The sequence below is a fragment of the Puma concolor genome, chromosome A1 (genome assembly GCF_028749965.1).
Source record: "Puma concolor isolate L17-30 chromosome A1, mPumCon1.1.hap2, whole genome shotgun sequence".
In the NCBI taxonomy this organism is placed as follows: Eukaryota; Metazoa; Chordata; class Mammalia; order Carnivora; family Felidae; genus Puma; species Puma concolor.
This window is the reverse complement of record NC_141667.1, coordinates 202,298,967-202,587,324: the sequence shown is the minus strand read 5'-3', so window position 1 is coordinate 202,587,324 and position 288,358 is coordinate 202,298,967. Positions and strand designations below refer to the sequence as shown.

The window sequence follows — 288,358 nt, the reverse complement described above, 5'->3', positions numbered from 1 at the left end:
TTATTACATACACAGCATTTTGTTGTTAGGAGTGAAATAAGGATTCTGAATGTTGAATATCTATACACTTAAATTGAACAAACACATTCCCAATTTCTTTACATATCTCACCAGTTTAGTGACAAACTGGACTACCACTGGTCTGCAGAGCATGCTTGGAGTAGCACCAGCCCAAAAGACAGTTATTGGTTGATATCCAGTATCTATACTCTCTTCCCATTTTCCCGTTCAGACTTTCCTTGGAGAACAAGTGTTTTCCTCTTATTAAAGTCAACTTACAGTTTGGGTAGAATTGACTCATTTCCTAGACTTATTTGGCCTAAATTAAACCGTGTAATTCCATCCCTTATACAAGTGTTGGTTCAAGTTTGGGCGCTTGACTTAAGTTAGCCCAATCAAAATGAAACTCAGAAGCTTTTCTTTATTTTGTAATAGTTAAGTGATACTCTATTAGTGTGAATACAAAACCGTGACTTTAGAAGCTATGGCACCAGAAAGAGAAGGGGCCTTAGAATGACGTTGTGATTGCAAAAGGCAGAGAAGTGATCTAGAAAGGCATCGGGTCAGTGATATATTTTACCTTAATTAAAAATGCATAATATGGAACAGCAGTCTTTTGCAAAAGTACATAAAACAAAAGGTGCACAATGCATACCTTTACACAGCTGCCTAGAACATGGAATAGGAAGGAGAATGGGAGTGAAAAATTGGGTTGAAATAGAAACAGGTATTAGATGGGACTTACACAGAGAAACAAATATGCTTAATTGAAAACTCTGCACCCACTGTCATGCATAACTCTACCTATACCGACGTCTAAGTCCATATCTGCATCCATAAATACCACTGTTTAGAAAGTTGTGTTCATGTTGACATTGGTGAGTGGCTGGATAAAACCAACTTTGAAACCTTCCTTGTTAACAGTCAATAAAAGGAAACTGTGAACAGCATAACCTGTTGGCTACTGTTGTGTACTTTAGTTCATTTTATAACCCCAAAGTAAAAATTTAATTTTGTTTCTACAGTCAGCATTCACTTATATTCATCACACATTTATTAACTTGTTCTTCATTCCTTTCATTTTACAAAATTTCCCGTTTTCGATTATTGTCCTTCCATATGAAATACAACTTTTTTTTTTTTAATTTTTTTTTTCAACGTTTATTTATTTTTTTTGGGACAGAGAGAGACAGAGCATGAACGGGGGAGGGGCAGAGAGAGAGGGAGACACAGAATCGGAAGCAGGCTCCAGGCTCTGAGCCATCAGCCCAGAGCCTGACGCGGGGCTCGAACTCACGGACCGCGAGATCGTGACCTGGCTGAAGTCGGAGGCTTAACCGACTGCGCCACCCAGGCGCCCCTGAAATACAACTTTTAAAATATTCTTTAAAGAGGTCTTTTGATGGCAAAATTTCTCCATTGTTCTAAAAATAAATTTTTTGTTGCTCTATTATGAAATGTAATTAAGTTTTAAGTGGAAAGTCATGTTTTCTAAGAAAATTTATATATGTATGTTATCCCACTGATAAGAAAACAGCAGTAAATGTAACATTTTATTGGAAGACATTTTATCATCTTTCTTCCCTACCCCTTTACCCCCACCCTCTGCCACTTCTTTTTGTTCTCTAGATTTTCTCTTTCTCTTGAATTTGTGTTTTATTGGGATGTTCTAGGTGTAGATTCATTTTTATTCATCCTTCATGGTTTTATTGGGATCTATGTATCAGAATGTCTTATAAGTTGTGAAAAATTTTCAAATCTTATTCTTCAAATGTCCTTCTGATTACTTTTTTTTTCTTTCTTTTTTTGTGTAGAACTCTGATTAGATACACTAAGAATATAGCTATGTCTTCCCACTTCTGTAAATGGATCAGAGGGAGGTGCTCTCCTCAATTGAATGCCTACTTTGGGTAAATGCTGGCTTTTGTCTTCTATGTTTCACAAACTACCACAAAATGTATACTGTGCAGAGACCAGAACAAAGTGAAATATTGAACACAAAGATAATTTACTGAACTGGATAAACTAAAGTTTCAGTTTTCACAGCTTCAAAATTTGTGAAGGTGACATTTGCAGGTTTGGTCGGGGTATAGGTAAGCAGAGTGCTAGAAATGAGAGTTCCTCTTATTCATATTTAAAATATTTAAAATGATATGTAATTATTGAAATGTATATATGCACATTTAATGTTTTTGCAAGAGAATGTGCTTTGTACTGTTCAAAGTAAACTCATTTTGGTTTACATTCTCCATGAATATGAGTAAGTCTTTTAGAGACTGTTTATAGCCACCTGACAGCTTACCACTTCAATTTAAATCTAGCTCTAAGTTGCTTCTGTTTATATGTGAATACATACACACATACAGACATGCAAAGACACACTGTCTCTTAAAGTGGTTTAAAATTTCACTTTCTGGTAAAATGTATAATGATACCAATAAGAATGAACATGTCAAAAGGAACAATGGTTCTTAGCATAAAATGAAATTGGGTGTAATATTAAAAGCTGCTGTAGCTTAGATCCATGATGTTAAAATGTTTTTGAGGTGATGGAATAAGTACAAAATTTGGGGGGAAGGGACAATGGTGGTAAGCAAAATGAGTGCTGTGAAAGGGCTCTAATTAAAAACATCTTAGGGAGATTTGTCATAACTCATATGCTTGCTCCCTGCTTTACTTTTTATTTTTATTTTTTTTTCCAACGTTTATTTATTTTTGGGACAGAGAGAGACAGAGCATGAACGGGGGAGGGGCAGAGAGAGAGGGAGACACAGAATCGGAAACAGGCTCCAGGTTCTGAGCCATCAGCCCAGAGCCCGACGCGGGGCTCGAACTCAACGGACCGCGAGATGGTGACCTGGCTGAAGTCGGAGGCTTAACCGACTGCGCCACCCAGGCGCCCCATGCTTTACTTTTTAGAATATAAAACTGACTTGGAAAAGTAGAATGGAGGTGGAAAAGAGAAAGAGACATGCATGACATTTTCTGTTTTGTAGAAGTATTTACTCTATTTAAAAATATGAAGTGAATTTATGCTATAAGAATAGTTTATTTCCACAAATCACTGTTATTTATCTTTGTGAATAGTAGGCATATGACCTCTCGCTAAAAATTGGATGAATAACCTCTTACATTACTTAGTAGATATGCATGTGTGCATGTGTGGTTTTGCACCTTTATGCTTTTGTTTGTTTTCCTCGGTTAAAGCACATAAACATATAAATGGGCTTTATATAACTACTCATCCTGATATTGGTTATAATAGTTATAAGTAGATGAGGTTTTAAACTAAATCTAAAACTCACCCACCCTTCATACTTAATACCAAATTTGTTGAAGCAGTAATGCAGTTTTCCTTGCCCATCATATTTTATGAGGGTATAAGGATTGAAGTTACCTTCTCTGAGTCCATTTTTAAAAAAAATATATGGCTTTAGCAAATTAAATCCATGAACCTCCACCGTCAGTTTAACACATAGTTGACATTGTCTCACAATGTGAAATTTGCTCACCCAAAGTAGAATGTGATGTAGAGAATAATGAGTTTTTAGATTGTTTGTTGGCAGAAAAGTGACATGCTGGAAATGATCTGTTCTATGTATCCAATAGTATTCAACTGATGTTCAATGAAATTTAGGCCAGAAAAGATATGGAAGTCATTAGTAAATGAATTGAACTTGACAGTTCCATATATAAACTGCTCTAAATGTATCTAGATAGAGGTGGCACTAACAAATAAAACCTATTTTTTAAAAACTTGAACATACCCTTCTTTCTCAAGTGTATAAAGCTAGAATGTAAATTGTTGTGCTATAACTAATGTATGCAATAGAGCTACATAAAAGCTCTAAAATTAATAATAATATTAATAATATGATTATTCAAAAGGATAATGTATTCTCTGGTTATTTGAAACCTTCAGTCATTAAGTGCATCATCTAATATTTATCTTATTGAAACGCGTACGAATAAAATCTGGAAATCACGGCACCTTGTTTATTTCTTCATCCACTGATTTAAAAGAACCATCAAGATTGCTTTGGCTATTTGGGGTCTTTTCTGGTTCCATACAAATTTTGGGATTATTTGTTCCAGCTCTGTGCAGAATGCTGGAGTTATTTTGATAGGGATTGCATTGAATATGTACATTGCTTTGGGTAGTATCGACATTTTAACAATATTTGTTCTTCCTATCCAAGAGCATGGAATCTTTTTCCATTCTTTTGTGTCTTCTTCAATTTCTTTCATAAGCTTTCTATAGTTTTCAGTGTACAGATTTTTCACCTTTTTGGTTTAATTTATTCTTAGGTATTTTATGGGTTTTGGTGCAACTGTAACTGGGATTGATTGCTTGATTTCTCTTTCTGTCGTTTCATTGTTGGTGTACAGGAATGCAACTGATTTCTGTGCATTGATTTCATATCCTGCAACTTTGCTGAATTCATGAATCAATTATAACAGTTTTCGGTGGAATCTTCTGGGTTTTCCATGTAGAGTATCATGTCATCTGCAAAGAGTGAAAGTTTGACCTCCTCCTGGCCGATTTGGATGCCTTTTATTTCTTTGTGCTGTCTAATTGCAGAGGCTAAGACTTCCAATACTATGTTGAATAAGAGTGGTGAGATTGGACATCCCTGTCTTGTTCCTGACCTTAGGGAGAAAGCTCTCAGTTTTTCCCCATTGAGGATGATATTAGCATTAGGTTGTTCATATATGACTTCAAGCTATACTACAAAGTTGTAATCATCAAGACAGTATGGTAGTGGAACAAGAACAGACCCTCGGATCAGTGGAACAGAACATAGAACCCAGAAATGGACCCACAAATGTATGGCCAACTAATCTTTGACAAAGCAGGAAAGAATATCCAATGGAATAAAGACAGTCTCTTCAGCACGTGGTGCTGGGAAAACTGGACAGAGACATGCAAAAGAATGAACCTGGACCACTTGCTTACACCATACACAAAAATAAACTCAAAATGGATGAAATACCTACATGTAAGACAGGAAACCATCAAAATCCTCCAGGAGGAAGCAGGCAAAAACCTCTTTGACCTTGGCCTCAGCAGCTTCTTACTCAACATGTCTCCAGAGACAAGAGAAACAAAAGCAAAAATGAACTACTGGGACCTCATCAAAATAAAAAGCTTCTGCACAGTGAAGGAAACAATCAGCAAAACTAAAAGGCAACTGAAAGAATGGGAGAAGATATTTGCAAATGACATATCAGATAAAGGGTTAGTATCCAAAATTGATAAAGAACTTATCAAACTTAACACCCAAAAAACAAACAATCCAGTGAAGAAATGGGCAAAAGACATGAATAGACACTTCTTCAAAGAAGACATCCAGATGGCCAACCGACACATGAAAAAATGCTCCACATCACTCATCATCTGGGAAATACAAATCAAAACCACAATAGATACCACCTTACACCTGTTAGAATGGCTAACATTAACAACTCAAGCAACAACAGATTTGGTGAGGATGCAGAGAAAGAGGATCTCCTTTACATTGTTGGTGGGAATGCAAGCTGGTGCAGCCACTCTGGAAAACAGTATGGAGGTTCCTCAAAAAACTAAAAATGGAACTACCCTACGACCCAGCAATTGCACTACTAGGCATTTACCCAAGGGATACAGGTGTGCTGTTTTGAAGGGACACATGCACCCCAATGTTTATAGCAGCACTATCAACAATAGCCAAAGTATGGAAAGAGTCCAAATGTCCATCAATGGACAAATGGATAAAGAAGATGTGGTATATATATATATATATATATATATATGTGTGTGTGTGTGTGTGGGGGTGTATATATATATATATATATATATATGTATACACACACAATGGAGTATTACTTGGCAATCAAAAAGAATGAAATCTTGTCATTTACTACTACATGGATGGAGCTGGAGGGTATTATGCTAAGTGAAATTAGTCAGTCAGAAGACAAAAATCATATGACTTCACTCATATGAGGACTTTAAGAGACAAAACAGATGGACATAAGGGAGGAGAAACAAAAACAATATAAAAACAGGGAGGGAGACAAGAGACTCATAAATATGGAGAACAAACTGAGGGTTACTGGAGGTGTTGTGGGAGGGGGGATGGGCTAAATGGGTAAGGGGCACTAAGGAATCTACTCCTGAAATCACTGTTGCACTATATACTGACTAATTTGGACATAAATTTAAAAAAATAAATAATAAAATAAAAATAATAAAAATAAAAAAAGAAACACTTCAAAATAATTAGCATCAGTTGCTTTTTATACATGGAAATAAAACTTACTTCATCATCTGTGTTAATGATTCAATCTTAAAATTTATGATTCCTTAATTTAATTTTTCAGGAAATTTTTTTTTATCATTCTCTACAACTTCTTTGTATGTTAGAAGATATAATTTAGATAATTGTCTTTGGTTACTTTATATTGTTACCACTAAAACCTTCTCTATTTTGTTATCTTTGTTGAAGAAACTAATATACTGGAAGTAAGAATGTTTTGACCAATGTAAAGTGGCAAAAAGTTCTTAGAAAATACTGGTTAGTTCACCCTATTAAATTTTTCAATTTAGATATTGCACTGAGTATCTAAGTTGAATATAAATTGATATAAAATAATATGGCTGTAAAGTTTTTCTGTTTTTTTTTTCCTTGGGTGTTTAGTATAACATTAACAGACAGTTAAATATACACAATTATACAATGCTACTTAATTTTACATTTAATAGTTAGTAATTATAATTACAAAGGATGGCCTGGCTAGGGCTGATCAAATGTCCTCTTCCCTGGGGAAAGGTGAAATGCAACATTATGCAAATTTATTTCACAGTGGCTTCTTGGTGATTTTTTTTTTCAATTCTTGGGCCTTTTTACCTCTATCTTCTCTGACATGTGTTCCTTCATGCAGAAATACCCTTCTTTTCTAAATTTTTGGAATCTCTTGGACATTGGCATTGTTTTGATTAATGATCTCATTTTTATTCATTCTAGTTAGATCTTGCTGAACAAAAATGTCCTTTTCTTAACTTTAGCAATGACTTTTTATTTTTAAGGTTACCACTGAGGCACTCAAACATTACTCTATGCAAGTTCTTAGACACCTTTATAAAACAGAACTTTAGAACTCAAGGCTCCTAATCAGCAAGTCCTTTTCTTTTTGTTCAATAAGAACATTTGCTATTAAGTACCCGAAATTTAGAAAGAATTTTACTATCTTTATTTAATCTACACAATAAAATTGGTCTGCTAAATTCAACATTATGATCATCATACAATGAACACATTATCACTCATAATATCTCAAATCCATAACCATGCATGTATTTGTTCTGTTCATTTTTACTGTAATGCCTTTCTATTTTCAATCATTATATTTAAAAAGAGGAACTTAATTCCTTACTGTGTCACATAGTGTTTTGGATGTATTAAATATTTTATATGCATTATAGTGAGACATATTTGATATTCTTGTTTGGTGAAACCAAGGTAAATTGGAAAAATTTGTTTAACCTCTCCTTCAGAGGAATTTACCGAGCATATTCAAAAAGAAGAGAACATGACTGTATTTTCATTGAGATATGCACATCTACTTCCCTGTAACCTGATGGAAACATTCAGAGTTGAATTATATTTTATGTTTGTAGGTCGAACAAAAGGTGTTTTTTATATTATTTAGTTCTCAGGCACTGTATGTATTCACACCATTAATTATTAATTATTCACAGATTTGCTTAATAATTGTCAAGGCTTTATTCTGAGTTGCACTGGACAGGGGGATGTCAATTCATATCTTTTGTCTGTCTACATCCTCTATGTATATTGCTGCAGTCAAATTGCTCAAGAAACCATGGCATCAATTGTTAAGGTGGCCAAAGGAACTGCAGTATTCTCTAGCTAATGCATTTTTCACAGAAATGTTACAATATAGTGACTTTGATCTAAAGGCAATTTAAATATAAACAAATTCAATGTTAGTTCAGCTACAATCTGTCAATTATCTTCATATTTCCTATGTGAATACATTTTCTAATATAATACAGCTTCTATGAAACAAATAGTGCTATTTATTTTCATGCTTTATCTTAAATATAAAATATTAACTTTCATGTAAGCAATCACTGGTACAGAGAGAACATTGGGAAACATATTGGAAATTAACATAATTATATCAAGAGTTCCCTAGCGGTCAAGAGCATTAGTACTCAAATTGCATTATGAATATGCAAATCCAATATTTTTGATTTAGGTCATTTGTCACTGGTATCAGAAATTGCAAGTCACTGCTGGGCTGTCTAAACTTCTGAAAGAGCTTCAGATGACTGGTGACTTAATTCAAAAGAACCTTCTGGTACATCAACAATCTATCTGAATTGTATAAGATCCACTGATAGGCAAATTTCCTTTATGTTTTCACTTTGTTTAAGCACTAGCACACAATCCCCCTTTCCATTCGTCTTATGCTTTGGAGTGATGGAAAGGCACTGAATGAAGAGCAATTCCTCTGAAACTGGTCTTTATCAGAAGCAATTATATTTGGATAAAATATGAATTCAGAATCAAACTTACATTCAGTTTGCTCACCTAGCTAGTGCTTATTCCTCTGTTGTGCAAGGATCATTACTTTTAAACTGTGAGTTTAGATCATTAATTTATTAATTTTTAACTGTGATTACAGATATTCACCTTGCAGCTGGATTTATATAGCATGCAAACACTTGTATAGGGCATAAAATTTGAACAGGTCATAAGTGCAGAAGTGGTGTTGCTAGATACTTATCGCATGCCATGACAAATGGGTGCAGCTCAATGAATCGGATATTAGAATGTTATTTTGCAGCATACTTCAGCCACTTCCGTAGAGACAAGGCTGCTGTTAGTTGCATACTAAATATTGTTCTGACTTAGATCATTCCATCCAATATAGACAGGTAAAAGAAAGGAATTAAACTAATAAGTGATAAATAATTTTCAAGATAAATAAAAAGAAAAAAACAATATTGGCTACAAATTTGCCTCTCTTCAGGAACTTACCTGTTTCATAACTTTGCTGAATTATATGACCTCTCTAAGATTTATTTACAGGATGATTATGAGAATTAAATAGTATTCATAGTAAGCAATTAACAGCATGCTTGGTATATAAAAGATACCAGAGAACACTTACAAAATAAGTTTATTGTTATAAAACTGTGTATTTTTTGGAATAAGTAGTGCCTAGTGTTTTGAAATTATCCCTCCAATCTCATTTTTTCTTGACATCCAGCTCACTCACTCCCACTGCAGCCATATTGGATCTCTGTGCTTCTTGGACACTCCAAGTATTCACTCTTCACAGGGCCTTTGCCTTCAGCACTCTGTCCCCATGCAGCAATGTGGCTCACTTCCTCTCTTCTGTCAAATTTTTGCTCATATCACACTCTAGCAATGAGGTCTCCTCCTGGCTACTCTTTATTCCCTAGTTACAGTGCTTTTGAAGTCTTTATAAAATAGCAATATGCTCACATCTGGCAGTTTATAATCTCCCTTACCTAACCTGTTTTTTTTTTTCTTTTTAGTAAATTTCACTGTTTAGCTTATAATAAATTTAATCATTCATTCATTTATTATCCTCTTCTCCCACTTCTCATTCCAAATAAAACATAAATTCCATAAGGCTAAGAAAATTATGTTTCCTTCAAAGCATTTTCTCTAGCATCAACAGTGCTGGACAAAATCTATATTATTTTTAAATGAATGAATAAAGAATAAATGCATTTTTAATTTTTACATATTAGACATAATTTAATACTATATTTAACAATATTACCTAGTCTCTATCTTTTAATCCAGAACAATGCAAATCTAGATTCTTTTATCCCAGGGATAGATTTTCACGTGTTCATCCATTAATTATTTTTAAGTTAGGCTTAAATTATAATTTTCTTTTTGTTTAATGAATACAAAATATGTCTGTGGGCTTTATACTTACAATAAACAGCTACTCTCTTGCCCCATTTCTAGGAAATAATAGGTATTGATCTGCAGTCTCCATCTGGAATCAAAAACTAAAGGTAACTTCTCAGGAAAAAAAAAGATCGTTCAAGAATGACACACTCAATTCACACAGTATTTATCAAGTACCTACTATGTTTGTTATAGCTCTAAGAGCTATAGAGAAAATGAAGATGAAAAGAAATACTATATCTTTGAACATGTTTAATATTTTTGAGAATACGAGAGGTACATGATAACCATATAAAAGATCTTAACAGGGGTGCCTGGGTGGCGCAGTCGGTTAAGCGTCCGACTTCAGCCAGGTCACGATCTCGCGGTCCGTGAGTTCGAGCCCCGCGTCAGGCTCTGGGCTGATGGCTCTGGGCTGATGGCTCTGGGCTGATGGCTCGGAGCCTGGAGCCTGTTTCCGATTCTGTGTCTCCCTCTCTCTCTGCCCCTCCCCCGTTCATGCTCTGTCTCTCTCTGTCCCAAAAATAAAAAAAAAAAAAAAAAAAAAAAAAAAAAAAGTTGAAAAAAAAAAGTTTAAACAAAAAATAAAAGATCTTAACAAGTCAACCATTTCTCCTTTCTTTTCCTAATGTCTTGCTTATGTACTAAATATATTCACAGAGTAAACACATTGAGAATCTCAGTAAGTTCAATAAAAACCTCAGCTCCTCAACAGAATCACTACCCTGGGGCTGTTTGTAGTTTCCAACATACAAAAGTCAGTACTACATTAAAATTAGATGATCTATATTAAAAATCTGTATGAATGAAAACAAATAGCATCAAAGGAAAATGTTTATCAATTGGGTACCCAGTCTTCACAGGAACTTATATTCCTTAAAAGTAAATTTAATATTGTTAAAAGATTTTTCAATGATTAAACAAATTCAAAAATGTTTATTGTGGTCTCAGTAAATATTACTAATATAAGAAAGCTTTGATTTTTTAATTAATTAATTTTAATAAGCTATATTCTTTAGCTTGCACAGAAGACCATGATGTTTTAACTGAAAAATGGTCAGAGTATTTCCAAAAATCTTGTTGGTCCTAAAAATGTTCTAGATATGTTTATTCTTTTTGGTAAAGCGTCATGTAAACTACTACTCATAAATATGTCATAAATGAAGGACATGGCACAAGGTGAGAAGTTCTTAGAAAAGGAAGTGTGTAAAACCAACCTCAATAATGAAAGACCTTTCTAAGCACTCTTAAGTTATTTGCTTTTTTTTCCTCCAGCATATACACTTCTTAGATCTAGTACATCAGCATTAACTAATAATTGCCTTTACTTTATGTTTCTCAATATAAGAGAAACATACAAACATACTCACCCTTAACCACCATTAAAAAAAATGTTGCTTAAAATTTATCAATCAAATCTCAAATTGACAGACTCTTACTAAAATTAAAGATTCAGTCATAATGGAAAGCTCAAATCTGTTTCCTTATTCAAAAATAATAAAGTTTTCTTGACTATTAAAAAAATGATACCAATTTCTCTTATCATGTAATTACTTCAGTTGCCTCTACCACACACTTTTAGCAAAATTATACATCGTCCTATCTTGCTGTTAGTTATTTTATTATGTTAATGTCATTTCACAAGATGATACATTTTTTAAAAACCTGTTAGCTTTATAAACCTATATCTCAATTGCTTATTCTTTATGAACCAAAAAAGTTTGTAGTATTCCTTTTAAAGTGTTTGCTAGAAGACAGGAATCAGAAGATATATAAGATGTAGTATCCTGTCTCTCAAAGATCCTCAGGATCATCCTACAGGTGTCTCTGTGTTCTTTGAACAGGCCAAGGTCTTTTCCTACCTCAGTATTTTTGCACTTGCTGCTCTTACTTCCCAGAATGCTCTTTGATTGGACACCATCAATTCATCCATATTCCTATCCTTTGGTCTTAGGACATATCCTTAGCAGGGTCTTTTCTGATCGTTTTACAGAAGATTGGTGCTTTGAATATGCTTCACTCAGTCACATATTTTGTCACATATTACCCAATTTGTTAATTTCATGACATTTCTCACAATCTGCAGTCATCTTGTTTATTTACTCTAACTTCTCCTTACCCCATGCATGTGAACCCTGTTAGAAAGAGAACATATCTCTCTTAACTTACTATATTTTCTTGCTCAAAACCTGTGCTGACACTCAATAAGTGTATTAAATTAATAAACAAATGTTGTTAAATAGTTTGAGGAAACAGTTACTCTAAAGGAGAAAGCTTGATAAAGCTTTAGAGACTTCATGACATTTCAGTTGATTGTTACAGAGTGAAGGGAACACTTCCAGGTTGAATAAAAATCATTCACTACTTCATAGAAGTAAAGAAAAACCTATGATTTAGTGGAAGTATGTTTCTATTATTAATACATGAGACTTTAAAGGATTTTCTATCTTAAGAAAATATAAAGCATTTGGACCAGAAAACTCAAACTATTTAGGGGGGGGAATGTCCACAAACTGCAAGGAAGTTGAAATGTTTGTCATTTGTCACTTAAATTATTTTAAGATTTTGTGGTGTGCTATACCATTCACTGTCAGTCATGGAATTATTATTATTGTTGTTGTTGTTACTGCTATTTTCAAAGTGACATAAGTCTACTGTAAGCAACTTCCATGCCAAAGATTTCTGTTGTGACATTACTCTTCACGGGGAAGGAAAAACGCCCTGCATAGCATTGTCTTCTACTCTGCCGCCATCAGATATATTGGGTAGGAAATGTCATTAGGTTTTCTTTCCAAATCTCATTACCAGCAAGGAGTATATGTCAGGCTGAATAGCAAACATACCAGTTACCATTACAGGCTGATATCAACCCAAGGTAAAGACAGGCAGCTTTGGACAGCAGTCCTAGGTAACAGATTTTGCCTGGTGAGATCTGATGTCTTATTCTATCCCACTACCATTGACATTATATCTATGGATGGAAACAACAGTAGGATTTTTCACCTGCTGCTTCATCTTGCCAGTAATGAAACAGTTACATGACTTGTAGTTTTTCATTAAGGAAAAGAAAAACGGTATTATTAAAGAACAAATACTTCAGCTTTTGGAATTATAAATTAAGAGTGTAATGTATATCTCTACCTATATTAATCTATGTTTAGTAAGTCAATATAACTTAAAACCAAATTTTATTGCACCTGCGAAAACAGCATTTACTATAATAAATTCTACTGTTTATAGTGATTTTTTCTGTACCTTGCAGAGTAGTTCCTTTATAAATATGTTTTCATTCAGAGTTAAGTTCACAATAGAGTAAATTTTAACATTAGGAAATGTTATTGGGAGTCAAAATGCCAAAGATGTACATGAGGTGAAAGCTCAAAGGAGTGTAATTACTAGAGAGAAAATGATCCCATCTACATAAAATGCAGGGCCAGCCAGTGTTTCCGTGGATAGCAGTATTTCCATTGAACCATAGAGCTACCTATTGCTGTTGGCTTCTTTCAGAAGCACTCTCAGCTTGGTACTTAGAGCTACAAATTCATGGGCAACTTCTAATGGTCACAGACATACCTCTGGATGCAGCGATTGCATTTTGCTCAGCGCGTGTTTCTCTGAGGGATAGAAGAATTGGGAACTCATTCTAGCTGGCTATGTGCTTTAGAGAAATTGTATTTTGGTAGAGAAGATTTGCATTTGTGTCTGATTATCAGAGATAATCTAATAATGCAAACTGTTAAAGAGAAATAGATCCAGACACTTGTTGAAGGCAGTAAAGACAAATTTTATCTGGTACTTTTTCAATAGGAAGGAGAGATTTTGGTGTATCACTGAGCTCAACTCTAAGTTCAACAAGCACAATTTGGAATTCGTGGCCAAAGAGAAAAATGACAGGGTCAGTAGATGGAAATTTTCTAAGAGGAGAGAATCATGAATAGGGAGATTTTCAGTAAGTTGGCTTAACAAGATTCATGCTAAAGGAAGACCAAAGTGATCAGATATCAAGGGTTGTAATGAGGACTTTAAACAGATATCAAGGGGCATCAGATATCAACAATGCAGGCATTTGGGGGAGATTCTCCTTACACTTCCTTGGCAAGATTCTTGCCAAACTGGGCTAAGCAGGCTGAGGACAGGTCCAAGATGAAGCCTAATTGAAAAGAGGACTAAAATTGGTCAGTGAGACAGTCTTCATCAAAACTCACATATCAAAGTCAGCATGTCCAAATTGGAGCTCTTTTTTCCCCCTCCTAAATCTGTTTCTCCCCAGCCTTTCATTTTATTTAAGGATACCACCAACCATCTTGTTGCTTATATAAAAGTCTCTGAAGTCTGATCCATTAGGAAATCTTGTGAGTGCTACTCAACAAGTATATTTTGAACTCTCTACCTTCAATGACATAACCCTAATTCACAATACTATCAGTTCTCACATTGTTTTCTACACTTGCCTCCTTCCTGGTCTTTCTTATTCCATTCCCACCACCCCAACCTCCCAGTGAGAAAGTGTTTTAAGTGTAAACCAAACTCTGCTCAGACTTTTTAATGGCGTATGCAAGGAGAATAATAGCCAACATATTATTGAGTCTGAAAAGACCCTGCACAATTTGACTCCAACCCAGCCTCCAATATCAATTTCTTTCTACAGTCTCTTCTTCACTTTTGATGCTCTGAATATGCAGCCTCCTTAGTATTTTCATTAATATTCAACAAGCTTTGCATTTGCTGTTCCTTCCTCCTGAAAGTCTTACCTTGGCTTTTTGCAAAGTTCCCTGACTTCCTATCATTTGTGTCATAATTTAAATTAAAATGCCAGGCAACTTTTTGTATCTGCTTTATTCTGCAGATTAAGATTTCTAGATTCTTCCTCCTCTCAATACCTATCACACCCATCTTAGTCACTTTGGGCTACCAGAAAAAAAGTACCATGGACTGGGTGGCTTAACAACAGATATTCATCTTCTCACAAGTTTGAATGCTGGGAGTCCAAGATCAAGATGCCAGTATGATTGGGTTCTTGTCAGAGCCTTTTACCTGGTTTGCAGACTGTTGCCTTCTCACTGTATCTTCACATAGAAGAGAGAAAGCAAGCCCTGGTGTCTCCTCCTCTTCTTATAAAGGCATATTCCATCAGGATGACTCCACCTTCATGACCTTATCTAAGCTTAATTACCTTCCAAAGGCCCCACTAAATACCATCACACTGAGTATTAGAGCTTCATTATATGATTTTGGGGGGAACATAAATGTTTGGTCCATAACAGCCAAAGTTAATAAAATTGAAAGGATATGAAATCCCATCTCATTTAGACCAAACTAAAAATAAATGATTGCATATTAAATATTAATAATTAAACCCTCAAGTTTTCAAATTGCATTCAATCACATTTGAATGTGAATGAATCACATTTGAATCACATAGCAAAATTGTACAGCTACCCTTAGCATTCAGTACACATACACATATACATGTATGAACACCCATTTCCTCTGATCTTACTCTACATTCTCTGTAAAATCATTCCAAGGAATAAGCAATGTCTTTCCTGCTACTCCAGGATTAGTAAACTGGTATTCTCTCTCTCTCTCTCTCTCTCTAGATGTAGATAGGTATAGATATAGATATAAATATCTATGTGTGTGTGGGGGGGGGGGGGAGATTCTGTCTTTTTTTTTCAAGTTTCATTGAGAAATAAATGACATACATCACTGTATCAGTTTAAGGCATACAACATAATAGTTTGATTTACAATTATTACAAATATGATTACTACAGTAGGTTCAGCTAATATCCATCTTCTTATATGGATACAATAAAAGGAAAAGAAATAAGGGGAAAAATGTTTCTCCTTGTTGTGAGAACTCTGAGGATTTACTTTCTTGTGTATATCACACAGCACTGTTAGGCATAGTCATCATGCACATTACATCCCTAGTATTTATTTACCTTATATTTGTAAATTTGTACCTTTTGACCACCTTCTGTTAATTTCCCCCAATTGGTTGTTTTAATAAACCAATTTAATACAAAATTTAACTTGGAACATTGATGTATTTTTATTAGATAACACATGTGCATAATCACCTTACCCAAATAAGAACTATTAGGTATATTTATAGGGAGAAGGTAAACAATGACTTAATAATTTTAACCATCATTAATGACTCTGTTTACTCTTTTTTTTTTTTTTTTTTTTTTTTTTTTTTACTAGGCAAAGAACTTTATTAATCTTGTTTCAAACCTTATTCCCAGGCTTCTTCAGCTTAATTAGCTGCAAAGAATGAATTGTGTATAAGCAAAAACTGAAAAGAGCTGCAGTGTCCAAGGGGCTTGGGCTTAAAAATATTAGAGATCTAGAATTTATCAGATCCATGAACAAAATTTTTAAAAAGCAGTCATAATATAAAATAGCAGCTCCCAGTAACTTCTTCAAGTTTTATCTTCTTCAGAAGTTGACTCATCTCCGTTTGCTTCATTCTTGGAAGCGTCATCAAAATTCTCCCTAAGATCTGGAACTTCATCATCATTGTCCCCTCTGGTAGCAAGTGGTGCCTTTCCATCCACAGATTGTTTGCGCAGAGCTTCAGCCAGCCTTCTTAACCTAGTCAGACTGTCTGCACCAAGTTGGTTTAAGATAATGGGCAGCATTTCTGTCAGCTGCTTTGTCTCAGCGCGGCCTGTAATGGTGAAAGTGTTCACTGCTGGGGATGCCTGAACTTTAGGGTTGTTCAAGTGGGTCACTGTTCCGTGGTTTGTGAACATACTCACTTCTTCAAAACCAGAGATATTGTTTACCCCTAACTTCTTTAAGGAGAACTGAAGTTTTTTTATCATCTGCTGTAGCTGCTCTATGAACCACCTTCTTCTTTCGGGGAGCACTTCCTTTCCCACCAACGCGCACTTGTGCTTGCAGTTTGGTGAGTTTCTCTTGGTTCTTGACAGTTTCTTTCATCTTGTTGGAGCGGAAACGGGACCGCGCCTGGGACTAGGGTTGGCGCTCAGGGGGTCTCGGGTGGGCCAGCTGAAATTAGGCGCCTAATTCTGTTTATTCTTCTGCAAGTATCATCCTAAACACTTTTACATCGCATTTTTTGTTTGCTTTAAATTGTTCAGTACACACACAGGTACACAGAAACACACAATGAAGCAGGGGCTACTAGGAAATATTACTTTTAATCAATGAATAATTTAGAACGTACAACAGGTTTCTGTTGCCTTTCTGTTATTGATTTCTAGTTTTATTCCATTATCATCAGAGAATACACTCTGTGGGATGCCAGTTCTTTTAAGTTTATTGAGGCTTGTTTTAGGATACAAAATATGACCTATCTTGGTGAATGTCTTATTGGTGCCTAAAATAAAATTGTGTATTCTCCTGTTGTTGAGTGGATTGTTCAATACATATATCAATTAGATACTGTTTATTGATTGTGTTCTTCAGATCATTTATGTCCTTTTTAATTTTCTTTCTAGTAGTTTTATCAGTTTCCAAGAGGGGTGTTGAAAACTGTAATTGTGGATTTGTTTATTTCTCTTTTCAACTCAGTTTTTATGTATTTTTGAAGTTTTATTTTTTAGTGTGTACACTTTTATGTCTTCCTGCTGAATTGAACTTTTATCATTATTTAATGTCCTTCTATGTCTCTTATAGTTTTATTTGTTCTATGGTCTAATTTACATATAGGTATATATATATATATATAGCCATTTACGTTTGTTTTAAATTAATGTTTTAAATTAATGTTACATGGCATTTATTTTTTCCATTCTTTTACTTTCAATTTGTCAATATCATTGAATTTGTAGTGAGCTTCTTATAATTTGAATATATATGGGACAGTTTTTAAAATCCAATGTCTGGTTTTTGATTTGTGTATTTATATCTTATACATCTAAGGTGATTACTGATACGTTAGTGCTTTACTCTGCCATTTTTATTATTTTCTTTATTTCTTGTTTCCTCTATTCAAGACTTCCTGTGTGTTACTTGAGTAGTTTTTTTAAAGATTTTGTCTTGTTTTATCCACAGATATTCCTCAATTTATGATAAGGTTATAGCCCAATAAACCTAGTGTAATTTGAAAATATTGTAAGTTGAAAGCACAGGTAATACACCTAACCTACAGAACATAATAATTATCCTAGGCTACCTTAAATGTGCTCAGAACACTTGCTTTAGCCTAGAGTTGGACAAAATCATAAACACAAAGACTATTTTATAAGAAAGTACTGACTACCTCATGCAATTGATTGAATACTATACTGAAAGTGAAGCACAGAATAGTTGCACAGGTACAGAATGGGTCTAAGTGTATCATTGTTACCCTTGTTACTGTGTAGCTGACTGGGAGCTGTGGCTTGCTGCCACTGCCCAGAATCACAAGAGACTCTACCAAACATTGCTAGCCTGGGAAAAGATCCAAATACAAAATTGAAAGTAGTTTCTGCTAAATGCATATCAGTTTTGCACCATCATAAAGTTGACATATCCGAAATTGAGCCCTCATAAGTTGGAGACCATCCGTACAGTGTTTTTGAGTATTGTATTTGCGTTGTATCTGTTGTGCTTGCTATGGGTATTACAATATACATGTGTGACAGTGCAGTCTACATGTTCTGTGTTTTACCACTTCAGGTCAAGTATGAAAATTTCATTTCCACTTATATCCCTTGACATTCTCTAGTAAAATATTATCATGATTATCAGATGTTATAAGTTTAGTTTCAACCATCCAACATGACATAAAATCCACGAGGAAAGGGCACTGTAGTGTGTGTGCATATACTTCTGCCCTACATACCACACTGATCCTCTGGGACTCTCTTTCATCATGTCTTTTCTGTTCAAAGAACTTCTTTCAGCCAATCTTAAAGTGGGTCTTGTAGCAAAACATTCTTTAGTTTTCCTTCATCTGAGAATTTCCTCATGTCCCCTTGATTCCTGAGGGTATAGTTTTCACCAGATACAGAATTCATAATAGGTAGTTGTTTCCTTCCAGCATTTGGAAAACTGTGTATCACTTTGTTCTGCCCTCCATGATTTCAGATGCATTCTTTGGCATTCAGTTCTCTGACATTCTTTACCTACTGGTAATACATCATTTCTCTCCAGCTGCTTTCAAGGTTTGTGGGTTTTTTGGTTTTTGTTTTTGTTTTTGCTTTTTGTTTGTCTTTTGTTTTGTTTTGTGTTTTATCCTCTCTAGCTTTTAGAAGTGTAAATATGATGTGCCTTTGGCATAGATTTCTTTGGGATTATCCTGTTTGGGATTTGGTCAACTGACAGAATGTGTAAATTTGTGTTTTTGCCAAATTTGTAAAGTTTGCATCTATATTACTGCTTAAAATAGTATTTTAATGTCATTTTTTTTCTTTTCCCTCTGGGATTGTGATGTTAGGAATATTGGGAATTTTGTTGTTATCCCACAGATCCTTGAAACTCCATTTCTTGTCTAGTTTCTCTTCACTGTTCAGGTTGGGTAAATTTTATGAATCTGTCCTCAAGTTCACTGATTCAGTCAGCTGTCATCTCTACCACTGGGCCCTTCCATTTTGTTATTTCTGTTCTTATATGTTTTCATTTCTATAATCCGTTTTATATATATATATATATATATACACACACACATATATATGAAAATTAAAATTTTTTAATTAATAAACTTTATTTTTAAAGTAATTTGAAATTTTCAGAAAAATTGAGCAGAAAGTATAGAGTTCCCATATACCACTTCATCTGACCCCCAAACATATATACAGTTTCCCCCATTATTAACATTAGTGTGGTACACATTGGTTACAATCAATGAGTCAATATTGACATATTATTATCAACTAAAGTCCATACTTTACATTAGGGTTCATTCTTTTTGTTGTAAATTCTATGGGTTTTAACAAATGTATGGTGACTTGTATCCACCCTAACAGTATCATATTGAAAATTTTTACTACCCTAACAATTCCCTGTGTTTCATTTATTCATCCCCCTCTCCCTTCCCTAGAACCCTTGGCAACTATTGATCTTTTTTTTAAATTTTTTTAACATTTATTTTTGAAGGAGAGAGAGACAGAGCATGAGCGGGGGAGGGGCAGAGAGAGAGGGAGACACAGAATCCGAAGCAGGCTGCAGGCTCTGAGCCATCAACACAGAGCCCAGTGTGGGACTTGAACCCATGAACTGTGAGATCATGACCTGGGCCAAAGTCAGACACTTAACCGACTGAGCCACCCAGGTGCCCCAAGCAACTATTGATCTTTTTACTGTATCTTTAGTTTTCTTTGGTCGAGAATGTCACATAATTGGAATTATATAGTACATCACCTTTTCAGATAGATGTATTTCTTTAGCAATACAAAATTAAAATTCCCATTCTTTTCATGGCCTGATAGCTTTTTCCTGGAGGGGCACTGAATATATTTCTTGTATCACTGTACAGCAGTTTGTTCACCTTGAAGGGCATCTTTGTGTCTTCTAAGTTTTGGCAATTATGGATTAAATTGCTATTAAACATTTATGCGCAGGTTTTATGTGGACATACTTTTTAATGTATTCTAGTAAACACTAAGGATCATATGATAATTATGTTTAGGTTTGCAGAAGACTGCCAAACTGTTTTCAGCGCGGCTGTATTGTTTTATATTTCCGCCAGTAATGAATAAGGGTTTCGTTTGCAGCATATTTTCTCCAGCATTTGGTGTTACCAATGTTCCGGAGTTTGGCCATCCTAATAGATGTACAGAGATACATCATTGCTTTAATTTTCCATTCTCTCTTGATAGCTGATGTTGAATAATACCTCATATGCTTATTTTCCATTTGTGTAACTTCTTTGGTGAAGTATCTCTTAGATCTTTTGATCATTTTAAAATTGGGTTGTTTAGGGGCACCTGAATGGCTCAGTTGGATAAGCATCTGACTTTGGCTCAAGTCATGGTCTCCCAATTCGTGAGTTCGAGCCCCACGTTGGGCTCTGTGTTGACAGCTCAGAGCCTAGAGCCCATTTTGGACTCTGTGTCTCCCTCTCTTCCTACCCCTTCCCCAACTTGCACTTTCTTTCTGAAAAATAAATAAACATTTTAAAAATGGTTTGTTTGTTGGCTTATTGTTGAGTTTTAAGAGTCCTTTGTGTATTTTAGATACCAGTCTTTTACCAGATGTGAGTTATGCAGAGATTTCCTCCAGTGTGTGGCTTGTTCATTCTCCTAAGGGGTCTCAAAACAATAACAACATACAGCCTTATTGTGATATAATTCACATACCATACAGTTTATGCCACTAAAGTATATAGTTTTCTCCATACTTTGGTCATGCTAATATAACTATATCCACACAATACAAAAGTACGTGAAATTTATCTTGGTGTATGATTTTTATTTTGCTTTCAGTATTTATACTCATTATAAGAAATTAAACTCATAACTAAATAGATTAAATATATTTATATATATATAAATTAATAATCTGAAATGTCCGGATACATCTGTGTGTATTTGTGTAAGAGAGGCAGGGTAGAAAAGCTTATCTATCACAATACACCTTTCACTTTTTTTCATGTTTTGAAAGCACCATCTATTATAACACCTCTTGGACGTTTATATGCTAAAGTAGCCAGCCTAATTCACAGCAGGATTGATCTGCTTGATTCTGACATTCAAACAAAATGAAATTCTGAGATTCCGACATAAAAAGTACACACATTTAACTTTTATTTTGGTAGAGAGCTGAGCAAGCAAGGATTTCTACCAGTAATGCTGTTTCTTGTGTTGCTTGTTGAATGCATAGAATACTGCTGTGGTTTTCATGGGAAGTGCCTTAGCACAAGAATCTTTATTCTAAAGGTGCAAGAGTAAATTCATCTTGGTACAGTCTAAAACTTTAAACTCTAACTCATCCAGAGTTCAGGTAAGCCAAGCACATGGACACCATGTCCCTATTAACTAATCTGCCTTAAGTATATAAACTATCCTCAGATCTCTAGCGTAGATTTTAGGTCAGTCCTCTAACTGGGTCCCTGCCTCTAAGAACATATATTGTGTTACTTTTCTTTTTGTTTCTAAAGAATATTAAAATATCTTCTTATATAAAGTGATATTTTGTTTAAAGAAGTTAGGTAAACAAGTTAGGGCCACTTTAAAATGCATAACTTTTTTTTTTTAAAGAAGGCATCACTCTTTCAGTTTCAGTGAAATAACGGTAGTGGGAGTAAAGCCTCTACTTGGGTCAGTGCTAAGATGCCAGCATTGACTGAAGGACCCCCATGTCCTTGGAGAGCTCAGTATCTCAGCTCTTAGTCCAGAAGGGGAAGTCAATGAGGAAACTGCTAATTACAACAAAGTGTGATACATATCAGGATAGAAAAGAAAGAACAGAGTTCTGCATGTTCACAGACATGGGAAAAATGTAACAGGCATATTTATTATCCAGTATCACTGATACATATACCTCAAATAACAATCATACACAAAAAGACGGAGAGATAATCTTCTTAGTGTTAAATTTAGGGAGATGTCTCTGTCTAGATATTTTTCATTGTGAACTTCTATGATGTGGGTTTGTGATGAAATAAATCTTGAACTCTAGGTATTAAGTTTGGAAACTTTTGATAAAGAGCAGTTTGGGTTGGCTGAAGCTTTTTCTACTTGAATATGAAATTTTATCCCTGGAAAGCTAGATCTGACCTTGGTTTAGACTTGAAGAGCTAGTGAATATATTTTGTGATGGGTTTATTCTAAGATCTATGTTTAAGGAGTTCTTCAAAGTGTTAGAAAGAGGTTCTCTGAAGAGCCATCTAGAATATCTTCTCTAGTACACCAATGCAGAAAAAGATGTAGAAACTCAGAATCCCTTTGCAAAAATATGTTTGTGTACTGGGAATGGTAGGCGGAATTCTAATATGGAACCCATGTTCTCCAATTGCTGGGTGTTATTCCTTGTAAATACTCTCCACTTGAGTGGATGTGAGACATGACTCACCTGTATAAGTTACATATGGCAAAGGTGATGGGCATGGGATGTCATCCCCATGATTTGGTTATAGATGATTATCTGTCTATATATGAATTAGGTAGACTCTCCTGCTGGTTTTGAAGAAAAAGCTGCCCAGGGGCTGAACTGCCCGGGGAAAGAGAGCAACATGGCAAGCTATTTTTTTTTTTTTTTTTTTTTTTTTTGTCCTACAATGTCAGGGAACTGAAATGTGCCAATAACCATGCGAGCTTGAAAGAGGAGTGCTCACTTGAGCTGTGTTGAGACTTCTGATGCACAGAAACTGGGAAAGTTAATAGATATAATAAATTAGTAGAGTTAGAGAAATAACAAATGGTAAATGGTGTGGTTTTAAGCCTCTAATTTTGTGATGATTTTCATGTAACATAGAAAAACAATATACAGTAAAACCTTGGTTTGCGAGCATAATCCTTTCCAGAAACATGCTTGTATTCCAAAGCATTTGTATATCAAAGCGAATTTTAAGAACCATTGACTCAATTGTGATCATGTGACATTCGGTGTCTGGTTCTACTCGTATTGCAAGACATCGCTTGTTCATGAAGTTAAAATTTTTTTTTTTTTTCCAACGTTTATTTATTTTTGGGACAGAGAGAGACAGAGCATGAACGGGGGAGGGGCAGAGAGAGAGGGAGACACAGAATCGGAAACAGGCTCCAGGCTCCGAGCCATCAGCCCAGAGCCCGACGCGGGGCTCGAACTCACGGACCGCGAGATCGTGACCTGGCTGAAGTCGGACGCTTAACCGACTGCGCCACCCAGGCGCCCCATCATGAAGTTAAAATTTATTAGAAATATTTGTTTGTCTTGTGGAACACTGGCAGAAAAAAGGTTACTCTCAATCCAAGCTTTTATGTACTTACTAAGAATGTTTCTATGTATCTCAATCTCTCCCCAAACTACACTTGGTTAAAGGTGGTATAGAATTCCTTTGTATTAAGAATTGATTTCAGTAGTATGTTGAAGGAAACAAAATGAAAACATTTTAAGTCTTGTATTTATTTTACTTTCATATAATGGAAAAGTCTTCAAGGAAATACCGAAAGCCGCTTTGATAACTTGACTGAGGCATTGGGGACCCAGGCTCCTTCCAGCCCTCTTCAGCCTTTATCCTGATGTTTACAGGATGACTGCTGAAGCCTAAGACGTATTCATGGTCCAGGAAGCAAGAACAATGAGACATGGGCAAAAGTTTGCATAAGGGGACAGTCCCCTTTTTAAGGAACACTTCTAGAAGGACAACTCAGCAACTTTTACTTCTATTCCTTTAGCTACAATTTAGCCAACTAGCCGTCCCTGTTTGCAATAAACACTAGAAAATATAACTTCTTACTCAGGCAAGTCGTTCTTCCAACAAACCTGGATTTCCGTTAGTAAAGGAGAAGAGAAACATGAGATTCTGGCACATTAGATATATATTTTATATCAATATGTATTTCTTATCTGAAAAAGTTTTGAATAATGAGTATTATTTTATGTAATAGAAACATGAGGAAAGTTTTAAATATTTTTCTTATGTGAAAAAATTTAGGTTCTGATCATATGAGCAAGTAATTTACTAAATACTCGTTTCTGCAAATTAACTGATTTTCAATTATGAATAATGACTTAGTAGGCTATAATCATTCCTTCTTTGCAAATAGAAATGCATTTTTCTTCATACCTATTGAACTCATTTATTCTGATTTATTGGGAAATGTATTTTGTGATAATTACAAATCATCTGTGATGATTCAATGAGTATCACATTGGTTTTAATAATTTTCTCATTTATCCTCAGTATCCTATGTTTCATTTTCAATAAGTAGGAATGCTGGAGACTAGAATATATTTCTTGTAATGCTCTTCAACAGTAATTACTTCCTAACATCATTAAAAATTAAAACATATATTTTATTTTTTAAATTTTTTTTCCAACGTTTATTTATTTTTAGGACAGAGAGAGACAGAGCATGAACGGGGGAGGGGCAGAGAGAGAGGGAGACACAGAATCGGAAACAGGCTCCAGGCTCTGAGCCATCAGCCCAGGGCCTGACGCGGGGCTCGAACTCCCAGACCGCGAGACCGTGACCTGGCTGAAGTCGGACGCTTAACCGACTGCGCCACCCAGGCGCCCCTAAAACATATATTTTAAAAAAAATATTGATAGATTGACTAAAATAAAACATTGCCAAGCAAAACATCTACTTCATCCTCATTCTATTTCTACTGTATCCAGTGTCCTCTCACTGTTAAGATTATTCAAAATTTTAAATTGGGTAGAAGTTTTATATTTTTTCAACAATAATTTGGTGAAAGTAGTGAAAAGTGTTTCTTGGAGAATGGTTATAGAAATAGATGCTGGGAAATTATTTACTGGAGCTCTTTTGAGGGTGACAAATAATTACACCTCTGCTTTGCCCATTCCAAGGCTAAAACCAGTTGAGAACTAAGAAACGCAACTTGAAAAATGAAGATTAAATATGCTATATTTCCTGATAAACCTGATTAATAACATACCTTAGGTTTAAGAGAAGGTGTGCTTCATCAGACCTCCATCACTGAATTGAATTTACTCATATAGTTGCAGGTAAAGAAGGACAACTGTAGATGCTATCCAAAGGATGGTAGAACACTTACCTCCTGGCAGAGGTGAATACGTGCATCCAGGATCAGCTTCTCCAAAGATCTCCGAAGAGAACTCAGGAGTTCCTCAGCTACTTATTCACATGTGTTTCCTTCTGTTCAGTTCTCACTGAACTAGAGAGATTTGGCATTGGGTGGAAACTAGAGCTGCTCTCAGATTTTTTTGTTCTAGAGAATTGAAGTCAACTCTCCTCTATAGAACACAGAGAGCAGAGGATATGTGTTTCTCCCTAGAAATTTTATGATATTAACAGTGCTGCTTTTAGTTAAGTTCTTTAAGTGTTTGAGGACAAAGTTCTCTTAATATGGTACATATTGAACCTTAGTAATAATAACTTCCTCTAAGTGAAGGTTTATTTATTTACACACTTTGTTAAATATTATGCATTCATTAGGTCACTCCCTGGTTGTTGTTGTTGTTGTTGTTTTTCCCCTCAGATGATGAAACTGAGGCTCATTCAGATCTGACAAGAAAATTGCTCAAGATTTCATGTAACTAAATTGTTAATCTAAGCTCCTGTTAGTCTAATTCCAAATTCCATTTCTTTAAACACTATACAATCTACTCCACCCCACAGAGGACTAACATCACCAATAAAACTTGGAATTGCCATATTGGAAACTGTTTCAAATAAATACAGGAACAAAAAGATGTGTTTGTTAATATTATTCAGAGTCTTCAAGAATTTCCAATTTTTAAATGGTCTTTAAAGCCCCCTGCATTTATTTTAAAAAGTAACATTAAAAACATAACTGATGGATGAAAAAATACATATATGTATCTATATCGTTTCCATTTTTCATGTAACTGCAAAATGAATGTAAACTTTGTATGTTACAATATGAATTTTAGGGACACCTGGATGTCTCAGTCAGTTAAGATCCGAATCTTGATTTCAGCTAGGTTATGATCTCACTGTTGGTGGGATGGAGTCCCAGCTGACAGAGAGGAGCCTGTTTGGGACTCTGTCTTCCGCTTTCTCTGCCCCTCCCTTGCTGGTATACACACACACACACACACACACACACACACTCTCTCTCTCTCTCTCTCTCTCTCTCTCAAAATAAATAAATAAACTTAAAAAGAAAAACAACTTGACTTTTACTTTTAAAACATCTTAGGAATTTTGAGACATGATATTTCTCTATAGAGCAGACTCAGAGTTAAACCTTGTATTTCCAGTCTACAGGCTGGTATTATAGAAGAAAAATGTCTGGAGAGAAGAGACTCTGCTAATGGAGATGACTAGGAGATGACTAAGTCATTTTAGGAGATGACTAAGTCTTCATTTCTAACACTATCACTATAATTTTGTTCAGAATTCAGAGAATAGAGAAACAATACACAGTATTCCTATTGCCCAAGAAATGTATCAGCATCCTGTGGAGAGTTGTGCAAGATTTATTTTAGAGAGTAGTACCACAAATGCCTAGTTATAAGATCAAGGTGCAGTAGACAAAATCAGAGTTGAATTTCATGTTCTTCACTTATTTGTGACCATGCTACAGGTGAAATGTGCAGATGTGATGAATAAAATTTAGGTGATTCGGGGCGCCTGGGTGGCGCAGTCGGGTAGGCGTCCGACTTCAGCCAGGTCACGATCTCGCGGTCCGTGAGTTCGAGCCCCGCGTCGGGCTCTGGGCTGATGGCTCAGAGCCTGGAGCCTGTTTCCGATTCTGTGTCTCCCTCTCTCTCTGCCCCTCGCCCGTTCATGCTCTGTCTCTCTCTGTCCCAAAAATAAATAAACGTTGAAAAAAAAAAATTAAAAAAAAAAAAAAAAAATTTAGGTGATTCACAGCACTTGAGTGAAGCTTAAAATGTATGATTCAGAAGTAGATGTTTAAAAATTGCACACAATTTTTGAGGAAAAATCCGAGATTATATAAATAGTATTTTGACCAATCTAGAACCACTAGATTCATACTTTCATTGATTTTGTTTCTAGTGCCAATAATAAAAACATGATATTTAGAAGACTGCAGATTAGGATGCATTTTTAATTATCCAACAGGCCTACTAAAATGTGAACAGATGGTAAACGCAAATCTTACTTAATTGGAAAACTGGCGTTACGAGAAATAACTAAGTAGGAAAATATTTGCGTTAAATATAGTTAGCAATTGAATTACATCATATTTGTACATATCTGTTTATGAAGGCATCTTTAATATTAAACAGATTCTGATTTTACACTAACCTGTTTTAAAGAGTTAATATTTATTTATGGAGAGAGGGATTGGTAACTAGCAAATTGGAATGGGCACAGTGATATTTAAGAGGATCACTTGATAATCCCCCACAGATTGGAGCTACCATTCCCAATTCTTTTATTTCCTGTTGCCTAGAAGCAATAGCAAAGTATTTCTTCTCAGTATCATTTGTGGGGCAGAAGATGATCAAGTTTTATGGATACACATTCTACAGTCTCATTTCCATCAGCTCTGGAATTGTTTCACTGATAAGCACTAACAGGAGGGAGATAGAAGTAAAATTTATAACCCTCTTCTAAATCTTCGTGATTCCTGTGAACGGCAGCAGATCACTCTTGCCTTGGCTGACACAAACTACCACCATGATCAAAAGGCTATAATAATGCTGTTTTATTAAGAAAGATAGCAGTCAAAAAGGTGAGATTCCCAGAGGCAAAGAAATAAATAAAAACAGCAGTAACAGAATGAAAGAAGATAGTATAAAGTACTATTTAGGGCAATAACCGAGTAGAATGACAGACAATATGCAAATCTTGTGCTGGGAATCTGAATTGGATTTTTGTAAACATCAGTTTCTGACTGTAATATCCCAGTAACTAGTAAATGGTGACCTTGGTATTAACTAAACTGAGTACTGGGGAACACAGAACAGAAAGCTTGCGTCACAACTCCACCTTAACAAAGATAGGGATGTAGGAAGAGTGGCTACGCTGAAAAGTGCCATTGAGTATGGCTTCACTGGGGTGTCCTGTGTGGGTTCAGCTATCATGTGTTAATACTATATTGTTCCCAAACAAATTATACATTGTCAAAAGCCTATTAGGAGAGTAGCAGTCCACGCATATATTTTTGGATCGTGGGGGAGTAATAGCATCACGTAATCATATGGAGCTTTCATTAGTTAGTTCATTGTTCAAAGTATGCGATAGTATCAACTAGTAGATCCCCAGAATTCAACTCGGCTTTTTTGAGCTGAAAATGCACAATATGATGATGTTTCCTTTAAAGGTCATTCACCATTATAAGGCAAAAATTCAAAAGGCCATATTGATTATGAGGGGGAGTTCCATCATACCTTTAGTCACCTATATTACATTCTGAGGCATTTAGCACAATCAAAATCCATCATTAAGTACTGCTTCAGCCCCGGGCAGTACCTAATTTCGTTTCACATTGACTTAAATATTTTTACTAATTTTTAGTATCCTTGGAAATTGTAGCAGATTTATTTTACAGATAAGAAGACTGAGAACCATTTCATTGGAATAATTGTTCAGCATCACATTAGTTGATTATGGGATGATAACTAGAAAATAGTTCACCTTGTCAGCCACTCATATCTTAATTACTTGTGTGTTATTGAGCTCCAACTCTTGTTAAAATGTAAGCTCCACAAGGCCGGGGGCAGGTATGTGTTTCTGTGCTGTACTCTGTATACTTAGCACCTGAAGTACAGATGCTTAATATTGTTTCAAAGATTGCATGGAGGTTGATATTCATAAGAATTTTTTATCAAAATTGAGATTTGTTATTTAAAAAAAGATCATTGAGGGGGCGCCTGGGTGGCGCAGTCGGTTGAGCGTCCGACTTCAGCCAGGTCACGATCTCGCGGTCCGTGAGTTCGAGCCCCGCGTCGGGCTCTGGGCTGATGGCTCAGAGCCTGGAGCCTGTTTCCGATTCTGTGTCTCCCTCTCTCTCTGCCCCTCCCCCGTTCATGCTCTGTCTCTCTCTGTCCCAAAAAATAAATAAATGTTGAAAAAAAAAAAAAAAAGATCATTGAGATTAATTTTGCTTTGTTTTTATATGGTGTCAGTTCCTACATACCTGTTTTAAGAGAACTTTAAAAGTGTAAGTATTATTGAATTAAGCTGTAGTCTTGCAGATATTCTTAAGAATAAAGCATTTGAATATTGACATTCCGCAGAGCTGAAAGGTGGAGATTCTTGTGGAGCAAATGCGAACAAGGACTAGAAATGTTAACATGAGCAGGGGACACAACTAAGAGAGACCGCATGTTGCAATTATAGACCTCCATCATGCATTTGTAGCCATGAGAACATTTATCATCAATACGTTATCAGTGTGTCTTTTTAAAAAACAATTTAATTGCTAATACAGTGGGCAAATTCAGTTATTCTACTTCATAGACTGTCAATGGGCAATTATAAGGCAGTCCTAGGAATAAAGCATTATCTTCCACCAAACCAATTACTTAAGTTTAATCTTAGGCTTTTTTCCTCATTTACTTAACTGCCTTGCTATTTATTCTCTCCCTTAAACATAACACCTGATCATTTGTCTCAGTTATGTTAAAAAAATGAATTATGTGGGAAGAAATTCAACTAGTTGTTTGGCAAGACAGAGACAAAATAAAACCATCAATTAAATGACAAATATGTAACTTTTCTCATGTTGGTAGTGGGAGATGGATAGGTTATTTTGAGCTAATGTCTAACATTTTTTTGGTTATCTAAACAATTCTGATGGGTCTGCTTTTACATATGTAATTTGAAAACCTCAAATAATAGAAATTTAATGAAATACACCATCTAAACTTGGAAATTTTCAAATTTCAATTAATATTTTAAACATACCTCATGGAGGAAATGCAAGGTCATTAAGAATATTCTCTTAGGAAAAAATAATATTCTATTAGATATATAAAAGCAAAGCGCAATATATGTTACAAAATCATCTCTGATAACTTTATTTCAAAGTCCTTTGAATTTTTTTTGAAATTGTAGAATACATTCCTTACTCTAGCAGTATATATGCAAGCCTTTATATTTTTTCTTGGAGGCAAATATTAAGGAATTCAAATCATCAGCCTGTTTACCATGTTTTTCTGTGATTTATCAGGGAAGTCAACAAACCACTTCAGTTTTCTTCTGGCAGTAAAATAGGAAACGAGTGTCCAGGGAACATAAATCTACTGTGACTTTTCTATCCAATTTCAGTTGTTCTACCACCATTGATTCCAATGTGTCACACTGTGTGAGAACAATGGAAATTAACAGTATGTTGGGACTGCCAAATTCATTTCACACAACAGTAATCACAATAATAACCAAAATAATATATAATCACCCATGAGAATAAGCACAATTCCATGAATCAGAGTCCTAAAGAAATCAGTCTCAGTCAAAAGAAAATCAGACAAATGTTTTTAAAGAGATTAATGATTCTACCCCATTCCTTGTTTTGCTGGTTTTCATGAGCATCTGTTACGTGGGAATACATTTTGTTTTACAGGGTTTTTTTTTTGTTGTTGCTGTTGTTGTTGTTTTATAGGCAGATGTTTGTATTTTCTCATCCTAGTAATTGGAAGAGCAATTAGAGACAATGAGAAGGCAACAAAGAGGAACTTTGCCAAAATCTCTTGGTTAAGCTGAATTTCCAACAAACTACCTATGAAATATATTTTACTCTATTTGGCTAAGCAGAATATTCAAGAACACTTCATTTTTACCCTTTGGCAAACAACCACTCTGGCTGTGAAGTAGGTGAAAGGTATTGTCAGTTTTTGAACAAAAAAAAAGTTTAATCGGGATAAATCCAATTTATGGCAGCCTGTGAAATTTCTCTTCAGTTTAACCTTTGTATTTTTATTTTCTCTTCTTTCATTTATATTCATCTATAAATCTTTTCTTTTTATTCTGATGCAAAGCCTTCACGAGCCTCAGATTCAATGTATATTAAATGCCATATTGTAGTTCCATATCCAGGCCATCTCATATCCCAAAATTGTATCACTGCTCCTCAAAGAGAACGTTGAGCACATGGAAATATATATTCCAAGAGTCCTTTCTGAAGGATATTATGAAATACTGTGCTAAACCTGAAACAGCTCAGCACAATATACAAATATTGGGTTAGGCAAATTTATAAACAATATTAAGATATATTCTTATATTGACTAGAGAGAGCAGCTGACGAATTTATGAGAGAAGTAAATACAAAATGCTTGATATTGGGAAGTGTACACATTCAGTCTAAGGAATATTTTCTTGAATACCTCAAAAAACATTAGCCTTGCAGAAAAGATTTAAAAAATAACTGTATTAAAATGTAACTCCTTTTTATAGTATATAAGATACATAAAAACTTCAAAATTAACTGGTAGACTGAGAAGAGATATTTGCATTTTACATGACATGTAAAATAGATAAAATTTGTATTAGTAAGCATACAACTAATGCAAATATTAGTAAGTTAATATCTAGAATATATGTAAGTTCTCAGAAATTTAAAAGTAAAATGTGTATAATCTGGAAGAAAAATAGATAAAGAAACAGCGCATTTGCAGAATATGTAAGTGAATGGTCAATAAATATAAAGAGGTGCTCAATCTCACTATTGATCAGAGGAACTAACAATAAATTACCTGTATTTACCCAAATAAACTTGAAAAAATAAGTCGAATTAGAATCTAGAGACAGTAAGGTTGTGAAAAAAAAAACCATACTGCAGGTGTTCATGTAAATCATTCATTTATAACAGAGAACTGTGGCAATTTCAGTTAAGGGGGAAATGCATACCCCAACAATCCACGGATGCTAATCCAGAAATTTTTACACTGATATGCAGAATATATACAAGAATACACATTGTGCCATTGGTTATAGACTTAAAATATGGAAATAATGACAATGTTGTTAGTAATGGATGGATAAATGTGGTGTAGACATAGTATGCACCATATAGGAATTAAAGGAAAATACTTCTATAATTAACCACATGGATACTATGCAAAATAAAATGTTTAGCAAAAATCAGTTGCAAAATACATTGAAATTTTGATAACATTCATATAATTTTAGAAAAGTATACTTAAAATATCACAATGTGTGTGTGTGTGTGTGTGTGTGTGTGTGTGTGTGTGTGCATGTGTGTGAAGGTAAGGAGGAGTGTCCCATAAATTTGTAATAGGGACCCCAAGTTGGGGCAGTGAGTGAGGTTGGGAATAGGAAGAAAGATTAGAAAGAAAATAGTGATAATATGCCACTTCAAAATGAACTGTTTCAGTAATCAAATCCGATGTGTATCTGTATCCATTAATATAGTATTAGTATTAGTATTAATATTAGTATTAGTATTATTTAGGGAGACGCCACTGTAGGTAGAAACTAGATAGGAGCAGTGGATGGAATGCACAAGTCAGAGTCCCAAGTCCTTGAGGAGGGAATGATAGAGACATGACCTGGAGGTAAGGATGGTGATAAATAGGTTACACATTAGAAGCCTGGGGACACAACATCCTGACCTTGTGGCTTCCTAGACCATGACGCTAATAGACCAAAAGAGCAAGGGATCTCCTCTTCCATCTCTGCCCAGAGTAATCCCTAAGACTCAATGGAGAAAGGCTGTCCTGACAGTTTGGCAAACACCTTGTGGGACCAAAAACTCCCTCTTCCAAACTGTGGGAGGAGTCCCCCAATGACTAGAAGCAGCCTCCATTAGAGACCACCTCACTGTATGTCACAGTTCCTGCCAGCCCAGAAAGACCCAATAAATATGCAATCCCCAAACAACCTAGGTGCCAGCTCCATCTGGGAGACGGCCTGCTCTCTCCTAGAGAGTGTACTGTTTCTTTAATAAACCTGTCTTCTGCTTTCACTTTGGACGCCGGTCTCTTAAATCTTTATTGCAACGGGGCCAAGAGTGGAGACACAACGCTTTTCGCACCGACACCACCTTTATTAAGTGGGACTGGAGGTTTACTCAAAGTTCTCTGGACAAAGAACATCAGGGAACCATTCTTGAGGAGTACACACACGAACTGATAGCCACCCCAAGAGATCTGCTGTCTTTCTGGAGGGTAAGAGAAGTACATTCTGAGAAGTTCATGACGCACAGCAAAGGAGACAAAAAGTGGACTTTCACGGTTCAAATTAGGACACAACCACTTGAAGGGAAGGTCTTGGAAGGAGTTCACTTATAAATCAGTTAATCATAGCAGATATGATAGGGTACATAATATTTTAAAAGGAGTGAATGCTCTCCACATTAAGAAAAAGTATTTAAAAGGAAGATGCAGCATTAGAATACAGGAAAAGGATGCTATAAATTAAAGCTTTTAGCCAGGCAAGAACAACCTAACCGATTTTTAACCTTTTTGCCAACTTATGGAAAATTTTAGTTTTCATCAACTAATTGATTTGATTTGCTTTAAGACTGAGAAAGGGGCAGTTTTACAGATAAGAATTTTACACAAGCTATCTCTCCTCTTTTGATATTCACATTTGCACATTCTAGAAGTAAACCAGAAGAGAAGCCCAAATATATTCTCTGTTTTAGCTTTTCCAGATGTAGATTTCAGTAATAGCTGCAAAAGAACCACGTCATAAATAAGTTCAGAGAAGGATGTGAAATGTACCTTTCAAATGCACTCACTCTAAGTTATGGAACTGGTTTAAAAAAAAAAAAACTTAGTTTTTTAGAGGATTACTAGACAAGTATAATGACTGATTTGCTTACTTTATATAGTAACAGTGGAAATGTCATTCGTATTCAAGAAACACTAACTGAATCCTGCTTGCAAACTCTGAGTTTATAAATTTATGTCAAGTATGTACATTGGCAGAGAAAACAATATTGAGGAATATAACAAGCATCTTCTATTATAACAGACATAGACCTTTCAGTCAGTATTTTCTGCCCACCTCCACTTAGTTTCTCTTCCCCATTAGTCTCTATTCTCCTATCTTGCTTTAATATTCTTCTGTGGTTATTACCACTTGATTTTTATCTGTCTTTCCAGCCCCTCATCTCCCCCATAGAATATAATCTTCATGAAAGCAGAGAGTTCATTTTGTTCATTGCCATCTCCCCCACCAGAGGCTCCACAAATAGCCATACTTTGTACCTTGAATGTATTAGACACTATCCTCTGCAGTAAAGGTATGGTGCTGAATAAAATAGATGCAATCCCGAGGCACCTGACTCTCTCCATCAGTAGAACATGTGACTCTAAATCTCAGGGTTGTGACTTCAAGCCCGGCACTGGATGTGAAACCTACTTAAAAAAATTCAAAGAAAGGGGCGCCTGGGTGGCTCAGGCAGTTGGGCGGCTGACTTCAGCTCAGGTCATGATCTCACAGTTTGTGAGTTCAAGCTCTGCATCAGTCTTTGTGCTGACAGCTTGGAGCCTGGAGCCTGCTTCGGATTCTGTGTCTCCTTCTCTCTGCCCCTCCTCAACTTGTGCTCTATGTCTCTCAAAAAATAAATAAATGTAAAAAAAATTTTTTTTAATTCAAAGAAGAAAAACATATAATCTTTGCTTTCATGGAATTCACTCTTATTTTTTAGGGTGAAAATAAGTTATCAAGCAAATATGAACATTTCAGAAAGTGATAAATGGTAAAAAAAAGCATGAAACAAACAGCGAATACTGTATATTAAGAAGTGATATTGTGACATTTGTGAATGCAGCAAATAAATGGAGTCAAAGTGGCATTAATAGCTTAGTCAAGGACACATATAGAAATAGTAAAATACTCAGCTTGTTCTGACACTGAATATTCCTCACCATTACTTTCCTGTTATGAACACATTAAATAGAAAGACTGGTTGGTTGTATGAAGAGGAAAAAAATTAGGTAAAACAGAAAGCAAAAAAGTCTTGAATTTTTTTTTTTTTTGGCAGTATAGTTCTATAAGTGATGTTTGAGTGACATTTGTTTAACACTAAAACATTTGTTTCTGGAAGATGAATGCTGTTTCCCTATGCTCTATTCCTAAATGGGTAAAGCACCTGATAAAGGGAGGGACGTTTTTCCTCTATGACTGGATCATCCAAAAAGGTTCCCAGTGTCCTAGTGAAGACATTTTGTCATAGTATGGAACAGTACCAAGGTATCATGTCTTTATGCTTATTTGAACCATGTTTATAAAATTAAATTTCCCTCCAAATCATTAGTATTAACACAATATATGTATCTGCATATGCACATATATATATATACATATATGCATACATATATACACCTATATATCAATTGTGCTTAAAATTAATGGCAAATTATGTTCCTTTTTAACCTTCTCCATTTTTGCTTCATATTTACTCTTACAAGTGTCATTAATGCAAATGAGGCATTTCAGTTGACCCCATAATGCCACAAAATGTTTTAAGTAACTGCAACCATTGGGTAATAAGGTACCCATATTTTTAGGAACAAGAATGAGGTGGTAGAAAGGTCTCTAGAACACTTAATTCCCAGATATTTTGTACTATTTTAGTCATGAATACAGAAATCATAGATATTATAAGTTTCAGTGGAAGCCCATCTCTGATTCAGAGCGATATATACATTAAATTATGCTTGTTATTGCCAACGGTGTTGTATCTGAAGTTGAATTTTCCCAATTTCTCAGCAGTGACAGTTAAGTTATAATCTCAGCATGTTCCGCATGCTTAATGAACTCCTTGGGGAGACCAGAATATCTGTAACACAATTAACTTCCCATTCTTATGTAAATGAGGAGTTTCAGAGTCCCTGATGGAAGGCTGCTTTTTGGCTACAGTTAGCAAATGTATGCTATTAAATGACACACGGAGCCTTAAGCTGAAATTTAGACTTCACTAATTTGTGCTGTGACATGTGCAAAGTGCTTTGGAGGAAATATGAAACCCAGTTGTTTAAATGTAGCTGATGAAATAGGGATTATCACCCTTGGCTAAACTGTCAGCAGCAGCCTGACTGCTTTTACCAGTTTCTGCACTTTCAGAAGGAATATTCAACGTGTCTTTCACTGGCAATATTTGCTCTAATGTTACCATTCTCTCATTACATAACTGAAGTTATTTTTCTCAGATAAAACAAACATAACAGCAGACAGTATGTCTTTTCCTCAGTTGACCTCGAAGTGAATATACACTCAACCAATATTTACTGAGGATCTAAAATACGACATTTACTACAAAAGTCTTAAAACTATACTTAAGAATTTTAAAGCTAAATATCTTAATATAAAGAATATCAATTGGAAAATGTAATACATGAAATTAAATATATTCTTTTTGTGCATTCTTGAGCATGCATAATATCTGGACAGGTTTTATGAAATCTAAATGTTAAATCAAAACACAAATCTGAGATTTAAAATGTATTTCTTGTGTAGGCCATGTAAGGATAATATTTAAAATAAAATCATCTAGCGAGAGTATACCTACAAAATAAACAAAAGAACATACATACCAAAGGAAAAGCCCTTGAATACCTTTAGACATTAGGAAGTAGAATGACTGCTTAAAGGACAGGTTTTTTTTGGAGTAATGAAAATGTTTTGGAATTAGAGGTAGTGGTCGTACTACATGATGAATGTATGAAATGCCCCTTTATAATATTAATGATAATTAATTTATATAAACTATTTTTTCTTGCCCTATTCAGAGGCAAGAATTTTATGTCATATAAATTTCACCTCAAAAAAAAAAAAAAAAGACAGGTAAACTAGTCCCAAATACAATCCTAAATATATTATATTTACCTTAAAATAAATAAGGAGTTTAAAATTTAGAAACACTGTGATTATTTAATGTTCTTGAAATAAAAATAATCCTTAGAAATTAATTTCAGAAAAAATGCCTTGCTTCAGTTAAAAAAAAAAAAAAAAAGGCAACATAGTCTTTGACATCTGCCCATCTTTTCCCAGATCTTGAACCAATTTTTTCTTCAGGCACAGATTCTGGTGTTCAGGAATTCTTAAAGATTCGTGGAACTCCTCAGGGGCTCAGTAGGTTAAACATCTGACTCTTGATTTTGGCTCAAGTCATAATGGCTCAGTTCATGGGATGGAGTTTCCCTGTCAGTGCAGAACCTGCTTGGTATTCTCTCCCTCTCTTTCTCTGTCCCTTCCCTGCTTTCTCTCTCTCAAATTGCATAAATAAACATTAAAAAAAAAAGAATTCTTAAAGATTTATAAGATTTGTATTAATTCATGGTGGCAGGGCTAAAAATAAAGTATTTCCCATGAATGTGGAAATAACACTGTCTGCAATTGTTAAAATATAATTTTATCTATGATGGATCAGAACTGAATAAATAGAACTACTTTTTTATTATTTTATTTTATTTTATTTTATTTTTATTTATTTTGAGAGAGAGAGAGAGAGCGGGGTAGGGGCAGAGAGAGAGAATCTCTGGCAGGCTCTGCACTGAGATAAGGCTCCTCCCTGGGATCATGACCAGAGCCAAAATCAAGAGTCAGGCACTCAACCAACTGGGTCACCCAGGAGCCCAAGAACATTATTTTAAAAAGGAAGAATGATTCCAAGTGAGATCCTGACTCTGATCCCACTTTTGATCACTAAGTATAGTTGTTGATTCCATTATATAGGTTCCACCTCACACATTAGGTAATTCTCTAACACCAGCTTGCTGTCCTACATTTCAAGTCAATTGTGACACCAGGGGATCTACCCAGAGATAGCTTCAGCTCCCACAGTTTAAACTCAGTCCCACAAGAATGACCCTCACTTTAGACTTCAATAGAAAGTCTAAGTTGTTACCTGTGCTTCTGACCTACTGACTAAAGCAGAGGTTCCCACATTTCTTACTTGGGTTTGATTAATTTGCTAGAGCTGCTCACAGAACTCAAAGAAGCTTTTTACTTCCTAGATTTCCAGTTTATTATAAAAAGATATAACTCAGAGACAGCTAGATGACATAGGGTGAGGTATAGGAAAAGGGCATAGAGCTTAGAAAGGGCACCACTCCACATGTTTACTAAAGCAGAAACTCTCCAAACACCATCTTTTGCCTTTCTATGGAGTTGTTATTACATAGTCATGATTGATTACCAAATTGGCCATTGACAATCGATTTAACCTCCAGAACCTCTCTTCTCCCCAAAGTCATGAGGGTTACTGAAAGTTCCAACTCTCCAATTACAAGGTTGGGTCCCCTGGCAACCAGCCCCCATCTATAGATTATCCAGTTGGTTTCCAAAGTCACCTCATGAACATAACAAAAGGCACATTTATCACTCTCCTCATTTAGGAAATTCCAATGGTTCTAGGAGTTCAGGGCCAGAAAAGGGGAGGAATATATATATATATATATATATATATATATATATATTTCTTATTATAAATTGCATCACACCCAATTTGCTAATAACTTCTGTGGCTTGATGAATAAAATACTTATGTCCTACATCATCAGAGTCTATCAACACTCAAAGTACATACACACACACACACAAAAAAGGAACATTAGGGAGGCAACTATTAGCACTGTTTATTCTTAACCCTATTCAGGGGAGAGGAATCCTTGTCCTCAGGGCTCTATAGGTCCACGTCAAGCAGTAGATCTGTATTAAAGAGGTGAGTAACATCTTTCTTGGATCTGATTTCCATCCTCTCCACCATGCGTACTCTTCCGCTTGTAATTGGTTTCTCACTCATGTTATTTTGTGATTTTTGCTCTTGTGACCCTGTCCAGTGAAAGAAATTCATTATTTTTGTCTTGCTAATTTAGGTTTTGAGAATGAAAGTCTGAACGCCTCAACCCTGTGACAAATCATTTGCCAAGATGATGCCAGCCAGGTAAGAAATCTATTGTTAGAGCTAATTGGGTATGACCAGTCATATCTATGTTTTGCTGATAATTTCCATTTGGAATATACAATCCCTTAAAAGGCACGATGTATTTTAAAAATGTAAAGATTAGAAGTGGCATATTTGGAAAAAAACTATATCAGTAGAGTTTATGCAGAAAGTAAGAACCTCCTAACCTATGTCACAGGTTACTAGAGGAGGGTAAGAGAGTGTGCAGTGGAACGGGGCCAGAGTATCTGAGCCCAGCCTAGATAAGCTAACCTCCAGCCCATTTAAGAAGAGTGCTTAGGGGAGCCTGGATGGGTCAGTTGGTTAAGTGTACCACTCTTGGTTTCGGTTCAGGTTATGATCTCAGGGTTTGTGAGTTCGAGCCCCATATCAGGCTCTCTGCTGTCAGCACAGAACCTGCTTCCAGTCTTCTGTCTCCCTTTCTCTCTGCCCCTCCCCTGCTCTCTCTCTCTTTCTCTGTCTCTCAAAAATAATTTTAAAAAAAACAAACAAAAACATAAGAGTGCTTCAAGCTAAAATCAATAAAAAAATGCAGTCACTGAGTTTTGCAGTGGATTGTTAAACAACAGTAATAACTGATACAGTGAGATATATTAAACAAAAACAAGTGATCCTTGTTTGAAGAGAAAAAGAGGGAGGGGAGGGAGAAGACAATAACTGAAAATCACAAGGCAATTACAGAAATTTGAAGACTGATTGCTTATTTAGTGAAGTTAATAATAATTATTACTTTCCCAGATGTAAGAAAATATCTGTGGTTGTTCTTATTAAATATTTCTTCTCTTCTATTTATACAGCCTCTAATAATAGTGGATAAAATGGTGGGGGAAAGGAGAAACCAGTTGAAAAAGGTATATACGTGAGTTGATAACTATTTATGTGGATGGTGAGTACACGGAGATCCAATGTATTACTGTTTCTGCTTTTGAAGGCCATCAGAAATGTCTATACTAAACATGTAAAATAAAATCCACAGTAAAAGCACAGGAAAGGTGAAGAGATACTTTTGCCATGATCATAGAGCACTACATGGATAAGCTGCAGAAATAGTGACACAAATGGAGCACAAGGGTAAAAGAACCCAAACTCTACAGGCATTCTGACAAAGCTAACATTATGAGGGGAATACAAGGACTTTAAAATCAGCAAAATACGCACTTTTTTACTACATAAGTTACTTACTGGTTTTGTGACCAAGTATTTAACTTTCTGAGTCATGGTGAACTACTGGTAAAATAAGGTATACTTTGCAAATGAATATGTGGATTACGTTAAAAAACAGAAATAATGCAAGCACTAAGTTATATGGCAGGTGACATTTATGCAAAAGTTAGAGCTATTACCACTGTTTTTGGGTCTGACCTATAGTATCTGCGATATACACAAGGAAGTTCAGCTTCTTGTAGTAAATGCACTGAAACCATTATAAATTATGTCTCACATAAATAAATAAATAAAGTCTGTATTATTGTATATAGTATCCAATAATGAAGCTCGCTATGATTAAAATTTAACTTGGGACAAAGGATGGACAAGCATGTCTCTAATTTTTTATATTATATAGAGAGCTAAACTCCTAATTTAAATGTACTCAGTGTAAGCTCATGAACATTCCTGTGGAGTGGCAATGCAAGTTTAAAAATTTTTTTAGTTTTATTTTTTATATTTGAGAGAGAGAGAGAGAGAGAGAGAGAGAGACAGAGCATAAGCAGGGGAGGGGCAGAGAGATGGAGACAGAATCTGATGCAGGCTCCAGACTCCTAGCTGTCAGCACAGAGCCCAAGGCAGAGCTCAAACCCATGAACCATGAGATCATGACCTGAGCTGAAGTCAGATGCTTAACCAACTGAGCCACCCATGCGCCCCATGCAATGTATTTTTTTAAATGCCTTTACTAGTTACACCCCTAATTTGTAAACATTTGTTTTGGGCATGATAGTTTTGTTTTTTTGTTTTGTTTTGTTTTTACTGAGACAAAAATGTCAGTTATCATTTCCATCTTTTGATAGTCAGAGAAGCAAACATCCACAAATAACTGCTGGTAGTAAAGCCATCCCATTTTGTGTGTGTGTGTCACTGAAGTGTTTTTAAAAGCACTTCAAGATGCTTTATAGATATTTTCAATCTATAAGTGGTTGCTTTAGACTAAACTAGCAAAGTTCAAATAATAAAATACTTAACTTTAAATATTTTATATTATGAAGGTAGGTCATTTTAGGGCGGAGATTCTCTATGAGGGCTGTAAAGGTGTTTTCCCCAGCTTCCATTACTAAAGCAAGGGGTTGAGACACAGAGGAAAACAATATCTTTAAAGCACTGCTCTGTATCTCTTTGTCAATTGCTGTGTCATACAGTAATGTGTACTTGCTGAAAGATTTAATAATATCCAATTCTACTATAGGGAACAAGAGAAGTGAACATGAGGAACAAATAAAGAGAAAAAAATGAAAGTATAGACAGCAAATAGCTTGTAAGTCACAGGTGAATCTTATAAGCTGTGTTAAGTACTGATATAGAAAATTATCTCCAAATTATAATAGAGAGTGAATAAAAAGAACATATGTAAGAAGAACTGAGGTGTAGACAAAGTAATTAATTAATATCAATTATACGTAGGAAGGGATGGCAGTACCAAATAAATATTAAATATTCATAGGGGACATTTCATATCACTTCCATCTTGAGAGCTGTGACATCCCTAAATTAACCACCCAATGGGGACACTCATTCTGGCCCATATGTCTTCTGCCCAAAGCACAGCAACAGCTTCAATGCTGTCATTAGGCAGATTACTATTGTAGCCAGATTTGCTTGCCTCTGCATCTTTTCTATTGAACAAGTGTGACTTGAGTTTATATATCTTCAGCCACTAAGGCCACTCACCCATGGTGAACTCTGATCCTCAAAAATCACACTATTAGTGGAGAAAGCTGATGCAGCAGATAAAGGACAAGACACGTGGACGCTGTACAATATGGAATTCAGGCAATGTGGTTCTTCCATCCTGCTTGAACCCTACCTTAGAATTTTAACCTATCCATCTCCTTCTTTCTCTTTGATTATTGCTCTGCTTTAGAGAGATTCAACAAACCATGCAATTTAAACTGGAATTATTTATCTGTGATTCTTTCTGTTCCACGACCTCTAGAATAGCCTGCTTGGTAGTATATGGATCAGTATATGTATATATATGCATACATACACACATAAAACACACATATATATACATATCTGTGCATATATACAGACTTGCAAATACATACTATATATATGTTTACATATTATATATGAAAGCATTACTGTATATATAGATATATAAAATAATATTTGATATAGTATTTTTAGAAAAATGCATTTTGTGAGGGGCACATGGGTGGCTCAGTCAGTTGAGCTTCCGACTTCAGTTCAGTTCATGATCTCGGGTCCATGAGTTTGGCCCTGCATCCAGACTCTGTGCTGACAGCTCAGATCCTGGAGCCTGCTTTGGATTCTGTGTCTCCCTCTCTCTCGGCCTTCCCCCCAGCTTGCACTCTGTCTCCTGCTCTCCAGAAAATAAATAAACATTAAAAAAAGTTGTTTTTTTTTTAAAAAGCATATTTTGTGATTAAACCAGGAATGTGCGATTCTTATCACATTGTTTCTGTAAAAATTAGAGTGGAAATTTTTATTTTTATTTTTAAACCAAAAAAAGTCTGAAGCATAGATCAACATTGCATTCTTGTGTACTTTTTATCCTCATTACTTTTCTTTTTTTTTTTTTAATTTTTTTTAATGTTTATTTATTTTTGAGAGAGAGAGACAGAGTGTGAGCAGGGAAGGGGCAGGGAGAGAAAGACACAGAATCAGAAGCAGGCTCCAGGCTCTGAGCTGTCAGCACAGAACCCGACGCGGGGCTCGAACCCACAAACTGTGAGATCATGACCTGAGCTGAAGTTGGAGGCTCAACTGACTGAGCCACCCAGGCGCCCCAATCCTCATTACTTTTCATAAGTACACAGGACAGATCAGTGTTAATATAATTTTACATGTAAAATTCTGGAATGTGTTATGTACATGTAATATAGTACTTCAGTGCATTACTTAGGACATTATCATTAATCCATCCTCTTCACTTCATTCAGAAGTCCGGGGTAAGCATGGCTACTTAATTGATGATGTCACTGAGAAATGTTGACTTTTGACCCCATCTGTAGGCCATGACATGTTTGAAGCAACCATATTATATGTTGCACTGTATTCCTCTCAGATTATCTTGGAGCTTTGTGAACAGTTGTGATTGTATTTCCATAAACATGTGCTTACTGGATAATCAACTTCATTTTAGCAATGAAAATCTTCTTTGACTTGTTAAAAAAGGAGGGGGGTCAACATTAAAGATCAAAGTAGCAGAGTACAAACTGCAGAGGAGTTTCAATAATAATTTTGACCAATTCCTAGGCATAGAACAACCTGTAAAATAAATCAAATTAACAAATATATTTAAGCAAATATAATAAAATATTTTCAATATTTAAGAATCCAGATTCAAAATGATATAATATTAAAATCACAGTTTGATCACTATGTAATTCAGCAAACAATATGATGCACTCATGTTATAAAATGGCTTTTATTATAAAACACTTCTGAGCTCTTTTGCAAGATATTCTATTATTTTCTTACATACTCTGCATTAAGCCCAATAGGTCTATAAAATGCCTTTATCCAGTGATGATAGAGACCATAAAACCAGCTGAATAACTGAACATTTCATTTCACTTCACCACTAACTAGTCTTATAAAGATCACTGAGGGAATGCCATTTTTATATTTTTTCCCAATACTAAACTTCTTTTCTGAAATTTTAATGCCTCTTTTGTGAAAGATTACTTTAAATCCCATTTAAAGCTATTAGATTTCTCTGATGAATATTTTAGAGATATGTCTCATGACACTCTTAAAATTAAAAAAAAAATACTAAGGGAAAATATCTTTCATGTCAAGAAACTGAATCATTCAAAGTCATTTTAATCAAGGCATATCTCATGTATAATTTTAGATATCAATCCACAAACTTTATAAAGCATTTTTATATACGAATGACCAATTTGTGAAAAGTGGAATGAACATTGTAGATAAATCTCAAAGATACATAAAAATTATTTTACATAAAACATCAAATCATTATTCCATGCTGTTTACATTTATTTTTTTGAAAATAAACATGTTAGTTAATATTTGACAAAGATAAGCATGAAGCTTTATGCCATCAAGGATACAGATATGAGTCAAAAAAATCATACATGATGACTACATTTCAGTGTTGACTAAGTCACTATATTGGTTTGCTAAGGCTGCCATAACAAAGGACCACAGAGTAGGTGGCTTAAATAATATAATTTATTTAATATAATATAATATATTTATATACATATTTATATATATATTTATATATAATATAATATATTTATATATAATATAATATATTTAATATAATTATATTTAAATAATATAATTTATTTTGTCACAGTTCTGGAGGCTATAAATCTGAGATCAAGGTGTTGGCAGGATTGGCTTCCTCTGAGACCTCTCTCCTTGTCTTATAGGTGGCCATCTTCTCCCTATGTCTTCACATGGTCATCCCTCTGTCACGATATGTGTGCAAATGCCTCATACTGGGTTAGAGACCATCCCAAACAACCTCAATCTAGTGTAAGTACCGTTTAAGGTCCTACCTTCAATACAGTCACATTCTGAGATACTGGGAGATAGGACTTCAGCATACAAATTTTAGGGGGACACAAAGCTTCACATCAAGACAAATTTGCATGAAAAAAACCTATTACTGTAAATTTAGTCTACTCTTTGAGCTAGAGAAGTGTGCGTCTCTAAGTGTCTGCCTGATGCACATAACTTTATGAACAAAATTAATAAGGCAGCTTTTTATTCAAACCACTAAGAAGCATAGATTTACCTTTTGCATTCGTCTGAGTCCTTCAGAAAAACAAAATAAATAGGACACACACACACACACACACACACACACATACATACATGTACACATATAGTGAGGATGAGTCATCTCAAGATCTGCAGTCAATGACCAAGGCAAACTGATGGTATATTTCCAGTCTAAATCTGAGTCTGAGGGCAAGACCAGGGTCCCAGGTCAAAGACAGCAGAGAGAGCAAATTATCCCTTACTCAGCCTTTTGTCCTATCCAGGCCTTCACAGATTGGATGAGATCCAGTGACATTGGAGAAGGCAAACTGGTTTACTCAGTTTACGAATTCAGATGTTATTCTCACTCAGAAATACCCTCACAGACACAGTCATGAAAATTTTTAACCAAATATCTGGGTCCACTCAAGTTGACACATAAAATTAACCGTTATACCTTTTAACTCCTATATTCCTATCTCCTAACACAATGAAAAATAGATTTTGTGAGTTCTAAGGCTTTGACAATTTTGAGGGACACTTTGCAGGAAAATAAAAAAGATGGGATTAAAAGTAAAAATAGGCACAAAGTGAATAGTAATTTAGAATGAGAAACCAAATCACATCAAATAGAATCTTTAAAAATTCCAAATGGTAGTGATTACCATAAAGAGACCAATTCTACTCCTTCCTAGCTAGGGCCTTCAAGAAAAAAAAAACAAAAACAAAAAACCTGCCCTTTCAGTGCTGCCACTGATCTCTCTCTTTTTTTTTAATGTTTATTTATTTATTTTGAGAGAGAAAGGGAAGGGAATACAGAAAGGGAGAGAGAATTCCAAGCTGGCTCCATTCTGACAGGTAGGTGTGTGTGTGTGTGTGTGTGTATCCTATTTGTTTTTCTGGAGGACTCAAACTAATACAAAAGGTAAATCTATGCTTCTTGGTGGTCTGAATAAAAAACTGCCTTGTTAATTTTGTTCATAAAGTTATGTGCATCAGGCAGACACTTAGAGATGCTGACAGCGTGGAGCCCGAGGCAGGGGTAGATCTCACCAACTGTTGAGATCATCACCTGAGCCAAAATCAAGAGTCGGACACTTAACAGGCTGAGTCACCCAGGCACCCCATCACTGATCTTAACAGTAATCCAAATAAACACCATAACTTGAGGAGGTATTGTGTAAAGATTGGGCTTTATTAGACAAATGGAAACCTCACAAGACCAGTCATCAGGACAAAATGTCCAAGAGTATGTGTGGCAGTACCAGGAGATCTGTAGCAGTTAGCATGAATTTCATTTCACAGAGAAACCCACTTCCCCATATGAGTATTCTGTAGGAGAGCTGTATTTTGCATTTAGAATTTCGAGGTCTCTTTTGCTTCCACAAGATCAATTGGCCAGAGTAGCAATTGCTTTTGTAGTCTGTGAATGTGTTCTTTATCCCCTATAGCCCAGAGCACTTCTACTCCAAGGTGCTTTTGTACTTTAGTTCACTGCTAGCCCACACTAACTGGCCCTCTTTGTTTTTCCAAATGATTTCCCTTAACATGACAAATCTTGGATTCCCGAGTAATCTTTCAGTCCTAAAAAGATTCTGGATTCCAAAGAGACAATGCAGCCACCAGATTATTATTCCTCTTTGGGCAGAATAACATGTCCCTTTGAGGACTATAATAACCACTTAGTACAACAGCTATTCTGTAATTAACTTTCCAGTATCTTGTCCTCACTCCAAACGGATTGACTCCCAGACCCAGGGATGTTAGGTTGATTCCTGATTGTTAAACTCCTGTTGATTCTCACCCCCCAGCCCTAAAAATAGCCCAGTGATTCTTTTTGTTTTTGTTTTTGTTTTTGTTTTCAAAAGGTCTTAGCCTAAAGAGGGTGGAATTCATCTGTTCTTGGTCATCACTGGCAGGCCAGTAGCATCTTTTAAAGACTATCATCAATAATACAATGAATCAGGATGAATTCCTCCATGTTTGAAAAATGAAATAGTTGAAATGAGAAATAAAATTGAGTAAATTGGAATCAATTCACCCAATGAAACTAAAACAAAATTGAGAACAGTCCTTAATGAAATATTTAGTCAGCAGGTTTATATCATTCCTTTACAGTCTGAGTTCTATTCCTTATACTATTTCTTATAGCCTGAGTTTAATGTTAATTTCAATAATTTTTCAAGTTTCTGAATTTCCTATAGCATATCATTAATATGGCAGCAATACTCATGGTATATGGAGTTTCACAAAATTCCTTAGATAATCTGCTATTAAGTATGATTTTCCTGACATGTGTTAGAAAAAAAAATTATCTTCGCTACTGTAGATGACTCATGAATATTTAACATACTTGCTAGCTAGTATTTAAAATACTCACTAACACAAATAATAGCAAAGTACAAACAATTTTTATTTTAGCCGAGAGCTCATACTTATTCTTGCACAGGAATGGTTGTGATTTGTTTTGACTGCCTGCCATACAATGGAAAGATTGTTAATAAGCATTTCAAAAGATCCAATATCAGGAAACTAGAGACAGAAGAAAAAAATGCGATTCACATACATCTGAAAGTGAATAAACAGTCTTTATAAAAGCAATAGTTAACCATGTTAAACCAGCAATGTAATTTCATAGATGAAATCATAGGTTTTCATAGCAAAACACTATTTCTGTGATAAAAATGAAGGTTGATGTATTATTTTTATTATTTATCATAGTAGTCTAGAAAATAGAAACATATGCATTTTTTGTCATCTGAAGTATCTGTTGAATGTGTTTTAAATTGCCACAAAATATTTTTTTGGGCAAAATTACTTCACATACTTTTTGATAATTCTAAACAGAATGGCTTCTTTTTTTGTTTTTAAGCAATTGTACAGAATAATAAAGTTTGTAAAGTCAGCTTTCAGGGTTTATATTTCACCCAGTTCATTTCTAAGTATCTCATGAAGGGGTTCATCTTCATTAATTAAAATCCAAGTCTTCCATACATTAATTGAATTGTATTTTTATATCTTTTTTATACAAAGATTCCCAACTCTGTGTACGAATGTTATTTATGACATCAGAAATGAAGACATACTTTTAATTAGATATGTTTATGTTAAATCAGAGTATTGATACCTGGAACAGATCAAATACAGAGACTTGGAAATATACTCATATGCTCCATGCAAGAATCTTTACTAGTGAAGGTGAGATTGAAAGAATCTGGAGACTTTATCATTTTCAGATTAAAGAAATCTTGTACTATTGGACGAGTACTAAAAAACAGATTCAAATTTACACTTACTGAGCACCAGTATGTTGCATACATTATATGGAGGTAATTTGCAATCGCTTATTCCATTTAATACCACAACCACACTGTGAAATTGTTTTAATTACATTAAGTGAACTAGTAGTGTGGTATGAATGTGGCTTTTTATTGTTGTTGTTGTTGTTTTAAGAGAGATAGAGCACAAGTAGGGGAGAGGGACAGAGAGAGAGAGAGAGCGAGAGAGGGGGAGAGAATCTCAAGCAGGCTCTGTGCTGAGCACAGAGCCTGATTCAGGGCTCAATCCTACAACCCCGGGGATCATGACCAGTGCTGAAATCAGAAGTTGGATGCTCAACAAACTGAGCCACCTAGGCACCCCGAATTTGACTTAGTTTTTGGAGGGGTAAGGATTTATGGCCTCACTCTATTCATACTTTTGAACCTGTTTCTTTATCCCTTCTGGTACATTCTATGAATTACTCATTTTCACTTTAATAATTCCCTCTGCTTAAATGTCAAAATTAGAATCATTTGCTTACAGAGTTCTTGCTGATAAACTACTCAGTCACCAAGTGAGGCTGATTTTAGTTATGTAATCATTTTTTTACAGTGTCTCTTAATTTCATGTCAATATCAACCTATTTATGCATCAATTGGTCACCATTTGTAAATTGGCCTCCAAGTTTGTTTCCATACTGATCAGTGTCTTATTTATATCCATTAATCACACTTAAGACAGAACAAACTAATGTTGTATCCCTTTTTCCCATGTTCAGAAGACTACAGTATTTCTCCATTGCTTAAAAAAACAAGGAGAAAATATAAGATGTATGTTAACATTTTATATCCATTACTATTTCTAAATTTTTAGAAAATTTATTCTACACAAAATATATTTTATCACTACCAACTTTGAAACTTTTCCCATGTGATTTCTTTATATCAATGCCCTTCATCACATGATATAAAAATCCACACTATCTCTCAGTGCCTAGCATAAGTAATATGTATTCAATGATTCTTTCCTATTTCATCAGTACACACACACACACACACACACACACACACATGAATTAATTTGTCTTATGTTATTTTTATCTAAACTTTAAGTCCTGGATCAGAATCAGTCCTTAATCTGCTGTTTACCAATTGGTTGTATCAACATTGCTAATATTTAGAAACTTATAAAAAAGTGATGTTATTACATTCAAGCATGGAATCAGTGGATTTTCTCACTGACAAGATGATATCACATGTGATGTGAGCTAAGTTCCAATCATATGTATAGGGACCACCTTATAGCATGTGATGTTTTAATATTAGATTGTCTACATTTACTTAAAATTATGAGAAGATGTAAGTGATTTGTTCTTCTTTTTAGTAATGTTCTCTTTTAACTTTAATTTTTCTAATCATTTTCATCGTTATTCTTTTTAAATCTATATTTTAACATTATTAGCTAACATAGAGAAGCAAAACATGTTTAACCATATTTACTAACAGTAAAAAAGCATCTCTGAACTTGTTGTCAAGAAAAGACACAGTTCTTAGGGATGTGAAAGAAGTAAATCAACTAATGATAATGGAAATGATTCCAAGAAATGAAGACCACACTAGATCAAACTAGTTTTGATTGGGAGTTCTATTCTTCACGTAGCTGAGTTTTGTTTTTGTAGCCATAACTGAAGTGAAATGTTAAAACTAACTATGCTATTTCAAGATATAAAAATATTATACAAAATCATACAATCTGAAGAGGTATTTATATACAAAGTATACAAATATACTTAAAGACCAAATGAATTATCTGAAATAGTAAATGCTGCTTTAAAATCTGTCAGAAGCAGATATTCACTATTTAACATGTAAATATTAATGCTTTACAATTTCCCTATAAAGTAACACTCTTTTTTTGCTAACACTGAATATATATGATTGCTGAGACATTAGTAAAAGACTATATCAAGGAGATATTCCTGGAAACATTGGGTTATGACTCTGAGGCAAAGAGAGTGACTCAAGTCCTACTTTCCAATTGAGCACTACAGCCCAATCTATTCAGAAACTGCCTGATAGATAATATAAAGACTAATACAGGACAAATAAAATTAGCAAAGTACTTTTTATTTACTGTTTAATGCTGACATAGCTATTGCTAAGTTTTGTAATTTATAGATGATGTGTAATTTATGGATGATGTGCTTATGAAGAAAAAATTATTTTCTTCCCCAAATGTAATGACAGTAAACAAGACTATTTCTGACCTGTGTAATGAAAACTTACATTATCAGCAAGTGTTTGGAGTGTCAGTTAAAAATGAAAATGTTCTGGGGCGCCTGGGTGTCTCAGTCGGTTGAGCGGCCGACTTCGGCTCAGGTCATGATCTCTCGTTCCGTGAGTTCGAGCCCCGGGTCGGACTCTGTGCTGACAGCTCAGAGCCCGGAGCCAGTTTCAGATTCTGTGTCTCCCTCTCTCTCTGCCCCTCCCCCATTCATGCTCTCTCTCTCTCTCTCTCTCTCTCTCTCTCTCTGTCTCAAAAATAAACATTAAAAAAAATTAAAAAAAAATGAAAATGTTCTGACAATGCAGCTGCAATAAGAAAATAGGATAGTTACCATTTCAGGAAATTTGCAGAAAATGCATATCAGTCAATTCATGTCTTCTTTCATCAAGAAAGTCATAATAAGATCAAACCAAAACAAAACATCAGTTGAATTCAATAGGGTATTTAGTGAACTGCAAAACAAATACCTTATTAAATTTGGCATTATTTTCTTTATGACATGATTACGTAGTATCTGATCATTAGTAACTATTTTTACATGCTTGGGTACAATGGCTATCATGGAAAAAATTCTGGAATGAATTTTTCACATAAAAAGAAACCAGTTTGGCCCCAAATTTTAGAGATATTAGTTGGACAATTGGCATTGCTTATTAGCCTGATATATTCAATGATTTTAATGAGCTTATAACTTCCATTAAAAGAGGAATGCAATATGATTTTCAAAGGTAGATAAGATCAAAAGGCAGAAATGAAAATTAGTGTAAGGACAAGTTTTCGTCATATTTTATAGACATTATTAAGAGATACTCTGTAATTTGACCATAATAATCCAAGAAGTAAATGCTGATCCCTTAACACTTTATGTTTAATGTAATGTTTTGAGTTTATTTGCGAATTAAAATAAGAACACCCACACATTGGAAATTTAGAATCTGGAATCAATTTATTTCATTGAAAGAAGATTTAAATTCAACTATAATTTTTCTGCATAAATTGCAGAACTATCTACTAATTAAAGAATAAAAATATACATTTCATTTTAGATAAAAGTTAAAACTGAATATATTAAACTTGCTTAAAATGCTTTAAAATCTTTTTTCACCAATGATATATTAATGTGATTAAAACAAAACAAGGAAGTTCTGATATGATAGAAGTTTTTTTGTTTATTTTCCTTTTCCTATATTAGGCTTGTTCAAATTATATTTATTGAAATGTAACTTTATGTTTGTTGAATCCAAGAATAAAAGGAATAGTGCTTCTATTTTGTATGTCTAATGTTTAATCACATTTCAATGTTTTTATAGCTTTATTTTCATTTTTTATAAAAGTATTAATCGAGAAATGTGGTCTTTCACCACAAAGGTGCTGTCATTACCCTTCCTTGTTGTGTGGTGATACCTATATTTGTCTTATTTCATTGCTACATTATAGCCATTTGCACATACTCTGAACTTGTAGCATTATACCCTGAGTGTTCCCTGCTTTTGGAAAAGATTAAATGAGTGAATAAACATCCAAGGCACTTACATTAAGCAATCGATACACAAAATTGGTTACAAGTGGTGGTCTTGAGCTCTAGGCACTGCAGGTAACAGGAAAGAATCATAAATTTGTGATGTAGCCAGGATGAAGGATAATTCAAGGTCAATTGTATAAATGGAATGTGTGCATGATATTTAAAGTTAGTCAAATTTCAGCTTTTAAAAAACTATCCTAGCCAAACAAAATATGGCTTCAAGCTCAATTTATGTTTCTGTTCACCTTTTCAGGATCTCTGATTAGAACAAGGGGTTTATAAGTAAATAATTGGAGACAAAATAATGTAGTGAGGGACACCTGGGTGGCTCAGTCAGTCAAGTGTCTGACTTTGGGTCAGGTCATGATCTCATGGTGGGTGAGTTGGAGCCCTGCATCAGGCTGTGTGCTGACAGTTCAGAACCTGGAGCCTGCTTCAGATTCTGTGTCTCCCTCTCTCTCTGCTCCTCCCCCCTCTCAAAAGTAAATAAACATTAAAAATAATAATAATAATAATGTGGTGAAATACCTTCATTTTTTTTTCCAAAACTCTTCTTTAACTGAATTGTATATAATCTGTTTTCAGTATTTTAGTATGTATGTATGTTTGTATGTATGCTTGTATGTATGTATGTATGTATGTATGTATCTATCTATCTATATTATCTGTACCTACATATATCTATATATCCTAAATCTGTATGTAACTACAGCCAGTCTCTTCAACTGTAGTTCTCCATTTCCAATTCCCTGCAAGACTCTGTCCACCTGGTATCCAGTCTGCATCTCAAACACCACAGACTAAACCTGAACTCATCATCTTTTCCAGAGTCAGTTCCTGAATGCGAATTTTACATTTTATTAGTACCGTAATATTTTACTCATTCAGATCTCCAAATTCGTAGTCATCCCTGACTTTTACTACTATCTTTTCATATACCCTATTGGTAGGCAATCCCACAACATGCCCAGGGAGTGCTTTCTTATTTTATGATCTGCTTGCATAATTTCTGTCTCCGATGTCCTTCAGCCGTATTCATATGTGCAGATCATAAGAAGCCTTTAAAGCCCAGATAAAATATCATAACCTGCCAGTTTCCCCTAATTCTCCCAGTATGAAGTAGTCTCTCCCTACACTTTACTATTTTAACATTCCCTTCTAAGCATCTTTTGACAGTGCTTTGGGGCAGTTATACTGTATACTGTCATTTGCTTTGTGGAGGCAGAGGTTGTCATTTATGATTTTGTGGACACCATGCCATCATGAAAACAATCTCTCTCTGGTAAGTGGTAAATGAAAGTTTGTTGAAGGACATTTAAGCAAAGATATTTTAAATTATATTTCTCCATCATTTTAAACTCATACAGAGGAGGAGAATATATATGTTTGAACCTTTGGCTTAGACCACTAAAGCAGGCAAATACAAAGCATCATATTGATATTGAAAATGCTGATGATTAAACTGTGAACAATAAATGTTGTTATTTACTATCAGAACAATAAAGTAGTCTTAAACCATGGGGGGAGGTGCATCAAGTAGGAGCTGTGATGAAAAAGAAGCAATTATTGCAGAACAATAAATAAATGTTTGAAACTTATGCACAAATCAATGAAAAATGTAGGAACTATCAGAAAGGAAGACTTTCCTTCACTGACTTGAATCTACACAGTCTTGAGGGAAGTTTTCTACTCTATCTCATGTAAAACTCTTATGTCACTAGGGTCAGCTGGGTGGCTCAGTCAGTTAAGCGGCTGACTTCGGCTCAGGTCATGATCTTGCGGTCCGTGAGTTCGAGCCCCGCGTCGGGCTCTGTGCTGACAGCTCGAAGCTTGGAGCCTGCTTCCGATTCTGTGTCTCCCTCTCTCTGACCCTCCCCCGTTCATGCTGTGTCTCTCTCTGTCTCAAAAATAAATAAACGTTAAAAAAAATAAAAAAAAACCTCTTATGTCACTAGCAGTTGCAGATACATAGGGAGAAGAATAAAATATAAACCCTCCTGTAAACATAGGCTTTGTTTTTTGTTATTACTGTGTTTTTAAACAAAGCAACTAGATAAGAAGAAAGGCAATAATAATGATGTTATCCATTTCATTTCAAGAAACATTGTGCCAATTAGGAATGGTTTCAATTCCCTGAAAAAGTTCTAAATTTTAATATAAACTTTATAGCATAAATGGTAAACATACCATATATTTTCAAAAGTTTATAAACTCTTGGTAATGGAAAGAAAGATTGAAATCACATTCTCATGCTGTACACAAAGAAATGTACAACCCTTTTAAAGAAGTGAAGATAAATCCAAATATGTATATTAATTCTGAGTTAAATGTTTATTGATTGATCAATTGGTTGGTTGACTAATTCAGTGGGGTTTGGTGGATAAAGTATTTTATACCTTGTCCTCTCCACAGCATAAAAACATTCATATGACATAACCCATTCCTCAAGGATACAGTCTTATAGAAGAGACAGATACATAAACTATAATTTGAAGTCAGGATAACATTTAAAAATTTTCTTTATAATGCTCTGGAAGCATAAAGAAAGTAAACTAACTGAGGATGAGAGAAAACAAGTCTTAAAAAATAACATTTTACAGAAGAAGTATAATTTCAATGGACTCTTGAAAGATGTGTTAGTATCAATGTGTTCTGGTTGTCTATGGCTTGCAAGTTCTTAGTAGGTTAAAATAATAATTGTCGTTCTATTACATCTCACACTTTTGGAGGTTGCCAGTTTTATCCAGGTAGGATTCTTTGGGGGTCTATAATGAGTTCATATTCAGATGGTGGCTAGGGATGGAGACATTGAATTATTCCTTCCTCATGTGAATGTTGGTTGATGCTGTATGTGGACTGAGACCAGAGCTAAGGCTTTCAGTTAAAAAAGAACAAAAAACAAAAAACCCTACATGAGGTCTTTTCATACGGGTTTCCTCATGTTGTGGTGACTCGGTTCCTGGAGTCGGCATCCCCGGAGAACAAGTCAGTTATCTGGCATTTTTAAGAGCTAGCCTCACATGTCACTTAATCTCACTTTCACCATATTCCTTTGGTTAGGTCACAAAGGACTGCCCAGGTTCAAAGCGAGGGCTTTGTAAGAAGAACACTTGGAATGGAACATACCATGTCAAACACGTTTGGAAAATATAATGGACGATACCATGTTACATGTTGAATGTGTAAATGAACAAAGGGAAGAGAAACAGGACATTCTTGTCGTGTTAGCAGCATGTGGAAAGCATTGTGGTGATTTCTCCAGCATTCGCTGAATCTTTCCTTTATTCGTTAGCTGCCCTTCTCGTTCCAGGGGCCAGGGACAGTTTAACTGACCTGAGCCAATCAAAAAAATTCTCACCCCCCACCCCCCACGCCGAAGTGATTGCTTCAGGATTAAGTACTTTCCCCAATATGCCAAATCTGGAGGAAGTTCAGGACACTTTTCATGATTAAAAATCACATTTCCTTTTTCTCAAATATGGATGAAGATTTGTATAATCTAACATCTATTTGAAGCCATCTTAAGTTCATAAATAGAACATGCATTAAATAAATTTGAAACTAACACAGGCAGATAGGACAAATGAGAAGAAATTATGCCTTTGCTACATTATTGATTCACTGGAATGAGCAAAACCTGAAGACTGTTCTACCTTCCAAGTATGTGAGTTAATAATTTCTATACAATTTAAGCCAATAGGAATGGAGTTTTTCAGAAAGCTAAAAATACCACAGTGAGGGATTTAGACTTTGTGCTGTAGGCAAGATGATACAACTAATTAATTTGTAATAGAGAGAGAACTGATATTGGCTTTAGAAGGATCAGTTTAGAAGCAGTGTGGAACATACATCGAAAAGCTGCAAAAAGCTGTAGGGTAGTTGTTGGATGACTGCAGTGACTCATGCACATGAGAATAGAGTAAGTTACATTTTAGGAGGATTGGGATGGAGAAGACATGTTGAGGAGGTATATTTCATTTTTGTGTTTTAACATATTTTATAAAAATAATAGTGGAATTTAGGGTAGATGTTTTCTGTTCTTTCTTCTCATACCTTTTATCTTCGTATTTCATCACTTAGTCGTTCTTTGCATGTCACAGGAGAACTGAGGTGGGCAACATAATTAACAGAATATCTCCCACGCTCCTTCTTAGAGATAGGATTAGTTAGTGTTCTCTACATAAAAATATTTATAAATATAAATAAATTTTCTAAAGCCTTCCAATTGCTGAGGAGAGGCCAAAGAGGTCTCAGGCAATTCTTTCCTGGGGCATGCACTGGGGAAGATTATGTTGCCCTCCCAGGCGTTTAAACAATTTCCTGACTGGTAAACTGTAATCCTGGATAAAGTGTGCTTAGAGATTAGCAGCATGGGTTTGCTGTTATTGCTGTTGTTATTTTCCCTGCTGAGTAGAAACTAAATATCATCTTCCCAGGTGACAAATAGGTCCCAGCCTGGCAATGTGCACGAAGTCTCTTAGGTGTAGTTTCCAAATTGTATGGACAAATTTGGCACAAGTTAAAATATTGTGAAAAATTGAATAACCTTATCTACCTGAATACAATGGATTAAGAGGCTCTGCTGTGATTATATTGTGGCTGCGTCTCTTCTTACTCAAGCTCTTTCTAAAAAAATTCTCTTAAAGTGTCATCTGAGATTTAATCAAGTCCTGGAATACAGATATTGTTATTTTTTTTCTCCTAACTAATATGGGGACACCAGAGGGGAAAAAAAATTATAACTACCAACACGGTTTAGATTTTGATGAATCCAAAAATTATAATACAGTGATGTAATTTAGATCCAAAGTGGTAGGTCTGGAAAGAACAACTTCGGATTCACTTGTTTTTCCCTTGAAACATCAAGAGGTAACAATAACTAAGAAGTAAGAAACTGAGGGGTGCCTGGGTGGCTCAGTCAGTTAAGCATGCGATTTTGGCTCAGGTCATGGTCTCACAGTTCATGGGTTCGAGCCCCGCATCGGGCTCTGTGCTGACAGCTCGGAGCCTGGAATCTGCTTGGGATTCTGTGTCTCCCCCTCTCTCTGCCCCTCCCCTGCTCTCTCTCTCTCAAAAATCAATAAACATTAAAAAATGAATTTAAAAAAATAAAAAAAAGAAGAAACTGAAATCTTGTCCCTCAAAGTTTCTAAATGTTATTGTATTGATTAAACTTGATATTAGGTATCTCGAAGAACAATAATGCATTGTTCATTTTTTTTAATAGATATATAACAAACCACCATATGTAGTCTATGTGCACTATTTTCCTCCCCAATTATGGCAAATCTATAAAACCAATTGTCTTCCTTTTCAATTATTCTCTTAAAGAGGTTTTTATTTCCCTGTGGATACTCACTGATCTCTGCTGAATATACATGAAGATGATTTGGTCCCTCATATGACTTCTTAAGCAAGCCAACCCTAACTACTACCACTGTTACCAAGTCTGCTCGGCAAGCCAAAGTGTGTGTCTCCCCAGATACAGTTTTAAACAAACATAACCCTGCAGGTGTCTTTGAACAAGCTTGAAGGAAAACTACATATAATTAGGCATTCTACTTTGCCCCCAGAGTTTGAGGAAGCACCTTTGTTAAACTAGTTAAGGTGATATTGGTGGTGGCAGGGGACAAGAAACCAACCAAAAAGAGAATCTGGGCATCTAATCTGGTTCTTTGTACCCAGGGAGAGATTCCATCAAAGTTTGGAGGATTGCGGTTCAAAGTCCCCATCTCAGTCAAAGCATATTTTGAAAATGCTTTCTTTAGAAATTTTGTATTAGAGAATTTCTTCACAGATAAGGAATAACTGAAACTAAAATTAGTTAAGTAATTTATTGAAGACACTGTAATGCAGTATTGCTTTTCTCTGTTGAATCTGGTTGAATTCATGAGTTAACTTAAGATTCCATCAAGGCCTTTGACAGAAAAGGTTTAGTTAATTACATTTTCAATTCAATCACAAGAGACACGGATGTTTATATTTTCTGTATCATTTATTTATGTCCCCATTTCCTATTAATTTTTCACTGCTCTAATAGGCATCCTCCCCTTTGGGTTGTTTTGTTCAGATTTATTTTAAATCATAATCAATGATATCGATCTATATATCTCATTCAGTATATATATTTTTCTTTTTCATTAAGCATTGTGGGGGTATTTTTTGTTTGTTTGTTTGTTTGTTTATTGAAGAATAACTGACATACAGTTTTGCATTACTTTCAAGTTTACAACATCGTGATTCAACATTTATATAAATAACAAAATGGTCACCACACTAAGTGTGGTTACCATCTGTGTGTTCCCACTGTATTTTAAATTATATCCATGGTGTTGGGTGTGCATTGAGTTTCATGATTCAAACAACTACCTGGTACTACATGGCAGAAACCCACATTGCCACCTACACTCTACCACCACAAACAAGCGCTACAAATATCTTTGCATATATACTTTATAAATCTATGTGCATATTTCTCCAGAACATTATTCAAAAGTAGGGTTACTAGAGTATACATGCACACACACACGCACACACACACACACACACAAACACACAAATATTCCCAGATTGCTATCATCAGTGACTAAACCTGCCTGTATCCATTCTCCATTAAATATATATATATATATATATATATATATATATATATATACATATATACATATATATATATGTCAAACTAAAAATAAAGGTATTTAGTGATCATGAAATTGATAAAGGTTTAAATTAAGTAATTAATTATATATTATGTTAAGTATCTTCAATTATAAACTACTTTCTGGCTGAAAGATGTCATCACATGGCAGTATACTAATGTTGAAATCCAAGGGACACATAGTCAGATACATTCAATATATATGTTTGATAGAATACACACACATATTCGTATCAAATGCATGGAAAATCAGAAAAAATATAAATCATATGTATGAAATTTAATGGAAAAAACTACCTGAGAGAATATATGTGTGTTCTCCATCAAATTTCAAGTGTATGTGTGTGTGTTTGTATGTGTATGTATTTATTTTGTTTTAAATTTATATATGTCTGTGTGTGTGTATATATGTTATATATATATATACATATATATATATATTAATAGCACTTTGAAAAATTAAGATATATGGTTAACAAAAATATCTTCTTTCTGTCCATCATTCTTTGAATTACTCAGGTAAAGTAAGCAAAATTTATTTCTGTGGCAATTCTATTTTAAACTGGCAAGGGTAATACGAAAAACAGAAAATAACTCCTACATTTATTAATTTTTCTTTGGTAGTTTAACTTGCTGGGTTTGCAAATTGTTGAGCCTGAGAGCTATATATCAACTTAAGAATGCTCCCTGGGTTCCTTTCTAGTGCATTTATAGTGCCAAGGATAGATTGATCAAATGCATAAACCAATAAAGTTATTTTAAAAGAAAATCATTAATCCAGAGTTGTGATGTGATAAAGTTCCAGACAGAAAAGGGAAGAATTATTCCATTATATGTTTTTAAAAGATGATTTATGGAATAATTCAAATGATAGAACACTAGGAATAAATATTTAAATAAAAAAGAAATACTTCCTAATCTTAATTTTCTTAGGGCTTTTTAAATGTCAAAAAATAATAATTTTTTTCAGCATAAAAATATCATTATATAATATAAAATATGGAAGTAATCAAACATACAAACAAAACCACTCATAAAAGCACTATACTAACAGAATTACTGTAGCAGGATGAATGATTATTCTTCCCAATTTTTCCCTTCTCATGGAGTTGTTACAGGATATAAAATTTTATGTACTTTTTTTGCTCATAGTAATTTGTATATACATTTTCCATGTTTCCATGTAGTCTATTAATTTCAATTTTAATGTATGCAATCTCAAGCTAAAGTAGGTATACTCTGATCCTCTGAGTTAGTTCTCTATTGTTGGATATTTGGAAATCTTCCTACATATTTATAATTACAGATAATATAGTTTGAAATATCTTCTTTATTTAAATTACATTATTTTCCCTATGACATTGTATAAATTGTTATTAGATTTGAGGGGCGCCTGGGTGGCGCAGTCTGTTAAGCCTCCAACTTCAGCCAGGTCACCATCTCGCGGTCCGTGAGTTCGAGCCCCGCGTCAGGCTCTGGGCTGATGGCTCAGAGCCTGGAGCCTGTTTCCGATTCTCTGTCTCCCTCTCTCTCTGCCCCTCCCCCTCTCTCTGCCCCTCCCCCGTTCATGCTCTGTCTCTCTCTGTCCCAAAAATAAATAAACGTTGAAAAAAAAAATTAAAAAAAAATTGTTATTAGATTTGAATTATTGGCCAAAATGGTTCTCTTAGTCCATTTCAGACTGCTATAGCAAAATACCATATAGTGGGTGGCTTATAAGCAACAGATATTTATTTCTCACAGTTCTGGAGTCTGGGAAGTCCAAGATCAAGGCATTGACACATTCAAAGTCCAGTGAAGGCTCCATGCCTGGTTTAAAAAAAAAAAAATTTTTTTTTTCAACGTTTATTTATTTTTGGGACAGAGAGAGACAGAGCATGAACGGGGGAGGGGCAGAGAGAGAGGGAGACAGAGAATCGGAAACAGGCTCCAGGCTCTGAGCCATCAGCCCAGAGCCTGACGCGGGGCTCGAACTCATGGACCGAGAGATCGTGACCTGGCTGAAGTCGGATGCTCAACCGACTGCGCCACCCAGGCGCCCCTCCATGCCTGGTTTATAGACAGATGTCTTCCAGTCTTGTAGTGCTGATCTCACATAGCAGAAGGATTAGAGAGCTGTATGCAGTCTCTTTTGTAAGGCACTAATCACAATTATGAGGGCTCCACCCTTATCTAATCACCTCCTAATACCATCACTTTGGGGATTAGGCTTCAATGCCTGAATTTTGAGAGGACACAAACATTCAGTCTAAATGGTATAAATGATTTAAAGTTTTAAGGCTATGTTACCAACATATTTTCCAAAAAGTTATTTGTATCTATAGCGTCAATAGAAATGTGTCAGTAAGGTATGTTTCTTTACTGTGAAATTGGATGTTTAATTTAAAAGCTACAATAAGCTTGAACATTTCTTCTTTACATCCTTAACATTTCTTACCAATTATTTTAAATTTGCTTTATCAATGGTTTAATAATGTTTTTATTACCCTGTTCATTTTTAAATTATTTTTTATTTTGAAAGTAAATTACTCTCACATATTATAATGAATTGCTATCTAATTATGTTTAAATAATTCAAAATATATCAACCTGTATTTCATTGCTCAGATGTGATCTTTTTTATTCTGAAAACACATTAATGCCAGTGTTTTGGATATTTAAAATGTAATTATGATTTTTTTACTAGAAATATTCTTACAATAATATTCACCCTACATAAATAGGAAATATATTATTATCTATAATAATAATAATAATGTCTTTATTGCCAAAGTGACATCTAGATCAGGCTCACAGAAGCGTATCTGGCTTGGAGTAAACATTGTTATATTGTCTTTGCAGTTGGAAATAAAAGGTTTAAAAATTGTGTGGTTTCTGGTCATATAAAATTTCATTAATATGATTGAAAAATCCAGGTGAAAGCGTCCCTTTTGCCAGTAAGTGTATATGCAACTATGTCTTATTTTTTCTCCTTGATCACATCAAGTTGTTTTTAAGATTACTGGCCAGCATAATGAGGGGAGAGAAATGAGTCCTGTGAGCCACAAACAGCTTTTAAGGTGCATAAAATGCCTTAAAAATCTGAACAAAGTTGTTGATCATCCAGACTCATGAGATATTTTTTCTTCAAAATATTGGGTTTTTTAAAGCATAGTTGACATATGTGATATTAGTTTCAGGTGTACAACATGGTGATTACACAATTCTGTATCTTACACTATGCTCACCATAATAAATGTAGTTACCATTGGTCACCATAAAACATTATTATAATATTACTGACTATATTCCTTATGTTGTGTTTTTTATCCCCGTGAGTATTTTACAAGCTAGAAGTTTGTACTTCTTAACCTCTTCACCTATTTCGCTCATTCCCTCACCTTCCCTTCCCCCTTTGGCAACGACCAGTTTAATCTCAGTATTTATGAGTCTGTTTCTAATTTTTGTTTATTAATTTGTTTTGCTTTTTAGTTTCCACATATAAATGAGATCATAGAATCTTTGTCTCTCACTGTCTGACTTATTTCATTTATTGCAATACTCTAGAGATCCATCCATGCTGTGGCAAATGGCAAGATCTTCTTTTTTGTGACTAATATTCCATAGTATAACTATATACCACATCTTCTTTATCCACGCATCTATCCATGGACACTCAAGGTGGTTTGCATATCTTGGCTATTGTAAATAATGCTGCAGTAAGCATAGGGGTGCATATATCTTTCCGAATTAGTGCTTTTGTTTTCTTTATGTAAATACCCAGCAGTGGAATTATTAGATCATACAAGATTTCTATTTTTAACTTTTTGAGGAAACTCCATACTGTTTTTCACAATGGCTCCACCAGTTTGCATTCCCACCAACAGTGCATGAGTCTTCCTCTTTCTCCACATCCTCACCAACACTTGTTGTTTCTTGTTGTTGTTTCCTGTTGTTTCTTGTTGTTTCTTGTCTTTTTGATTTTTGTCATTCTGACAAGTGTAAGGTGGTATCTCATTATGGTTTTGATTTACATTTTCCTTATAATGTTGAACATCTTTTCATATGTCTGTTGGCCATCTGTATGTCTTGTTTGGAAAACTCTTCATGTCCTCTGCCCATTTTTAATTGGATAATCCAGAGGATTTTTTGGTTAACTCAGTGGTCATCCACCCAACAAGTATTTATTGCATATCTACTATATGCCAGGTACATCAAAGACAAAAGCAAATAGTAACCCTCATGGAGCTTACATCTTAATAAAGTAGATATAAAATAAACTAGTAATATCAGATAATAACAGAGAGTAAGAGAGTGAGGGTGGTGTGTGTGTGTGGAAAGGAGATGCAGAGAACAATTTTCTATAGTGTGTTTATTGAAGGCCTGCCTATCTAAGGAGATGACATTTGAGCAATTTTTTTAAAGTTTTTATTTTAAGATATTATGTAAGTAATTATGGCTTTTTAAAAAAATAACCTAGGGGCGCCTGGGTGGTGCAGTCGGTTAAGCGTCCGACTTCAGCCAGGTCACGATCTCGTGGTCTGTGAGTTCGAGCCCCGCGTCAGGCTCTGGGCTGATGGCTCGGAGCCTGGAGCCTGTTTCCGATTCTGTGTCTCCCTCTCTCTCTGCCCCTCCCCCGTTCGTGCTCTGTCTCTCTCTGTCCCAAAAATAAATAAAAAACGTTGAAAAAAAATTAAAAAAATAAATAAATAAATAAATAAATAACCTAAACTCAAGCGCAGTTAATGAGATGAAAAAAGAAGGAACAGGCTAGTATTGCTGACTACAACACAAGGAACTTTAAAATTAAAAACACTAAGTGAAAGAGGAGAGAGTATGTAATACACATGACTGGAAGCTTCACTAAAAACTTTTTGGACCAGCTGTCTGTCACATACAGTTGTGCAGATGATGTTTACATCCTGTATAATGCTAACAGGTGCCATCCATAATGCAGGGGCTAGAATCTTGGCCATAGATAACCTGTGCTAGAGCCTTTTCAGAGAATCTGTAAGGGTGCAAGTTACAGGGTATGAACTTCTCCTTGGATTGTTCCTGAAGAGAGGGAGAAGAGAATGAAGACATGCAAACTAAGGTTATTTACTTCCCCTTACTATGGAAGACTATACTAGAAGGCATCAAGTCCCTCCATTTACCACTCCAGAGTCATGACTCCATCTGCATTATCCATTCTGGCACTTTCACGTCCCATCATGTCAACACTGCAGAAAGAACGGTCTCTTTGGGCTATCTCCAAGCATTTATGCCCTGTTTCCATCCAGATGCTGCCTCACTCAAACACCATTTTCTCTACGTTTGTAAGTCTCTTCCTTTCTATCACGTGTTACAAGAAAAAAAAAAAAAAAAAACACCTTATAAGTCTGTTCAAGCCTTGTTCATTTTAAATAAGCCATAAAAATCCTGCCTGAATAACTCACTTCACTTTTTTTTTATTAGCCTTTTTAAAACATTTTCCTGGAAAGAATAGGATAAACTCCCAATTTTCGTTTCCTCACTTGCTAGTATTTTTCTAATACCATGTTTCAACTTTGATTGCTTTCCAGACTTTCCTTCCACCAATATTAAATTTTAGTCACACAGGGTTACATGCCCGTTTCCTTGTACTATTGACCTTAAGGAATAAATCTTACTCGATTTATCTAGACTTACTCGATTTAGTAAGTCTAGAATAGGCATATAGTGGGAGTTCCATAAATATTTGATGAATAACAGATTGTTCGAATGAATGAATGAATGAATGAATGAAAAAATGCTAACTGGCTAGATGTCAGCTATATAGCCTAACCACTATTTAATTCAGCGCAACAAATGAGAACCTACCATCTGTGAGACACTCTGATATGACCTTGCAGTGTAAAGGCAAACAAATCAAAAGTCTTATAATGGCTTTGGCATTAATTTAGCAGAAGAATTAAAAATGGTGACATAAATCACAAATGCAGTGTAAGTTGCTACAAAGAGACATACAAGGAATTTCTCGACACTCCAGAGGAAAGATTAATATATCTATCAGAAATGGACAAATAAGACCATGTGGAGTAAGTGATATTTGAAAAAAAAACTTAGAGAAATAGATGTTCTCCAGGTAGATTAACATACAAACCATTCAGGTAGAGAGAAAGGCATGTAAAAAGAATGCTGAATAAAAAACTGCTACATAGGGAGCAATGGCAAGTGAAGTATGGAGGTGCTAGCACGAAGTTATTGGTTATTTATTATATTTATTACTGGTTATTTATTATCTTAGTAGGAGTTTATTAAGAGTGACTTGGTCACACCTGTATATATATTTTAAAAAGAGATTATTCTGAAAGCAAAATGGGGGATCAGGAAAGTAAAGAATATTAAAATTTACTATTTTTCAGGCATTCTGGTAAAATTTTCCAATTTATTATTCTACTTTTCATCCTAGCACTTATAATTACACAATATTACAGATGAATAATCTAGGGGATTAAAAAAATACTTACCAAATATACATAGGAGCTTGGATTTGAATTGTTATTGCTGAATCTAAACTATGTATTTTAAATAATCAACTATACTACCTGTCACAAGAAAAGTCATAGCCATTTAGAGAATATCTGTCATGAAATTCATTCTATGCTAGATTTTTAAATCTATTCTCACATTTTGTCTCATGACATGATCATATGAAAACAGTGAGTATTCCCATTTTATGGATGAGCAAACTGAGATTTGATGGTTGGATAACACACTCAGGTTTATACAAATAGTTATAACCACAAAAACCTGTTTTCTAATTCCAATGCTTACTCTACTCTAAGACATCATAATAAATCACAAGCCATAACTAAATTGGAAGTAGATGTCTAGAAAAAAGATAAGAATTACAGAAATGTGCATTTATGCAGCAAAATGAGATTGTTATTTGAATGAATATTAGGAAACAGGTGGGAAATAAGAGGAAGAATGAAGTCAGTGATATGCTAGGGGTGTCTATGAAAAATGAACTCCAATCAAAGTAACGATATATCATCATATTTGATTTGTGTTGTTGAAATTGTTGATTTACAATATTGATGCAAAACATCATACTAATTTGATACAATTTTTTTCAAAGAGAAAAAAAGCCTCCTGGAAATTGTAGAGCATTTCTCACTGAGTTGCTATTTTGCAGCAAGATAGATACAAAAGTATATTTGTGATCGATCTTTTTGACTATTGAAACATAAATCATTCTGCACAACCGATTATATTTTCTGAAAATAAGTTAGGTAAAATGTATTAAAACTATTTTTAAAACTCTTCTGACTTCTGGATGAGTGGCATTCTCAAAACAACAGTCAAATTTAAATGTTTATATCCCTGTTTAGCAAGAATAAGAGCTCAGCATATTATTGACATAATTCTTATTTGCAGTATTACCTAGTTGATAATTAAAATTTTCCTATGTGAATCATATCAAAGACGATGTTGTTTTTTAAATGTATCATATGAATTTACCATTTTATATATTTGAAAACTTGATTAATCACAGTTGAGGTAAACTTCGTAATTAGAGTGTCTTACTTGTAAATATCAAATACAAAATACAAAAATTAACAAATTCTAATGACTAAAATCGAATTTTCACATGAACTCTCAATACATTGAATTTTTAAAATTATTTTTTGAAACATTTATAAGAATTTATCCATCTATCCATCTATCTATCTATCATCTACTTATCTATCGTCTATCATCTATTTATCTATCATCTACATAAAGTGCCTCAGGAACAAAGTAAATCAGAAGGCAGTAGATGGACATGGCACTACAGAATGATAATTTTGAATTAAATTCAATGTCAGAGGCTACTGTATTCTATCTGTTCCTTTATGAATATAGACACAAAGTTCCTCAACAAAACACTAACAAACAGAATGCAGCAACATATAAAAATTTATATGCCATGACCAATTGTAAAGGTAGATTAACATCTGAGTATCACTGAATGTAATACATCATAATAATATAATAAAGGACAAAAACCACATGCTTATCTCAGAAGACACAGAATATAATCATTTCACAAAGCCGACGAACCCCCTATGATGATAAAACGACTCCACATAACTAGGTAAATGAAACATCCTCAATCTGGTAAAGAACCTCTAAAAAACCCACAGGTAGCATAACCCTTAATGATGAAAGACTGAATGCTCTCACTAAGGTCATGATGAAGACAAGCTGTCTAATACCATAATCTTTTGAAAATTATACTAGCAGTAATAACCTGGGAAATTAGGCAAGAAATAATAAAAAGAATTTTCCAGGTTTATGAAAATATTTTAATAATTAGAGCTGCTTCATCATAAAACTATTTACCTTGACATTTACACTTCTCCACTGGCCCCAAGTTATATTTTGGTTTTATATTACATGATTTTCCCATATAAAATACATCTTGGCAATAAATAACCCCACTTTTTTGGGGGGCTTTTCCCCACTATATTTCCTTTGACTCTGCAGTTTTCAAGATTGTATATTACTCTACAAGCTAAAAATTAATTTCATCATTTTGATACCCTTCCTAGTGTGCTATATCCCAACCCTCATTAAAATTATTCAGCCATATCTTCTGTGACATATTTATCAGATGTGATGTTATGTGATATTATGTGAGTTACAAGTGTTTTATTTATATTTCAAAATAACGTTATTAAAATTTTTGTTGTTTCTCTCCCACATGCCATTGTAGAATAGACTGCAAATCAATCACATTTGTATTCTTGGTAAATAACACCATTCCTGGTACAAAAGAGTGGTAGGGGGAACATAATAGTGAAGATGGAATAGACCCTCGTCAGGAATTATAGAAAAAGGACAACTGATAATGGATCAGATTGTGGTTTAATATATTCTAAGGAATTTTCTTTTTCTATTGATTGATTGATTGAGGGTGTGTGTGTGGGTGTATGTGTGTGTGAGAGAGAGCAGAGGAGGGAAAGAGAGAAGCCCAAGCAGGCTCCAAGCTGGCAGTGAATAGCACAACGTGGAGCTCGATCCCACAAACCGTGAGATCGTGACCTGAACAGAAATCAAGAGTTGGAGCTTAACGTACCGAGCCACCCAGATGCCCCAATTCTAAGGAATTTTCTAAATCCATGAATCAAAGTGGTAATTGTGAGGTTAGTATACATTATTTTCCAAATAATTATAACATTGTAATTATATTCACGTGGCCTGCAGAGTTATAACATTAAAAGCACAAATAGTGCTATGAGCATGTGATTCTGTAGTAAAACACACCCGGAATTTATTTTGATAAAATTTCATATGCAAGAATAACACGTATATAGAAAAATTCATGAAATGTGCATCGTGATGAGTATAAGAGTGAATGCTACAAAGTAATCGCTACTCAAGCCAGGAAAGGGAGAACTCATAGAACTACAGGTTTTTTCCTCTGCTTGCTTTCAAATGTTTCTCTTTGCCTTCATTTTTCTGCAGTTTGAATATGATATGTCTACATGTTGATTTTTTTGTATTTATCCTTCTTGGTGTTTTTATGGCTTTTGTGTATCTATGGTTCTGTGTTTCTCATTAATTGCAGAAAATTCTCAGCCCTTATAACCTCAAATATTCCCTCTTCTTTTCTTCTGTATTCTTCTTCCAGTATTTCCATTATGGTACAGCTTTTGTAATTGTCCCAGAGTTCCCATATATTGTTTCATGTTTTTTTCAGTTTTTTCTTTGCTTTTCAGTTTGGGAAGTTTTTATTGACTTATCTTACACTATTACCGAGTTTTTGATTCCTAGGTTTTCTTTTGATTCTTTTGAGAGTCATTTCTCTCCTTACATTACCCATTTATTCTTGCACATTGTCATCTTTTTCTCTTAGAGTCCTCAGCACATTACTAATCACGTTATTTTAAATTCCCTGTCTAATCGTCCCAAAGTCTATGCCATATCTGTGTCTGGTTCTGATGCTTCCTTTGTCTCTTCAGACTGTTTCACGCCTTTTAACTTCCTTGTAATTTTTTGTAGAAAGCTGAACATAATGTACTGGGTAAAAGGAAAGAGGCCTTTAACGTGAGGTTTTTTATTTATTTGGCTGGGAGTTAGACCGTTTACAGTCTGTGCTACTGTGGATGTCAGCGGCTAAGATTTCCTCTGCTGCCTTTGTTTTCTGTTTGCCCTGTTGCCTTTGAGTTTCCCTGAAGACTTCTTAAAAAGTACCCGAGCCTTGAAGTTCTTTCCACTGCAATCTCCTGTTATTTTATGGGAGCCTGATTGATGTAGACATAAGGTGTCGGGCTTTCTGTTGGAGTAGAGGAAAATCGTTTGCTAAACCACTAGCACTAAATGTCAGAAGTTGCCTCGATTTCTCCAGTAAAGAAGCTGCAGCTGGACCAGAAGTTGCACCTGTAGTTACCTATTAATTAAATTCCTGTACACTGTGGTCATTCTTTAAGAACCATCTCCCTTCTGTAGTGGCAGAACTGTTATGGTTCGACAGGGCCCTGAGATTAGAAGGAACAGTATTGTTTGAGGGTCAGAATGTATTATTCCTCCACCACCAGACTGGAGGCAGGATGTCATGAACAGATACATCTTTCCAGGACAGGGGCACTTAATTCTCATCCATGCTGTGCTAAAAAGTGGTGTATTTTCCTCAGAGTAAATATATTTAAATGTTCAAAACTACTCAGTTTGCTTCCTATTTTTCTTCTTTTTTCTACTCATAAATCTAACTGCTTTGTAATAGTCTTGCCATTTACCCATTCCTCTAAGAGGTGCCAGCTTCCTTTAAAATATAATTCAGGATTTGAAATCTTAAGGCAGGACATTCAGTGTGACACTTGAATTCAGGAATAGGTTTACAAGTCCATCTTTATGTGAATTAGAAATGAATATTTATTGAACTAAGCAATAAATTGGGGTTTTTTTTTTTACATCTTACTTGCATTACTTTAGCACATACCCTCCCTTCTCTACTTTTCATTCTTCCCAGAATAAGCCATTGGTTGAGTACAAAAACACTTAAGAGGACACACTCACGTTACTATCTATCCTGCTCACAAATTTACTCTTCTCTTTTTTCTCACCCATCTGCTGTCACCAACCTTACTGTCTCCAGCACCTTTCTTCTCTTTTCACTGCTGGCAATAATAATGTCATGCCAGCTTTTACATTTATGTTAGAGTTCTCTGTGTTCCTTCATTATATAATGTTTCCCTCGTGCAATCTGCATTTCCACTCTAACCAATGTTTCCCATGGCACGTACGAGGTAGATAACCACCTTGTATGCAGAGGGCACCAGTTTGCTCCAGTGTGGTAAGGGTGCACTTTCCTAAATGAAGTCCATGCTAAACCAACTGTTACAGAAATTCAACCTCATCCAGAATCATGTGCTTAAAAGATAAAATTTGTACTGGAGCAGTGCTTTTTTTCTAGATTACATTGTTCTGATATTTTTATTTCAGTTTATTTCTTACTGAAATATTCATGTTTTACTTTGAGTTAAGCTAGCATGCACAAACAAAAGCATTCCCCACCCCTCTTAATAACTAACTCTTAGTTAAGTGGATCTGAAAACAAATATTTTCCTGGAAGCTCCAAAAATACTGTCAACTATAAATACTGTGTCTACTTAGTAAAAATTCAAGGCTATTTCTTAACTCAGCACTTTAAACTTCACTTGAGCAATTTCCCTCAGTTCCATAAAATGAAAAACTGAACCATCCAAGAGTTTGTCCACAGTAGAAAATCCTTGAGTTGTGAGAAGACAATTTCTTTACAGCTCCAGAAATTTAATGACACTTTGAATCAATAAAGATACATGAGAAGGGGAGTTCTAAAAATAGCAAGCCAATAACTCTAAACCAAGATTCTTAAATCACTCCTCAAGGATAGGATTACTTCAAAACTTGGTACCTTTGTCAAGGGCTTTTTAATAAGAGTGCCAGAGCTTGAATCAACCTTAGAGGTTCATCATTCTGTTGAAAAATAGGGAGGTCGTCAGTCCCACTGACATATCTTGCTCTTGAACTGAAATAATGATTTTTTTTAATTAAAAGCTTTGACTGACTAGTCATAGAAACAGACTTCAGCATATATAGGAGCAAAACATGGAGGGCGAGATTTGTGTGAATTGGTTACTTTTACTACCTGCATAATTACATAGGAAGGAGGTCTAATTCTTATTGACTATGTTTTACCCAAAGGCTATGTCTTCTGTTTTTCTGCACTAATATTTAAAAGTGTATGATTATAAACAACAAGACAACAATATTCTATGTGTTTTCCCCTTACTTTGTTTCTATGTTACACTCTTCACAGAATAAAACTAGGTACAGACGACCTTTGATTTCAAACCAAAAAATAAAATAAATAAAATAATAACAAAAAACCCCAGTAACAATATTGCCTTTTGCTCTAATTAAAACAAGGCATAGCATTTCTGTACTTCAAACACACTGGATGATTTCCAGTGTCTCTTTCAGTGCATTTGCCAGATTTTGTACACTGGATTAAGACAGAAACCCCATTAATTCCTCCCTGAATAAAGTCACTGAACTAGTACATGAATTTGAGTAACACTCTCGCCCACCCCCCCACCTCCCCCACTGCTCCAAGAAGCACAGTAAAATAATACAACTTTTGGAACTGGATTCCTGTCATAGCTTCATCACTAACCAGGTGTGTGATCTGTGGTGTCCCCCTTAAACTCTCTGTGCCTTGTGTGCTGATCTGTAAAATTAGAGATAATAATGCCAGCCTCACCAGGTTACCAAGAGAGGATTAAATAGAATAACACATGTCAAGTCCTGCTGTAGAACTTGGTGATCAAAAAGATTAATTCCTATCTAACTCAGTGAGAGACAGACAAGCAGACACACACACACACACACACACACACACACACACATCACAGAACAAATAAATTCAGAACCACTCCCCTAAACTTTCTTATTCAATTTAGTCCAGGATGTTTAAGAAATAGAAGGATACTCTGTCAAAAAGAAAAACTATAACTAGTTGTAGTGCTCAAGGTCAGTTGAGGGGATGTTGGAATACAATGGAAGTGTCTTACAGGCTACTAAATAATTATTCCATGTGGAAACATGATATTGTAACAGAAAATTCTAGGAATAGCTGCTGGGCTCATATACTTCCTCCTTCTGTGAATAGCCAATGTAGCCTGGGGTGGGTTCCCAAAGTCATAGCCATAATAACTGACTTTAGGCCAGTTACATTATCTCTTATAGAAATTAAAATTTGGAACTAATTGTAAGATGGGGAATCCTTGATATATATATTATATATCCACATCTTAATGCAGACTTTTTCAAACTGCAAGGGGAAGATCCATTAGTATATGATTACATCAATTTACTGGTTAAAACCAGAATTATAAAACTGAATAAAATAGAAGAGAAAATAAAGCTCATATATTTAAATAAGGGTGTTTTCCCTGATTATTTGATTTGTTATAAGTATTTAGCTAATAATATATACACAGATTATATATATATATATATAATATATATTACATATATAATATTATATATATAATCATACATACATACATACATACATACTGGGCTGCAATGTAAAATATATTCTTTATTCCTTTCCATCAAAAATGTAAAAAGTACTTCCCTTATAAAGGAGAATTTTAAGAAACATTTGCTGAGGCCTCTGGCAAAGTTTTGCTCATTGTACCCATTCTAAGGCTTAGTTGTTAACCTTCCTGGTGAAATAGAAAATGTAGTTGCCTTCCCTCTACTTTGATCATCCTCATTTGGTCTATAAATCTCCACCTATGCATCCTGTGTACTTTGGAAGAAACTAACCCAAATCCATGCATTCTCATTCTGCAGTCACAGTAATTGCTCTAGGGGGTGGGGATGTGACCCAGTTCACAGCCTAGATGTGTCTGGATAAGGTTTTTTGCTGTTGCTGTTTTTTGGTTTGTTGGTTTGTTGTTGTTTTTTTTCACTTTTCTAGGAGAGCACCTTACATTATCTTTCTCTCTCTTTTGGAGATAGACAAGGACATATGCAGCAACTGGATTTTGTAAGTCATCTCCTGAGACTATAAAGAGAAGCTAGTCTGAAACTGGTGTTAATATGGATTGAGGACAACAGTTTCAGTCTGGCAAATGACTGTTTTTCTATCCATAGAATGGTCCATGCTTCAATCCTTCTTGTCACTTCTCCAGGAAAACGTCATAAATTCTATTAGCTCTAATTTCCTAGAAAAGGCAATGCTTTGTGACTGTGGGTATTATAAGAAATTTTAGCCCCAGAGCTTTTCAGCTAAAAGGCGCCTATTTCCTAGACCCCTCGTCCTCATACACGAGGCATTTAAATTCCTCGTCACAGGCCTTTAAAACCTATGACCATGTCCTATGATCATTGAGAAATGTTAGCTTCCACTACCTACACTTCTGACTTGGATTCCATTTTTACGTCTACCTTGATTTACCTGCCTCAGTTTTTGCATGAAGTATGCATTGCTTACTCTAAAATGACCCACGATATTGAAAAATATTCACACTCATTGAATAACTTTCCTATTCAAGCAAAGGATTTAGGACATGAGCAGTAAGAGAAGGGTTGGCACTGGAAAAGTTGTCCTGAGATCTCAGGGGCAGGCTTGGACATCTTTAGCACTGCTGCATCAAACAGGTTTGCACATCACGAACCACCTTCAGCACGTGTGTTTGCCCTTCAGTACCAGGAAGTCCAAAGTCTGCACGGGGCCGGGATCTCTTTTGTAAGCTGGTTATGTAAGCACATTCCAGTTACATGACCAGCCTAATCTGTCAAAACCCCTCAGGCTTCACCAAAACCAGGCTCAAATCAAAAGTCCAGTCACTGTTACTAATTAATGCTGACAGGGTGGTACTATAGAAGTACCCCAAGCAACTCACAGACCTATAGTTACAGAACATTATTTATTTTTATTGAATATATTCCACAGTATTGGCCCAAAGGCCTTGTAATGCTCCAAGGGACCTCGGAGATGAGCACGTGGTCAATCCAGAGTGGCAAAGAATATAACTCATGTTAGGTCGTCTTGGATGTGAATGTGTATCTAAAACTTATTTTTAAATTCTTTTTTTCTGGGGTGTCTGAGTGGCTCAGTCAGTTGAGCGTCTGACTCTTGATTTCGGCTGAGGCCATGGTCTCATGGTTAGTGAGTTCAAGCCCTGTGTCGGGCTCTGTGCTGACAGTGAGGAGCCTACTTGGAATTTTCTCTCCCTCTCTCTCTGCTCCTCCCCTGCTCTTGTGTGCTCTCTCACTCTCTCTCTCTCTTTCTCAAAAATGAATAAATAAACATTTAAAATAATTATTTTTTTCTAACGTTTTCATCTGAAATTAGAAAAATGACTTAAGGAATACAACCCTTTAATATCATTCATATATCACCTGTTCTATTGCCTGGATGTCTTTTAATTTCTCTTTTTTATATCTGAATAAACGAAAGCTGAGAAGCGGTCAGTTACTTGTTCGAGATCACAAGGTGGTGGTGTGACCTGATTATTTAATTATTTAACATTGTTATGGAACATTACTGTGTCAGAGAACAGGGCTGGATCTGTATGTAACAGGGTGAAGTCTTCTCATATAAAATCTTATATTCAGTCTGTGGGTTTGTAACACGGAGAATTTGGATGAGAATACCATGAGTGTTATTTTCTGACCTTGGATCAAAGAGAAATATGACCTTGTGATCCCCTAATCTGTGCTACTCGTACCATGGACACCTTTGATTAAATAGCAACCTTAACGAAAGGTTACATGATACCTAAAACTGTGCCTTGTGTATATAAGCAATTCAAAAATATGTATTGAACTTAATTTCAAAACAATAAATAAATTGGACAAAACAATAAATAAATTGGAGTAGAAAAGTTCACCCCAAGTATGTTTCTTGGAAAGAATACTTTAAGAAAAGCTGCAAAAGACAACCTAGAGGAATTAGCTTTTATATTTTTCCAAGGTAGCCAATCTTTGGTTCTTTGTTAGAAAAAAATACATCTATGCCTTGAGTTTCCATGTACACAAAAGTGTAATATTTACTACTAATTGTTAAATTCACCCAAAAGGGCTAATTCCTTCAATGCTAGAGGAGATACTTATGCATAGTTAAATCAATAGTAGCTGTAGTGAAATCATAAATATAACAAATAAAATAAAAATTTAAAGTACAGAATCTAATAGTAACCCAAGTATTCTTATAAAAAAACACGTCCTACAAAAATGTAATACACTTGAAGGGAACCACAATAAATGCCGTGTGTAGAAAATGATTCAGATGCAATGGTCAGAGGCACCTGGGTAGCTCAGTCGTTTAAGCGTCCGACGACTCTTGGTCTCAGCTCAGGTCATGATCTAAGGGTTTGTGAGTTCGAGCCTCACATTGTGATTTTCTCTCTCTCTCCCTCTGTCTCTGCCCCTCTCCCACTCACCCTCTTTTTCAAAATAAATAAACAAACTTAAAAAAAAAACCCACCAAACAAAAACAAATGTGATGGTCAGCTATATTCAGTTTTGAAGAATTCAAGAGATTTTTAAAAAGAGGTGTAATAGGAATAAATGTATTGACATTAGGTGTAAGTACAACTGACTCTATCACTAAATATTGCTAAATTACACTGTTTTATATTTTCCATTTTATCACATGGAAATACTAACAAAATAATCTTAGCTGTTTAGAATTCTTATAGTAACAAGATAAGTTTTTGATCTGATGTGTCCACCCATAAAACCACTTTTCTGACTATTCTATACCATTTAAATGTCTAACAATGTCCTATGAAAGAATAACCTGGCATGCAAAGTATGGCATCCACTTTGGAAACGAAGTATAAGCTTCCTTTTGTTGTTCATTTTACTTTCAGTCTTTAATTAGCAAAGGTTGAGAGCGTGATAGTTAAAGTAAATTACTTATATAGGCAAAATGCATCTTATACAGTTCATCCACTGTTCTAATTGCCTTCAATGCCTTCATCCTAGCTTCAGGATTTGCTACCTTTTAATACTGCATAAAGCTTTCCTGATATCAATTCTATACCCTTTATTGTATCCTCTGTGCATTTTTCTATAGTTTAAATCCTCAGAATCTGGATGGATAACAGCTCACTAATTTGACAGTTTATTCCCTTTGTTAAATGGGTGCTGTTTTCCTGTTATTACATTAATCCCTTACACAAGAAACATCTCTATTTTAAGATAAGACCTTTGGAGAAAATCCCTCACTCTCAAGTATAGCTAAAGTTGCAGAGAACGTTGCAGGCTTGTGAAGGAAAATAATTTTGAGCACCAGTTTCCTTGGTGTTGTTTCCATTATCACAGATGAGGTATTTTAAGAATAACACAGCATTATCTCCTATAAAGGGAAACCTCTTTGTTCCAGTTTTTCAGGCCAAAAAACCTTTGAATCATCCTTTATTGGTGTGGCCGTTTATTGAATGTGTCCCCACATTCAGCTGGTTATCATATCCAGTCACAGCTAATGCTGGATTCTATCAACAAGCGTGTACTATCAATGCCTCAACTGCTACTCTGGGCCAAGTGTCCAGCATCTTTGGCTTGAGTGACTGTGATCACCTCCTAAACTATCCTTTTCGTTTTTCACCATTGCATCCCTTCGCTCTATTTTTTACATAAGAGTCAGAGTGATCCTGTTCAAAAGTAGGTGAGATCATGTCCCTCCTCTGCTTAACATCTTCTCACAGTAAAAGCCAGACTCCTGGCAGAATCCCGGAACATCAGTGCCTTTGTTTCTCCCCCTCTCTCTATGCCTCCTACCACCCCTCTTGCTCATTCTGCTCAGTGACACTAGTCTCCATGTTTCTCAAACCTGTCAGGCACACTCCTGCTTCAAGTCTTTGGTCTCGTTCTTCCCTTTGTCTCAATGGTTTCTTTCCCAGACATGCATGGTTGACTACTTCATCCTTATCAGGTCTTGTTTCATATGCCCCCTCCTCAGTGAAGCCATCCCTGAGGCACACTGTGCGGTTCCCGTTGTCTTTCCCTGTTTTATCATTGTGCTTGGCTACTTCTCAGTGAAAATATGACAGTAGTTTCCAGAAGCTGTTTCTCTGATTGTGAAACGAATGCAGTCAACTGTGAGAATCAAAAGAATGGCCACCTTCCATGCTTGGTGGTGTGAACAAAAAGTATTTTAGCTGCATATATTAGATAATGGTATGTTCCACCCTTTGCAAGTGTTACAAAATTCAAAAATATATTGGATGAAGATTATTTGTGAACTTCCTAACAAGAGCCAAAGCACCATAAATAAGCTGAATATAACTATGTAAGGCAAGAATAACATTTATTTTTTGTAGGAAAATAACAAGGAAAAGCAGTCTCCGTTTGGAATTTGTGTGTGTGCATGTGTGTGTATGTGTGCATGTGCGTGTGTTTGCCTGTGATTATATCACTTTGACTGGAACTATGATTCAATAGAAAAGTCCTTCAAATGCAATCGCAAAGTCAGAGACCTACAGGGAAATGGGATCAAAAGCTCTCATCACTCCAGATGCTACAAAGCCTTCCCTTCCAGATGCTACCGATTTTACTCCCCAGGTATTTTTAAATTAGGAATCTGTCTTAGCTGGTACAGGAAGACAAGAGGTCAAGCTCAATCAGATGATTCACCCAAACCTATTGAAAAAGGAAAGTGTCCTAGGAGTCTTGTCCCTATTGTAAAGGATTATTTAGTGAATCCGATTGCTGAGTTTCTAAATATCTCAGCAGTTTGACAAAACTTGATATCTTGACTCGATCAGAACAGAGTCTGAAAATACTGAAACCTTTATCAGAGAGTCTGAAATCACAGCAGCTGCTCAGAAATACTGATTACTGCTCACTGTGGAAAAAGCCCAAGTGTAGCGGCCCTGACTAGAATGCCACCATTACGTTCTAAGGACTAACTTCTCAGCAGAAACCAGGACAACATAGTTAGGCTCTTGTTCCTAACTTATATTCATAATTACTTATGAAGACGATTTTAGAAGATAGATATGTTTTTGTATGGGTAGTCTAAAGACAATAAATAGCATGATATTTTAAAATATCTATGTCACGGATAAGGATAGATTCATAAATCATTCTTTAATTTCTTTGCTCATGGTATTCAGTTTATAAAGCCAAACTGATATCTATGAAAAAATACCTTAAGTTATATTGTCTCTCCCTCACTCAGAAGGGGATAATAATGACAAACAGCAAAGGTTGTTCTTAAACATTTGTATCTGAAGACTATGAGCAGAGCTCAGAAGATTTGTATTAATTAACCCTTTGTTCTTTTTTTTTTATATATATATGAAGTTTATTGTCAAATTGGTTTCCATACAACACCCAGTGCTCATCCCAAAAGGTGCCCTCCTCAATACCCATCACCCACCCTCCCCTCCCTCCCACCCCCCATCAACCCTCAGTTTGTTCTCAGTTTTTAAGAGTCTCTTATGCTTTGGCTCTCTTCCACTCTAACCTCTTTTTTTTTTTTTTTTTCCTGCCCCTCCCCCATGGGTTTCTGTTAAGTTTCTTAGGATCCACATAAGAGTGAAACCATATGGTATCTGTCTTTCTCTGTATGGCTTATTTCACTTAGCGTAACACTCTTCAGTTCCATCCACGTTGCTACAAAGGGCCATATTTCGTTCTTTCTCATTGCCCTGTAGTACTCCATTGTGTATATAAACCACAGTTTTTTTATCCATTCATCAGTTGATGGACATTTAGGCTCTTTCCATAATTTTAACCCTTTGTTCTAAATATGTGCAAGTATTCGATGTCATTAAGGAAACCCGGTAGTGCTAAAATCAAACTCAACTGCTACCTGCAGGAGAAACAAATTCTCATAGCAGAATGGAGAGAAGGGAAAGACAGAGGGATACAAGAGAGAAAAAGATTGAGGTAAATGCTTTTGAAAACTGTAGGGGTGGGGTGCCTGGGTGGCTCAGTTGGTTGAGCATCTGACTTTGGTTCAGGTCATGATCTCCTTAGTTCCTTGAGTGTGAGCCCCACATGGGGCTCTGTGCTGACAGCTTGGAGCCTGGAGCTTGCTTTGGATTCTGTGTCTCCTGCTCTCTCTGCCCCTCCTCTGCTCTCTCTCTCTCTCTCTCTCAAAAATAAACATTAAAAAAAACCAAAACAAAACTGTAGGGGCTATTTAAGGGTTGAAGAGAAGAATATTATTTGCAAAAGAATATCATTTCCAGCACAGCCCCAAGTGTATATGGCCATTAATTAGCTGACATTAGGTGAGTTAAATAACCTCTTTGTGCCTCTCTGCTCTCATCTTTGATATTATGCGAACTGAAATCAATCAATCAAATGATGGGGTAATGGATATCAATCCTCACACCAGGATGTTGTGAGGACTAAATGAGATAATAGCAAATACAATGACAATATTAAATGGCTTGTATAGTTGTTGCTAGGTGCGTTAAGAGGGGATTATAATAACACAAGGACTTATTGAAAGGGCTAAATAAGATAATATTTAAGATATTGAAGAGGCTTAAGATAATCAGTTAATAAAACTTCTAAATTCTTGTTTTATTGTTTTGCAAATTAGATTGCTTTTTAGTAAATTATGTGAAAACCCAAATTTTACTAATATATCTACCATACTGAAAAATTGACAATAGCAATGTTTCTAATGCTGTTTATAATTTGGAATTTTTCTACAAATATGTGAACTATTTAAGATTATCCTATTGAAATGCATTCATTCTAGGGTTGTAAAAGCACAGATTTAGGAATTTTAAGAAGGTATGGGCTTTTTATAATTTTTAAACCTGAAAATACAAAATGCTTTGAAATAAGAATAGATATTTTTAAATGAAGGAAAACATAAAGTATATATATTTAAAATATTAAATATAAATGATAAATTATGTGAAAATATAGATTATGTTTTGTGTATTTTACTCCTCTAAGTAAAGATATATTCTAGAAACTTCATGCGAACAAAGAATTTTTTATCCCTTAACACACATTTTCCCATTTTTATGTTTCCAGAATGAATAAGATTTTGACATCTGAGGGATGTCTATACTGCACATTGATCTTTATAACCTTAGGGCCTTTACCACCTGTCAGAAATTTTCATAATATTAATAATTCATTTCTTTAGCTGATTCTTCATTTATTCTAACATCTACTAACTTCACCACATTCAATACAGTGGTTTAGGAGTTGATACTTTGAAACATCCCAAATTGCTCACTTGTAGAATATACATAAAAAAAGAGGAAAATGTGTTACATGGTCTACAGAAAAAATTAGTAATCATTCCCTACCAAGAAATTACATGCAAAGTTTTAATCCTAATGCATGTTTTGAAATGCTTAATAGTGAAGTACATATTAAAATTTAAATTCCAAAGGACTTTAGAATTAATATAATAAACAATATAATTAATTTCTAAGGTCTAATTAATACAGATCATTTTTCTGGCCCATAGAACACAGAAAAAAGAGTTGACATCATTGCTAACTCATAAATTCCATTTCCACAGTAACTTTTTTCCTTCATCTTGCCACCATTATTTTCTTCCTTTCTTATTTTTCTTCTTTTATTGTAACATTAAAAAAAGTACCATTTGGTATAGCCAATGAAAAACACGTAGAATACAATTTTGTTGATTAGTCTTAAGGCATTTGAGTACTACAGAGTCTATCAAATGTTGAGTTTATATTGATAAAGGAAATTTTCAACCTTTAATGTTGTGGGCCCTGCTCCTGGGCTCCCAAGGAAGCTATGCTTCTATCAGCTTCCAAAGGATTTCACCAAACTTCAGGGCTTGGGCTCTATTTCTGCCCTGAGCACCTGCTTCGTTAGCAAATAACTTAAAGAAACAGTTCAGACTAAAGATAGGAGTAAATAATCTCCCGAAGTTCCATTTCCACACCTCTAAAGCCTGCAACTTTGCACATACTAACAGCACAAGATAAAGTCTGTAATTTTCTGAACCGTCCTTCATCATGATGATTTGTAACTCTTCATGAAACGAAAAACATACATAAGCCTGTATTAAACGTTCCTTCTCCAGAGCATTCTTTTCTTTGTGTAGAGTGTGTACCCTGGGCAGCTGTCCTCAAACTCTCTTCTTTTTCTTTTCTTTCTTCTTCTTCTTTTTTTTTTTTTTTTTAGAAATTCTAAAAGGTTCGTTCATTTTGCATCCACAGTATTTATCAAAAAACAGCTCTGAACAGCTAAATCACCACTACTTGTTCTTAAACAGACACTGTAGTCACACAAAACTAGAAACTATTTCATGCATAAAAGTTCAAAATGTAATAGAAAAAGATAATTGTCAATGTCAATAAGAGCTTTCAGGGAACTTAGAATAAGTAGGAGCAGGCTTTCCTCCCACAACTGGTGATGTTTTGCTCTATTACAAAGAAGCAAAGGTTAATTTGACAGCTGGCTTTAATATATTCTTCATGAATATCAGTTGGCTTTTATACCATAGACAACCTTCTGTAATATGAATATGAAACAATCATGCCTCACACTGCAAATTAATACCGGTTCACCTGATTATATATTTTTTTACATTTGACTCAAGTACATAGTTTTATAATGTCACAAATAAAAATGATTTTCAATTAATATGTAGTAATGATAAAGTATTTATCTCAAAATTGTAGATTTTTTCAGGAGCAATGCTAAATCCTCCCCTTATCACTTAATTAAATCAGGCTATTTTGCAATAGTTTCAGGGCTGTAATAATAGTAAGTCATTTGGATTACACTTTTGATTGACTTTTCTTAAAGTACTGAGTTAACGTTACTGCAAGTACATTTTCCTAAGAAAATCCTGGAAAACGCTTTTCCTAACTATAACATATATCTGAGTTTTGAAAATGCCATAGGTTGATTTTAATTGTAAAAAAGAAAAAGACATTTATCTTTTGAATGTCAAGGATTATTAATAGTCCATTTTAAGAACTAAATGACAAATTAATGCCTTCATAAATCAACATGGAATCTGCAGGAAAAAAATTTCTTATACATTTTTTAACGCAGCTTTAGGCTCTGTGTTTTGAAGTTGCGAAGCTTTCAAGAGATGTTTACTTTGAATAACTTACATGATATTGTGCATGATTTTAATCACCCACCAGAGCTAAAAATTTAACTTAAAAATTGTAATCCTTATGTAAGTATGCTATCTCCAACAAAATTAAGTATGTAACCATAATTGCTAAAACATAGCACAGTGAATGTTTTTCAGCTAATCCATTATTCTAATTCCCTTCCTCTTCTTGGCCAGGGAAGAATGGAACTTGCCTTCTCCATTAAAATAAGGCTATAGCTTGTTCCTGACAATGAATACGAACCAAAATAATAGCTCTTACTTCTGCGTAGAAGCATCTGATTCCTCATCATTGATTTTCTAGATTCAGCCCATGAAAGCATGTAAGGAAATATTTATAAGGAAGTGTTCCCAAGACCAAGGCAGCATAAAATGCTAAAATAACCCCTGGAAGACTGAGAATGTTTGGGACTGAGAAATACATTCTATTCATTTGTTATTGTTTGTTATAACATAGCTAGCCTATCCTGACCAGCGTACATGACATCAGAGTAAATTCATGATTAATACATTTATCTCAGTTAATGTGTTGCAATTAAATCAATAGTCAAATTCCACTTAACAGTTAATCACAGATTTGCACATATCCTTGTCTTCCATTTTGTTTTCAGGGTTAATTTTTTTCCCCTAGGCTAATCTTTTTCACATGTGCATGATATTATATTTAGAGTAATAAACAAAATAGTATCTTTTTAAAAAATTATCTGTCCTTTGCAAAGAAATAAAATCACTCTCTATAATCTTTCCTACTTTATAATCCATGATGAAGCATAAAAAACATGAAATTCTCTAAAATATAACTGTCAGAGGAAAGAATTGACATATGTCTCATTAAATAACTAAGATACAATGGTTTCAAATGTATGTAGTTATTACATATTAGTAGCTACAATTATACCTCATATACATTATACCTCATATATATCTACTGTATTTATAATATATATATATAGCTCTCAAATAATTTTGTTAAAATGATGCTTCTCATATAGTAAATTAGGCCTTCTTATGTTTTTAACAAATTTTTATTAGAATTACATAGTTTGGCACGTATGTATTAAGAAAGTCAATAGAGTTTTATTTTTATAGACCTGTTTTTTATTTTTTAGGTAAACATAAATATTATACCAAGATAGAGATATACCTGCTTTATTTCAGATATAAATGATTTCTTTTTTTAATATTTTCAATCTTTTCTGTAAGTTACAGAATTTATAACATTCAAAACGGAAATCATATGATTATAGATAAAAGAAATATATTTTTTAGAAGTTGTTAGGGTAATTTTAAACAAAATTATGCTTTATCTTTTATGTAAGTATGATTTTTCTTGCTTGAATTTTTTATTTTATTTTTATTTATTTATTTTTAGAGTTTATTTATTTTGAGAGAGAGAGAGAGGGTGTGAGAGAGAATCCCAAGTAGGCTCGCACTGTCAGTACAGAAACTGATATGGGGCTTGAACTCACAAACCATGAGTTCACGACCTGAATCAAAGTCTGACACTTAACTGACTGAGCCACCCAGGTTTCCCTCTTGCTTGAACTTTTTAAAGAAATTGAATACATGAAGCAAATAATAAAAGTTTTCCTATTAAATTCTGTTTACTTGTTTCTGATCAGTTCAATAACTGCTGTAAAGATAGGTTTCAAATGACCATTTTAAGATCTCCAAAAATTGAACCAGTCAGAAATATTTTGTGATTTATTTTACTATTCTTAAATTATAATACCTGCATGTTTAAAATTAAAATATTCACAATGTAATTCATAATAACTGGTATACTTTCCCCAAACTGATACACACATGCATACACGCATATCAACAAACACAGAGGGATGAGTTATTCTAGATCGCTGAATATTTTGATTAATGCAAAGTTATGTGTGACATATATAGCAACTAATTTCAAATGATAAACACATAGAAGATGATCATGGTAAAATAATAATTTTCATGTGTTAATACTTTATGACTACATTGTCACTAGCTCCCTAAAGTAATAAAAATATACTAGAAAATTGAAATTGCAAGAGATCTCAGAAAAATTCTGAGTTAAACATTGAGTTTCAAGTAATAAGTTAAACATTGAGTATCAAGTAATTTGAATGGTTCTATGGAATAAAAAGTGATTGGGCCACGTTATCAGACAGATCTGGGCTTGAATAACAGTATCACTGCCTGTGGTTTAAACAAGTGTTCTCTTCTTTGTCATCTCTAGAAAGGGGGAAAATGGACCTACTTTAACAAGACATTTTATATAAGTGAGTTGCCATTAGTAAATTACCCAGGACTCACAAACTCTTCAATATCTTACAATCACTTATTAAAATAAACAAGCATTTACAGTGTTCCTGCTGCAGTCCAAGTACTGTGCTATTCAAGGCATATAAAAATAGTAGTGCAGAAAAGAAAAATGGACAAATAAGGAAATTGCTGCTTTTTTATTAATAACTAAGGTTAGTAATGAAGACCACCACTTTTGTTCATTGCTTCATTTATATTATGAAGCAGTTTTAAATTGCTATTTATTTAGTTTACCAAGTGCCTGTAACTGTTCATTTATTTAAAAATATTTTATGCATATACATATACCAATCACTATGTTAGCTAATGGGAACACCAGTGTATGCAAATAAGTAAGTAAGTAAGTAAGTAAATAAATAAATAATAAATTTGGCTTTAGATAATGGCACTTACTGTCTGTCTGGTAATGTTATCAATCACTGCTGCATAACATACTGTACCAAACACATTGTGACTTCAAATAACTTGCATTTATTTTGCTCCCAAATCTTTAAGTCAGCTGGGACATGGCTGCACTGAGACAGTTTTGTTCCCTTTGTTGAAGTCAGCCAGAGGGTCAGCTGCAGATTGGTTTTGCTAATCTTGGCTGGGCTTTTTTATGTAACTGGGAACACGACAGAGATGAAACAGTAGACTCAAGTCGGCTCCACATGGTTTTTTATGCTCCAGCAGTCCTAACTAGGGCTTATTTATAAGCAGTCTTCAGGGAGTCCAAAACAAAGAGCAGAAATCCGCAAGGTACCTTAAGGAATAGGCTCAGAACGAACACACTCACTTTTGCACACTTGGCTGACCAAAGCATATTACAAGGCCAGTGCTGTGAGGGTGGAGTAGACTCAATTTGTTGGGAGGATTTCCAAAGTCACTTTGCAAGGCAAAGCAAATAATTGCAGCCATTAGTTTTCAAAATATTAAATGTTACAGTTGACACTGACATTAATGAATCATGGAAACAAATGTATACTTTGAATACACATAATAATGGTTTTCCATTTTATCGTTTGAAATCTAAGGCCTTACCGTGAGCATGGAAATTAAATGGGTTAAAATTTACAAATGCTGTGCATTTTGTGTAATTAATTTCTCAGTATAGTAAATACAACAAATGTCTGGGGGAACTATAAAAAATTGATAGGTACATCTCCAGGCCTGCTTTTTATTTTCCACAACATTATGCACCAAACCTAAGTACTCATTCTTCCTCTAATGGGCCTGGTGATTTCTCTCATTATTGCCTGACTTATGTTCTTCCTCATCTCCATAATGCATGGTGCTGTATCAGCATAGCCAAGTCTTCCCCAGCCATCACATATTATTTCAAATTCTGTTTTTTCCATGACAAAATCTCATGTCCACACTCTCAATTGGACCTCTCTTTAATTTTCATCGACTATTAATTTATATAGCATATGATATGAAATCACTTTAATTTCAAATGTAATTCTTTATGTATGTATCTTCTCTTTGCTACTAAACAGGGAGGTCCTTAGTTGAAAGGAATATACTCACCAACCATGTATCACTAAAATAACAGAAAAGTAATTTATAAAAATCCTTAAAGACCTAAAAAGATAAGAGCATTAGTCAAAGAGGCAGAAGTTCAATATTTCAATATAATTTTCAAAGCTGAACAGTGTATGCAGCGAAATAAATGATTTAGGAGAATGGGATAAGCAGGCTAGGAAATGTCTACAGAGGTGCAGAGGGAGACTTTAATAGAAATAAACCAGAATCTCACCCCCTTCACCCAACACAGATAGAACTCCAGACAAATTAGGAAGTGGAGACATGAGGTACTTGGGGCTTCAAGGCTGACACAAACCTCATTATTATCTCAATTTAACAGATGACAGTGACTTTGAAGAGGTTAAGTAATTGCCTAAGGCTTCACACAACTATTAATTCATGAGACTTGTATTAGATCCCCAAACTCAACATCTTGACTTACATTTAAGAAAACCTTTCTTTTATTTAAAACTTGCATTCCATTCATAGCCAAATCCTGTTAATTTTATTTAAACAACCTGCTTAAAATACATTCTTTACAATCCTCTATTTCTGTTCCGAACTTTTTTATATATTCGATTATAATACACTTATGACAACAACAACAACAAGATGGAAGGGATTTAGAATGAGGATAAAATCTGTATGATCTAAACAAGTTAATTAATCATTATGATAATCAGTTTATTCATCTGTAAAATGGTGAAAATGAATCTGTTATGGACTGAAAGTTTGGGCCTTCCCCCTATTTCATATGTTGAACCCTGACCCCCTTAGGACAGTAGTTGGAGATGGGGCCATTGAGGGGTAATTAGAGTTAGATGAGGTCGTGGGGGTGGAGCCCTCATGATGGGATTAGTGCCCTGGTAAGAAGTGACTCCAAAAAGCTTCTATCCCTCCACTCCCAAACAGAAGAAGTCACACAGAGTGAAGGCAGTGCCCTCTGCAATCCAGGGAGATAGTTCTCACCAGAACCAGATCGTGCTGACATCCTAATCTTGGATTCCTAGCCTTTAGAACTCTAAGAAAATAAATTTATCTTCTTTAAACCACCTAGTCTGTGATATTTATGTAAGGCAGCCTAATTTGACTCATACAGAAATATAATACATATATTTGTCCCTGCAAAACAAACAACACACACCCCCACTTTTTTTTTAATTATAAAGAGAACGGAAAAGAGTTTTATTCGAGCCCAAGTTAGGACAGCTGCCCAGGATACACATTCTTCACCAAGAAGAGAGTGCTCTGGGGAAGTAACATATGGTACAGGGTTAAATATGCTTGTTTTTTTTGTCTTTTTTTTTTTTTTTTTTTTTACATAAAGAGTTACAAATCTTCATGATGAAGGACATTCCAGAAAATTACAGACTTTATCCTATATTTTTAATATGTACAAGCCTGTGTGACTTTAATCTTTTGGGAGCCAAGGAAGTTGCTTTGTTTTTCTTTATGTTTGGCAAACTTAAAAAAAAATTTTTTTAATGTTTATTCATTTACTTTGAGAGAGAAAGAGCGAGAGCTGTGCACATGTACACCCACATGAGTAGGGGAGGGGCAGAGAGAGAGAGAGAGAGAAAGAGAGAATCCCAAGCAGGCGCAACACTGTCAGCTCAGAGCCCCACACTTGCTCTATCCCACCAACTGCAAGATCATGACCTGAGCCAAAATCAGGAGTCAGATGCCTAATCAACTGAGCCACCCAGGTGCCCCTAAAATTTATTTTATTTTATTCTTTGTATTTTTATTTATTTTTAATGAAGCAGACATACAACGTATTTTCAGGACAGAAATATAGCCCATGCTTTGGGGTTTTGCCAAATCATTTTGACCTTGGTAAATGTTAAAGTACAGCTTCTCTGGGAGTCAAAGATCAGGGCCCATAAATGTTAAGAGTTGAAAATTTCATCCCAGATTGGTTATAAAAATTAATTGAGATAATATCATTCCAAAAGCATTGTAACAAATGTATAGTAATTGATTTTATTTATTCTCTCACAGATAACTTTATACTCAGTATTCTGAGATAGCTCCCCCTTATGATATCTGTTATCTGCCCAAAAGTTTCCAATGGCAACCTACCGCCCAAGGAAGAGTCCAACTTTTTTTTTTTTTTAATTTTTTTTTCAACGTTTATTTATTTTTGGGACAGAGAGAGACAGAGCATGAACGGGGGAGGGGCAGAGAGAGAGGGAGACACAGAATCAGAAACAGGCTCCAGGCTCTGAGCCATCAGCCCAGAGCCCGACGCGGGGCTCGAACTCACGGACCGTGAGATCGTGACCTGGCTGAAGTCGGACGCTCAACCGACTGCGCCACCCAGGCGCCCCAAGAGTCCAACTTTTAATGGCTGGTAGGGCACACCAGGTGAGTTAACAGGTTTGAATACTGCAGTCTATAGGGCTATTTTTAGTACAAACTAGGCAATTATAGAGTTAGTGGTTTCCATACAGGAGGAGAGTTATAATTTAATAAAAAAATTACCTATTTTTCTCTCTCTAAGCATATGAAGCCAAGCTATAACCTCAAATCTATTGCCAGGGTAGGTGCAGAGAGAAGACCTTCCTGGATTAATAAAAAAGTATTTGCAGTAACATAACCAATTCCAAACTGTTTTGTTTTTACGTTTAACCCAAGTTTTATGTAAAAGAAGTTTTTGAAGTGCATGTAAAATAAGTTCCATCCATCTTAAAAGCAAATATCTCAGTTCTTAGAAAATAATATTGGAATACTAAAATATATTATGAAATATTTAAAATATGTATATATATTTATTGTAATTGAAATGATATTTTAATATATAAAGGAAAAAACTGAAATAATATGGAGGGAAAGTAAATAATAGGCTCTTATTTTTTATTACATGTTTCCAATTCTTTATTTATATATTCTTGGAAACAAAACTCTATTTATTTGATTCAAGTTTCATATAATTTTTTTTTCCCTTTTTTCATCTGGGAAGAACTTACAAAATTGTCCTGTGAGAGCTTTATTTTTGAAGATGGGAGAAAGTACTCTGATGAGGAAATTTTAGCCTTTGGAGCATAATCATCAAGGCTGCAGATTCCAGTATAAACTACACAAATACTAGCTCTGTGACTGGGAAATCATTAAAGGTGTTATCTCCATTTTATCCTGTATAAAATAGAGGTTAAATTAATATTTATTACTTACAATTCAGTGAGAGTTTATATGTAAAGCCCTTTGGACTGTACCTACATGTGGTAACATGGCAATAAATGTTTACCTAGTGAAAAGTAATGGAATGACTCCATAGACATGTCCATTCTCACTTTAGTTAAATGTAAAAGCACATTTATTCATCAAAAAGTAGGAAATCCTAAGAATTTTCAAAATATCTAAAATAAAGTCAAAGTCAAAGTAGAGATGTAGAAACAGTCCTTTGTGTTCAAAGGCATTGTTTTAGTTATCTGTTGCGGTGAAATAAATCACACTAAAACTTAGCGGCTTACAAAATTTTCTCCTGATTTTCAGTATGGACTGGGATTTTCAGCTGAACTGATCAGCTTTAATCCTAGTATTGTGATGGTCACTTGTTCAGCGGGTGGGTGGACTGTGCTCAGCTAAGACTTAGGGATGTATGAACCTTTCTTCTCTTCCGTGTTTTCTTTTCCACATTGTGTCTCCCCATGGCCTCACCCACAGGGTAGCCAGACCAATTATGTAGGGGCTCATGCATTCCTAGAGCACAAGAGCAGAAGCTCCTACGTCTTAGGTCTGACACTTGAACAATATCACTCTTGTAATGTTCTGACTCAGCAAACCACAGCCCAACCAGAGCTTGTATGACAACAATCTATAAAGGGGCTTAACTATCAGGATATGCAGCTCATTGGCAGCCACTAAAATAATAATGTGCCGCAGACATACTGGAAAGGGCGGTAAATTTATAAAGGCAATCAATGAATCATAGGTATCACCTCAGGCACTACTTGGGGGAATTCTTGTTATTGTCAGATTTTTTTACATCATTACATAAACCTGATATGTCATCTTAGTTGCCTTAAAAATTTCTCTGAAATATAATTTTTTATTAAAAGAGTAAAAAAACTTGTACGAAGTAAATTTGAATACTAATTAAGTTGAAAAAGTTAATATATAAACTTTAAAGTATATGTTATAGATACTTTGTAAAGTGTATAAAAAATGAACTATATTCTATCTTATAAATGTATAAAATGAATTATATTATACCTTATAAAGGTAAAATGAAACTTCAATGAGCAAAGCCATGCAGATTTTTCCATTGCTAGAAAACAAATATTATCAGTTATTAATGTTTATAAATTGAGAAATGTCTTCTTATCCATTGGCTGATGAAATCGCCCTCAAAATTCTGTATTGCATTATATTACTTGCATTTAACAAATTAAAAAAGTGAACTCAGTTCTAAAGATTACATGGGATAGCAGACCTGATATTATTAAAGACTGTCCTACAGCATACAGATAATGGATAATAACATCAAAATATATGTTTTAATGCATTACTGAAATTGCCAAAAAGCAAGAGAAAGAAGAGGAAGGAGAAGGAGGGGGAAGGGGAGCAGGAAAAGGTAAGAGATGGCAGATGAGGAAAAAGATAAAGAATGAGCTGAAACCTGAAAGGTTACCAGTAATTATTAATTGATTAATTAATTAATTGAATAAATACTTATCAATCATCTATTATTTTCCTACATACTATTCCAGACACTGAGGATCTATTGGTAGGAAAAAAAGATAAGGATCCCTGCTCCCATATACTTTATATTTTAGTGAGGACAAACAAGCATTAAATACACAAATAAGTAAAACATATAATATGCCAACAGAGGTTCATCTTGACTAACACATTAGTGTAGCAATCTACAATCTTCACATACCAATGCAAAGCTTGTTGGCCTGACCTTTTGAAAGCCACAGAGTGCACTTTAAACCTATTTGACAAAATGCAAGGACAAGATCTATAAATACTGACAGGAAAGGAAAAAAGGTTAACTTTTTTCAATTCTTGTTAGACAAACTACACAAAGAAATGATTCATATTAATAATAAAACAAATAGTTTCTAAAAATAACAGTGTAATAAACAGCCCTGCAACATGACACATAATTTATAATATACTACATTTCGAAGGAAGTATTTATTCCCATTTTTCAAATGAAGATTATGCAGAAAAAACATAGCAGGTCTGAGATTATCCTCAGAAGGAACTGCTTGTGAGGCTGTTTGTTAGCTGGAATCTGGGGAACTTGGATTTCGAGGGAGTTCACCATTCTCAGAACTCATGAGGGGCTCATTGTACTTAAACTGTGTATGCAAACAATACGGTTTGCATTGAATACTAATTTATCATCTGAGAGTCTGGGATTTTGGTATGTGACATGGAAAAGGACTCTTGGAAGCTTATACCTGGTTTCCTCAGGAATTTGTCTCGCGTGCCTTCTCCCTTTGTGTTTGCTTTGTACCCTCTTGCTGCAATTAGTCGTAACCATGCATGTGAGTGCATGCTGAGTCTGGTGAGTTCTTTTAGAAAATTCCCAAACCTGAGGTTGATCCTGGGGACCACTGACACAAAGACTCTGAGAGCTGAACTTATTTGTCCTTCCCCATGGTATCTGATTTCAAAGATTTCAATAATATGAAAACTCCTAGTCAACTGAGAAAATAGGAAATAATACTGAACAGAGTGATGGTAATATTACTCTGAAGGAGAAAAACTAAGATTCTTACCAGAAGCAAGGTCATATCTATCATATACCTATTTCTCTGTAACAAATTTTTATTAAAAGAGTTTCTATCAATGAGGTAGACAACCATATCAATAAGTTATTATTTAAAAATCACAAGTCACAATCCCTCTTTCCTCACTTTCTCCAGAGTATTTAAAGAATTTTTAAGAGGAACTTAGCAGGTCCTGTTCCTGATTAATATAAAATTAACTTCAGAAAAAGCAAAGACCTTTTGCTTCTTGGTCTTCTCTTTTTAGTTTTCTAAAGAAATTCTCTGTAAACAGGAATAGGGAAGAGGATATGATGTAATCTTAGCCTCACGCTCAATGAAACACTTTCTTTCATTCCATTTTCTTCTTGAATCTGTTTCTCTAGACAACATTTACCTCTATTTTATCCAAAGTCATTCATCTTCCCAGTATGCTAAGCTTGCATAGCCCTTTGTGTTGTGACCTACTGATATCGGCTAATCCCTGTAGATACAGAGATCAGAGGAATGGAGCTGTGTTGGCAAGACCCAATGTCAGCCAACTACCCATGGCACCTACTTAAGAATATCAGGTCTCATGGGGGTTGGGAGGGCACTTGTAATGACCACCTGGTGTTGTATGGAGGTGTTGAATACCTATATTGTGTACCTGAAATGGATATTACACTGTATGGTAATTAACTGGAATTCAAATAAAAATTTAAAAAAAGAAAAAGAATGTCAGGTCTCAGTAAATGCACTAATTGTATTGTATACTTGTGCTCTGGATGTCTGTGTGTCGAGGAGGATATAAGGGTGAAAGGAAACATGAAAATAATCTGTGGAAGAGGGAGATTAGTGAGAGTATGAGGAAAGTGAAATAAAAGAGAAAAAGAAACTTCTGCTTTGGAATTTGTCCTTGGACTAATTTCACCTCCTGTATGCTCATTTTGTCAATGATTAAAGAAGGTCTTTGATAATTAAATAACTATGGCCTAACAACTTAAATTAAAACTTGTTGACAGTTTAATATTTACTTTCAATTATGATTTATATAATTCTTCGTTAAACAAATATTTGTAATGTAACTACATTTTGCTAGGTATTAGAGAATACACTATTCAGCAGATAATATAATTCTCTTAACCATGTATTAACTTTAAAGAATTAAATATATCATTTCGACATAAATTATTTGACTGTTACTAAAGCAGTCTCAGAAAAGTGTTTTGTTTTTTCTGGTGAATATCGGTGAAGAAAAAAGTGACCTTTTCCTCATGAGAAAATTAACAATATATATTTTTATTTCATGTTATGTTTTTAGTATGCTAAAACAGCATTTTTAAGAAGAGAAGCAGTTTCTTTCTTTATGAAATGTGGAAATAAAGATGAATGATGTGAGAGTTTATAATTAAGATGACCTTGACTTAAAGTTATTAAGTAAGTGTTGAATTGTGTTCAGAAATTAAGACATAATACCAGGTCCTTGGATTAGGAGTGTTTGCAATCATTCATTATTCCATAATTGAGGTCACTGGACTTATAAAATGTACTATGTCAAAATTAATTCAGTAATTCATATCCAAAGTCCTTTATGCACTTAGAAGCTTGAATTAAAGTCTGTGAATTAACAACAAAAAATTTTGTTTTCTTTCTTGGTTTTTCCTATAGCATTAATGCTATCTAAAACTTTATATCATTAAAACATATATTCTTATTTCTTGAAAGTTTTTGAGTATTATATTTGTATGTGTTAATGCAAATATATGAATTGTAAGGTTGAATATTAAACTCAGCTAGCATTTGAAGGACAAGATTAAATTATTCTGATAACTATTTATGATAATTTTACTCTTTGGCTATTGCAATTATAGAAAATAATTAGTTTAATTAAATCATTTTTATTTATAAACAAAGTATGGGATGATATTTTTTTTCCTATGCTGTGATTTTTATTCCCATGACTTATTCATTCCATAACTGGAAGCCTGTATGCCCCACTCAGTAAAGGAAATTTTTATGTCTTCTACTTTGTACTCAATTAAATTATGGATAATGGTTTTAAAAATTATGAACTAGTGTTAAAATAATGTGCTAATAAACCTTTTGATAAAGCCTTTATTGTTATTTATTATTTTATATAGTTATTAAAATATTCTTGCTCATTCTTATTTGATTAAAAAAACCCTTTAGACTTGATTATAAATTTTACTAACACTGTGTTATATAGTAAACTTTGGTAACATTAGCAGCTTTAGTAAACTCAGAATATGTCAAATATAAGCTAACATACTGGGTTGACTGGGAAAATTATCACTTTCTCTAATCATCCATATGCATGCAGTTTGCAGTGTGACTGCAAACCCTCCCATCAAAAAACGGGATCAATTTCCTCAGGCAGGCTTTGTGCTTTTCTTTGGCCAACAGAATTTTTCGAAGTGATGGTATATTAGTTCCAAGTTTAGGCCTCAAGAATCTTAGTACAATTCTACTTCCTATTGAAACTACCATAAGAACAAGCCTGAGCTAGCCTATTGGTAGATAAGAGTACAGGTGGGGGTAGAGAGGAATTGTCCAACTGAGAATGTCCTAGAACAGTCAACATACAACCAAGACATTACCTCATGACAAGGGTGAAGTCAGAAGAGATCAACAGTCAGCCCTAAGAATATTCACAAGCCTAGATGATCTGCAAACTAGTGCGAAATAATAAATGTTCTTATTTTAAGTAACTGAGATTTGTGGTAGTTTATTACAGAACAATAGTTAATTGAGGTGCCTAGGAATGTTTTTGTTTTTGTTATTCTTTTAAAGTTCATTTATTTTGAGAGAGACAGAGAGAGTGTGAGTGGGGGAAAGGCAGAGAAAGAGGGAGAATCTCAATCAAACTCTGTGCTGTCAGCACAGCGTCCAAGTGGGGCTTGAACTCATGAAACCATGAGATCATGACCTGAGCTGAAATCAAGAGCTGGACATTTAGTCAACTGAGCCACCCAGATGCCCCTAGAAAAATGTTTTTTGTATAAACATTATGTTTAGTATACAGTTTGGAATTTTTTTAATTTTATTTTAGACAGAGAGCACAAGCCAAGGAGAGGGGCAAAGGCGGGGGGGGGGGGGGAGAGACAGAGAGAGAGAGAGAGAGAGAGAGAGAGAGAGAGAGAATCTTAAGCAGGCTCCATGCTCAGCATGGAGCCCAGTGTGGGGCTCAATCCCATGACCCTGGGACCATGACCTGAGCCAAAACCAAGAGCCAGAAGCTCAACCAACTGAGCCACCCAAGGTCCCTGAGAATTATTTTGGAAATAGATTTTTTAAGTGCTAGTGTGAGACCCTGCTGACACATTTGTTATACGACTAAAGAGGTGCAGATATTAATTCTTTTGATTTGGACTGCACTTAATTGGATTAGATTTCAAAGAAGGGAAAGAAAAGTGAAATACATTAAACAACTGAAATAAATAGATTTGGAAATTCCAAACTCAATAAATAAAACCAAGAATTCACTAGATGTGTTTAAAGGCTCACTGAACAAAATTGAAGAGATGATTGGTGAACTGAAAAATTGGAAGAAAGAAATATCCAAAATGAAAAGAAAAGTATTAGGAGTCATAGGAGGTAGAATCAAAAAGATGAACAGAGTAATGATTGGAGATCCAAAACGAGAGGAAGAAGAAAATATATCAGAACCAATATTTGAAGAGTCATTGCCTAGAATTTTCATGAAATTCATGAAAAATATCAAGATACAAATTAAAAATTACTATAAATCCTATCAGAAAATAGCACTCCCCCCCCAAAATTCAGAGACACATAATTATAAAACTGTTACAAATAAAATATAAAAACTAATTATTTTAACAGTAATTGACTTTAATTTTTTTAACTTTAGTTAAAATTTTTTTTTTAGAGACAGAGAGAGACAGAGCATGAGCCGGGAGGGGCAGAGTAAAAGGGAAACACAGAATCTGAAGCAAGCTCCAGGCTCAACCCAACATAATGCTCAACCCACGAACCATGAGATCATGACCTGAGCTGAAGTGGATGCTTAACCAACTGAACCACCCAGGTGCCCCAACAGTAATTGACTTTAAAATGAAGAGGGGCGCCTGGGTGGCTCAGGCCATGATCATGATCTCGCGGTTCGTGGGTTCGAGCTCCACTTTGGGCTTTGTGCTGTCAGCTCAGAGCCTGGAGCCTGCTTCAGATTCTGTGTCTCCCGCTCTCTCTCTGTCCCTTCCCAGCACATGCTCTCTCTCTCTCTCAAAGATAAATAAACATTAAAAAATTTTCTTTAAATAAATAAAATGAAGAAACCGATTTTTCAATTGCATATGTGATTTATCAAAGAAAATATTGTACATAGGGGAACCTGAATTGAAATACATTTGTACTTGACTCAAAAGTTTTTATGTTTTCCTCTGCATTGTATTTCTCCACTTCATATATTCCTAGCCTTTCCAGATGCATTGCCCCTAATTGGTTTCTTTAACTTCACCTAAGCTGAATAAATGACAATTTTACTTTCCTTGTTTTCATATTTTTTGGTTTTGTTGTTTGAAATTGTATCTTCTTATCTTAGTGATCATCACTTAACATAAATTGTATGCAGAAAGTCATCTAATAAGTGCTGTGGATGATTTTTTTGGCCAGTTATAGAAGTTGTGTTTCTTTTTTTTTTAAGTTTATTTATTTATTTTGAAAAAGAGAGAGAGTGTGCATGAGTGGGGGAGGGGCAGAGAGAGAGAGGGTGAGAGAGAATCTCGAGCAGGGCTCCACACTCAGCATAGAGCCCAATGTGGGGCTTGATCTCATGACCGTGAGATCATGACCTGTGCCAATATCAAGAGTTGGATGCTTAACTGACTGAACCACCTAGACACCCCTAGAGGTTTTATATAACATGCAGTAAAAGTCCAAAAATGCTGATGTTTTCCCTAAGAATTAAAGGAAGTAGGGAGATGAAGTAACAAACTATCATCTTTATGGTTGGCAAAGCAGAACTGGAGGGCACAGCTTGCATAAGCCTTCCTGCATTTTTCCCCTTGGGATATGCAAGTGGGGCAAATCATGTCTGCCAAGCTGAAGTTTAAAACTAAAATGGTTTATATCACATAACATTATCATTATGACCATAAATACCATCTTAATCCACAAAAATGCCTGTATCAACATGATGTATATTATTAGGATGATGGTGTGCAAAATTACAATAACTTGATTTATATTCTAGTTTTTCCTCTTACTGGATACAGCTCTGAGCAAGTCACATAACCCCTCTCTCACTGTCCTCCTCTATGAAATGGGAATAAGAAAGGCTTCCTTGTTGTATAATTTTGTTTAATAAAGTATTCTGTATGAACCACTTTGTGAGACAAATTATCACAGTATCTTACATAGGAAAGCCACTCAATAATTGTTAATAAAAATTATTATTACTATTTAAATATAAAAATCTACCCATGAGAGATTATAAATGTATGGATACATAAAGTCGTAATAACATATAAAGGGTTTTCGAAGAATTGAAAATAAAGTTTGAATAAATATAAAAATTAATGACAATTACATTGTATAGGCTATGCATTTTGGGGAATGAATCCATACTTAGAAAACTTGGGAAAGAAAGTCTTACAAAGTCATTTTTACCTTTGAGAATCTTTAGTATTGGCTCTCCAAAAGTGGTTCATCAGTTTCTGGTTTAATTGAGGAAATTTTTATCATAAACATTCTTGTGATAAATATAGGATGGATGATAGTTTGTTAATCATTTTGACACACTAAGATATATATATATATATATATATATATATATATATATATATATTAAATGTAGCAAACACTTTTGAATGTTAATGTATATATCATGTAGCAAAAGTATATATGACTATCACATCTAACCCTTCATACCTAATAAACAATCATAAGATACTAACATATTTTGGAATGTTTAAAGATACAATCATTAAAGATAAACTTAAGAAAGCATATAAATAAATTAGATACACTGAAGATAAATCAAATTATACCTACATAAAACACATGGTATATAAACTTTGCTGAACTAAGCACTTAAAATTAACATACACAAAAAATGAAAAAAATAGATGTAGGAAAGCATTATCCATGTTTATCTGACATTGCTTTACTAAGGCAGTAACTTTAATATTTAAAGAAAAATAACCCTGATTTTGGATTGTAATACACTACCTTCTCAAAGCTACATTATTTAATTGAAAGAATAGATTTTATTTCAATTATTTTTGTCCCTGTGACGTAGTTACTCTATAAATCCTTAGTTTAGCAGTCACTATTTCAAAATCAGAAAAATCATGATCGCTTTTGTGCATCATTCTTGACAAGGTTTTAAGTCAAGTAGCATTAGTAAAGACTATATTATAGAAAATAGAAGTCCAAAAAAATTCTCAGACAGATTTCAGCATAATTTCTCACCACTTGATATAAATAAAACACAGCAGAGGCATCCCTTTTTATTGCCTCAGGGAACAGAGAAGCCACACTCAAAAGGAACTCTTCTCTTGGGACTATATCCAAGAGTGGCAGACAAATCTTTTACACTAGTACGGAAAAAAAACAGTTCAGAGAACTCCTGCTTATGCATTCACACTTAATAAATCCAATTTTAGCAACATCCCTATTTAAATGAGAACAAATTCCCTGAAGCTTTTATTCCTCACCACCTTCCCTCTTCCATATCTTTATTTGAGACTTCCATTTAGATTTCTGGATAAAGTTCAACTTCAGCTAATTTAGTGTGCAGTGTTTGCCAAAACAAAACAAAACAAAACAAACAAACAAAAAACCCTTCCAATACATTAACACAGAAAGTATATTTGCAAGCATCCAATATACCCATCTTGTTTTCTGCCCCCGGGCATAAGCACTACCTGAAAATTTTCTTTCCCAAGAGATATTGCTGGGTACATTTACTTGTCATTACAATGGATACTTCTTTAATAAAGAAATAGTTCAGAATATCTATTCAATCACATCAGTATGAGTTTCAGATATTTCTTACCTTCTAACTTGAGAGATTAAACCTCAATGACACAATAAAGTTCTTTAAAGAACAAATAAATATATTATTTTATTGTTCTATTTGAAAAACAGCAATTACTTGGCATACATTTATAAGCTGGAACAAATTTCCATTCACTAAAAATGACAGTTTCTTAAAATAATAAGTTTAGCCCTCTATTTTCTATAATACAGTCTCTAATAATTCTTCCAGACTTAAGCTTTTATATATTCTAGCCCTTCCATTCCTAGGCATTTACACTCACACAAAAATTTATCCACAAATTTTCATAATTTTATTTTTAATAGCCTCAAATTGGGAACAACCTAATCATCCGTCAACAATTGAGTAGATTAAAAAATTATGGTATATCCATAAAATGGAATGTGACTCAACAATGAGAAGAAATTAACTATTGATAAACACAAAAATGTGAAAAAATCTGAAAACAAACACAAGCTGAGTGGAAAAAAAAAGACAAAAATGAGTACATGATGTACCATTTCACTTATATAAAATTCTAAACAATGTGAACTAAACTATAATGATGGGAAGATTAGTAGTTGTAAGAGAATTGGGAATGGTCTCAATATATTCATTCGGGGTTGGTGAATATATTCATTAATTCAATTGCAATGTTATTTTAGGGGTTTATAAATATATCAAACAATCAAATTGAAAAAAATAATCAAATAGTATACTAAATTTGCACAGTTAATGGCACATCAATTATACTTCAGTAAAAATATTAAAATGGTGGGGCACCTCGATGTCTCAGTCAAGTAAGCATCCAACTTCAGCTCAGATCATGATCTTATAGTTCAAATCCCTCATCGGGCTCTGTGCTGACAGCTCAGAGCCTGGAGCCTGCTTCAGATTCTGGGTCTCCCTCTCTCTCTGCCCCTGCCCTGCTTGTACGCTGTCTCTCTCTCTCTCTCTCTCTCTCTCAAAAATTAAAAAAAAAAGAAATTAAAAAAAACATTAAAATTATTTTAAATATTAAAATGAGTCATTAATTAACATGCTAAATATTAGTCAATGGATGTACTTACAAATGAATAGGAGAAACTATTAACATGGATAATTTTAATTATAAGTTAATGTATAAAGGGAAGCTACAGTAAATCATAATATTAAATATTAATATTAATCATATGTATATATATCCTATTTGCTAAAAATTATTTTGTTCTATTTTAATTTATATTTTTTTACTTTTTTTCTCTGCTTAATAAACCAGGTATGGGGGAGTTGTTATACATTTTTAAAACAGCTTCATAATTCCAGAATCAGTAATAAATGTGATACAAATGGAAACTCTTTGGGTTGTAAAAAATAGGCTGCCTTAGGAATTAAGGAATGTGCTTGCTGTGCATGATAAGCACCTGGTGTTGTATGAGGTGTACTATATTGTACATCTGAAACTCATATAACACTGTATGTTAACTAACTGGAATTAAAATGAAAACTTAAAAAAATAAAATAATAAAATAAAATATCATTGGCCATAAAAAATAAAAATAAATTAAAAATGCATTGCCTGTACATCTGTCATCATTTAAATATGGAATACATCATATAAACACAGTACATAAATGCCCATACTTTAGTTTTACTATCAGCAAACTACTTCATAAAAATCAACTTGACTATCATTGATACAATCATATCATCTGCTCATAAGATACTTAACAAATTTATCTAAATATAAACTCTTCAGTTTACTTGCTATCAATGGAGCATCTATACTGAAAAGTTAAAAATGGCATCAGAAAAGGCATATTGAAAGAACAGTGAAATATATGGTTACCAGGAAGAGAGAGTAACCTTTGTGTTTTAATAATAAGTATCTGATTAATTCCAGACCTCTATTTCAATTCATAGCTATAATCTTGTATATTTTGGCTTGATTAAAAAAAAGACTTAATGAAACATCAAATGGGGAGTAGAGAGACAATTTGCAATCAGAACTGAATTATCCACTAACGCAATTCATTCCACAGATTCTTAGGATAACGTACTCTTCAAAGCATATTTACTGATGTGTTGCTGATAAAAAAAATCCACCTTCTGGAATAGCAAATTGGTTATCACCACAGGTAACAACAACAACAACAACAAACAACTTTTGCTGGAATTAAATAAAAATTTCTGAGCCAGTTTTGACAATATAAAAAATGTGAAAACTAGTGGACAATATGAAGATATGGATAAAATATTTCAGAAATAAATGCAGATTTGTAATCACTGTTTATTCCACTAGGAGAAATGCACTTAGAATAATGTAATATTAACCATAACTTATTTTAGAGAATAGTCAAAAAGCAAAGATACCAGGAAGAACTTATATTAAGTTGTAAAAAGTAGAGTCTGAGTTAACTAGGAGAGGAATTCTCTTATTGAGAGTTGTAGAAATAGTAGAATATTTAGACTTCCTTTTCTTCTCATGAGAGAATGAATGATCAATGGATTTAGTAGGAGTATTGTCTCTTACGTCCATCTTAGATGTATTTTTTTTTCATTTCCTAAAACTGACTTTTTTAAATGAAGTGCTTCTTTTTTTTTCTTTTTTTTTTTTCAGTTTCTTTATTTCAAAGAGAGAGAGAGAGAGAGAGAGAGAGAGAGAGTGAAAGCGCATGAGCGGGGGAGGAGCAGAGAGAGGGAGATACAGAATCCAAAGCAGGCTCCAGGCTCTGAGCTGTCAGTACACAGCTGATGAGGGGCTCGAACTCACAAACTGCAGATCATGACCTGGGCTGAAGTTGGCCGCTTAACCGACTGAGCAACCCAGACACCCCATGAAGTGTTTCTTGTAGTCAGCAATCATTTGCCAAAAACGATAATTTTGTCACTAGTAATTCTATTTACTTTAACACGTACACACACACACACACACACACACACACACACACCTTATTGTTTAACTTGTATATTTTATTATCAGGTTAATTGCTGAGGCACTATAGGGACAATTAAAAATTAGAGACTCCTTTTGATGTAGAAACATTCATGAGTTGTTGAAATTTTTGGTTTAATATTTATTATTATGAAATTGTGAGTAGAATATTTTTCTATGACAAATAAATAAATATTTGTAGATAACCTGTGCCTTTTCAAGTTCCCCCCCTTTGTATTTTTAAATTAGTTTCCCAAGGATTTATCTGCAATATACTGTTATTCATCACTTGAGTAAGGAACTTTCTTAAAATTAAAATTTGCCTGGGGCGCCTGGGTGGCGCAGTCGGTTAAGCGTCCGACTTCAGCCAGGTCACGATCTCGCGGTCCGTGAGTTCGAGCCCCGCATCAGGCTCTGGGCTGATGGCTCAGAGCCTGGAGCCTGTTTCACACTCTGTGTCTCCCTCTCTCTCTGCCCCTCCCCCGTTCATGCTCTGTCTCTCTCTGTCCCAAAAATAAATAAACGTTGAAAAAAAAAATTTAAAAAAAAAAAAATTTAAATTTGCCTACAATTAATACTGAAATCCTAAACCTTGTGAGGAAAAATGCTTCTTACATAGTTGATACTATATGATAATTGCAGAATGCTTATAATAAAATACACATTATGGAATTGCAAAAGAAAAACCAAACTTTAATTTAGAGGAGAACAAGGTATATGTGCAGCTGCTTATGTGGACAAATAGCTTGATATGTTATTTAAAGTTTGTTCACACATTCAAATGTCTAGATCATATAGGGACAATAATAATTTATATCGCTTATTACATCTATTTTTGCTATATACAGAAAATAAATTTCACAACCCTATATTGACTGTGATGGACAATGCTTGTGCCATATTGAGAATGACAGCTGAGATGAATCAAGGACAACCGTGCAAGCCAAGTTCAAAAGGAACTGACTTGATGAAGAGCAATTTTACCACAGGCCACAGAGTGCACCAGATCATTGACTGTAAGCTCTTTAGAACTGCTCGTGTTCATCCACAATTATATAGGAGGGACAGAAGTTTGGGAGGTGGGAGGGAAGTCATCACATTTAGAACTCCAAAGCATATTAACACTCTTTCTGCAAAGCTCACCATATTTCATACATGCTTACCTCAATGCTTTTTGATAAATTGCTTAGTCAAAATAATACTTGAGAATGTGCTAAACAACTATAGTTGTACTTTAGTTGTCAGTAAATAGAAAACTTTGATCATTCCTTACTGCACAACTGTGCTCTGGGTGATGATGGAGTTAAAGAGGAAACAAATGCCTGATTACATGGTGATGGTGTAGAATGTGACACATTTTAACTGTGAGTGTTTTGGGGGGATAACTTTTCCACTCACCTTTTGAGTTTCCAGTTCAAAAGTGGGTTCTCAGTGTGGCTTTCTCTAAATTCAAAGATTAAAACAGGTCATGGAGTGCTAGGGTGGCTCAGCGGGTTCACTGTGTCCTAGAAAATTTGTTTGCCACATATTAGACACTCAGTACATATTTGCCAAATAGCTTTATGAATGGATTTTATAAGTGAAAAACTAGAAGGACCACTAGTTTAATATACAAACTATACATGTGCAATGCATTATAATTATGGAGCAACATATAGCCATTCATATTTCATAAATGTAAGTGTTAGAGTAAGTTGTCCAAAACTACAGAACCAGGAATCACGTTTAGGTTTATGCAAGAGCTATCACTAAAATACGCGTGTCTCAGAAAATTTCTCATGGAATTATGGGGGGAATTCATTAAGATAATTGATGTAAAACATTGTGTACCATTCTTGGCAAGTATTTCATATAAGATTTAGTAACAGACATTAGTAGCAGAAAAAAAAATGTGGCAGTATAGTTTAACCTGCCCTTCCATAGATGTGACTGTGTTGGATTTGGAAACATTCCATTTTCCCTGCTTGCATCACGTTTCAGTATGGAAAGACTGCAATTTCTCACTGTTCAACTCAGGAATAGCATGTGACCACAGTGGCAATGCAATGTAAAAAGATGTGAGTTACTTTGAGGCAGAAACTTCAAGAATCAAGGGCAGATGTCCCTTCTCCTCTGCTATATTGTATAGAAGTATTCAAGATGGAAGCTGCTGTCATTTATCCTATAACTTAGATGACACTGAGAGGACCAACCAGTGACCCCAAATGGAAATCAACTAAAAATGGGAACTACTGTTTTTATAAACTTCTGTGATTGTTAGACTGTTTTCTAGAGCAGCATAATGTAATTTAATCTGACAGATTTAGCAACCCTCTTCTTATTTAATTAGAGGCATTCAATTTTTGGTGGCAAGATTACATAATGAAAAAAAATAATGCTAGTTATAGCGTCTCAAAATATGATCTAGAAATCTTAGAAGAGCAGTCTTGAATGTCCAGAATTTAAATTTTCAAAGCAGGCATTTTTTTTTAAACAGTGAAGTTTTGAAAAACCTCGCCTTAAAGGAACCATATTATAAAAGTTTATACTGTAAACAATGGTTGAGAAAGAAAGTAAATGAAGAGCCAGGCTAGCACAGGGAAGGACTCACCTAGAAGTGAAGACAGTGTATATATAGAAGCTAGTGAGGACTAGTGTTTAGTGTAGTGATTCTGCCAGGGTACATAGGAACACCCTTCCACTCAAGATAAATGCATAGATCTGAGATTAGAGATGTGCTCAGGGCATTTGAGGTGGTCTGAGCAGCATTGCGCCTTGTCTGCAATTAACCAGTACCAGAGTGATGCAACACTGAGGGCTGGTACATGGTGAAGCTCTTCTAGGTTGACTCTCTGAGAAAACCTCTACTTCCAGCCTAGATGTCAGATGATTAGGGCCACAAAATTGACTACAGGTAGTACAAACAGAAGAACCATAAGGTTTTCAAAAGAACCGTGAGAAACAATAAATTGTTATTTTATAGTTAGTACTATTTTGCTATGCTGTGTAATTGTCAGCTAGGCCTGCCATAACAAAATACCAAAAATTGGGTGGCTTAAACAGCAGAAATGTATTTTTTCATGGTTCTGAAGACTGGGAGTCCAAGATCAAGGTGCCATCGGGATTGGTTTTTCATAAAGTATTTCTTCTTGGCTTGTAGATGGCTACCTTCTAGTTGTGTCCTCAGTTTTGTTTTGTGGTTTTTCTGTTTCATTTTGTTTTTGTAGTATTCTACTTGTCAGTTCATTTATGTCTTTGCCAAAATCACAGACTTAATTATTATAGCTTAATTGTTATAGCTTTATAAAAAAATGGTATCCATGCAATTTCCTCCTTTTGTTAGATTTTCTTTATTTTTTAATGTTGGCTTATTCAGAAGTAATGTTTTTAATTTCCAAAGCCATTTTTCCTCTGGGTTTCTTTAATTATTTTTGCTTAATTGCATTGTGGTCCTAGAATGTTATTTGTAAGATACAAGCCTTTCTGTATTTGATATGTGATCACTGACAGCTTTCAGGCCTCACAGCCCCCTTCCTGTGTTTGCACTGTATCTGGACAAGCAGATAAAACTTGCAGACTACTTGCAAACACTCATGGTTGGGTTCTTTCACAGGAATCCCTACCCTGATCCCCCATCCTAACCACTAAACCAGGAAGTCCCATTGTGTGAGTAGTAGATCTGTTCATGCCTTCTTGATGCATTGTGGCATCATTGGTCTTGACATCCAAATCATTTTGAATCCCTGATAATTATGTATCTTTTACAAATCATATTGCTTTTTACTTATAGTGTCCAGACCCCCTTTTTAAAAAATATTTTTTTTTTATTTTTGGAAAGAGAGAGAGAGAGAGAGAGACAGGAGGAGGGGAAGAGAGAATCCCAAGCAGGTTCTGTGTTATTAGCGTAGAGCCCGACATAGGGCTTAGACTCACAAACCGTGAGATCATGACCTGAACCAAAACCAAGAGTTGGATGTTTAAGTGACTGAGCCACCCAGGTGCCCCTGTTTAGCCCTGTTTCAAAGCATTTCTTGAGACACACACACACAAAAAAAAACCCAACAAACTATTAGAAATTATTGCATATCTGGTAATATTTATTTTATCCATTTCTTTGATTTGCTGGTTCTCATAGTAAATACTTTTCTTAAAGTTAGGTTCCTCAATAAATAATTTGTGTTTGTACAATGTGATGAGTATATATATATATATATATATATATATATATATAATCTAAAGGCATATTATATGCATATGTATTATATACATAGTGAAATAATTACCCCAATAAAGTTAGTTTGTCCATAACATATAACACATCCTTAACCTCACAGTGTTACCAATTTGTGTGTATAGTGAGAACTTTTAAGATCTATTCTCTTAGCAACTTTCAAGTATACAGTATACAATACAGCATTGTTAACTGTGGTCATCATGCTGTAAATCATATCCTCGGAACTTATTCATTTTACAGCTGGGAGCTTGTACTCTTTGACCACTTTCACCCATTTCCCCCCTCACATCCTCTTGACCCTGTCAACAACCGAACTACACCCTGTTTCTGAGTTAAGTTTTTTTTTTTTTTTTTTTTTATTTCACAAATAAGTGAGATCATACAGTATTGGTCTTTCTCTGACTGATTTTACTTATCATAATGCCCTCAGAGTCCATCCGTGTTTTCCCAAACAGTAGGATTTTCCTTCTTTTTATGTCTGAATAAATATTCCATTGTGTATATACCCAGAAATAGGATTAGTGGATCATAAGGAAGTTATACTTTTAATTCTTTATGCAACCTCCATACAGTTTTCCATATGCCACTTTGAATTCCCACTACGGTATACAAGTCTCTTTTCCTTGACATCTTAACATGCACTTTTGTCTCTTTCCTTTTTGATTATAGCCATTTTAATAGGTGTGAGGTGATGTCTCATTGTGGTTTTGATCTGCATTTCCCTGATAATTAGTGAAGGCCGCTCTTAAGCAGCCACCTAGTGGGGGGGAAACACTGCACGTGATGGTCTTTCCCTAAAACACAACTTAACCTTCTATTTGTAAGCTACCTTTTTACTTTCATTACCACATTGCAAAATGTTGGAAAGCTCTCTATGCAGCACCCTGGACTCTTTCAGGAGAGTCATAATCATAATGTATCTCCTGCTGCAGCAACTAACAAAAGGCATATATCCTTTGGAGCAAGGTTATAAGGAAACATCGTTTCTTGTTTGTTCCACTACACCCACAGTGTCCTTAGGGGCTCCTAACAACATTTGTGATATGACTGCACTACCATTATACTCTAGATAACAGATTATAAGTCTAAGTATTTAAGAGGTATTCTTGTTGTGTTCAAATAACCTAGCAAATACGAAAGTCGCCAATATAATTGAGTATTTTTTCACTTGTGCTTTAAAAGGTGCTGCTTTGTTTTATATTTTCAATACAGTTTGTTTGTTTGTTTGTTTGTTATTTCGTTTGTTTGAAGTAGTCTCCACACCCAACACTGAGCCCATCACGGGTCTTGAACTCACGACCCTGAGATCCAGACCTGTGCTGAGATCCAGTTGGAAGCTTATCCAATTGAGCCACCCAGGCACCTCCCATTTGATTATTTTTATATAATGTTGAAAAAAAGAGATAACCAAACACTGAAAGGAATTTGGTTTAAAATAAGGCATGATTTAATTCTGACCACATTTTTTTTGCTATAATCTAAGTGATCATTTATATTCGATTTATAGCTATAATAATTATTTCAAAGAGCACCAGGTGTCAAATGCATTTTAGAATGAGAAACATTTCATTGTTGATAAAATAAACAGGTTATAGCTGTAATTACTAGATGAAATATACAATTATTTAGTTATTTTATAATTTTATTTAATCCTATAGCACTAAAATATCTGACTAGACAGCTGCAGAGACTGAGAATATGAAGGTTAGTAATATTCCTTTCCATCACTATGCAAAGCATTGTTATCTATTTTTATATACAAATTGATGTATGATAAAGTACGTGTTTAATTTAAAATATAGAATAACAATGAGAACCTTGCAATCATGTGACTTATAATTAAAATTACAATAATATTGGTTTTATTGGCCTTTTGAACAAAATACACAGAAGTAATTCTTTTGGTCAGAGGAAAACGTTGGATTAAAAAATTATCACATGGATGCCTGGGTGGCTCAGTTGGTTAATCATCTGACTTCAGCTCAGGTCGTGATCTCACACTTCATGAGTTCCAGCCCCGCATCGGCCCTGTGCTGACAGCTCACAGCCAGGAGCCTGCTTCGGATTCTGTGTCTCCCTCTCTCTCTGCCCTCCCCCGCTCACGCTCTCTCTCTCTCTCTCTCTCTCTCCCAAAAATAAATAAACATTAAAACTTAAAAAATTATCACAGTAAATATTACCATGAGGTCATTTCTAAAATGTATAGAATACGCCTATATACTAATAAAAATATATATTTTAATGGCTAAAAATGTGTACATATAGAAAATTTGCTCTATCATTTTTATAAGCATATCTGATACATTTAGTGCCTAAGAAAGATTGTGAAATCTTCACACACACACACACACACACACACACACACAATGTCTTCTGAATTAGAAGTTAAAATAAAATATAATGCACTTAATAGGGATTTTTATAAGATTTATATTCTGGTGGGGGTATATTTAAGTAAACATATTTTTTCTTAAATCTTATGCTTTCAAAGATTTTCCTGAAAACAAATGAACATTGTTAAATAACTGAAGTTATTTATCTTAAGGGATTTCAGTCAACGTAATCTAGCCAACAAATGAGCCTAGGTATTGAAACTAGAAAAAGCTTAAGTGAACTACCGACTCAAGCATAAAATCTTCGACAAGATAATATTTAGGCTTACTTACTCAAATGAAAATGGGAAAAAATGCTTGTTTTAAAGGATATAAAGTAAAATTATATTCTGAGACAATATACATATGGAAAATATCATTTTCTTCTCTCTCTGTATATCTATATTTTCTCAAAAAATTACTATACCACTATAGCTATTTGGACACACTTCTAAACTGATACTTTTTTTCTTAAATAAAGTTTAATTATTTATTTTGAGAGAGAGAGAAAGAGGGAGTGTGTGTGCAAGCACGAGCAGGGGAGTGGCAAAGAGAGAGAATCCCAAGCAGGCTTCACACTGTCAGCACAGAGCCTGAATCGGGGCTTGATCCCACGAAACGTGAGATCATGACCTCAGCCAATATCAAGAGTCAGACCTTTAATCAATGGAGCCACTCAGGCCCCCTAAACTGATACTTCTTACAATAAAATGAAACTATAGTGTTTTCCCTCACTTGAAAAATAATAATGATATATACATATTTATACAATCTCTGATAGCAAGATATCTATATCTGTATCTATTTATATCTATATCTATCTATATCTATATCTATATCTATATCTATATCTATATCATCTATATCTAAAATCTCCAGTGCACCTTGCATGTTGAGGACAAATAAAGCAAGCCTAATTTTATTTTAGTAAAACATCTCTTTATCTGAATTAAGGGTTAAATAAAACAAATTTGGATGACACTAAATTTTTTCTAATGGAAAAAGCACACAAAAAAGTGAGAAAGTATTGGTTGCAATTCTTCAAAATCGGTAACTTGGAATAATAATTCAAATCATGGCACATTTCCTTAAATAAAAACATTTTTGTTTGTATTTCAGTACTAAAATTCATGTTTTCAATTAATTCACATCTTCATCTGTTTGGCTGAGAAATTTTCCAAGTTTGAGTGAAGCCTTGTCACATATTCAGATCATTCTCAGTGGTTTTCATCCTTGTCTAAATACTACAGTCATCTGGAAAGCTTTATAAATTACTGATGCCTGGGTCCTACCCCTCGAGATACTGATTTAATTGGACTGCGATGCGTCCAGGGCATCTTGGTTTTTAAAAGCTCCCAAGTGATACAAAAGGGCAGCCAAGGGAGAGAGATACTGATCTAAGAGATTATTTTGTGCAAATAATAGGCATGTTCACGATATTTAAAACCTTCAAACTTACTGTATTTTTATCATCATTATTTCTACACAGCTGCATCAATATTTTAAAATCAATTAGCCAATAACCTTTAAGTCTACCAGGTAAGATAGATATATTTAACACACCTTCTCCCTGATCAAAGAGTATAATTTAAAACAAAACAGTTGATGATGATTTCCCTTCCCACCTCAAAACATAAGTATGGTGTATTTGTTTGTTCTTTATTAAAACACAAATCACTAAACAAGTTGGAAACGTTAGGACTATACTATATGCTTTAAAACTACTTTGTGTGGAATTCTGTAGTGCTTAGTGAGCCATTTCCCAATGGGAGGCTCTCCAGTGGTTCATTATTATTAGGTGTTCTGTTAAAGTAAGTGTAACATCTACTCATTATGTAATGCTTCCTATGAAAGAACGCTAAGAGCCCCCAAATTAGTGTTCTACTAAGGTATTGTTTTAACGATGGCAAATATCACTGATGGCAATGTGACTTCTTTTCTGAGTGAGAGTAAATAGTCTTACTTTGAAGAATGTTAAGACAGAGCATAATGATTCATATTAATGAAATAGCCTGATAATCTTGTCAGATGAACTGTAACACCTTGTGGGCCTATTAGAAACTGTGTTAACTTGTTTCTCTTCCTATTTCCTTAACGAGTTTTAATTTATGTCAAGTAAATTTCCCACACTCCGTTAGACTGAGGTCAGCTCTGGATATTCTCACTGTTGTAACAGAAGCATCAGGATTCAGAGCTCTGAAATTTGTCTCTAGCATACTCCCTAGACACATGCGCAAACACACAGACACACATGAACACCACATGAGGGAAGCAATGGCAGCAGAAAAATTCAAAACCGAAGAAAGATCCCCACAAAACAACAAAATAAACCTCACTGCAAACAATAAAATCCGACACACATAGAAAAATGGGATACAAGTAAAGGTTAAAGAAGCACTACTGTTTATAACAGATAGCTAAAAATAAACTCAATCATGCATCAAAATGATTACTAAGGATAATGTTTCTCACCCGGCCCCCTCAGCTCGAGTATATGGGTACAGGAATGAAATAAAGGGGAGAACTTCTTCCTATATTCCAACCTTTTCATTGGTTTTTGATTCGGGAGTGGACAGGTATGTCTCCCTAGGGGTTTTTAGAATTGATTGCCATTTACTTGGGCTGGTCTACTGTAGCACTATGAAGATAAACCCTATATAGCCCATGATTCTACAATCAGATGATCATACTTTCAAATGAGTACAGCCACTTTCACCAATCTATATTTCCAAATGTAAATTCTTTAGAATGATGCATCTACATCCTTAGATAGTGGATTATAATTTACTCTTTTCAAGCACATCTTTTTTTCAAGGGTGAATGCACAGCATTTTATATTTCTAAAAACAAACAAAACCAAGTGAGCATGGATTTCAAAAATTTTACTCAAATTAGCATCAAATATTAAAATATTTTTATTTTATTATTATTATTTTAAACATTATCCTTTCATTCATTCAGCCTTAAGACGTTTACTCAAAGCTTCCTAGCAAGGTAACGTTGGGTGGTATTAATAGAAAGAGATCTTCTTTCACAGATATAAAAGATATATTTATTAATACACTCAAACTATTTACTAAGTGGCTACATTTCCCAGGAACTCTTCTAGCTTCTAAGAATACAGCAGTGAACAACACAGACATATTTCCTTGTCCTCGTGAATCTTACAATCTTTTGACCTCCCAGTAGATAATTTTCAAAAACTTCTGAGGATAGAATTATTCTTAATGATGTCATTATTATTTAATCCTTACATTCCCCTAAAAATTTTCACTTAAAACAGTTATTGATATTAACCCTGAAAAATAAAAAATGCTTTATTTAACATAATTTCTCTAACGTTATATATAAAATAGAACTATTAAAAATAAATTGCAATATAACAGTTCTATTTTATAATTTACAACCATAATAGAGCTAATTGGAAAAGAATCTTACCATGTTCCTTATTTGTAACAAACGTAGTAAGTTTATTATCATTCCTAACATGATTTGTTGCATATAACAACCTGCAAAAAATCAAGGACTAACATTGCCATTTTGAATTAAAAAAACAACAACAACAAAACAAAACTTTCCATTTTATGGTGTCAAATAAATTGCAACTGAAAAAATCATTACATGGTTGCTTTACTTTTTTAATTTGAATTTTTTCATTTTCTTATTTTAAATGTAGTTGCAAGAACTAGTCGTGTTTATATAATGTGCCCACCATATAATTTTGTAAAAATAAGTAAGGTCTTATTATATTTCTGGCAGTTGATTTTTCTTACCTCTAGCTAGTTATTTGAATTGCCATTGCCCCTTTTTTTGTAGCATCAAAACAGAAATGGTATCCGAGAGAGCAAGGAAACCTTACTAAGAGCATGGGACAAAGCACTGATCTGCCACTGTAATAGCATGATAATTTCCTTTTTTAAAAAAAAATTATTTAATGTCTTATTTATTTTTTGAGAGGGCATAAGTTGGGGAGGGCAGAGAGAGAGAGGGAAAGAAGATCCGAAGTGGGCTCTGCACTGATAGGCTGATAGCAGTGAGCCCAATTTGGGGTTCGAACTCATGAACCACAAGATCATGACCTGAGCTGAAGTTGGACTCTCAACTGCTGAGCCACCCAGGAGCCCCTAGCAGATAATTTCTTAAGTACACAAGGACTAGGAAGACAACTATGGGATTCCAATGTAACAGATGAACCATATTTATAATCAGGGTGCTATTACCAAAGAATCTACCTAAGGGGTAGTATAAAGAGTGCCACCAGAGACTCTGGGGAAGTATTTAGGGCAGGACAGTTCACTAGCTCACCAAGCCCAGCTAATCTGGGATCAAGAAATACGTTTTGTAATATATCTGCCTTCTAACATCCATCCAAAAATTTAAAATTCATCCCATAATGATCTGTGGTCTAATTCATTTTTTTTTGACACATTCTTATGACACATTAAACTTTTCATTGTATTTTAAATAATTTCTTGTCAGGTAAATTGTAATCATTGAGATCAGATGCCATATGTTCCTAAGCTGTACTCACAATACCTAGCACGGTAGTATGTATATAATATTAATTCTACATATACCCCATGCTTCCCACATGGTCTTTAAAATCATCTATCATCTCTCTTGCACCCATACTGTATGGTCTGGCGGTGGGCTAAATACACTCTTTTTCTCTCATCATAGCAAACAGACCAGTATACTCTACTTTACCCAAACCCTCAGCTACTTTGAAGCTCATGACAGTAATCTATGCCAAGTATTGTCACTTTTTTTGGTCCAGTTATTGATATATTCCCCAGTCCAACTCCCCTCAGTCTCTGATAATTTGGTCACCCATTTCATTGTGTATCTCCAACACTATTCTGTCACAATTTTCAAATCCACATCCACTGTGTTTCCCTTTCTTCTCTTTTTTTCTTTCTTTGAAGCTCATGACAGTACTTTGAAGCTACTTTGAAGCTCAGCTACTTTGAAGCTCATGACAGTAATCTATGCCAAGTATTGTCACTTTTTTTGGTCCAGTTATTGATATATTCCCCAGTCCAACTCCCCTCAGTCTCTGATAATTTGGTCACCCATTTCATTGTGTATCTCCAACACTATTCTGTCACAATTTTCAAATCCACATCCACTGTGTTTCCCTTTCTTCTCTTTTTTTCTTTCTTTTCTGCTTTTGTTTTTATTTGAAAGTGAGTGAGCATGTACAAGTAAACATGGTGCAGGGGCAGAAGGAGAGGGAGAGAGAGAATCTTAAGTAGGTTCCACGCCCAACGTAGAGCCCAAAGCACGACTTGATCTCACCACTGTGAGATCATGACCTGAGCCAAAATCAAGAGTTAGACACTCAACCCACCAAGCCACCCAGGCACCTCATACACTGTGTTTTCAATATCCAATTAGACACAACGTGTTTTTAAGAATTCTCCTTCAGCGACCACTCAGGGACATTAAATCAGTCAGTCCAGTAGCAGCTTATTCTTCCTCACTGTTTACTATATTGATTCCATCTTCCAGTCAATCTATTGATACTACCATTGTTTTCTCTATTCTCCATGGCCTCATACCTGTCTTCCTTACGTACCTGACTTAAATTCAATGATAACTCATTTCAATCTCTCATTAGTGCATAAAGTCTCAACACAATTACCCACTGCCTCTTCTGTTTTATTTGCTGAAAAAAAGGGTGCTATTAAATTCAGTTATCTGCTCTAAGTCATCATTAAATAAGTGAACTTAAAAGATAAGAACTTATAACTATGTCGAGTGATCTTATTTTAACCTCCTGACCACAGAATTCAAGGGTGTCTGACGATCCCACCCTTTTTTCTACTCCATTCAGTCTTCCGTTACTCTAGAAAACTATTTAAATTATTCTCTGTCCTATGTAACTACAGCATCTTCTTGCAGATACACATCCACGGTTATTTCTTATTTCATTGTCAAAGTAGAAGAGCTATGAAGAAAACTACTGCATTTTCCTTGTCTTCCTTTTCCATCATCAATATTCTTACTACTTGGTCATTCTCACTTGCATAGAAACATATTATTGTTTCTCCTAGCATAAAAGCAAAATTAAAAAAACCACATAAATATATAAAATACTCTTTACCCTGCCTCTTCCTCTATCTAGTGCCTGATTTATCTGTCATGCTTTTCAGCAAAACCCATTGAAAGGATAACTGTACCTATTGTCTGAATTCCTCTCCATTCACTTTCTAACCAACTCCAATCAGCTTTGCTTTTCTCACTCCAAAGAAATATCACATGCCATCATCCCCTCCACTCATCCAAATCCAGTGGTCAATCATCAGTTCATATCTAAGTTGACTTAGTCAAATTATTTCACACACTGCTATCACTTCTACTCCTTCTAGAAACACTTAATTCCCTGGACTATGACACCATTATTCATCCACTTTGTTTCTATGACACTGGCAGCTGCTTCTCAGTCTCCTTTGCTTATCCTTCCTCATTTTATGGATCTCATACCTCTGGTATTATTATGTTATTTCTTCATTCACTTTCTAAATTATCCCAAACTGTCCACTGCCTATAAATGTCATCTGTAGATTTGATGGCCTTGATATATTCACTCTATTCCCAGTTCTGTCTCTGTGTCTGGCACATCATAAGTCCTTATTAAATACTTTTTGAATGAAAGTATAGATGAATGAAAAGTGCCTGGGTGGCTCAGTTGGTTAAATGTCCGACTTCAGCTCAGGTCATAATCTCACTGCTCTTGAGTTCAAGCCCTGTGTCGGGCTCTGTGCTGACAGCTCAGAGCCTGGAGCCTGCTTCGGAATCTGTGACTCCTCCTCTCTCTGCCCCTCCCCTGCTCACGCCCTGTCTCTCTCTCTTTCAAAAATGAATAAACATTAAAAAAAAAAAAGGAAGTATAGATGAATGAGACCTAAAATATCAGATATTTTGATAATAGGCATTTTTGAGACTCTTAGTGGCAGAGCCAGGGCCAGTGTTTTGACTTCTAATATCGTGATGAGTCGACACAAGGAAGTCATTCTTTTCATTCCAAATTTATTTTTTAAATGCATTTTTTTCTTTACAAAATGGCACTTGTCAGATGATTGATGTGCTGAAGCTTGAATGTCAGCCATAAAACATTCCATTTGTAGGCAATATAACACTTAGAAATATTAAATTTCTTTTTAATTTGGAGAATGGATTAAATGACTTACAGGGTCAGGATATTTTCCAATTTTGATATTGTAAGATATGAAGTTGATAGAAAGACATATAGATGATAAACAATATTACCTGTGCACAGGTTTAAACAATTAAAGTAGAGCTTTAATTTTTATTTTGGACTAAAACATAACTGTAGTCAAGTTGGGAAAATTATTTAAATCTAAGTCTCACTTTCCTCATTGATAAAAAAAATATTATAGTAACTTTCTCAGTAGGTTGTGAGAATTAAACATATTAATGTACACAAAACAGAATAGTATCTGACATATTAAAAGTTCTTTAAAGATATCATCATGATTCTATTATGTTATCAGCTAATCCAAGTTGACATTAAGTTAAAATTACATTTATTGAGTACATTGATGGCATCAAGATACCTTAATGTTGGAATATATTTAGATTTAAACTACATTATAGAGAGTAGCTGGACCAGATCTAAAGTATGCCTTTTCTGATATCTTTTCAATGTTCATTCTTTTAGTAGCAAGTATATGGTATTTATTTATTCTACTTATTTTTTTATGTTTTACTTGAATCATAAAATCACCATTTGACTTCAGAATACAGTATTCCTGGATTAATTCCTGTTTATAGAACTGTCTGTATAAGGAAAGAATAACAATACACATTAAACATAATTATGTCGTAGTCTATCCAGATCAGTCTGTCAGTTTCCAAACTGCCTCCCTTGACCATTACTGTAACATGTTTCTGCAAATGTCAAGACATACCTACAGTTTCTTTAGTCACAAATCCATTTTTAGTTTTGACAGTAAAAATATTTGCTTATATTCAGGAGAATATTTGTCTTTTGATCCTCTATTCATTTACCTTCAATTCTTCAAGTTTATCTTGATTGATTTAATTAATTCTCTGTGAAATGAATCTTTTTTAAAGCCTGCAGCATTTTCCTGTGTTTGTTACAACTGTTTTAAGTGAATTTAAAATGTATGCTAAGTACATCAATTAGCAAGAATTCTGGTACAATATGTGGTGACTTCTGGAGAATTACTTATTTTAGAAATATACTTTGTTTATTAATGCATACTGACTTAGAAAAGCATTGCGTCATCTCAAGTGTTGCTTGAATAAAATTTATACAGTAATGAGTCACCTTGAAAAACTATGCCAGATGGTGAAGGAACTGAGAGATAGGAGCACCAGTTAGGTTAATGAGAAATGCATTGATGATTCGAGGACACTTGTCTGAATTCTTAGAGCAAGTTTAAACAGTACAAGTAAGAAGGAAAGCTTCACATTGGCAGGATAATTTTTTCTTTACCATCTACCAAGCAAATAATTATGCCGTTTCCAGTATCTTCCACTAAGAAAGTAGATCCATGTGGTAACCATTTATTGTTTTCAGTGAATACAATAAGATAAAATATAGAGAGAATTAGTGAGCATAGCTATAAAGGGATGAAGTTAGCTATTAAAATATCAATTTATTTTAATATATCAGGGTTTCTTCTCAGTTGCTGGAAATTTCACCTCCTCTTTATCACAGCAAACTTAATAACTTGCTTGGTTCAAATGTGTTTTCCATATACTTAATTCAGTTCCCATGATATGTCTCCACATGTAAGGAGCCAGTTATCGGTAGATAGTTTAATTCAAATGAGAGTTCAGAAATTAGAAATTTAGCAAAATTTCCAAACAGCTTGCATCAGGGAGTCCTTCAAAGCCAGCATTAAATAAATCAACTCATCAAGCTATGTCAACAACTTTTGTTCTCCTCATTTATTCCATGAGGAGATTGAAAATCCATGAGATTTGTAAGGTTTTGACCATGTTTGCATCTTCTGTATTTTAATGAAATCTTTTCCCCTTTCACACGAGTACTTCCAAAACAAATTCATCATATTTTAAGTCTCCAATACATCTGGTTTTAGTAAGTGAAAATTATTTTGTCTTTTTCTTAAAGTTCTTAAAATATTTGTTCAATAATTCTAGGTACAATGATATATGCAAGTATATTTATACACTGAAAACTCCCAGTACCTTTCCTTGCCTTATTTTGTGGGAAAATGTACTGTTTTGAAATTTTGCTTGAGATCTTCATGAAAAATAAATCACTACTCAGCCATAGGAAAGAATGAAATCTTGCCATTTGCGACGACGTAGATGGAACTAGAGAATATTATGGTAAGTAAAATAAGTCAGTCAGAGAAAAACAAATACCATATGACTTCACTCATATGTGGAATTTAGGAAATAAAAGAAATGAACAAAGGGGGGAAAAGAGAGAGAGAGGCAAACCAGGAAACAAACTCTCAGCTATAGAACAAACTGATGGTTACCAGAGGGGAGGTGGGTCCACGGGGAAGGGATGGGTAAAATAGTTGATGAGGATTAAAGAGGGCACTTGTCGTGATGACCACCAGGTGATGTATGGCAGTGTAGAACCACTATATTGTACACCTGAACAACAATATCATACTGTATGTTAACTAACCAGAATTTAAACAAAAACCTAAAAAAAATAACTAGTAGGTTATGTAGCGAAATTCCTTTTCCTGTCATCTGTATATAACAGGAATTGAATGATAAAAGTAATTTTTCCTATGGATTCAACAACTTTTTTTATATCTTTCTCCACTATTATCAATATAGTCACTAAGCAAATTATTCAACTTACTTCTTTCCTCTAGGAGTGATGGTTCCAAATTTTAGGAACCATGGCCTTTCTAGGAAAATGTGGAAATTTAGTCAGGATACTAAAATAAACAATTCCTATTATACCAACGGGGGGGGGGCAAGCCATGTTTCCACAACTCAATTTTTAAGTTAAAGAAAAAGCTATGGATTTGGGGTATCATGGGAAGTGTGGAGAAAGATTAGAAAGTTGAGGAAATACCCTGAAGAAGTAAAAAGCAGGACAGAGATGGGTCAAGGTAGGCTTATTTTTTTGTTTGATTTCTCTCCTAAGCTGTTAAAAGCCTCTAAACTTATATATTTAATATAGACCTACATTTCTCCTAAAGCCTTGGAGCATGATTTTATTCTGCCATAGTTTGTTTGGAGAAAAAGTGATTTGAAATAATGAGCTCTTTTACATGTGACAGTATTCTATGGATAATTAAAGTTTGTACTATTCGATTTTTAAGTAAGCAAAGAAAACTGCTGTGAGCTGCTGTAATTTACAATTTCATATAATGGTGCTTTCACAGATATAGTTTGGATTCTACTTTTAGAATATCCAGGAAGGTGGATATGTTATGTTTATATAGAAAATGGCAGACCGTTACTTGAAGAAATGGAAGAATATGACAAATGAAGAATTAAAGAACCTCATTTTCGAACTCCTAATGTTTCCTTGAAGATTATGCCTAAAGTAAAAAAGCAATATTAGTTTTTCACCTCATTTCACTGATGCAGTGGTAATTCACAAAAGTGCTTCTATGAATTGTGAAAGTATGTCCAGGTGTATGAATTTGAAGGCATCCAAGCATTCAGATTTTGCTTCAAACTGCATTTTTTGTTTATGTCAGAAAACCTTTGAGACACAAGTGGTTAAATGAAGAATAATTAGAAGCAAGGTGAGATTGAATAAGCATAATAGAAGTACAGAATGATGCCTCAACACTTTCTGGTAATGAATATTTATTATGTTCTTTTACTGCTTGTACAAACATGTATTTCCGTGTACATTTGGTTAGCTCTAGTATTTGAAATAAGTTTTTAAAAGCTTTAATGTTAATACCTAACTTCCATTTAAAATATATCTTTATTCAGGGGCGCCTGGGTGGCGCAGTCGGTTAAGCGTCCGACTTCAGCCAGGTCACGATCTCGTGGTCCGTGAGTTCGAGCCCCGCGTCCGGCTCTGGGCTGATGGCTCAGAGCCTGGAGCCTGTTTCCGATTCTGAGTCTCCCTCTCTCTCTGCCCCTCTCCCGTTCATGCTCCGTCTCTCTCTGTCCCAAAAATAAATAAACGTTGAAAAAAAAAAAAACTTTAAAATATATCTTTATTTAAATGATTCGTTCCATTGTAGACATTATAACCTTTTACTATAGACCCCGGGCTCTTCTACAACGTTTAGTTAAATTTTTTTGTTTTTCTAGAATGCTGAATAGTTCACCAATTTAAATGTTTAAATGAGAAATATCAAATTTTAATCTTGGTTTCCCTAAACTTGCAATATCACAGTTATTCTTTTTTAAGTTTATTTATTTATTTATTTTCAGAGAGAGAGGAGAGTGAGAGAGTGTGTGGGGCAAAGCATAGAGAGAAGGAGAGAGAGAATCCCAAGCAGGCTCCTCACCATCATCAGGGAGCCTGGCCACTGTGGGGGGAGGGGGGGGGACCAAATCCATAAACAGTGAGATCATGACCAGAGCCAAAATCAGGAGTCAGAGGTTAACTGAGCCACCCAGATGCCCCCACAGTTAATCTTAAGATAGCAACACAATGAAAAAGAATAAAAAAAAATATTAAAATGGCACTATTTGAATTTAAATTCCATCTTTATAGCATAAAAGGAAAGTAATGGTTCTCATATCTTGATAATATATTTGATGATCCTCAAAGTTTTCTAAAATACAAAATAACCCTTCCTACCTTGTTTACTTCTTTAACCTATTACCATTATTCTTGCTTTGTGACTTTATTTATTCTGAAACCTTAGTCATCACACAAAGGGAAATATTTTTTTCAAACCTGTATTGCATTAATATACTTTGAATTCCATTATATGTTGTGGGTAGCCTCTGTACATATATATGCCCTTATATTTACTTTATGTTTATTTATTTTTGAGAGAGAGAGACAAAGATACAAGGTGTGAGCAGGGAAGGGGGGCAGAGAGAGAGAGGGAGACACAGAATCTGAAGCAGGTTCCAGGCTCTGAGCTGTCAGCACAGAGCCCAACGTGGGGCTTGAACTCACAAACCAGGAGATCATGCCCTAAGCTGAAGTCAGACGCTCAACTGACTAAGCCACCATATAGTTGCCCCTATATATGCCTTTATCTTAAAGGAAGTTTGTTTTAATAGCTTTATGATTAGATTTTCTAAATATTTACCTATTTATTTTTTTCTCAAAGTTTTTGCATTAGTATCTATGGGTTACTGTCTTTTCCAATTAATTTGCTTTTTTGCCTTTGCTGTTCCTCCTTGTATAATATTGTCATTATCCTTTCCTTTGAGTTATACTAAGTCTTTAATTTATTCATTGTATTTCTAAATGAAATAATTCAAATATTGACTTCATAAATGTGCACAGTTCTGTGTACATTCTCTATATTCTCCACATGTTATATGACACAGAGAGTTTTCTTTTTAAAAAAAACTTGTCAGGTTGTACTTTAATTTTTTGTGGAATTTTCAAACAGATTGTAAAGAATTAGAAGAGCCAAGTTAATTTAATATTTGAGACCATACATTACCATATATCAAGGCTTTCTATAATGCTACAGAAATTAAGTGTAATATTAGACAAAATAATAGACAATTAAGGAGGAGGAATTCCAGAAACAGACTCACCCCTATATGCTTATATGAAATATGAAAAGAAAAGAGAAAGCATCACTTATTTTTTCATAAGTGGTACTGAAGAAATTTAATATTCATATTAGACAAAAGGTAAACTTTGAACACTAGCTCATACCATAAAAAATGTTCAGGTATATCATAAACTTAAATATGGAAGCTAACATATAAAGCTTCTAGAGGAAAACATAGGAAAATATCTTCACATCTTTGGGGTAAAGAGATTTATTAAATAGTACACAGAAAAGATTAAACCTTAAAGAAAATATTGGAATATTTGGATACAATTAAAATTAAAAGTTGTTTCATCAAAAGAACCTTGAAGAGAATTAAAAGATGGGGTGCCTGGGTGGCTCAGTCAGTTAAGTGTCCAACTCTTGATTTTGGCTCAGTCCTTGATCTCGCAGTTCATGGGATAGAGCCCCATGCTGGGTTCTGTGCTGACAGCACACAGCCTGCCTGAGATTCTCTTTCTCCTTCTCTCTCTGCCCCTCCCCTGCTCACATACTCTCTCTCTCAAAAGAAACATACTTTAAAAAGAGGGTGAGAGAATTAAAAGACAAGCCACAACTGAGAGGTGATATTTGCAATGCACATATCTGACAAAATGTGGGTAGGCATAACCTCAAAATAAGACAAAGTCATATAACCTTCTGAATATATATGTTAGAAGGATATCTCCCCAAATTTAAGTAATTTAAAGTGCAGTGAGATACTTTAAAAATATGCTGCAACTTAATATTAGTAAATAAATATCAGGGGAAAATACGGAATACTTGTTTTCTTTATTATTTAGGCTCTCTATAAGTTTTAGTTAACATTACCTTAAGGTAAACAGAGAGTATTTATAAAAGTGCATTATGTTTAATCTGGAAGCCTCAATGAACATTAATAAATAGCGGCTAACATAATTACAATGTAAATAGATGACTCAAAGATAGAAAACATGTATATATATATCCAAATTCACAAATACCTATAAAACATAAACACATTTGCATATATTCTAAGAAGGATGCAATAATAAGAAGAAAAGTAAAACTATTACAGGAGTATTGCAGCTACTGGCTCATTGTGTTAATGAATAAAATAATTATAATTTAAGATTGGAAAATACTTGTGTTGTTAAACCTAACGTGAAGGAAAAATCAGTAATAAAATGCAATGAATAGAAGAGATAACAAAGAAAGATGACAGGTCCATTTCAAAGATAAGTCACCTTTGCTTAAATGACAAATGAAAATGAGCTAACATTATTAGCTTTTCACTGATTTCACTGAAGTTGTAATTTCCTTTTTCATGAAAATGTTATATTCCTTTTTCTTACTTTGTTTTATTGGCTCTTTATGGAGGTGTATATATGTATTTGCTGTATATTATACCCATACTGATATTTTATGTATAAATTTAAAACATTTAATTTTGTTATAATCTTAGAAATTAAATTGTTTACTCTTATAACTGCAAACAGTTGTAGATGAAGGAGGAAGCTTCCTTATTATTATGTGTTTATTAGCTATTAGATATTGTGTAACGGGGGGAATTTTTTTTAATATTTATTTATTTTTGAGAGAGAGACCGACAAAGTGAGCAGGAGAAGGGAAGAGAGAGAGGGAGACACAGAATCTAAAGCAGGCTCCAGGCTCTGAGGTGTCAGCACAGAGCCTGACACAGGACTCACACCCACCAACCCAGAGATCCTGACCTGAGCCCAAATCGTACGCTTAACCAATGGAGCCACCCATGTTTCCCAGCATGAAGGGGTTAATAAGATTGAGAGACTGAGAAGCTTTGCAGACCTTTTCGATGGTTAATAAATATAAAGGGAGAAAGAAAGGAGATAAGCAAGTGCTAAGGAGAAGAGGCCAATGTAAAATTCCCCAGCTTTTGGTTGGAACCCAGAAGGTCTTTAATGTACAACTAAACACGAATCAGAAATAGCCTTCACAGGAACAAAGATTTAACTTTGAATCATCTCAATCTCTGTTTGATTGCTGTGATCTGTGAAGGCCATGTGATTGAGAAAAGCTAAAGTAGTCTTTAACTTTAAAGGTACAATGTTTACCATTCCATCATGTATATTTAGACATGCAAGGAAGAAAAATGCAACCAAAATCATCAAAAACAAAACAAAATGTAAAGATAGATGAACAGTTGTACAAAGCATTTATATTTTTTTCATATGTGAAAATTAAAACAGATATGAATAAAATTCAAAGGAGGGGCACCTGGGTGACTCAGTAGGTTAAGCATCCAACTCTTGCTTTTGGCTCAGGTCAGGATCTCACCATTTGTGAGCTCCGTACTGACAGCATGGAGCCTTCTTGGGATTCTCTCTCCCTCTCTTTGCCTCTACCCTGCTCATGCCCTCTCTCTCTTTCTCAAAATAAATAAACATTAAAAAAAAGTTAGCATTGGTAAAGTCTTACTAATTCTACCTGAGATTCACTCTTTTACCAATCACGTTTTCTTCTTTTCACATATGCTTCCTAACCTCCCCCATGGTCCTCCGCCAAGTTTGCAGGATCCACATAAGAATGAAAACATATGGCATCTGTTTTTCTCTGTATGACTTATTTCGCTTAGCATAACACTCTCCAGTTCCACCATGAGGGAGGGGAAGGAAAAAAAAAAGTTAGAGAAGGAGGGAGGCAAACATAAGAGACTCTCAAAAACTGAGAATAAACTGAGGGCTGACGGGGGGTGGGAGGGAGGGGAAAGTGTGTGATGGGCATTGAGGAGGGCACCTGTTGGGATGAGCACTGGGTGTTGTATGGAAACCAATTTGACCATAAATTCCATATTAAAAAAAAAAAAACAAACAAAAGAAATTAAAAAAAAAACATATGCTTCTTAGAATCCACACAACTATTTCCCATTTTAATCCACTTTACCTTTTAGTTTAATCTAGACTTTCCTTTTTATTTGAAAAGGGCTTCCTTGGGGAAAATAATTTTTAAATACTGTAAAATTTACAAAATTCACTAGAAGCGTTTTAAAATGACGGGATATTTTATTTGCATGCTATACAGAGTGATGAAGATCTCTTAAAAATAAAATACAATAATTTGCATAAGTTCTCAATATTTGTAAAATAAGCAGCTTTTGTATGTTTTTTCCTAGTTTCCATACACTTAATTATTTTTAAATTATTAACATATATTTTGAAATGGATAACACTCAGCATTTGGTATCTATGGACTCAATCATTTTAGCACAGGCAATGCAAGAGAAGGTTCTTTTTTATGCCTACACTGCAGACCTTTTATGTCTGTGACACACTCTGAGTCAGCCCCCACTGCTGTACTCACCACACCACATTTTAAATGACTGTTTCCATGTATAGCTTTCTTCAGTTCATTTAGTGTGGTGACACGAGTGCTCTCTCTCTCTCTCAAAGTAAATAAACATTTAAAAAAAGATATGTAACATTATACAATTATTAAGCAAAAATAAATAAAAATTCATTTTCCCTTTAAGTGAAGGGATTTACCAAGAACATTGATAGGAAAATTGCTTTTTAATTTCTTCCCAAGTCAATCTTCATAATTTATACATTTAAAAAGTAATTTCCGATAGAAATTGAATTGATAATCTTAAAAGGTATGTGGAGGGTTGCCCGGGTTGCTGGGCTCAGTCAGATGAGCATCCGACTTTGGCTCGGGTCACGATCTCAGAGTTTGTGCATTCAAGTACTGATGGCTCAGAGCCCGGACCCCACTTCAGATTAAGTGTCCCTTTCTCTCTCTTCCCCTCTCCCACTCATGCTCTGTGTCTCTCTCAAAACTAAACAAAACCATTAAAAAAAAGTTTCAAAAAAAGGTATGTGGAGAGTCACCTGGTACATGTGAGTGTTCTCTCTCTCTCAAAGTAAATAAACATTTTTTTAAAAAGATATGTAGCATTATACAATTATTGAGCAAAAATAAATTTAAAAAGTTTCTTGGCCCAATCTGGAACAGGGGCCCAAAAAACATACCAGGGACATAAACCCAGTCCAGCCTGAACTGCTAGTGACCAGGAGCTGGGTGTGTTCATCTGGGCATCCCCAGCTCCCAGCATGCACTGTGCACCCTTCAGGGACTAAAGGGAACTTGCAGTGAACTGTACATCTAAAGTCAGAGGACGCTGGGTGTGAATCTTGGTTTCGCCTCTTTCTCAATGGTGGTCTCTGACAAGCCCTCAAACCCCTGGAGCCTCAGTCGACTCATCTTTTATTTTAATATTTTACATTTGTAATATTTACATTTAACCTTATTTTTTGGCATGTGAGAAGCTGTACTTACTTATGGAAAAACTTGCGACTCTTGGTGCTGGTGATAGTTTCACGGGTGTATACTGACTCCCAAACTCATTCAGTTGTGTAGGTTAAATAGAGACAGCTTTTTACCTATCACATTAAACATTTTTGTTACATTTTTATGTTCTCAGGAAAAGACTGGTTATTTTGTAGCCATGATTACAAATAACCACCAGATTCCATTTTAAACCTGTTTATTTAATTGGTGACCAGCCTCAGTGTGATCATTGGGTGCTTTGACCAGATAACACACTTCTAATGTTTATTTTTGAGAGAGAGAGACAGAGACAGAGAGTGAGTGGGGGAGGGGCCGAGAGACAGAGAGAGAGAGAGAGAGAAAGAGAGAGAATCCAGAAGCAGGCTCCAGGCTCTGAGCTGTCAGCATAGAGCCCGACTCAGGGCTAGAACTCACGAACCATGAGATAATGACCTGAGCCGAAGTCAGAAGTTCAACAGAGGGCACTCCCCACCCCCAACCCCACCCCCTGATAACACACTTCTAAAAGTGACAGCACCATACTTTTGAAAGTGAGTCATTTTGTTACAACTTCACTGTGGTGAATACACTGCCAACCAATCAACAGTCTCATCTGAATAACCACACCCCCATAGCTGGCATTAACCAACACTCCCCTTTGAAAGGCCACCAATCCCTAAACTTGCTTCTCTAAACCCTATGTTATATTACATCCCCACTTTGCAAAGAGAGACTTCATTGACAAAGAAGTAGAACTCTCCTCTACTTGAGTAGGTAGTGCATTTTGGCTTTGTTTTCCTATGTTGCTACTGCCTCCTACTCTTTCACCTTTCAATGATATGACTGATGATTTTTTAAGTACAGTTAAGATTTCTCCACTTTTTGGTATACACATTTCAATAAAAGTTTGTAGGACAAATGATACCCCCTGAAGTTTCTGGGAATTTTCCAGGAATACTTAAGGACTCAAGGTAAGGAACACCTTAATGCAGTCCAAAATTACCAGGAAGCTTTTGATAACAAAAAATGAAGTTAAATATGACATTGGTTTGATATATTATGTCACTGTATTTTCTGTTAAATAAAGATAATTTCTCACAGAGCAGGTTTGTTAAGAGCTGGAAATAGTAACAAAAGTTATACAACAACAGCATTGATGAAACACAATAATGTTCGCCTTCCTTATAAAGGGTCAATTTCATTGCTCTCAGGGTTTGAGTGGATGTGTCCACCATCATAAGTAGACCCTAAATATCCTAAGTAAGTCTATGATAAATGATTACATACCCAAGGTTTGCTGTGTGTCATTTCTTACTGGATGTTGTCAAAATCATTCCAGTTGTCCAAACTGGAAAACCATAAGCAGATTTGACAATCCCTCACCTCTTTCCCTCACAAATCAAATCCTAGTAACCTATCTTTTGTAAGTGTAATTTATAAATGTCTCCCAAGTCTATTCATTTATTTTGAATCACATTGCCACCATGCACAACTGAATTCACCATCATTTTATGCCTTGGTATAGCCACAATTTTCCTGTTTTCCATCTTTTCTTTAGTATACAAATATTCCTAAAAAAATAATTACTTATATTGTAGTCAGTGTTTTATTGAAACAGACACGTCATTCTCCTGTCCAAAACCCACAGGTTGGGGGCGCCTAGGTGACTCAGTCAGTTAAGCGTCTGACTCTTGATTTTGGCTCAGGTTGTGATTTCATGGTTCTGTGAGATCGAGCCCCACATCAGGCTCTGTGCTAACAGTGTGAAGCCTGCTTAGGATTCTCTCTCTCCCCCCCAGTTCATGTGCTCTTTCTCTCAAAATAAATAAATAAACATTAAAAAAATCTTTATTTTATCCATCAGATAAAGTAAAATGTATTTAATAGCATATGAAAGCATAATGTGGGGTTGCCAGAGGCTGGGGGAGGGGATGGACAAAATGAGTGAAGGGGCTAAAAGTACAGTCTTCTAGTTATATATGTCATGGGGGTGCAATGTGCAGCATGTATAGTTAGTAATACTATAGCCACTATATAAATAGTATGATATAATCTTACTATAGTTAATAATACTATATTGCATATTTGAGAGTAACTAAGAGAATAGTTTCTAAAAGTTCTCCTTTATGAGAAAAAATAAATGTATACGTACAGTGTCAGATGTTAACTGGACTTATTGTGGTGATCATTTTGCAACATATACAGATCTGGACTCATTACATAGCATACCTGAAACGAATATAATACCACAGGTCAATTATATCTCAATAAAACAATATTAAAGCATGATGCTATGTAACTCCCCCTTTTTATATGAATCAAGATCCTTTGAACATAGTTACTTTGTTTAATTCCTTCCGACTATATGCCATCTTCATCATGTGCTTTAATACTGCACCTGCTTTAAACACACAATAAGTTCTCATTACTGGTTTATTCATTCAATAGCCATTTAGATTGTGAAAGCATTTATGTTATTCTTTTTTTTCTTGTTATATCACAGAACTTTATTTTATACCTTATATCTGAAAAATACTGTGGGTTTGTGTATTAGTCTGCTAGGGCTACCATTACAAAGTACCACAAACTAAGTGACTTCAACAATAGAAATTTATTTCTCACAGTTCTGAAGACCAGAAGTTCATGATCAAAATGTTAGCAGATCTGGTTTATCCTAGGACCTCTTTCTTTGGCTTTCAGATGATTACCTTTCCCTCTGTGTCCTTATTTGACCTTTCTTCTACGCATGTAAACCCTTGGTGCCCCTCCTTATTCTTATGGGGATACCATGTATATTGGAATAGGGTCCAACTCTTGTGCCTCATCTAATTTTAGTTATCTCTTTAAAGGCCCTATCTCCAAATTCAGTCCCATTCTAGGGTACTAGTCATATGTTTCCAACATATAAAGTTGAGGGAGATAAAATTCAGTCCATAAGAGGGAAAAATTCTATCAATTTTTATTTACTTGAAAATATCTTTGTTTCTGGGCACTTGGGTGGCTCAGTCCGTTAAGCGTCCAACTTCAGCTCAGGTCATGATCTTGTGGTTCACAGATTCGAGCCCTGCTTCAGGCTCTGTGCTGACAGCCCAGAGCCTGGAGCCTGCTTCAGATTCTCTCTCTCTCTCTCTCTCTCTCTCTCTCTCTCTCTCTCTCTCCACAGTATATAAAAACATTAAAAATAAAGAAAATATCTTTGTTTCAGTTTTATTATTGAAGGAAATTTTCCTCCACTGATGAATTCTAGGTTGCCATTCATTTTTATTCTGCTATTCCAGGGTATATGACTCTGTTTTCTGTCTTCCTTTCTATTTCTGTTTGTTTAGTTTTTATTTTTCTTTTGAGAAGTTGGTGGTAGGTGTCGCTGTTGCTTACTTCAAGATAATGCCTTTTGCTTTATTATCCTCTGTTTCCATACGGTGAGGAAACCTGTAGTTTCCCTTGCATTTATCTTGAATGGGGTTCACAAAACTTCTCGAACACAAGTCTTAACACCTTTTCATCAACTTGGCAGAATTTTACTATATATCTCTTCACACATGTCATCCGTTCCATTCTGTTTCTCTTTTTACTCTTAGATTTCAGTTTCACATGTATCATACCTTTAATCTATCCTTCTCCTTCTCATATTTTTCAATATTTTTGTACCTCAGTGCATCGTTCTCTGTATATGTAAGTCTGGGAATCTTCCAATTCACTAATCCTTTCTTTGACTATGTATACCATGCTGTTAAACATGTTCATTATATTTCTTTAAATGTCATTTATGGCTTTTTGATTTCTGGAAATTTTATTTGGCTTTATTTTGATTTGGTAACTTTATTTTTTTTTTAATTTTTTTTTCAATGTTTATTTTATTTTTGGGACAGAGAGAGACAGAGCATGAACGGGGGAGGGGCAGAGAGAGAGGGAGACACAGAATTGGAAACAGGCTCCAGGCTCTGAGCCATCAGCCCAGAGCCTGACGCGGGGCTCGAACTCACAGACCGCGAGATCGTGACCTGGCTGAAGTCGGACGCTTAACCGACTGCGCCACCCAGGCGCCCCTGATTTGGTAATTTTAATTTTTTTTTTTTTAACGTTTATTTATTTTTGAGACAGAGCATGAATGGGGGAGGGTCAGAGAGAGGGAGACACAGAATCTGAAACAGGCTCCAGGCTCTGAGCTGTCAGCACAGAGCCCGACGCGGGGCTCGAACTCACGGAATGTGAGATCATGACCTGAGCCGAAGTCGGCCGCTTAACCGACTGAGCCACCCAGGCACCCCTGATTTGGTAACTTTAAAAGCCACCATTTTACCATTTAATTTTTATTTGTTCTGTTTATATTTTCCCCCAAATTGTTCTCTTTTTATGTCTTCTTTTGAGTTAATGGAGTGGGGTTTTTTTTTTGTTTTTTTGGTTTTTTGCTTGTTTGATTGTATATTATTTTGAGATGCCATTTCATCTCTGTATTGTCTTTTAAAGTTATCCTTTCCAGGGGAGGGAAGGTTGAAAGGAATGAGCTTTAGACTATACATAGAATACCTTCAAGTGGTATTTCACCCCACATGCAGTATTAGAACTCTACAATGGTATACTTCTGTTCCCCATCTCCCAGCCTTTATGCTGCTTTTGCCATAAATTTACTTATACAAATGTTGTAAACCTCATAATACATTATTATTGCTGCTGCCTAAAACAGTCAATTACTTTGTAGACATACTTTTAAAGTACTTTATAGTCCTAGATATGGCAATTTTAATTTGGAATCAAAAAAATTTTTTAATAAAGGTAAAATAACACTTTTCACGAATAGCATAAGATCTAAGTATTATAATCACTATAATTTTACCTGTTTATTGTATGTTTATTTACTCTGTTTATTGTATGTGATATATTTACATTAAATAACATAGTAATTAATCTTAAAGTGTTACTAAAATTCTACTGGCCATCTAGGGGAGTCTGGGTGGTTCAGTCAGTTAAGCGTCCAACTTCAGCTCAGGTCATGATCTTGCAGTTCACATATTTGAGCCCCACGTTAGGCTCTGTGCTGACAGCTCAGAGCCTGAAGCCTGCTTCAGATTCTGTGTCTCCCTCTCTCTGCCCCTCCCATGTTCCCTTTCTCTCTCTCTCTCTCTCTGTCTCTCAAAAATAAATAAACACAAAAAAATAAAAAATAAAAAAAAATTCTACTGGCCATCTAAAAGATTGTCAGTACACTTAAACATTAGGTTTTAATAATTCTGCTATAGGAATAAATACAATTAAATTTAGCAACAATAGCCTTATTGACTTTATTTTCATAAGTTTCAAACTGTCAAGGGGTACAATCTTTTACTTACAAGATAAATAAGGTAGGGATCTACTACCCAGCATAGTGGCTACAGTTAATAATACTATACTGTATATCTGAAATTTGCTAAGAGAGATCTTAAGTGTTATCACTGATAAGCGATTGAAGCAGGAAAATGATCACCTTTAACCCAGAAGGCTGACCTACTGCTTGCATAGTTTCAGTAAGGATCAAATACACGCTGGTTACTATATTCTTACAGGGTCTCATGACTATCTTTAAATCTCATCAACAGTTAACATCAAACTGAATGGTAAACACCAGAGAAATCTTGCGAAAGTAGTTTTAGGGGTAGAAATTTGAAGAAGACATTTGTGATCTAACACTCTCTGCATGTCCTCTCCTTCTTGAGCATGAAGCACATAACTACCATCTTCATAAAGCAACAGTGCAGCTCTTTCTGCCCATGGGTCCTGTCCCAGTGTTATTCTGATAAACTTACTTAGTTGCACCATAAAACATCTCAAGAATTCTTTCTGGACTATTGAGCTCAACATCCTGCAACATTACCACACACACAACATAACAATGATAACTATATGAAGTGGTGGATGTGTTAATTAACTCGATGGTGGTAATCATTTTATAATGTATATCAATCATCCACATTTTATACTTTAAAAGACAAATTTAGAATTTCAAAAATATTTTTCTGTATAGAGCAAATTATCAAATGCTCACTTGCATCTGTGTCAAAGATAATTTTGATTCAATTGTTATTTATTTATAACATAGTATATGTGCAATACGCATCTCACCATTTGCATCGTTTTAAAGAACAGGGTATAATATTATGTCTATTCAATAGTCTAGGTACAATTTTATTAGTTACTTTTCTAGTACAAAATTGAACCACTAACCTTAAAATTTATGGATACACAGAATATGAAATGAAGAGCATGAATGAAAAGAATACTCGGGGCGCCTGGGTGGCTCAGTCAGTTGACTGTCTGACTTCGGCTCAGGTCATGATCTCACAGTTTGTGAGTTCGAGCCCCGTGTCCGGCCCTGTGCTGACAGCCCAGAGCCTGGAGCCTGCTTCGGATTCTGTGTCTCCCTCTCTGTCTGCCCCTCCCCGGCTCATGCTCTGTCTCTCTCTCTCTCTCTCTCTCTGTCAAAAATAAATAAACACTAAAAAAAATTTTAAAAGAAGAAAATAAAAGAATACCCAAGAAACAATTACAGAAACATGACTCTAGTACCTAACTTTTACTTAGTTAACCATAATAATAGTCTTAAATCAGCAAAAAGTTTGGCTTCAGAAAAGGGGGAAAGGAATACCATTAGCTCCTCTCTGTATCCCTTCTCCAACACATATTTAGCCTGACATTTTATTCACAATCATTATTTCTTGTTCTACCATTGGGTAAGTAATCATGTAAAGAACGGCAAAATGTTCTTGCCAATGAAGATCATACAACACCAAGATGGGCACAAAACTAATCTATTGCTGAGATGCTTTTGGTAGTGTATTATGGAAATGTATCTAGGTTACTTGAAAATCTCCTTTTTGAATGTTGATTTTCATATTTTAATACATATAGAATATATTAATAACTATCTTGCCTAGAAGAGGAATAACAGAAGACCTATAGACATGAAATCATTAAACATTAAAACATCAAGGCCCAATATAGATCATGTTTATCAGTGTCTCTAAGTATCCCCGAAACCCAGAGAATGACTACGAATGGGATGATTAAGAATGTTTAAAGTTATTTAAGAATGATTAATAATGTTTCATGATTAAGACTATTTAAACATGATTAACAATGATTGAGGATTAAGGAGAAAAAAGATTAATTGTAATCTAACTTAAAAAGTCACTTGTATTAAGTAGGGGCTCAAAAATAAATTTAGACTAATACAGTAATTACATTTTAGCATCCCTATAATGAATTCACTGGGGATAAGAGGGCACATTTACAATGAAACATTCTAGGGGTAAAAGAAAACAAAGATATGGAGACAAAAAAAATGTTGACTCAATTTTTATAGACACACATTTTAGCATAGTTTGGACAATGAATGCTTACATGTAATTAATCAGTTCCTCTATAGAGTATTATAATATTAAGACAAGTTTAACCATCTGAAAACACTTTCGGAGATTTGCGTCTTATATTGACAAGTGTAAGATAAAATTTAACAATGTGAAACAGTATAAGCTCTCTACCTGAGATTTACTCTTTTGTCAAGGGCACAGAAATGTGACTGTAGATATATTGGATAGTCTCACAACTGTTATAGAAGTGAACCTTGAGCACATCATACTAGATTGTTTTGCTACTAGTTTACATTAAATTAAGTATTGGTGGTATGCCCAGTACTATGTTGAAGCCTTAATACTGCAAGGCATTGTTCTTGCCCTAGAGAGATTTACAGTTTGGAAGATAGTCTGTCCATACTGTGAAAAAGAGGGAATAAGAGAGAATAAAGTGCTGAATTCCAAGTTAATTTCTAAGATGGCTTTTTTAAATACTTTATTTTTCTGTAATAACTTCATGTGTTTATACTATTTGGAACTCTTGTTAATCTACTAGGGCAAGTTATATGATAAAATTATATGAAATATATGATATGTTATAAAGCCTGAGATTCCTATAGATAATTTAAGGAGGAAAGTAGGGTAACGAATTCACCATTGTGAACTTTATAAATTAAGAACAGAGATGCTTTAGAAAAACAGTACAATGCTTTACCTCTGTAGATTTTTAAAGGAAGTGTAGATTTGTTTGTTGCAGCTATATTTTGATTCCTGCCTCTTCCATGAATCGGATTATAATAGCAATTTACTCATATTGGTAAAACAGTAGTGTTCCCTTGATTAGAGTTTAGATGTAATTATTTTCTATTGTGGTAATCAAATTTTATTTTAAATGTCTCTTATTTTAAAATGAAATTCAAACAAAATTTATGATTTAATATGGGCATTCATCAAACTATATTTTAGGCTTTTATGTTTAAAACTCTTAAAATTGGTAGCACTGACTTGAATAAAAAATATTTTATGTACATGCAGAAAAATATTCTCATTTCATTTGTCATGTAGAATGTATTTTAGGAAATAAAATCATTTATTTAAAAATATACATTTTCTTTACAGAATATCACAGGAATTTCATCTCATGTAAAGTTGTCCATTTCTTATCCCTATTGCATCTAATTACTCTTCAAGCATTGAATTAATTACTGAAATTTCTGTGAAAAATTAGAAGTGCATGGGGCGCCTGGGTGGCGCAGTCGGTTAAGCGTCCAACTTCAGCCAGGTCACGATCTCGCAGTCCGTGAGTTCGAGCCCCGCGTCAGGCTCTGGGCTGATGGCTCAGAGCCTGGAGCCTGTTTCTGCTTCTGTGTCTCCCTCTCTCTCTGCTCCTCCCCCGTTCATGCTCTGTCTCTCTCTGTCCCAAAAATAAATAAATAAATAAAAAAAACGTTGAAAAAAGAAGTGCAAATTATTCCTTTAATCATTTATTATTAATTTTGTATTGTATTCTAACTTTTTTGTTTGTGTTGATACACATTTAAAGTATACCAAGTATGGTTGAATTTCGAAGGCGTCTTCTTTATATTTGGGCCACTGTCCAGACCTAAAGCTGCTCAGCGTTTCCACCTCTGCCCAGAACTCCACACAAATTCCATCTGGATTGTCTTATTTGGCCCATGGACCTAAATGTTTTGGAGCATCATGAGCGATAATGTGTTACATTCTGAATATAGATTTTAGTTTTCTGCAGAATTTCCACTTAGTGGACATACCATTATGATTCTGGATATACCAGCTTCTGGTTCAGAAGAGAATTCACAGACAAAAATAGGGAAATGAGGCTTATTTATCAAAATTTAGGCAATAGTTCAATTCACTGTCATAGTTTAGAACTCTCAGGGAAGAATGCAAAAAAAAAAAAAGAAGAAGAAATCTAGGTTCAGAAAGAATAAATTCCACAGGAATACTTAAAATCAATAATGTAAATTAAAGAAAATATTTATTTTGGTAGCAGAAAAAGACAGGAGTTACAAGAAATATGTGTAAATATGTTTGCTGCTATCGGACTTTTATTATCTCATTCACTAGAATTTTGCTAGTTCAATCAGTAACTTTAAGAATAACAAGTAAAGTACAACTCTATTAACCCAGACTATTTTTATTTGAAAAGCTAATGTACTGAATGATATAGTTGAATAAGCTTGCTTGAAAACAAACAAACTAATACAAACATAAAATTAATATAAAATGACTCCTGGCTTGATTCTCAGTCCCACCTCTTAAGTTCTATGTACATTGGTTAGCAAAATCTCTTTAACAATTCTGACCCACTTCTTTAACTGCAAAATAAGGGGAAATAGGGCCTATCTCATAATGTATTCTGAAGGCTAAATGAAACACATAAATGTTCGCTTCAGCAGTTCCAGATTCACTATAAAATTATTTTATTTACGTACCAATGAGGCAATATACATTTAAAAAGATATAGACATTTATATTCTACTCTAATTTCTTCAAATTGAGGTTGAAAACCTTCTTCTATAAACGGCCAGGCAGCAAATAATCTGAGTCACAGCTACTTATTTCTGTCATTGTTACATAAAAGTTGCCACAGGCTGTAGTTGAATAAATGAGTGAGTGTGTTGCAATAAAGCTTTATTTACCAAAAAAAAAAAAAAAAAAAAAAAAAGCTGTGAGCCTGATTTAGCCCACAATCATTGTTTGCTTATCCCTGGAGTAGGGAATTATATTTAGTATTAGAAATAAAGCACAGAATAAAAAGAAGAAAAGAAATTTAATAAATAGAACAAAGATTTTTCCTCTCCTGTTACCACTCTGTATTTGTTGTCCTGAGTGATACTGTTTTACCATGGCTTAATTCATATGATTCTCAACTTCCAATGTTTAATTCTATGCTTTCCAGTTTCGTATGTTCAAGTGTCTTTTTTTTAATGTCTCTATATCAAACTGATTATATAAAAAAATTCAAAACAAATTCTCTCATAAAGCAAATAAGATTCCTCTCCCCTATTCCTACGAATGGCATTGCCATTCTTGAAATTGTATGGATATGAAATCTTAACATCGTTATGATATACAATATTCGTTGACTGATATAATCCTAATTCCCAATCCTTGTCTTCCTAAGCATTTTTTTCAGCCTACCATAGCTGTGTCACAGAGTTCTATCCATTGAGGTATATAATGCACATAGTGAGTATTTTAGAAAAGAATTCTGTCCTTTTTCTTTCTTCCTGAAAGATAGATAGGATAACTTGGGGGCAGAAGCTATCCAGTGACCATGAAGAAAAGGCCATAAGAATAACAAATACATCAGCTGTAATATAATTATGCCTCTAAAGACTAAGCCAATGCTGGCAGCCTTAACCTCTAAACTTAAGTGAGGAACAATCCCGAATCTGTTTAAGCTACTGTATTCAGGTTTTCTATCCTGTACAGCGAAAGCATCCTGATTAAGTTATCTTTGATTTTTTTTCAACTCTTTAACTCCCAGCCCTGTTATATTGTTGGTTTCCAAATTCTGTTGATTCTTTACTGAGAAAAATGTTTCTATTATTATTCCCAAACATTGCATTCTGATTCACCTATTTAGATGAAACTTTAAATTATCCAGAGTAAAAAGATATGGAAGAAAAAACTCTAATGTTCTATTATTAGGGCGCCCACATGTCCTAATTTTCTTAGACAGTTAACACCTGGTGTACTGGTGTAATTATTAATAGCATTCTTTTCAACAGTGTCTAGATTTAACAATAAACTATAAGTTGTCTATAATCAATCTATTATTGATTCATGTAGATCAGTTTAGTTAATAATCTAAATAGCAGAATCTTAAAAACTGGACAGACTGACATTTAGTGGATCTGGAAGAACATGGTGACATTGATTGCTCATTTATCTCAGTGTCAAGTTTTGATTTCTGCATTGGATATTTCAGCATCCTCTGTGATACATATTAGGCTAGACTTAAATGGTTTGGGTATAATTGAAAGCTGTTGTTTTGTTTTGTGGGAAAGTCAAGCATGAAACTGTATCGTTTGAAAAAGCAGGATTCATATCGCAATGACTCATTTTCTAAACAGACCTCAGACCTTTTATAGAATCTCCCACTCCTGTTGCTGTCACCAAAAGCAGGTACTGTTCTTCACTTTTGCATCAACATCAGATGTGGATGACTCAACAGAGGCTTATTTTACTCCTAGCACACTCTCATTAAAAACTGAAGTTTACTTAAGGTTGGCTCAACTGCTTTAAGTTACATAGATAAAGTTTGCATCACTGGGATTTAGAAAATCTTGCCGGTCGAATCAGCAAAGTCCAGAGGTTACTGTTGTGCTTGTCACAGTAAAAGTAGTTAATGAATAAACGACTTTTTCTTTCTTCCCCCTTCACAGTGAGCCATGTGAGTTATCATACACAGAAGTTTAAGAAACTCTCAATACAACCTAATTGACCTGGTCCTATTTTTTTCCCTTTAAAATACCATTCCAGGGTGCCTGGGTGACTCAGTCTGTTGAGTGTCTGACTCTTGGTTTCAGATCAGGTCATGACCCCAGAGTCATGGGAGTGAGCCCAACATCCGGCTCTGTGCTGAGTGTGGAGCCATTCTCTCTCTCTCTCTCCCCTTGCCCTTTTCCCCCACTAGAGTTCCCTCTCTCTCTCCCCAAAATTAAAAAAATACCATTCCATTTTCACTTTAGTTTCTATTCTGAATAACTCAGTAAACTCTCTTCTAAGTTTAAGCTAAATTTTGGAGACTATCTTTCTGAATACTGTCCTACCAGCAGTTGCCTCTATATATTTGCTGTCATCCTAATCACCAGATGTTGAACTTTTCTTTTATGTATTGTCACATGAACACTGCATTTTTTCATTTAATATCTAGAAAAATCAGATTATTTAAAATAAATTAATTTGCATTTTTGTACAGCTTTCAAAGTCTTTAGATTCCCCTCTGAAGTAAGCTCAAACACCTTAGCTTGACATTTGCGGTCATGAACAATAAATTCCATTTGTTGTATCATCTTTGTCTCTTCAAGCCCCTAACACAAACCCTTGTTCAAAGAGAAGCTCATAGTCCATTTTCATTTCTTAGTTTAAAGTTTTACTCAAACCTTCTCCCTAACCGTAATATGTTCCTCTCTTATTCCTAAAAGAAATCTAAATAACTATTTGTGTCATAATGGAAAAACTTCTTGTTCAAATGAGATCATCTGAATTTCTTTCTTCTCTGACTCTACATAGGACCGGCAATTGTGAAATATGTTTTGGCACTTCAGTATGTCCTACTTGAATTAGTAAGTACTTTTTGATGTTTCCTGTATGTGTTTCCCAAATAGTTCCTTGAGAGAAAATATGTATTTGATTTATATCCCATTTTTGCCAATTATTACAGAACCATAAATATGTGTAAAATTTTAAATGAGCAACTTTTGGTAAAAATTGAGTGAATGGGTATAATGTTGACCAAATTTAATAATATGTGGACATATAAAGACTCTTTGTCTTACTCTTGTGCTAGCTTATATTTAAATATGCTCTTCAGGTTATTTCCCCAGTTTTTAACCTCTTCCTGCAAATTACAATATGTGTAAAATGGAGGAACTATGTTCTCTACACTATTTGTATCATAGGCAATAGTAAAGCGTACTATAGACATGAGCTCTTCCTAAATATTCTATGACCTTCCCTCAGTAACTTTCTTCTGTATTATGTTCCCTGAAGAGTCAGAATCAGGTTACCAATCCAGCAGTTCCTACTTGAGAAAGAAGAGCGCATGATGATTTTGATAACTGCTAGATTAGAAAGTGAATATGCCTTTCTCACTGCCAGAGACGTTGTCTGTGGCCAAAGGTGTCCCCATTTCCTATCGATGTACACATAGAACTCTCATTAAAACTGTGGAAGTTTTGAATGCACTTCTCCAAGGGTATGTACCCCTTTGTGCTAAAAGATGAACATTCCTAAAATAAACTCCTTTTACATCTAAATTGCAACTTGCAGGAGGTCTCACTCCTGAGCTGTGCACAAATAAAGAGGAGGAAGACTCTCCTGTGGATAATGAGTATATGCAGAATCCTTTAGTGAATAATCACAGATACTGGTTAAGGCAAAATGCAGCTGTGCATGCATAATAAGAGTCACAAAAAGCTGTGCTGTTAGGAGCATGATTCGCTGCTGTGGGTAAAAGAAATTAATCTGGAGATGAAAATGTTATTATGGCACTGGCTTAAGAAACTATACAATAAACTTAATGTAGTTACATTTAATATAAATTTAAGAATGTAGCATAGTCACTGGATTTGAAAAAGATGATTCTAAGAGAATATGAAAGACCTATGATGGTAATTATTTAATAATGCCTCAGGAAACATCTATTTAGAAAGTTGAATATGCTTTTCAAAAACAAAGAAAAGAAAGTTGAATATGCTCAAAAAGTTAAATACGAACAATAAATTATTTACATTTAGGATGGGTAGGTTTTGAAAACTATCATTTTGCTGACTAAGATCACACTCTAATCTGGATTTGCCAAAATTGGGGCTTGGGACCAAAATCAGGCTTGCATAGAAGAAAAGGAGAAAAGGGGAAAAGGGATTGGCCCTTAGACCCTCATCTTGCCCCTTACTCTCTTGTTTACTTTGTCACTGTTCTTTCTTTTTTGTCTCTGCACTTCTGCTTTTCTACATTCTTACTCCCCCCCCCCCCCGCTTCATTTATATTTGACCTTTTCCTGTTCACCTGCATCCTTTTCACCCTTAATAGCATCCCTCCTCTTTTCCTATATCCTTACCCATGATATTCAGGGAGTTAAAGTTTTTATGTTATTTCATGTAGATGAAAAACAGGAGAATGCAAAACCTGTATGCCAACCCTCCTCCATCTTCTACCGTCTTCAAGGATTATTGGTAGGTAAGCAATAGGTAAATAAACACCAAAATTTAGCAAAAATTGGCTAAATTGACTGTTGTATGTTATATAATCAATTAGTCAAGAGAGAAAAACTGGGAAAAACTATCATGATGGTGTTTTTTTTTTAATGTTTATTTATATTTGAGAGAGAGAGAGAGAGAGAGAGAGAGAGAGCATGAGCAGGGGAGGGGCAGAGAGGGAGGGAGGCACAGAATCTGAAGCAGGCTCCAGGCTCTGAGCCATCAGCACAGAGCCCAACACAGGGCTCAAACCCATGAACCGTGAGATCACTACCTGAGCTGAAGTTGGTCGCTTAACCAACTGAGCCACCCAGGCACCGCATGAAGGTTTTTATAAGTATCTTTTTCTCTGAATGTGAGTCTTGAACTCAGGACCCCAAGATCAAGAGTCACCTGATCTACCACCTGAATCAGCCAGTCACCCCAAACTATCATGATGTTGATGAAACAGCAGGGACTCAACAGAGCTGAGGGAGAACCTTAACTCTGCGATATACAGTACTAATTTGTAATTTATGCTAAAAATAGCTGTTGGACTTAGCCTTAACATATTCTACAGTCTATTTCTCTCTTACTCGATTATCTTTTATTTTTATTTTTTAATTTAAAAAAATTTAATGTCTATTTATTTTTGAGAGACAGAGAGAGCGAGACAGAGAGAGAGAGAGAGGATAAGCATGGGACAGGCAGACAGAGGGGGAGACACAGAATCTGAAGTAGGCTCCAGGCTCTGAGCTGTCAGCACAGAGCCCGACCTGGGGCTTGAACTCACTATCCATGAGATCATGACCTGAGCCAGAATCGAAGCTTAACCGACTGAGGCACCCAGGTGCCCCTATTATCTTTTATTTTTAAAAAATAAAAGATATGTTTTTAAAAGGGTATGTAGTTTTTAAAAGGGTATGTAGTTCCCTAACTAAGAAGTACAACTATAAGCCCACAGAACTTCCATAAGAAGTATTCTGCCCACGGAAATATACTAATTCTGGGAACTGGAAGCCCCATTATGTAACTTTAGTTGATAAATTCATCCCATCAACATAGAGTTCTACTATAAATGTTTGAGTATGCATGTCTCATTACCACCAGCCAGTGAACTTGGTTTCAGAAGACTGGGATGTGTAACTCAACACAAGAACAGAGAAAGCGTCTTTTAGGTAAATGTTTCTCAAGCCTGGCCACATATTTGAATTACCTGGGGATCTTTTAAAAAGTACATGTTTTGTCCCCACCTCAAAGTTGTCAAGGATGGGGTCTGGGCATCAGTATATTTTAAAAACTTCCCATGTCTTTCTAAAAAGTGCTCCTTGATATATGACCATCTGCTATAAGTAATTGGGTTACATTTATGGTTGGAAACTCCAGGGAGGTCATAACCCCACAATTCGTTTTTCAATAGGCAAGTTGAGAGATGTAATCATTCAATTTCTATATTAAAAATTTTTGGGCTCTAAGTTGTTGGTGTGAGATGTCAACTACACGAGCAACATACTGTCGGTCCCAGTACCTGTCATAATTGTTTGGATGCCAGTCTACCTTCACAATTCTCCCTAAAAGCATTTGAGCCCATATAATGCCTTTATTGTGTTTTAAAAGGCTTTCCTCAACCACCATTTTAGCTTTAATAGTTCCATCTTCTTTCTATCAGTTCTGTCGTTGGCAAGGCCTGTCTGTTGGTGAAGCATCATCCCTGCTATCTGAAAAAGATGGTCGTTAAGGAAACTGACTATTACTATAATGCTTTTGAGTTGTGTTCCCTCCAAGGTTACCAGGTTGTCTTCTGGAACTGATAAAGTTACCATTAATCATGAGAGAAGAAAGTTACTATTTCCCCAATCTATGCTGCTGCCACCACTCAAAGCATTATTAGCACAATTGAATAAACCACTATCACTTTCTCAAGCTTTGCTATGCAGCTGGGTCAATTTAGTGTTTCATTTACTGTACAAATATTTAATTAAACTTTAATAGGTGTCAGGTTCTCTGCTAGAAGCGAGAAGTAACTGTTTCTGTAGTCGACAATACTTTTAGTGCAGTTTCTGCCTTCTGTTGACATCCACAGAAATAACATGGCAACCAAAATCATTGCCCTGCCCTAACTTCAGCTCACCCAAGGAGAGAAAATTCCTATTTCCACTTTTGTGACACCTTCTTTTATTTTGGTACAAAAGCGCTATTGGCTTGTTATTGGACTCTTCTCACAGCTTTTTCATTTGAAAATGTTTTTGACTGGTTCTTTTTGTTTGTTTGGTTGAACGGTCTACTTTATTCCCTAGGGAACTTGAAGAGCTGTGTGCTTATGTGTGAAATGGGAAAGGGACTTTTATTCTGAATGACATGCACCATGTTCTGTTAAATAATGTTTGTTTGTTTGTTTTCCTTTTCCCCACAAGCTGAAGACATTGGTCTTGGAAAAATTCCTCACCATCTCTTCCTCAATCCTTTATGCTGACAAACTCTGAGAGACATTTTGTGGACATAGGGGAATTATATGTAGGCTCATGATATGACACTTAGATATAATTATTTCATTGATCATTTATTACACATTTGTAACTTTAAATTTTATTACTGTTTACCGTGCTTTAATAATATACATTTTTTTTTATAAGAAACTATTTAAGAGGCACCTGGGTGGCTCAGTTGGTAAAGTGTCCAACTGCAGCTCAGGTCATGATCTCACGGTTTGTGAGTTCAAGCCCCACATCGGTCTCTGTGCTGACAGCTCAGAGCCTGGATCCTGCTTCAGATTCTGTGTTCCTCTCTCGCTCTGCCCCCTGCCCCCACTCGTGCTCTCTCTCTCTCTCAAGAACAAATAAAAAGTTAAAAATTTTTTTTAAAAAAGAAACTATTTAAAATGGTTATATAGTACATTCCATATAACACACCTCTTAGTAACCAGTGAGAATTTTGTAGGGAAGGGTGTTTGATTTCTTGTCTGAAGTATACGATGTCTGCAGACCAGTTGTTGGAATGCATCGGAAAGAGCTTTTGTGTCTCACTTGAGAAAAGTAACAAAAATGAATATGCAAAATAAACAATAGCTTATCAGCACATCTTATTCAATATTCTAGAAAAGTAGTTTGTAGTCATTATCTAGTCTGTATCAGTATTATCAAACTTGGCAATACATTATGTATACAATCTCTACATTTTTACTATTAGGATCTATATAAACAGAAAACACTATGGAGAGAGTAAAGTCTTTTATTTTGAAACCCAAGAAATGCAATGTATGAACAGCAAAAGGCAGTGGGAGACTGCCAGCCTCTCCATTGATATAGCTCTTTTCATTTTCTCCTGGGGTCTTGCTGGTCATGGGATTGTATCAAATATTCTTAACAGCATGAAATAATCAACAAACCGGAACTAGAGAAAGAGCAAGATCAGTAGGTAGGAAAATGTTCTGATGGATTAAAAAAAATAGTTATGAAATTTGGGGATACAAAACTCTCTCTTATAGTTCTATTAAAAATATGTACTTATAAAATGATTTTTAAAAGCATCATGTGGGTACCTTAAAAAAAATCCTACCCTTGCTCATACTTTCCTGGATGTGATTTATAACACAGGAGCTTCTCAAGTCTAAAACTAGAGAAAAAAAAATATGTTTAGGAAAAGCAGCTATTTTAGTAACACTTTTCATTTGCCCTTAAATCTAACATCTTAGAATTATAACCAAGAGGAATAATACAAAATATAATAAACCTCATACTTCCCCAAAGTTTCTCCAATTCACTTCAAATTCTCTTTCATGAAAGTTCTTTCTTCTCACTCATATATCACATATTATAGTCTCAGCACTCTGCCTACATGCACTTTCTAGGGAAATGTTCCATGTGATACATTTGTATCATGGGGGTCTACAGACTTAATGTAAATTTGTAGTTCCCAGTGAGAAATTTTTAATTTTATACTTTCACTTTTGTAACAATTTATTATTAAAACAGTATGGATAACCCAAATAGAAGATTTTTTAAATGCTACATGATTTTAGTGGGGCAGGTGGTGGGGGGGGGGGGTGCTTGTATTTGTCTTTGTTTTTCGATTTTGGTGTTTGTTCCAAATGATGATTTTCACCATTAAGAAATTAGTAACAAGAAATAGCATTACCTTTCAGTTTATGTTAAAGGTATGGTTAGATCAAATTTTACCATTGATTATCTCAAATTAAATAATACTCTTTGCATTGCAATAGATTTTCATGACAATGGTCTTGAATGAGTCACCTCTTTGCGTGTTCACACCCTTACAGCATGACTTCAATGTGACTAGCAATCCATTTATGCATCTCTAAGAACAGAAGTGGCTTCTGTCTCACGCTGGCCAACAGAATGTGGCAAAAATGATATTGTGTGAGTTTGACTCAAGAGGTCTTGCGGTTTCCATCCCTGCCCTCTCAGAATGCTTCACCATCATGAAAGAAAGTGTCTAGCCTGACAGTATATAAAAAGCCATGTGGATAGGAACTAAGACATCTCAGCTGAAGCTGGTACCAACCACCAGACTTTGTAAATGAGGCCATGTTGGGCAATCCTACCCAATTGCCTTGTTGATGCATAAAATTCTGAGGAAACTGTTTTTAAGTCATTGAGTATAGAAGATAACTCATGTAGCCGTATTCTATTTTTAAATATTAATATATTTTCCATTGTTATATGAACATCATATTGTTAAACGTCATATCATTAAAACATCACATCTTTAAAATTCCCTAATCCAAAGTTCCCTAAAAGTACTTAATTATAAGAAATAAAATATAATTTTTATTGAAAAAATGATAATAATATTTTTCCATCTTAATATTACAGTTCACCCCACCAATATTTGGGGGAAAGTTTTTGACTCTTAAATATTTTGGGGGGCTCAGAGGTTGGAAAAATAGTTTTATCTTGAACTCTGCCTAAGAAACTAGTATTAGGTGTTTCATGACAGAGAGAAAAACAAAATCTTCCATGATTCTTTCCATTTCTGGAGGAAGATATTTGAAGACATATTTTGCTCACCATAAGAATGCATTTTAGGGTAGCCTGGGTGACTCAGTCAGTTAAGCCTCCGACTCTTGTTTTGGGCCCAGGTCATGATCTCACAGTTCCCGAGATCGGGCCCTGTGTCCAGCTGGGCTCTGACAGTGCAGAGCCTGCTTGGGATTCTCTCTCTTTACCCTCTGCCCCACCCCATGAGCATGCACTCTTTCTCTCTCTCTCTCAAAATAAATAAATAAACAACAACAAAAAAAAGAATGCATTTTAGGGAGAAACATTGATCCTCCACTTTCATATTGGCTTTTTACTATATAGTATCTTTGTTTATTTGACTATAAAATCAATAATCTTTAATAAAATATTTTAGACAAATGGAACTAGATTGAAAAAAAATAATTATCTAACAGTTTGAATTGCGTTTCAGTAGAAGTTTAGAATGGTAGATATCAGAATATTATTAGAAATTAAAATGACCTCTCTTGTTTTGCTCTGGAAAAATATTGATGAGCTGGAGAGCTTATTGGGAGGGAGAAAGTTATCAAATACATTCTGTATGGGAAGTGATGTGGATAATGTAAATCAAAGACTAACAAGCAAGTAACTCCTTCAAGGAAAGAGCTTGGTTATAACCTATTGAAACCTGAAAACTAGTGTTTGTTTTATCGTTATTTACATTCTCCTCTTTTAAATCTGCATTAAGAGATGCCTCTTTTGCATGACTATTTAAGTGTTCTGTATTAGGAACAATGATCTTTATACATATCCCATGTTAGTTTTTAATATGGGATATGTATAAAACAGTCTCAGCGAATAGGACAAATTATCATTAGTGGGAAAGACTACTTTCATACTAGTTTACAATTTAAGTTTAGGTAAAGTATAGGTAAAGGTATGCAGAATGAGATGCCCCAGAATGTGCATAAAGATTATTTTGAGTTAAAAGAAATCAAACCCAGCAGATACAGGAAAGGCTTGCTGCCTTCTCCATTTACATTGGAAAGAAAAGCCTGTAACAGGAAGACAACTACTAACAGACTCTCCTTTACCTAAGGAACTGACCTGCATAACAGGGCAAATTTGTTTTTCCAAACATTTTTCACCTTCTTACAAATGAGTTTTCTCCCCTCTGAATCCTCAGCCTCTACCCCTCTCCTTAGCTCATATGAGCCTCCTCTTGTCTCACTGTCTTTGGAATCTCATGCCTGTGTGGATTCCCCATAGATACACCTATTAAATTTGATTTTCTCCTGCTAATCTGTCTCATGTCAAAATGATCCTAAGTCCAGCTAGAAGGACCACAGGGCAGAGGAAGTTCTTCTTCCTCCACGATAGGTAAAACTCCGTTTAGTTTTAAGTTTATTCTGTAAATAAATTATGAAAGGATACAGACATGATGTCTTAGACATAACATCATGTAAACATAAAATGATTATTTAGAAACAAAATAATAAAATTTAAATATAGACATGATGTCTTAGACAATAACATAATGGAAACATAAAATTAAAATGATTATTTAAAAATAAAATAATAAGAGTAGAAATATAAAAATACAAAATATTAAGTTCATTTAACATTTTAAAGCTATGTATGATCTCCCAAGTGACACACAGCAAAACTATAGAGTGCTTTCTTGTCCTTGAGCTGAATTATCTCCATGTTATATAAAGAGTAAATATTTATACCCTCAGTTCCTACAATAAATACAGGCATGCCATAGGAGACATGATGTGAAAGCATTTGTTTATAACTACCTTAATAAATATCATTCTCCTGCCTAATCTTTATACTGTAATGCACTTTAATTTGACAATAGAATTGACTATCTCTTTCCTGAATTTAAAGGTATGTAAATGATGCAATTTTCACCTCAGCCAGAGACCTTTAGTTTTCTTTGATTGTGTCAATGACACAGGCAGAACATAGCCAAAGCTTCAAAAAATTTAATAGTTAACCATTTATAAGAAGTGGCACCTTTTAAATTAGCAAGACACCAAAAAGCATCTGAGTAAGAAATGTCAGAATGAAATACAGCAAAGCTGGCTTCATACTGAGAATCTTTATCAGAGTGCATAAGTCTTTTCCCTTGTGGTCCTTATCCTAGCACGAAGATCATAGGGGAAATAATTGCTAAAGGGTGCATCCAGCTGAGTTTCTATTTTATCTTTACATTTACGAGAAAGAAGATAAAGGGCAGTGCTCAATCTAGCAAGATTAGAGTTTATGGTTCCCCTTGGATGTTAGTCTTGAACTTGGGTAATACAGGTTGCATTTCCTAACGAACTGATGATGTGTGAAGATGAACAACTTAAACCTTCTCTAAACAAAAAAAATATTTCCAGTGGAATACAAAGCCTCCACAATTAATTAGTCTTTTTAAGAAATTTTTTTATGGCTTGATTTACTCTCAGGTTATTAGGATATGCAGTCATATTCCATGTTTAACAAATGGGAAAAAAGGGAGACAGTGTATTTCAACCTAATAGAGAATGAAGATCAAGGTAGTTAAAACAAAATTGAATAAGGAAGACCAGAGACTCAGGGTGTGAGAGCACCTTTAATAGAATCATTTGATTGACCTGCTTCAGGAACAATATAACACAGTGTTTACTCAGAAAACTTTAGGTGTTTGGCAGAATTTGTCATTTTTGTTTTGGAATATGGAATGTCAATGGTAGTATATACTAATAGGAAATAAGAAACCAAATTAAACTCTAAGTATGCTCGAGCACATAGCTATATCATTAAAAAAATAGTTTTAAAGAGCTTACCTTCCTTGTACTTTATTTTTTTTTTTAATTTTTTTTTCAACGTTTATTTATTTTGGGGACAGAGAGAGACAGAGCATGAACGGGGGAGGGGCAGAGAGAGAGGGAGACACAGAATCGGAAACAGGCTCCAGGCTCTGAGCCATCAGCCCAGAGCCCGACGCGGGGCTCGAACTCACGGACCGCGAGATCGTGACCTGGCTGAAGTCGGACGCTTAACCGACTGCGCCACCCAGGCGCCCCACCTTCCTTGTACTTTAATTAATGGTCTCCTGCACAGCAAAAACTAAAGAAATCTGCACTTCATATTTATGTATTCATTTATTTATAGTCTGCTCTGGTATAGAAATGTTATAAGGTAGTTAAATATTATGTTAATGTGTATATCTTTCATATTTTTGAGTACACAAAGATATCCTAAATTATCTAAGCTTTCTCAAAATCAAAGAGTGTGTTAATCATTAGTTCATCAATGATTGTTGACTGTTAATGGTTACACACCAGTACAGTGCAGATCAATACTTTAAGTTTTGCATTCTGTGATCGACAGCATGTAAAGAAGATGGTCTAAATAATATTACCTTAGGTGGGTTTTACAAAATCCCACTATATTGAAATATAAATGTTCTTGGTTTAAGATGCAACTATTTGAAAGTGTTGTGGAAAAAGATTTACTTGTGGTTTTTCAAAGTTACCGGTTAATTTCTATTGATCAGCTGTAACTGACATGGATATAAATTCAATTGTTTATATGAATTGATTGATATCTAGATTAACATTCTTAAAACTGTCAATAAGAACTTGTTCTTTAAGACAGATAATCTAAAATTTTACCTGCATTTCACTGAAAAATAAAAAGTTTAGAGAAGTACATGAACACATCAATGACTGCAATACTCAAAGGGAATCTTTCTAGAGTATTAACTGTCAACTGTTTTAATCAGTGCAGCATAAAATCTTGACAAGGTCAGTTAAAATGACTTTCCAAGTATTTACTATCTATGTCATATGCATCAATAATTAATTCTGGATAATTTTATGTTTTAGAAGACAGGCTTGGATAATAGGAACAGTACAGACTTTAAAGAAAAAGAAAAAAAAATGGTTCTCATCCCAAATGAACTCTCAACTAGGTATGAAATCTAAGGACTAATGACCTACCTTCATTAAAGACTTATTTTCTTATTTGTAAAATAGAAGTAACATTTTACACATTGTTAAGGAACATTTAACACATTGATTCTTACATAGCTTACATTGCTAAATAGCAAATAAAATGGCCATTTACCAATTTTCTTTCTTTTGTTTCTAAGAAAGTGGCTTTCTGTAAGTTTTTTTTTCCAATTCAAATGTTAAGACAGAAATTAGTCAACATAAAAATATTCACAATTTTACTTGTATCCATATAGTATTACATTTGTAAACCTGGTAATATTGACAGTCGAGTTTTATGTCAGCATAAAGTGCGTAATTGTCACTGTGAATGCAAAGCAAGTAAAAATTAGGGGCTTAAATAGGAGAACTAAATAGGACTGTTAATGTGCCATCAAGTTCATGTTCTCTGTGTCCTAGATGTTTAGATGCTAAGGGCTGAGAAAGGAGTTTGCACACACACACACACACACACACACCCTGTCTTCTGCCTAATCTTTCCATGATTTTCACTTCCCTGAATTTTCACTCTGAAAATGATGCAGTTTAATACATACTTATGATCAGAAAGTGTCAAGATGTACTAAGCGTAAATGTATGAAAGCAGGTTTTAGAGACCTAGTGAACAGGTGAAAAATGCTAAAAGCACTACAACCTACTGTGTTGTCTTTGAATCTTGTTTATTTCATTTCACTCTTCCACACTCAAGTGAAATCTTTCCCCTCTGATTTCGTTTGTTCTTCCACTCATCCAGAATGAGTCTCCGATGAATTCTTTAATCATGAAAGCATAGCTTGGATTCCTTATATTAAGTCCTTGGTTACAACTCAAACTTACATATGAAAAAAAGCTATCCATGTTTCTTTATTTACACATTTTGGCATAAATATAAGATGTTTAAAGCACTTGGGTGTTGTGTGTATACTGTTTATTTCATATATATGTATTCTTTGGAATATATCTGCCCTTAAAATAGTTTTAAGATTAATATTCTTCCTCAAATCATAAAGAAGCTTAAGACTTGCTAATTTATATTACAATTATGAAAAGTAAAGAGAGAATCCCTATATAACATTTCATCAGTGACATCTAAGCATGAGTGTTTGTGTTTACAATTTTTACCTGAGAATTATGTATTTTTTTTTTTTAATTTTTTTTTTTCAACGTTTATTTATTTTTGGGACAGAGAGAGACAGAGCATGAACGGGGGAGGGGCAGAGAGAGAGGGAGACACAGAATCAGAAACAGGCTCCAGGCTCTGAGCCATCAGCCCAGAGCCCGACGCGGGGCTCGAACTCACAGACGGTGAGATCGTGACCTGGCTGAAGTCGGACGCTTAACCGACTGCGCCACCCAGGCGCCCCTGAGAATTATATTTTTAAATAATTATTATTAACAGAATGTCTGTTAATGATGATACTTTTGTGTTTACTAATTAACAAAATGTGTAAAAGTTGAATGCATTACATAAATTCCAGTTAAATACTTTTCTATTTAGTGACTATTCAATGCAATAAAACTCACTGCAATATTATTTGACAATATGAAATAGTTCTAAATATAACAATGTTGTAGGCATATAATATCAACTTATAAAATAAAAATGAAATATTGATATTTGTATATATTAATATATTAGAAAATATATTGGTAATCTAACAAAAGAGAGCAGTATTTTGACTTTAAACAGAAAGAAAACATATAATAATCATGCCAGATAGTCAAAATGAAATGTATAACACTATATTATTATTAATTCAAACAATATCTTAGTTCTATTTTCTCTAATAATAAAAGTGAAATCCTAAGATTTACCATCTTGAGAACTTGTGGATTAAGTATTACTAGACATATAAGGATAATTCTGTTGGGTACTTTTTTTGGAATAAAAGAACTTTTCAAAAATTCCCTCAAATGATTTGAGATTTTGATTTGAAAAATAATTTTATTCATTTAAAAAAAACTTTAATGCTTATTTATTTTTGAGAGACAGAGCATGAGTGGGGGAGAGCAGAGAGAGAGGGAGACACAGAATCTGAAGCAGGCTCCAGGCTTTGAGCTGTCAGCACAGAGCCCAATGCAGGGCTTGAACTCATGAACTATAAGATTGTGACCTGAGCCAAACTCTGACACTTAACCAACTGAGCCACCCAGGCAACCCTATTCATTTTAAATGAACAGTTTAGTGCAGTCATATAACTGTAGAAAGAGAAAAAAATAAAAAAAAATTAGATTTCAGTGTAGGATAGTTATTGTGCAATATTTTATTTGTGTTTGCTTTCCCCACATATGTTACCTTCCCTAGCTTGGTGAAATCGCCTGGGACTATCTAATGACTGACTTCCTGACCCCAGTCTTAGTTCCTTTTCAGCTACTATGACATCTTGGCCAACATATTAATATGTGTCTCCCCTATCTATTTTTAAATCCTTACTCATGATTTGCTTTTTTAAAAGACTTTTTAAAACGTTGATTTATTTTTGAGAGAGAGTGTGGACACATGTGTGGGGGGGAGGGGCATAGAGAGAAGGGAAAAGAAGATCTGAAGCAGATCTGTGCTGACAGCAAAGAGCCCATTGCAGGGCTTGAATTCAGGAACCAGGAGATCATGACGTGAGCCAAAGCTGGATGCTTCACCAATTGAGCCACCCAGGTGCCCTTACACATGAATTGTTTTTATAAGATTTGGAAGTATGACTTCATTTAATCTGCATGGTAACTTTAGACAGTAAGATATTAATTCCCATTTTATAAATGAAGGCATTGACTAACAGAGAATTTAAATAGCTTAGTTAGGAGCACCTGAGTGCCTCAGTTGGTTGTGTGTCTGACTCTTGATTTCAGCTCACTTTGTGATCCTAGGGTCCTGGGATTGAGCTCTGCGTTGGGCTCTGTGCTGAGTGTGGAACCTGCTTGGGATTCTCTCTCTCTCCTCTCTCTCTCTCTCCCTCTGCCCTCTCCCCCTCCTGTGCTCTTTCTCTAAAAATAAAATATTTTTTTAATGTTGTTTATTTTTGAGAGACAGAGAGAGACAGAGTGCGAGTTGGCGAGGAGGAGAGAGAGAGGGAGACAGAATCTGAAGCAGGCTCCAGGCTCTAAGCTGACAGCAGAGAGCCTGATGTGGAGCTCAAACTCACTAACCGCGAGATCATGTCATGACCTAAGCCAAAGTCAGACACTTAACCGGCTGAGTCACCCAGGCCCCCCAAAATAAAATAAATCTTTAAATAAATAGCTTAGTCAGAGTTTTGCCAAAAATAAAATATGCAGAGACAGAGTACACTTTTCTTTGTTCGAGCTATAATCTCTCCCTATGTATGGGTTCAATTCTATCTGCCTGTTGCACACTTTCATTTCAGCAATTGATCATTCACGGTCTTTTAAAAAGAAGGAAAGGAGGAAAGGAGGAGGAAATGAGATAAAAGAGACTGTAACTCTCTTCTACTATCATATATTTTCCTATCCTACATCAACTTCAAAGGTCTGCATATTGCAGAATTTATAAATTCAAATGCCGAGAAAGGTCTTTTGGAAATATTATAAGCAAAGCAGTTCTGTATTGAGAAAGATGCATAGCAAGTTCATGGCGGAGATGACCTCAAGCAGGGGTCTACAGTTCTGTCAAACATTGTTTCAAGGAAATGTGTGCAGAAATGGCTAAATCTTCCAATTTTTCAAAGAAAGCCATATATCCAAATTTTTATGCAAAACCTCCTAATTATAAATTTCACAGTGAGTTGTAAATACAACCAATTTATATGGTCTCTACCTTCACTTTTCCCAGACTTTTTACTGTTTAACTCTCTGATTTCTGGAACCTGCCACTACCACTCCATAATAATGGAGGTTGGCAATGCGTTCGTGTCATCTTTGGAACACATTTTAATTCACATCTTAAACAATCACGAGCAGTTCAGAAGTGTGTTTATTGAAAGATTCCTTAATTATTACAATCACTCAAAATAAATGGTGATTATGTGATATGATAGAGATGGTAATTATAATTAAAATGACAACCATATTTAATATATACATATATCAAATTAACTCAATACTAATTTCCTTAAATTTACACAATGTTATATGTCAAGTATATTTCAATAAAAATTTTAAAAAAGAGATTCCTTCATTTGCCTTTGTATCCTTGTCTACTCTCTCCCTTGTCAATCTCATCTATTACCACATTTCAGTTATTATCTGTCATGCCAATAAACTCTCAACCTTAAGCATTTAACATAGATCCCTGTTCATTCCTTATAGGAGTATTGGTATATCCTCATATTCCTATATGCAGGGGACAGCAAAAGTGTTAATTTCCCAAACATACGCCTGGTGGTTATTTTTTTTTAACCTCACTAAATATCATTATACTTTTATAGCACTATTTTTGTTTCCTAGACCTTTATTGTTTTATTGTACCTTTAATTATACATTCATGCCTGGATAATGTAATGTATCCCCTACTAGACATAATTTCTATAGGGACAATAATTTTTTCTTTTATCTTTATTGTGACATCTTAGTACCTAATATACTGCCTAGCATGCCATACGCTTGTCAGTAAACAATTTACTGCCTCTCAGCTCCAAATTTCCCCTTCAGTGTATGCTCTGCCATAATGGGGGGAATTCCTCCTTTATGTATTTCTTTCACAGTGAGCAAGATGTTAATTAAGGCTTCTCAGTAGAATATGCTGGAAGGACATTGCAGGAGAAAGGCCTGGCCTAAAACTTCTGACCACTCAACAGCAGGTGCACAGTCGTGGGTGTGGGAACATGCTGCCATGTTCTTTCCCAGACAGGAGTTTCTTCAGCAACCTTACAATCTGGGCCTGGTCTGGTGACAACCTTCCCACAGGATTTTCTACACTGACACCATGAAGAACTCCACGCTTCCTGTCTGCACGGGTGCCCCAATTTTCCACTGGTACCCCAGTACCTTCGTTTGCCCTTAGCCCAGTCTTTCCACACACCGGCACTTGGGTCACGTGAATGAGATTCCACCGTGTGCCACCTGTGCAGAGGATACTGCTCTCTGCTTGTCCAACAATTAACAGACTGGCTCTGACCCAGAAAATCTGTTAACTTCTCTGCTATTTTGTGGGCTGCATCTGCCACCTTTTCCAACAACGGTTGGGGAGGGAGACTCTGGGAGTAGCCTTATTTAATTGGTAAAATTTAGGTCATTTGCCCAAACAGATACAGGCACACCTTGGAGATACTGCTTGTGGGTTCAGTTCCAGACCACAGCAACAACGCGAATATTGCAGTAAAGCAAGTCAAATGAGGTTTTGGTGCATATAAAGTACATATAAAAATTGTATTTACACTACACTGTAGTCTAGTAATTGTGCAATAGCATGCCTTTTAAAAATGTACATATCTTAATTAAAAATACTTCATCGCTAAAAAATGCTAACCATCAACTGAACTTTCAGCAAGTCATAATCACTGATCACAGATCATCATAACAGATATAATAATAATGAAAAAGTTTGAAATATTGAGAGAAGGATCAAAATGTGACACAGAGACACAAAGTAAATAAGTGCTATTGGAAAAGTGGTGACAATAGACCTGCTCAACTTGCCATAAACCTTCCATTTGTAAAAAATATGCAGTATCTGTGAAGAGGAATGAGGTGAGGCACAATAAAATGAAGCTTATATTTATACTGATGATCTGTCATTGTCAGCTTTTGTAGTGGGCAGCAGGTTCTACACTGCACCTGCAATCGTAAAGTGGAAAGTTTCTTAATTGTATGAACAGGATTCATACACTGGGCAGCCAAAATACATACACGTACACATACATATGTTCTCACTACATATATGCCCAAAGGTGTTTGTTTCGGCATTCCATGCAGTAGTAAAAACTCAAAAAAAAGTCTAAATGTTGATCGATAGAAGAATGTTTGAATAAATTGTGACATGTCATTGGTAGACACTATTTTTGGCTACCCACATGCTAATCTCAATAAGCTACTGTCATTGGCATTCTACTGTAAAGAATAAACACCATAAATAATTCTGAAGTATGTTTTTTGTCTTGGAGTGACCATGTGAATTACATATTAGCCAATGACATTTGAAGACTGTTACTGAATTTAAAGAGGTCTGCTGTGTAGCTTCTGAGAAAGCTATTTCTCTCCCTATATAAAGGCTTGTGTCTGTGTTTGTGTGTGTATGTGTGTGTGTGTGTGTGTGTGTGAGAGAGAGAGAGAGAGAGAGAGAGAGAAAGACAGAGAACGAAAGAGAAATACGGAGGGAGAGAGAGAGAGAGAGAGACAGATAGGTTCTACCTACCTACTTCCTGCTTAAGAATGAGGGCATGATGCAGTTAATTTCAGCCAACTAGCTTCTAATTATGAGGTTACAAACCTAAGGATAAATGCCAAGGATCAGTGATGGAAAGAGGTGAGACTGGATTATGACATTACTTAGCATTGGCCTCTACTGTCAAATTCTTATTATTTGAGAAAATAATCACCATATTTAAATAGGGAATTGCTGAGAATTTCTAATAAGTAAAAACTGAATGAATCCTTAATTTATTCCATATTTATCCAATAGACTATGAAACAGCCCTTAAAGATTGGATCAATGTCAATAAATCTTCACAGTAAAATATTGAGTAAAAAAGTACTGTGTTTGATTTGTATGATAGATTTAGTAATTAAGAAAAGTAAAAAAAAACAGCGCTACATATTTTTATGGGTGCATATGTAATAACTACATGAAATATGAATAAGAAAGTTGCACAGAAGGTGAGAGAGAAAATTGAGTATCAGTGGATAGGATGGAAAGATCTGACATTGTCTTTCATATTTTTTTAGGAATAATATGAAGCAAACATATAAAAATATTTAAATTCGTTGAATCTGGAAAATAAGTACATTGGTGTCTATTATGCTGTTTTTTCTATGTTTGACATAGTTCACTTAAATATTTTTATCTTAAGGAGTTTGCAAAAAAGTGTCCAATTTAATTCCTAATGTAACTTTGTAGAGAAAACATTATCTTTATATTACAGAATAAAATACTGAGATTCATTAAAATGATATGATATGTCTGTCAGTATTCCAATTACAGTCCCCCCTACCCCCCGCCTCCCAACTTGTTAATGTGACAGCATGGTGTATTTCCCATGGGAAATATTTACCTATCACTTAATAAAATTTTGTCCAAAGAATTCACTAAAAACATTTTCATAGCCTACATTCTTCTAATCGTCATATATAATTTGGAGCTCCACTATTGCTTATAAAATACTCTAGTATCGGTAGTTTAACTGATATTTCAAAGGTCACCCCACACTTAACTCCATTTCACAGATGTAAGGGATTGCTTAAGCTTTTTAAGAACCGGAAGTTTCTTCCTGGTTTACTGCTGTACAAAAATGCTGCTGAAGAAGAAAAGTGCACCAACAATTATGTATTTCAAGGCAGACCCAAGATTTGAAGGGACAAATTAAGTGGCAAAGATTAGAGTGGGGTGGGGATATAAAATAATAACAAATATAATTCTTTTCAAATGATATTATATAACCTGACCTGTATTTACCACAAATCAAACATACATTAAGTATTTAATAGAAATCAGAAAACAAATGTTGCATGACCTTATTGAATTTGTAGAAGCACAGTGCTGGTGGCAGGGGTTGTGGGGGGAAATGAAGAGATAATGGTAAAGGGGTACAAAGTTTCAGTTAGGAAAGATGAGTTAGCTCTGGAGAGCTGATGTACAGCATAGTGGCCATAGTTAACAACACTTTATCATACACTTAAAAGTGGGAAGAGGGTAAATCTTAAGAGTTCTCCCATGGACAAAAAAAGGTAACTATATGAGATGAAAGATGTGTTAATCTGTTTGATTATGGTGGTCCTTTTACAACACTTATGTATTTCAAAACATCAGCTTGTACATCTTAAACATATACAATTTAAATTTGTCAATTATATCACAAAAAAGCGAAAAAAAGAAAAAGGGAAAAAAAGGCAGTGAAATGTCAGAACCTAAATATTCACACAAATTACGAGATGTGTAATAACCCATTATATCTAAGTGCCAATTAAGAGGGAAAACATGGAATATAGGTGAAAGCTAAGTGAAGAAATGAAAAGAAGAAATTTTAATTTTACTTCACTAAAGAAAATAGAAGTAGCAAATGAAGAATTTTAATGTGTTGCTGTGCTAACCCAGAGTTGTCCCTCCTTTGGATTTGCAGGATATTTAATAATTTAATAATAGTGACAACGAATTGCTTCTGTACTACTTGGAAAAGGCTGTGGCAATACTTTTCAGCTTAATTAAGATGGAGTTAATGTGGGTAAAATGCAAACTACTACAAGTGCAAAATTTTTCCGTAAATTTTGGCTGCATATTCTGTGTCAGACTCTAATCCTTAACATTACACAGGTAGAAAAGTGAGGATATAAATTGAAGTATCTTTTGTGGTTCAAACATTGCCAAAGGTGAGGGCTGGTCATTGTTAATTCTATCAAAAGTGAGAATTGTCTTACTGTATTACATGTATTTACTATATATTTACATAAAAATTATCTCATATTTTAGTTCTTTGTAATAAGCTAATGTATGTGGGGATATAGGCATATGTATATATACACATACATATATATGTATATATATGTATGTGTATATATATATATATATATATGTATATATATTCGTTGTATAGGTAAGCGTATGTATTCGTGCGCGCGCGCGCACACACACACACACACACACACACACACACAATTGCATACATATACACCATGGGAGGAGATTACTTGAAAGAGAAATGAAATTAAGATTTATTGAGTCTGTACTAAATGCCACATGACATACTGGATATTATATATTATTTCAAGTAATTTCATAATATCTGTAAGGTAGGTTGCCATTATTATCCCAATTCTGCTGATAAGAAAACTGAGTTATAGTTTTATCAAGTACTATGGGAAGCATAGCCAATAACAGCAGAAGTATATTTAGAGCAAGATGCAAAGTTTCTAAAGTTCATAATTCTGACATATCATAATGTTTTAGGTTTGGCAAAACCACAAGTATTAGAATGTCATGGCATTCATCCATGTTCATATCCTTACAACTTATTAACTTGTGTCCTATACTTGCCTATACTTCTGATCTTGTTTTCTCATCTCAAAAATGAGAGTCTTAATATAGGTTTTATTAGAGTGATTCTACCTTTATCCAAAAATTATCACTAGAGGGACAAAAAAGCCTAACAGCTATATATAAATGTATTAAAATTAAAGTATACCCATTGTTAATGATTTTATGTTATTTATGTACTTTTCTTATGTGAACTTCATTTTTTTTCCACAGGAAAAAGAATTCAAGTTAATTTGAAGATGTTTGCTTAATCAATGTCCTATACACTTATTTTATGAATATAGTTGGCCATTTTACTTTATGTTATATTAAGATTTATGTATAACCATGCAATATGCACTAAGTGTAGACTCTTCTTTTTGATAACAGGAATGATACCAAAAAAAGGAAAGTTAGAGTTTCCTGGATTAAACTTAATATAAATAATATTTTTATTCTTTCTTGGAACTAAGATATCCGATATTTTCAACTAGATAAAGACTCTTCTCATTTTTTATAGTTTTCAACTAAATGTTACATTCAGTTTAACTATAAAAATGTTAAACTTCAAATACTCCACTATATCGCCTACAAGCCATGCATGAGCACACTTGACATGATGGTCAGAAAAACAAGTCTTTTCAAGTGGATACAGATGCCAGCTGAACCTGCCACAAGGTTACCTCTGGTAATAAATTTACTTTCCTTGAAGTAAAGAGATCGAAACACTAAATGGCATAAAGATAAAAGGTTGTCTGTGGAAGGCTTCATCTGATCAAGGTAAATACAGTCTATTCTTGACAGCAGGTCAAAATACGGCAATCTGGTATCTCAAAAAGTTTTGTATAATCTACTGTCATTTGTTTGTTATAGGCTTATGAGAGGCACGATGGGTGAAAGCTAGCTGTACTCTGTCTATACAAAAGAAGTAAACAAATCAAAGAAAAAGAAACTAAAATATTCCTACTGTCTGGCAATCAAATATATATCATGTTATATTCAATGTCTTTGATCATATTCCTTCAATTTGGGGTAAATATATATTTAACCTAATTATCATAGATGTAGTCATGAAGAAGCCCAGCTTTAATCAAATGTCCAAACCAAAAGAGAAATATTGAATGGTTAGTTTCAAGTCCTAAAAAAAAAAAAAAGACATAAATGGAAGAAAAACCCTGAAACTACTTTAAAAAAATTTTTAATGTTTGTTTATTTTTGAGAGTGAGAGAGACAGAGCATGAGCGGGAGAGGGGCAGAGAGAGAGAGGGAGACACAGAATCCTAAGCAGGCTCCAGGCTTTGAGCTGTCAGCACAAAGCCTAATGCAGGACTCGAACTCATGAACTGCAAGATCATGACCTGAGCCAAAGTCGGATGCTCAACCAACTGAGCCACACAGGTGCCCCCTAAATTGTTTGCACTTTGGCAGAGCAAATAAAATCCTTTGTTTCTATAAAAGAAAAACAAAATATTTCTGGAATTGTAATATAACTGGTATGTAAGAATTATCTGTATCTCAAGGCAGATTAAAGACTGAATTAGGAAAGATATGACTGAAGGAAACAAAAAAAAAGTGGTAGAATAAGGAATTAATAGTGTAGATTTAAGTGGGAATAACCTCATAGTGTTGGAAAAGGGATATATTAGAAGGGATTATATTGTAGATTCGACAAGATTTGGACAAGGGTTTGGCTGAGTTAGATTGTAGAATTGAGCACAATTTGGAGATTTCTAAATTCCATTCCAGAAGATGGTGATACAAATAAACCCAATGGGTAAACAATTTGCTACAGACCTGCACAGCATTCATTCTCATGAATTCATAGTTACTGTTTTTTTCATGTATCTTTATGCCATATTGCCTCAGTCATTTTGTTTCTTACCTTTTGTCCTTCAGTGCCTAGCACAATTTACATCTATTACAAAGCATTTCTTGGGGGAAATTAGTTGCATCTTTCCTGTTGGTACAGGACATCTTTAGACCACTTATTGCTGAAATTATTAGTCCCCAAACTGATGGTCGGTCAGCTTCATGAAGGATCAGTAGTAGGTATTTTTTTCATTGTTGCAAATAGAAAACTATTTGTTTCAGTGTCCCATGTGTGAAATTTATTATTGGTAAATGTGTGTTCAAATACCTGGTTAATAAATAAAATTAATAAATAAAAGGCATTAATTAACTTCTACGAATTTTAAGTATGTACTGCCTGAGTTATTACTGTGTGTAATGCAGCTGACAGCCTTTCTGGAGAAAGCTGAAATGGAAACACCCGGTGATTGAGTAATAAAGTCAGCTTAGATCTTTCTTTCATTTTTCTTCTGATTGCTTTTAAAGTTATTTTATTTTTTATATTTTCATAGAGTAAAAATTGAACTTTTAGCGTCAATTTATATGAATCTCAATACATTCATGGGTTCATGTGACAACCAGAGCACTCTGGGTGCAGAACAGTTCCATCACCCCCAAAACACCCTCCTGATACCCCCTTTAAAGTCACACCCTTCTCCCACCTCTAAGTCTTACTGGCCACTGATCTGTTCTCCATCACTTTAATTTTGTTTCTTTGTTGTTGTCTTTTTAATTTCATATAAATGGAATCACATATTATGTAACATTTTGAGTCTTGCTTCTTTTGTTCAGCAAAACGTGCCGATCGTCAATTCTTTTTTATTGATAGACAGTAGTTCGTTGTATGGATACCACTGTCTCTTTGCCAGTTCACTCACTAAAATACACTTGGTTATTTCCAGTGCTTGTCAATCAAGGAGAGAGCTGCTGTAAACACACTTGTACAGGCTGTATGTGTTTCACTATTTCTAAGCAAGGTTTTTTTCTTTTTCCTTTCCTAGGAACTTTTGGGTAGAGTCACATTTTTTTAAAAACCATAACTCTTTCATAATGACCAGCAATTGTTTGACTGATACATCTATTTATTTATCAAATAATTTTTGCTGTATCTACCACAAGCATGTAAATCCCATGAGATCAAGTGTTTTGTGCAGTGCTATATCACTAATAGTTCAGAAAGTGCCTGGAACTGAGTGAGCACTAAGTAAATGTATATTTGTGAACGAATGTGTGCATGTGTGTGTCTGTGTGTGATAGAGAACGAGAGGGAGACATCTTAAACTTCCAGCTCATTATTCCGAAGAAGAGTAACCATAAACAAGGTATGCTAGTTTACAGGAAGGAATGCAAGAGTAGCTTTATTTGGAGAATCTGTATTTCCTGATATTCAATGTTATCTAATATATAGAATTTTAATAGGAAGTTAATAAGTCAGAAGTAAAACAAATTAGAGTATCAGGGAAAGTATTTATCTGTTTACGTTTCCAAACCCCAGGAAAACAAAACAGCAGCTTATATATTTCAGAGTTTAGCTGTTTTTCAATTTCATTTATGTATTTCATTAATGTATGAAACATATATTATTCTTAAATACTTATATATTTTCTTAAATTTTCAGAGCAACTTAAAACCATCTAAAATTGTTGTTAACAGAGCTGAGAAATGGTAAAAAGCAATATGAACAAGGTTATACCAAAAAGCTAAGGATGATTTTTTTAAACACGCTAATAAAATGTTTAAATCTGTCGTTTAAAAGAGGAAAAGAAGTGATTGATATCCGTACTTAATAGAAGTTAAGTGAATGAGAATTTTCTAACAATTTCACATTAATAACCATATAAATACAGTATTAGATATTTATAACATGTATGTCATAAGGGTTTTGACAAGTGGTTGAAATTTACTGTCTATCTTGATGAACCAAAGCAGGAAAATGTTTCAGGAGTTCATCAGTGCTGAGTGGCTGCTATCATCTTCTAATGTGGGGAAATATTTGCTGTTTACTAACTTACGGGATACCTGGGAATAGCTTTCATCAGGTTAACATTAACAAATCAGAATAAAAAAGAGTATATTCTTTAATTTGATCAAGGCCTAAGCTTATTGTCTTATTCAGTCAAAGGAATGTGTTAACAAGGAAAATCTTTTTTCCCCTCTGAAATACATTTTAAAAAGTAGATGCCCATACCATATGTCCCATTATTTTCCAAATACTAGGATTTAAACTAGGATATACTCTTAATTTTAAACTCCTTTAATGCCCATGATGTTAGAGATTTCTTTCAGAATCACCCTTGTAATTTCTTAGGACATTTATCAAAATGTTAGCATATTGCTTAAGGTTGAAAATATATTAGTACAAATGTAACTGTAGTTCTGTGGCACAAGGTAGAAATACCCCAGAGTCTATGACTGGTCATTCTTATTCATGAGTATATCATAATAGGCTGATAGGCTACTTTTCCCAGGAAACAAATTTCCTTTTCCACGTGGTCCTTCTGATTAACTAATATCTTAGCACAAATAATGATACCAATAGAGGAAATTTGAGGTCCTAGGCATTTAATCACTGACATAACCTAAGTGTGAAGCATTATTGGGCAAAATAGCAGGCTTCCGAGTTATTCATTAATCGATCAACTAGTATTTATAACTTTTATCATTTGCTTGATACTGTGTGATGCTGCAGTGGGGGGAAGACCTCAACTGTGCTTCCGCTCCTGAAGGCAATTTCAATTTAGCAATATCTGTTATACCAGGGCCACTGAATTAATAAAATTATTCAACTGTGCTCTAACTGTTTAATTCTCCAAGAGTGCCCCCCTTGGACACCATCGTTTTTATTTTTTTATACTAGTTTCCCTACCTGTAAACTGCTTCTCTCGTTCTTTTAACCAGGCTTTGAAGAGTAATGACATTGAGTGACGTTCCAATTTCTGACCTCAGAGTGAGAAGTGGCAGCTTTCACTTCCTGCCTCCTGAGCCACCCCATTAAGAACCCCGCCAGAGAGAATCCTGTTAGAATGCGAGAGACCACAGCGAAGAGCAGTAAGGCTCCAGACTGGTTAAGTGGAGAAGTGACGAGGTGAGAAGATCTGCTGGGCAGACCTCAAATGAGGCCAACAGAGGAACCATTTAGGTATGGCCCAGCCAACTGAGAGAATCAAGAGAAACCATCAAATGGTTGTTGTTTCAAACAAGTAACTTTGGATGAGGTTTCTTATGCAGCAATATGCAGCAAAAGATAACCGAAACAATAAACTGGCACATTGACATAAAAGAAGAGTAAGGAACAATTAGATTGTTTTCAAATTCAGCTTATGTCCTAAAGATATTGGATTTCTGAAATCATGATGGCAGCACATTAGTGCCTTTTGCAGTGCACTCTCAGAGCAAATAAAACTGCTGTGATTTGCCATTTCATTGACACAGGTGTCTCATCACAAAGAGAGGGAATAATAGTCTCTTTCTCACGATTCAGCTGAGATAATTGGTATATTCTTGTCAGTTAGGGTCAGCTTGTTACTGTAAAGATAAAGATTAAATGGAAGAATTTAGAACACCTACTTAGAGGCAAGAATCACTGGCTTATAAAGCCAGAATAGAAGAGCAAATTTCTTACGTTGTTTTACAAAAAACTATGAAACTCAGGTGTAAGCCTCGCTTATTAATAGGGTAGATTTAGAAAAAGGTAATGCTTTTTAAACCAGCCTATCAGAAATTTTGCTACCATCTCCAAAACAATGAGAATCACAGTGATTTTTCAGTGCCATTACAAAAGCATGGCATATAGGGAAATAAATCCATATTCAAAATAAATGACTATTCGATAAGGAAAAATTACTGTCCATCCAAGCAGGAAGGTTTCCAATGTAATCAACTATTAGCCTGGTAGCTAGCTGACTCCCCTTAGGAGAGGTTGTATCAGAGATTCAATATTAGCCTCTCTATTACAGATAAGATAGGAACTCATAACTTTTCATTTTGAAATTCAGACCCTTGACTTGCCCCTTCTCTCAAATTGATAAACAATTGCTCTGCCACAGAGTATGTATGCTGTGTGACATTTAATTCAGGAATTTTGCCGAGTGCTTTCATTCACATGGAAGGTTCAGTATTTTGTCTAAATTTTGAATACCTTTTGTATGGTATTTATGTTTATTATAGGAACAACCTTCATAATGGCAGTGATAGAATTTTAAAACAAAACTATTCTGTTTTTTCTCAAGCTTCTCAAGAACTGGTTAAGATCGCAAGTTAAGCTCTAAAACCTATTACTAGCATTTACCTCTATGAATGAGGATTTTGTCTTCCAGTATAATTATAATAAAAGGTAAAATAAACTTGAAACTAGGGTTAGCTAAAGATTGCAAACTTCGCCTCTGATCCACAATGCAATGCTTATCATAGATGATTTTTGTTTTAACACAATGTACATATTACAACTCTGAATTTATTAAACAGATATATAGAGTACCATACATGTTGGGAGAAAATTATCTGTATAAAGTATATGCTGCAGATCCTTTGAGCAAAGGCATTATGTTAAAGTAAGAATGTTTGTATAAGGAGATTTTCCAGAATAGTAAAGTATAAAGACATCATTGACCTCAAAGATGTTCCAGAATGTAAAGACCTTTCCTTCCCTTCAAGAAAGATTTGCTTACATTGATAAGCAAAATAAAGATAAGGAAGTGAATTAAATAAACCAAAATAAAGATAAGCAAAATAAACATAAGATAAAGTAAGTTAAGGCCTCTCTCTCTCTCTCTCTCTCTCACTCTCTTGCTCTCCAGAGCAGAATATGGACAAGATTACCAGCTGCTGTCTATAAGACTGAAGTCGTACAATTTGGGGTCCCTCTCCTGTACTGCCCCTACTGCACGCATGGATAACATCTAGTCCTCCTGAAATGCTCTGTCAGTGTTTGTGTTCAGAGAATGACACAAAATTCAGCTTCTGATACAGCAATACCCTTTTCATACAGATTATAAATGAGTGGTTCCATGTTAAATATTATTTTAAAGTTTAGATTTATAGAAAATTTGGAAAGATAATGAGGAGTAATTCCTATGCTAGTTTTTTTCTAATTTTATTTTCCCATTGTCATTTTAGCTATATACTTTTTGCATTTTGGAGTGGGTGTGTCTTTTCTAGGATTATAATATAGATCCCTAAATTATACAGTTCATTTATTATTCCTGTTATACTACTTCATATAAAATGTAGAAACTTTGTAATTGGATAGGTTAATATTACTCTTTTATGTTTTATACTATGGTCAACAAATATTTTTGTCTGTATGTTTTTATACATGTATACATGTAATTGTGTATAATAACATCTACAATGCAATGCTACAAATTTTGCTGTTGATAGTTAATGTAGCACAAGGAACACAAGAGGAGTAATTTTTTTTTTAAGTATAACCTTTAGTATGGATGCAGAGAGTAGTCATTTCTATGCATAACATTCCTTTCGGAGGTTGCAAAGTTCTATCTAGTATCATTTCCATTGAGGCTATAGGACATTTATTTTTAGCATTTCTTGGAGTGAAAGTCTTCTGGTGAAAAATTCTTATTTATTTTATTAATCCTAAAAAGGTCTTAATTTTTTTTTAATTTTTTTAAATGTTCATTTATTTTTGAGAGAGAGACAGAGCACAATCAGGGAAGGGGCAGAGAGTAAGAGGGAGACACAGAATCCAAAATCAGGCTCCAGGCTCTGAGCTGTCAACACAGAGCTCAACACGGGGCTGTAACCCAAGAACCATGAGATCATGACCCAAGCCGAAGTCGGATGCTTAACCAACTGAGCCACCCAGGCGCCCCCAAAAATGTCTTCATTTTTGAAAAATATTTCACATGTTGTTAAATTCTGGATTGATAGTGATTTTCTTTAAAGGTGTTGTTTTGTACTGTTTTGGCTTCCTTGGTCTGATGAGAAGTCAGACATGAATCAAATTGTTTCCCCACCCTATGTAATGTCTCATTTTTGTCTTACTGCCTTCAAGATTTGCTTGTTTTCTTCAACTTTTAGTGCTTACATGAGTGTTGCTTCCTTGCGAGTTTTTTCTTTGAGCATCTCATAGCTGTCAATTTTTGTCATTCACCAAATTTAGAAAACTATTTGGCTATTACTTATTCAAATAGTTTTTTCTTCTTACTGTCTTTTTCTTCTTTTAGTCCACATGTCCAAATGCTGTATAATTAAATATTATCCACCACTTTCTGGGACTATGTTCACTTCATTTCATTTGTTCTATATTTATTATCTGAATTCTTTCTTTTTTTAAATATTTATTTATTTTTGAGAGAGAGAGAGAGAGAGAGACTGAGTGGCGGAGAGGCAGAGAGAGAGAGGGAGACACAGAATCTGAAGGAGGATCCAGGTCTGAGCTGTCAGTACAGAGCCAGATGTGGGGCTCGAACTCACGAACTGCGAGATCATTACCTGAGCTGAAGTTGGACACTTAACCTACTGAGCCACCCAGGTACCACCTATTATCTGTATTATTTCTATTGACCCACCCAGCTATTATTTTTATTTCACATATAATAAGTTTTAGCTTTATAATTACGCATTTGAGTCTTAAAAAATAATTTATATTTAACTACTGAAATTTTCTGTATTTTTCCATTGGGGGCATATTTATTTTACTTTAAGTATTTTTAGCAGCTGCTTTAAAACTCTTGCCTAATAATTCTGACACCTAGATTATCTCAAGGTCAATCTTAATTGATATTCTTTTCACTTGAGAATGTGTTACGTTTTCTTCATGCTTTGTATTAGGACAATTTTGCATTGTATTCTAGACTCATGAAGGTTAAGTTGTGAAGATTCTGGATTCAGTTTATTGTTGTCAAATAAATTTGGTTTGTTTTAGTAAACAATGATTTTGGTTGGAATTCAACTGTAAACAGTATCTCTGGAGTAACATTTTTGGTCTCAGTTCAGATATTTTGTTTTTGTTTGAGCTACTTTGAGTCTTTCCTATACACGAATATTTTAGAGATTAATCAGAATTGTGCATAGTTATAATTTGATATCTCTTCTCTGGCTCTTTCCCTAATAGGACTTGATGTTTATTAGCCAGAATTTCCCTGACCTCAGTGTTCTGTATCTCCTGGCTAGAAAGTCTGTATCTTTTCACTGGGTACCCTCTCAGTTAATTTACTGGGCCCCCCAAATGGAAACTCAGTATACAATTCCCTTGCTCTAGGTCTACACACACTCTGAGATTCTTTCTGCTTCTTTCACTTCGCAGGAATTGCTTTTTATTATGTTTCCATATATTAGAGCTGCCCACCCTCTTCCCCCACCCAACACACACACACACAGGAGAGTCAGGTAGGAAGTCATTTAATTATTACATAAGAAAATCCTCTTTCTTTGATCATTGTATTGATCTTTGTATCCTCACTGTTTCTTTTCTAGTTTACCCAAATGCCCTTTGAATATTCTCATCAAAGTTAGACCTGGCAGCCACTGAAAGATCCAGTTAATTACAAAGTAGAGCAAACTTGGGGCGGCTGGGTGGCTCAGCGTCTGACTTAGGCTCAGGTCATGATCTTGAGGTTCGTGAGTTTGAGCCCAACGTCTGGCTCTGTGCTGACAGCTCAGACCCTGGATCCTCTTCAGATTCTGTGTCTCCCTCTCTCCCTGAACCTCCCCCACTCACACTCTGTCCCTGTCTCTGTCTCTGTCTCTCTCTCAAAAATAAAACATTAAAAATAAAAAAAAAATAAAAAAGTAGAGCCAACTATTTTATGTATGTATTGATATATTACGTTTTTATGTGATTGTGAGAGTATCCCATAGCTTGTGCATAAATATATATTGATTATTCTTTTATATTCAAGTATAATTAACATACAGTGTTATATTAGTTTCAGGTCTATAATATAATGATTCAACAATTCTGTACATTGCTCAGTGCTCATCGAGATGAGTGTACATTTTTTTAATTTTATTTTTTTAAATTTACATCCAAATTAGTTAGCATATAGTGCAACGATGATTTCAGGAGTAGATTCCTTAGTGCCCCTGACCCATTTAGCCCATCCCCCCTCCCACAACCCCTCCAGTAACCCTCAGTTTGTTCTCCATATTTATGAGTTTCTTCTGTTTTGTCCCCTTCCCTGTTTTTATATTATTTTTGTTTCCCTTCCCTTATGTCATCTGTTTTGTCTCTTAAAGTCTTCATATGAGTGAAGTCATGTGACTTTTGTCTTTCTCTGACTGACTAATCTCACTTAGCATAATCCCCTCCAGTTCCATCCACATAGTTGCAAATGGCAAGATTTCATTCTTTTTGATTGCCGAGTAATACTTCATTGTATATATATACCACATCTTTAACCATTCATCTATCGATGGGCATTTGGGTTCTTTCCATATTTTGGCTACTGTTGATAGTGGTGCTACAAACATGGGGGTGAATGTGTCCCTTCGAAACAGCACACCTGTATTCCGTGGATAAATGCCTAGTAGCGCAATTGCTGGTCGCAGGGTAGTTCTATTTTTAGATTTTGGGGGAACCTCCATACTGTTTTCCAGAGTGGCTGCATCAGCTTGTACTCCCAGAGATGAATGTACTCTTAACCCCTTTTACTTACTTCACTATTCCCCCTCACGCACTTTCTTTTTGGCAACCGCCAGATTCTTTATATTTAACGGTCTGTTTTTTTGTCTCTTATTTTCATTGTTTGTTTGCTGTGTTTCTTAAATTCCACATATGAGTGAAATCATACATTTGTCTTTCCAGACTGATTATTCAAAACACAGTTTTTCCTATATTTAACTCTCTCATTGGCAATCAGTTAAACTAAGAATTAAGTTTACACTCTCTTAATACACATTCCCTCAAAGTATTATATCCTTTATAGGAACTGTCTGAGATAACATCTTCTTAATGCTAATTTTCCAGATTGGTACAAATGAAGAGAGCTATTGATAAATTACATGTGTTTTATATTAGTCTGAATAAGGACAAACAGCGCGGTTTCTTCATGAAAATGAATGTAACATTTTCACTTCCAATTGATTGTTCCAAATTGTTCTATTTCACCATGTCTCAGAAATATCTAATATTTATGACTAGGGTGGTACAAATTTACTTTCTATCTGTAGAAATTATATGTTATCCAAATTAATTCTAATTATGATATTTAAATCTATTTAATCAGTTTCATAGCTTGTTTATTTTATACTGACAAGAATTACAACTTGTGATTATCCAAACTCTGGTGAAAACAAATTAAATGGCAGTAAAGGCATCAATAATAATAAGACATAATTCTCAAACCCACCAATGTATATTCTTTCTCTGTAATTACAACAGAGATTGCAAAAGATAGGAAGAATATGTAACAACTCTAGAATTAACTAAGTGATTTAATGATTTATTTTTAAGGTGCTGTTGATTTATTCCAACTACCAAAGTCATAATTATGGATGACATGTGAATAACTTTCTAATCATGTTTACTCAGTGTTATCAAATGCAAATAAAAAATAAAGCAGTATTTTGTCATTTAAATGTAAATTAATCTTAACCTATATTATCTTTCTTAGCTATGATCTGTTTTAGAGCATATATAAACAATACATAGGGTACATAAATAAAGCCCACATCACTGCTGTATCAAAATTTTCCTGGTGTCAATAAAATTGTAAAATGAGGAGAGGCCATTGTAGGATTTCTTTTGACAAGTTTTAACAAACAAAAAACTTCCCACATCAATCATAATAGGAATAATTAGCAAGGATGCTTTAATCCTCCATGACCTTCCCTGTGAATGACAATGTACTGCCAAACATCAAGTCTCCTTACTGAACAAAATTTGCTCAGTAATGTCTCTTGTGGCTACGATGATAAATCTAAAAGCCCAACCTCACCTATTTCTGTGGCATGAATTACCAGATGTATAAGCCAAATAGATTATCTTTCAAATTTAAAGGCAAATAATGACGTAATTATCAGTTCACTGGAGAAGAGAGTAGAATTTGACATTGATGAAGAGTAATATGTCCATTATGAAAACAGGTTGGATTCTTTTTTACTTCCTATCTATCTGCATTAACTAGCTATACATGCATCATCAGTACTTTATCAAATATGATCAGATAGCAAGACTCATAAAATGATGGTTTAATTATGAATTCTAATATCTTAATAGATCATATTACTAATGTAGGTATGCACAAACACACTATCCTTATTTCAATTTCAGTTTATAACTATTTTGCTAGTATTTTCAAGAAATAATATTTTTATAATTAAAGTATATCAATGTTAAATTTACTCATAAAAATTAACACTATAAATAAAAATATTCAGGAAATTTGTCACTGAATACTGATATTATTTTTTAAAATTCCTGTGAAATACCACTTGGAAATCTCTATGGTGCTGACCAATAAAAAATGAATCTTGCTGAATCTGTTGAAGTCCTAAAAATGAAAGATCATTGAAGGAAATGAAAGACTTAAAGCAATTCTAAAATATGGACCAAATACTTTCTTTTTATCGTTAGTACAACTCTGTAAGAGGCATATTATCTTTATTTTTAGGTAGAATGACAGAAGCACAGCAACATTAAACAAGAAGTTGCAGGTTAGTGGAACTTAGGAACTGAGTTAAGTTTATCCAAGCTATACATTTGAAAATAGTGGTTAATTTTGACATTTCTTTTAAAAAAATACTTTGAGCTGCAAGGAATTTGAAACGATCCTCAATTTGTTTCTTCCTTTAGGTGGCTGAGTATGAACCAAAAAAAAGAGTTTCTTATTATTTTTTTGTTTCCTTGACTATCTTTATTTTTATTTGATTTTTTTTCTTCTGCTTTTTCTTGAAGACGTACTAAAGAGTGGCAAAGCTGGGGACACCAATAACTTTCTTGATAAATTTTCATATTTATATCCATTTCCAAACAGTTAATTTTACTCTTTCATTTTTTAAAAGGTTTTATTTTTAACTCATCTCTACACCCAACATGGGTCTCAAATCCACAACCCAGAGATAAAGACTCACAAGTTCCATCAACTGAGCCAGCCAGGTATCCCAATATTTCAAGTTTTTAAATTTTGTTTTATTGTAAGAACACTTAACATGAGTTCTACTTTCTTAAGAAAGGTTTAAGGATGCAATACAGCTTGTTAACATAGACACAATGTTCAACGGATCTATTAAACTTATTTAACTTGCCTAACTGAAACTTTATGCCCATTGATTAGCAACCCCCCACTTCTTTCTCCACCCAGCCCATTAATAACCACTAATCCACCAAGTGAAATTATACAATGTTTGACTGGCTTATTTAATTTAGCATAATGTCCTTGAGGTTTATTTCATATTGTTGCATATTGCAAAATTTCCTTCTTTTTAAGTCTGAGTATGTACCACATTTTTTTATCCATTTATTTGATGGTGGATAGGTTGCTTCCACATCTTGTCTATTGTGAATAGGGCTGCAATAAATATGGCAGTGCTAATATTTCTACAAGATCCTGATTTCAACTCTAAATAAATATCCAGAAGTGTGATTGTTACATCATATGCTAGTTGTACTTTTAATTTTCTGAGGAATCTCCATGCTGTTTTACATAGTGGCCACAACATTTTGTATTCCCAACAGTGCACCAATGTTCCAATTTTTCTACAATCTTTCCAACACTGTTTTTTCGGAGGTTTGGGGGGTCATAGCCATCTGACAGGTATAAAGAAGTGTCTCATTGTAGTTTTCACTTGTATTTCCCTAATGATTACTGACATTGACCATATTTCATATACCTATTGACCATTTGTGTGTCTTCTTTGGAGAAATATCTAGTCAAGTCTTTTGTCCATTTTTAAAATTGGGTTATTAGTTTGTTGTTATTGCTACGGAGTTACAGGAGTTCCTTATATATTTTGAAAAATAGCCTCTTAAAGAAATATGGCTTGCAAATACTTTCTCCCATTCCTCTCCAGTCTGTTGATTCTTTCTTTTATTGTGTGGAAGCATTATAGTTTGATGTAGTCTTACTTGTCTATTTTTGTATTTGTTACCTATGCTGCTGCCATAAAATCATAGCCAATACCAATGTCAAAAAGCTTTCATGCTATGTTTTCTTCGAGAAGCTTTACAAAGTCAGGTCTTACATTTAAGTTTTTTATCTGCTTGAGTTGATTTTTGTGTGTGGTTTAAGATGAAGATACAATTTCCTTCTTCTGTTTGTTTAGCTAGAATACTCAGTACCATGAAGTGATGAGAAGTGATGAGAGTGGATATAATTGCTTTGTCTGATCTTTGAGGAAATTTTTTCAGTTTTCACCACTTAGTATGATGTTAGCTGTAGCATTTAACATATGGCTTTTACTATGTTCAGATACTTTCCTCCTATTCGCTAATTTGTTAACTTCTTTTTTTCTTTTATCATGAAAGGTCTTTGAATTGTGTAAAATGCTTTTTATGCATCTGTTGACACTATTGTGTGATATTTATTCTGTATTTTGTTAATGTGAGTTATAACCTTGATTTTTTAAAAAATATTTTAATGTTTATTTATTTTTGAGAGAGAGACAAAGCATAAGCGGGGGAGAGGCAGAGATAGAGGGAGAAACAGAATCTGAAGCAAGCTCCAGGCTCTGAGCTGTCAGCACAGAGCCAGACACAGGGCTTGATCTCATGAACCATGAGATCATGACCTGAGCCGAAGTCGGACACCTAACCAACTGAGCCACCCAGGTGCCCTTGATTAATTTTCATAATTTGAACCATTCTTACATCCCAGAGATAAATCTCACCTGGCTAGGGTAGTTGATATTTTTAATATTGTGCTGAATGTGATTTGCTAGTATTTTGTTGAGGATTTTTGCATCTTACCATTTTCTTAAATATCAGGGATATTGGCCTGCAGTTTTCTTTTCTTGTGGTGTCTTTATCTGGCTTTGGTATCAGGGTAATACTGGACTCCTAAAATAAATTTGGAGGTGTTCTTTTCACCTCAATTATTTGGAATAGTTTGAGAAAGATTGGTGTTAGTTTTTCTTTAAATGTTTGGTAGAATTCACTGGTGAAGTTATCTGTTCTTAGACTTTTACTTTTTAGGTTTTTGATTATTCACGCAACATACATACTAACAATAGATGTGTTTAAACTTTCTTTTTCTTCGTGATTCAATCTTATTACATTATATGTTTCTAGGACTTATCCATGTCTTGTAGGTTATCCAATTTGTTGGCATACATTATTTATCTTAGTCTCTTATGATACTCTATTTCTGTGCTCTTCTTTTATTTCTAATTTTTTATTTGAATGTCTCTTCTTTTTTCTTAGGCTAAAGGCTTGTCCGTTTTGTTAATCTAAACAAACAAGCAGCTCTTAGTTTCATTGGCCTTCTCTATTTTTTTAGTCTCTATTTCATTTATTTCTGCTCTGATCTTTATTATTTCCTTCCTTTCCTTCCTGTTAACTATAGTCTTAATTTGTTCTTTTTTTCAGTTCCTTAGTGTGTAATTTTAAGTTGTTTATTTGAGAACTTATTTTATTTTGAAATGCAGGTATTCATCACTATAAATTTCCCTCTTAATACTTGGGGTTTTTTTTTAATCTTAAAACTTTGGTATGTTAAATTTTCATTTTTGTTTCTGCCAAGATATTTTTACAATTTCCCTTTTTTAAAGTTTATTTATTTTGAGAGAGAGAGAGAGAAAGAAAGAGAGAGAGAGAGAAGAAGCACAAATGGGGGAGAGGCAGAGAAAGAGGGAGAGAGAGAACGCCAAGCAGACTCCACACTCAGCATGGAGCTGATATGGGGATCCATCCCATAACCACAAGATCACAACCTGAACTGGTATCAAGAGTCTTATATTAACTGACTAAGCTACCTACGTGTCCCTCCAATTTCCCTTTTGATTCTTCTTTGACTCGTTGGTTGTTCAAGAATGTGTTGTTTAATTTCCCCATATTTGTGAAAATTCAAGAAAAACTGTTAAAAGGGTAAATCTTATGTTCTTGCCACAGTAAATTAAAATTTAAAAATATTAATTTTGAACATCATCTACTGTTTTCAATAAAAAATTATAAAGCCACAAAAATAAAATTTCCTAGTACCCTACACCTCCCTTTCTCTATGCACTAACAATCTTTTGTTAGTGCATAATGTACATACATACATATACCATATGTATGGTCTCTATGTCTATGTGTTTTTATAGTAATGGAATTACATTATTCATATTGCTGCATAATTTGCTTTTCTCAAACAACTCATATTTGCTTTCCATTTTTTGTTCCTGTTTGCTAAGTTCATCTTATATGTTTTCCTGTCTTTCTTTCCTTCTTTTTTGTATGGTAAGCTGGTCTTATTTTATAAATAAAATCTCCAATTTTTAAAATGAAATTTATTTTCAGAAAACTTAACAGATACAATACTATTCAACTAAATCAGGCTTTATTCACTATTATTACAAGAATGATTAAATAAATTTCTTAATCTAATGTTCTTATTCTAAGTACAATAGCAATGATAAGCTTCACATAACTACTGGACATAAAGTACTTAGGTTATGCAGGGAATTTCAGTTTTGTTTACTTAATTTTAGCTCAATCATACCTTCTAGTCATCAGCTCTCAACTAGCCATCTTGAGAGACTTGTCTCTTATGCAAAAGATTAGTGAAATTTTGTTTTGAACAATGGAAATTTTACCTTCTTTTGCTTTTAATGATGAGTTAATACTGACACAATCTTTCTCATTTTAATTTATGTAATTTATCAAATATGTCAAGACAGATTTAAATTATAATTATTAAATAAATGTAACATATATCCTATGGGCTGCTCATTATTCAACTTACCTTTTTGGTCCTAAAGATAAATTATATATCATTATGTGACATTTATTTATTTAGAAGAATTATGAAGAATAATAACACATAGATCTGGATACCAGATTATTTCTATGACAAATTCTGTTTTTCAGGTTTGCCTAAAGCAAAATATGTTTGAGAAAATAAGAACTTTCACTGCACCTAATTCTTTACCTACAAGAAATTATGCCTAACTCTGGGGTTATTCCTCATTGTCTTCCTGAATTTCTTTTCCATTTATTTGTCATTTCAATTTGAAGTTTAAGGAGAAAGAATGGCAAGAAAATTTACAAACCTAGCATTATATTTTACTTAAATATATATTATTATTTTTAGTTGTATATATTAACATTTGTATTATTTATGATCAATGATAATTACTGAAACTGTTGGATTATTTTTTCTCAATATCTTGCTGCTTCCCAATGCCAGAGGGGGGTGGATATGATCATTGTTATCATGAGTTTTCTTCCATGCACACAAAACACATAGAGATCAGGATTTTCTTTTGGTGTCCTAGAATTTAGAGAATGATTTAAGAATAAAGAAAATTCTGCCTCCTCCACCTAATTTTTTAGGATTTATCCCTCATGACTTTGATATTGGAAAAGGCTATTGATCTTCATCTTGGAAAATTATTTCCTTACACTGAGTCTAATCAACCCAAGTTTGTTCAATCCATTAGTTTCTAATTACGTCTATAGCTCAATTTTGGAACAAACTGGCTGAAATTAATATTTTAAAAGACAAAGAAATAAGAATTTTCAGCAAAATATTATTTTCTGTTTGCTTTTTAGTGTCATCTCCTATTGCGGTTCTCAAATAATTCATGTTTCATTCCTCTTCCTTATTTCCAGAATTTTACAAATGGAATATAGGCCTGTATATTTTTTCCCCATAAATTTCTCTCCTAATACAAATATAACATAAAAATTTTTGTACTGGGAAGTTTATTATACTTGGAAAAGGCCAGTCTCAAAAAATGATTTTTGTATTTGTTTTTTACAATAAACCATTTATATTTTCTAGGACAAAAAAGACCTTCAAGAATAATAACATAGCTATTTTAATTCTAATTCTTAAAATAAATATGTTCTGATTTTTTAAGTATAATTCTTTATAAAATGCTCCTTTCTCTAGTCTTGCATTCCATTATTTCATGATAGGAAATAAGCATGCTCATTAATATATTTTCAAAATGCCAGAAAATCAATAATTATCTTAGTGTCTTCCCATGTTTACCATGCATTGCACCTTCAAATTAAAAAAAAAAAAAGAGTAAATCTGCATTTATTTGTAACAATCTTATTGAATGAGATGGACCCCTTAGGGAGCAAATACAGAATCACCCACTTTTTTTCCTGCCACCTCTTGCTTGCACACATAGTTTTTCTATCTCTTTCTCACCCATGAATGACATCTTGAGTAAATTCCACAGCTTTCACTTTTAATTATGAGATCTGTCTGTTTTATTAAAGTGGCTAGTTTAACCTACATAAAACACTTTTCATCACCTGCCCAGTTTACAACATTCCCTCTTTGGCTTGAACCAGACTAGGAAAACTTCAGTGGGAAAAAAGATGATGTACACTCAATGTCCTTGTTCTTCCCACTTCTAGCTCTTTCTCTTCTGCCTTTGTTTCCTCCAGACTGACATATGGAAGGAGATGTGAGAAGCAATCAAAGAGTCCTAATTAATGGTTTTATGGTAGTCTGACCTTGGTGCTGTCTAATTTTCTGCTTTGTGCAGTTGCTTCAGGCACCAAAGGGCTTATGAGACTGTATATCCTTGGAACATGTGATACACTCTCTGGATGATATATTATCACTTTCCCCTTGGCTTATGCTTGTGTAGAAACCTCACCATGACAGGTAACCCTCTTGAGTGAGGCGCTTTCAATCCCACTCTATTAAAATTAATGTTTGCAGTGTCTTCATAACATATGGGAAATCTCATCACCTTTGCCCTGCTATATTCTGGAAGTTTAATTTGCTCCTATTGCATCTTTTATCCTTGACTCAGAAATCACAATTAGTTCTAGCCAGCCCTTTAGGTGGCTTCCCAAACGTCAGGATATACAGGTCAAAACGCCACAAGAAGCATCTCACATTGCTCTGCGCCTAATACCTTAGTGACACTGGAATGTTAAAAGCCACTTCTTACTACTTTATTGAAATGCATAAAGGAGCAAAATACTGCACTCTACTAAACAGACAATACTAACAAGTGAATTTTCTTTTTCTAATTGTCCTGCTTCTTTGATATATAGGATAGTGGTAACTGGTTGACCTTTTGTCACAGGACTGGTATTGGACATATCTTGGGTACTAAAGTTATAGGATTCTACAAGATTTATTTAACATGAATGAATACATGTCATAATGATCTTAAAACTTGGAAGTAGGTAATTGGGCCAACTCTTTTTAATAAAAGCCAAAGATGCATAAAAATAATATTCTTGTAGGAGCTCAACAGCAAGTAATACATGCCATGCCAATCAAATGATATGTTAAACTGGAGATGCAATTAATATTTAAAAATTTCACTAGCAGGTGGAATGGTTATTGTAGCATTATAAATGTCTTCATTTGCATCAATCAATATCCAGAGAAAAATTTTCTAAGCTTTTCAGATTCTAAGTATTAGAATATTAATTAGACTGATAATCAGCTACTAAAGCCATCCTGATCTAGTGTTACACAATATCAGTTGATTTTTCATGGTGCCATACTCAAATATTTTGGCGTGGCACAGATATAACTTACTTTGTTATGTTGAGATTGAACTTTACAAAATTAAAATTAGAAGGAGAATATAGTAAAAACAGATGAGAGCAACTCTTTATTTTCATGATATGAGCTCAATTTTTCATTTCATGTCTCATATAATATAACTTACACAAATGTCCATTATTGATTCTTAAAATCTGAAGATTTCCAAAATTTATATTTTGCAGTTTGAGCTTAATGGAAAGTACTTCAGAATGAATATACATTAAAATACACTGAGTCGATCCACTAATATTTTGCAGTTTACTATATAGCAATAGAAACCAAATTAAAAATGAAATTAAGCATAAAACCATTATTCCTTTATGTTTCTTGAAAATATTTTTGGCATGCAATCATTAAAATGTAGACAGTGTGCTCTACCCTTCCCAACTCTTGCTTCTTCAAATTGACATTTGAAGGGACATCACTATCTGTGATTCATTGGATAATAATATTTTTTTTCATGTATCAAAGCTATTTTACAATTCTTCAAGTTATAGTCATAAACTGATTTAGTTTTTCATAAATTTTCATCTTAAGTTTATATCATTTCAATTATAAATGCAAGTATAAGAAGGCCAACCAAAAGGGATTTTTAAGGCAGTGAATAATTGTAGATATATATCATTAAAATTTGTCCAAAGTCATAGAATATAAAACACCAAGTGAACCTTAATATAAACTATGGACTTTGGATGATAATGATGTGTCCGTGTCAGTTTTTCAATTCTAGCAAATGTACCCCTCTATGACGGATATTGACCAAAGGGGAGGCTTTGAATGTATGAGGGTAAGCAGTATACAGAAAATCTCGGTACCTTCTGCTCAATTTTTCTGTGAAACTGTAAGTACTCTGAAAACAAATAATAAAAATTTAGAATAAAATTCTAAGATTTATTTCATGTTCATAATACATGTCCAATGCAATGATAAAGCTTTTGTTAGTAGAAGAGCAGTATTTGTCATATTTAGTCATGACGTAGGTAACAAACTACTCCGTCCAATGAAACCATCATTGCAACAGAAGACCTTAGTGACCTCTCAGTCAAAGAAAGAGAATATGGTGAATCATGTGCCAGTTCCTCAGTGCTCTTTCTCTTAAAGCACACATAAGCCCATTCCATTCACAGTAATCTGGCTAAAGTGAGTCACATGGCTACATCTAATTTAAAAGGCTAGAAAGTAATAAGTCCATTATGACTAGAAGGAAGAGAAAATCTTCTTTCTACTTGCAATGTACATTAGACCAATCATCACGAAACACACCCAATTTTTCCATCCAACAACTAGGCTCAAGTTCAGAGTTGAGGGTTCTCATTGATGAGATTGATAAATATATATAAAACAAGTTTGGTCAGGAAGATTTTGCTTTATCATATAAAAAACTTAAAAAAATTTTTGTATACAAAACAGTACAATATTGAATTTGGAGCACAGGAACTTAAATTGTAAGAAATACAATTCATTCTTGGTATTGGACCTTATAGTATAATAAAATGTGCACTTAATAAATGGTGTTGGCACAAATAGTTATCAATCTAAAAAAGAAAAAAACGTAAGCTCTAACAATAGTTTATAAAGAAAAATTCAGAAGGAATAAATGCTGAAATGTTTATTAAAAAGAGTAAATGTTTCAGTTTATTTGGGAAACATGAGGACATATTAAAGAAATTATAAAGTACAAAAGTTACAAAGTAATGACAATATTGGTAATACAAAAAATTAACATTTTATTCAAAAATACACTAAAAGCAAGAGAAAAGCAATGTTCTATAAAATAAATGCAAATCAAATGATAATGTAATAGGTAGTTCCTAAAACATACGAAACTCTCCTGAATTTTATTACAAATGATGAGTATTTAAATGAAACATGGCACAGTTTTAATAGACAATACATAGAAGTAGAAATTTAAATTTCCAGAGGATATGAAAACTCAATTTTGTTAGTGTTCAGGAAAATGCAAATAAAGTAACAAGCTCTAACTACTGAGCCATAACTACTTAACTCTCACATTCGCATAATTCAATGGGTGAAAATTTTAAATGCTAGCATGAATGTAGGCAAAGTCTACTCTCAGTGATTGACAGAAAAATGTGAATTTCAACATATGTGCTGGACTGCGTTTCTCAGTATTTGTAGAGAAATATATAATGTGTACACTTTGACCCATTTCACCACTGGAATCACACACACACACACACACATACACACACACAGCATATACACATGTTTATACTCAAGGCATGCTATGAGAAAATTTATTGCAGTACTTTTGTGATGGAAAAATAAATCTCAAATTTATCTAAATGCTAATCAACAGTGGAAAGACTGAAATAATTACAGAACATCTTTACCATGGAATACTAAGCCACTGTACAAAGGATCAAATTATTTAATTTTTACTGCTAGTAGTTCTGCTTTTACAATATATTCATGAGTAGAAAAGCAAGCCGTAAGCAAATCTGTGTTGTTTGCTACCATTGAGATATATGATTGTTATATTAATTATGTTTATAACACACAATAGTATGAGCAAGGAAAATATGGTAATGAGGAAGAAAGAAGATGGGTGTTGTAGAGGTTAGTGAGAACAAAGATTGCAAAGTAGAAAAATATACTTGATATGGTGTTAATTAAAGACATAGAATATAGAATTGTCTCATTAACATAAGAAAATATTGATTGTACCTAAATATAGTATACTTATGATTACATTTTAAGGAACAGCAAAAAATGTGCACAAAGAAATTTACGTGGATAAATAACAATATTGATTTAATTATAGAATACAGTTACTGGCAAATTTTACAATCTTATTCCTTATAAAATTCCTTATTCCTAATAAAAGAAGTGCATATGTCCAATATCCTATTTTTCATACATTTTTCCAATATAACCTAATTTTTTCTAAAAATCATAACATACAAACATGTGTGTGCACATACATATTCTTTTTTTTTGTAGCTTCAAATTTATTTAAATTCTAGTTAGTTAACATATGGTGTAATACTAGTTTCCGGTGTAGAATTTAGTGACTCATCACTTACATACAACATCCAGCGCTCATGACAAGTGCCCTCTGAATACCCATTCCCTCACCCTCCTTTCCTCCTGCAACCCTCAAGTTTGTTCTCTATAGTTAAGAATCTATTTCATGTTTTGCCTCTCTTTTGTGCCTTAAATTCCACATATGAGTGCAGTCCTATGGTATTTGTTTTTCTCTGAATGACTTATTCACTTAGCATAGTATAATACAGTCTAGCTCCATCCATGTGGTTGCAAATGCCACGATATCATTCTTTTTGATGGCTGAATAACATTACAGTGTGTGTGTGTGTGTGTGTGTGTGTGTGTGTGTGTGTGTGTTTAGCACCTCTTCTTTATCCATTCATCAGCCGATGGACCTTAGGGCTTATTCCATAATTCGGCTATTGTTGATAATGCTGCTATAAACACTGGGGTTACATGTGTCCCTTCGAATCAGTGTTTTTGTATCCTTTGGGTGTACCAAGTACTGCAATGCTACATCATAGGGTACTTCTATTTTTAGCTCTTTGAGGAACCTCCACACTATTTTCCAGAGTGGCTGTACCAGTTTGTATTCCCACCAATTGTGTAAGAAGGTTCCCCTTTCTCTTCATCTTCATCAACATCTATTGTTTCCTGTGTTGTTAATTTTAGCCATTCTGACAGGTGTAGGTGATATCTCATTGTAGTTTTGATTTGTATTTTCCTAATTATGAGTAATTTTGAGCATCTTTTCATGTGTTTGTTAGCCATCTGTGTGTCTTCTTTGGAAAAATGTCTATTCATGTCTTCTACCTATATTTTAACTGGATTCCTGGTTTCATTCATCTTTTCTACTGTTTTGGTTTGTTTGTTTGTTTGTTTGTTTCTATATAATTAATTTTTGCTCTAATCTTTATTATTTCCCTTTTTTCTAGTTTTAGGCTTCATTTAGGGAAGTATTCGCCTTGTGCGATCGCACAAGGATCGCAGTCCTCTTTCTCGCCTTTCCCGAGACCAGGGTCCACTCCCCTCAGCGGCACCTGCAATCCATTTCTCCTCCAATCTATGTCTCTACACTTCCTACCTTCGTGGATGTGGACTCTTCTCTCCTTCTAGTTGTGTACTTTGTTCTGTCAGTCTTCAGATCAATTTTTTGGGGTATTCAGAATGATTTGATAGTATCTAGGTGTGCATGAGGGATGAAACAAGCCTGTGGGTCCTCCCACTATTCTGCCATCCTAGCTCCCCCCACCACACACATTCTTGGACACAGACAGCAACTTTCATTTTCTTTGCATATAGCAGCCAGTACCATAGCAGTATCTTTGCTGACACTCTTGTACTCTTCCAGAGGTCCCAGCACATAATTCTTTAGGCAAATTTAAAATGTCCTGACCTCTCCCATGTCTCTTCATGTACCATATCATTATTTCTGATTTATTTACCTTTTTATAATGAACTGAATATCTTTTAAATTCATAAAATACTTTGTAGTAAGAGTCATCTATATAATGTCCTCATAGTCTATTTCACATTTAGGGATGTTCATCATTCAAATGCTTATATATATTTCCTTTCACAATTTTTCAATTTGTGTTTATAGTTTTTACTAAGCTGAAAGTACTAGACCACAAAAAATATCAGAACAAAAAAAGTATATACGAAAATAATTCTTCTGTCAGCAGATGAATATACTTTATCACCTTATATCTTCAGATTTATTTAATTGAGAGACCTTCTAAGAGTAAATAAAGAAATATTTGATGTGTACTTTGAGAACATTATCATTCAAATTCTGAGTTGTAGAAGTAATACTAACCTCTTTTAATATTGCTAATGTATCACTCTTTGCTGTCTTTCTCTTATAGCAGGAGATTATTCTTAGTCAAAATATCAGGTCATTGATGTTTGAATAACCCCTTCTTCTGAGAATTAGCTTCCAATTTCAACTTATTTTTCTTTCTCTAGAAAGATATTTATAGCATAAGTGAATAATTTTTCAACAAGTGAAGAATTTAAAGGATAAATGTTACTCTGCTTGTGAAGTTTGTCTATGTGCTTCCCTTAAGTCGATAAGAGAATGTGTGGTAAAACTGTGGGTGTAACAGAAGGTGCTCAGACTGTCATAAAGCTGGAAGATATGATGGAAGATCCTTCTATTCTTAGCAGAAAGCAGACAGAGAGCGCACAAGAGAACTGCTACTCTTCAGTGAGAGAAAGGACAAAGAGCCAAAGAATACTGGGAATAGTAGCATGGAGGAAGATTTGTCATTCTTTCTATATCAGATGATTTTTCATAGAAATCAATAGATTATTTTTATTACTTTAGGAAAAACCTGACTGTGGAGAAACTTCCTGCACATTCATGGAAGTCATAATTCTAATGTCCTTGAAACTCTTACCTTGTGTGAATGTAATAGATGAGGATAACTTTTTAAAACAGTACTTTGTTTCTCATAAGAAAGTACTTTGTTTCTCATATCTTATTCCTCATAAGACATGGCTCTTTATTTTTCCAGATATATGTAGCCAATAATATTTCAATAAAAACTAAATAACTTTTATTTAGATATTTGCATGCAAACTTGAAAGTACATTTGTTTTTTCATAGAAAAATACTTATTTCTTTGAAATGATTTGAATGACTAGATTTAGTTTTATATATATATATATGACATATAAATATAAATATATATATATATATATTTAACAATCTTTGAGGAGTCTTCAATGCATTCAGTAACGTATAGACCTTTGAAGTCTATGCTTTTATGTTATGTATATTGTATAATGAGGTAACAATTATTTTCTTGATAACTGGTATCAGAATTTCCCTTATAGGAGAAACCATTTTCTTTAGGAGAGTGCCTTGATGAATACTCTTGGATTGGGTGAATCCTTGTAAAGGTAATGTCAGACAATGACAAAGTGCAAGTTAAGTGGAGAAAAGAAGGGAGGTATGGGGAAGAACCAACTAAATGAAGAAAGGCTGGCATTACATAGGGTAAAAAAACTAGTCAATCTCCTCATTTAGTGGATTGGGCAAAGGACACTTTAAAGGTAATGAGCCCTGGTATTTTAGTTGAAATAGTTTATAGTATTTGAATTTAAAACACTTCTTAGTCTTTCCTAGGAAGTTTAAAAAGTCTACTACATTCATAGATTGTGTACATACTACTTATGGATACACAGGCTTATAGAAATAAAAGAAAGGATTGAGTGTAATACATGGGTTATTGCAGTACTCAACAATATTGCTATTCAAAGTGTAGCCCACAGACCAACAGCTTTATAAAAACTTGGTAGAAATGAATATTATTAACTGCCACCCCAATTACCAACTCAGGATTTATATTTTACTAAAATTCCCATTTGGTTTTTATGTATATTCAATTTTGAGAAGCCCTGAACAGAACCTCCAAAATTCACACACATTAGCAGACCGCGAAGAAGCTTCGGTGGGCATGCAGAATTCAGACACATTTGAAGTAAATCTTTGGACTTTCATGACTCATAAATGCTTGTATCAGAATGCAAATATTAATGCAAATATTACTGGAAACTCAAAAGACAGCTGGAACAATCCTACCATTGAAGACTGATTTAAAGTCTTAATTCCCGGAAATTTAAGATTTGAGTAAAGATAACTTTTTCCCCCAATGTTTCTGTGTACCTGTACTTTCCTAGGGCGTGGAAGGAGAAAAATCTGCACAACCTGGCCCAGAAAGCAAGGATGGAGAGGGAAAGTAATTCTGGAAAACACAACTTTATGAAAAAGTTCACAGACACCATCTAGGTCGCTTACACCTCTAGGTGGAAAGAATGGTACAAAGTGAGCCCAGGCAGGAAGACTGCGGTCAAGTGGAAGTAACATTAAAAACTATTCTGGGGGCACCTGGGTGGCTCAGTTGGTTAAGAGTCCAACTTTGGTTAGGTCACGATCTCACTCTTGTGAGTTCGAGCCCTGAGTTGGGCTCTGTGCTGACAGCTCAGGGCCCAGAGCCTGCTTCAGATTCTGTGTCTCCCTCTCTCTCTGCCCCTCCCCTGCTCGTGCTCTGTCTCTCTCTCTCTCTCAAAATAAATAAACAAAACAAAAAACAAATTTTTTTAAAGATACTATATAAAAAAAAAAAAACTATTCTGTAGGGTGGCACCTGAGTGGCTCAGTTGGTTGAGCGTCCGACATCAGCTTAGGTCATCATCTCATAGCTTGTGAGTTCAAGCCCCACATCGGGCTCTGTGCTGACAGCTCAGAGCCTGGAGCCTGCTTCTGATTCTGTGTCTCCCCCTCTCTCTGCCCGTCCCTTGCTCACCCTCTGTCTCTGTCTCTCTCTCCTTCAAAAATAAATAAACATTTAAAAAAAAAACAAACTAGTCTGTAGTCAAAGAGACTAAGTAAGTTTTTTTTTAACTTTTGGGTAATGACATTACCATTTTAAGAGTATTTCCAATAAAGTGTTTAATAATTTTTTTCACATTTACAGAGTTTACCTTACTGATGATCTCATGACTTATAAGTTATTAAGTCAAAGAAAATTAAGAATATGGTGAAAGAAGAGGCAAAAGTCCTCAAATATAGTCCTAGTATTGGCTCAGAATATTAAATACAATAGAAAAACTCTTGTACCTTTACTATTGTGTTTCATCATTAACACCAACCTTAAAGTGGTTTATAATTACATTCTAACCTAATGTAGTGCGATACTATTGTGTTTCATCATTAACGCCAACCTTAAAGTGGTTTATAATTACATTCTAACCTAATGTAGTGCGATACATTTGAAGGTGTTTGCTCTATATTGCTATAGCCAAAAGGTTACTGAAATAAATTTTAGTTGAAATGATAATAATGTTTTATTTTTTTTTTAATTTTTTAATGTTTTTTATTCATTTTTGAGACAGAGACAGAGCATGAGCAGGGGAGGGGCAGAGAGAGAGGGAGACACAGAATCTGAAGCAGGCTCCAGGCTCTGAGCTGTCAGCACAGAGCCCGACGCGGGACTCGAACTCACAGAGTGTGAGATCATGACCTGAGCTGAAGTCAGACGCTTAACCGACTGAGCCACCCAGGCGCCCCTGATAATAATGTTTTAAGGAAGCTAAGAGTAATTTACATTTTAAAAATTTTACAAAAAGCTTTCATTTGTAAACAATTTGGAAACATTCAAAAATGTTTGGTATCATTAATATTAATAAGCTTGATTTTTATGTCATGAAGTAAAGCTTGGATCTTGCCCTGAATATTTTTCTGAAATGAAAATTGCTAAAGGGTCAAAATAAAATAATGTGGAATACTCCTTTTGACAAAAATTGTCCTCATTTGTATTTCACTCAGTGGAGACACTATAATACGCTGTTACACTGAAGTCAGACAACCTAGGTCAAAATTCTCATTTACTATTGTATAGTATCATAACCCCGTACAAGTTATTACTCTCTGTGCTATAGATTCTCGATCTGAAAAGAATAACATTTTTATAAATATCTAATCAAAAGACTGTATAATACGCACAACACAATCAAGCAAAACTAACATATAAGGGCTTGTTAGCTCTTTTATTAAATATATGTACATTTTACCACCACCCCCACACAGAGATATATAGAGAGTCCTAAATTCATTCACTATTAGTTTATTATTATTTTTTTTGTCCATAAATTCATAAGTTAATTGTAGTCTATCTGGCATCCTCACACCAAAGTCGAGGTAAAACCACATGTTCTCATCAAGTTTCTAGCTCCATGGGATGTTGATGATGTTTGGAAAATTTTTCATCAAATGGTACTTGAAAAGAGCCCATCAAATTTTTGGGAATTTTTACAAACTTGAAAGAATGAGGTGTGAATTGGTGAGAATGGGAAGAGAAATATACAAGAGGATGCCTTTAATGTTTCAAGAGTTTTTGTTTTTGTTTTATAGGAGCGTGCAAACAGGGCTGTTGCTGGAAGGAATATGAAGTCATTGAGAACTTTTGTAAGTGTGGTAGCAGGTTTTCATGCTTATGGGAATGATCACATAGAGGATGAAATTAATGAAGCAGGAGTCCATGGAGCTGCCAAGTAATAGATCAGTGTCCTTACAGCTATGTTCTCTCCTCTTCATCTTTCCAACAGACCCCTGAACAATACATAATGAAAATTTGATCATGTCATTTCCCTTGCTTAAATCTGTGTTAATGACTCCCCACTAATTTCAGGATGCATTTTGGACTTCTGGCACTGATCTGTGTATTAGATATACAGAGTTGAACAAATAGTGTTAGCCCTTGCCCTAGTGGAATTTATAATCAAGTTGGAAGAAAAGGCAAAAACCAACGAGCCAAATAAGCTAAAGGAGTGCTGTGAGACAGAAAGGCTAAGCAGTATTTGTATGCGTTCGAAAATAATGCAGAGGGAAGAAGGAGAGCAGAAGAGAAACTAATGGAAGGACCAAAGTCCATAAGGAGAGAGGGGCTGAGTACAGAGTACACATGAAATGAGTGCTTTGGGTAACAGGAACAGAATTCTGTTGCAGAAGGAGGGAGGAAGAAGAAACCCATTTGCTACTGTTAGCCCCAACTTTCATAATCTACATGAATTGAACTTTTTTCCTTATTCCTTTCTCTCTTTTTTAAAAAGTTTATTCATTTAATTTGAGAGAGAGGGAGAGTGATAGAGAGAGCAAGGGAGGGGCAGGGAGAGAGAAAATCCGAAGCAGAGTCTACACTGTCAACACAGAACCCGATGTGGGGCTCAAACTCACGAACCGTGAGATCATGAGGTGAGCTGAAATCAAGAGTTGAATGTTTAACCAACTGAGCCACCCAGGCGCCCCCATTTCCTTGCTGATTTTAAAATGGATCATTCGGGGGCGCCTGGGTGGCACAGTCGGTTAAGCGTCGGACTTCAGCCAGGTCACGATCTCGCGGTCCGTGAGTTCGAGCCCCGCGTCGGGCTCTGGGCTGATGGCTCGGAGCCTGGAGCCTGTTTCCGATTCTGTGTCTCCCTCTCTCTCTGCCCCTCCCCCGTTCATGCTCTGTCTCTCTCTGTCCCAAAAATAAATAAACGTTGAAAAAAAAAATTAAAAAAAAAATAAAATGGATCATTCAAGCTTCTAATATAATAGAGATTAAAATGAACAAATATATAAGTCATTTTCTCTGTTGCCAAAGCCCTACTAGGGGGGCCTGTAGCTTAAGGACCTGTACTAGTCTTTTATGAACGAAATAAATCACTTCCCTGTGTATAACAATTAAAGGTCCAAGCCAACAATACCACCTGTCACATTTCAGCCCATAATACTTGTTGCTATTAAGTGTGACTTAAAAACCAATATCCAAATCTCATAAGAGTTGTGATTTCCCCACAAGGTGTTTTTGTTTTGTTTAGTTGTTTCCTCCCATGTTAATCGCTAGACATATTAAATTCACTTGAGCTGTAAATTTAATTCACTACTCTGCATAAATCAGCCAACAAAATGGGAATTGGATTGGAACGATTATATTAGCATATTATCCTCCCTTTGGAGTGCAGTGGGTGGCAAAGTCAAAGAGGTCAAATCACCACAGGGAAAAATTTAAAAGAAAGGGAGAGAAGTCTGTTTCATTTCTGCACCAATAATTCTTCATCAACATAATTCTTTATACATCTGTGTTAATGTTTCTAAAACACAAGTAAGACTTTGTCATTCCCTTTCTTAAAGATCATGAAGTGAATTCTCTAATTTTCAGTCTCTTTTTATAATATATATCTGTTTAGATATAGATATGTCCTTAATATCCAAGTCGATATGCCCTTAATAAAATGCATAAGCTGCTTCAAATTCTGCCATAGATTCAACATTAATTCCTCTTACAGCCATATGATTATATTCTTTTTCTATATCAAGACTTTCTGGCTTTACATACCCTGTTTCCTCTGCCTAGATATCCTTGTGTTTTTTTGTTGCTGTTTTGTTTTGTTTTGTTTTTGTTTGTTTGTTTTCATTTTCATAAACTCCATTCAACTTTCAATGACAGGTAATGATAGTACTTCATCTATGAGGCTCAATGGACATGATCACTCCAGTGAGGTTTGAATATTTCCTTAGTTCATTTTCCTGGCCTTTTTTCACATTGTTGTGACATTGTTTCTCAAATGCCTCACCTCCATCAGGACAGACATTATCTTTTATTTTTATATTTCTAGTACACAGTGATATGTTTGATATGTAGAAGGTGTTCAATATATTTTTGTTTAAACAGTGATGAGAAGCTGGAAGGAAGATACTTAATTTTTTGGCTAGCCAAGTAGATGAATGAAAATACTATTAAACAATATAATGAATATAAAGCTAAAATACACATTTTGCCATTGAAGATTGTGTGTTCATTCTAGATGTTTTGAGATTGAGACTTGGTGGTGATAAATAAAGTTTGTTTGACAAACATATGAATCTATATGTTAGTACCATTCTCTAAATGCAAGATAAATAATTGGAGGGAATCAACACATAAGTGGTTAACAACTATATTAGTATATATTTTGTTAGTGGAAAGTGCCTATGTAAAGCAAAAATATAGTAAGTTGAAAATACTGATGAACATCATTCTTATGGGATATTAAGAGGGAGATAATACAGAGAAAACTTTTTTTAAGTTTATTTATTTATTTTTGGAATTTCTAAACCCAAGGTGGGGTTTGAACTCACAACCCCGAGATCAAGAGTCACATGCTCTTTTGCCTGAGAGAGCCAGGTACCCTAAGACAGAGAAAACTTAAAACATATGAGAGCAGGAGAATCAGGAACGGTTCACTCATGAAAATCCAATATGAATTTCCACAAGAAAGAATTGAGCCATGAGCACTGTACAAAGCAGAAAGAACATGTAAGTAACCCTGACGGTGATTTTGGATTTGGCTTTTAGAAGATGTCATCCAGGATGTGGAGATGTAAGAATGGGTACCAGAATTCTGCATATTGAGGACTGAATAGAAGATGAGAAAATGAAGGTAATGGTGAATGTTATTGCTTTTGAGCATTTGGATATATTTACCATTTTTTGGTTCTCTTGATTATTTATGTAGATCCACTTTTCTATCTGATACTATTTTCCTAGGCCTGCAGAACTTGCTATAATGTTTCTGGTAGTGAAGATCTGCTCACAGTGTTTCTCTAAAAAGTTACTTTACCTGTGTTGTGAAAACACATTTCAAAAGGTATAGTATTCTAATTCAGCAGTTTCTCCCCACCCCACTTCAATTCTTTAATGTATTGCTACATTGTCTTCTACTTAATTATGTCTGACAAAAAGCCGATTCTCATTCTTATTATTTTCCCCTCCTTATATAATTTGTCTTTTATTATTTAATGCTTTTCAGATTTTCTCTTAAGAACTGGTTTCTACCAGCTTCAAATGCTTTGCTGTGGTTTGAAGTTTATGATACTTGGAGCTTAGTTTCTGATTCTCTAGGCTTACTGATTTCAACAAATTTGGAAAATCTCCAGCAGTTATTTATTCAAATATGCTTTTTTGTTTTCTGTTTTTTTTTTTTTTTTTTTTGCTATTCCACCTCTCCATCTGAAACTGTTTGTGTGTATGTTACATCATGTGATACGGCACTACATGTTATTGACAGACTTTATATTTGTTGCACACACATTCTTTTGGAAAGTCTTTTGCTATACTTTTAAATTCACTCATTTTCTCTTCTGTGTGGCTTCTGTCTTTTTTTAGGGCCCTTCAAATGAATGTTTTCATATATTATATTTTTCATCTCTAGAAGTTCCATTTGGATCTTTTTTATTTTCTCTCCTCATCATGTTCATTCATGAGTAAATGGTATATTCTTAGAATTGCTCTTTTAATGTCTTTTTCTGTTAATTTCATCTTATTTTTCATTTGTATGCCACATTCCTGATTATGGGTGATATTCACCTGCTTCTTTATAAGGGATTCTGGACACTGCTTATTTACATGTAAAAGTGTTGAATTTTGTGTTACTCATTTAAAAAGTGGTTGATATTTTCTGGAAGGTAGTTATATTCGTGGCATTAGTTTGCTCATATTGTGACAGCCTTCATTCCAAGACTCATTTAGCCTCATTAGTAATAAAAACCCTTCTGAGGTCTACACTGAATGCCCCATGTATTCAGTGAGAATTCTCCATTTTTGATAGGTGGAACTCAACTGATTACTTGAAATATATGAGCTCTGGGAATTATTTAACTTATAACTTTTTGGTAATTGTTCTTTCCTTGGATCCTGTTCTTTCCTAATCTCATGTGTTCTCACCCTATGAATGAGTAGATTGGTTTTCAATCAAGAGTAAAGAAGACACTTTTTGCAGTTTCTTAAGTGCTTTATACATGCAAATTCCTTCTTTTATATACTATACTTTGGAATTTTCTAGTCATTTTGATGACCCACACTTCATTACCTCTCTCTTCAATTGAACAAGAAAGATTCTTGGGCTCTCTTATGGGAGCCACAATCTTGGAATTAGGTCTATGCAAAAACCCTTGGAAATACTATATTTCACCTCATTTGTTTCTCTTTTCTCATGGACCATCATTTTTTTTTATTGTCATTTTGTTGTAGTTTATAACATAAGGGTAATTACAGAATATTTTGTTCACTCCTGGCCAGAAGAGAAAGCATCTTCAAAATGCAATTATGAAATGAAAGGGAAAAGACAATACAATTTCCCAAGGGATGCTGCATTTAGAATGAAATTTTTCTCAACAATAGAAGAACTTTCTTTTTGTTATTTTTAGAAAGTTGTTGGTGATGCATTAATGAAAATCCAAATTTTCAACTTCATCGATGACCATTAATGGTTACTGAAACTCATCAATGATGTATTAACTGATTCTTAACATCAGATATTTAGAAGGAATATTTGTGTAATATAGGTATGGTAACAAATTGTATTTCTTAAAATCTCTAAATTATTATTTATATTTCAATTCTGTTTTAGCTACGTAGATTTGATTTTAATACAATCCAGGCAATAAACAATGGCATAGATATTTCATTATTGTATGTGAGATTATTGACCGAAATGCTCTGAATAATTGGATGGAAACCTGTTAAAAGAAAAAAGGTCCAAAGAGAAATTATGATGATAATACAGATTATAAAATTCATTGGTCAAAATGTAACAATGACAGTGGTGATTTTCAAAGGTCATCAAAGTCTAATTCTTCCAGAAATTATTTTATTCAAATTTAATCCATTTTAGCTTTTACTGTCAGGGTAATTAACTTTCTCTGACCTATATTTTTAAACAATACACTAAGAAATTAATGTACTCTGATAACCACACATGTTGATTCTATATACTATATATATATATAAATAGCTGCATTTAAAAGGACAACAGGGCCAAAATGGTGTTATTTGTGCTAAGCCCCATGTCAGCAAGCCAAAATTTAATATCTAACCTAATTGCAGTTTCAGCTTCTCCCAGGAATGTGACCTTTAACCAGTCAATCCAGAATTACCTGGTCAGCACTAGTGAGGTGATCTGCCTGATAGACCCTCACCCTTCCCCCAAAGGAAGGTGACCTTGCCTGAAATAAATCATTCTTTTATTTATGACTCATTTGTCTCATCTCCTCTCTGCCTTTAAAAATCTTCCATTTTGTACAGCATCTCAGAGCTCCTTCCTATTTGCTAGATGTGATGCTTCCTGATTTACAAATTGTTGAATAAAGCCAACGAAATCTTTAAGTTTACTCCACTGAATTTTGTTTTTTAACAAGAGACAGTTTGCAATAAAGTCACTTATGATTACAAATGTAAATACAGATTTGTGCTAGTTATATGCATGTATGAATACAACCCAGACATATTTCAAAACATATTCAACAAATATATTTATGAGAAAGAATAATTCATTGGCTTGTAGGACTTACATATTTCATTTACACACATACACACACACATACACGTAGAAACCTAAATTTTCACTTTATATGTTTTTAACACAATAGACTCAGCTTGTTAAGGAAAAACCCCAGAACTCTGAAAATCACTGAAAATATTTAATTATAATAAAAAATAATGTTTTTATTTATTTTTGAGAGAGAGAGAGAGAGAGAGAGAGAGAGAGAGAAGGCAAGCACAAGCAGGGGAGGGGCAGAGAGAGAGGGAGACACAGAATGCGAAGAAGACTCCAAGCTCTGAGCTGTCAGCACAAAGCCCAACTCAGAGCCCCAACTTATGAATGGTGAGATCATGACCTGAGCCAGAGTCAGACGCTTAACCAACTGAGCCAGTCAGGCACCCCTTTAATTATAATTCTAAATCTTAGTTTTTACCTTTAATAATTTCAAAGGGGAAAAGTAAAATTTAAATAATTCTAAAGTTTTGTTTTTCTTTAAATTATAGGATGTTCTCCTAGAGAAGGACACAGAAGTGTGTCCTAAGTCTTTTTCAGATACGGGTCACTAGTCTTTTTTCAGAACCTTCCAGTAGAACCTCTTTGTCTATGTTCTATCTTTGCCCTGCTTTTTAAAAATAGTCCCAGGGTTCTTATAAACATAAGTTATTGGAAATAATTAATATGTTTAATGTGCCTTATTTGATTTTTATTCATGAATGTTTTTCAAGAGAAATGTATAAAAATAAAAAGTATAAAGAAATTGAAATTCAATTTGAAGACTAAACAGCTAAAATAATAATTAAATTTGAACTCATGAAACAAAATGTTTACTAATCTGATGAAAATTAGGTATTTCTTCAAGCCCCAAACTTCCCAAATCCAAAAGAGAAAAGAAACTAAAGGCATGCAAAATGTTGCGAATGTATAACTCAACCTAACTAGCAAATATGGAAACTGATGCAACTTTTTGTTAAACAACTTTTAAAATGTGTTGGTTTTCCACGATAGAGTATTGCTATTTTAAAGCTTTACACAACCTGTGGTCTGTGTTAATCCTAATCTGTTGTAAAAGCATAATAAGGTATGAGGAATAAACCTGTCCTCTAATATAAGATGTCATTGAGAAATGAAACCATTACTATTTTCAATTTATAAAATATAAAATTCTAATACAAAAAAACAGAAGTTAATTGCTTTGGTGCACCATGAATTATCACATTATATTAAACATTCATACATTTAAGAGAAAGGAAGAAAATGTGAATATCAATTCATATATTTGAGTTGTAGGAAAGCACAATGTTAACATCTTTCTGAAATGACAACAATTATGTTTTAAATTAGTATTTCAAAAATTGTCTACATATTTCTTTAGTATCTAAAAGGCCAACTTAAATACAAAGTGTAAAACTACTGGGTACACCAACTCAATTCTTTGCTTAGAAAACCTTGCACCACAGTTCTGGGCTGTGTTCAGTCAGAAGAAAGAGTACCCTTCTCTTTGGCCCAAAAAACATTATCATATCAATAAGCGAAACATGTGTGAGTCTACAAAGGTAACAGAAGATCTAAGTCTACCTCCCCTCTGCTCCCTAGAGCAGAAATATCGATTTAAAGCAGCCAAAATCTAAAGATGATCTAGACACAGGCTTGCCAATCCAGTTTTGTTTTGTTTTATCGTTTAACTCTCCCAAGGACTACATGGGATTGGTATTAGGGCATCAGGAAGAAAGAGAGCAAAGGGCAAATTTGACTAAGGTGTAAGGAATAGAGGTGCTAGAGAAGTTGAAGAAAGGAGAGAAAGAAGACATTCAATCAGGGGAAACAAATGTCTAAGAACCAGGACCAAACAGTCCTTCAATAAGAATCCTACTTCCCGTAAAAATCTGGAGATCCTTGTCCCTCTCTATAAAGAGAAGGTGGTAAATGGGCAAAGAAGGAAAATAACGCCTCTTGACCAATGAAGAACTCATCAATATGATCTGTACACTTTCCTTTGAAAAAGAAAAATGACAAACTCAGCAATGTTACGCTATACTGGTAAAACAATTTCTCTCGATAGTTTTCTAAGAAATAAAGTAGTATCGCTCTTGGTTCTTCCCATTTCTGATAACCGTCACTCAGTTTTAGATATGGTCTCTATGGTTTTAAAATAGTAAAGTCTTCCTCTTCCTCATGACACAAAAGTAATGAGGTTAAAAACAGAAGCAGTTTTGATTAAAAGCATATTGCTTCATGTAATAAGTTTAATGGGTAGTATTGACCTTTAAATCATAAAACACATCCATGAATCAGCTAAATAATAGGTCATCTGGCAAACAGAAGTTCTATTTCAGTTTATAAAGCAGAAACAGCTAGCAGACATGCTTTTGATGGCCAGTGAAATATTTCACAGTATAGAAATAAAACATTTTCTTACTCTATTAAAATGTTAGACTTTATTTACTTGAGTTCGTAACAGCGAGTTTCTTTCATATGCATATTAATTGTAAAGTATGAACATAAATTAAAAATATTTTTCCAGCAGTTTGGTATAAATTGTTGATCTTTTTAATGTGTTGGCATTTTAAGGAATGGTTGAAAATAATATAACTTTTGCTAAATTAAGCATTCGTCTCTCTGTTAGGAACTTACCTTGGGTTAAAAATCTTAATAAACAAGGTATAGTTTGGCCTTTTTGTGGAAAATGGATATAAGGTATTATCTTTGAGATCCTTTGAAATACTGCACCTTTTATATACAATCTAGCCTTTAATTTTCTAAAAACTTTTATGTAAATTGACTAAATGCAAATGAACAAATCTGGATGATGACTTCTTCCATATAATTTTATGTGCCAATTTTCCAAATAAAGATTTCTAATTAAATAAAAATCTCCTTGTATACACACAGTTTTTACTACTTCTGCCTAGAAGTATATAATTACTATATACTTTAATTTCCATTCTACTTCATTTATTATGTATGTTCCAAAAGTAGAGAAAGATGATTCTCTATTGTAATTTGTAAGAAAATTGAAAAATAATGAATTCACTTGAGTGTTCATCTATGATGAGTTTTTCTCAATATGTGTTTCTCTACTACCTGTAGATTTGCTCTAAATTGTGACTATAAAGTTACAGCATTTTTAGAAGATCAACTTGGGCAAATAGCATTCAAAAAGGAAACAGTCATTACTTTTCTCAGCAAAATCAACGTAAAACATGAATAAGATTATAAAAAATAAATACGAGGTGTAACTTAATGATGATGTTTTAGAAATTTAAACCTGAGTTACTAACATAAAGAATAGACAGTTATCTTACTCTCCCGGTTTCACACTCTTCTTCAAGACAGGAATTTGTTATTAGCACCTGGCCTCCAGGCTTGCTGTGAAGCCACACGGTTAAAAATCTAAACTTAGTCCAATCAGTTATCTCTATCATTATTGCCAGGCTCTATTTGAAGAAAAGCACCCTAGCTGGGCATCAGCCAGGAGTTCACTGAAGTCAGTATTAATGAGACTGACAGGAAGCAGGCAGTTATTTCTCCAGAGGGTGAAGTGTTACAAACTAGTGACCATGAAGAAGTTAAAGGAAAAGACAAATGGGACTGTTCCTTTTCTGGCTGAGAGCATATCTTATTGAGAACAATTCCTTAGGAGAAGTCAGAGTTCTGCTTTGATAAATACTGCCTGGGAAGGCCTCACTTTGATCTCTGCCTTATTTCAGGGGTAGACATCAAAATACACTTAATGAGCTTTAGTATCCACTTCAGGTGAAAATGGACTCAGGGAATTAGGAATTTTGAGGCCATATATTTTGATATCATTTTTCTAACTTTCATTTCTATCTCATATTTTACACATGAAGAACTTGAAGCAGAAGTTTACATAACTTGCTCAAATGGCAACTAAATTTAGGGCCAGAGACAGGTCTGAAATTTACTCTATTTGGCCTCCAGTCTGAAGTTCTTCTTTCTTCCACTTTTTTTCAGTGTGGTTCCCATATCATCCATATCGAGTGTCTTGTCATATTGGTGATACACACTTCTGCAAGACTGATTCAATGTGAAGTTTTTGGCTTTGCTTCTTATGTTTTTAATGTTTATTTATTTATTTTGAGAGAGAGCAAGCGTGCACTCATGCACACAGAAGCAGGGAAGGGTCAGAGAGAGCTGAGAGAGATAATCCCAAGCAGGCTTCTCACTGTCAGTACAGAGCCTGAGGTGGGACTTAATCTGGTTTTACAAACTGTGAGATAATGGCCTGAGCCAAAATCAAGACTCAGATGCTTAATTGACTGAGCCACCAAGGCACCCCTCAATGTGAAGTTTTTTTGACATATTCATAATACTGAGAATAATTTCATTAGATTTTATTAAATTTGTGCTGAAGATATTGGATGCTTTCTTTTCTTTTTTTCAATTTGAGACAGAGAGCACGAGCAAAGAAGAGGGGGCAAAACGGGGGAGAGAGTGCGAATCTTAAGCAGGCTCCCTGCTCAGCATGGAGCCTGATGCAAGGCTTGATCCCACAACCTTGGGATTATGACCTGAGCCAAAATCAAGAGTCAGATGCTCAACCAAATGAGCCACTCAGGCACCCCTTGGATGCTTTCTGTAAATTCATGCCCACTTTCCTATTCTTTGGATGAGTCAACTGGGATGGGGACATCATTAACCTTTCTCCTCAATCCAGAGTCCACATGTTAATCACTCATGTTCAATTTATAAGTGAAGTGAATGCAAAATCTTCATTCATCTGGGTCTTGTTTTTACATATATTATCGATTCTAATATTTATTATAATCAGTTTTCTCCTTTGAAGGAAGTGCATTGAGTATCCATAAATAATATTGTCTTTTTATATCCAAAAATATAAATAACTCTCAGAGAACCATATTTTGCTAGTGTATTCACATATAAATACAAATTGCATTAAATTAGAAATGTTATAAACTATAACATTATCATTGATCAAAATGGAGTCAAAGGGCACATTCATTAAAATATATAGTTGATTCTAGCTGCTACAGATATATGAAGCATATTTTTGTTACTTGTGAAATGTATATGTATATATACATACATATAAAAAATCCACATAAAAATACATTATATTATAAATCTTGAAGTAGTTTTACTTTTGTATGTAGGTTGATTATATATTAAATAATTTATTGAATTAAGGTGTCAAATTGTTTTAAAAATGTTGTCTTTATTTACTTTTGTTTCCTTAATGAAAAATTCTACTGCAATAAATTACATCTAAAAATATAAAATGAATAAAGTAATGTTATCAATATTAATACTTAATACCTTGCTATATTTAATTTTGAGTGATTATCTTATATCTAAAAGTAAATCTCTTCTTAAGCAATAATATAACCCTATATAAGCCTGAAGATATTAGTAAACTAGGGATTGGTGGTAAAATGGGGGGAATAAAAGTGTTCTCAGAATGGGAAGAGGGGAAACAATGTGGAGAAGTATTAAAATAGATTAATACAGCTTAAAAAACAGGCATATATTTGGTAGCACTCGAAAACTGAATTTTTGCTAGAATGGACACTTTATGTCCTAGTTAGAAAAGCTTAGTTCTTTTTTTCCCTTGAGACTTTGACACAAAATATCTTAAACTTCTATTGTGAGGAAAAATAAATAAAAATTCACATTAAAATCAGAGAGGATCATAACTTTTAAAAGGCTAAAAATTAAAGAGTTTGGATTCAACTGAGATTATACCTTAAGAAGAGAAAAAAATCTAAAGAAGAGAAAAATCTAAATTGTCACATTTATGTTAGATCAACCCTATTTATATAGAAAAGCGAATCATTTGGGAGAAATGAGAATAATTCAGTACATATCTATGAACAAATGGGTCTCAGCATTCTTGAAGTGTTCTTTCATAAAGGTTTCATTGCATGAATTGCCTCAGAATAGTCTAATTTTCAAAATGTTCTATCACAAGATGATTTCTGATGAAACATTACTGGCTACGGTTAGACTTTAATCCATATCATAATTTTATGCATGTGCTTTTCTACAAGCATAAGTGGATAGGATTGTGAGATAATTAATACAATTACTATGTGCTTGGATACATATGATTGCTTATCCTCTTTCACTTCACAAATATATAGTTAAGTGATATTGCATGACAAGGGCACAACTCTAAAATATTTAATAGAAAAAAATACCAAGGATACTTACTGGAAAAAAAAGTTGAATGCTACAGAATAGTTCTCCATAGTTTCAAAGCAATATAGCAGTTTGGCATTCCAATAATACTCCTTGTGAGAGGTATACTGTGTCTCATTGAAGTAAAAGAAACTAGTGATCCTTACTGAAGAAAACTGGCAGAGTTAATGACTTAATTTCTGTGTCTTCTATTTTTATTTAGTCACATGTCAGTTTTTATTGAACAAATTTGAATTTGATGATTGATGCTACCCAGATATTTGGGGATGTTATAGGGTTGGATTAATTAATTTATTTATTATCTCCACAAACCTATATTCTTTGAGCCAATTTCACTTGACAGACCAATTAGATGATAGGCCTTTCCTTCTTTAACTGGGATCTTTATAAATCAGACATATAATGAAATGTGTCAAAGGAAATGTGAAGCCACAGGACAATGATGACATAGCTTTAAAAAATCAGTTAACTTGAATATTTGAAGGAGAAACTTTTTCTATTTTAATGTCAATTGATAAATATGGAAGAAATGGTCAAGTTAAAAGACTATTTGGAAAAATCAGATGAAAATCATCAATGAATGAGTAAACTGCAATGAATTAAAATGACACATATTCACCAAGTATGTGAATGACAGACACATATTCACCAAGTACCCATATAATTTTTAGTTATAAGAGAAAAAAGAGAAAATTGGCATAAACTAACCTATGTAATAAATCAAACCAATATCAAGGGCCTCCTAATATAATACACTGGCAAGAATACAATGTCACTTACGTTGTTCATGCTTGCCCTGAAATGCATAACTGTAATATAATCATGAGGAAATGCCAGACAGACCCACATAATGGAACACCTTACAAAACAATGCTGCAACTATTTAAAAAGATTAAGGTCAATGAAGACAATAAAAGACTGTGAACTTTTGCAGATTAGAAGACAATAAAGAGATAAGACATGAAGACTAGTTGCAACATATTATAGAGGATTGTTTGATACAGGTTCAGCTTAGTTTTCTTTCTTTTTGCTATAGAAGACATTAATGGAACAATTGAGAAATATGAAAAAGTGTCTATAGAATAGATGATAGTTTTAGATGAATGTTAATACTGATAAGCTTTTATTCTTATTTTGGTAGGTACAACATGGTCATATAAACAAATGTCTTTTTTCCTAAGAAACACAACTGGAAATATTTAGAAGCGTAGGGACCATATGGCTGCAAATTATATTAAGATAACCAAAAAAATGTGATTGTGATCCCATAATTGATTGAGATTAATTTGTGGAAATTTTGGGATCTCATCTGTTTTATTTTTTTTTTTCCCAAATAAATTTTGCATTTACTACTACTTGGAGATAATATCACTTCTTTCTTCTTTTAATGTCCATGGTGTAATCTGAAATAATTATTTTCTATTTTTTCCATCTAACTCTGGCAACAGTAATTCTGAAATTTCCCTGGGGCCCACCCTACATTTTGCTGAAGAAATTAAGTTCTTAGATTTAGTTGGATTGCAGTTACCACTTTTGCTATTTAATAGTTAATTTTGTGTTTATGTCCTTTTAGGACATTTTTTAAGGTTATAAAGATACACTTCTGTATTTCCCCATATTTGTAAATATTCCATATTTAGTTCTATTAACTATTTTGATTTAATACTTGTAAATGGTTGTCAAGACTGAGAGGGTCTGAGATTTCATAATAGTCTTTAGTTCAGAAGTTAGCCTGTCACCAATTTATGGATGCTGGTAGAAGACTCAAGATCCCTGTCTCAGAAACAAAAAATAGTTTATTATGCACAGCAAAAGCAATAGTTGCAGTATCAACATTTGTATTAGTACTACAGTAACAATTTCTATAAGGTTGTATGAAGAGGTATAGATAAATCTAAGCAAGGAAAATACTGCATTAAGAAGAGAAAAAGAGAGAAACTCTAACTTAGTGATCCCAAGTTTTTAATAATGTGCAGTGAACATGCCTGCTGTTCACTCCAAAGGATGACACTGTCTCTGTTTTCCAAGGACATAATCAAAAATATTCTTTGTTTTAACAAAAGATGCCTATGATGTGTTTCCAAGGTTATTTGTGATACAAGCATCCTTCAGAAGATGGCCTTCAATAAAGACCATCAATGACTCTTCTCAGAAGTCATGGAGAAATGTTAAAGATTCATGAAGAGTTATCTCCCAAGAATATCCACCATCAATTTTTTCACCTTCCTTGTTTCTGATGAGTTTCTCTGAGTATGCCATTTTGTTGGTGTCTCTGAATAATCTGATGGACATTGGCTGTCACCAAATCCATTCAGTTTGTCTTGCAGAATTTACTTAAGGTTATTATCAATGGAATTTCAAGCAGAATGATGAGATTAAATAATATCCACCAAGGTCCCATACCTGACCTCCACAATGCCTATAAACCAACAAGGTCTACCTTAGAAATCCAGGTGGATTTCTCAAGTTTCTATTGACCTCTCTTCCTGCCCTGAGACATTAATCCAAGTATAGTAAGATGTGTTTATAATAGCAGACTAGGTTTTGGTTCCCAAGAGGAAAGCTTAAAGCCTTTCTGTTGTCCATAACAACCAAAGTGGAAAGAGGCTGAATGACTGATTTCCAAAGTAGAGATGAGTACTAATGGGTACTAATGAGTACTAATGAGTACTAATGAACATTTAAGCTAAAGTCAAGGACTTGGTTTTTCCTACATTTTCCAGTTGGATGGTTCTCATGGTAGAGACCACTGCATGCAGCATAAACATAAATAACAAGTCCCTTAACCCACTGCAAAGCTCCCCCAATGAACGAAAGGTAGCCTTATGTTAGATAGAACACAGTCTAAGGTCTGGATTTAAATAAATGAATCTACTGCATGTTTTTGGAAAAAATATCTGAGAACAACAATTGATCCAATGTAAGTTGTTAGCCTGTCATAAATTCATTGATGTTGGAAGACTTAAGACTCCTGGGTTATAGATTACTCACAGAAATCTGAATTGCCAAAATAACAATGTTTGTGTTCGTTCTCTGAATCCCAATCCCAACAGGATGATGTGAAAAGTGCCAAGAAATACCTGCACACAAACTGTATTATACTACAGAATCCTGATCATAGGGAACCCACATATTTTACAATAGATAGTAAACATTCCTGCTCTTTCGCAAATTATCTTTATTCACTAGACTATAAGCATGTCTGCCTCATGCCTCAGAGGAGGTAACCATCTTATTTCTTATTAAGACTGTTCAGAATACACATATCTTTGAAAGGATGGTCCAGTTAAGTGTCAATGTGTGAAGAGTTTAGGAGGCATCATTACTTGTGACAACAAGAAAAAAAGTAAAAACAAATTAACCACTGACTTTTCTTGGATCTATCAGAAAACTGAAGTCACAAGGAACACTGTCATTCTGAAATCTGGAGAAAAGGGTAAATACAGAGAATCACATTCAAGGTAAATTTGTCTAGAGCAGAATCTACTAAAGCTATAAACAGTTAGGACCACATAAACAGAAAATTTGATGAATTACTCCCAGCAGAATTACTTCCAGCAGACAAGCCTGAGAAGGAGTGATTTCAGGGGGCCTCACTCTTAGAGAACAACCATATTTTCTGGGTTTAAACCCTAGGAAAAACACCAGGTTCTCACAGTAAAGAGATAAATAAAAAACTTCATGTTTCTGGCAAGAGGAGGGGGAAATATTAGGGCAAAACAGACTTTATTAAAGACAAAGTAGACTTCAGGCAAGAATTATCAGAGATAAAGAAGGATGTTCTATAATCATAAACTTATTACGTGCCCAAGAAGACAGCAATCCTTACTGTGTGTGAGCCTAAGAACGCTGCACCAACATATACCTGGATATTCCCCAGTGTTTAAGGGGAAGCTTCCTTTCCTTGTGATTTCATGTTTGTCATTTGGGGTGACTTCTAGTGTAGTGAAACCATTGGCCTCTCACTGCTTTCTCAACTTTGCTAAAGGAAGTAGGAATGATTTATCTGGCAATTTTTTTAAAGCAGTGGTGGAAATATTTGTTGTTGCCGTTATTAGATATGCCTTCTGCAGAGCAGTTGTATTTTGATTTGCTCTTGTTATGTGATAAATGACTTACTCTCTGGTATCTTGTAGTTGTACAACTGTGCAAGTGATCCCGTCTCTTTATCTTCAGAGATAAAGTATTAGCAAATTAACAATCCCATTTATCAAATCTCTATTTTCCTATTCAGTTCCAAATGGTTCTGAATGGCAGAGGGGAAGACAGTCTTTTTGTTTGCTTTAGCTTGAATTTTTTTTTTTTTGCAGTAATTCCCCATAATTTCTACATGCTCCACAATGTTTCTACTTATTTTATTATATTTACCTTTATTTTATATGTTCCTTGTAATTTTTGTACTGTGCACTGTTTTTTTTTTCAATAAATATTTATGCAGTGGTAAGAAAAATAGACAATACCATCTGGCTTTTGAGTTATGAGGGAGAAAGGAATAATCAAATAATCACACCAAAATTTTTATAATTGTGATAAATACTGAGACAAAAAAGAACAAGGTGCTCTGATACCTTATACAAGAGAAATCTTTGGGGATTAGGTGAATGTGGGTCATGAATGCCTCTTTGATAAAGTGGCTTTTGACATGAAATCTAAAGACTAAATAGGAGTTTATTATTATTTCTGAGGCAACATAAAGAACATAGACATTATTACTTCTTTGAGCCAGACAATATTTTTTTCTTGATGTAGGCCAGAGATTGGCAAACATCTTTGGTTAAAAACTGGGTAATAAAAATTTTTAGCTTTGTGAGTACATGGTTTCTGTTACAACTCCTGAACTCTACACTGTAGTAGGAAGGTAGTCACTGATGATATAAATGAATGCACATGGCTCATTCTAAAAACCTATTTTTAAAAAACAAGTGATGGACTTATCCCTGGCCAGCCTAATAATATATTACATTGTTTATTGCTACTAAAAATATATTTACATTAAATTCTTTTAAATAAGGAGTTTGCATCCTATTTTTAAATTGCTTCTTCATCTAACTGAAGGAGTGTGCATGTGTAACTACTGAATTGCACTTGTTTAATTCATTTTACCACATGCATTTTTAAACTTTTTTATCTATATATCATTTTTATCTTCCAGATATGTTATTCTCAAGACCAAAATCATATTCAATGTCTTTATAACAGTTAATGATTACAAATGAGACACTGTCAAGAAAATTGTTTTCCAAAGCGCGTTCCGCGGACTACAGAACCTTTGAGATGCTACCCAAAATAGCATCTTAAATAAGTTTAGAAATCACTGTATGTCATTGGTTCCCAAATTCCAAACTAACACTGTATTATATGCAGAGAAAAATGAGAAAAATGAAGAATATGGGGTTGGTTTTGAAAAATATAAATGTATTTATTTTAAGACTTAAGTTGAAATTGTAGCTTTCATATATTTCAGGGAAAGTAAGTATGTACTTCAAAGAAATATTGGTAATGGTAGGTTATTTCATTATATTATTCTAGAGAGTAAATATTTTACAACTCACAAATAAACTTTAATTTCTGTTCACTGTACCCATATCTCATACCCTAGGACCCACTAAGGAATATGGATAGAATCTTGAGGATTGCACTTGCATTTGCCAATGCTTTTAATACACTGACATTGAACAAATCAAGCCCTGAAATTTGAAATATTTTAGCTCAGAGAGGTACTCTTTTATTAACTACTCTCTTTCTGACTGAATTCCTCTATAAGTATGTTTGCTCTATTCTCCCAGTTTCAAGGTAATACTGCTTATATCACTAGTTCTAACCTTCCCTTAGAAAAGTTCTTGCAATGAGGTAACTATGGGTATCCCATATGTACTTGTTGATAAGAAAAAAGTAACCTGTAAACAGTCTATTATCTTTGTCATTTACAAAAGAAAAAATATGCTAAAATATGTTCTTTGAGTGTTTTTTGACATGCTGTGCTGCCATGCTAATGTGTTTGCTTTAAGAGTCTCTTATTCTTCATTATGTAACTGATTATCAGATTGTTCTTTGTGACATGTTAATCAGAGTAACCCAGAACAACAACAACAAAAAAACTGACTCAAAAACATCGCTCTATTATCTTTTAAGAAATTGGCACACTAGCTTGTTGGACTCAAACAATTGATAAATAATAATCCAAACTGTTGTTGTCCAAACCATTTGACCTACTTGTATTGTCTGGTCACCTAGCCTTCCTTTCTCTTTTGCCAAAGATTTCATTTCAGTGTAGTCTCCTCATTCCCAGGAGTTTCTTTCAATGTTCACCCACAAAGTGGGAGGTAGTATGAGTTAAAGGCAAATTTCTGGATACCTATGAACATTTTTTCCCATGTTGAATCAATTGTTCTGACTCTCACAGTGATGAAGTGTGAGAAATGGATACATTGATTACTTAATGGGCTCTCAACTTTCAAATATTTTATTCAGGCAAGCAGTTTTGTACTTTTAATTTTCTTATGTAGGGCAATCTCTTAATATTGATATTCATTTATTCATAAATGGATTGTATTCTTTTCACAAAGTATGTGTATTTGGGTCCTAGTTACAAATTTTTCCTAGCAAGATTTTGCTAGCAAAATTAAGCCAAGCTGAATCATGGATAACATAAATGAGTATAAGATCAGCAAGGGCAGAAGCAATCTTCATAATGGGCTGGAAGTTATAGCCCATGGGAGATGAGATGGCCAAAAAATGAGCTAAAGTTTAAAGCTGATACAAAGGTAGCCAGTGTGAGCCTAAAGGGCTTAGTGGATAATGTTCTCATTAAATGATTGCTTCCAACTTTCTGGTTGACTGGAAGTAAAAGGAAAAAAAAAAGCATATATAATTCAGTGTTCACCAAGTTGTTCAAACAAAAATTTTCACTTGATAACTAGGATAAATGACGTAAATTTGCATTTACTTTATCTAAAATAAAACAATATATTGAGGCACCTGAGTGGCTCAATTGGTTAAGTGACCGACTTCGGCTCAGGCCATGATCTCACGGTTCATGGGTTCTAGCCCCGCACTGGGCTCTGTGCTGAACGCTTGCTCGGAGCCTGGAGCCTGCTTCAGATTCTGTGTCTCGATCTTTCTCTGTCTCTCCCCCGCTTGTGCTCTGTCTCACTCTGTCTCTCAACAATAAATAAATGTAAAAAAACAAATTAAAAAAAATAAAACAATATAACAATTCTGAGAAAAACCTTTTCTATTGAAATATTAAATATGAGTTAGAAATATTTGACGTTAGAATAAAAAGTTCTTGGGACGCCTGGTGGCTTGGTCAGTTAAGCATCTGATTCTTGATTTTGGCTCAGGTCATGATCTCATGGCTCCTACGATGGAGCATCACATTAGGCTCTTCACTGACTGCATGGAACCTGCTTGGGATTCTCTCTTTCTCTCCCTATCTGCCACTACCCCACTCATGCTCTCTCTCTCTCTCTCTCTCAAAATAAATAAATAAACTAAAAAATAAAAAAAGAAAGAAAAAGCCTTGTGGATATTTTCAATGGATTTTTACACTTACTGAAAAAAATACCTTTCCTTCAATTAAATAGTAAACATTTGATTTATTTATAGACAACTATGGTTTTGGTATTATATTTTTATATTCTATAAATTATGCTTTTTAATATCTTAAAATATTCAGGAATATAGAATCACTAGCAGTTTATTTTAATAATTGCAACCTGTTTTTAATAAAACTTTGGGGAAATAATTTTTTAATACGCATTTAATTCAATTAAGTTGTCCATGATATCCTCTCTGATGGCAATGATGAGCTACCATTTAAGAGGCAGACTGCTAGGAAAGCCTACCAAAACCCCATCAATTTTTCATGTTAATGAGAAATAAAATTTCATTGTTTAGTCACTGATATTTTGAGATTACTATTATTGTAGCTAAAATTAACCTTATCTGAACATTGCAGTGCCATATTATGCTGTTTGTACAATTTTTGTATCATCCATTAGAAATGATAAAGCTCATATACCTTCTTCTCTCTCCGGTTTAGGCTTATTAAATCAAATGGTGAACCACACAAGGAAGTAAAAACACTGTCATCCACCTCCTATTTTCTTTAATCATCTCAGGATGTAAAAGAAATGACTAATGTAGAAATCACTTAAAGACTAATTTTTCCTTTAAATTAAATCCACTAATGCATATATACTTGTGAATCTGACTTATCCATTCTACTATATTGAAAAAGCCTCTATGGGAGAAAAGCTTTTAACATATTCATATTTGTATCCTCTATATCATTAGCGAATGGTACATGATTAAAACTGCAAGATGGAGTTGAAAATCTATTCTCATGTGATAGTTTCAGCATTGCTCACTGTCTTATTGGTTCAGCTTTGGAAGAGCTAAAGTTTAAAAAGGTTCATCTTGGAGGTTCCTGATTGGCTCAGTCAATAGAGCATGTAACTCTTGCCCCCAGGGTTGTGAGTTCAAGCCCCACACTGGACATGAAGCCTACTTAAAAAAAAAAATTAAAGGTTCTTCTTGAACCGGGTTTTAAAATATTTTTCCGAGAAATGAATATACCATTTTAATATAATTTTATCAACTCAATATCTATGGTATCATTGAACTTTGTTCTAGCTTTATTTTTTGACTATGTAACTTAGACTACATTATATATTTATATAATAGTAAAGGGTCTCCTTGGGTTTTCAGTCACCCACGAGGCAACTCTTGTGGGTAAGGCCCTCAGTTATTTTAGAAATGGTCAGGAAATCATTCTGCACAGTTTTTTGCAGGGTATATGGGGTACCTTCAAATCCCTAGAAATTGAAAGTTTTGGTTAAAACAATATATGGCAATTCAAAACTGATGACCAAGAGCATAGCACTACTAAGAATAACCTGTCAAAGAAAGAAAAATATTACTGGGATGTGACAAGGAAATTTCAACGTGCACAAAGAAAGTTCAAGAATCTACATTGATTCCAGTGTGTGATTCTGTAAAGGAAGAAAAATCTTCTAGAAATAACTGAAATCATTATACATCTATTTGTCCAAAGCTATAAATGTTCAACACCAAGAGTGAACTCCTTGGTAAATTATGGATTTTGGGTGATTTTGATGTGTCCATGTTAGTTTATCCTTGGGAAAAAAATAAAAGTACCACTCTGGTGAGTGATGTTGATAATGGAAGGGGTTATATAAATGTGGTGCCAGGGAGTATATGGGAACTCTCTGTAACTCCTTAATTTTGTTGTAAACCTAAAACTTCTCTAAAAAAATAGTCTTTAAAAATTTACTTATCTTATAGTTAAAAACTCAAAACTCTATTTCAGTGGCTCTAGAAAAACTATTTCTGATACATAAATTTCCTAATCATAGTTTCCATAGATGTTAAGACAAATATCCTAATCATAGTTTCCATAGATGTTAAGACAAATATATAGTTAAAAATTTGTCTACACTGATGTTTTTATACCTTTTGATCCTTTTTTTTCAAATATCTTTTGATTCTTAAGCAAATCAGGACAGAAAAAGAAACAGATGTTTAAGAATGACCTGTGATAGGGAATCACAATTAGAAATAAAATCTTCTCCCAATTAAGAAAATTTCTCCATAAACGTAGTAGACAAAGAAAACTGTGTTATTGAAAAAGCATTAAACCAGAGTGTGATGCACATTACAGGCAAACCACTAAGAGATTGCAAAGACAGAAAGAAATCTCACCATTTTATATAGCTTAGGAGAGCAAACCCATTACACACGTATTCTCAAGATAAACAATAACCAGTCTTCATGTAAGAGGATTTGACAAGACCATTTGTCACACAGATTCGTCCTAGATTTACCTGGTAAAAGGGATTATGCTCTGTGTTAGCCAATTGGCTTCATACAGAGGAAAAACAAATTTCTGGTATCTTTAAGACAGGAGATGGTTTTGCAATCTGGAACAAAGTGCCCACTGAAGTCGGGTTTCTATCCAATCAGAGAAACATGGAGATAGGGGTGCTATCATCCTTGATGCTTACATTTCAGTGAGATGGTTCCTGAGTCCTTAAGAAAGGCATTCCTGGGTCATAAAGCAGTCAAAAGTCCTATGTAGTTTTCAAAAAGATTTACATACATTTCAACAAGAGAAGTGTTCCCAATTATAAACTTTCTAATTCTTCCTTAATTTCAACAGGGAGAATTAAGCCTCTTCTTTTTTAATTTGTATTTTTCCTTACATCTAAAATATAATATTGTCTAGGATTTAATGAAATTTCTTCTCCTAAAATAAATTCATGGGGTGCTTGGGTGGTGCAGTGAGTTAAGCATCCGACTCTTGATCTGGGTTCAGGTCATGATTTCACAGTTCATGAGTTCAAGCCCTGCATCTGTGCCATCAGCACAGAGCCTGCTTGAGATTCTGTCTCCCCTTCTCCCTGCCCCTCCTCCACTTATGCGCACTCTCTTTCACTCTCAAAATAAATAAATAAACTAAAAAAATTAAAAATAAAATAAATTCATAAGGATTATGTCATACAAGATTTAGAAGACAGGTAGAACCCAAACAAAGGAAACAGCAATACTGACATGATGATATACCCACAAAAAACTATTTCCAGAGAAATTAACAACTACCTTAGTTAAATGATGACACTGTTAGATATCTAAAAATATGACAATTCAGTATCAGAATGGGCATGATTTTATTTCCAAAATTATTCCCTACAAGAGTGTAAGGAGGAGTTATGTCAACATGGTTTTCCATATAAATTCTGTAAAGGATGATTTTATTGAAAACTTAAGTTTTATAAAGCAAGTCATAAGAAATGACTCTAAGAGCTTTAATCATCCCAAGGCATACCTGCCAAATGTCATTTTGTCCATTGAATATTTTATTTTCTCAAAGCAAGCTATAATCTCTAATCAGGGACTTTCATCATGGTCAAAATATTTTTTATTCATGCCTTAAGTGTGTGGCTGTGTTCAACTTGAAAACCACCTAACAAAACCTTTCAAAGACTTTGAAACCCTTGTTTCAGAAAAGTTCTTGTTCCCCGAGCTACTCAGTATTTATAATTTGTTATTCATCTAAATAAATAGCAAATAATAGATAGAATAAATTCTAATATTTATAACCAATAACAATAAAACAATTTTTACAGTCTGGGAAATTTGGAGCATATGCAGTTCTCATTATATTAGTTTTAAAACTCAGTGCTGTGAGATGCATGGGTAATTTAAGGATGGAATGCTCAATGTTCATCTCATCAGAAGCAGTAAAAGAAAGTCCAGGAAAACTTCAACAAAGAATATATAGTATTTTTTACAGTTACAGGGAGGTTCTCTCTGACAAAAGTGATTCACAAAGAGGTTTTTATTCAGCCATAATCAAAAGAATGAAATCTTGCCATTTGCAATGAAGTGGATGAATCTAGAATGTATTATGCTAAGCAAAATAAGTCAGTCAAAGAAAGATAAATACCATATGATTTCATTCATATGTGGAATCAAGAAATAACAGATGAACTAAGGGGGAAAAAGAGGCAAATCATCAAACAGACTCTTAACTATGGAGAACAAACAGGGTTTCTGGAGGAGAGGTGGGCAGGGGATGGGTTAAAAGTGTGATGGTTATTAAGGAGGACACTTGTTGTGATGAGTCTTGGGTGTTATATGGAAGTTATGAATTGCTGAATTCTAATCCTGAAACCAATATTGCACTGTATGTTAACTAACTAAAATTTAAAATTTTTTTTTCAACGTTTTTTTATTTATTTTTGGGACAGAGAGAGACAGAGAATGAACGGGGGAGGGGCAGAGAGAGAGGGAGACACAGAATCTGAAACAGGCTCCAGGCTCTGAGCCATCAGCCCAGAGCCCGACGCGGGGCTCGAACTCACGGAGCGCGAGATCGTGACCTGGCTGAAGTCGGACGCTTAACCGACTGCGCCACCCAGGCGCCCCACTAACTAAAATTTAAATTAGAGAGAGAGAGAGAGAGAGAGAGAGAACAAGCCCCAAATGGGGTCATTTGTGCCCAAACTTGTCACCAAATCACGAATTAATATCTAACCTGATTGCAGTTCCAGCCTCTCCTACAAGTCTAATCTTAACCAGTAATTTCCTGGTCAACACTAGTGAAGTAATCCACCTGATAGACCCCTCATTTTCCCCTAAGGAAGGTGGCCTTGCCTGAAATACTCTACTCTTTGTCCTGCCTCCTTCTGCCTAAAAAAGTCTTCCATTTTGTAAGGCTCCTCAGAGCTCCTTTTCTATGTGCTAGATGGGATGCTACCTGAATTATGAATCTATGAATAAAGACAGTAAGATCTTTAAAATTTATTCAGTTGAATTTCGCTGTTTAATACACTACTTGAGTGATTGGTGTGAATGAACCCAAAACCACCTTTATGCTTCTCTTTAGTTGGCATAAAAAGCAGGGATGTAATGAGCACTTCAAGATAGCTGAGTAGTTCCTGTTGACTATCAAGCATGGAGGAAATTCAGTGTTTGAATGAACAATAACAACTAAGTGGTAGTTCCCAATGTTTCTAAAATACAACAGAGACAAAATAAACTTAAAAGTTACTAAATGATTAAATAGTTGCAACTTCAAAAATCTAATAGAATGAGGAGTGCCTGGGTGGCTCAGTGAGTCATCCTGACTCTGGATTTGGGTCAGGTCATGATCTCATGGGTTCATGAGTTTGAACCCTGCATTGGGCTCATCACTGGCAGCATGGAGCCTGCTTGGGATTCTCTTTCTCACTCTCTCTCTTCCTCTCCCCTGTTCGAACTCTCTGTCTCTCTCTTTCATTCTAATATAATAATCTAAGCTAAACTAAGATAAACTAAACTAAACTAATCTAAAAAAAATTAAGTTCTTTTAAATTTGGTTCAATTAATTAGCATTAGTACACCAGTAAATCATTGAACTCTCATTACTGCCCACCTTCCCTTTTCTTTTTCTTCCTTTTAGTGGGTGAATCACTTCCCAGGACAATATTTATTTTTCTACCAGTGTATTAGAGGGATGTAAGGGGACATTTCTCTTCTCTGTTTTACTTCTAAACTTTTAGTTTTAGATGCTTCTGATTTGGTTTGTAGTGGTTTTTACACGACTAATGATTACCTGGAACTAAAAGCTACATCATCACAGATTCCCCACATACTCAAGCCCATGAATTTACCTCACCTCATACTTTGAAATAAACACTCATTTTTTTCCTGGCCTGTTAATTTGATTTTCTTCTATGTATGATTATTACCTTTGATGTCAATGGCTTTCCTAATTTTCACCTTTATCAATACTTATTGAATGGTAACAATTCATCTATTTCCATATCATGTAAGTAGTGCTAAATTATTTAAACAAGGAGGCTGTTGAACAGAAGTAGCTCTAATGCAGTGGTAGCCTACATAAGCAAACCAAAATCTAAGCCTGTAAATGCCTCAAGATTATGAAATCAAACCTAAGAACAACAAATCACAAGTACCCAACTAGGCTTTAAGCTATAGCCAATGAAACAATTATCAAATGATAACTCAATTTACTTTCTAGCTGCCATTTTTGGTTCTCAAGAGCTACTGGTCATCAACATGTTACACAGGATTTTAACTTTGATAAGATAATTGCTTTTGTAAAATAAAACTACAAACAATTCCAAAGATAGATCATTCTCAAATATTTTAATAATAGCGAAGTCCTCTTTTTTAACAGCCTGAAGGAAAATGAAAAAGCATGAGAAAAGGTTATTTTAAAAAAGGAAAAGATCTCTCTATATTTTTTCTAAGTAGCTGTATTCAGTTAAGACCTATAGGCTAAGCAAACCACATGTGTTACTGCAGTTACCCTCAAAATTAACACTTTGATTTGGGTACCAATGAGGAAATTAATACTCAAAAATTTTAGGCAAATTTTGTAAGTTCTTTTACAGAGGAAAAAAAAAGGAAGATCCAAAATCATGGATGTCAAATCAATGTCCTATACACTCTCTTAAACTATATCAAAAAGTGAATAAAATTTTCAAGTATAAAACTCCTAGAAGAAAATGTAGGACAAAAGAAATTTCAGTTGCTTTGAAAATGGCCATACAGGGGCGCCTGGGTGGCGCAGTCGGTTAAGCGTCCGACTTCAGCCAGGTCACGATCTCGCGGTCCGTGAGTTCGAGCCCCGCGTCGGGCTCTGGGCTGATGGCTCAGAGCCTGGAGCCTGTTTCAGATTCTGTGTCTCCCTCTCTCTCTGCCCCTCCCCTGCTCGTGCTCTGTCTCTCTCTGTCTCAAAAATAAATAAGACATTTAAAAAAAATTTAAAAAAAAAAATAAAAAAAAAATAAAATGGCCATACAAACATTTTTCTAGATGTGTTTCCTTTGGCAAGGGAAACAAAAGCAAAATTCAACTATTGGGACCACACAAAAATTAAAAGCTTTTGCAAAGCAAATGAAACCATCAGCAAAGCAAAGAGGCAACCCACTAAATGGAAGAATATATTTGTAAATGATATATATGATAAGGGGTTAAGTTCCAAAATAAAAGGAACTTATATAACCCAACACCAAAATCATCATCATCATCATCATCATCTGATTAAAAATGGGCAGAGGACATGAATTGACATTTCTCCAAAGAAGACATACAGATGGCCAAAAGACACATGAAAAGATGTTCAACATCACCCATCAACGGGGAAATTCAAATTGTACCACGAGATATCCCCTTAAACAAGTCAGAATGGCTAAAATCAAAAGAACAAGAAATAACAAGTGTGGGTGAGGTTGTGAGAAAAAGGAATCCTCATAACTGCTGGTTTATGGAATGCAAATTGGTACAGCCACTGTAGAAAACAATATGGATGTTCCTCAAAAAATAAAAATAGAATTACCATATGATCTAGTAATTACTGAGTATTTACTCAAAGAAAGAAAACACTAATCTGAAAAGATACACACACCCCTATGTTTATTGCAGCATTATTTATAATAGCCAAGATATGGAAGCAATCCAAGTGTCCCCTGATAGATGACAGATGAATGGATAAAAAAAATGGTGGTATATACATATAATGGAATATTACTCAGCCATAACAAAAACAAGATCTTGCCATTTGCAACAACATGCATGGACCTACAGGGTAAAATGCTAAGTGAAATAAGTCAATGAGAGAAAAACAAATACCGTATGATTTCATTTATATGTGGAATTTAAGAAAAAAAACAATTGAACAAAGAAAATAAAAGAGACAAACAAACAAAACAGCAGACTCGAATACAGAGAACAAACTGGTGGTTGCCAGCGGGAAGGTGGTGGGGGGGGATGGGTGAAACAGATAAAGGAGTCATTGTATTCTACACCAGAAACTAACATAACACTGTATGTTAATTATATTTCAATAAAAAAAAAAAGAAAAAAATTGCTCTATCAGTTCTTAGCAGAATGACATAGGATAAATTCTCTGATCTTCAGCTTCTTGTGATTTTGTAATATGGAAATCCTGTTATATGGAAATAATGCTACTGATAACTGGTATATAATAGATGAGGAAAAAAATTTTCTCACTCTTCTCAATAGTTTAATAAACGGACAGCTATTCAAGGGTGTTAGGTTGTATATATGACGTTTGTTAAACTTGATAAAGTGTTAAGTAAGCGGATAGGCTTTGGTGGGGACAGTTTAGTATCTAGACAGTTGCATAAACAAGATGTAGAAATAAAAAATTCAAGTATATAGATCTTTACAAGTCCAACATTGTCCTTTAGTATACCTTTATCTGTTTTCTTATGTTTGTTTTAACCAGTGTAGAGTAGTAGAAAAGCAAGTTGGGGAATGGGGTAAGATGTAAGCAGATCATGGAAAGCAATGATGAAGCATATTCTAATAGTTAATGGTGTAGACGTAAAGGTGGGACATAATGTCTTAATATGAACTTTTTGTAACTAACAAAATGGGTGATATGATAACTAGGAAAGTTTGGGGCCAGGAAAAGCTTAATAAGAGATCTCCACTTTCTCAAATATCCTCCTCAACAGCTATGAGGTTTGAGATTACAGTTCGGCAGAAGAAAAAAATTTTGAGGCTGCACCCAGCTGAAAATATGAAACAGCTCATTTTCTTTTTCCAAAAGATTATTTTAAAAATCTACTACATAGGGAAAATGAAACAACGAAACAACCTTTGTCTAGACAAAGGATCCAGCACATGTACATTCCAGGCTCTATTCTGTTACTTACTTACTTACTTATTTTATTTATTTATTTATTTATTTATTTATTTATTATAGTATCTATTTATTTTTTTCAGATACTACTTACTTTTTTATGCTGTGCTTCTGAACAGATTGTTGGTTTCAGTATAGCTGAGATGTTAATCACTTGCTGGCACACTGAAAGTGCTCAACAAACAGTTGTTAACTGATGGACTGAGAAACTTCTATGCCAATCTAGAGTTTATTACATATGACCTCTTTTGGGTCTGGAATAGACTTGAATAAGGGAAACATCAGACACCATTTCCTAAATAACCATAATTAATTTGAAGAACACACACACACACACACACACTACATATTCCCAACTTGACATCATGAATCTATGACATAATTCCCATTTGATGCCAAAGGGAAACACTCTGCCTGTCTCCTTTTAGGAGACTGCCTCAGTAAAGCACCTACCCTCATCCAGAAACTGGGATATAACTGGGCTATATATTCCTTGATGACCACATTTCAGAGAGATTCCTCTAAAGTCTTTGAAAATATATTTTGGGTTATAAAATTGGCAAACGGCTTTTTAAAAGATTTACACCTCAAAGGGATGGAGAAAGAACTCAAAAGTTTTCTAAAGTAAATGCTCTAAGAAAAGGGATGTAGGAGCTTAAAGTCAGAAGACTAAGATTTAGTCAAGCTGGGGCGCCTGCGTGGCTCAGCTGATTAAGCGTCTGACTCTCGATTTCAGTTCAGGTCTTGATATCTCAGTTCATGGGATCAAACCCCTCACTGGGCTGTGCACTGACAGCATGGAGCCTGCCTGGGATTCTCTCTCTTCATCTCTCTCTGCCCCTCCCACACCGGTGTTCTCTCTCCTTCTCTCTCTCAAAAACAAAAACATATTTATTTAAAAAAATAAAAATAATAAAATTTAGTCAAGCTGAGGGAAATGTTAAGGTCAATAGACATAAACCACTTGGTCAATAGACATAAACCACTTACGAAAAATCAACTAGAATCCATAAAACCATACAAGTTTGCAGGCAAATAAAAAAGTTCATAAAAAGTGTATTTAAATTTTCGTTAGTTCTGTGACCTATTTCTTATCAAGTGCATTTTGATTTCTTTCAAACTCAGAGAAACTGAAATTATACCTTCTAACACAATATAAATGACTTATCACTAGTTTGAAATTGATTATATTTCACATTGGGAACAATTTAAATCTAAAAGGACAAAGTATCATGTTTAACGTTGAACCTTGCCCTATAGTATGATTGAAATTAATAAAAAAAAATCAGACTTTTTGTCTAATGAACTGTGAATAATGAAGTTTTATTAAAATGCCTAATTTGTTTAGGTACCTGCATTGCCTAGTTACCCAATTATTCTGGCAAAATTACAAATGAAGAAAGTTGAATTTGTTGAATTAAGGAGGTCATTGAAGTAATTAAGACTGGTGAAGCATATTATTAATACTTTACAGGGGAAGGTAGTAATGCAAAATGTACCTGTTCCCTTATGTTCAGGCTTGTATTCGAAATGGAATTTATTTACTTAAGACCTCAGAAAATAGTGTGTGTGTGGGCATGTGCGTGTGTGTGTGTGTGTGTGTGTGTGTGTGTGTGTGTGTTAGGTCATTATTAAGAGTACAACTAAGATATTAAACAAGAAAATAATTTGGGGCTTATTCCATTTTATGAAGTGAAACAATGGCTTATTAATAAGTAGAAATTAGCACAAATAGAGATACGAATGTGTGATAACTTTTAGTTTAAAACAGACACCTAAATGAAAAATATCACCAAAAATAATTCATTTAAGAATATTAGCATTAGTCATCCCAATTTCCCTTTTTAATTAGCTAATATGCCTGAGAGAAAGGGAAAAAGACATATAATGAAAGTGCTAAGGTAGCGTACATAGAAAAAAGGGCTGAAGAGTAGGAGATAAGAGAAATGAATAACAATACATAAGTACTTTAGGTACAAATCATGAAATTCACTTCAATTTGCATCACAGGAATTTGAGTAAACATTTCTTGTAGTATAAACTACTAATAACTACCATATATCTCATAAAAATTATGTTAAAATATGAATTTCTCAATTACTACATGTTTTGAAGTATATTTCTAGTTCAAGTGAACTTAAATATTTATAAGTGAATGACAGACAATTTTTCTTCCACTACAACATGGGAACAGGAGAATTGTAGAAACTAAGGTCTCATTTATCACTTTGCTCCCCAAAGCAGATTATGGATATTGATAGAGTTGTATCAGAGTCAGAGAAATCCTTTTACCCTGTTTCCCCAAGGTACACTCTCAAATAATCCAATGTTTTATAGAGGGTTTTCCCATAATCTGAAATATGTGAAAATGATTTTGTCTATTAAACACAACCACACAGCTGAAAAATTGAACCCACCAACCCAATTTACTTACTTACCTCAAACTTTGAAGCTGTGTTTTTAATAAACTTAAACTTAGTTGTCAAATTGGCTGCCCACCTATATAGACTAATATGGTATTTTCTGGTCCTATCTTCTAGTGTCTCAGGTAAGTAAGTGTACCAACTTCTCTTCTTCCTCTTTTTTTTTCCCTAAAGGAATTTCCTCTGTCTTTCTCTTGTCTTTTTTTTTTTTTCCAGTTTTATACCCAACTCCATTATGAAGTCAATGATACGATTTATTTTACATATCTTAATTGACTCTGCTCTACATAAAAGTGTGATAATCACTAAAGAAATAAGCATGCATAAGACAAGGTCTTATCATTGAAAATCCCTCAGACAAGAATGAGACAGTGTAAGGAATGAGTATGTATCTGGGTTTGAAGGTTATACAATTTTGAGGATGCTCTTTAAGAAAAATGTCACAGGACACAAATAAAAAACCATGTATAGGCACTTCAAGGAGATTATGCAAGTGAGGGGTTCTGGGTCTTAAGTTTCACTTGTGTTATGGTAAATCCACTACTGTTAGCATTATAATGATATATACAAAGTACTATGGGAATGCAACTGGTCAGATTATTTTCTCATATACTGTTACCATCTTCTTAAATGTTAGAGAAAGAAGTCTATTTCTGCCACCTATGGGAGTCAACTGAGATCTGATTAAAGTAAAATCTGAGCTAAGGCTGGCAAATGAGAAGCAGTTCACCAATTAGAATAAGTGGGAAGGCAAACATTTCAGACAGCAAGAGACAAACAAATGACAAAAAGAGAGGAATTTGCACCTTTTTAAAAACTGCAATTATACACAGCATGGTTGCATCATGAATGTTCGAACAAGAAAACAAGAAAAATATGTATAGGCTGGACACTAGCCTGTTATCACTTAGAGAAGACTTTGGTTTTTGTTTGCCATGCTAAGTACAATTACTATATATTTTAAACCAGTGAAATGCTTAACTAGGCAGTTGTAGATCTTTTTTTGTAAACATCTCTAATTAAAATGACGTGTCACTCACCATAGTTTTTGAGTAAAAACTTATAGTTCATGCTGTGTGATATACAAATCATTTATTGTTACATATACTTATTATGGAATGTAGAAAAGATAAAAACTACCATTAACACTCATATTAGTTTACATATTAAATATAAATCATGTAGAGAACATTATTTGTTCAGTGACTAGATATCATTAAATCACAATGAAAATATTTATATTGCCATCCAATTTTTCCCCATTTATATATGTACTTCCGTTTGCTCTGGAGAAAACTGCCAGGCTAATGACATTTAGAGTGATGACAGAATCATCTGTCAGCCTTCTCTGTAATTCTCTCCGGGCCCTGGCAGACAAATACATTTTCACATGCTATAAAAAATTAAGTACCAAAACAATATAAAAATAACTTTAAGGGTCTGATAAAATAGGCTAAAGCAAGGACATTGAAAGTTAATGCTTCCCTTTCTGCCTAAACTTGCCTTATTCAATTTCACAGATTTTATAAAATGTAATAATTCTTAAAAACCCACAGAGGGCAAAGAGAGACTAGTTCTTTTAAAGGAAGATATAAATAATGTTCTAAATGTAATTGTGAATCATCTAGATGACTCCAAATATATTTGTCTTATCATTTAGGATGGTTCCCGCTGAAGGTAACCAAAACCCAACACAAAGTGGCTTAAATTATAAGTAGAGCTGTGGCAAGTCCTGGTTCAGTCATGGCTTTGCTGTATTTAATGACTCTTTGTTTATGATCGTGTTACTAGTATTAATGGATTTAGTATTAATATAATGGCTTCAGCAGTTTGGTTCTCCCACTTATGTCCTGACAGAAAGCCCATTAGTTCCAGTGCTCCCAGCAAGAATGGCCACATAATTTTGTGTATGCCCAGTACTTAATCAGTGCCTGCCCAATAAAGTACAACATACCTGTTCATTCAAATCAACCCTGCCCTTTCTTCCCAGCTGGGGATGTAGTCAATGTTTTCAGGCTGCACTGAGATACATGAGGAAGGAGGATTCTTAAACAAAAAGTTGAACACTATTCAAATAGTGCAAAAGGGAAATGAATCTTGGGCAATCGATTATGCTTATTGCAACTGCATAAAATTGAATGCCATTGCTTTATCTTCAGTACTCATTTATCTCCTGAAATTTTGTGATGACTCTGAATTTCTCTTCTTTTTTATTTATTTTGTCCACAAATTACTATCCATATCTATACTGTGCTTGTTAAATAGCAAATCTGACTTACCTCCTCAATGTTTTTCAGAATGCCCTCAATTTTAGCAAAAAGTGTAAGTTCCATGGAATGGGCATCCAAAGTTTTTCATGGTATTTCTTATGACTTACTCATTGTGCCTCCTGTTCCTTTCAACTATACTTCAGAATGAACATTGCAGGATTATAAACTATATGAGTTTTTATGCTTCTTTTGTTTCAATGCACTTGCATGCTTTTGCTATAATATCTGTGATCATTATTCCACCTTTCCCTGAACTTTTAGTTCTTCCCCAATAATCACAACTAGCTTAGAGGCCTCCTTGTTCAGGAAGGCTTCCTGAATGCCAAAGGCTACAGTGTTATCCAGACATCTATACACCTGTATAGTGTAGTTCATGGAATATTATTAGAAAAGGTCTATTAATGTGTGGTCATATGAGGAGACTCTGGAAGAACCGGTTCATGACTGTGAACTCATCTCCTGACACACAGGTGCACTTAATAAATATTTGCAAAATGAAACTACAGTACATATACTAATATACTAATAGTGGCCTCATGTGCCACATTGATCCTCATTTCCTATGTCCCAGTTTTACATGATTTATTTTATGTCTTTAAAATATACTATTTCTTTTCTTTTTTTCCCTTCCTTTCTCCTGGAATTCCCTTATCATCTTACCAAGTTGACTCCAATTAACTCTTAAGGTCCCAGCCTAGAGTGTCATTGTTTTCCAGGCAGCTGTTTATGCCTCACATGGCCATGTTACGTTAGCCTGTTACACATTCATAGAATAGCCTGTGGTATCTTTCTCTTATAATACCCAGATTGAATGCATAAGGATTTATTTTATTTCCTTCTTTTTAATGCTAAATCATATTTCATTGTATGTATAGGCCATAGCTTCTCTTCTGTTCATCTGTCTATAGATATTTAAGTTGCTTCCATATCTTGGCTATGATAAGTAATGCTGCTGAACATAGGAGTGTATGTATCTCTTCAAAATACTGATTTTACCTTTTTTGGATATATATCCCAAGGTGGGACTACTGGATCATATGGTAGTTATACTTTTAATTTTTGAGGAAACTACATGCTGTTTTACATAAGCTAAAGCCATTTGTATTCCCACCACCAGTTTAAAAGTGTTTGCATTTTTTCAAGCCTTGCCAGTGCATGTTACTTCTTATCTTTTTTAAAGCTTATTTTTTAAATAATTTCTACACTAAGCATTGCAAATATCCAGTGAGAGAATCATTGGTGTATTCCTGTTTTCTTGGGTTAATATGGATAGCAGTGAAGGAAGGATGATCTGATTGAGTGGGAAAGAACTGAAAAAAATTACAACTCTTACTGAGGTCATAGTAGTAAGCTTTAGGAAGAATTAGGAACTGTAAGATTTAGGAAGACAGAGAAAAAATGTGTATGGCCAGAATATTGAAAGTTATGATTTCAGAGATACAAATATAGAACTATAATAACCCATAGCCACAATATTACAAAGTATATATTATTTAAACAGTGAAAACACTAGTAATAGAGAAATCAGATAAAATATCACATAGATTTATTTTTATTAAATATTTCACTATTTTTAAAATGTCATTTTTAATGTGAATATGAGTAAGTAGCTTCACATGTTTTACTCTATAAGAAATCAATCAAATCTTAAGTTGATATTCTTAAAAGTAGATTTAACAGGCAAGTTGGTTCCATTAGATTCTGGAAACAAATAAATTGATATTATGTCAAATAATTTTGGCAAGTGCTGCATACCCTACCTCCCCCTTAGCTATTCACAAAGCTTAAAAAGACTGGAGGGTTTGATAAGTCCTGCAGTATAGCAATCTCTTTAGTTTTCAACATGTATATTACGAAAATGATTACAGGACCCCTCCTGCCAGACATTAGCAACTCTTACAATACTCTGAACCCTGTTTCTCAGAACACTCTTTGCAAATCATTGTTTTAAGCTAAACAATATACATATGTATGTATATATGTATGTATGTGTGCGTGTACACAGATACTTACATCTCAGAGAATTTACTGTGTCCAAGTAACAAGATTGAATTTCTATGTCTGGAAGCTATCCATGAATACAACACGTCCATTCAGTTAGTCAAAATGTGCTCCCCAGCCAGGATGGATGCTCTTTAGTCAAATTCCTGTAGGAATGAGTGGGAAGGTTCTTTCCTGCTCAGTTGGGTGGTCTGCTTCCGCAGTCAACCTACGAGCCGGTGTCTTGTTGCTGGGCTGGAATGGGTTCCTTGATTCATCCTAATCTGTGAAATGCCAGTGTTATCCACAGTTTGAAATAGGTCTGGACTAAAAGGGTAAGACAAAAGCTTGCCATTTCAATTTGCCAGACGTTGCTGCGAGTACAATACTGAGCCTCTTATTAAAAACTAAGTGGTCTCTGCTCTGAATGAAAGGGCTAAATGTGATTGTAAGTATCCCTTCAAAAGAGCTGATTAATTTCCTAAAATAGGGGCAAACAGTGGCAAGGAATGTAACTTTGATCACCTACATCACATGGCCTGGCATGAGAACACTCAGATGATCTGTACCACTGTTTGTTTGTTTTTTTATTTGTTTGGTGTGGTTCCTGCATACGGGGGACAATCTTTTTCCATTGGAGAAAATAATTGCCCTGCCCATTTTCACCACACTTCTGTGCTGTGGTATGTTTCATGCAGGTAATTCCTTCTTTCCTTCTGCCTCTAGTTTATCCCTCCTCTTACAAAGATGTTGGTATTATCTGGCATTCATATAAAGAGGCTCTTCTTCAAGCCTCTCTGTCCCAGGTAGAGGGATTCCTTGGATAAGATGCACAGATTAAGCACCAAGCACCATCATTAATTACCATCCCTCCTGAATTGACCATTTGCCTGCCATTGGTAGAGTTACAGTGGTGGGCCCTTGCCCACTGCTGGTTTGTTGGTATTGGCCTCTGTCTGAACAGTCTGAGCCTCTGCCAAACTGCCTGCTGACATGGTGGTCACGCCTTGGTAGAGAGTGATGCCATCTGCATTAACTGGCTGATAGAAGATGGTCTGTCCTTCAACAGTCTGTGCTGCTTGCTGCTCCGAAACAGTGATCTGCTGCCGTGTTTGTTTCTGGCTGGCGCTGAAAGCTGCCTGCAGCTGCTGAATGATCATCTGCTGAGTAGGGTCCTGTTGGCCCTACACCTGCAACATTTGTCCTCTGTTTCTTCCCCAGTGCTGGATCTATCTCTACAGATCCAAGAAAATCTGCTACAAGTTCTGTGTCCCAGATACAGGTTCTTTTGTGATAATGTGACCTTGTCTACAAGGAACAGTTTAGGCAATGGCCAGTTGATGTGATTAATTGGCCAGTGATTAACACCGATTTATACCACTCATGGATGCCCCTGGACCTGCTACGGAATCTGACAATCTACTTTGTTGACATACATATTGCTATTTGCTGCATTCTGTTCCATGGTCCAATTAAGTCAGAATTCCATTCACAAAGAGCTTCACTCTGGAGGTCCCAGAAAACTGTGAAGAACACTGCAGAGTTCAAGGGAATTTGTGGCAAGACCCCTTTGCACGTGGAAGCTACCTGGACCTAATGGTGAAGGCGAAAGGGACACATCTCCACTTGGCACTAGCATTCTGCAAGGGTCAAGACCCCTCAGTGTACCTGTTCTAGTGGTGACATCCCTGCATGGGACTGGCCACTGCAGGCCTTCCTTGGACTGGAATGCCCAGAGGCACTTACTCATGGGCTCTGGGCCAGGGCCACCAACCTCTCTGCATATCTGGTTAGGCTCAGCTCAACTCTAACGGTTATTTTTTTCAACATATATTTATAGGCACACCCTTCTGCACACTGGACTGTATTACTTTCTGATGGAGATACAAAGATATTTAAGCAAAGATTATTCATAAAAACCATCTATAACACAGGAGGAAAAGTGAGAAAAGCACAGAAAATTCCTATGAAAAGACAAACTATGAGATAAAAGAAAAGTAGAAAGAAAGTTTTAGGGATATTATCAGAGTAACAACCCTGCCTGGAAATCAGAAAATAGAGCACAGAAAGAGCGATATTTGAGCATGATTTTTAACATGAAAAAGATTTTGATCAAACAAGTGGGGAAAGTATGGAAAACAGATAGGGTGTCTTCTAAGAAGTAGGATAACAGTCCTATTTGGCCATAACACAAGATACATATAAAGAAATTGAACTGAATTGTTGCTGTGTTCTCCCTCAAGATTTGCTTTTTTCTTTCTACTTCTCTGTTGCTCTTTTTGTCTAGTGTGGGCTTCTCATTGCAACCCCTCAAGTCAGCGCTTCCTAGGTATCCGGCCTGTCACACTCATCCTTAGAGCTGACATCACAGCCATGGCTTCATGAAAACCAGAAAGGCTGAGATGTCCATCCTAAACCAGTCTCCTAAACTCAGACCATTTCACCAAATTCCTCCTAGATTTCTCCCAATGAATGCCCCACAATAACCCTAAAAACATTATGTCGATCATTTCCTCACAAATCTATGTTGCCCTGAGTCCCCTAACTTAATCTATAGCAATAAAATGCTTGAGAAAAACAATAAGGAGGAATCCTTAGGCAACAATAATAATCATATGATGTCACATCTCTAGACAATTTAGAATATCCCTCAGAAATCTTCCACCCAGAGGAAATGAGAGAATGACAGCAATCTACTCTAAAGATGGTTATACTGGCAATGGAATTTTCCTGAAATGTGCTTCTGTGAAGTGGAAGAAAAGAGCAGAATAGATTTTCAACTTTAAGGGGAGGCATGCAACACTAGCTGCATAATTTGCAGTGCTCAGTGAAAGATGAACAGTGGGCTCCTTTATTTAAAAATTATTAGGAATTATCAAGTCAGCAACAGTAGAGCATTGAACTGAGTGTCAGTCCCTTCCAAGTGCCAGCCCCGGGCGACTGCACAGCCCACACACCCTGAAGGCATCCGTGTGTGCAAGCCCTATAACCTGCCAGAATTGGTGAGTTATAAAGTACTTGGGGTTCACAGTAAAGGACAATAAGGTTATATTAAAGATAGGAAAGCATTCATAGAAAATTTTTAAAGAAAAGTAAAAGAAAAAAGTGAGCTGTACATGAGAAAAAAACGTGACATCTAAATGTCCACTATTCTGTGCATCCTCTATTCAGTTCTACCATGTAATTGCCACAGGGACGGTGTGAAATACTTTGTAAATATTCACACCAATTAAGGGCTTGTACTTTTACTTTATTAACTCACACCATCCTGCATTCATATCTTTCCTCACAAATATGTTTGACATTTATTCATGTATTTTGTGATCGAGAACTCTCATTGTGCCCGTCAGTATTTGTCTTAAGCTGCACGTGCTTATTTTAAAGAAAATATTCATGAGGCTCCTATAAAGCCTTGGTTTCAATTCTGACATCTTATCTGCAACTTCCTTCATGATAACCTCAGAAAAAAAAGCTTATTATTTCTGTTCATATTCTATTCTGCTCTTATTTAATTCCTACCATTATCCCTCAGTGGTACAAAGTCTTCCATTATTGATCACGCTATCTTTCAAGAAGTAGTGAAAGAATCTTCTGTTGTTTTATTCACTTTCAGTGCTGCACATCTTCATAGCGTCAACTGTGCTTTTTCAGTCAATGCATTTTGCCCTTTCGGTTTTACTTCATTATTTACTCTTTTCAGTGTATGAAATATTTTCCCAGATTTAAGCAAATTAAGCATCGATGCAAAATGTATGTTTAGTAAGACATCTATAAAAGAATTCTGGGAATATCTGGGATACATTTGTGTATCATTGTTGACATATATGCCCCCACTGGTCCAGTTTTGATCCCTCATCATTGGAACCTGTCAATCACTGTAAATTGTATGTGGGTTTTATAATGTGAGGATATTTCCCAGAGGCTAAAACAACTGAAAGTCTTGGGCAAATGGAAAAAACAAACTAATAAAGAAAGAAAGAAAGAAATTCAACAAAAGGCATGACAGAATGTGCCATTCTGTGTATTTTTACAATTTGGATTTTCAATGCTCTGCCATACAGAAAGATGAAAAATCCTACTACTAAAATTCTTATGGTGAAATGGTTTTTAAGTTTATCTTGTTTTTAGAAAATAAATACGGTAAATTAAATATCCTGAATGATACCAGGGAGAGAAAGCATAATGCCATGCATTTTGTATGGTTGTTAGGTTATTATGTTTTTAATAAATGGTGCATATAATTCTTTTGATACATAATTTTAATGGCATGTGTAGCCAATAAATGTTTTTGTAATTCTAACTTCTTTTGCATTGTTTGCTATTCTGGTCATGTGCTACTTTCTTTTCCAATATTATTATATTCAGTATCTCTTTTCTGTTTCATTTCATAATTATGAATGATAAAAAGCTTATTAGACAACATCTTTCTAAAATTAAAAAAAACCCACAAATTAGAAAATATCCATATATACTTTTAATTTTTCATTAATTCTCATTAAGCAACTAGTGTCCATTATTCTATCATGAATCCTGTAATGGGAGTGTTTAGTTCTAAATCATGTGCACAGTAACACAGAGTTTCCAATATTTTATCAGCTCACCACATGAGTTCCAAATTCATATTTTGCTGTAGGATCTGAGAAATAAACCTGTAGAATTTTGTAGAAACTGTATAAGGACAATCTAAATTATAAAACATAATTTTACATTATAAAATTGGATGTATTTGGATGTATTATGGTGTTAGTGTTTTTGCTTCTTTTTACTTAATGAGTGTGCAATAGCCTCTAAGTCTTATTTATTTAATCTTCCGTGAATCGTATCTCATTCAAAAATGACCAAGGTCAGGGGTGGCTCAGTTGGTTAAGCGCCCAACTCCTGATTTCAGCTCAGGTCATGATCTCCCATTTCATGGGATCAAGCCTCACACTGGGCTCGTACTGACAGCATGGGGCCTGCTTGGGATTCTCTATTTCCTTTCTCTTTGCTACTCTTCTGCTTATACTCTCTCTATTTCTCTCTCTCTTTCTCTCTCTCTCTCTCTCTCTCTCTCTCAATATATTTAAATAAACTTACAAACGACCAAGATCAGAAATATGATGTGTCACATTCCTTGCATAATCAAAATTTTACCACAGGAGCTTGTTTCCTAAGTTCTAGTTTCCTCTCCTCTCAGACATTTGAGTTGTGTGTGTGTGTCTATGTTGGTGTTTGAGAGCGTTTGCGTTAGGTATGGTGTAGGTATCTCAGTGAAGAACAGCCTTAACTTATAATTATTCAAGAATACAATCTCAGAAGATAATTCACTGAAAAGTGAAAAAATTATCACATTTCTATTATATTGCTATGATATGTCACATGATGATAACGTCTTAGTTGACAAAATAAAAATTAAAAAAAAAATGTAAGAAAGTTCAAGAACAGAATGGCGATCTTACCCAGAGATGAAGGTACATACTTACAAAAAGGAAGATAAATACTAAGAGAAAGTTCCAACTGTAAGGTTTACAATGTGATTACAGGCATGGTCAACATTAACTAAATTCATTGTGCCAGTAGGGTTTTGTGGCTTAGAGAAATGTATTTTATGAGTATACTATTAAATTATACTTACTGGGGCTACATTAATTAAAGTCAAATGCAATGAATTATGGAGTATCTTCTATGCTAAAGCAGGGTATGTTATAAATGAATTTACCATTTGCTTATATCATGATATCCAAATTACTGCATACTCTGGAGATGGCTATTGAACTCAAAAGAACAAGTCTACGAGGATATGCATCAAATGAGACTGGACTGTAGGTCAGGCCTTTTCAATTCTGGAATGCACATTAATACTAGACACAGTATTGCCCATAAATTTGAAGAGGTACAAGGGGATTTTAGAATAAAAAGTCAAAGTCTGTATTGTCCCTTTCACTGCTAATGTCCACTAATTCTGTGAAGTTCAACCTCTGATAATTGGTATTCTTTGTTGTGAATTATTCATCAACAACATGGAATTGTCTAGGCTTGCGCAAATAATTTTGGCTAATAGATGTGTTTATAGAATTTTACGCATTGCAAATAGAGAATACACTTGGTATATTAAAAAGAAACCATGTACTAGAGAAAAGAAAATATCATATTCAAAAGAAGCATCATTAGACCATGTTTACCATATTTTCTAATCATAATGCAATAAAATTAAAAATCAATGAGAAAATGTTATAAATCCTCATATCTTGTAACTAACCAACTACAAAGTGAAAGCTGGGTTAAAGAGAAAATAAGGAAATTTGAAAAATACTTAGTAAGTAATACCTATGGAATCCTCACATGCCAAAATATATGAGCCAAAACTGAGCAAGCACTTTCAAGAAAATTTGTAGCTAAAAATGCAATTCAAAAGTAAAATGTTTCTACTATACAGCTACTAGAATGGAAAAAAGTAAAAAGACAGATAATCACAATTATCAGTAAGAATGTGAATCAATAAATATTCATATATTGCTGGTGGCAAAGTAAATTAGTACAATCAGTTGGGAAAATTTTATACCTTGATGGTATCTTTTAAAATTGAACATTTGAAGTGTGCCTGGGTGGTTTAGTTGGTTAAGTATCTGACTCTTGATTTCGGCTCAGGTCATGGTCTTGCAGTTCACGGGTTCAAGCCCTGCATCGGGCTCTGCGCTGGCAGTGCAAAGCCTGCTTGGGATTTTCTCTCTCTCCCTCTCTCTCTGCCCCTCCCCTGTTCTTGCATGCAGTATCTCTCTATCTTTCTCAAAAATAAATGAATAAACTTTAAAAAAATGAAGTTGAATACTTGGATATCTTTTGACCTAGATTTACACTCCTAAGTACATGCTTAATAGAAACATTTACAACATTTATTAACCTTAAGACATGTACCAGAATGTTCATGACAGCACTACTTTAATTGGCCCCAAACTTGAAGCTACCCAGATGCCCAACAATATTAGAATGGAAATTACATTATGGCATATCCATATAAAATAATACTTTCCAACAACGGAAATGAATAATTTGGACTACACGCAATATGAATAGATCTCATAAGCACTATGTTGAGTGAGAGAAGCAAGTCATAATATACACTATTTGGAAGAAATACTGTAGAATCCTATACAGAATGCTGTTTTAGAAGAGGGTAGAAACAAAGGAACTATGAGAGGGCTTTTGAGAGGTTATGATTGATCGAGGCTTCTAGTTTCACAATGAAGTCAGTTTATCAAAATTATGCTAGCTACACTCTTATATGCACTCTTTAGTAGTTTGTATTATACTTCAATAAACAGTTTTAAAAGATGAATAAATGTTAAAAATACATAAATGCTCAATTCAAGACTTCAAAACGAATAAGGAAACAAATCCAACATATGAAGAATAAAGAAAGTTGGTTTTGAAAAAGAGTCAAGAGCAATGAATGAGCGCAAATTACAAAGCCTGATTCAGGCTTGAGGATGGGTGAGAACAATGATTTGGATTCAATGAAGGTTAGTAGCAGCTTCGTTTCTTATAGAATCATCCACAACTAGTTCAAATTCAAATCCAATTTATGGTCACAGATACATGTGATTACATTTTCCTCCCTTCAAACAGAAGAACAAACCAGAGAGAAAGAACTCCCAGAGGAAAGGAATCTTATATATATATGCATTGTGTGTGTGTGTGTGTGTGTGTGTGTGTGTGTGTATACACACAATACATAGTTATAATAATATAGTATAATATATAATATACTTTTCCATCTGATCTACTATCAGTTTCCTTAATTCAGGAGACATCATAAAAGCTGGTGACTCTACTGACTTTCCTGTCATCCTTAATAATTCTCCATCTCAAGAGGCAGTAGCTCTACTCCCATATTAAAACTAACTCCTGGACACTTGCATATTCTATAGAATGTAGAATGGCTTGATAATTGGGGGCGGTCTTCATGTTCAGCTATTAGCAGACAGGTAAGTTCTGGTACAGGGTTTGCTGCAGTATCTGGGCCCCAGGAATAGATTAATGTGCGCCATTCTGAGAAGTGACCTAGATACACTCCCTCTTTTTCATTTCCTGCAATTACCATATGCTCTTATTGCATTTGGCAGGTTGAAACCTCCCTTCTCAAATCCAGTGCTCTGCTTCTGCTTAAGTAGATAATAAGACTATAAAGCACATGATCAACGGCAGACACAGAAGACCCAGGTAGGTAGAGGCAACCAAGCCATAGGGTTCCCATGCAGGTGCCCCCAGTTACAGTACAGATGAAGAGTCTCCTAACCCATACCAGTTGTAAGGCAGCATCTGTCAGGCAGCACCTGACACTGGATGCTGCAGGGAGCCTTGACTCAGCTGGATACAAGATTAAGGAATGATCTCACCTGGGAAAACTTACCAGTAGAGGTTAGCCCATGTCCAGTATCCCAATCCTCATCCCTAATTCTGAACCCTCACTTGGGTTAGAGGTTAAAAAGTGTCCTCCCAAACTTTCTTTGAATTTTAAGCTGTACTCAAGCAGCGATCCTAGAGGCCTGACTGCCTTTTGCCGAGGCCCTTTCCTAGACTTTTAGGTGTTCCTTTTTGTCCCTTTTTTGCCTTAAAACAAAATAAGAAGAGGATGCAAGATCATATTTATTTTGGTCTTTCCCCTTTCTCACTTATAACCTCTAGGCTATTTTAGCAATCCTGCCACAGCTACTCCAAAGTGCAGACAGTATATCTACAAAATATTTGTCATGGTTTTGTGTGTATGTGTGTGCATGTGCACATGCATGTACATGCATGTAAGTTGGTGAGTAGATGGGGGGAAAAAAGAGTTGTCTGCTACTGGAAAAGTTGATAAGTAAAATGTGGAGAAGGCATAGTGGATAATACACGTAAGAGTCAGCATAAGCAGTCTAGGAGAACAGTAATACACTTCACCCTGACACCTTAACCTTTCTTCAAAGAAGATGACAAACTTTTTAGTTTTATCAGGCAGCATTTAAATAGAGAGTTGCTTGGGGTGCCTGGGTGGCTCAATTTGTTGAGCATCCGACTTCAGCTCAGGTCATGATTTCACGGTCTGTGGGTTCAAGCCCTGCATTGGGCTCTGTGCTGACGGCTCAGAGCCTGGAGCCTGCGTCAGATTCTGTGTCCCTCTCTCGCTCTGCTCCTCCCCTGCTTATGCTCTCTCTCTCTCTCTCTCTCTCTCTCTCTCTCTCTCTCTCTCAAGAATAAATAAAACATTTAAAAAAATTTTAAATAGAGAGTTGCTTCTTTGAACTTGATTGTCCTTATTTAGACAAGGAGAACTGTCATGTCTCCTGCTCTATGTATGTTTCTTCATGAATACATACATGTATCATAGGTTTTTTTTTTTTTTAATTAAAATAGAGTGTGTTGTTGGTCTGTGTCTCCACAGACCACTGGCAACCCACTCTGATCACCTGACAAAGGCTAACATAACTCTCTACTTTGTAACTTATCTAATCTAAAGTTTGGGTGGTTCACCAAACTTAAAAAAAAATTAAGCAGCTGCCTTAAAAAATATTATGTTTAGGGGCGCCTGGGTGGCGCCGTCGGTTAAGCGTCCGACTTCAGCCAGGTCACGATCTCGCGGTCCGTGAGTTCGAGCCCCGCGTCGGGCTCTGGGCTGATGGCTCGGAGCCTGGAGCCTGTTTCCGATTCTGTGTCTCCCTCTCTCTCTGCTCCTCCCCCGTTCATGCTCTGTCTCTCTCTGTCCCAAAAATAAATAAAACGTTGAAAAAAAAATATTATGTTTATTCTAATTAGCCTGGCTTATGAAATGTATATCACTCACCTAACTATAAGCTAAACTAGTATAATGACTTACTTTGCCACATTCACAAATTTACCTCTGGAATACAGTGCATTACTGGTTTCAACGTATTTTTAAAATAATGAATGCCTTTTACATTCTGGTCTAGTTCTATATCCCAGCTCTTCCTATGTATTAACATTCACATATGACTTAATAATCATGTGTGGAACTTCATACCTGTCACTTACTTTTCTTTTATTAAAGTGTTTTCCAAAGCTATAAATTAAGAAGCTTTTTAAATTTAGAACTGTGCCAGAAATTACCTCAGGTTCCTTTCTACACTGGATACAGAGGAATACTATGCTGCCCTGTTCCCTAATGTTAGCATGTTTATATGACACTTTGGCCAATAAACAGTGAGTGGACGTGACATATACCACCCGAGTGGAAATATTTAATTGCTAGTGATTGAATCTTCCATTCACTCTTTCTCTGTGGCACAGAACTAGAAAGTTGTGTATTCTGGACATATGTCTACAGAGGGTGGGGTCTCTTTCAGCCTGATTTACTGAGTTAGCTCCCATGAAGCTAAAAGGGCCTGTACATTCATTTGCAGAGAAGGAGCTAGCTAGTGGGATGGGCCATTCTTGCTTGTAAAAGACCCACAAGTGAAAGAATAGGTGGAGAAAGAAGGCAGAGGCCCTGGGTCGCAAAACATTCCTTTTTTCATGGGTTCTACCTTTTCGAGCTTGTGGTAAGAGGCAAGAATTATAATTCACGTAGTATTCATCTCAATTGCTACTAGCCTATACCATTTATGAAAGCCGTAGTAGAGGGAGTTTCATTTTCCTTAGAAGAATAGCTTCACTTACTGGTGCATTTAAACATGGTTGTGAAACAAATTATTTTAGTAAAATGTGGTTTCATTAGGCCAGTTGTGACCATGCCTGTGGAGGTAAGGTCGGGTAGCTACTAAAACCAGGACTCATTCAAGCATGAGGTTCCAGTGAAGTCCTGTTTTGTTCCAACACATATCTTCCAGCATCTGAACTTGCTCAATATCTGCTCCAGAGACTCCGCTCTGTTTTTGCGTTCTTTGTTAGCGTGTAAGAATATCACACTGCACCCTCTATTCTTTATTATTCCTGAATTTTCATGTACTGAAGAACACATCATTCTGTATGCTGAATGAGTTATAACAAACTTTCACATACATACATATGTAAAAATTGGTTAAAAATAAATAAAATCACATATGCTTTGGTAGTAAAATATTAAGTCAATCAACTAACATAAAAATACAGTTGAACTTCTATTAGTGGGATGGCATAACAGATATTACTTTTTAATGATTTGTGCTAATAGTGATCATTCAGTACTTATAAAATAGTGACCTACAAACTTTATTGGTAAATAACCAACTTTGAGGGCAACAAGTATGAGAACCAGTGGGACTGATGTGAAGTTTTTATAAGTTGACAGCTCATCTTTCACACGTTAACATTTATGCTGGATATTTGGAACTTGATATTTTTCATATCATTTCTGTTCATCACTTTATTCTCAATATGCCATTGATGGTGCATTCTGTCTTATATACATTTGTTGACACCAGAGATGGAAAGGTTGCAAATAACATAGCTGAGCAGAATAAGTGAGAATAGGATAGGTCAGAGTCACTCTGGCAAGAAATTGGATGTTACAATGGATCCGAATTTATTTTGGGAATATTTTATAAACCACTAGATCAAAAACACCATGAAGTTGAGGAAATGGTCTGTGAAATAAAAAGAGCCTAAGATAAAGGAGAAGAGAACTGATGAAGGATTTTAATTACCTAGCACATAAAGGAGAAAATCTAAAAACTATGCTGTTCAGAACTACATAATACTGTCTCATAGTCAAGCATATTACTTCTATTACCTTGTTTTACTCAAATTAAGATAAAACTTTTGTATCATGTTATTTTATACATATATTTTTAAATTATCTGTTTAGTTTTGTATTACTAAAATTTGTGATTTCTATTTAGTCGGCATAGATATTCTATTTTTTGTTTAATTTGGCTACTCAATGATGATGAAAAGTAGAAAGATGATTAATAATGATTATACATCCATAAAATCAATTTGTCACATTCACAAAGTTTTGCACTGAATATAATCCAAATTAAAGTTGGTTTTGCAGCTTTTCTCCTAGTTAAAAAATAATCCTTTGATTATGATTGAAAGGCAGGTCTAAAACAGACCAGAAATCTGTTAATTGATTATTAGGAAATCAGATTGAAAATAAATTATATTAATATGTGTTGTTCAAAAAAAGAACCATGAGGACTCACCACATTTATAGTAGAAAAAGCACTAAAAGTCCACCTAGATATATTTTGGGATATCTATATTTGAGTATTGAAAGGAAAAACAAGGTAATGAAATGTCAAAAACCCAAAGCTGAATTTAAACAAAAGCACTCCACCTAAATGGCCAAATGAATTTGAACATAATATAACATTATCATAACTATGTCCTTTACCTCAATCTATTGCTTCCACTTTGTCTTCCGAGGAAAAACAAAAAAGAAAAGAGAAAAGAAAAGAAAAGAGAAGAAAGGAAAGAAAAGAGTTAAGGAAAGTGTTTGCAACTAGCTGGAATTTCATCAGTCTAGATTCTAAGTGCTAATTGGCGTAACTCCCTAGGTAGGCACCTATTATTACATACCAAAAGCTCTTATTATGAAGCTAGATTTTTCCCCCCCTCAGGTCAGTGGAGTCTGATGGGTTTCTATAGGAGAATCCTAATCAGCATATAAGATGCATTATTTTCACTGATCACTGTTATTCTTCAATAGTAATTTAATGTATACTTAATAAATGCATCTTGTTTGTAAAGGAATAAAAGGCATTTTTAGTGTTTTAGGTTACAAAATAAATAGTTTGTAGGTGGATTCAAGCATGATGACTTCCTCAACTTCTACAAGCATGACAACCCAGGCTCTAGAACATAGACTTATTTCACTTTACCATAAAATATTACAGAAGACTACAGTGTTCTTTTGTATTCATTCTTGGGTACTTGAACTTCAGTGTTACAAGATAGGAAATCTTGAAAACTTACTCCAGAAATGTCATTTTCTCTGATAAAATTTAGAACAGTACACTGATTAAAACTCAAGTTTCTGAAAGTTGCCAGCCTGAGTTCATAGCCCAGTGCTGCCATTTGTTAGCTATGGTCTCTTGGGCAAGTTTCTTACTCTCTTGGTGTTTCGGTTTCCTCTTCTGGAAAATGAAGAAAATAATTAACCTACTTATCTTACAGAGTTATTGAAAGAGTTAAATTAAATAATAATATAAAATGCTTACAAGAATACCTGGTCTGTGGCAATTTCTGTATGAAAATGATATTTCATTATCTTTATGCTATTATTTTACTTTGAATATCAGAGATAAATGGTTCCATACAAGAATACGTATTGTTTCAGTGACAAATTTGAAATGATCTTAGGGTTGGATGTCAACCACTATAATTGGTTGCCTCTTGGGTCCGTAGACTTCGGTGTTCCTAAGTGTATAAATTCATTTCCAGGGACTTAGTAGGAAATCAGTATAACCCAGCCACTACTTTAACATTTCATGTTATTTTGGGCAGTCTAATGGGAAGTGTATAGAAAAGTTTTCCCTTTGATACAAAATTGAGTTAGATGTTTTTAAAAATAGAACTGTTCCCAACTTCTATACTAGATACTCGGTAATAATTTTTTTCTCTGTTTAATATACAGACTCTTTTATTTTTCCTTTGGAAAATTAACTTTGCTAGAAATAATGGTAATACTTAATTCACTGAAACAAACATCATGAAATAGTGGAGGATTTTTTCAAGCAGTTTCCTTTCTTGGAATCCAGATAAGCATATTAAAGCCAAACTGATTCTATGAAGTATAATGGTTATAAAGTCACATATAAGTTAAAGCAGAGACCAATAGTCATAGAATTTGGCAATATTATATTTTCTTCCTGGACATTCCCTACACCATGTGGGTTAAGAAATCCATATCAAGCTGTACTCAGAGTTTGTGGATTCTAGAGTATTCTTTGAAATCCTTTAATTGTAATAACTTCCAAAGTTGTCTCCTGTAACTCTCACCTCCCTGAGAACCAAGCTCTCTCATCTCATCTAAGTCTATATGGGAGGATGGGATTTGGAGGCAACCTAAAGAAACAAATTATTGCTGACAATATTATCTTTTTGTATTGGAGTGTTTCTGATCCAAACCTATCCTGTGAGCTCTTGGCACTATAAATTCTTATTCATCCACAAGACGTGAAGCATCTGAATTGACTAGACATCTTAGGATCTATGACAAACCCCCAAATTACTAAATATGTATTTCAGATTTGTTGGGGAGTAGTTGTGAGAGAGACTTAAATGAGCCATCAGTTTCAAGTCCCGATTTGCTAACAGAGGAAAAATATGCATGTAAAGCAAACCTACTTTAAGTCATTACAGTAATTTTTGTCTCAATATTGTGATCTTCTTTGAGTTAACATTATGGCAAAAGCACATTATTTCTGCAAGTTCAGATAATATGCTAGATATAGCCTACTTATATATTTTCCCATATATATATATATGTATATATATATATATATATATGATCTATTTCTTAGTTAGCCACAAGTGCCTAGATTTTTCTATTGAATATTACATGCAAGAATTACAAAAATATCAACACATAACAGAAAAACATTTATGATCCTCAGTCACTGGTTTAATTGGTTATGTCACTGCAGACTAAGGCAATCATAAATACGCTTCTTTTTTGGGGTGTAGCATACAGTACTAAGAGTAAGGGCACAAACAGTTTGGATCTGTTGTTTTAAGCTTGAGAAGTCATGGAGTTATGAGGCTCTTAAATTAGCAAAAAAATAAAAAAATGTATTTATAATTTAGAAAATAATTGCACATAATTAAGTATAGAAAATTGCATCAGAGAATAGAGGTAATTACTTAGATTCTTCAGTGTAAACCCCAAAGGTAATTTTCATCTGGCTTGTAAAAATATTTGAGGCAATATTTTATTTCTCAAAAATAATACCTTTATTTTCACATTTCACTTAAACATTATTAAAATACTTATAAACACATAACCATATCTTTCACAAATTACCCCTTTTTATATACTATTAGGTCCAATTATTTACAGTTAAGTAACTGTAAACTCAGTCAAATTATTTACAGTTATAAATAACTCAAAAATTTTAAGGAATATTTTGAGAAATGAGGTAATATTTTGGATATAAAATTAACTTTTTGTGATTTGAAAATCTCTCCTGTTAAAACAATTATAATCTCTTCTAGATTTCTGTTTCAAAATGCTTTATTTAGTACTTAAATTGTATGTCAAATGTTTAATTATTATCATAATAAATAACAGAGGGAGACAAACAAAATCCAGGTGCAAAAAGATCTACATTTTTATTGCCTTAATGGCACTGTCTTCTTAATGTTTATTTATTTATTTATTTTTTTTTTAATTTTTTTTTTTTCAACGTTTATTTATTTTTGGGACAGAGAGAGACAGAGCATGAACGGGGGAGGGGCAGAGAGAGAGGGAGACACAGAATCGGAAACAGGCTCCAGGCTCTGAGCCATCAGCCCAGAGCCCGAGGCGGGGCTCGAACTCACGGACCGCGAGATCGTGACCTGGCTGAAGTCGGACGCTTAACCGACTGCGCCACCCAGGCGCCCCATGTTTATTTATTTTTGACAGAGTGAGAGAGAGAGAGAGCATGAGTGAGGGAGGGGCAGAGAGAGAGACACAGAATCTGAAGCAGGCTCCAGGCTCCGAGATGTCAGCACAGAGCCTGACGTGGGGCTCAAACTCACAGACTACAATATCATGACCTGAGCCGAAGTCAGACACTTAACCCACTGAGCCATCCAGGTGCCCCATTAATAGCACCATCTTCTTAGGAAGGAGAAATAAGTATTCAAGTGTACTGATTATTTTCTTGACAGGATAAACAATCTGCATTAAGAGTGTGTCTTCAAAAATAACAGAAGACAAAACTATAGTGGAATATTCATACATTTTCTAGGTGCTAATAATCCAATTTTTTACTCTTTTTGAGAAAACTGCAGTTCTTGCCATAAGCATGACCTTAGTTTCCTTTACTTGATTGAATTATGATTTTGACTAAGTTTTACAAGAGACATAGAGAAAGAAAAAATAAGTTAGACCAAATAAAATATTGGGATAGTAAAAACTACCTAACTCCAAAAGGCAACTTTTTTCATGATTTTGTAATCTTAAAATGTAATTGATGTAATACGTACATATTTCCCTGGGAATTATTTTATATTCATAGCTATCTTATGCCTGAAGTTATTTCCTCTTTTTAATGTGAACAAAGAATTTGATCCTTAGCAAACATCTCATGAGGACACGAGCTCAAATATTTCATTTAAATATGATTTTTTAATTTAAATACATTAAGATAACTGAGAAAAATATTGAAAAATCAGAAAATGAATTTAAAGATAATAAAGTTCTTTATTATCATCACCACTGTTCTGTCATAGTAGAATTTAACTTCTTAATGAGAGCATTATAGACAATGAATTATTTGTGTTCGTTAAGTAATTAGAGACCTTAGCTACTCTAGCATTAAATCATTTTTTTTCTTGTTAAGAAGTTTAAATACCTGTTAATACCTATTATTTAACTGAACAAAATTTGGTTTATTGAAGTCAACTAAATATTTCGGGAAACATCACAAGACAAGACAAAGACTAATTTTTAAAAAATTTTTTTTAACGTTTATTTATTTTTGAGACAGAGCATGAACAGGGGAGGGGCAGAAAGAGAGGTAGACACAGAATCCGAAGCAGGCTCCAGGCTCTGAGCCATCAGCCCAGAGCCCGACGCGGGGCTCGAACTCACAGACCGTGAGATTGTGACCTGAGTTGGAAGTCGGACACTTAACTGACTGAGCCACCCAGGCACCCCAACAAAGACTAATTTTAAATGAAGGTCTTCTCTCTGATTCCAGTCCTTATTTTGAGCATTAAATAATAAAAGATATTTGAAGTACCTACCTAACTGCTGCCAATAAGAAGCTATTATTTTGTTATTAAAAATTTTTATTATGCATATTTCATCCATAGAATAAAGGTAAGTAACATATTTATTGTTCATCATAGGGAAACACTCACATACACACCATTCAAATTAAAAATGAAGACTGCACACCCTCTTGCTCTTTGACCACCCAGAAGAAACCACAATCCTGGATCTTATATAGACCATTCTCTTACTGTTTGCACACTTACGCGCACATGAATCACAGCTATAGGGATTTCTCAGAGGAAAAAATGCTGCTTACTTTCAGCTGAATTTCTAAAATGGCTCTCATGCTATATGTATTTTTAGGGATTTACTTATTTACCTGAGTACTGTATTGTCAGGATTAACTCATTTCTTTTGAATGTCATGTAATGTTTAATCCTAAAGTATAGCAACCATGTAAGTAACACATTTATTTACCAGACTTTTTTTCCCTAAATATTTTATCTTTTTTATTAGTTTAATTTGCATACACTTACCATACTTAGTGTAAAGTTCTGCAAGTTTTGAAAAGCACTCACAGTTATGTGGCCAGCACCACAATCTAATTTAAAACAGTTCCATTACTCCAAATCTTCTCCCTTGCCATGTGGTAGTCAACCTCTGCTACCAGCCCCTGCAAAACTGACGTTTCCTGTTACTGTATTTTTCCTTCTCCACAATGTTGTATCAATGGAGTCATATTGTAGATAGACTTGGGAATCTGAATATTTCCAAACAGAATGACACATTTGTGATTCATCCATGATTTTTCATGCTTAGTAAGTTTTTTTCTCTTTAATATATAGATATTCTATAGTGTGTTTATTGACTCACCAGACGAATGGCATTTGGATTGTTACTAGTTTTAAGTGATTATACATAAATCCACTCTGAATATTCACTTGTTGGGTTTTATGTGAACATGTTTGCATGTCTTTGAGTACGTACCTAAAGGTGAGATTCCTAGAAGATACGGTGAAGTGTATGTTTAAAGCTTACAAGAAATTGCCAAACTGTTTGCAAAATGACTGTACAATTTTGCATTGCCACCAGCTATTTTTAACAGTTGAATTTGTTTTGCAACCTACCCAACCTGGCCATATTGTGGGGATGTTTTTCTTGTTGTTGTTGTTGTTGTTGTTGTTGTTTTATTTTGTTTTTGCCATATCAGTAGGTATAGATTGACTCATTATTGTGTTTTAAATGTGCATTTCCCTTTTGATTAACAAAATTGAGAATTTTTTTACACATTTCTCTATTTTTTAATTCATACCTGATGCATAGCAGGCATTCAAAAACATTCTGAAAAAGAAAACATTCTAACAATGTTTTGGAAAATCTTCTCGGCTTTCTCCACCATAAGAAAAAAAGAGTTCAGTTCTCTATTCTCCATAAAAATTTAACTTTCTTTCATGGTTCTGTACTAAAACAATACCAAAAATAAAGCCAATAGTTAACTGTAATGAATGTTGTAATACTAAATCTTTCCCCAGGAAATATTCTAATGATGCTTTACTAGATATATTATTTAGCAATTTAAGTCCAGAAATGAATACATATGGAAGAAATGATTCATTCATAGATTAGAGAAAAATACTCCAAATAATCAAGAAATGGAAATGTCTCTAAAAACAAACCTGTAACTTAGCATACTTCTTTTTTTTTTTTTCCTTAGGTACCTCTTGTGTTTTTCATTTTATTAGCCTTTTGTAACAAAACTTTCAACAAGACTATTTGGAATCCTGAAGGTTTTTGGAAGCTTCTGCATTCAAAGTAAAATAGACATCCTGCTCTGTTTAATTAATTTTGGAACCCTTACTTTCAAGTGTACCTCTTAAATAATTTTTTGGCTAATTGGAACATTTCTCATAATGGTCACTATAATTCTACATTATTTATTATTTTTTAACTTTTTAAAAAATGTATTCATTTTGAAGAGACAGAGAGGACAGAGCGTGAGCAGGGGAGAGGCAGAGAGAGGGGGAGACAATATGTGAAGCAGGCTCCAGGCTCTGAGCTGTTAGCACAGAGCCTGACCCAGGGCTCGAACTCACTGACTGTGAGAATCTGACCTGAGCCAAAGGCAGACGCTCAATCGACTGAGCAACCCAGACACCCCAAATTCTAGGTTATTTTTAATAATTTTTTTCATCTTGCTAGATGTCTGCCAACTTCTGGGACCATGGTTATTAGACAAAAAATAAGCAAGTGTACAGGAAGGTAGCCGACTTGCCTCTTTCGAATTTAAGGATCTCATTAGCTAAAACTTTGGATTTCTCAGAGCCCAATAAACACCTAAAAGGGATGTGCTGCAGATTGAGGGATTGTCCATGTTTTACAGTGTTCCACAGTGCAAAGAAGTTTTCTTGAGGTTGCTGGGTGACCTAGTATCGATATAACCTGTTCCATGGCCAACTTATACTTATCATGGGAGTATTCTTGAGGTGGTGAGTGCTCTAAAAGCTTTTAAATGTTCAACCCATGCCCACCATTTTTTGCAGCTTTTTGGCTTCCAAAGCCCACTAGCAATAGCTTTTATTACACAAAATAAGAAAGATTAACATTCACCTTAATATATTAGCAGTACTGTGTCCTGGCCATAAGAGGGCCCTGTACACACCACAACCAATTCCCAGAGAAACTCATATGAGGTTTACTACCTGGGTAATTGTGGCATGAAAGGCTAGGGGCTTGGCTCTGAGCAAAACCTTCCGCCAGCTTAGGAGGACCAGCTTAAAGGAAAGCCATTTGGACAGGGAACCCAAACACAAAACAGAGCAGAGCTCAGACAGAGAGGGGCTTACTCATGGTCCTTGGAAGCTTTGAGAACGTGAATTCAAAGATTTGCAGGTACCACACTTATGTTTCTCGTCTTCCTCCATATGCTGCTGGATGTCTGCTTCGGAATTTGTTGCTGCCACCAAATCTATTAAACAACAAAATTCAACCAAGTAAATTTGAAGATCTAATTGGCTTTATTAAATGATTCATGAATGGGATAGCAAGCCCCAATCTAGCAAGTAGACAGGCACTCCCCTTAGCATAGTTATTCAAAACCAACTGATTATGCCTGTTGAACTATGCTGGCATTGGAGATTCTGTAAATTGAAATTTGTTTGTTTGGGTCATGTCGCTATGGGAATTTCAGTTCCTAGCATTAATCACCATTTTGTAACCATAGCTACTTCTGATAATTTCAAGGTATTCGTGCTCTGGAACATAAAATAATGCCCGATAGATGAATTGCATTAGAATAATAGTTAAATGCTACAAGTTCTTCTAGTGCAGGTTTGACCTACATTTAGCCCAGCAAAGCTAATCAGGCAGAGAAACTTAATCAGTGAATCTAATCAGCAAAAAACTAGGACTATGCTTACACACAGTAGACCCTTTTTACCAGAAAAATGAAGTCGTATTTTTTTAAGTGGCTACAGTTAAAAAATCGTTTTATCAATTTCTAATTTAGTATCAGTCCTGTCCTCTAGAGAGTTCAACATTCTCTGGATTAAATTCAGCTTTATGCATATGTTCAAAAAGCAAATACGTTGAGCTTCTTTGTCTTTGCATTAAGACATGCCAAGTATACACTATCAATCTGATAGGTTTAGAGAAAAAAAATATAATTGTAGAAATAAAGGACTATTTGAATTGATTTTCTCTTGAAATACCTCCTTGGCTGCAATGCATTGCATAAATTAATTGATGCAATTGAATCACAAAAGAACAGTTTTGCTTCATTTCCCCTCAATTTAATTTAGCTTTAGTAAAAAAAAAATAAAATAAAAAACTCTCTTGATAATAAATGATGAATGCTTTGAAAGTGTATAGATAGATCAGTATTTAACAGTGTAGAAAACTGATTGTTTTAAAATAAAAGAATACCAGAGTTTCACTCTTTATATTAGTAAGAAAATCATGTGTGCATGAGCATGCTTAAACGCAAAGATTGGCCACATCATTATAAATACAGGATCGTTATCTTTTCTTCCATATTTATCATGGTTACCAAAATTTGTATGCAGCCACAGTTCTTGTCAACTCGTAAGACAATGAATCCTAGATACTGAATGGGTCCAATGTAGAAAAGAAAAAAAAAAGATAATAGAGTAATATATGTAGCAATCCCTGAACCAGAACAGCTTTTCTTAGAATTGTATCACTTCATGTTGACTAGTGTTTAGTTCATTTTGCCACCTTATCTTCTAAGGGCAGGTCCTACGTTACAAAATTGAGACTTAAAAATGGAGTTTTATTATCCACTGCACAGTTTGAAACATGTCTGGTAAAATAATTTATAGATTATTTATTGAAATCAGTAGTAATGCCTATTGGCTCTCAAAGTATATAAATGGAGAGAAGGTACTGAAAGCTTTTAAGCAGCAGAAATACAGTGAATACCTGGTCACCGAATTTCCGTGAGTACTTCATCAAGTACTCTTGGCTGTCAATATATGACAAAACCCTTCCTGCCAACTGATCTTTAAATCATAAATCTTCTGACACATCTTGTCAAAAGGGTTTATTTAGTATTTGGTTTGGAGCTATGTCCACAAACACTACATCCTTGGGACAAAAGTACCACATTATATATGATATACTAGTGTATGTCTCAGTAGAACCTTAATGAGAGATGATAATTTTCACCATTTTATAATTACATCAATTGCAGTTATTTACTTGCTTACACATAATATTAAGGGACAAATCTAGGAGTTGTTTCCTGATACATCTGATTAAAAAAATCTGTAGCTTTTCTGCTATGCTACACTATCTCATGTTAGCCTATCTTCAAATATAATGATGGAAGAAAGAAAATTTGCAAAACTTAAAGCATGAGGTTGCCTATTATGTTGGTTAATATCACAAATCCTGGAGCCACAGTGCCTGGGTATATGAGGGTTCTTCAGAGAAACAGAACCAATCGGAGATCTATCTATCTATCTATCTATCTATCTAAGGATTGGCTCACATGATTATGGAGGCTGAGAAGTACCACAATATACTATTTACAAGCTGGAGACCCAGGAAAGCTGGTAGTGTAGTTCCAGTCTGAGTCCCAAAGCCTGAGAACCAGGAGAACAAATAAAAGAAAATTACAATCTGTGTCCAAAGACCTGAGAACCAGGAGTGTTAAGTCCCAGTTCAAGGGCAGGAGAAGACTGATTTCTGAGCTAAGCAGTCAGGCAAAGAGATGGTTTTCCCTCCCTATACCACACCCAAGAAAAATGAAAACATGTCCACCCAAAAGGTGTGCATGAATTTTTACAGCAGCATTATTTATAATAACGAAAAGGTGGAAACCAATTCAATGTCCATCAATAAATGGATGAATAAACAAAAGTGGTATAGACACACAATATAATATTATTTAATCATAAAAAGGAATGAAATACTGAGATATATTACAAGATGATGGACCTTGAAAATATGCTAAGTGATAGAAACTAGCCACACACACAGAAAAACACATTATATGATTTCATTTATATGAATTATCCAGAATAGGCAAATCTACAGAGGAAAAAGCACAAAATAGTTCCTCAGGATAGAGGACAGGGAATGGAGGGATAAAGAGATGATAGTCAAAATGTATGGGTTTTCTTTATGTGGTAATAAAAATGTTCTAAAATTGACTCAATGGTGGTTGCATATATCTTTGAATATGATAAAGCCATTGCATTACGCAGTTTCAATGGGTGAATTGTATGATCTGTGAATTATGTCTCAATAAAACTGTTTAAAATATAAAAAGACTTGACTGGCAGCAAAGCCAATACATTTACTAGCTGTTATTATTATCTGTTCTTTCTGAAATGAACCACTTGACACAAAACCATTAAATCCTATATTCAGTTGCCTTTAAATTAAAACCACATTCCAAGGGTTTTTATCTTTTGATTGTGCCTATTTGGTAGACTTTATAGAAAATCTTTTTCAGCAATCATATAATAAAAAAGCAAAAGCATGGGAATTCAGGATATGGAGGTAGCAGTTGTTTAATAACAAAATATGTATGGATTTGGTATTTGAATCATTTAATAATCATTTAGTATGTGTACCAACCCTATCAATCACATCAGTTAGAAGAGTTCCTAATAATATAATCCATACCCATTATAGGTTTTATGTTTATTCAAAAAGGCAGGTTTCTTTGGGGAATGAAAGTATGACTGCACATCTTAAAACTTTCCCTTGTATAGCAGAGAAGTACGTTTTTCCACTTACAGACTTTTCTCCTAGGGTGAGAGTTGTGCTAACTGAATGTACAATATTTGGATTTAGTTATAAACTAACAACTGCGTGGGAAAGTTGACAATCAATTTGACCACAGACAAGTTGAAACAATTTTTTTTCTCCCTCAGAGCAAAAGAGATACTTCTTGAAACTACACAAAAGTGTTTAAAACCATTTGCTAAATTACCACTGAGTTTTAGCCAATCTATTTGGAAACAAATCACAGTAATTTCAGTATTTACAGGGAGATTGCTGGGTCACTGCATATCAGCATTTTTTAACATGACTGTATTTATGTATAGATATGAGAAAAGGAATAAAAAGGAGAGGAAATAGAAAGCAAAGTGGCTATTATACCACCTCCGTTGCCCAACAATCACCATTCAAGTATTTGCTAGAAGGGCTATCATTGGGCTGGCTACAATTTATCACCATTTTCCTTGTCTTCTTTTCCATTTACTCTCTTATTTTCTGATCTATATACCCACAATTTAGATTCTTTAAAAGATACTACTACATTCCCTACCAATATATTTTTTTTGTTTGCTACATTCATTTACATTTTGACAATTTGCTGTAAATAAAAGTTTCCATTTACTTCTTGTCAAGGTTTCTGTTCTCTCCCCATTTCCTTTCCTTTTCATGTTTCAGTTGAGGATAGCTGGACAATAACTGCAGTCATTACAACCCACCCATGATTGAAATTCTCTAAATCACCTATCTCTACCTCTGATTTTCCACTCTCACCAAATTTACGAACATTCTTTCACATGCTCAAGATTACACTGTCTTGTATAATTTTCCTGCCCTTTCTTAGTTCATTGTGTTTCTATATATCTTTATTTTGATTTTTAATAATTTAAAAATTCTAACCACATTTAGAGATGGTTAATCTTCTTGGTCTTTCAATTATTTTAAAGTATTCCAAACAACTGTGTGACTAAATGCACATTTCTCTTCTTCAATGCAAATGGTTTTGAATTTTGATGAAAGAATTCATGAAATTGAACTGGTTGAAAGGTAAATTTGACACAGCTCGGTTTATATCAATTTGAATTCCAGAAAAAGTGGAAAACGTTTTATTTTAACCAAATGATGTGCACAAGAACATTATGACTGTTATTCTACCCTTTAACTACCACACTGATTAAAATAGATGCTATACTTTCCTGATTTCTACTGTATCTGAATGAATTATAAGTTTGGACTACATTTGTATTTTGGAAAATCATGGTTTCTAAAGCCATAGAAGACTCAGCTTTTTAAAAAACGTATTTGGGGGCACCTGGGTGGCTCAGTCGGTTAAATGTCCGACTTCGTTTGGCTCAGGTCATGATTTCACGGTTCGTGGGTTCGAGCCCCGCATCGGGCTCTGTGCTGAATGCTTGCTCAGAGCCTGGAGCCTGCTTCAGATTCTGTGTCTCCTTCTCTCTCAGCCTCTCCTCCACTTGGACTCTGTCTCACTCTATCTTTCAAAAATAAATAAATGTAAAAAAATAAATAAAAAAGAATTAGTACTAAAGTATTAATATTAAAATTTCTTTTAAAACTGATATCCATTCCTACCTCCACAAAGGAGTTTATTTATATCAAATAAAATACATAAATATGACTGAGTTATGAGAGAATTGGTAAAAACTATGAGAATTTTAGCACAGAACAATTTTAGCACAGAACAAGATATTATACTGCAGTTCCATTCCCCCACCCCGAAGTTAATGTCAAAAATAATCAAGTGAGTATAATTAGGTATTCCAAAAAGATTAAAGGTATTCATATTTGTGAACCTTATTCATTGCATGTTACTATTTATTTGTAAAAATTTTAAAAATCATGAGTTTTAAAATTTAAAAAATCCAGAAGTTTTTAATGACAGGCCCTATAGTAATGAAGTTTTAAAATTTAAAAAATCCAGAAGTTTTTAATGACAGGCCCTATAGTAATGAACATTCTTTGAGTGCAAATAGAACAGAAAATAAAGATGTTATCAAACTTATCACACTCTATAGGCATTTCCAAAGGATTTAGAAGTCAAAGTAAAGTGACTCCCACTGGTCTAAATAAGTAATTTGAACTTTAATAATAACTTCAATGAACTGAAACTCATCAAATGTGTTTAAACTCATGAGTTTGTAATGATATTGCAAGAAATAAAAACCAACTGGGCACCTTCTGAGATAACAAGAGACCAATTCATTATTTAGACAAGTTGATAAATCAGAGAGAAGAAAAGTCAAAGATTTTTCTCTCTTTTCCTATATCATTGTACCACTAAATAACAGAAAGATAGATGAATAATAGAAGAAGAGAACCACCCTCTTATAATATTGCTCAAACTAAGAGCAAAAACAATGTATTAATGAACTCAAGGATCTAAATGTGAGCATTGGTGACTGTTAAATATCATAACGAAGAAACACAACCATTATATACTGCCAGGAAAAAGAGCAAAATACTGCCAATAGTCTTGTCAGATAAATTAAGTCTGAATCTGATCAAGCCTCTGGATCCAGCTTCCAAGTTTTCATGAAATATGGAGACCAAAGGAACATGTACTACTCCACCAATGAGTTGCTAAGTGTAGGTTCTAGACTGTGGACATACCAAAAATTAAATGACCCAGGCCTGTCAACAACTAAATTATCCCCTGCAAAGGTTAAGTCTGTGATGGTTTTTGGTCATGTTACAGAAAGTCCCGCTAAGCTTCAAATTCTGACAATTCCTCTTATATACTCAAAATCCTAACTGATACTTCAACAAAAAGCTTCCTGAAGAAAGCCAGAAGGCTCTACCTTGGCCATATTGTATTCTCCCTCAATCTCAGGACTTCTTTCATTCCAAAATGCATTACTGAAATCATGTTGTGATGTTACTACAATGTGGGGCAGTTACTACAATGTGATCCAGTATTAATTTTCTTTACAAAATGACAAAATTAGGGGTGCCTGGGTGGCTCAGTCTGTTGAGCGTCCGACATGAGCTCAGGTCATGATTTCACAGCTTGTGGGTTCAAGCCCCATGTCAGGCTCTGTGCTGACAGCTCAGAGCCTGGAGCCTGATTTGGATTCTGTGTCTCCCTGTCTGTGTCTCCCATTTGTTCCCTGTCTGTCTGTCTCTCTCAAAATAAATAAGCATTAAAAAATTATTAATAAATGGCAAAGTTAGCATTTTAGGTTCAGCATGTTGGGCCAAAATGCTGGGAGGTTTTTCTTCTCTTTTTTAAGTTTGTCTATTTATTTTGAGAGAGAGAAAGCATGCATTCAAACATGCACATATGCACAGAAGGGGCAGAGAGACAGGGAGAGAGAAAATCCCAAGCATTCAGTGTGGAGCCTGATGCAGGGCTTGATCTCATGAGCCATGAGATCCTGACCTGAGTCAAAATCAAGAGTCGGCTGCTTAACTGAGTGAGCCACCCAGGCAACCCTTCTATTTCACATTAGAAAATAGCATATTCCATAAGACAATAAGAAAATAAATATTTTTTTATAATTGCATTATTTATGGCTTAATGCAATTTTTTTTTTTTTGGCCAGGGATCTCCAAATTACTCAAACTACTATGCTTCCTTACAATTCCTTTCTTATAGAATGACTTGGAATTGATTGAATGTACCCATTAGATCCCTCCAGTTGGGTTCCTGCCCCCTGGAATACCAAAAGTTTATACATGTGTGTTATACTTCTGTGCCAAGTTTATTCACCAACTAGACTGAAATTGGTATTTTGAAACAAGCTTCCAGCTTGGTACACCTGAAGTATCTGAAAATTCTTCAGCCTACCTCTGGCTAAGAATTGTTCTGTCTTGTGAGACTTTTGTCTAAAAAGTTGGGAATTTTATAGAGATTCTGACTCTAGACAGCTTCAAGAATCAAGCTAAGGCTATGTATGGGCAGGTTGAATGTTTAAGCAGTGATTTGGAGGGAGACATATCTACCCTTACATTTTTTCCAGTTTTATCAATATATAATTTATCTATAACATTGTATTACTCCAAGGCATAAAACATAATCATTTATATATGTACATATTGTGAAATCATTACCACAATTTTAGTTAACATCTACCTCCTTAAATACTTAGAATTTTTCCTGTGATAAGAATTTTTAAGATCGATTCTTATGAGCTGCACCATTACCTTTTCAGTTGTACTGTTGTTTAGTCAGAAAATATCCCAATGAGTTATACTATTAATAATGGTAATGATGATTACAATAAAGCTGAAGTCCTAAAAAAAATATTTCACACACACATACTCACACACACACACTCACACACACACACACACACACACACATACATACACCAAATCGTATGAACTATTCAGGTAAGCTAGAAGTTTGAAGATGGCTATTCTCTGTGGTTCATAGTCCATTTTATCCGGGACTAAGCCCTGAGTAGGCATTTCACTGTGTACAGAGCTTAAAAGCCAGAGAAATTCAAGATAAGAGGTTTAGGGTCAGAGGATATATCTCCCTATTTCATTTGTGTTTTTTGCAAAAGCACTAGTCTAGAGATTGTGGGTCAAGATAAAGTTTAATAATTTTTACAGACAAAGAGTTATTGCAAACATCTTGCCTAGACATTGTGTATTTCTGTGTGGCTGTCTTGTTTTTTTCCAAGAGAAATGAGCAAAAACATGCAAATAGGACCCTTCTGATATCTAAGAAAGGCAAAGAGCTCTTTATAAGCCAGAAGTACTCTTTTTCATTTCATGTGCATTAAATTCTGACACTAATTCAAACTCATTCATACGATTTTCATCCCAACCAATAATAGCCTTTTGTTGTTGTTTAAGTCAGAGCTCTCTGCTCCCCAAACCATGCAAAAATGGTTCTAATTTTTAAAACTTTGTATACATTTCACCCTTTTTATGGTAGATGTGTTTCCAATTAGATAACTCCATAATACAAATGAAATATTTATATGACTGATTAATATCCAAAAGTCTTAAAAGGAGCCAGTCATACACACAAAAGGGCTACAATGAGAAGCAAGCTTGTAAATGCTAATTATGTTCTTTTTGAAGAGGAAAAGATTCAAAAATTATTCAAAAGATTCAAAAGATTTTGAATCAAAAGATTCAAAAATGAAGAGGAAAATTTCAAAAATTAGTATACACGTGTACCACAAAGAAACATAGGAAACCAGTAAGTTTGCCCATTGGTCAAATGTGAATACAAGGAACAATTTGCTGTATTTCAAACGAAATCAGGAATCAGCTGCATCACTTTCAGGTAGGGATGGTCAGGTAGACATGAATAATCTTGAGACGTCCCTTGAAGAAAGAACTGATTTTCATTTGAGTGAAATTTAAAAAAAAATTTTTTTAATGTTTATTTATTTTTGAGGGACAGAGACAGAGACAGAGAGAAAGCAGGGGAGGGGCAGAGAGAGAGACACACACAGAATCTGAAGCAGGCTCCAGGGTCCAAGCTGTCAGCACAGAGACTGATGTGGGACTTGAACTCACAAACCGTGAGACCATGACCTAGGCCGAAGTTAGATGCCTAACCAAATGAGCCACAGTCAGTTAATTTTTAAAAAGTGATTCAAGTTCACAGAATGTGAAAACAACACCAACTTAAAAGGTTTTATCTAATAATCAGATTATACATAATTAATGATTTAATATGTATTATGAGCACTTTGTCATCTTTGCATTAGAGACCAGCCATCTATCTTTTAAAACCATATTGTTATGATCTATTGGCAAAGTGAATAGTTACTAGAAATCAAAAGATAACAGAGTCCTCAACACAAGCAAACACAAGGGATAAACAGAAAGATACAACCAGTGTTTTCTGTCACTTGAAAAAGACCATATGGTCAGATAATATAATCAAAGCCAACCTCCCAATGTTGCTGCTAAAGAGGAAACAAAATGATGCTCATTTACAAAATGGAATCAGACTTGGCTGAAAAACAAAACAGTCAGAAACAGTCAACAAGAATAAATGATCTTCCCTGCCTGGTTAGATTTATTACTGGAGCCAAGAAAGGTGAATCAAGATACAAGACACAAAAGAAGTACATTTTGGAAGCAATCTGTTTAGTTATAGTGGGTAGATATGCCTGGGAATCATGATAGTACTTCTACCAATTAAGAAAAACTTCAGAGGGAAAATATAGTCTTATTTGCAAAGTTCTACAGGGGAATTTATAGTTCCAAAAAACTTAGATCTATGAAGGAATGAAAAGAAATGGAACTACAGGTACCTGGGGGCTCAGCTGGTTAAGCATGTGACTCTTGGTTTAGGTTCAGGTCATGATCTCATGGTTTCATGAGTTCAAGCCCTCTATCGGGCTCTATGCTGACAACAATGAACAGTGCTTGGGATTCTCTCTCCCTCTTTCTCTGCCCATTCCCTGATCACTCTCTCTTTCAAAATAAAAAAATAAACTTAATTTAATTTTTTTAAAAAAATAATGAAATTAGTAAACATATTGTAAATATTATTTGAATATTAGTATCAATAAAGGATAGTTCAACCGACATAAAAACAGACACTCAGATCAATGAAACAGAATAGAGAACCCAGAAATGGACCCACAAATGTGTGGCCAACTAATTTTTGGCAAAGCAGGAAAGAATATTCAATGGAATAAATACAGTCTCTTCAGCAAGTGGTGCTGGGAAAACTGGGCAGAGACATGCAGAAAAATGAACCTGGACCACTTTCTTACACCATACACAAAAATAAGCTCAAAATGGATGAAATACCTACATGTACGGCAGGAAGCCCTCAAAATCCTCCAGGAGGAAGCAGGCAAAAACTTCTTTGACCTTGGCCTCAGCAACTTCTTACTCAACACATCTCCAGAGGCAAGGGAAACAAAAGCAAAAAGGAACTACTGGGACCTCATCAAAATAAAAAGCTTCTGCACAGCAAAGGAAACAATCAGCAAAACTAAAAGGCAACTGACAGAATGGGAGAAGATATTTGCAAATGACATATCAGATAAAGGGTAAGTATCCAAAATCGATAAAGAACTTATCAAACTCAACACCCAAAAAACAAATAATCCAGTGAAGAAATGGGCAAAAGGCATGAATAGACACTTCTCCAAAGAAGATATCCAGATGGCCAACCGACACAAGAAAAAATGCTCCACATCACTCATCATCAGGGAAAAACAAATCAAAACCACAATGAGATACCATCTCTCACCTGTCAGAATGGCTAACAGTAACAACTCAGGCAACAACATATGTTGGCGAGGATGTGCAGAAAGATGATCTCTTTTGCATTGTTGGTGGGAACGCAGGCTGGTGCAGCCACTCTGGAAAACAGTATGGAGGTTGCTCAAAAAACTAAAAATAGAACTACCCTAGACCCAGCAATTGCACTAGTAGGTATTTATCCAAGGGATACAGTGTTTCAAAGGGACACATACTCCCCAATGTTTATAGCAGCACTATTGTTAATAGCCAAAGTATGGAAAGAGCCCAAATGTCCATCGATGGATGAATGGATAAAGAGATATATATACACAATGGAGTATTACTTGGCAATCAAAAAGAATGAAATCTTGTCATTTGCAACTATGTGGATGGAACTAGAGGGTATTATGCTAAGTGAAATTAGTCAGTCAGAGAAAGACAAAAATCATATGACTTCACTCATATGAGGACTTAAATTTTTTTATTACGTTTCTTTATTTTTGAGAGGCAGAGAGAGAGAGACACAGTGTGAGTGGGGGAGGGGCAGAGAGAGAGGGAGGCAGAATCCAAAGCAGGCTCCAGGCTCCGAGCTGTCAGCACAGAGCCTGATGCGGGGCTTGAACTCACAAACTGTGATACCATGACCTAAGCCGAAGTGGGACGCTTAACTGACTGAGCCACCCAGGCACTCCGAGGACTTTAAGATACCAAACAGATGAACATAAGGGAAGGGAAGCAAAAATAACATAAAAACAGGGAGGGGGACAAAACATAATATACTCTTAAATATGGAGAACAAACAGAAGGTTACTGGAGGGATTGTGGGGGGGGCGGATGGGCTAAATGGGTTTAGGAACATTAAAGAATCTACTCCTGAAATCATTGTTGTACTATATGCTAACTAACTGGGATGTAAATTTTAAAAAAAAAATTAAATTTAAAAAATAATAAAAAAGAATTTCTAAAAAAAATACAATGGAAAAAATAAAGGATACTTCACAGAGGAAAAACAAAGTTTTCAAAGTAGAATTTATAAGTTATATAAGCAATCTATGACAATTACACCAAGAATGGGTAGGGATAAAAGGAATTATATTTTTTACATAATATGTAAAGTGATACTCTAATGTGAAGGACAACCTTGAGAATATTAAGGATACATATTGTAATATTTAGAGCCACACTGATCATAGCTTCAAAACTCTGGAGATTTAAAAGGGAATCTCAAGAGTATTTAAATTAATCCTATGGAAAATGGGAAAGCAGAACAACAACAAAAAGAAAATAAGCGAACAATAGAAAATGAATGGGAAAATGGTAGACAAATATTTTTTAAGATTATATCTGAATGCAAAACATCCTTTCTTTCTGTGATTGAGATATGTCCTTAGCTTAGTGGTTGCAGGAAATTCCAACTTTTTTTCAATTTTTTTTCTCATGGAAGAATGTACCAATCATTGTCTAAAAAAATTGTCTTTATTCTTTCTTTTATACTAGATTTTATTTCTCACACCATACTTATATTTTAATTAAAAATGTATTTATATATATTTTTAATTAAAATTTGGGGTAAAAATTATTTTCTTTTGGAAATTTAAGACAATTATATTCCAGTTTATAATCATACATATATAAGACTAATGTCCATGTAATATTTCTTCTTTTGTAACCCAACCTTTTTTTCCGTCCGGATGATGTTACAATCTTTTTTTTTTTTTTTATATTTAGGATTCTGATAATTTAGCAAAACATATCTTTCTCTAGGTTAATTCTAGAGCTAGTTTGGTACTCCACTGGTCATCTCAAGCAGAAGACTGATGACTATGATCTGATTGAGAAAAAATTCTTCTATGATTTTTAATAATTTATTTCTTTGGCTTTTTTTCTGTTCTATAGCACTGGAAATTTTATTATGAATATGTGGAACAAGTGAACAGATTTTTTATGGTTATTTTCTCTAATATTACTTTTTTGTATATTTTGCTTCACATTGCAGACCCCCTCAGCCTCTTATACTAAATCACTATGTTTTAGCTGGGAAGGTAAATACAGAAAAGCCAAGGGGAGGGGCACTTGCGTGGCTCAGTCAGTTCAAGCCCAGCATTAGACTCCGCCCTGGGCATGAAGCCTACTTTAAAAAAAGGAAGAGAAAAACCAAGGTGGAAAATTTGGGGGTGACACTTCACTATCGAACAGTACAGTAAAGACCTATAGAAATAGTAGTGTTTATTAGCACCTTACATATTTGAAAGAAGCCAAAGTAAGAGATTTCTTTTACTTTCTCAATTATCCTTTTGTGATTTTCCTAAAGACAGATGCATCTTAAAGGATTACAGTGAATTATTGTAAACTGAATGGGGCCATGATTCCAATTGCAACTGATGTTTCAGATATAGACTATTTGATGGGATAAAGAGATAAATCAACACATCCCTGGTATCTGTTAAATAACCAAGGATTTTGTAAATGCAAAAAAACAAAAACAAAAACAAAAACAAAAACAAAAACCTGAAAAAAGCAGAAGTGCTTTGCATTCCCCTGACAAGCACAGCAGAGTCCCTTCAAAGTTGTACCAATTTTTGAGGGTTGCCTGGATGGCTTAGTTAAGCGTCGACTTCATCTCAGTAATCATCACAGTTCGTGGGTTCGAGCCCTGCATCGGGCTCTGTGCTGACAGCTCAGAGCCTGGGGCCTGCTTTGGGTTCTGTGTCTCTCTCTCTCTCTCTGTTCCTCCCTTGCTAATGCGCTGCTCTGTCTCGGTCTGTCTCTCAAAAATAAACAAATGTTTAAAAATTTTTTTTTTAAGTTACAACAATTTTTTGCTCGGAGCTCAACATTCCCTTTCTGCTCATAATTAGTATTCATGGACCTTCATTACCTTGGCCCACATCTCTCATGAAAATTTGAAGATGTCCCCAGGCTCCTGAGATGTCTGTATTGCAAGGTTAGGAGCATGTTAGTATAGCTTCTTCAAGGTGAATAACAGCTTTGCCTGGAGACCTGAACTAATCAAAAAATGGCACAAGACTGAGTCTCTTGGGGATTTTAGAGACAACATGCACCACATTTGAGTATACTGCTGTTCATTCATACAATGACCACTAATACTCTCAACAAAAAGAGGTCCACAGGAAGGAAACGTTCTTCATCTGTTCTAGAATGCAGTGGAAACAGATTTTTCATTTCGATCCAGATCTAACTGTACCTAAAGTATCTATTGCAGATAAGTAGGCTCCATGTATTCTACAGCAGACACTAATAGGAGAAACATAAAGTAGACCCAGATCATTTTGGAACAAAGCAATAACTCCTTAGAAAATCAGGTGGTAACTTCAGATAATTCAGAATAGGTCTTAAAAGTTTAAGCCTAGAGCCCATATTTCCAGCTATTCCAAAACTATTCCAATTTGTAAGTTTCCTAATGTTCACATATATCCTTGCCCACTTCAATTATTGATTTCTGTTATATGCAATGAAACGTGAACCAATAAACCATATCTTTATGATGCAGCTCGGATTCTAAGTCCTAAACAGGGCACACTTAGAGTGTCTTAGCTTGAAATAATATCTCATTTTTCAGCTCTACTATAGAATTTAAATTTCAACTTTGAAAAAATATTTGTCACACTGTCCTTGTATGTGTTACCCTTTTTATTAAGATGATGAATACTACTCTTAAATGAATCTTGTCTATAATCGTAATAATATTCAGTTCAACATACTTAATATCAAAAAACTTCTGGGGCGCCTGGGTGGCGCAGTCGGTTAAGCGTCCGACTTCAGCCAGGTCACGATCTCGCGGTCCGGGAGTTCGAGCCCCGCGTCAGGCTCTGGGCTGATGGCTCGGAGCCTGGAGCCTGTTTCCCATTCTGTGTCTCCCTCTCTCTCTGCCCCTCCCCCATTCATGCTCTGTCTCTCTCTGTCCCAAAAATAAAATAAATAAACGTTGAAAAAAAAAATTAAAAAAATAAAAAAAAACTTCTAATTTCATTTATTTAAATTTCAATTTTAGCAAGTAAGTGAACAAAATTAATCAGATGACAAACTTGGTTATCAAATAAACATATATCGTTTAGGATGGAGAAAAAAGGGAATCACAGTATTCTCCTCCCAAGTGCCTATTTCATCAATACAATTGGAAATGGTGAGTCAATTATTCATGCTAAGCATTATAAATGATATACTTCTTAATTAGTAAAGGTAAAGGGATGTGATAAACATTGCATCATATATATTTTCCTACAAAGCCTTTACTGATGTTGAGATAGGTTACTGAAGTATGGTCTATTCTGAAAAACTAACATGTTTGGTTAAATATTTTATGTTTGTGCGACATTTTTACTAATAATTATTAGAAAAAAATGAAAGAGGATTTTGTGCAATACTCAATCCTGAATTTTTTAAATATTCATTTTAACTCTATTTTTGTGGTTCACATACACTTATTGCAGACAAAAGAGTGGATCTGAGGACTACTGTGCCAGTTTCTTGAGTAAAGATGATAAAATGGAACATGGAAAGACAAAAGGCTTAGACTTTTCCAAATGGGTTCTTTCGTTTGCAACTCACTCTGCTCAGGAATCACAGAACAGCTTTTAACAGCTAATAAATTGTGAAAAGTTACTTAAGGGAAAATATGAATCTACCCTAATAGGATGTTTGTTGTCCTGTTCTTGCTCTGTCTTCTACCGCTGTTTTATTCTTTAAGCTTTAAACAGGGCCATCATCTTCTTTACGTCCAGGATATATTATATTTTATTTTATTTCTTTGTTGGGAAAAATAAGAAACTCTAACATCAAATAAATCATGTATTCATATTAGCTTCCATATATAATTTTCAAAGGTCCATGGGGTATTGATGCCATCCTTCTACTAAAAAGCTTTTGTGTTTCAAAGATCAGGATTTACTGGTCTTCAGTGTGAGGTCCTAACTTCAATGATTGACCAATCCAACTCATTTCCCTTAAGTTTGGGTGGAAATGCCAATTCAAAATGGGAAAATAAAATCCTATGTTGTGAAAATTCAGGAGTATACATTCTGAGCTAATAATTGGTAGCATTTTATGCACCATTATCTAAAGGGCATTATAAGAAACACTTTGTAAAGACGGGGTAAACTAAAATAAACATTGGTATTTTTATGACAACTTATGAGAGGCACATGTTCCTAGATTTCATAACAGAAATACTATTTACTACGTCATCTTCCAATCACCATAGTGGTTTATAGGAAACTTAAAACCTACCACTGAAAAGTGTGTAAAAATTGATTGCACTCATTCTGCATACTAAACTCTCCTAGCTTCACTTGGTATTTGTACATACATGTTAGCTTTGAGATTCTCTTTCACTTATTTATTATAAATAATTAGATTTAATATATCATTGGAAGCTTCTTCTTCATTCTTTTGACTATCATTCATTGATTTACATATTTACCTAGGCAACAAATTGCAATTAGTGGCCATTATATGGTATAAGGGTTGAAAATGTGAAATTGGTCAAAAAGGTGTGTCAATATCACATATGTAAACTGATAGCACCTTTATTCAGATGCGTCATGTAGCTCTCATTTTGTGCTCTTGTGGTTTTTTATTTCCCCTGTATTGAACGCCTTCTTGAACTAAATCAGACATTTTGACACACGTAAAGCCGGAAGTGGAGAAGGTTAACATCTCATGTGGAGCACACATGCCTGAAGTTTTTGCACAATTATAATTTATTTTAAATTAAATTAAAGCCAATTCATATCCCAAACTTTTAACTCATTCTCCTTTTTAATGTTTATTTATTTATTATGAGAGAGAGAGAGTGGGAGACAGGCAGAGGAGAGGGAGAAAGAGAATGACAAGCAGACATCCTTAACTCATTCTTAAATTATCACATTTATTGTCATTGAAATCATAGCAAAATCTAATTTTCTTGTTATTGTATCTCCACCAGACCTTACTGGAAATAAAATCCAAACGGCAAAAAATCAGTTTTCTTTGTTAATTTTTATCTCCTTATTGCACAGAAAAGCCCCTGGCATACAGAGTTTTCAATAAGAAATTTTTGCATTAATTAATAAACAGAAGAATGGTGAAATAGAAAAACAAGAGGAGCAAGTCTGTGAATGTGAGGAAGAATGAAGAAATATGTAAGATGAAAAATTGAGTTTTAAACATGAAGTAAAATGTGGGTGGCAGATGATTCTGAATACAAGCCATCATATCTAAATCTAAACTACTATTTAGGGGAAAACCATCAAAGAACGGCCCATAACTTCTCTCTAGAGGAAGATAACACAGCGGTATAAAACCTAATGAAAGAAGAGATTTTTAAATTGGATCAAAAGCTCATGTGTCAATGCAGTCTGTCAAGAAAAATACAACTTCAAAAGTCATATATTTTGTAGAGTATTCTTCAGTTGGGATTTGTCTGGTATTTTTCTTAAGATTATATGTAGGTTATGGGTCAGAGATCAAGTATCACTATCATATCAAGAGTACAACCTGTCCACATATCACTGTTGATGTTAACCTTGGTCACCTAGGTTTCTTTACTGTGAAGTTGTGCTTTTTGTTTCCTATTTCATAGGATGCTCTTTGGAAGAAAGTCCCTCAGTGTAGCCCACACTTAAGTAGAGAGGAGTTATGTATCACCTCCTTGAAGATAAAATATCTTCAAAAATTGGTTGGAATTCTTCACGGATGACTTCTATATTCTGCCCCATGTATTTTTTTTCCTCACTTATTTACGTAAGTATAGATGCATGAATACTTACTATATACTCTTGGTATAATTTAATATTCTGAATTTAATTTGTTTGCTCATGTTTTCCTAGCTTTGTCAATTGGTACTTTTTTTTCAGTTAACACTTCTATCCCTTTGACATAAACTCATCATTATGTACTGCTATTGTTGAGCACATCCCTGCTTCCTGGGATGACAAGATGCTTCAGGTTCATATTATATGTTTCCCGCCCCAGTCCTATAATCAGCCATATGTCCAAGCTCCCACCCTCTGCCATCCATCTACTTAATTGTTCAGTTCTAGTATACACATATAGTGCATGTGTATGTTTCAGAGTTTTTAACCAAAATCCCATAGAAAATTTTATTCACTAAAGTAGGGTTTTTTTATGTTCAGTACCTTTTGACTTTATTCTTACAGAATCCACTTATTCCCAAAGCTACTTAGGTCAACATCTTTTCCATTACTACCCCATGCAGTGATGTTGCTTCATATATTTGTAATATAGCTAGATTGCTTTGTCATATTGGATGCTCCATTCTGGTATCTTCCAGCCTCCTAAATAAATTTTTAAATCTGCATATAATAAGCTTCATTTTGTATAGTATGGGTCTTAATGTATAAGGTCATTTATCCACAATACTGTAGCATATAGAATATTTTAACCACCTTAAACAATCCTGTCCTTTACCTATTAGTCTTTCTCAGCCTAAATAGCTTTTAACTAGTGATCTATCTACCATCTTCACAGTCCCTACATTTAAAAAAAAAAATTTAATGTTTATTTATTTTGAGAGAGAGAGAGAGACAGAGACAGAGATAGAGCACGAATGGGGGAAGGGCAGAGAGAGAGGGAGACTCAGAGTCCAAGCAGGCTCCAGGCTCTGAGCTGTCAGCACAGAGCCCGACGTGGGCTTGAACTGAGATCATGACCTGAGTCAGGTTGGGACACTTAGCCGACTGAGTCACTCAGGCACCCTTCTACAGTCCTTACATTTTTAAAAATAAAATCATGTTTTTGTATTTTTACTTTGTTATTCTTTAATAATATAAATAGTATCAAAAATCGGCAGTGCTAGTGGCGACAATGTGATTTCTAAAAGATATTTGACAGAATATCCTTTGATGACATGATGTTTTCTATAAATGTAACATATATTTAAAATGAATCAAACAGGGGCGCCTGGGTGGCGCAGTCGGTTAAGCGTCCGACTTCAGCCAGGTCACGATCTCGCGGTCCGTGAGTTCGAGCCCCGCGTCAGGCTCTGGGCTGATGGCTCGGAGCCTGGAGCCTGTTTCCGATTCTGTGTCTCCCTCTCTCTCTGCACCTCCCTCGTTCATGCTCTGTCTCTCTCTGTCCCAAAAATAAATAAAAACGTTAAAAAAAAAAATAAATAAATAAATAAAATGAATCAAACAATTTTGCAAATGAAAAATATCCTGCTTACTAAATCATGCACGGACCCTTTAATAGACCTCTACACTGCAACTCACAAGTCATCAGGAATACAAGTTAAAACACTGAGAAAATCTAGGGATGAAATATGCTTATAACATATCATTGTAAAAGTTGAAAAAAAATGAATCTCAAGCTTGTACTAAGTGGAGTGTAATGTTCTAAACAGGAGGAATTGGGCTCTGTGCAAGAGTCATAGAATATGATCCAAATATAAAATATGAAATATTCAAAATAAATATAGATATAAATTAGTATGAGCAAGGAAGAGTTTAAACAATAGAGGATCTTAGCACATTTGACATGTGAGACATAGGAAGCAAGTTTGAGTAATAAGCACAGTTCAGAACATTATGTCTGCCACCTAAAGCTTGCGAATATGGTATAGTCTTTGTTAATGAAGGCACCATTCCTTAAGCAGGGCAATTATGGTGTTGCGAAGTAGAGAAAAGATGGAAGAATTAATGAAGCTTTGCAAGTGTTTCCTAGTGCTAAAGCATGGTAATCCATTACCTTTCCAGGCTCTTAATTGTCCTTACAAGTCTCAAGATCCCAAAATTCCCATGATGGTTCTCCAGACATTAAAAAAAAATCTGGTAGACACGGGGTGAAGAGGAGAGAGCTCCAATCATGCATACACAAAAATTTATTGTGTATCAGAAAAGTGCCATAAATTTTGCAAGGCAGAATGTAGAATTAAATGACATATTTTCTGCCTTTTAGAAATCAGTAGCAATTTTTATGATAGAAAAGTAAACAAGCAGTTACAAAATAATATAATAAATGCTATACTAAAGTACTGAGATTGCTTATCTCAGTTAGAAGCTTTTCTAGGAAGGCCAGATACCTTTTTATCTAAATTTGATATGTTTCATATTACAGACTATCCATGGTTCAGATTTGCATGATACATTGGGTTTCCCAGGAAGCACTAAAGCTCCTTCAGCCAGATTTCATGCTTCCAAAATTAAGTGAAGCTGTTGGGGTATTTTCTGAATAAAAATAAGATCAGGTTGTCTTATTATTGAATTAAGTGATAAGAATTGGTGATTAACCATACGGACCACATGTAAGGGGTTAGAGAGAGAATGAAAGCAGGTGAATATTAATTAGCTCATAGTTATTCTGAGGATAAAAGGAAGCAATTTATCTGAAAGCAATTTGAAATACAATAAAAGAAAAGTTGACATTTATTAGGTTTCCCACAAAATTTCTATAATCTAACACTTTAAAGAGGGAGTGGAGATGAGTGCTGGTAAATAATTAAATATTACCAAAATGAATTGTTGTAACTCAGGTATTGTGCCTGGTATATCTCACAATTTCTACTTCTTATGACCTATGGAGAAATTAAAAATGTAATAAATTGTTTGTGTATACCCTCATTACCTGCAATAGTTTTGTCCTTAAAAAAACAAAAAAACTCCTTGTAAGAAACCAGCAAGGACATAAAAAATATCTTATGACCCACCTCACCTTGCTTATCTCTACTATGAATATTTCAATTGAATAATTTAACAATGCTGGATTCCAGCACTCTCATGTTGGCAAATGGCTAAATTGCACTGTTCTCACTAACTATATTCACAAATGGGCCATGCCTTATTTCTACACATATTCTTATTTTGCCCCACATTCTACTGGGGATTCTTTTGTTGGCCTGTTCTATAAGCAGACCAAAAATAATATGGTAACCCCAACTGCAAATGTATTAGTGACCTTGACAGTTATAAAATATCTCTGTGCTCTTGTGCCAAGTGGAAGCCCAGTTTTACACATTTTAACAACAAAAATAGTGCTAGAGTAAAATTGCAGAGAAAGGTGTAATTTGTTATACTCCTGCTGGACGTTAATGATGTGCTAGCAAATAATAGCACTTTTACTCATGGCAGATGAAGATACCAGTCTAAGATTACCAGAGGGAAGAAAGCATGATTCAAAAAACTCAATTTCTCTGTAAAATACCCAGATTAGAAATCCTTTCAATGATATGTAAAGCTGGTAGTGTAACAGGAGATCTTTATTTTGTTTTTTGTTTTTTATTTTTTTACTTATTTTTTCTTTTCTCCTTAAGAGTTAGGACACTCAATAACTGAAGAGCCTTGATAAGATTTGGAAATTTTTGAGGGTTGCTGACTTATCAGAGAACCACAGCTTATCATGTAAATGTAATGCATGCAAATTTGTAAAGATAAGAGGCAGGCACTTTTATAGTCTTACTGAAAGAGATACTTGCTAGGTGAGATGACAGTACCTTGAAACTTGATTCTATTTATTGACTCACAGTGGATATAAAGAATACAAATAAATTTCACTTGGAGATGAAGAAAATAAATAGAAACTGAAGATTTTTCAATAGCGTAGGGAGGAAAAATCACTTCAGATATAAGGGAGAATATTCTGACAGGTGTAGCAAAAGGGGAAAAAATGAGAAACTAGATGTTATATGATTTTAGGCCCTTTTCCATCAAGGACAAAATTTTAAATAAATTAGTCATGCAGAAGCTAAACTGTGCCCCTTATTGGCTTACTCATTTTTGAGTATTGCCCTTGCCAAGTATTCTTAAATCTATTTCCTGAAATTAGCATCTTCCAATTCACCAAACTTCATCTCCCATTTCCACAACTGATTATCCCATGTAGACAATGTTGTCAATCTGAACTGTTGTACTACTGGAATGTAGGGCTCCATACTTCTCCGAATATATCCCTTGGATATCCCTGCCTATCTCCGTTTCACTATTTCTATTCTCATATATTACTGTATTCTTCCAGTTCCTTAACTGGTTTTTCCCTTTCTTTCTGTCATGTTTCTATTTTCCTCCATCCTTCCCTTTCTTTTCTACCCAACCTGTATATATTGGGACATCACTTTGACCAGGATCTTCTATTCTGACTGTCTACCCTTACCCTCCACTATCTCTTTTTTTTCTTTTGATTTTTAATGTTTCTATTTATTTTTGAGAGAGAAAGAGACAGAGTGAGTGGGGTAGGAGCAGAAGAATCTGAAGCAGGCTCCAGGCTGTCAGCACAGAGCCTGATGTGGGGCTCGAACTCACAAGCTGTGAGATCATGACCTGAGCTGAGGTAGGATGCTCAACCCACTGAGCCACCTAGGCGTCCCATCCACTCTCTTCTTTCTAATGAATTTCTGAAAAATTAAAGATGTCCACACTTGTGATTTTTCCTGTCTCCATTTATAAGATATTCCAAATAGTTAGCATTCTTCTTTTATACCAAAGCTACTCTAAAAATTTATTTTGTAACTATTTCATTGGCAAAATAGAGATCATCTGTCATGAAATTAATCAATTGCCTTTATCTCCCATTATTAAGTCGCTTTACATCTTTGTTCATCATTATCTCACTTTTCCCTTAGGCAGAAGGACTAATCTGAATTCCTTTCCAGAAACAACTTTCGAGACCTGTCTCCGACAGGCTTATATATCAAACTGCCTACTTGATATCTCTGACTGGGATGCTAAGACACTTCTTAAAATTTCTATGTTCAACAATGTACTTCTGATTTTCCCCACACCCAAAATCTGCTCCACCCATAGGCTTCCCATTTTCATTCAGGTCAACTCTATCTTTCCATCTGTTTAGAGCAAATACACTACAGTCATCCCTGACTCCTCTTTTTTACTTATAAACAGCTTTAATAGGCAAGAAATCTTGTTGGTTCCACCTGCAAAATATATACAGATATAAAAATAGTACAGTATCAAAGTGAACTTCATGACTTTGATTATTCAACTCTGGTTAAAGGAAATGTCCTTGTTTTTCGGAAGCATAGAAAATAAAAAGTTAAAAAATATATTATTCTAAAGGAAAAAGTATGTATGTCCAGAATCCACATAAGAGCCACCATCACCTTCACTTAGGTATCTGAACAGCCTTTTCACCAGTCTCCTTAGATCTTCCTTATCACTTCCCCATGGTTCCCACAACTTACTATTAATAGCTGCCATAATATTCTTTCAAATTTATAATCTAGAGCATGACAATATTCTGCAATAAACCACAATGGTTTCTCATATCACTCAGGGTAAAATCCAAAGTCTTAACATGACTTAAAATATCTGGAATATTTTCATCCCTTATTACTTTTTTTGATCTCAGGTCTTTCTATCCCCTGCCTCTCTCAGTCCAAGCAAGAGATGGGGGGAGAGGGGAGGGGGGAGGGGAAGGGGGCACTGTTCATGGAAGGGGGTCATTAGGGTGGCACATAGCTATGTAGCATCTAAAAATCACCTTACAAACCCTCGTTCTAGTCACACTTTTGGAAAAGATACCCAAAACTGTTGGATAGGTGGATATTCAAAATTTATATGGCAAAAATAAAGTGATATATGCTTGGCCACCTGTCTTTTCCAAATCATATACCCTTCATCACACTTTGGGGATTTTTAAGTAATTGGTCATATCTGCTCTAACGTTTTAGGCTCCTTGATGCCAGGGACCTAGGCAAGTACTATACACTGCAAGGCTCATAATCTTAGCTCAGTTAATATCCCACTGATTTATATCAAGATTCTCTCTCTCTTAAACTTCTTCAGATTAGTGAATACTTTGGAAACTCTTTAGCTTTTGACTGTTCAAATATGTATGCCTATACTCTTAAGTGCCTATTTACTATAGTTTGAGGTCAAATACTAGCCTCTTTTCCTTTACCTGAAATAGCACCCTGTATCTACAATCAAATTGAATTTACTTCTTCAGTCCCAAGTGATGTAGAATTAAAGATTATAACCATTTGTTGGAGTTCTGTACACAAATATCCAACTGTATGAATATATTATATCTGGGTGTATAAAATTAAAAATGGTGTGACAGGATGAGGCGGATGAGATGAGGATCTTTGAGCAATGTTAAGAATTTTAGATATAATTTAAAAAAGAGAGGTTATGTAATGGGGTATTAGTTAGAGTTCCATTATTTTCAAGGAATGCTCTAAGTGCAAGGCAGAACACATATTTCTGGAAATCAAGCTTCCATGGTAAGTTAAAATGCAATATTCACACAAGAAATGATTCTGGCTTGAGTCAGGCTGATGGGACAGGAGGGAGAATAAATATATGTGAGAGAATTTGTATACAGAATTAAGAGATTGTCATCATTAATTAGGCATAAAATTGAGGAAGAAGTCAGCGATACATTCCAGATTTCTACCTTTGTATATGTTCACTTTTAACCAGCAAGTGAAGATAGAAAGAATAGCAGGGATATTTTTGGGTGAGTGATGATCTCAGTTTTTATTATTTTTAATATTAGCCCCTGAAAGTGATATCTAAAAGGCAATTGTAAAAATAGATCTGAAGCTCAAAAATATGTTCTGTGTACAGTATATTAGATTTTGGAGTTCTAACACACACATGGCAGCCAAAGAAGTGAGAATGAATGAGATGTCTTGGGGAAAAGTGTAAATTGCAGTTCACAAAGCCAAATACTACCCTGGTTGTTTGGATAACAAAAACAAGTAAAGCTTTCCAAATCTAAGAGTAGTAGAGAAGGTTTTGAACTGGAGACCACATGCTTCACTTCATGGAGTCAGCTGGCCTTCAACACTAGGGAATCATTAGATCATCTAATTTGGAATGGAAGCCAAATGTCTACATTTTGAATACACTGTTCTTTGCATATTATGGTAATTCTTGTAGCAAGCAAAGAAATGGTCTCTAAATGTCATAAGTAAAAAGGTGCATTTTTTTATTTATTTACTTTGGGAGGAAGAGAGTGTGCCCATGAGCATGAGTCGGGGAGGGGCAGAGAGAAAGAGGGAGAGAGAGCATAGCAAGCAGGCTATAGACCCAGCACAGAGCTCAATGTGGGGCTCGATCCCGTGTCCATGAGATCATGATCTGAGCCACAATCAAGAGTCAGCCGCCTAACTGACTGAGCCATCCATGTGCCACAATAGGTGCATTTTTCATGATATTTATCTTCACATAACTAGTGGGATACTACAGAGTGTTTCAGGCTTACAAAGCAGACAGGAATCAAGGAGTTTTAGTGAGCTTGGCATCATGAGCAATCTGTCTAAAACATCTCCAACATAATAACCACTGAACATTAGCTCAGTTCCATTTCTACTTTTCTAACTCTAGATTTAAAGCTCCAAAAGGGAATGTCTGATTGGCCAATCCAAGGGCAAACATCTCTGTGTCAGTAATAAGCAGGTACAAAGTAGGTTTACTCACTTTGCTTTCCTACATGGTAAGAAGGTCACTGAATTCTGTCATCACTACACATTAGGGGATATTCCTTTAAGAGGAGTGGAGAATCCATGCTGGAGAGTTAAATATCTTCTCCAAAAAAGTAATGAATGCTTTATTTAAAACACTATGTGCTGAACACAAATATCCAGCCCAGTTTTGGCTCAAAAGCAAAGTCATGCACCATCATCTAATAATGATAGAGCAAGCAAGAAAGAAAGATTGGCTTGGACTAATAAGTACTAAAATTTAAGGAATGACTATAGTGAACAGATATCAGGTCCAACTAATATTTCCTGCAAGGTTTCAAGAAAAATATCTGGTGTCATTAGGCCAATATATATATATATATATATATATATATATATATATATATATATATTAATTGGACAGGCTATACAGCAATATGCATAAATGGTTTAATGCCTCACGCTAAAATGCATCCTTTGGATTTTGTAATGTGGGGATTAGAATCTAGTTCTGGGAGTAGAAACCAGATTTTAGAAGGTGAAAAATAACGATTTCATAAAAATGTTTAGATAACCATTATAGACAACTTGTTGAAAAATTTGGCTATGAAGTGAAATAGCGAGGTAAGGCAAAAACTAAATAGGATCTCTCTGAAGCCTTGAAAGGGGAGAGAGATGAACATGTTTAAATGATAATGTGGCATATATAGAAAGAGAGAGACTAATTATCTAGAAGTAAGCAGATAATCATTAAATTGAAAGATAAGCTGAAAAATGACCCAAAAATGTAGGTAGAGGGATTAGAGATAGATAGAATCAATGTGTGCCTCTTCCTGAGTAGTAAGTGAGGCTGAGGAGAATCCTAAAAGAAAGAGGTTTGTGAACTGGTGGTGGGTGCTGAGAATGTTCCTTTCAACCAACTGACAAACTGAAATAGAAGAAAATATGAGAGGGGTGCTTGGGTGGCTCAGTCGGTTGAGGGACTGATTTCTGCTCAGGTCATGATCTCTCAGTTTGTGGGTTCGAGCCCTGTGTCAGGCTCTGTGCTGACAGCTCAGAGTCTGGAGCCTGCTTTGGATTCTGTGTCTCCCTCTCTCTGCCCCTTCCCCGCTCATGCTTTGTCTCTCTCTTTCTCTCAAAAAAGAATAAATGTTAAAAAAATTTTTAAAGACGAAAATATGAGAATGGGTGATGATAAATAAATCTGAGTTTTGAGGAGATTAAGGATATCTTAAATAATGTGAGAATTGGGGATTTCTCTTTATTATTTAATTCAATTGTCTGAGTTGTCAACAAGAATTTGGAATCTTGTTCATGATCATAACTTTCTCCATCACTCTCCTCCAATTTACATTTCTCTGTAGTTTTTAAATCCTGTCAATGCCACCAATCAAATATCTCCCAAATCTATCCCTTCTTAACCATATATCATAATTTCACAGTGGCTTTTCTTGTAGGCTTTACCAATATTCAGCTAACTGAATTTTTTTCCACTCCTTTATCTCTGCAGTCACTTTTTCCTAATGTTTTCAATTATCTGCTGGAAAAAAATTTTAGCTGATTGTCTCATATGATAAAGCAGAAAACTGTTACAAAGTCTATGACAGTCTGTTGCTGAACTTGATTTCTGTTCTGTATCTTCCCCACACTCAAACATTATGCACACATTTGATGTTATCAAAATTTCCCTAAAGTCAAGATGCTCATTTGATTGTTTATTTATTTTTATTATACATTGGCTTATTTATTTACATGCTTATATTTTACAATGTCATTCTCTTCTATCCTAATTAAGGAATCTTTACCCTTTAAGGTCTTGATCAAATATCTTCTAGTGAACATAATGCTTTCTTAATTTCGTACATTTCCAAAGATTTTGCACACCTGAATATAGTACTTATTCTACTAAATGTTACTTAAAACATTAATGTCTATCATAACCACTCCAGTGTCTGCTACTTGAAGAGACGATGCCTTCTGAATGAGTATTCTACTTTTCAGGAAATATTCTGCCAGTTCCTTTTATTTTATGAAATATATAACCATCATTTTAATATGTATTTATTTATTTATTTATTTATTTATTTATTTATTTATTTACACATTAAGAACAACATAACCTCAAACCCATAGCCAATAGATCAAAAAAATTCTTTTAAATTGGTAATAATGTTCTTTTCTGAAAAGTTGATAACCAGGCTAGAATAACCAAATCCACTGCAGATCAGCATACAGAGTGTGTATATATAGTTTTGCTGCAAATGTTTTTGCCCAAAATATTTAGATATTTGAACAGCCTTGGGGTGTTATTTATTCAGATGGAATAATGATTTCTAAAATCCCATTCAGAGAAATATTTACAGAGTCTGAGAAACATGTGGAAAAGTGTCAATGTCAGCAATGGGATTAGCTGCCAGGTACATTTTGGAAATTCTTTAAATGGGGACTAAACTTCCTGAGAATAGGAAAAAATAAATGCTTTCTTTTTTGCATCTCCTTAGAGTTAGTTCTCCTGGGATAGATATTAGTTGAGACAGCCTGAGAAATTTAAGTCACTGTGGATAAATGACCAGTGGATTATTTTATACAGATAAATGGAAGTTATAAATTAATGTGTAATATTTATGGTTACCAAATGTTTCAGAACTTTAAGAAATAGCAATTTATTGTTTAGCATATTTTGCAAATAAGTTATAAAAACTATGTTTATATTGATGAATTCAAAGATGGTAAATTATGTGTATGTGCTATTAAGGTTCAGTTATAAATAATCTGATCAGTATTAGAAATAATTTAAGTGCAGAAACTAAATTAATGTCCATTATTTACCCAAACATACACTACTTGAATAGAGCTTTCGATGTGGCATACAACAGCTAATTGATAAGTCCATAGACGTATGTCACAGTGCGTTAAACAAATAATCACATTTGCTACCTCACCTTTCCTCAATTGTCACTATGAACTTGCTCTCGGATACTTGGTACTGTGATCAAGTCTAGGCCAAATCTAACAATGCGTTCAACTCCTTTCAGTAATAAGTCCTGTCATCATTTTCAGTCACAAGAATTTTCCATGTAATCAATACACCGAGTCCATGGTAATGACCAATCTCCAAGCTTCAAGTGAAATCTTCTCGCCTGGTCTAGCTCAAGTCTGGTGCCAAGTCTTTTGGAAGAAAAAGTCACTGTGCGGCTTCATCTCTCTTTACCTGTGTAGTTCTCCTATTTCCCTTTCCTCATTAACTAGCCTGCTGCTGGTGACTCCCGAGTTGAAAGATGGCAAAGCAGGAGACGTAAGGTGCAAAAAGGTCCCCTTTTTCTGGCATTTGTGCGATTAGGCTTTGTTACCTCTGGACTTAGCAGTCACCAAACTGACACACTCTTGGCCTGGCAGATAATAAAAGCAAGCTGTTTTTTTGGAGCGTATTTATGAGTTTTTTAGAAACACCCTCGGGGGATATTTGCTAGACTTCCTCTGACGTGTGTAATTTTTCTTCCTGGTGATCACTAACGTTTCTTCTCTCAGCACTAAGAACTTTGGCATTTTGGCCATCATATTTTTTAAGGGGTGATGGAGAATCCCCTCTCTAAGCAACCTCATAGGGATGACTAAAATGCCTGTAGTCTCATTCTCTGCTATGTGATGTATATTTGGTAACCATAGCAAAACAAAAACAAAAAGAAAGAAAAGAAAAAAGAAAAACACAAACAAGCAAATGAAACAGCGAGAACAGAAAAAAGAAAATAAACAAAACTCATACATCCTTTCCTCTACAACTGATGGAGATATAAGCCAGTAGGGGTCCAGTATAATGTGTAATTTAAATGTGTAACCTTTGTTCCAAAAGAAGGAGAAAAAGTACTCTTAAAAAATAAAATTCAAAATAAATTTTAAGACTAATTACCTTCATTAAGCAATTCATGAATTGAGCAGTATCCTATCTAGCAAGTAGAATGGAGCTCTAAGGAGTTGTACAAAATGGAAGGTTTTAGAAAAGGAAGTAGAGTGGGGCAAGAAAGTTACAATAAAAGAAAATAAAGAATTGTTTTAGGCAAGGTCACATTCCCTCAGAGGAAGAATAGCAGATCCTGTTAGGTGGATTACCTCATGTTCCTCTGGGGGATAGAAAGAGCCCATGTGACAGATTTCCTCATTGGAAACTCCTGAAACTCCTGACCTGAAAACTCCTGATTCACTTTTAAGATGACTTTTCTGGGGAAGGCTGAAATTGCAATTAAATTAGGTATTAAAAGCCCTGGTTTCATGACTTGGTCTAGCATGAGTGACTCCATCTTGAGCCTTCAGTTTTTCTTTTTAACAGTACTAACATAAAACTAAAAAAACTAGAAAGATAGACAAATCTATATCTGTCTATCTATCGACTATTTAAATCCTTTCTTCCACAGTCTTTCAGTCCAGCTGTCATAAATTTTTTATTTGTTATTTAATGTCAAGCTCCCTCAGACATAGGGATACTCAGAGGCTGCATGAAAACTCTCACTAGTACTCAGGGCTCTTAGCCACAACTTGATGAGCAGTAAATTGGCTTCTGGGTCCCTTCTTCTGTAGACTGCTAGACAGATGCCAGCACCCTGGTTGGAGCTGGGCCAATCACACTTACCCATGGCAGACAAGCAATCGCCAAGTGACTGCAATCTCAGCATGAAGTTATGCTAAGTTTTTAGATCAAAGATGTATGAGAAGCTCATCCCTTCAAGTCTCCAGCTGAAGGTGCTGTGGTGCTGACTGCCCAGAGCAGAATGTCCATGGCATGCCCCAACCCAAGATGCCACAGGGCATATGCAGAAAATCTTGACCACCTTTGTGACTGTGTCCAGATCTCCATTTGGGGAAGACAACAGTGAGAGAACACAGGGGTCCCTATGCCAATATGACCCAGATGCCACTCTAGGCAGAAGGTGGTAGTGGAAGCTGGGCAAGGGTAGGAAGTAGATCCATGTGGGGTCCTTAGCACTAAGAGGAAGAACCTAAGAGGAAGAATCTACAAAGAATCTATCTAGGGGAAGTTTAGGAGATGGGGCCACATGGGAAGCTCGAAATCTTTGGGGCATGCTCCATTGTCCTAAGGATTTCACTTAAAAACATAGATTCAAAGACAATATTAAGAGTTTTAATGGGTTGACCACAGAACATTAAGCCCAAGCACAGCTATCTTCTGAAGGTGGATCTGTGTGAAACTTCATCGGCCACTGATTGTGAAGTGGCCCTCTGATGACAGTTCAATTCAATGAAATTCTCTCTCTCTTCCTTTCTCATGAGCTCATTAATTCTCACTTTCTTGTGCTCCCTCTTGCTTTCCTTCACTCAGTGTCTCTTCAGTTCTTCTGACTCCTCAGTGAGCTTCTCCAAGCACTGTAAGATCCTAATCCAGTACACCTTCCTCCACCCCACACAAGCTTTACAAATTTCCCTCTATAAGGGACTCTCTTACCAGGCTTGAGAGAAAAAAAGGAAGGGCAGGCAATATTCGCTGTCCTTCCTTCTTGAGAGTGGAGCATGTGGTGAGTAGAGTTTGGACTCACAACACACTGACAAATCTCTCCAAATAAAATTTTCACTTTAATTTCCAAATTACTTTTTCAATTAGAGATCTCAGGTGTGTAGTCAAATAAGAGTGATTACATCAGTCAAAAGTACCTCCTTTGCAAAAGTCTGTTTAGATGGTTTAAATCTCATGTTATAATGAATAGAAGCAGTTAGCATATTCTCTGGGGTTGCCTCATTCAAAATGGACATATCCTGTTAAATGTGGACCTATGTGTATAAAGATAAAGTAAATATAGATATGTATAGAGTATGTGTTATGTAATCAAAGGCTGAATTGTAATGTCTTATGGATAAACCACCCAATTTTGCACACAGATTGTTGAAGATTCCAATAGTTATTGTTAGGATGTACTCAGAAAAACTAATGAACACACACCTTTGCCCAGTGTGCCTCCAAATAATCATACAAATGACAATGGCCTCAATAATTTAGAGAAACATTTCAGTGTGTACATTTTATTCTATTTATTTTGCCAATGTCAGAAGTTATTAGATATTTATTTAGCCTGTTTTAAATGGAGTGGTTGAGTTTGTAAGAGATGAATCACTGGGTTTTACTCCTGAAGCCAAGACTACAGTGTATGTTAACTAATTTGAATTTATATTAAAAAATTTTTAAAAAGAAAATTAAGATAAATAAATAAATAATGTAAATTGAGTTTTGTTTCAGCTTATCTTGACTTCACGGATCAACATTTCAGAATTTCCATATATATTATTCAACTATTTTACTGTCTCACATTTTCCTAGTCTACCTCCCAAACCTCACACTTTACTAAAATTTGTCTACTTTTAACAATTCAGCTTAAATTTCTTATTTTTCCTAAAATCTCTGTTGTCCTTTCTGTTCATTCCATAATATTGTTTTCCGTAAAATCTAAAGATTTCAATATTCAAACAATTGCTTAGGAATTATTTAAAAGTACACAATAAACCTTCTTGAATTATTTTATTCATTTAATTTTATTCTTTAGAAAATGCACTATAAGATTTTTTTCTCATTACTGATCATTTAATCTCTTTGATAAGTGTTATATGCAATTACATTGTGGAGGAAGGCAAATGAAGCTAGGAATGTAAATATTAAAAAAAATGAATTGAAAAATGACTAAGTAAATAATTTGAGAGGTTTTACGTGAGGTGTGTTGATAATGTGGCATAAACTGAAGACTTCAAACTAATAAGTTTGTAGACTTCAAACTAATAAGTTTGAAAACTTCAAACTTCAAATTTCAGTATATAGTTCCAGAAAGCAAGTAAAGTATATGCAAAAGTAATAAAATTTAGATGTATTCTTTTATTTATTTACTTACTACTTTTGAAAAAATAGAAGGAGGAATACTAAAGGCATTTAGTTACTTTTAAATTTTTCTCTCTTATTTATAAGACTCTAAAGAGCCTAAAAATTCAAAGCAAAGCAATGTTTAGGATTTATCTTTTTTTTTTCCTGTGTTTGTTTAAGAAATGTTCCTTTAGGTCTCTCCCTTTCTGGCTTGAGTTAGGAACACCGGCAGCACAATTCTTACCCTGAGATAGATTAGAATTACTCAAGCACTAAGAGATAAAATACTGAACCAAATATGTATGGGATACGAACTGTGACAGGTGCCCCTGACACAAACCAAATATAATAAGCCACACCCAAGGAATGTTGTATCAAGGGGAATACCGATACAATAAAGTAGATTCATTGAAAATAATAATACATTGAAATCGAAAAAGATATAGAAGTTGCAAAGAATCTCTTTGTTTACTAGTGCCTGTATAAAATATATGTATGAATATTGAATGAATAAATTCAGGGCTTCATAAAATTCCTTTTAAGTCTGAGTAGATGTTTCTCTATTTTACTGCTTTAAATCCAGTGCTTCACATATATTACGTGTTCAATAAATATGTGTTGATTAACTAGGTCAAAATTTTCCCAGATAATGAGATTTTGAATATATTAATCAAACTAAGTAGTAGTTTAGGTTTGTAATTAGAGATGACTTAATGCAATATATAATTTTTATTATGCATAATAGAACTCAAAAATAAAGATCTACACCATATTTGTGATTGCCTGAAAAGACCTCATGGATCTAAGAACATGTGTCTTTAACCTTCACATGAGGAGGACTTTAAATGTTTTTAAGCAGCTATATCTACTCACTTCTTATTTCAGGGATTTTTCCCTTTTGGAAGATGTTTTTTAAATTTTACACAAATTGGACGCTTTTTCTCTATATATCATAAAGAAATAAAACTATAAAAACTTTTCTATTTCTGGGGCAGAGATGAGAAAGTTTTCTAAATGGAGCTGATATAGCCCTAGAGATGCAATATAGATAAAAGTAATTCTCAGAAAAAAAAAAAAAATGGCAACCATAGCAACCGTACAGAACACACTGAAGGGGAGTACATATCCTTGAAGATCAGTGTTGTTCAAATTAAACAGCGTCTAGAAGGAATAGTGCTGGTTACGGCTCCAGAAATATAATTTAGTAAAACTCGACCCTTAATATTTGAATTAAAAAAAATGTGACCATAATTAGATTAAACAATCTTGACACCAGAAGAAATTATATTGTTACATGCTGTTCAAATCTGTATGAGATTGTTTTAAAATTGTATAAGAAAAAACATAGAGACTGGACATATACATATAATTGAAAATGATAAAAGAAGATACATTTAGACAGGATTTGAGGCCAGTTATAGAGAAAGAAGAGAAAGTAATTCAAAATGATGAACATATTTGGGGTGCCTGGATGGCTCAGTCTGTTAAGTGTCTGACTTCAGCCTAGGTCATGATGGTGCACTCCGTGGGTCAGCTGTGCTGACAGTTCAGAGCCTGGAGCCGGCCTCAGATGCTGTGTCTCCCTCTCTCTACCCCTCCCCTGCTTGTGCTCTCTCTCTCTCAAAAATAAATAAACGTTAAATTTTTTAAAAAATGATGAACATATTACACAATATTTGTAAATTTAGATGCATACTTCTATTAAGATTGTAACAGGAAAAGGATGGCACACTCAAAATGGGCAATATGAGTAATACTTAGTTACAATTTTAATGTTTATAAAAATGTAGTTTTAGGGAAACCAGAGGGATACTGTAGTGATGTCTGACTGGTGGTAGGAAGCTTTTACCATCCCTAACCCACAGGGGAAAAAAGGGAGCAAATTCTATCAAAAGTCAGACACAGTAGCCTATCAGAGATACATAATAGGAGTCAGAAGGACAGAACATTGGATAGGATCAGCAGTCTTGAGATCAATGTGATTTTGGTCAAGAACGGAAGTTAACACCTAAAGAAACTTCATAGGAAGGTAACCAAGGGAATAAATACTCTAACTTCATCTTCTTGCTTCCTAGGGTCTCCTAATGAGGCTTCCCATTGTCTATACCCAACTGAAATGCAGAGGCACAGAACCCTGTTGATGAAATCATGAAGGTGAGCTTTCTGGGACAAGAGAACAGAAGCAGACGACGAGAAACATAGGAGAGAGAATTGGAACAAGCCACCATATTTAGGTTGTTTAGTTATTCTTCACAAACTTCACTGTATAACATGTGCTTAATTATTCCTTTAAATGACTTTTTGCTTGTGTTATTGGTAAATTCATGTGTTAAAATAGTCCATCAGATCTATTACACTCAGGATGCTGGTTTCCCATTTAAGTAGACCAGTAAGCCGTACCCCTATTTAAAAGTGGCCCCCCCATGTCACGTTTCCCACTCTGGAAGTGTTTTGCATTGGGTTCCTCAGAAGCAGACTCTGACATGACAATTTATAGACAGCTGGTTTACTAAGGCAGTGCACCCACAAAAGGAAGAGGGAAGAGAATAGGGGAAGCAGGCCCAGATTAGGGAAAGAAGCCAGACTGTACTTTCACAGGAGGTTTCAGACTTAGCCCAAACCTGTAAGGAGCTCCAGAATGTAAATTATACCTCCGTTTGCTAAAGGCACACAATGCGCTTATCTACATAGAAATGCTTGTAATATAAGAAATTCAGCTTCCTAATGAATAAATGAGTTGTAGGGAAAGAAAACTGAACATTTATTGGTGACACAGATATATCACTAAAAACCTTAATTATTGCAGCATACTTAGAGACCACTGAGATATGTGATACTAATCTCTAAACAAGAACAGACTTGTATTGTTCAGATATTTGAAATGGAAGAAAAAAGAGGGAAGATGGTTTTTAGGTCCTCTTTCTGTATAAAACTGTACCCCCATAGCCTCTTTTGTTACCCAGCACTCCCTCCACATCCTTCACCCCACCCTACACACACACACACACACACACACACACACACACACACATCCCACAAATTTCCAATTTATTTTGTGACTATGAACTGAGAAGCCAGATAACAAATTGTAAATTTAAAGGAAAATGACAGATTCTGTACCTACATATTTTGGGGGCTGGGGAAATTATGTTAGATCTTTTGGAATAAGGAGTGAGAACTGACAAAACTGATTATGTCCACAGGTTCTTTTGTTCCACCAGAGGGTGTCCCTAATGACACATGGAAAACACACCCAACATTTGAATTTCATAATTTCAGTTTTGGAAGATTAATAACTCTCTCTCTCTCTCTTTTTTTTTACCTTTGCTCTTTCCAAGGCATTAGAACTGAAGTTCCCATTTATCAGCATGTTAAAAATATCTTTTGCAACATATTGAAGGATTTGCTCAATTTGGAAATTTTGGGGAAAAAATCATGAAGAAAAATAGGCCACCACTGGGTGCTCGGGTACTCCAAGCCCTACACTTGGTGTTCTGCGTGATGGGGTCCACCCCATCACTGTGGCCGGGCTGTGATCAGTGGAGCTCGAGTGTCCTACACAGGCTAGGACTGCAGAGAAATTCCAGAGCACTTTGGTATGGACTGTGGACATTTCTCAAAGAGGTCCGATCTGAGCTTTAACCTTCTGAGGACTCCTATGGAACAAGTATAAAAGTGAAGTCAGACATCTTGGGAAAGAAAATAGGCATCTCTGCACAAACTGGGAGATGGTTTTGGCTCTCTTGGCTATTTAGAAACCCTAAGAAATCTGCTGATATTTTAAAGAAACAAAAAAAGATGATTTATGATGATATCACAGGTTGCCCAAGCAGACTGTAGGAGAGGAAAACAGCTTCTATAGAGAGCATATTGCAATAAAGCAACAGTGAGGGATTGGGGGAGCACCATCAATTGAAATGCCTTCAGTTATCAGCCTTAACTATTCCCCACCCCCAACCCAACCAAAGACCTTGGAACCTTCTAGGGCCTTGCTGTAAAGGGGTGCAGAAGGCCTGAACCCAGAACATACTTTTCTCTGTCTCTCCCACCTCCCCCCCACTCTGCCTCTTTCTGATGACTGTGATTTCATCTGGCCTTACTTTTAGATTCCTGTTGGTTAAGGTGGTGCACCCACAAAGGAAGTGTTTGCACCACAAGCAGGTGCTGTACTGGTTGCTTGTGTGTGCGTGTGTGTGTGTGTGTGTGTGTGTGTGTGAGAGAGAGAGAGAGAGAGAGCATGTGTATTGGGGTATGTGCCACCCCTGTGTGTTTAAGTGGTGGACAATGGGAGGAAATGGTAGGATACGGGGAAGCAGTGAGTTTTTGAAAAAAATGTAGTAGAGGTGAGGCAGGAGGATCCTAGTCTTATCTCCTTCTATGAATACACCTACATGACACCCACATCAGTGTAAATAACCCAGGAAATGACTTGAAGACTGGCATAACAGACTCTCCACAGCTAAATGTAGAAAAAAGGGTCACACTGAAGAGGGTAAGAAGGGCAGAGATATGGTTGGGAGCCGAACTGGCCCACAAGACTTTCCACGGGAAGGAGGGATGCCACAGGCATGGAGAAGAAAGAAGAGAAGATCCTACACCAGGCACCCCATACATGGGAGACCTGCACTGAGATGAATCTCCATAACATTTGGCTTTGAAAATCAGAGGGGCTTAACTTAAGTTCTTACAATCATTGAGAGTTAACACCTGGAACTTTAAAAATCAGCAGGCTTGGCTCTGGGGGAGCCAGAGGATGACAGCATAACAAACAACCACACTGAGATACAGCACAGAAACAGCAGTTCGAAAGATTCCTGGGGTGTATGGGAGGGACAATTGTTTGCTAAACTCAGGGCCTGTGCTAGAGGGACAGAGATCTTTGGGAGACTCCTCCAAGAATAAAGGAGCTGGCAGGTGTCATTTCCCTATCCTGCCTCCCAGCCTGGCTGGATACATGGGCACCTGAGGGAACCAGTGCTCAACATCACTTATCATCAGGGAAATGCAAATCAAAACCACAATGATATATCACCTCACACCTGTCAGATCAACTAAAATCAAAATCACTGGAAACAAAAGGAACCCTCATGCATCATTAGTGGGAATGCAAACTCGTGCAGCCACTGTGGAAAAACATGGGAGTCTCCTCAAAACAAAATCTATCTATCTATCTATCTATCTATCTATCTATCTATCTATCTATAATTACCATAAGATCCAGTAATTCCACTACTGGATATTTAGCCAAAGGATAAGAAAACACTAATTTGAAAAGATATATGCACCCCTATAATTACTGCAGCATTATTTACAATATCCGAAGTATGGGAGGAAACCAAGTGTCCACTGATAGATGAATGCATAAAAAAGTGATATATACACATATATCCATATATAATAGATTATCACTCAACTATAAAAAACTGAAATCTTCCAATCTGCAACAACATGGTTGGATCTAGAGGGTATAATGCTAAATGAAATAAGGTGGTCAGAGAAAGACAAATACCATACGATTTCACTCACATGTGGAATTTAGGAAAGAAACAAAGAAAAAAAAGATAAATGAAAAAGCATACTCTTAAATACAGAGAACTAGTGATTACCAGAGGGGAAGGAGGTGGGGGGATGGCTGAAATAGCTGAAGGGGATTAAGAGTACACTTATCATGATGAACACTGAAGACACGTATAGAATTGTTGAATCACTATATTGTACACCTAAAACTAATGTAACAATGTATGTTAATTATACTGGAAATATTTAAAACAGATAAATACATAAATTAACTGAAACTCTGCCTGTTTAATAGAGCTACTATAAATACTCCTTTTAAATATTTTTATAGGTTCAGGTATGACACACACATAACATATGCATGTGATCATACATATAGGTTGACATGTATGTGCGTGTGTACAATATGATTTTATATACATAAATATATGTATGCATGTATGTATATGTATTATGTGTTCCATACTATAAGAGAAGATTTGGATAGTCTGCCTTATTCATTTAAAACTAAATTGTGCTATAATTTTATTATAACTATAACAATTCTTTCCTTAAGAAGAAGACAACAGCCCAAGTACGGGGCCCCAAAGTTTAATTATTCACTTAAGATAGATTCTTGAAGTAGAACCACTTAGTCACAGGGTATATATTTCTAAGGGCTCCTGGTGCTTGCTTTCCAGACAGCTTTATATCCATCCTATCGAGCAGAGGATGAGACTGACTGTTTCACTGCAGCTTTCCAGCACTGAGTATCTGTTTGGTTTTTTTCCTAATATTTGCCAATTGTATACGCACAGGGAAAAAAAGATGGTATGTATCAATTTCAACTGTGCATATGTTATTTCTTGAACATTTGAACCTGGTTTTATTTATTCGCAATTTGTATTTCTTCATTTAAGTCCTTTGAGTACCTCTCTATTGCTATGTTGGTGTTTTTTTCCTTTTTTTAGTCATTACTCTTCATGTAATAAGGACAATAATATATTAAGGCTATGTCACATATCTATTACATGTGTATTTTTACAAATATTCTGTGCTGTGAAACTTTATAAATATTGTCTCTAATGTAATATTTTTCTTACTAGTCAAAAAGCTTAAAACATGTGCTAACAGTCTCCAGAACTGCTAAGTCTCCAGAACTGCCGTAATTCGCTGTGACCTCTAGCAACCAGTTCAGCAGTGAACTTATCATTCATATTCACTCTAACTCTGTATACTCTGAATCTACAGTTACTAGGGCCACTTCAGGAGCTTGTTGAAGGCCCACTTAATTTCTCTCTGCATGGATCTGCCTACTTTCTTCTTTGAAAAGCCCGAAGGAAAGTCAGGGTCAGACCAATTAAACAAAATGTTACGGACCTAGCAAGAAGTTAGAAAGTTTGTTTGGTTTGTTGATGACAAAATAGATTGTTTCATCCTTTAATGAATACAAGTAATGGCAAGAACTTTAATGAATCCACATCCTACCAGGAAAAGCCATGAAAGTTGCCTTAGGGAGGTCAATTATTTTTTATGTCTTTTTAGTGTACGTTTTATAGCTCTGTATGGCCGGATTAATTAGCACAAGGACTATATAGGAAAATGACATGAAAACAAGCTGTTTTACCTAATGTGAGTAAGCATGACAAAAAATAATTAAAATGCAGTCATTTCTTGAGTGTTTTCAAATATTATTCTATTTTAAACAAAACTATAGCTGCAAATTACAATATATCATTAACATACATTACCAAACTTTTATATGTCCCATTTATTTCTCATGGCTCAGAATTAAACTTTCTTTTGTCCTCTGTTTCCTTCCCTTTTATGATTATACAAGGATGTCTTACGATCTTTTTAATCTTTCATACAGATTGTATATAATTGATTTCCCACTTCTTGGTATGATCAGAACCTCAGAACTATAGAACCACATATCTGTGTGTATACACATGTGCACATATACATACATTCATATTAAGTGGCATGTAATTTTTCTTAATGGCAACAATTATATGAAAATGAGATACATCTTTTATTGAACTTCTAATCACTTCTATCTGCATTTTGAGCATTCAAATACATGTACAGAGATTTTGAGGTGCTAGCACCAATATTCAAAATCCACCAGGCATATGTGATGTATCTCACTGAATCACAAGAGTTCTGACAGCTATAAAGTGTGCAGTTAGGGCCATCTTGCACAGCCCTTTAAAAGATGAAAGATTTCTTGGGCCACCTGGGTGGCTTAGTCGGTTGGGTGTTCGACTTCGGCTCAGGTGATGATCTCACAGTTCATGGGTTCGAGCCCCGTGTCAGGATCTGTGCTGACAGCTCAGAGCCCGGAGCCTGCTTCGGACTCTGTGTCTCCCTCTCTCTTTGCATTTAAAAAAAAAAAAATTAATGAAAGATTTCATATGTCCACTGAATAAATCTTATGAACTATTTGCTCTACTCTATAAGAAAACAGTAATTAACATTCAGTGACCACTTTCCGCATCAGAGGATTTTCTTATTTGTAAGCATTTCAAGCAGCTCTTGCTGGGTTAAGCAGAAAGGGAGTTTATTAAGAGATATTGGGCATTTCACAGTATCATTAGGAAGGCTGGGAACTAGGCCAGATGCTAAACAGAAGCAAAGTGCCCCAAACCTTATTTTAATGACCAGTGCAAACACACTGGTAGGTATGGGCTACCGCCAGCCTTTCCCATAATAATCCCCAAAGTGTTTTTGGTAAGGGATCTGCTCCTTTGTTCCAGCTCCTCCTACCAACTCTTGAAAAACAGCTTTCCTTTTCTCCTTTTAATCTTTGACTGCCAGCAGCTCATAAGCCCGCGTTGGCACGAGGCCGCTGATCGGCACAGCCTGGGTCACGTGCTTGTACACTGTTTGCATGGAGGCTTCAGAAGCAGGCGACTAGCTTTGTCAACCCCGTCGATGTGACACAGCGCTTGCGCCCGTTAATAATCACAGCATCGGGACGGCCCAAAACACAAAATGTAGGCCTGATTGGTCAAAAGTAATAAAGTCACACATCCATCAAAATGTCCATGTGTCAAGCACTGGGGTAAACGCAATTTTCTGTTCTGTATGTGAGAAAACGGAGAGAGAAACTACATTAATTTGTTCAGCGTCACGAGGCTAATAAATAATACTATCAATACTCAAACCAAGATTTCCTAAAGCATTATACAGTCTTTATAAAGGATTAGAAAATCTTTCTTTAGCTATGTCCTTCAGAAACAAAGACGTCATTAAGCGGCATATAATTTTTCTTAACAGCAGCATTTATTATATGACAAAATTATTCAATTTTTATTGAACTTCTAGTCACTCCCACATGCATTTTGAGCATGTAAATATACATACAGACACTGTGAAGACCACATTCATTTAATTCAAAGTGATTAAGTTCATGTTAAGAAAGAATTTTTGTTTTTTTTCTTAATGAGTCACGTGGATAAATTTATGTTTTTTTTAAGAAGTGAAGCATTTATTTTAGTTGTAAGAAAATTTATACTTGTAAAATAAGTCATGTTCTTATATAAGAAATGCCCTAAGTTAACTATGTTAAATAATTCCCTTACTAATTACCGTTCAACTCTAAAAGGAAGTTCATCAAATATTCATACACATTGGCCCCTTTCCCAAATTTGTAATAAGATCATAAGATACCTCAGAAACTATCAGAACAGTGTAATGAAGAGCCCATTTATATTTTAATGATAACGTATTAGATCTGCAAATATAAAATTAAGGTTAAACATGATACTATATTGACTTTTAATAAAATGCAGTGATTCCAATGGTAAATAAGGCATTGGTCTATATTTGATTGAAACCATTCTCTGTAACTACATAATCTCCCCTCCCCTTATTATGAGAAGCATTACAAGTGAGTATGCAGGAGATGAAAAACGAAAATCTATGGTAAAGGTAATGATCTTTGAAAATTTTCTCTAATGAGTAATTTGTGGCTCAGTGGATTTCAAGAGATTATTGGTTTTGGAAATGGATTCTATCAACTAAGGAGATAATGAAAATCATTAGGGCTGAATAAAATAAAACAGCAAATTTGTAATGCACACTAGCATTTTCTAAGTCTCTAGTTTGCACACAAGTTGAAAGCCTTGTTTAAAAACACAATTACGAAAGTTTTTCTATGGAGGCCACTATATTTGTGTTATACAGTGGGTTTACATATATAGCAATAAATAACATTACACTCACAATTTTTTAAAACCAGAAATAAGACATTATCATATAATACAAAAGAGCATATTATCTCCATCTACTTGATACCAAGTAAATTAATTCACATAGAGACTATATGAAAATAGACTGACTCAGGGCATTTCCGTATCACACACTCAATACAGAAAGAGCCCCCAGTGTCGTTTCAGGATAATTTGCTTGACATTTGTGACCAACAATTCCTAACCTTTATTTTTCCTCATATACCCTGTCTATTCTGTTTCTTGTATCCTCAGGCCTTAGATCAGTGTCATGTACACAAGAGGAAGGCAATGAAAATGTGTTGAAGAACTATCTGAATGAAATATATAAATATGTATTTATACATAGATACATGTATTTCACACGTTTGACAACTTTAGTCAAACCAGTGCTAAGAAAACAGTAAGATTTTAAATGAAATAAAGTTTTGAATATTCTAACTTTAAAAATAACACAAAGGAGTAAAAGAAAAAAAGGAGAAACTAAAAGTGTTTCTTATTGTCTTTAAAGATAAATTAGAGAAGCTTGAATTGTATGAGATTTAAATTGTTAGCATCAAAAACTCCTTAAAACAAGAAAATTCGTATTTATATTAATGTATTAGATAATGAATGGATTATACTAATGAAGACAATACTTTTAAAAGCTTAGTTTGATCATTTTTAATAATTAAGTGAAAACCAGTTATTAATGAAATTATTTTTATTTTAAAGTTTATTTATTTATTTTGAGAGAGAGAAAGCACGCACAGGAGGGGCCCGGAGAGGAGAGACAGAATCTGCACAGTCAGTGCGCAGCCCAATGCAGGGCTCAGACTCCCAATCTGTGAGATCATGACCTCAGCCAAAATCAAGAGTCTGGTGCTCAACAGAACTGAGCCACCAGGTGCCCCTCTTCCTTTCTCGTTAAAGTGCAATTAATATATAATGTTATATTAGTTCCAGGTGTGCAACACAGTGATTCCACAGTTCTATACATTACTCAGTTTTAACCATGGTAAGTGTAGTCACCATACATTATTACAATATTATTGACTATATTCCCTATGTGGTACTTTTCATAGCTGTGACTTATTTTATAATTGGAAGTTTGTACCTCTTAGTCCCCTATATGGTTTTTCATAATCATTTATACTAGAGGAATCTTAAATAGGCCGTCATGAAAATGATAAAACTGTATTATGTGAATCATTTTACAAAACAACTGTAGCCAAACCAGTACGAAGAAAACAAGATTTTAAATGAAAGCAAGTTTTGAATATTCTAACTTTAAAAGTAACACAATGGGGTAAGAGAAAGAAAAAAAGGTGGTAGAATAAGAAAAGTACAAATTATCAGTATATGGGTACATGAGACAACTCATGGTATATATTCTGTCATGAGTCCTATAATTATCCTTATAGATCTTCTAGCTGATTTATCACCATTAAAAAAAGAAACTAAAACTGTTTCTTATTGTCTTTACTAAGAGAAAAATGTTCAGTTAAAACAGTGGACAACCAGCAATTAGAAAAATACTACTATGGTTTTATAGAATTAGCTTAGAGACATTTTGATAGTAAGAAGCAAATGAAAAAAAGACATTGTTTACTGACATTACATTAGAGGAGAGTGTGATATACTACGGAATATTATGTTTAATTTTGTAAACAAAGAAACCATAGCACGAAGTACTTAATAAGCATGTCTAGATTTCCACAAGTCACAAATAGTGACGTAGGTTTGTTTTTTGTTTTAAGTTTATTTAAGAGTGAGAGTGTGTGCGAGTGTGCAGGAGGGGCAGAGAGAGGGAGAGACAGAGAATCCCAAGCAGGATCTGAACTGTCAGCACAGAGCCTGATGATGCAATGCTCAAAATCACGAACCATGATATCATGACCTGGAATGAAATCAAGGGTCACTTAACCAACTGAGCCACCCAGGTGCCCCAACAGCGATGGAGTTTTAAGTCTGGACCTGTATTCAAAGTCCGTTCCCCGCAAAAAGGAAAATCAAAGATCTAGCACAAATATCAGAAGGGTGATTGAGATTCTCGAAGGTTAGATTCAAAGTTTTGTTTTATTTTGTTTGTGTATGTGTTTAAGTGTGTATATGTGCATATTGTATGTGTGTGTATATGTGTTTGTTTGTTTTTTGACTCAACTGCAGATTCAGTGATACTTTGAAAGAACATTTCCATGTAGGTCTAGTCTTAATTTGTAAATATGTGAAAGGTGTTTAAAATCTGAGCAGCAGATCGTATCGAATAATGCCAATTCCTGAAGAACTGATCACCCCCCCATTTTAACCTACTTAATTTGTATTCATTTGTGCTATTATTCACAATATAGTCACTTCATATATCCATTCTCTCATTTAGGATCTTTTTGAAAAATATATATTATTAACATGGACATTGTGTTAGCCTCTGAGAATATAATAGTAAAAAAGCAAAGTGTTCTGGCTTGCAAGGACATGACAGTCCAATGGGAAAATAATAAAAGTAAATGGAAAACTATACTGGAGCCTCAGAATTGTAAAGATAGAGTTATAAAAGGGTGCCTTAGGAATCCACAGCAGAACTATCTTAGCTAGTCTTGAAAGAGCAGGGAAGTATTTTTGGAAAAAAGTAATATCTGGCAAATGAGTAAGATTTCTCAAGACAAATTTAGCAGGGACAAAGGTGGGAAAATGGGAATAAGTTCCAGGCTGAAGAATGATCTATGCAAAACCCTGGCTAGTAAAGAAAGGTGGAACTAATTATTTCTCTAAAGTTGAGAGCACAGAAGGTCCTCAGGGCTTGATAGGAGATGAGGTAAGAATGTAATCATAAAGGTAATTTTAAGCCAAATGTATAAATTTGGATTTCATTGTGAGGAAAAAGATTTTAACTCTGGTCAGATTAAAAAAAAAAAATCAGGCAACGACTTGCAGTTTTAAGTCGAGAAAAACGAGATTATAGACAAGAAGGCTAGTTAAGAAATTCTTTACAGAAAACTGGATAAAAATTAATAGTAGCTTGAATTACGTAGTAATTAGTAGTACCCAAACAAGTTACCAACTTGTATCTATGTTTGTATTTAAAAGTTCACTTCAGACCTAATCTCTTATATAGAACATATTAGGACATATTTTTTCCTTAGTTATGTTAATACAAAACATTTTACAATCTTTAAGTAGAACGTGAATGATATGATGGGTATTAATGATACAGCACATACCTTACACTATTAGCCCAGTGCTACTTAAAGATCTGAAGACCAACATTGATTAGCATCAATCGGGATATTGTTAAAAATGTAAATTAATGAGATGTACCCCAAAACTACAAAGAATTTCTAGAGGTGGGCCTATGATAGGGAAAGATAGGATAAAATAGGCAGAGAGGGAAAGATAGGACCTGAGATCCCTGGGCGGGGAAAAACATATATTTTGGACTAATGCTAGGAGTATCTGACCACAACAAATCTCCTTGGGTGTAATCTTAAGAATGTAACAGACATCACCTCTCGCCCTCATGTTTCCCTCAGGAATTTGACAAAAGATCTAACTAAAAATAAGCAGACCATAAAACATTATAACCCACAAGAAAATGTATGGCCATAGACCACCCCTCATACAATGGAAATGAGCCAATCAGGAATGGGCAACCCAACACCTAGAGTTATCCCGCCAGTAAAGGTAGAATCCAAGAAGGAACAAGGGGGAAGGGAAGGGGGTGTGTGTGACCAGAACCTTATAAAAAAAAGGCCCTTGCTTATAGTCCAAGCACATTCACTTTCAAATGTCCCCTCTCTGTAAAGACAGCTTTCCTAGTAGTCTTACTTTCTAATCTTATACTCTAATAAACTTTTGCCTGCTATTCATTTTGTGTCCACCTCTTCATTCTTCAAAGCAGCGAGACAACAAATCCCAGGTATTGAAGTAAAAAATCCTGCAACAGGCCCACGTTTCCCATGCTATTGTGATGATCACTAATATTTAGATTACCTAGTCGATGATGTAATATACTTAAAAAAAATAATTTTGTTAAGGATAGAAGCAAAGTATGTCCTTATATTCAAGAACCAAATCAGAAATTATAAAAATGGTAAACGTCAAACATTCCAGTCTTACATTGAGTATATACGACTAATGGTGTGTTTTTGTTTTATTGCTGTAAAAATAGTATTATATCTCCAATTGTAGAACAATCCTGTTAACCCATCTAAAATATGAAAATTTATTTTGTATAGTACAGGTACTCTGTTGCCTATGTGACTTTATGTGGAAAAAGGAGAGGTAAAATACCAGATATTTGATAATTTCAGTTTCTAGAAGAAAATATTCCAGTCTCTAGAACTACTCTAGGTTGACATAGAAGAGACTTCAGATGTTATAGAATTCACAGATATTGAAAGTTTCTTCCCATATTATTCTTTTACTTGAAATTACTTTTGCCAGTGAAGAGTACCTGTGACAACTTTATGAAGATACAGAGAAGACAATAATTGGGACATATTCATCACAAACTTATATTCAAAGATAAACCTTCAGTAACTCTCATAATTGTTTCCTGAATTTATAAATGTAAATTTCTATAAACCACTTTTTGTTGTTGTTGTTAAAGGGCATAGTACTGCATCCTAGGTTCTTCCAAGGCTTGCTGCACACAACTGTCTGGTGTATCTTGTGTTTAATAGCTGTTTTTCTTTCTAATATTTATTCAACTTATTTAAACAAAAACCCAAAAACAGTTTATCTATTTCTCTACCCTCCACCCCTAGCTCTGGCAGCTATCTATCTATTCTCTGTATCTATGATCTTGATTTTTATTTATTTGTTTGTTGTTTATTTTTATAGTTGTTGATTTTGAGGTTCCACATAAAAGAAAGAGATAATTGGTTGTCTTTTTCTGTCCAAGCTATTTCACTTAGCATAATGCCTTCAAGGATCATCCATATTGTGCAAATAGCAAAATTTCATTCTTTTTCAATGGCAGAATACTGTTGTATTGTACTATATATATATATATATATATATATATATATATATCACAATTTCTTTACCCATTCATCCATCAATGGATACTTAGGTTGTTTCCATATTTTAGCTGTTTTAAATCATGCACTAAAAATGGAGGTGCATATATCGTTGCACTTAGTGTCTTTGTTTCTTCACATAAATACCCGGAAGTGGAATTGCTAGATCATTTAACTTTCTTGAGGAGTTTTATTTTGCTTTTATTTATTTTTAATTTAAATCCTAGTTAGTTAACATATAGTGTAATAATGATTTCAGGAATAGAATTTAGTGTTCATCACTTACACATAACACTCAGTGCTCATCCCAACATGTACCTTCCTTAATGCCAGGAACTTTTATACTGTTTTCCATAGTGGCTGCACCAATTTATATCCCCAACAAAAGTGCATAAGGTTCATCATCTCGACATCCTCTTTAACACTTGCTACTTCTTATCTTCTTGCTAAGTTATTTTAAGAGGCATGAAGTTATATTTCATTGAGGTTGATTTGTAATTCTCTGATGATTAATTATGTTGAGCATCTTTTTACATACCTTTTGGTCATTTGTGTGTCTTCTTTGGGAAAATGTCTACTCAAATCATCTACTCATTTGTTAATCAGATTGTTTGGGTTTTGGCTATTGAGTTGAATTCTTTATCTATTTTGGATATTAGCCTTTTATATTCTCTCATTCAATGTCCTTTTATCGTGTTGATGATTTTGCTTTTCAGTTGATGTAATCACACTTGTTTATTTTTGCCTATGTTGCTTTTACTTTGGTATTAGATTCAAAAAATTATTGACAAGACCTATGTCAAAGAATGTTTTCCTATATCTTCTTCTAGGAGTTTGATGGCTTCATATGTTTCTTTCTTTTAAGACTTCATACCTTATGTTCATGCCTTGAATCCATCTTGAGTTAGTTTTTGTGTACAGTATGAAATAGTGGGCCAGTTTCATACTTTTGCATTTGGCTGTTTAATTTTCCCAGCACCAGTATTTTTTTTTTAAGTTTATCTTGAAACAAAGTGTACATACACGCAGGGAAGGGACAGAGAGAAAGGGAGACAGAGAATCCCAAGCAGTCTTGGTACTGTGGAGCTTGATCTCATGAGCCCTGAGATCATGACCTGAGCCTAAATCAAGAATCAGATGCTTAACTGACTGAGCCACCTTGGTGTCCCCTGCACCACATTTTTTTTGAGACTGTTGTTCTTTTCCTTTTGTATATTCTTGGCTCCTTTGTGTAAATTAATTGACCATATATGCTTAGGTTTATTTCTGTGTTCTCTAATTCTGTTCCATTAACCTATATGCCTATTTTTATGCCAACCCCACGCTGTTTTAGTTACTATACCTTTGTGATATACTTTGA

General features: G+C 34.7%; 2 long non-coding RNA genes and 2 pseudogenes across 4 annotated transcripts; 2 read left to right on the top strand and 2 right to left on the bottom strand.

Moving 5' to 3' along the window:
* Nucleotides 1–16,136: 16,136 nt before the first annotated feature.
* On the bottom strand, nt 16,137–17,017 carry LOC112860796 (transcription factor BTF3 pseudogene; annotated as a pseudogene).
* A 39,133-nt stretch (nt 17,018–56,150) lies between these two features.
* Nucleotides 56,151–274,508, top strand: LOC147584717 (uncharacterized). 3 transcript variants are annotated; one of them, XR_015252694.1, is made up of 6 exons: nt 56,151–56,274; nt 162,137–162,323; nt 182,719–182,784; nt 185,798–185,851; nt 188,763–188,847; nt 274,343–274,508. It is a non-coding gene; the product is annotated as an uncharacterized LOC147584717 (long non-coding RNA). The 3 variants fall into 3 exon arrangements; XR_015252699.1 differs by lacking the exon at nt 274,343–274,508 and adding an exon at nt 228,884–228,983; XR_015252698.1 differs by lacking the exon at nt 274,343–274,508 and adding an exon at nt 191,292–191,442.
* On the top strand, nt 63,715–74,283 carry LOC147584718 (uncharacterized). The gene is made up of 2 exons (XR_015252686.1): nt 63,715–70,297; nt 73,015–74,283. It is a non-coding gene; the product is annotated as an uncharacterized LOC147584718 (long non-coding RNA).
* On the bottom strand, nt 219,036–222,246 carry LOC112860795 (nuclear transcription factor Y subunit alpha pseudogene; annotated as a pseudogene).
* Nucleotides 274,509–288,358: the final 13,850 nt, after the last annotated feature.